The following is a 265,611-nucleotide window of genomic DNA, read 5'->3' on the forward strand; positions in this document are numbered from 1 at the left end:
CAATATTTAATACGCCACTTTTATCATCCAAGTTTCAACCGTGCCACGAACGGTTCGATATTTTATAGCCAAACTTCGCTCGTGTTAGGTGTTTGAGAAAAAATATAACGTTCTATAGATAAAATTAATTTCATCCGTTTGAAAACTTGGGTAATTAATTAGGAAGTTTAATAATTAAGACTTTCATGGGGTAAATCAAATTATGATCTCGGATCCGCACACCAAGACTGTCACGAACATTTCTTTTTTTTATCATACATAATATCAACTGATAAATTTAGATGCTTTATTAAAATCAAATACTGTAAATCATAAGCTACTCGTATAATAATTACTTACACTATAAACGAAATCAATTTTCCAATGGACCAGGAGGTAGATAGGTTAAAATTACAAAGTTTGATGAACAATTTTGTTTCTGTCCCATACTAATGCGTAGATATAGAGCAAAGGCATAGTTTATTTTTAGCTTGACGACAATGTTGCACGTGGGGCTAGATGTGGGACACCACTGTGCAGTTACGTGTAATCGCTGAACACGTTATAAGTTCATGGCCACAATATATCCACTTGATCAAATCCGCAATCCTTTTTTTTTATCTGCACGATAATCTAATTATCGAGCAGATATTCGAGAGCACTATAACTGTGAAAAAGAACTTACATAACTAAAAAAGACAAACACGTAAAATTTTTTCAACATACTTAAATGTTAAAACATTTCTTTGTTTTGTTATTCAAATTATTTTAACTTCGATTCAAACTTCATGTGGTTGAAAAATTTCCGACATTTCTCTGGAAGAGAAAACGAGACTGTTTACTTTAGCCGGTATAAAATAACAGAATAAAACATTTATTATTTAGTACCAAATAAGAACTGACCTTGTTAACAATTGTACCTCCCAAAATAAGCATGATGACCCAATTCGTGCCTTATCTTTTCCCCTCACAGTATATATACCTACTTATGCAACGAAAAAAAAAAGATCATTAGCAAGTAAACTATTAATGAATGCGCAAGAGGTCAGACTCAATTAACTTTCCCATCCGGAAAGGAAGGAGTCGCCATTAGTAACCTACGAATGAAATAGTAAAATGAATTGTCTTTTTTACGTTAACTGTAAATAAGAAAACTAATCAACTATGTAGATCAGCAAAGTCCGTTTCATTTTGTTATGTAAATACAGTCAATAGTAATTTCCTTTAGCCTTTTTTTTTTTTTTTTTTTTTTTTTTATAGTAACCCTAGCAATAGGGCAGGCGACTCACTTGGAGGTAGGTGATAGACGCCGCCCATGACGATCACAGCGTTGGGAACACTGCGATCGTATTGCCGGTTTTAAGGTGGAAGTTGGTTTTTCAGGAAGGTGTAGGCTCTTTGCTTGAAGGTTCCCATGTCGTATTGGTTGGGGAACACGGAAGGTGGTAAATTGTTCCACAAGAGTGTAGCACGGGGTAGGAAATGACGTGCGAAACGCACGGTTGTCGAGCGCCATGCATCCAGGTGGTGTGGATGATATTTTTGCTTGTGCCGGGCAGTGCGGTGGTGGAATTGTGCAGGTGGTATTAAAAGCAGCCTAATAGCCTATTTGCATTATTAGATGACAATATCTAATACACAACGAAAAATACCTATTTCTAGTACTAATACTACTTGAATGATTTTACTTTTTATAATAGATTTAATCAAATCTTTGCAGCACTTGTATACTCAAATTTACTAAAAATAGTCCTTCGATTTGGTAAAAAATTGGAACACAAATAAATTATTATCACGAGCGAGCAGTGAGGAAGCGATATACTTATATAAGTAGTTTATATATTTATTTCATATGATTTCACTTTATTGTTATATCCTGTGAATTTATTTGATGAATCAAAAATACTTAATTGAAACTCTCAAGTGAGGAAAATAAGGACATGTTATTATATTTTTTACGAACTCGAAAATCCTTTTAAATTCACACCTCACATTATCCACCCCTCTCACGGAAAAACAGATATATTGATAACACGTTTATCTAACACGAAGACGTGGCATTCTCTCGAGACAGTAAACACGAAACGGGCACCTTTAAGCTCATGTATAATGTGCATTATTGAAAGTATAACATTTCAAATACATATCTCTAAAGGAAATATCCTTCTATATGGACAACGATTGAATAGATATTACAACAATATTATCTCCTTTACTAATCTTTACGAAAAAACAGTATATTATCGTAAATAAACAATTTTATGAGCGACGGTACGAACGCATTTTTCCAGGTTAAGCCGAGATTGCTTAGTAACGAATATAAAGGTGAAATACGCCTCAAGTGTGCAAATCTATACAAATAGTGCCATTTATCGCAATTCGCACAACACTGCTGGCAGCTCGAAGTACCTATAATGAAGATAGAAGACCAGTCTACCCAACCTCTGCATAAATATCACAGCGTACAATTCGTTCCCGCCAATCCCGAAACCCTCATAGCGGCCATGTTTAATTTTTAACTGTCAGTGTAACGTGAAGCAATTTAAATTAACAAACTCTGTACAACATATTACGAGTATATACGAAAATAAAATATATGCTTCACCTGAAATCATTTATTTTATTTGTACTCCAACCCTAATCCCAAATGTAGATACAAAATAAATTGCAATCTCGATGAATGTCTGTCTGCGTCTGAATAACAACGTTCTGCATAATGTATTAATTAATTTATTTATTATTAATGAATTATTGAATACATATATTTCTAAAAGAATAATCTATGTAAAAACATGTTATCACTTTAACACTACATATTGCGTTAGTTATTCAAATTATAAAATAATAAGATACAATAAATATTTGATATCAACAGCAAAATAAAAATAAGTATCATGACAATTATCTACGAAAACAAGTTTTACTTTGCATGATATCATGCTATATTGTTACACGAATCAAATTATTATATCTACAAAATCTGTGATCGATGTCCACTGTCTCTTACACCGTGTTCATTTTATAAAAATGAATGATTCGAGTGGCGCTAGGCACCGCATTGCAGACTGCACGGCGATGCTCTGATGACCTACATCGTTCACAATGCCTCCCACGACCACAATATCTAGCCAAATACCTAATACAAACGGGAATTCCGGCTGCTCATCTAAAACCAACCAAAATCCAATTACTTCCCGTTCACATTGAAGCAAACAATATTTTATGCTTTTAAAACAAAATGCTGAAACTAATCCAAAGTTGTGTATTGCTATGAAAACTTTTGTCTTTTTTAATCATTGCTGTTTTGCTGAAATTTTTTGAGTTTCGCATAAAAGCCATTTTATTATGAATGAGCATTAAACTCATGGAATCATACAATAATAGTATAATTAATAATATTGAAAGTTTCGCATATTGATAGCTTGGTTTTATAGCATTCAAATGCTTTATAAATATAAATTTATAAAAAATAGAAAAATTCGATCACGAGGACTCAAACCCGTTATACATTATAATGAGTAAAATAGAATGGACTATTTTACACAAATAAACTATCAAAAAATAAAAGTACGTATTTAACGCTTTTAAAAACACCCTGTTTATTTAAGAGCTCTTCGTACTACATACTACAAGCAATTATTTATAGCAGTTTACACGACAGCGAACTAGTTACGGCTACGTCACCGCTACGCGCTACGAGCGGTTGAAAAGGCGCAGTGTGCGCGTAGTCGCCTGGCGTGCGCGCGAACTGTCCTTATCACTCGTCACATTTAACACATTACTTCAGTCCATGAAGGAAAATACAGAGACAATCTAGGTATCTATCTATCTTCTATTACAACAAATATATATTCATTTGTCTTTGAACACATTGTGCTAAACCAGTTATTTTAATTGGAAAGCTAAGCTAAACAATATTTGGAATTTTTAATTAGTTTCCCACATAATATTAATATTTTATATTCCTCAGCCAGTAAAGTAGTGTAATCTATTTTTCATGTTTCATTTTCTTGGATACTTCGCCGGACTCAGATGGCGGGAACAAAGTTTTACGGTTCAACATCAACATTTCTGCTGAGCGTTGCGGCTTTCATTTCGTTAAGTGGTGAGTATTCCTGCTATAAATAATATAGCAATCGAAATATAAACTTTTGTTATAAACGCTACCGTTTTAATTCGCTTTTCGTTTTGTTTTGTAACAAATAAACACCGATTCAAAAACAAAGCTTTGGAACAATCACAATTTATTTTCGTTGTTTGCTGAAATTTTATTTAAGCTTAGTTTTCGTAAATTTGAATTAAATTTTTGTTTGATGTTATTGGAAACATTTTTTATTAAAGTTAAAAAACATAGAATCATAATTGCAGATCCTTTTTTTTTTAATGCGTGGACATCAAACGTCGTTCGTCGTTTTACATATGTGCGTTTGTATAAATTATACGCTACAGTATTTTCATATACATTCATTAGATATTCTGAGACGTGATAACTGAAAGATTGTTTATTATGAAATAAATTTGATATCTTTTACACACCCACTGCTGTATACCTACTGCACATACATATATTAATGTAGTACATATGTACTGTAAAGGTATCAAATTGCTTTTATATCCAACATGTGGTTAAATATTCACGCATTTCTTTGACCATGGAAGAAGCTGACGCGATTCCCATGATAATATCTGCCTTATACATAATTTAAATTGAAAGTTTCTTTGTCTGCAAAGAAAATCAATACAATAACCTTCTTGAATCACTTTTTAATATTTATATATTACTGGTGAAAAATAAACTAAAATAAAAACATTATTAAAACCTTTATTATATTTTAGTTGATAATAAAACTGAATAACCTCACTACCTACGTAGTGAGGTTATAAATTCTTTTATTCCAATAAAACATGTTCAAATAAGGGAACATATTGCAAAACTTTCCCAAGTGTATTCTATGGTGAACTTTTATACTCATTGTTGAATTGACCCAAATGACAATGGGAGACACGTTATAAATTATACGTAATTATTGTAACGGAACAAAGCCACAATAATTATAGGCATTATACGATTCTTTCTACATAGGTCAGAAATGAAATGTTGATGTATCGATCATTACCTACTTGAGTAATTCTAACATTTACATTGTTAATTGATTGTCGAAGTTTAGTTTACGTAGGTAAAAAGCTTTAGTTACGAATATTTACTTTGTTTATTTTTAGTAGCCGACAAGCTGGAACTTGGAAATAAACTAAAAATTTACGTAATCAAATTAATAATCATGTCCTTAATAATATTAATAAATACACCTTTGTAGCTTTAAACTACCTATATATAGTGATGTTAAATAGAATAATACCGAGAAAATAATTATGCTTTACTAGCTGTGTCCATGCTGTGTCCCTACGTAACGTTATACAGCAATATAGCCTATAAGCCTTCATCGATAAATTGACCATCTAATACCAATAAACAAACAAAACTTTACAGTTTGATAATATTTTTGTACGGTCTACAGATGCTTCACGAAATACCTCAGAAATCATGAACTTCCTATTTTATAGAAGTCTCGCAACATGCTCAATAAAACATGCAAAGGACAAAGTTTTCCTAACTTTAGGTGTCAAGTTGGGCTTGGAATAGAACGTTACTCCATCGTCACTTATCTTAAATTGTTAAACGCTTGTGTTAAGACTTCGCTGTATAAGAATACAATATGAGACGAAATACTTTACTTCAATAGAGAATAATTTGTACTTTCATATTATTGTGTTAAATATTTAATAATGTAATGTGAAAATGGTTACAGCATTGAATAATTTTCATACTTCATTATAAAATATTATGTACTTATATTCGTAATAAATATATATCAATCCAAACATAACGCGATTATCCGTTTACGCAATAGTAATCAATTCATTGCCAATTGTTATTTGCAGCTTTCATGAGAAAATTGTAGTAGGTAATATAATATAATATAGAGACCGTAGTGTAGTGGTAAACCGTAGAGATCGCTCCCTAGCGATAAGGCCGCCCCTTGCTATTCCTGTAAAATCTTGTCTTTATTTTACATATTTATTTTCAAAGCATTAAAGCATTTTCATTCATTCATTCATCATATTATATTGACAACAATAGTCTTTGAATGAAATACGTAGCTGGCGTAGCCCCGTAGCCCCTGGAATTTGAATTTACTTATGTTTTGAATTTGCACATTTATTGCATTTTATATTCTCAAGCATTGTTTCTACAGAAATACAATGTAAAAACATCGACTTTATTAGAACGAATAACTACGTGTTTACCTTCAAACCACCGCAGTTGGCGTGACGCGAGGGAATATTATATGAAACAGTAGGGACTAAATTAATCGCACGTCTGTCAGTGTGGATTAAACGTGAGCTCTTTGGATTACAAATAATTAGTAGGTAATGCTCGTGAACGTTACATTCACAATTACATAATTCTGGTAAGATATTTTAACCCTAATATGGATATGACGGGAATTCAAAGTCATCGTATGTGTAATTCTAATATTCATTAAAATATCTTCAAACGAATATTAGGCAAACCTTGTACATACACCTATAATTAATTAATAATACATTTACTGCCCCACCCCAAGACGCTCATCGAATTTTGCTCCCGACTGTATATTAATTAAATATCAATTAGGTACGACTACATTAATGAACCTTATCGAGTATAACAGTTATTCAAGGATATTCTAAATCTTTGTAGATTGATACCGAATACCTTATAGACTAGGTACAGGCCCATGTTGAAAAATTTATGGATCATTTGAACCACCAGGTGACCTATCTAGAACAATATAAGAGCATAAAATAATAAGATTCAAACTGAGTGCAGATGAGAATTCGAAAGTACAGGTAGAGATTTTTTCCCCTTGTCTCCATGATTTTTGTACGGCGTTGCGGAAATGGATTAAAAGCAGTATTGAAATAGTATGACACAGATACCGTACAAAAATGGTATATGAAATAAATATGACGCATCTTAAATATCTCAATAAATGAGATATGTAAGATGCATAACTAATATAAACTCTCACCACTTAAAAAAAGCTAGCTTAATTATAATGATAATAGGATAGTACCTACAATAAAGCTTCTAACACTTTTCTACGTAAAACAGAAAAAACATTAAAACTTTATATTTTGGATTTATGGCATTTAAATGCTTTGTAAATATAAATTTTTAAAGAATATAAAAAATTTAATCACGAGGCTGGATTCGAACGCGCGTTTCTCACCAATCCCGGGCGGATGCCGCGCCCGACCAATTCAGCCACCCGTGATCCCGCCAGGGCAATCAATTTATTCTATTCTTGAAAAATTTATAACATTAGAACTATTTTGTTTAAAAATGTATGTATTTCTCTACTTCCAGTGTACATAAACGCTGAAGATGGCAGACAGTGCTACTGGTGCGGCCCGCTCGCTGAGCAAGTGCACCGCAGCCGCCGCGCGCCGCCGTGCGACGCGCCCAAAGCGCACGTCACGACCTGCGACCCGGGCCTTACGCACTGCGCAATTGTCGCGACAGCTCCACGTAATTAAAAGCACTTTTTTAAAACAACGTACAAACCTAATTCTGGGTGACAGAAGTTCGTTACAACAGAACTAATTGTATTGGACTGTTTTGTACCTAATCCTATCTTTGATATAGAACATTTACAGGGTAAATAAGTTGTTAATAATTTCTTAAACCTACCTTAATGTTACAATACCAATAATTAATTTAAGGCTTCCAACAAAATAGCAACTCAAGTCTTTATAGTATCAGACATCAATATTAAATATAACAGTAACCTTAGATTACAGTAACAGTCAAGATTTCTTTAAAATCGGGTCAGTAATTATATAAATAGAAAACAACATTAAGAATATTATATATCTTGTTTCGTTGTTTTAAACATATAGAATAAAAAAGTAATATGTAGGTAATACATAAATCAATCGTGATATTTAAAAAATGAAACGTAAATTATGCTGTATTTTTTGTTACATTTCAGCGTACGTAGAATCAAGATACTGTGTGAAAATTTATCAAGACGAATGTTATTTAGATTTTTGCAATACTACAAAAACGTGGAAAATGACATGTCCTTGCAAAGGAGACCTTTGCAATGGACAAAACACTGATCGTGAAGATAAGGCATTCGCAGAACTTATGGAAAAAACTCAAAAACAAATAAAAAAACGAACCAAAAAGAGCATCAATGAACCTATTGTGACAACAATTGAAATTGAAGAAAATATTCCCAGTACCAATCCTAGTTTAATTGCTATAGAATTCAAACAAAACGAAACGAATAAAAAATATATGAATGAGAAGAATTTTGTAACTCATATAAAAATAGTCAACGATTCAGAAGAAAGTGAATCACTGGTTGAAGGCGAATCAAAAGATCCAGTTACAGATAGAAATCCAGAAATTAATGTCGATGACGATAAACATGAAGCTGAGAAAACTACACTTCAAACAAATGAAATGACTGAGAGTATAGATGAGAATAATAATATAGAAACAACGCCTGTATCATTAGAATCTACGATAAAAATTACAGAACTAAATAAGGTTGATAACCCATTGCCGGACAATTTAATAAAGCCTAGTGAAGAATTACCTACTGCAGAAGCACTGCAAGAAAGTGACAAACCAAATGCTGTAAACGGTAAAGAAAATGTCCAGACAACTTTATCTGAAGAGTCAACCGTAACTACCACTGAAGGGATAGAAATAACAACTGAGAAAGCAAACCATAAGAATGGTTCTGAAAAGTTCAAATTAAACCTATATTTACTTATTATTGCAGTGTTTAACTTTTATTTCGAGACCGTATTTTAAATAACAAATAAAAATTACATATATCCTTTCACGAGCTAGTATTCTTTGTAGTCAATTATGATCTCACCTTTTTTTTCATTAAAGCATTGTGTTGTGATATTAGTGTAGGTAAAAATAAGTAAAAAGCGATTTATAAAAATTGGGAAATACATTTAGTATTTGTGCAATAAAATATGATTTGTAATATAATATATTGTTTTATTTCAAAATTAAAACCAACAGATACACTCTAATCAAATGTAAAGTCATAATGTTTTGATAAATGTATACTACTTGGTTTGGCTTCTAAACTTTTTGCACCCTGTGCAAAGGATTCCCTTATATCAGAATGAAAGGGGGTTTTCGATTTAACGTTTTTGGGAACAGGCCCATAATATTCGTAAGTTGGTGGTGGTGCTATTTCAGCGTGATTTGATTCATGTTTTCTTTTTTCGGGCCTCTTGTTTTTTGTTTCATCCTCTTCATCACTTAATTCGTTTTGTATAGGAACAACTTCTTGTGCTTTTATAAAGTTTTTATACTTTACAGTTTTCTCTTGTTTCTTTGTCGTGAAATAAAGGCCCTTTGGTTCTATGTTACTAACATCACCAATATCAGGCGGAGGTGGTGTTTTAGGTCTGACATCTGACCACGTCTTCTGTATATTTGAATCTCGTTTATTCCCTTGGTTGTCAAAGGTATATTTTGATTTAAGAGAAACGTTAGATGTTTCGGGAGGTGCGAATTCATCAATCCGTTTCGCTCTTTGTTGTTCCACATATTCCTCCTGTGTCATTTCTTTAAATTTCTTCACTTTATCCTCAACGCCTTCTTTACCCAAGTCCCACTCGCGTATATATGCCTCCCTTTGCTTTTGCCTTTCTTTTTCGCGTTCCTCTCGCAATCTTTTCTCTTCCTCTTTTGCTTTATTCTCGGCTTCATTTTTCTTTTCGTTTAAGAATTCAAGAAGGCATTTAGTGAATTCGTTTTTCTTTTCTGCAATAAAAAGGTTGTTCAATTAATATAATTTGCAAACTATTTTTTATTTTATTTTCCTAAATGAGAAGTTCGTAATAATTTGTCTCACCTTCAGGGTCCTCTGGTGGCAAGCCTGCTCTCATTCTCTGCCTAGCCCGAGCTGCAGCTACTCTAGCTGCTACCAATTCATCGCGCTTCTTCCTCATTTCTTCAGCTTGCTTTTGGGCTTTAAGTGTTTCATCTCGTTTTTTGATCAGTTCCTCCATTTGCTTCCTACGCTCTGCTTCATCCGTGCTGAACGAATAATAACCAACACCGTGCATTCTTGCCTCTGTAAATTGTTTTTCAAGTTAATATAAAAAAATGTGTTACACAGTCACAGTTTTTTAGACTATAATTTGTGAATAGTCATGATGTGACATTTGTATGATTGACTTGGAGGTAACTAAAATCATGGAGTATTAATAATTAATATACTCATTTCATAAGAAATAACTAGACTTTTTTAGATAGATCGCTTCTTTAACGCAGTGCAGGTTCTAGAGAAAAATAGTATGCGTACACCATACATCACATCAATATTGAAAGGCAGTATTAAGGAGAATATCATCGTTTTTAAGCATGCATAGGTGTAATGTTCAGCATCAGGTTAACACTCTGACGCACGCTAAAAACGTGTTATATGTGATTGATAATTTTGTTTCATCAAATTCATAGTAACTATTCATAATAACTTCAAATTGCTAATAAACTTACCATCAAACAAAAGATCTTGGTAATGAATGTCATTGTCTTTTGCCAATAGCTCCTTTTCTTTCTGTTCCCATTTCTCCCTTAATGATTGCAGATAGTCATTTGTTTTTTGCACTAAAAATGGTTTTTCTGGTTTTGATGAAGCCTGTGCAATATATTTTAGAATTGTACACATCATAATTAATATCATCGTAAATACTATATTTTTGACTTAAAAAGCCCTATTATAAAATAAACTTATGTAAATACTAAATTCACAGGAAAATTAACTTAAGAAGAAAATACCACAAGAATTTGTTCAAATAAATTGAAATATCGACGCCCCCCGCGAATAATCCGGTAATCGTAAAAGTGAAAATGTTCAGGAAAAATAAAAAACCATTTTTCCTTAATAACTCCATTAAACAACAAGTATGAGAGACTTTTAATATCGCATATGGAAGCTAATTTTTTCAGCTATCTGGTTATTTCAACAAAATTTAAGTAGTCCCAAGGGCTTCGTTATAATTTAGCTGGATGCATTTTACTATACTAGTGTAGGTCAAGCTCTGGTCAGTAATGTCACTTACTATATTGTTCGTGTAAATTTATATTTTCGACGGCAACAGTAATATCTTGTTGCGCTAATATTCGTGTTATTTGTTTTGTATACTGAACATTTGTAAAAATCTATTATTTGGTTATTCGATTGTTTAACAGTAACGTACATTTTATTGTTATAACTATTACTGTTTATTCGAATAGTTTACTTAAGTATTATTTGATGATTATTATAGTATATTTTATGAAATACAGGACATTTTAGTAAATGAAACAACTTTGGATTGTTTCACAAAACACGATAGTTATTATTATTATAAAAAATAGACACTGCACTGAAGACACGACTATTACACATGATTACATAATCATGAAAATTATACTATGGTCCTATTACAGTTAAAAATTTAATCAGAATCCTCATCAGAACCTCACAGAATGCGAATCCACCGTGACCAGTCAGTACTTGTATGGTGTGGTGTGTGATGTCTTTTTCCCGACTACCTTCTATGCAGTAGCAGCGCTTGGGAAAAAGAGCTTCGTGACTCCGGCCGTTCCTCCTACATCGTATCTCCTATCCCATTCGCTGATCGTAGCCTGTCTCAAAATACGCTTGACGAATGAAACAGGACACAGATCGTTATCCGGTTTCCTCCTCAACCCCAGAGCGGCCTCCTTGGCTAACTCGTCTGCCCGTTCGTTCCCCGCCCTGCGTGCGCCTTAATCCAAAACAGGGAGACCTCCCGCCTCTGCAATGCAGCTTTTCGGAGGGCCGCCCGTGTTTGCACAGCCAGGGGATGAGGGGAACTCAGGGTAACCGCCTGGAGTGCCGATCTGGAGTCAATAAGGACACCGACCTTTGCCGCTCCACTCTTGCAGGCTATGTCTACTGCTCTTTTGAGCGCTAGGAGCTCAGCCTGATAGACGGTACAATACGGTGGCAACGCAAGCTTAATGGCCTTTGTCTCGGCATCACCTTTCCATACGGAAAGGGCGGCTCCGACTCGACCCTCAATCTTGCTGCCGTCCGTATAGACCCTGTGGACGTGGCTGTTAACCATGTCAGCATAGGTTTCCTCATTTATCAAGCCGAGCCCCAGCTCTACATGCTCTGCCGGATGTGCGTCCTCAATCGCAAGAGCCATTCGTTCCACCTCCCTGTCCCTCAACACCGCCGGGTGCGACACACCCCTCTTGATCTCATAAAGCTTCGAAGCTTCGAGTATCCTGAGGTCAAGAGGGAGAATCCCAGCCAACAGCATCGCAGAGTTCAGGGAGAAAGTCCGATATGCTCTGCAGATCTTCTGGGCAAAACCCCGTTGAACGGTGTTAAGCCTCTTTTGGACCCCCATCTTTTCCGTAGTGGGTGCCCACGCTGCTGATGCATACAAGATAGTCGGTTCTATAACTGTGATATATATAGTCTTAACTACTTGCGGGTTAAGCCCCCAACTTACTCTAGCTGCTCTTGCTAAGCGATTGCCTTTTTGCAAACGCTCCCGACGTTTCGGTCAATGTCAGGCCGCCATCAATAGTAAGGCCCAGTATCTTAATACTTTCGAAATATTGGATGTCCACACTCCCCATTACAAGTCGTGGCATGTCAAATTTTAATTTTCGTGTCGAGAGCAGGGCACATTTCTTGTGTGGTGCGAATTTTTGTTTATTTCTGACACCCCATTCGTCAATTTTCCTCAATGTGCAGTTTGTCTTCGTCTCTACTTCTAAAGCAGTATCTCCATCAAACACTAGCACAATGTCTTCGGCAAAAGCCTGACAAAACACATCCATCTCCTCTAACATCCAGCAAGAGGTCCCACAGGAGCGGCCCACCTATGGAACCCTGCACGGACCTTGTTGGTATCTCTACTCACTTCACACCCGCAGGTATGCGGGGGACAAGAGGTGTGAAAGTTAGGTAACTTTCACACCTCTTCCACTCAGGTATCTGCTGATCACCCGCCTTACGTTCTCCGGACACCCAACTTCGGCCAACCGCACCTTTATGACTGGCCACCAGGCGCTGTCGAAGGCTCCCTTTATGTCCAGAAATACCACAACAGAAATCTTCTTCTCCTCCCTCTTATTTCTGATGTGGCCCACCAGTATAGAGGGCGTCCTCGGTGCTCCTCTGTAGCATGAAGCCATACTGATGGGGGCTTATAATTGTGGGCAGCAGGTAGAACCTGAGTCGGACGACCAGCATCTAATGAAGATGAAGATGAAGGTTTCGATGTGGTCTATTCTGATGCCTGCCTCGTTTATCTATCAAACTTTCATCTCTTTTGATTTTTCTAAGGCCGTGTAAATCATTTGCTCAGTAATAGAAAGTGTTTAAAAAAATACCTTGCATACTTGCACTCCATAATGAATGTAGCTGGAAATCGATTTCTTAATAAAACCCCGAATAAGCCTGTACTCGCACTTACTTAAATAATGTTGAAAACTATTTACCTGAATAATATCGTAACAATGTTTACTGTCGAAGCATATTGATATTATTTTTCGTAAAGATCTAAAACCATATTATTCGTTTAAAATACATTTTAATGTTATTTTATGGAATATACGCGTAATTTTTCATATCTTCGTAAATAAAGATAGAAAAATTCTGAAAAAAATTTACATGGTGTATTTTAACTTCTAGATGCCGAAAAACGCATAACATGAAAAACCCCGTAATAGGTCATTACCGGATTATTCGCGGGGGGCGTCGATATGTGATCTATCATATCATTCATGCAATAAATATAAAAAAGTCCTAAAAGATTAGGTTTATGGAAGAAAATGTATGCAATATTATATTCTGCCTCCTATTGTGATGTATTTCAAGTCTTTCGAGATAACAACATACATATAAAAACCCTTACCGATTGTTCAGCATCTGCTTCATCTTTATTACTAGGCATTAACTTTATTAGCTCTTGATCCCTTTTTTTATACAGATCTAAATCGGACTTGAGACATTTTCTTGTCCTGCCTAAGCAATCTACATATTCTACCCTGTAAATATTATAAAATATGCATTTACTTATTATTTAATAATAAATTCTAAAGTAGAAACGTAAATAAGTAACTATGTAACAGTGAAAATAATAGATAATTTTATGATTAATATTAAATATTATATAAAAATGCAATACCAATCGCCATCATCATCTTCTTTATAAACTTCAGTATCTGACTCTACAACTGCTTCGTTTTTTGTATCACAACTCTCCCTTTTTGGAACATCTTGTTGTTTCTTCTCTTTGAAATCAACTAAGAAGCGATCAGCCAATTGTGAGCTTCCGGCACTATCTGCTAGATGTTCATATAACTGAGCTTTCTTTTCCAATGCAGCCCTGCAAATATATAGAGAGAATATAAAGAGAGAATTTCATATATATATATATATATATTATTGTTAGACGTAACTTTTGATTTAATATTTTTGTGGATGAAAAGTTGTCATTATTTCATGTCTGAACATGCTTAGCTGTCAAATACTATACTCAATATATTATATTGCTCATATTCAAATAAGACATAATATCATATTATATTACTTATCAAATAGTCATTAAACATATAGGAAGTAGCTTCAAATATGGTAAGACTTTTGAGTCAAGTAATGAATGATGAAAATAAGCTGAGAATCAGGTTTTTGAATACTTTACTTACTTTGACTTCCGAAAGGCCTCTGAGTCATCAATGTTCTTGGCTACAAGATTATCTTTGAGTGATCTTTTTTCTTTTTGACCTTCTTGTCTGTGTTTATCAGATGTTTTTACTGAAGGCTTAAAATTCTCTAAGCGATGTTGTGGAAGATTTTTCTTTTCTTGTACCTCCTCTTGTTTTTTCAATAGTTCTGCTTTTAAACTGAATAGCTATGAATTGAAACAAAAAATATTTAGGACTACATAATACAATATTATAACTCTGTAAGTATTAATGATTCAAGCAAGAAATAAAATAATACTAACCGTTGATTTATTAAAAAATAGTTTTTTTGTATTCTCATTCATTGTAAATTTTTTAGGAATCAGAAAATGAAGGTTGACTTATTATTATTGTTATTTTTCAATTCAATGCAACTTTTTTGATGAATGAAGGCAGTACTGCGTTGCCACTTGCCAGTTTTGCCAATATCACGTTATGGAAAGTATTACACAAAGTTTCACACCTCAACGATCTAAAGGAAGCTCACACAGTGGAAGCTCAAATGTATCCATCAAAGAGTATAATGTATAATAGGGCAGTATCCATGATGCGCAGTTATGGATGTTATTATTTAATTATATTATTTATAAAAACACAGATTACTACATAGGTGTCAGTATAAAAATAAATTAAATCATGAATCAACTGTCAACATGTCAACCAAATGTCAACATCACTGATCAGTGATCACCGTAGACGGAGAATCCAATAGACACCGGCAATGCGTGTCGCAGAAAGGGATAGAAAAGATTACGTCACAATATTTAGGGTTACCGTATGAGGGAAAATTTACCCCACAATTTGTAAGATACAAATCTCTCACTATCATTATTCACATAAGTGGATAATAATGAGATATCCACATAATGATATTATGTAGGTACATACTTACATGTCTATACTTAATATTATAAAGAGGAAAGGTTTGTAATTATGTATGTATGTATGGTTTTCACGCATAAACTACTGGACCGATTTCAAAAATTCTTTCACCATTAGAAAGCTGCATCTTCACTGAGCAACATAGGCTATATTGCATTTTCAAAAAAAATAGAGATCCTTACCAAAAATGCAATAATGTATCCTTAATAAAAATTCTGTCATCGCGTGCGCTGCGGAATCTATTGAAGATAGAACAAAAAAATGTTCTACGTTATTATAGAATGGATCAATATCTACAAGAAAGTCCGCGATATTCCATTCAAAAGATATAACGAATTTTTAAAAGTGTCATATTACAGAAAATAGTAGGTATACACACTGTATAATTCAATGAGGAGGCGTAGTGCGGGACGGGGTGAAGGTGAGTAGGGAAGGGATATTCGCAGGAACTACTTTGATTCCGATTTGAAAAATTCTTTCAGTGTTAGATAGCTCATTGATCGAGGAAGGCAATATTTTACCGTAACACTAAGACCAACAGGAGTGGAGACACGCGGGTGAAACTGCGGAGCGCAGCTAGTATATAGTAAACATATTACTTTTAGATGGGTAATACATATTATGTATTTACACATACCTATATATCATATAATATGTATATATCATTATCATAATCCCATATGAAAATGTGTATGTAATGATAATGCAGATGAAAACTCAATTGTTTATTATTTTTTATAAAATAAAATAAATAAAATAATGTTTATTTTCGTAAATTAACAGATACACACTTTAATTATATTGACCAACCCGCGAAGGCGCAAAAAAAAACGAAATTTACTTAATAATAATTTATTGTAATAAAAAAATTACATTTAAATTATCTCTAACTTAATTAACTACGTCCCTCCGGTTCAATGTTGGAACCAAGAGCGTCCATTGAATTCAGCGGGGCAGCGTTGCGGTGGTGGTGATTGCCGTAATACTTTCTGGAACCGCAGGTGTGCGCATGTAGCTACAATCCAAATTTTTCGTAAATTATCCGGTCCAGGAAAACTGGAAAAAGCCATTGAATATTTCAGATATTTAATTAAATACACACTGCAGAATATATATTATTACTAGCGGTCCGCCCCGGCTTCGCCCGTGGTACCTAGTACCTACATGTTTTTAACTATCCTATCTCTCAAGTTGGATCGAACTGCACATGGTGTGGGAATTTTATTATAATCGGTTAAGTGGTTTAGGAGTCCATTGAGGACAAGCATTGTGACACGAGATTTATATATATTAAGATTTCCCATAATAGTGGGTAACAATTTGTAGAAAAGTTGGCAACACAAAATTTTTTAGGTTAAAATTTATAATTGTTATTTTTGTGGTTTTTAAACAATGTATTCAAGTCAACAGCACGTGATACACAATATATTAACACGCTAAAATATCATGAAGGCCTATTAACTGATAAAGAGTTGTATACTTACGAGTGAAAAGACAATCCAGGCATTTTCGTTCCACTATCACTTTTACACCCTTTAACACTACACCGCACCATGGTATTATTTTATAAGGTATTAACGGTAAGTTTAAATTATTCAAAACCAAACACAATGAATTACTTCTAACTTATAACATGTAAAAACTATATTTTTAGGGAAGACGATAGTTAGCTGTCAAACTTTGTTTAGCAAAGTAGGTTTCTTTTCTTGAAAAAAGTGGCACGCTGGGTGAAACAAAAAATTTTATCGTTCTCTCTCATTTCTTTACACAACACCGGCATAAGTTGCTCTTTTTCTTGTGTGAATGCGACATAAGATATCAATTTGTCTATTGGTTTCTCTGTCTACGGTGATCACACTGTCCATAGATAATACTGACACTGTCACACAGCTGACCACTGACAGTATTACTTTACTCTATGGTCAACATCAATGCTCATTGCTTGTTGCTGTCATTTAGCCGTAGTCTTTGTCTACGCATTTGCACTTCTATTTGTTTTTAATGTTCTGTGCATTTAGCATATTAAGAGCTAGCGCGCACGAGCAACTTTGTCTCCGCAACTATTTTGTCTCTCCCATCAATTTGTATGGGGAGTTGCGTCGCTACGTGCGCGCACTTTCATACTAGCCCATAGGTGGGAGAGACAAAATAGTTGCGGAGACAAAAAAGTTGCGGAGACAAAGTTGCTCGTGCGCGCTCGCTCTTAAAATCAATGATTTGTCGTTATTATTGCACGCCTCATAAGCGAAGCGTTGAGGTGGGTACTACTGTCACTTCGCGCAAAACATCTGATTTTTCAAACTTAAAATGTCTTTATGTATCATACATTGCACTTGTAAGATAATACATACACACACATATTAAGAAAAAACACTATTTTTAACGTTCATGATATTTTTGATGTCATTTTTGTTATTTAAACTAGTTAAAAAACAGTTTAAAAAAGTTCTGTCTTGGACGTCCGTGTGTCTGTATGTGCGGATCCTTTTTCTTGTTAACACGATAGCGACCGAAATACTTTACTAATCGAGTCTTTTTTTTTCTCTTACGCTTGAGTATGCTCAGGAATAGAACCCTTTCATTTTTCAGGGTCTGATTCGATGTGGTTTAATTGTTATTAAATAAACAAAAATAATAATTAATAAATATTTATTAAAAAATAAAAATGTTGTGTGGTTTTATGAAACCACGGTAAAAGTGAAACTGTTCGAACGGTTCCGAACACTGCTTTGTGTAGCGCATGTCGCGTGTCGGTCGGCTGCCGAGTAGGTATACCTACTCGGCAGACGCGATACACGCGACATGCGCTACACAGACCAAAAAGTTTGAGACGATGTAATAAAAGTTTCACTTTAAAAATTATGAGGCGTGCACTTTTGGATTTTCCAAATTATTTTTTTCTTACCTGGCAATTAACTTGTACTAATTATTAATCTGTGTTATTAATTAATATTAATTATAAATGAATATTAGTAAGTTCAAGAAAATTAAATACATATTTAAAATTAATTAGATACCCATAATAATGACACAATCTACAATTACAACACCTACATTATATTAAATTTTTTAAAACTGTATTTGCTATGTCTATAGCTATATTTGATGAGATATTAAAATAATGCCTTAGCTTTGAAGAATGAAAAAATGTGATGTGCTTTTAGATCACAATGTGATGTTTAATATATTTATCCAAAACAGAGAAAAGGCTTTCAGTTGGTCTATGATTCATATTTTTTACAACTAGCAATTTATTAGTGACGTTTTTGCATCGCAGTGATCATGGCTCGTTTTTTTTGCTGAATTCATGGTCATACTGACAACCTTTTCTCTAGTGGAGACGAGAAAAATCGGTACAATCAAACAACAAAGACGAAGCTTTAACATAAACATATAGTGAGAAATCAATCGCATGAAGTACTATAAATCTCGACTGATTAGAATAAACTGTTTTGCTTCATCGTGAAGTGATATAATTTTGTGAAATCAAAATGTCAACTCCTGCCAGACGACGTCTTATGAGGGATTTTAAACGGTTTGTTATATTTTAAAGTAGTGTTTTCCTTAAGAATTTGTAAAGTTAAAGTATATAGCTATTTTCTTTTCATCAAAATTATCTTTGCCACATACATTGATTTTCTATTTTGTTCTACATATTCATGCACCAGGAATCGATTTTGATATTAATCTTTTTATTTCTGCATGTAACGTTTGTGCTATAAACAGAATAATGCGTCACCTTCGATCGCATTTATGATTCAGATATTTTGAACGAAATCAAATGTACAGTTACGAGTGTTTTCGTAACAAAAGAATTATGACCTCATTAAAAGGTTTTAGACATTAATTGTCACAAGATCTTGAAACATACAGTTTATTATAAAACAAACATATGTCTCAGTAATGAATTCATATTTTCAGCCTTCAAGAAGATCCACCAACTGGTGTTTCAGGAGCCCCAACTGATAATAATATTATGATCTGGAATGCTGTTATATTCGGACCTCATGACACTCCATTTGAGGATGGTACATTTAAATTAACTATTGAATTTACTGAAGAATATCCAAACAAACCCCCCACAGTTCGTTTTGTATCTAAAATGTTTCATCCTAATGTCTATGCTGATGGAGGTATATGTTTAGACATATTGCAAAACAGATGGAGTCCTACTTATGATGTTTCAGCAATTTTAACTTCTATACAGGTAATACAAATAAATTATTTATTATGATTACTTCATTTATATTTTTTTACAAAACAATTTAATACATCATTCAATTTCTTTTCAGTCATTATTAAGTGACCCCAACCCAAATTCTCCAGCAAATTCAATGGCTGCCCAACTTTATAAAGAGAATAGGAGAGAATATGAAAAGCGGGTCAAAGCATGTGTAGAACAATCATTTATTGATTAACAAGGCGCGCATGGGAGCTTGGGCCCCTATATCAAATAATAAAAATGCTCTACTCAATATGGGCTGAAACTGTTATTCATTGGGACAAGTGTGTAAAATAACAATTACCATTACCAAATGTACCATTACTGCTACTTTAGCCTGGGCAGGAATAATAAATATACATAATTTTTTGGTATAAGAGTTCCCATAAAATCTAAATGTTAGTAGGAATAAAATATAGCATTATGTATTTCACTTTTAATGTTTTATTCTCATTGTAGAATCATAGTAATCAATACTGCAAAATGTAACCATATAAAATAGGCAATAACTGCAAATAAATGGTATAAAAAGTAAACACCATTTCATACTTTAGATACAGGAGATAATAAATTTTATTAGAGACCTTTGTAAATCAGATTTTTAGTTAAATTTACGTTTTCATCAATCATTCTTACTGTTAATTTAATAATCTGATAAGAATTTCATTAATTAATTTTCTCATGTGTTTTAAAAATTGTTTACTTTCTCACTACTCATCATACAATATGTATTTTTTTTTTGTTACTCTCACTGATAATATATTTATAAGTAAATTGTTGGATTGCAATAAATCTATTATAACAATTTCTGAAGTCTTGAATTTTTCTTTTCAAATTGTTTTTTTATGTTTACTGAACTGAGTACAAGTGTTTTATATTGTTTACATTTACTAAATACACTCTTACTATTTATTGTCTGTATTTTAATATTTAACCTAACAACTCAAAACAAAATAACACTTTAAGCTAACACTTCAATTAAATTATAACTCATTTGATATATTTTCAATTGTTTTAATTATTTGTAATTTTCTTCGAAAACTGCACTGCCTATTTGCAATCAGTCCTTGAATCACGATAAACCAGTACTTTTGAGTTAGGTACCTCAGGAAAATGTGTCTATTAGACTGCAATAAAATAATTAGAATCTTCATTATGAATACAAATTATGGTGTTAACCTACGTACAGGTTAAATACCGTATTGAGTCAATGTGAACAAGGTTTTTAACCAAGTTAAGAAACATATTTAAGTAGGTAATCTATTTTTATTTTATTATTTTACTTGATAATATTTTATGGTTGTGCTAATTCACTAAAATGCATGCAACCTAAAATTATTATAAAAAAAAACTAGATCTCCACCCGCGGCTTCGCCCGCGTTTTCATAGAAAAACCCGCATAGTTTCTGTAGGATTGCGGGGATACGTACCAAATTCATTGTAATCGGTTCAGAAGTATTTGCGTGAAAGAGTAACAAACGTCCATCCATCCTAACCACACCTAACAAACTTTCGCATTTTTAATATTATGCAGGTTAGGATGTGTCCTGAAATAAAGAAATTTTGATTTGATATATTTTCAAAATCCAAGATCTGCGAATCGAACAAAATCAAATTATGGCTCCAAATTTGCATAAAAACACTTGAAGAATATGAATATTTGAACACTAAAATGGTATTACATTACAAGGCTGTGTCTTGCAATAAAACTATAGGATTTAAAAAAATATTTTATAAAAGAATTATTCTTACAATATACCCTTAAATGTTAAGTTAAATATTATATTGCTTTAATAAATAGATAAAAAGGTATTTTAACATGAGAATACATAACTATATTCTTAAATATAGTGCTCTCAAATAAAAGATTCACCATTTACAAAAAATTAAATAGGTATAACAGTTCATCACAAATCTGTGAGAAATCCATTAGGTAATCTTAATCTCAATTAACCTGTTTTAACTATCTTGGGAAAAAAATATTATAAAAGTCAAGGATCCAGATTCCTGTTAAAGAAAAAATTAAATAAAATCATCTAGTTTTAAGGTCCTCTTTTAGCTTAAAGTGTAAAAGCTCCATACAAACAGTAGCATCTTCTGCACTGTCATGACCATCTACAGAGTTTTGAATTATTTTTTTTAAATATTCAGAAGATAAATTTCTTAAGGCCCTTTTGTATGGAGGTCCCATTTTATGTGGAAATAATACACTTGTATCTATAACTGTGTCATGAATTAATTTAAGTGCTTTGAAATCGGATTCTAGACTATGTCCTATTAAAATTGTTTTACTATTAAACATTGTGAGTAAAGTAGCTTGCACTTCAAGTAATGTAGTTTTAACATGAGACATTTGCTCTTCTGTTATACCCGAGTACCTTGTGTTGTAATCAATAATTGGATGAAGTGGTTTTATTAGCGTTTCATATATTACTTTACATGAGGAATTGATAACTGTCACTCGAGTCAAGTCCAAGCCTTGAGTTGTATAACACATTTCACAATCTAAAGAATAAACACCGTAATCATCCATCTCTTTTTCTGGAGGAAGAGTTTTTACATATCCTTTCAGATTTTCAAAATCTACATATTCATACACATGACTTTCAGCAATGCAGCACCCATCTGAAGTTCCATCTTGGCTACAGCATTGATATCGAACTTCACCCCTTACTCTATATTTATTATTGGGATGATATATACATTCTTCTTTAACAGAAGGAAATCCCTTTTTATTCACTGTATAATCTTTCTTACACCTACAACAAGTTCTGATAAAGCCTTTTGGTGGTTTTTGTTTATTTTGTCCATATATAATTGCCCTGCCCTTTTCACCATTTTCATGGGGACGTGGAAAGCCATTTTCCCTTAGCTGCTCTTCTGTCAGAATCCATTTTTTAATATTATTGTAAAGTTTGGCTCCAGTATATTGTGCTCTGTCGTCATATGTTTTTTTACTTCTACTTTCAATACTCCATGATCCAGCAGAGTTTGATTTCTCCATAGCATTTGGCATTTTTTGTAATGTAGCACAATCCATTCCTGATTTCTTTACACCATTGCATTCCAGTATTTCTTTCTTTAACCTACTTATAGCAAGTACAGCAGAATTTTTATAAATTGGTACTGTACTGCATTTTTTACTGCTTGTCAATTCTTCATGTTGGGCTCTTGCATAAGCATCTACAGATGATAAATATATTTTTAGAGTTTGATCTATCATTAAGTTCAAATAAGTAGATCGTATGTTTGCAGGAATCTTGGATCCTAAGGGTTCTAAAACACCTGGTCTATCTATAAACTTGTCATTAGGGACATGTGCAACCCTTTGTACCCCCTTTTTAACAGTTTGTATCGAAGTAAAACTTGTAGAAGGTTGACTGATAGGCTTTGTTACATTATTACTAGTCATTGTTTTCTTAGCTGTTAATAATGTTGATGCATATGGTACATGAGCTATGCGAATTTTTGAACTTGTTGGAGTTGAGAATTGTAATGAGCTTTCTGGTTTAGAAATTATATTACTAACCGGAATATTTTTTTGCTCCTGTTCATTTTTAGACACATGAAATTGTTTCACTTTGGATAATCTTTCAGCCATTGCTTGCGCTGCATTAAGTTTGAAATCCGGTTTAACTGGAGCCCTAGCCAAAACCTTTATATTCTTATCTACTGTTCTGGAAATTCTCTTTTTTGTTGGTATGTATTCTTCACTTTCTGCAGGTGCTTCTTGTTTACAATTTTCTTGGTCATTTTTTGGTTTTGATTCCGGTACATATTCCTCAAAAATTCTTTTACATTCTTCTGCTATTGTTTCTTCGTCTGACTCAGACATTACTTCAGATTCTAATAGCTCCAAGCCATCACAATGATCATTATCATTTTCTGATATACTTCTAGAAGCAGATTTTTCTCTTTTCTTTCTTTTACTATTATCTTTATTTTCTTTGGATCTTTTATGAGATTTGTGGTGTTTTTCTGACTTTTTTGTGTCTTCTTTGCTTTCCTTTGAGGATTTAATATCTTTTTCATTATGCCTTGAAGAACTCTTTGAATGTTTTGATCTCTTATCGGATGATGAAGATTTTGAATGATGTTCAGATGATTTGGAACTAGAATGTGATTTTTTATTTGATTTATCTTCTTTCTTTATCTTTTCCTTGCTTTTATCTGAATGAGAGCTTTTGTGACTTGATTTACGGCCTGTATCTTTGTACTTTTTATCTTGTTTATCGTTTTGCTTTGAATCTTTTTGTTTTGAATCCTTTTCACCTGACTTTATTTTGTCATTTTTATGAGTATTTAATTTACTTACATTTTCTCTATTTTTATCACTTTTATTTTCTTTACAATCATTAGGTTTTTCTTTTGGTTTAGCTTCATCTTTTGTATTTTCTTCATCTAAAATTTGATCTAATATATCAAACTCAGGTCCTAAATCATCAAAGCCATTCAGGTCATTAGAAATTTTTTGTTTTTTGAGATCTGGTTCTTCTTCATCACTTGAAAAACATGGAACTAATGACTTAGGTGTAGGTTGATATTTAATTACAGGTAATTCAACATTTTTGGTCACATTTGTAGGTTTATATTCTATTATTTTACTTTTAGTTGTATATTTATCTGATGGAACATAGTTATGTTTATTTGAAGATGTGTTTGTGTTGTTAGTTTCATTAGGTAAGTATTCTTGAATTTTGGCTTCAGTCCCTGGTTTGTATTTTTCATTTGATTCTACAGTACCTTTTGGGGTATAGGGGTCTAACTGTGCAGATTCAGATCCAGGCGTATACTGAATAACCGGGGCGACATATAATTTAGAACCATTTGTGTCAATTGGTCTTTTAATTTGTAACGCAGCTGGTTTTCGTGGAGTGTATGGTACGGGAATATGTCTCCGCTTTTTCTCAACAGCTTCTTCTGCTTCTAATTCGTTATTAATTTTATTTAATTCTGATATTGGCGTTGGACTATATGTAGCTTTTACGGGCAATTGATGTATACTATCTAATACTCCGTCCGTTGTCTTTTGGGAAGTGGAGGGTAACAGAGACGAATCATTCTGTCGTAAAACTTTTTGAACTGCTGCCGAAACTAATTTCTGAAGTATTTCTCCGCTTTCAATGCCGTCACCATTAACATTTTGAGGATCTTTTTTAACATGACGAAAATGACAGTAGGGTCTCTCACAAAGACCGGTGTCATAAAAAGGACAATTAATACCCTTAAAATAACCTGTCGATGGAAGCATATTAAGTTAGAATACCAACCTAAATAGTATTATTTCTTTATTTTTTACACTACAAAATTCTGAATTATTAACTGTCAAAAACTGAGTGAGAAATAAACATCAAACAATATCACAGGTAATAAGAAAATATAGACTATATTTCCATTATCCACAGATATTGTAAAACATATCATTAATAAAAAATATATATTCTATGGTCATAACTGACATAAAAAAATTATACTCTAACTAGATTTCCGCCCGCGGCTTCGCCCGCGTGTGCAAAGGAAAACCGGCATAGTTCCCGTTCCCGTGGGATTTCCGGGATAAAAACTATCCTATGTGTTAATCCAAGTTACCCTCAACATCCATACATCCTTACAAACTTTCGTCTTTATAATATATAGGTATTAGATTAGATTAATTAAAATATATGCGGGTAAAATTGTGGGGCATAGTTATTATTCGATAAGGATGCCAACCGTACTCTAAAAATTCTAAGAAAGAGTATATAGTCCTTATTATGTAGCCGTTCTGTATAATATAAAGGACTAATAAAGTACCAGCCAGCCAGCGCGTTGGCGAACCGCAAATCTGTGGCGGCATAAAAAATAATGTCATATTTTTAATTTTTTACACTTTAACTGCACAGACTTTAAAGAAATAGGATTTGTATCATAGAAATATCCTAAGGTTCCACAGTTGCAAATTTATACAGAGTAACTTGCAGCAGGTACAATATTAAAGAATATTTATTTATTATTATTTATTTATTGTGTGTTTTTATCTTAATAATAAAGCTCATCGATGTTTTATAGTGTACACTGTACATAGTGCTAAAAAAACAACGAAAATTAATTCTGTAAAAAGACCTTGACATTATAAAAAAATATTATTAGTCTAAACAGTAGGACTAATAAAAAAACAGGTTGTAAATGGTTGTAATATAATTCAATAAGTACCATTTTGTTTTATTCGCGTGATGAATTAGTTTTGTATCAACATTGTAGTTATTGTTATAAAATATTACCTATATGTACCTATAAGCTATACAACATTTCGTTCGAAGCGATATTATATGTATCGGTTATGAAATGGGCACTAAATCGTGTCATGGTTATGCAGTTGCAAAATTTATGTCGCAGTTGCTTAAAGTAAGGATTGTAAGTCTCTGTAACACTGAGCAAATGTTTTAGAGAGGATTAAATTTATTTTTGCTCTAGATTAGTAAAACTATGGAATTATTTCTTATATTTTTACACTATATACCAACTTCCTTTCAGAATTTGTCAAAAGTTGTGACAGACACTATTGATAAAATCGTCAGTGTACTGGAATATTTATATCCCGATTTTGGAGTTTGAGCTATAATTTCAACAATTTCAAGACAATGATAGAAGAGGTTGTGAATGATTATGCTGCATATTTTAAGCTGGACTTGACAAGCAATTTTCAAACAATACAAGATGTAATTGATAATATGATAACAAGACTGGAAGAATTGACTAGTGTTTTGCAGATGATAAAAATAAAAAATAATGATTGCTGCTCAACTGTTACAAATGATATTAGTAAATACCGAAATGAGATAACTGTGCTTACTAAAAAAGTTGTAACATTAAGTGAAGTTATAAATAAATTACAAAGCAATGTCGAGATATTGGAAAGGAAAGTTGAAAAGGCAGAAAACGATTTTGGTATTAACTATGACAATAAATTGAAGAGTTTATTCAGGCCATTTCTCAAAAGAAAAGACACATCTCCTACTGAAGCACAATCGGCTGCAGTAGAAAGTTTAACTATATCCAGTGTCTCAGATTATTTTGAAACAAGTAACAGGTAGTATATGCATTTGGATACAATGAGAAACATAATATATTTTCAGATATTTTTTATTATTAATAAGAAACTTATAAGTACTAAAATTTGGTGTTTTTAATTTGTATTTTACTGGGTTCCAGTAGATCCAAATCCTCCATCACCTCTATTTGTTTCCGATAATACTCCAACTTCTTCTAACTTAGGATAGTAAATTCTTTCACATATTAGTTGAGCTATTCTATCTCCCTTCTTCACAACAAAATCTTGATCAGAATGATTGAATAAAACCACACCAACATTACCACGATAATCCTCATCAATAACACCAGCTAAAAAATAACAAAATAAATTAGGGCCTTGCAAGAAAAAAAAAGGAATGAATACATAAATATAATCATCAACATCATTATTTATACCAGCCTTTGCAAATATTAAAACTTAATTATGTAGTGTATGTATCACATAAAATCTTAAAAATTTGAATAAATAACACTTGTACATTGGTCCATTAGAAATCACTACTCCTTTTTGAAATCTGACCTTAGTCCAAACTCCAACACAATACTGATTGCTACATTATAGATGCTATGCTATAGATAGCTGCAAAGTTATTGATTTTACATTTAAATGAAATAATAAATTCTTCTGCTTCTATCCTCCTAATGTTAATCTTGTATGTTTGTTAGTTACTCCTTCACCCAAAAACTGCTGTCAAGAAATTTGGCACACACATAGAGGGTAACTTTGATTAACACATAGAATAGTTTTTATCCCGAAAATCCCAAGGGAACATAAACTATTTGGGTTTTTCTTTGACTATGCGGGCAGAAAGCTAGTGAACAAAATGAGTAATATACTAAGCAATCCAAACAAAACAAATTCATAACATAAGCTTTTTTTGTCTCATTCCAGACACATGTATTTAGGTGATAATCTAACACATTGACAAAAGCTAATCTACTAATATCATAAAGCTGAAGAGTTTGTTTGTTTTAACGCGCTAATCTCAGGAACTACTGGTCCAATTTGAAAAATTATTTCGGTGTTAGAAACCATTTATCGAGAAAGGCTATAGGCTATAAATCATGATGCTAAGACCAACTCAGGGGCAGAGCAAGGCGGGTGAAACTGTGGAGCACAGCTATATTTTGATATAAGTCTGTGTAATACTGACCTCCTACATCAATGAAATTTTTAACAGCTAAACCAGAACGAGGTGCTACTCGTCCATAACATTCTGATGGAAGTTCAATTTGCAAGTCTGTTTTAACTAACTCTTTACCTCTTGCTGGAACTATGTAATCATAGGCACTGTAACAAGATTAAGAGTATGTAAGTTTTTAAGAATAGTATTTGCCTTAAATACTTTTAATTATAAAAAAGAATATAGAATTTGATTAAGAGTAGTATAAATTGGCAACTGTGCAATAGAATGGTGCATCATGAAACTATAGGTTTTAAAGTCATTTGAAATATTGCATCTTAACGTTATCCTTAAATAATATTTAGGAAATCACTAGTTAAGAAAAAGTAAGTAATTTATTGCAGCTTCTGATTACAAAATGGAATAACCACGTCTTTGTATTAGCAAAGTTTTTTTATTTAAGTATTAAGTTTGGATACAAAGATAAGACATACACAATTCGTCTTTCCTTTGATTGAAAGCATGAGCAAGAAAACAAAAGAATGTATTTTATAATAATAAAATTGGCTGGAGTGTAGCAGAAATAGAAAATTAACTTCATTAGCACTAGTAACATACCTTTTTAAGTCGTAACCAGCTGCTTTTTCAGAACCTTTAACAGGAGGGAAAGCATTTTCCGTTAAACGTGTGAATTTTAAAATTACTTCTGGATTAGATGACATCCTTCTAAATCCAAATAGTATATTTTGTAAAATATTGGAAAACTTTTTAACTGACGAATAATGGATAAATTGAAAATAACAACTTTGCTTGATGTTATTTGCACAAACCCACAAAACGTTGTAGTAGACTGAATACTGATAATGGAATGTATTAAGTACACAGAGTAAGTAATATGAAATATAGATGAACCTGAACGTAGCCGTTAAAGTGAATTTAGTTAACTCAACAGTCAAATCTGTAATCCTGCTATCCAAATTCGCAATCCCAAAATCACAAATGACTTGTTATATAAAAAAGTACTCTGTGGACTTGTTATTGAAATGGCGCGAAAATATTAAATGACGTTCTAACTTCTAGTGTCCACAGACTACAGAGAACAGACAGAAGAAGTAGTATTGCCACTTGCCACACCAATGATTCGAGGCGTATTAGCTGTAGTACATAGAGCTTACATAGAGTTTACACGGTAGAGCTCACAGAACAGTAAAGTAGAGCTAGAGTCCCCGCCAGGCGCCAGTAGCCTATTTATTTATTTATTTATTTATTTAATTATTTATTGCACACACAAAGGAAATAGAGACACATAAAGTACAGGTAAGAGGAAAACAAAGTGTACAAACGGTGGCCTTATTATTACCTATGTTAATACTGCAATTATTAATATTTTGTATATAATTTATTATTATTTATTTTATATATAACTAGCGGTCCGCCCCGGCTTCGCCCGTGGTACATAATTACGTTTTCTCTACATAAGAACCATCCTCGTACTTCAAGGAATAGGTATAATAAAAAAATAATTATCGAAATCGGTTCAGCCGTTCTCGAGTTTTGCGCTTACCAACACATTTTGCGATTCATTTTTATATAAAAGATATTTTTTTATTACGTTAATACTGCAATTAATTAAAAAAAAAATGTTTTTTTTTAATTAATTAAAAATATCCTGTCCAGGATTTTCCCCGTCAACCCATTTAATACACTAAATCTTCTTCTCATATAAATAATTATGAATCGCAAAATGTGTTGGTAAGCGCATAACTCGAGAACGGCTGAACCGATTTCGATAATTCTTTTTTTATTATATTCCTTGAAGTACGAGGATAGTTTTTATGTATAGAAAACGTAAATATGTACCACGGGCGAAGCCGGGGCGGACCGCTAGTCTATACTAATATTATAAAGCTGAAGAGTTTGTTTGTTTGATTGTTTGTTTGTTTGTTTGTTTGAACGCGCTAATCTCGGGAACTACTGGTCCGATTTGAAAAATTCTTTCGGTGTTAGATAGCCCATTTATCGAGAAAGGCTATAGACTATATATAATCACGTTAAGACCAACAGGAGCTGAGCAATGCGGGTGAAACCGCGGGGAACAGCTAGTTTATTATAAAATTGGTCTCATTCTATTATCACGCCGTTGCATTTCGACTTATATTCTGATCTTAGACCAATAAGTGTAACAAATATGAAATAACCTATATACTTAAAACATTACCTCTAGATTACTATAATTATTAAAAAATAATATAAGTAATAAAGTTATTACTAGTTATTACTTATCTTTTACGGGAATGATGTTGATGGATTGCTCATGTTGATGGAATTCCACGTATCTCGATAACTTTAGGCTATGCTATATAATATCATTACGCTAAGACCAACAGGAGCGGATTTATTAAAGTGAAACTTTTATTACATCGTCTCAAACCTTTTGGTCTGTGTAGCGCATGTCGCGTGTATCGCGGCTGCCGAGTAGGTATACTATCGTTCGGAACCGTTCGAACAGTTTCACTTTTACCGTGGTTTCATAAAACCACACAACATTTTTTTTCTATATAACCGTTTTCGCATCTCTGCAACGTATCTCCAACTCATGGGAAATTATAGTAAAATGATATTGGCATCATTATTTAACCTCGTAACGCCCAGGCTATTTTTACCAAACATTGGCTTGCAGCCCAAGTACCTTTTAAAAGGTTCACATGGTGCGGACCCGGAGGTGATGAAATCTAAAAAAAGTGCCTTATTATTTCCGTATGAGCGTGGGATTTTTTCTGCATGTAAATGTATGTCAGTGGAAGGTTTTGAGACACTAAATAACCCCAAATTCGTTATTCTTTATTTAGGCATATGGGCTTTAATGTATTACAAAACCCGATTTCGCAAAATTAGTATTTTTTAAATTATTGATTAGCGGTAGACAATAAAGGGTTTATTTTATATTACAAAAAACAATGAACATAAATATTTGGATTAATACATGTCTTCCAAAATTTTAATGACCAAAAAGATATCTCACACTAACAATCTGAGAAAAAAATATCAATTTTTGAACAATATGATCATTATTTTCTGTACTTATTATTTTTAAAGGCTAGTTTATCACGTGTTTTAGGATTTCTATCAGAAGAAATCCACTTCCAACAGATGACAGAAGCAAAAATTAGCAAGTTTCTAAATTGGACCCAAAAACACTATATAATAGCAACCCATATACCTTTTAAAATCAGAATGATAGTAGGTAAATTGATATATTTCTATAGAAATTTTAAATAATTTCGCAAATAAGAGTTGGTTTTTAATAAAAAAATATTATTTTCAGATTCTTCAGAACTGGAAGAGCTTTCTTGGTTTTGGTTTATATGTTGTAATCCTCATCTCCAAATAGTTCATACTTTTCTATATCTGACTGATTTAATACTTCTGAAGCTTCTTCGATTTGCTCATCTCTCATTGGGTTACCTGAAAAGGATAGGTACTAAAATATTCTGTAACAGACTAAATAATTTACTTTATATTATGAAGGAGAAAACGGTCTAAATCATAAGTTTCAAAGGCAAATCAAATTGATTAGTGGTTTATTCCCTTATACCTTTTAAAATCCAATAATATGTTAATACTCTTATACCTTCTAAAAGGTATCCAGATTTTACGAGGTTATTTTACACGCATATTCTTTATTTTCGCGTAAATCTAAATGTAATTATAATATTTACTTATTTGTCAACAAGCAGAGTAAGATACTCTCAGTTAAAAACCTAAGATTGCATCAATAATCATGGATTGAACTTACCACGTCCTCTAGTCAGTCAAGATCACAGGTCAAGATGGCCAGACTTTTCGCCGGAAATTACATATATTTTATTTTTCTATTGGCACTATTGCTTAACCATAGACAAAAACATACTTTCCAGTAGCCGGATAAAAAACAGTAATTAGATTTGGCGCGTAATTTAAAATGTTACGGCGTTTTCAAATCAGATACTGTCAGATACCTTTAAAAAGGTACCGTGGGCGTTTATGTCATAAAGTTGGATAACAGCTTGGGCCGGTACCACTATCGAGCTGCATGCCTTTTAATAGGTATCTGGGCGTTACGAGGTTAAGCGCCAACAAAAGACGTTGCACCATGGTGCAAAAAACTGTTCGAGTGAGAGCTTTCTTGTTTCCAACTTGTCTCTTTCTAAGTAGGTGACCATGGCTTAACTAAATAAGGCACAAATTGCTCGAAAAGCGAGCTAGTAAATATCCGCTACATATTATATTGATGATACGCTCCTTAATTCAATGAATGCAAAAATAAATTAAAACGTAGTGTAAGTATTTTTATTTTATTTAACTGTATAGCAGTAATAGAAATATATCATCTTTGAAAATTTCAACTGTCTATCTATCACGGTTCATGAGATAACGACGGACATGCGATGACGACGGATAGACGTACAGACAGATAGTGAAGTTTCAGTAGTTATAGGATCTCATATTCATACTCGCTTCGGAACCATAAAAGGTTAAGCTATTGCATAGCTTCTATCGCGGGCCTTGAGCGCGGGGACCGAATCCAGAAATTTAGTAACGAAAAACCTCACGCTTCCCACTCCGACGGGCGCGGAGGTGTGGCTTGAAGGCATAAGGCATAGCATGCAATAGCTTTACCGCGGCAGTCCCCGAGTGCCACACGTCTTTTTAGATTCTTCGACAAGTCGGTTTTTCTCACGATCTTTTCCTTCACCATTCGAGCTGTGGTGGTAGTGTTATCACATGCGAAGATTGAAAAATATATTTATTTCCTGCACGCTCGCCCGGTTTCGAACCCGTTATAAGCCGGTTATCAATTTGTAGTCCGAGGTTCTCACCACTGAGCCACACTCTATATTATATTACTTATAATACAGAGCAGTGGTGGGATTATGACCATTTGCGGATATTTTTAAGACACTTTTCTTACACCAATTGCAAAAATTCGGTACCTATTGTAAATCACGGCACATTAAGTATTGTTAAAAAAAATTCAATGTACAGTTTAGACTTTCCTACGATTTTATTAGATGTTCCTATACATAGATATTAAATTCGTTAAGCTAGAAAAGCAAAGACTGAAAATTGAAATGTTTTGAAAGTATTACGCAAATTTTGTATTAAACTTACTTAGGTACATATTATATGTGGTAGCAAGTAATAAAATTTTTTTTTTTAATATAAAAATGTCCTGTGGTGTACCGTTTCACCATCGAACATCTAGACGTGCCACTGGTTTCCATGATAAGTCCATGATCCATCCCTTCGTAGTCGACGTACCATTTATGCGCAAACAAAACGCTACAGAAATCGTTCATCAAACTCAAACGAGGAGGAGGCCGGCATGTCCTTTCATCTGAGAGATCTAAGCATTTCGTAGACTGCATCACTATTTACCATCAGGTAATAGAGTACAGTCAAATGCCTAGCTATTCTATATAAAAAAAGCTTAATAATAATAATTGATATAATATGTGTAATATATTATGTATAGGAATAGGATAGAAGCATAGATTAAGTATTAGTTACTGGATAGAAGGAGGATATAGGATTACCAGCTATCTACACTTTTTAATATGTAGATTTTAACTAGTAGGTATGTTTTATTACAATTAGGTACCTTGTTAAACATATTATTATTTTATTGTAAAATAATTTAATATTTTAAAAAATTATTTATATTAAGTATAAATACCTACTCTGCATTCGATTTGATCATGATTTGATTAATAACGGTAATTTAAAAATATTTGTTAGAAATGCGCGTCGTTTCTAATTGGTTTCTAATTAATATTTAGTTAAAAATTAAAATTTTTAACCTAGGCCAGTTATAAAAAAATGTTCTGTGGAAAACCACATCAAAGCTTAGTTAAAATATTTATTATACTATATTTTCAGACATTCGCGAGACGTGAGTTACTTAGCAAAAATGTGGTAAAAAAACTTGGTTTCCGTTGCAACCGTTTTTTGCATGCTTATAAATTGTCAGCTGTTTTAAATGCAAATTTATTTTTCATGTTTAATCATCTAATCTAATGGTTGAGAAACGATATAATATACACCACTGTACATGTGAGCATAATTTTGAAATCAGGTATGTAAACGAATTAATAATCAAAACAACGTGTTCTACCTAACTCTGGTGAAGTTAGGTATGAGTCATTAAAGTTTTACCTCTCTAGCTTGCGACCCAAATAATACAAAAAACTTCTACCTGCTGCGCCACACATTTGGGTACAATACGGATAGTAAGCCACTGATCTACAGCGATTATCCTAATTTTAAGCCGGCCTCAGAGAAAAATGTCCTCAGACCGAGGGGGTCGCGTCGATCAATATATTGTCAAATGGTATACGGAAGTTAGCGTCATATTTACATACCGCTCAAATTTGAAACACGGCTTAAACGCGCTACAAACTTTTGACTGGCTCTTTCGCGGTTTCGTGTTCTATACCCTAAAAAATTATAGTGGAATACAAAAGAGGTGTATGTATTACTGTGATTCATTCGGGTGAGCCCAGAAGGGGAGTTTGTCCATTTTTATATTTACATCGTGTCCCTCGCGGCATGCGCGGCGCGTCTTCGGCAGTCTCGTTACTACAGTTTCACGCACGTACACCAGTGCAATCAGAGTGATGTAAATATTAAACTTACAAAAATATTTACTAGTGCATTACAGTTTTCCTAACAGAAACAACAAGGATAAGTGAAACGGAAGTCAAGTGTACAAGAAAGTTGTGAAGTTTAAGTGAGAAATAGTTTTGTTCACGAATTATTTGACTTCGATCGGAGTCGACTCTACTCGAGGGCATGCCATCCGTTCTCAATGTATTTCAGGAAGCGTTTCAGCAAGGAACTTTTCGTTCTCATAACTCACGCTAGAGGTCAGTATTGAATTACAGAAAACAATAAGTTTGTTTGCGTAAATAATTTTGTAAATTCATATGTACAAATACTTATCAAAGGTTAATGTACCTACTATTGCTCTTCCCTTTTGCATCCCTTCTCCGCCCTTTACGCATGATCGACCGGTAGAGTTTAGGGGTTCGTTGTAAGTAGGGTGCGAGTTCTATAGGTGTTTCTAAGTACTTGTATACATATTACAAGCGGAATAGATTAACTACGGATTTAGAATGTATGAATGTGAATATTTATTTAAAATATGTAGGTACATATTCTTACGCATGTAGCGAAATCGTACTTACGTGTACGATACATTAAAAAGTGCTTATGCATTTTAATTTAATATTATATAGCTATACCCAGCTACGTACCCACATTAAGACAATTTATTGAAATTAATATTTTTTTAAGTAGGTACATAACTAATATAGAAGTTATTCTCTTACTTTGCCGTACCTACAAAATAAACCAAACCAGTCCATAAATTGAATAATTCCAATATCAATTACTACACATACCTAATATTATAATAAGTGTAAAATTGCACCTAATTTAGGTACTCTCAATATAATAATTGCTATCTGTGTACCTATGTTATTGTACGAAAAAAACATAGAAACATTAGTATCTACACAATCTAGTTAGGTAACTAATAAACTAGATTGTTTTCATAGCGATAATTGATTATGATTATTGAGTGTTTAGCAAAATCACAATAAAAACTACCTAATTAGTACATAAAACTAATTATTAAAGTATTGAATATAATAATTAAAGTCAATAGGAAAATATTATGAAACAGTAGAGCATTCACGCAATACCTATATATAATTGAAAACATTTTAATGTAGAGCAAGTGTAGAGCTAATTAAATCAGTTGATAAAACCAAATGAAGTGTTAAAACCTAGAACGCGTCTATGCAGATAGATACCATATAGAGCAAGACATAGCGAACGACATCGGACATGTTTGTTTTCATACCGGTCCGAATTAACGTCGCGATTGGTTCAAAATCCATAACTGGCCTCCGAGAGCCAGGTGTCGTTCACACCGCGGCCTCGCGCGCCTCGTCTCGTAACTCGTTAATCACTCGTGTTCGCTATTGTTATAGCGCGTCGTACAGCCATCTTTGTCAAATTACGGGCGATTCATTTCATTAATTTGGTTTGGTTTAACAAATGGAACAAAACATTGATAGTGTTACTGACGCGACGCGTAGAGGAATCAAGCTCATTATAACATTCTCTTTTGTTTTATCGCCGACAACGCTTTGTTGAATGGAAGCGTTACAACGTTTACGGCGTTAACGATCAGTCGACCATTAAAATGATGGATGATGTCGTCTTTTGCAAAAACTGTGTGAAGTGATCTATTTACTAAATAATGTAAACGGTGTTTTTGGTGTTTATGTTTGGGCGTTCGTGTGATCAAAACTGCGTCTTAATTGTCGTACACATTGCATAAATGACTGGAATGGCGTTGCGGAGCGCGCGGGCCGGAGCATGCGCGCCAGTTTCCTTGCTATCGCTGGGAACGCACTGAAATGTCCTTCGTTTATGTGCATATCAAAATGGGAAGGTCCAGGTTCCCAGGGAAACCACTCAAGTTTCATAATAGAAAGCGCATTAGTGTATTATCGGGTACTGTTTACCACGAAAATGCTGCAAATGATAACCATGCAGCCAGCCGCAGTTCGGCAACCAATGACTTTTCTGGGGAGAAAGAGGTACAACGCATTTATCATTATTATCTTAATTTTTCCATAAAAATAGTGCCTATTGCTTTCAAATGAGTGAAAATATTGTTTACGTAATGACTCTATCGTAAATGTAGCGCCAATCACTATGTAACAATAAATTACGACCATATTTTGACATTCTCATATCTACAATAGACTAAAAACGTATATATTTGTACCAATACCATAATTGTAATAAAATAAAATTAGAGGGATTAAACTGCGACAAAACAAATGGATCCTTAAATATTAGTATTAGATATATAACCTAACTTTCAAAATATAACTTGATAGAGATCAATATCTCATTAAATTTATTTACATCCATATGAATTTTGTGTTTTTTCTTTATTAGAAATGTATTTAGGTATATACAATTAAAATAATATTCACTCAATCATAAATGTTTTATAGTATGTCATAGGTACATTTTGCTTGTTTCTCACTGTACGCTGCCTCACTAGTTGTTCGGTTCTTTGACATTAAATTACCCACCTAAAATTAGAGTTCCTAATCCTTATATGTATTTGTTATTTTACAATTTGATTACTTTGTCCTTATGGTCCTTGCTATTTCAATGTCAAATTTAAATAAACATATATGACCTCAATAAAGTCTTGTTTGACATTCTTAATTGTATTTTGTTGGTTTAGTGTAGATTTATTTCTTAAAGGTTATTTTACTTTCAACTAAAAATGTACCTAAGCAAAGTAAGACTAAAGTTGACCAAGAAAATCATACCATTAGTAACATTGTTTATTATTTATTTGAGATCAGTATATTGTTTGCTGATAGATGAAACATCTCGTACTTGTATCTAAAACTCAAAATGGATTTACTTTAAAGATTGGAAATGAATTTACTTATAGTAGAGCCATTTTAATAGGCAACATTTGACAGTTCAACAAAATTCAAGAACGTAACCTAGTAACGACGACATAGAATAAACATGATATTTCGTTTTGTTAGAACTGCACATTTGCTTGACTTTTTTCAATTACGACTACATATTTATAATAATAATGACCGATACAAGTCATTTTAAGATTTCATTTTACTGATAAACCATTCTAAACATAATAAACAATTTCTGAATTGAAGAACTGACGACATTACAATTTTGTGTCAATAAACCTTTTTTCTTTTTAAATACCAGAGACGTTACTATAAAAATCGAAATCTGACATCTAGAATCGAATGCATTGATTACTTGTGAATAAAAATCATCATAAATTAATAAATTCGATTGACAAATGTTTCAAATATGTATCGATTAATTCACTTTAATCGATGTTTTTACACAGGTTACCTCTCTTCGAAGATAAAATTGATAGACGTCAAATGTTGCCTATTAAATTGGCTCGACAATAGTCCCATTTCTCTTTTACATGAATTTAATACAAACATATAAAATATAAAATTTGGATTACTTATGTAACAACAAATTCAAGAGGTGGAAGTTGATTATTGCAAATAGCCCAATTTATCTTGTCGAGAAAAGGATGTAATATCTTTGTGATTTTATTAATTAATATATTTCCGCTCACGGCTTCACTCGCTCTGTTTGAAACCTAATATATCATACATATATACAAAAACCTTCCCCTTGAATCACTCTATCTATTAAAAAAAATGCATCAAAATCTATTGTGTAGTTTGAAAGATTTAAGCATTCATAAGAACAGAGAAAGCGACTTTGTTTTGTAGCGATTGCATATGTTCACAATATGTTAACTGACTTGAGTTGAAAGTGTGTGAAGATGTGGAAGCTTTTGTGATGCTGTTATCCTGGTAAAGAGCTATATTCTATTAAGCTCCTGCAAAGAACTTGTACTGAACCCTAAGTTGGAGTATACTTAACATTATTAAAAAGAAATATTTCATTCCGGCTTTAAGTTATGCATGGACAACATACATTTACATTTGGCATACATTTTTAATAGCTGTTTAATAGACTAGCATAATGAAAAACTGTGCAATTCAGATAAAAAAATAAATGTTAACAATTTACTAGTCTTATTAATTTTATAATTGCTTTTAAATATGAGATATATGGAAATGATCATGTTATGATGAGTAGGAAAATATTTGTTTATCATTTTTAGACTTATATTATAGAGATTTATCCCCTAAAAGCAAATCTATCTATACTAATATTATAAAGAGGAAAGGTTTGTATGTATGTATGTATGGTTTTCACGCATAAACTACTGGATCGATTTTGATGAAATTTGGCACAGATAATCTTTAGACCCTGAGAAAGAACATAGGATACCTTTTATTGCGAAATATATACCATGGGCGAAGCCGAGGCGGACCGCTAGTCTTTGATAAACAGTCAATAATAGTAACCCACTTATACATACTTACTTCACTCTTACTCCTCTTACATATTATTGAAATATTATGTGCTTAAATAAATTAACTGGCTTTATTTGCATAGACTACAAATGATACAAACGTTAACAAACTTGTCTTGGACCACCAATCAATTTAATACATATATATTTTTTCTTATTTCTTTGTGTTTTGAGTCAGCAACAGATTTTTAGAAGGATTTAGTTCTTTACACCAATATTAATAAAATTTAAGTGGTATTTAATTTATCTGATCAAAATGTTTCTTTTTTGTTACAAATTAAATTACTTAATAAACTATTTATCATTTAAAAACACAGGTAACTTATAAATTACTATAATCATTTCAGGAAGAAGAAAAGAAGGAAAATAATAATGAAAAAGAAGCAAATTCTGAGAGCAGTGAAGATAAAGAGAGTATAGTGAATGATAAACAAGAAAATCAAGAAAATAGCAGTGATCCCTCTAAATCACCAGTGCGAACTAGATCACAAAATAAAATGGAACCTCAAAAGAGTGATAAAGTCAAACCAGTGAAGAAAACAGTGACATTTGGTACAGTTGAAAGTTGTGAGGACATATTCTTACCTCTGAAAAAAGTTCCAATAAAACACCATGCTCCACTCGTTTCCATCATTAAAAAGAAATCAGCACTTAAGCAAACAGAGCATTCTTTTAATAGTATTTTAAAACCAGCTAAATTAACTGACCTAAGCTCAAAATCGTCATCAGAATATCAAGAGGGCTACTTAAAGAAAAACCTAAATCCACTATCAAAGGCAACAAATAAATTTTCTCAATTCAGTGAGAGCAGGTGTATGTCTCCTCCACCAAGGATTACTTCACCAATTGAAAAAGAAAGTATAGGTTCAGTTAAATTCTTGCCAGTTAGAAGCAGTCATTCTTCAAGAGTTATTAAACCTAATAAAAGATTTATAGATGGAGAAGAACAGACATCTGTATCAAGTAGCATCAGCTCTGGAAAAGTTCTAAAGAAACCAAAATTAAAGAGGCTAGTATTTAATAACTTGCATGATGATGAAGATTCAGCACCAGAGGAGGACTCTGAGAAAAGTGACAATCGGGATAAGCAATCATTATCAGCATGTAGCCTTTTTAAAGAAAAGACTAAAAATTCATTTTCGGGTCTGAACACAGGTTCTCGAAAAGCACAGGATTTGTTTTCATATGAAAAAGAGTCTGATTTTCCCCAAGATGAAAATTCTAATATCGATGATAAATTAAAATCACCTGAACATAATAAGGAGGAAAGACCTGGTCACACTATGAGAAAACTTATGGACATATCTGATGCAAGTACGTCAAGTAATTCAAGTAGTGGATCAGAGTCGGAGGAGAGTTGGGATAGTGACAGCCCAAGAAATAGTGGTGATGAAGATGAGAAACAACCACTAGTGAGCCCAGAGAAAGATAAATCATCTGCTTCACAATTATTGAGTGGGAAAGTAATTATAAGAGAAGCAAGATTACAACTAGCCACAACACCACCAGCATCTGGGTTAGATGGGCCATTCTCAGCACTTACTGCACCTTCGTGTAAGTAATATTTATAACATTGATATTCAAGACACTTTTAAATTAAAAGAAATAACTTAGAATTTAAATAAAATTGGATTTTTATGTAACATTTTATGTCAGAAATAACATCTGTATAAAAGTCTATTAGTGAAAACTATTTCAAAATCTATTCAGTAATTTTTGTGATTTGTGAACAGAGACTGCACAATGGTGACATTTTTGATTTATGAATTCAGTTGTAATTATTGATCAATTTTTTTATTTTTTAGCAACCAATCCACCAACTACTGTGACTTGTGGAGTGTGTGGGGCAGTACGATTTTATAAATTTGTCAAGCAAGCTAGAAAATTTGGTATATATTCATGCGAGTCATGTCGTAAATTTGTATCAAAATTACTTAAAAAGGACCGGATGGCATTACGAACTTCACCACTTGTCCTGCATTGTGTAAGAGGTGAAGGTAAGTACAAAAAATAAAAAAAATCTCATCAAATTTTTTCATATCTTTTTAAAACTTCAATTAAATTAACATTTTAATTTTCAGGCAATTGTCAAGTACCTCCCATAGTACGTTCACAGCAATGGAAATTGTTTAAATGCTCCAATAAGGCAAGATGTCCAGCATGCTGGCTGAAGCTATGTTTAAAAGCTTTCCAAGTACCAGCAGACAAGAAAGCAATTTTAATGTCTATGCTACCATCATACATGAAACCTGGATCTAAATCCAATGTTCCTCTTGCACAATTGAAAATGGGATCTGGTGCTAATACAGGTCCAGTCTTTAGTGCATTAACTACAAATGAAACAGATAATAACATCTTCTCATTGAAAACATCAAAGAAAAATGAAGGATTTGAGGTATGGTATTTATATCCTGATTTATAAACAAGGTTGATTTATTTTTAATTTGAAATTCTTATAATTTTATGCTTTATTTCAGGAGGACAATTTGAAACCACAAAAAGAACGACACGGTGAAAAGGAGAAGGATCCTGATAGTAACAGAAAACGTCGCTTGGCTAAAATTAAAGTACGAAAGAAAGAGAAGAATGACGCCAAACAAGTTGAGGATCCCAAGCGACAGAAGATGGAGCTAAAAGGACCCCGTGTTAAACATGTTTGTCGAAGTGCTTCCATTGTCTTGGGACAACCTATTGCCACATTCCCTACTCAAGAAGAAAAGGAGAAACCAGAAAAATCTGTTCAATCTGATGATGATGTTCCTATGACTATAATAGAAAAGGACAGAGTGACACCGGACTTATCAAGTTGTGAATCTGAAGACACAGAGAACAAATTGCAAATAGTTCCAGAGCCTCCATCAAAGGATAGTGACCAAGAAGTACAGATTGAACCTAAAAAGAGGAAGATTGAAGTTCCAGTTGTTGCAAAACCAGCGAAAATTGAATCTAGTGAAGATGAAACTATCCTTGATTTGGTTCCAAAGAAGTCAAGCTTAAAACCACTGACAAACATTACAAATGTATGTTACAATCAATTTAATCGACTTAATAAAAGGATAAATGTGCAAAAAACAACTAATGATTGTTTAAATAATTTCAGATACGTGGACGATCGCAAAAATGCGGCCAGAACCGACCAGAGCTGATTTGTGTCGATTTTTGGGAGAGTTATGATCCTGATGAAGTATGCAATTCTGGTTTTGGGCTGATTGGCACAGCTCCCTTTACTGTGGCAAAGTTGTGCTTTTTGTGTGGAAGTGCAGGAAAGGAAAAGGTAAGTGATAAAAGAATATAATAGTTTTTTTAATATCTTCTTTCATTTTAAATAATAAACATACATACTAAATATTGTACATTCTTGGAAATATGTATATTTTAATAACAATTATTTTTTTTCAAACAAGCAAGATAAAATAGCTATCAAATATCCAGATAAAACTAATAAAGTATGAAACTACTTTTTTAAACTCACAATCTTTATAAATAGTATTTTACAGATCAATAATATCTCAACTAAATAAATCAACGCTATAGGTTAACTATTAACAAATTCTAATAATGATTGAAAGTGGCGGGGAGCCGCTGGAGGCAGGCCATTTTTCCAAAACGACCGATCACCAGCGTGATCGGTCGTTTTGGAAATCTTTGGGGGAGGCCTATGTCCTGCAATGGACGTCTTGAAAGGCTGGAATGATGATGATGATGAATAATGATTGAATAACTTCCAGATGCTGGTGTGCTCGAGCTGCTGCGAGTGGTACCACAGCTGGTGCGCGGAGGACGCGGGCGGCGGCGGCGGGTGGACGTGCGCGCGCTGCGTGTGGTGCGCCGCGTGCGCGCGCCCTGCCGCCCGCCTGCGCTGCCGGGCCTGCGCCAAGCACTACCACGCGGCGTGCTTGCCCGCTGCGCCGCCGGACCATCGCAGTGATTGGCCGCAGGTGACGATTTTATATTGCACTAGCTTTCCACCCGCAGTCAAAGAAAAACCCGCATAGTTCCTATTCCCGTGGGATTTCCGGGATTGCGTCATTTTCCCGGGTAAAAAGTAGCCTATGTCCTTTCTCGGATATCAAAATATCTCTATACCAAATTTCATGAAAATTGGTTCAGTAGTTTAGGCGTGATTGAGTAACAGACAGACAGACAGAGTTACTTTCGCATTTATAATATTAGTATGGATAAGATAAAATTGTATTTAGTAGTAATTCATGAGGAGGTTAATAGTTGAATATTGAATATTATATATTAGCTGCCATACGAGCGTGTACGGACTAACGGTTATAAGCAGGCTTTTTGGAAAAGAAATTTTTAATAAAATGCTAATGAAAACAGAAAAAAATAGGTTAATAAGACTTAGAAGTGGTGTAATTTACCCGAACTTACTTTATACTTGATATTAATACTTTGGTATAAAAAAAAAAATCAGATGTTTTGCGCGAAGTGACAGTAGTACCCACCTCAACGCTTCGCTTATGAGGCGTGCAATTAGTCATTGTATTCAGTCATAGATCAACAAAGATTATGTTCATCTTATCAGAGTACATAACTTCAGTTAAAATTATACATCATTTCAATCGTAAAATTAATATCAGATTACTTCTTATTTACAGATATGCAGTGCATGTTTGAAATGCAAGAGCTGTGACAGCAGTCGTGTCAATAAGTTTGTTGGGAGCCTCCCATTCTGTCGGCCTTGTTTCAAACTAAGACAGAAAGGAAACTACTGTCCCTTATGCCAAGCGTGTTACAGGGATAATGACTTTGATAGCAAGGTAATGCAATTTTCTGTAAAATATAATATTTTTTTGCTAATAACTAATACTAATTGAAGTAAATTATAATCAATCTTGATAAAATTATGTGAACAATATAAATATCATTACAGATGATGGAGTGTGGCTGGTGTGCAAGATGGGTACATGCAAGTTGTGAGGGTCTATCAGGGGAAGGATATCAACTACTATCTGCATTACCTCCCTCTATTGAATACATATGCTGTAAGTGCATGCCTCACGATCCTCCATGGCGGAAAATGCTTACTGAACATCTCAAAACAAGACTATTACACCTTCTAAAACTTCTTGCGAAGAATAAGAAAGCCTGCGCTCTATTGAAACTTACGCCTCACAAGAATACACCCGTCCCAAATAAACCTTATAGACTTACATCACCACAAGCTATAAGAAAGCTCCACTTTGATACTGGAGATGAAACAATGAAAAATACTTCAGAAACTAAGGTTTATAGAAACACCGCAAAGGGTCGACGGAATAATAACAATACCCAAAATAAGTCTGATGAAGCAAATTCTACGCAAACATGGCAATGCCCATCTTTACTAAAAGATGTTGAGATGGAAAAAGAGGACATTCCACATACATCTCATAAAGTGGTCAACTTACAAGAACCCTTAATGCAAAATAAAGAAATATGTTTTTCTACCGGTCTTTATAGTACCAAAACAGATTTTAACACACCATGTGTTGAAGTCCACGAAAATAATATACCACAAAAAGAAGAAAAAATAACTGCAATGGCACCTATACTGCAAGATAATAAATATGAACCAATCTCTGATGATGACGAGCCTATTAGTCGGTTTCCACAAGCTCGAAGTGAACAGGATCTAAGTCCTGCAATGATAAGACAATCAAATCAAGATGAAGTAATGGAAGATTTAAGCCGATTTATTTCACCATCATTATTGGATATTAAAAAACGAGTCAACAGTGACGAATACATTTCATTAAAAGATTTTAATCATGATATGAAGGAAGTGATAGAGAGAACTGCAAGTGTTGATTTGACATCTATTTATAAAGACTTATTTTCGGAAACATTCCCATGGTTTGATTGTGAGAATAATTGCTTACAACCTAATTTGGAAGTTGAAGGAGAGCAAGACGATACAGAATCTCTTAAAGATCATGAGATGTCTGATACTAAAGGCTTTAAAACAACTGTTCATTCTGTTGAAAGACCACTCGATCAGATGGTTCCGAAATTGGAAGCCGAAAGACAGAAAGAAGAAGAAGATCTATTGGAATTTTATCCAGTAGCAGACTCACGGATATGTATTCTTTGTAAATCCAGTAGTGACGGGTTACCATCTATGGAAGGCCGCCTATTATACTGTGGGCAAAATGACTGGATCCACGCCAATTGCGCGTTATGGTCTGCAGAAGTGTTTGAAGAAATTGATGGGTCACTCCAAAATGTCCATTCTGCAATTTCACGAGGAAAGATGATTAAATGCGCTGCTTGTGAATTGAAAGGAGCTAGTGTTGGTTGTTGCGCAAAAAATTGCAGTGAAACTTATCATTATGCATGCGCAAGAAAAGCTAATTGCGCATTTATGGACGATAAACGAGTATTTTGTCCAACTCACGGAAAAGACGTACCAAAAAAGAGTTTACAAAAAGATGCTGATTTTGAATTAACAAGACCAGTATATGTAGAACTTGACAAGAAAAAGAAGAGATACAGTGAAATTTGTAAAGTACAATTTTTAATGGGATCATTATGTGTGAATAGCCTTGGAAAAATTGTACCATCTGTCTCAGATTTTGAGGAATTCTTAATGCCTGTGGATTTCTCTTGCACTCGACTTTTTTGGTCTTGTAAGAAACCTACTAAAATTGTACGATATACAATTAAGACTAAACTTATATTAGCAGAACCATTACCAGGATTTGACTTTGGAGTTAATATAACAGTTGATCACACTATGGATGTGCAAGTTGTTGAACGTGTGATAGCTGAAATAGGCGCATGGCATCAGAGCTTAGAAACAGGTTCAAGTAAGTCGGTTCTAATGCGAAAAAATGACCGATCGCCGATTAAATTCGGAAATGCGGTAACATTAGAAGATTTGGCGGTTAAACAAGTTGTTGAGTACCTACTTGATAATGTCTGTAAACAGGAACAACAAGATGAAGAAGAGCCCCAGAATACAGCTGATCTTTTACCTCCTGAAGTGAAAGATGCTATTTTTGAGGACCTCAATCACGACCTTTTAGATGGAATATCAATGCAAGATATATTTCCCAAACTGATGTCTTATGAAGATCTTGTAGCTATGGATTTAAAGAGTGAATTCTATGGAGCAATGAATCAATCCGATGACAAGTCGGATACGCGATCTACGGATTTCCTTGATGAATTACTCAATGCACGCCTAGAATCTGGAAGTAAAGAGTTGAAAAGAAGTAAATCTGAAATGCTGTTACAAAACCATAGTCTTAAATCATTGACAACGGGCCGTGGACAACAGAGATCGTCCAGCCTGACATGGAATAATAAGTTTGACACTAGCTTGCTATCATCTACTATTAAACGTTGTAAGATGGGAAAATCTTCTACTGTGACAGGGAAAATGAGCCCAGTACAGAGAATGCTCTTACCAGAACCCACTCTTGACACAATTAAAGAAACTGACAGAACCAATTGTGATAAAAAACCTAAACGTGATCCAGGAAGTACAAGTGATTTATGTCCTGAAGCACCACATACATCAGGTATTAACTATCGTACTACATCTCCAAAACAAAAGGAAGAAACTAGCAATGAGAAACCTGATAAAAACGAAGGATATTATACCGATGTGATAGATTTCTATACAAAGATACAGTGTAGTCCAATTTCGCAATTAGATGGAGCTGCAGATTGGTCTGGTTCAGAAAGTAATTGTAGTTCGCGACCTGGCAGCCCCCAAGACGATTTTACACCAATTCAACAACTAGATGGAGCCGAAGATCATCTCGGTGACCATACTCCTAAAACAAATCAATTTTTGTACAGAGCTTCAGGGTCTGAAAGCACATATACAGTTACAATTGCTGGAAATTCAATCAGTGGGCAACCAGAATTGGTAATGCGTCCGTTAGACGACAATTCTGCATCATCTGGTCAAATGGAGCAGTTGGTTAGGTGTGACAGATGTCAATGTACTTATAGAAATAAAGAATCGTATGACAGACACATTCCATCCTGCGATATGATGTCCACGAGTGAGAGCGAAAGTGAAAATCCAAAATCCCCAGAAAATCGAACATTAACAACTTTGCAGAATGCTTTCCAGAATGCATTTGCACAACCTATGATCATCCACGCAGGAGTTGTAAGCGGGAGCGAAAATACTGTAAAAGCAGAATCAATTTCTACAAGAAGAACATCAATAAACACGAGACAAATAACGATTAACGGTACGATTGTTGAAACTCCCTCCCCAGGGCCTAGTAACGAGATGACAATGACTATAACAGAGCAAATGAAATCTGGGACTGTTATATTTGATCAAAGCAAAACAACAAATGTACAGGTTTCTTCTAATCAACAAGTTCTTTCATCACCACAAATTGTTGTAACACCTCAAATGTTATTACCTCCAAAAACAAGTTCTGCAGGGGGACAAAAATTGATGGCACCCCAGATTATAACTCAGCCTGGCCTCTTACCCTATAACATCTGTGTCAAACCTGGAAATGGAAATACAAATATTCAACAAATTCAAAGTGGGGCTGACATGACTCATTTATTTACAGGGTCTGGTGGTATTCAAGTAATAGCTTCGAATTCAAATCAAGTGCTAACAATTCCGAATCAGACGATGATCCAAGGAAAAAGTCAGATAACTAATTTTCCAAACATGGCAAGCGCTTCATCTATAGCATTGCCTGTAAATTCTATTCAGAGTATGCCAAATACATCTATAATACAAAATATTCAACCAATGATAAGGCCACAGCTTCAGGGCAATCCTACAATTGTTGTTCCAGCAATGACTACGCAACGTTTGTCTTCGCCAAACTCTCAAAATAAACAACAGATACTACTATCTGGAAATACACAGAAATCACCCAAGAAGCAACCTGCACCTGTACAACCCAAACCAATTTATCAAGCTGCAAATAGAGGGCGTGGAAGAACAATGCCTAAACCCGCCAATACAATTAAAAGACAGACTAAATTAGAAAAAACAATTACAACTATCAACCAATCGCCTCTGGGCCCAGGAAACACTGTTATTCAATTGCAAACAAATAGTCAAACTGGGCAACCATCGATTATAGTGCAACCCGTGGCAAATCAAAATATAATGTCATATGTAGAAGCATTATCACAGCAACAAAATCAAAACATGCAATATATAGCAACCATTGCTCCCCAAGGTGATTTTAAAACGGGTGCAACGCAATTTATTTCTCAAGGTGGGCTTATGCCACAAACATTCCAAATACAACAGACAGAATCAGGTGGGCTTGTTGCTGTTCCAAGTGGCGGCATTCCTGTACTTCTACCTCAAGGAAATGTTGTACTCCCTCAAACACTACAGCAGGGAGCTACTATTCTACCGCAAGGCGCAATACAAACCCAAGGAATTCTATCACAGGGTCCTAATGGGCCAACAATTTTGCCACAAGCAATTCACACCCAGAATGGAACAACTATCATTCCTCAGGGGACAATTCAGGGATTAACACAAGGAAATTTAACTTCTCAAACTGCAACACTTCTACCCAATAATACTTTACAAACAGCCGGAGCAACTGTCGTGCCGCAGAGTGGAATTGGAAATGGTCAAACAACAATTATTCCAAATGCATTGCAATCTCAAGGGAATACTATAATTTCACCAGCTACTGGAACAACTATTTTGCCACAGGGCACCCTTTTACCACAATTTTGCAATGATCAAGTAATTTTAGGGTCCACACCCACATTGGAAATGGTAACTGATCCATCCGGTTGTATGTATTTGACCACCCAGCCTGTGTACTATGGATTGGAAACAATTGTACAAAACACAGTAATGTCATCACAACAGTTCGTATCAACTGCAATGCAAGGTGTGCTTGCTCAAAATAGTAGCTTTTCTGCAACTACAACACAAGTTTTCCAAGCAAGTAAAATAGAACCAATAGTGGAAGTTCCAACCGGATATGTTGTTGTTAATAGTGTTGGTGATAGTGTTGCTACTCAAGTTGCTTCGTCGGCACCTAACGTTGTCACAGCCCAGACAGTGCAATCATCACCTCAAGTGCTGAAGAATGTAAAGACGTCGGTTCCCAATTTGACATTACAACCGCTTCCTGATAAGCAAACACATAATCGTCAAACACCAAAAGTTGTGCAAATGGGTCCAGCACAAATGACCTTAGGATCTCAATCCGTTGCTAATCTGATAAGTGGAAAGCATACGCTTAACCCAATAACATCGCAAGTCCATAACATGACTTTAGCAAACAATGTCCACAATATTCAGAAAACTATTATTTCGAAACATAATAATGTTTCAATGTCTCCAAATGTGACACTTGTATCATCTACAGGACAACCAGTAATGGCAATATCTCAATCAATGCCTAATTCAGTATCTGTTCCGTTTTCAATGCAATCAATTCCTCTATCGCAGCCTATAGTATCGAGTTCAATTTCATCAAATAAGAATAATTCTATGAAGATTGAAAATTCACATGTAATCGAAATTAGTGGAAACTTGAATGAAAATTCTAACTGCAACAGCATGCCCACAATTAGTGTCACCCAAAGTACTAAGTCACCAACGCCATGGAGGCAAATGAATCCTCCAACCAGTATTAATATGGGAGATAATAAAATCGAGATTCATAACATAGGATTAAAATCTAGTGTGGCTTCTATGGCGACTAGCATGAATAATACGGTAACTGGACGTCAAATTTCTCACATGGAATTAGACAAAGCAAACCAGAATTGCTTGCTATCGATTAATAATACTAATTCGGGATCTAGTTCGTTACATCCACATCAATTTGATGTGAATACACATAATAATCATCATTCATCTGCAAACTCCTCTAATAATATGATCCAAATATCTGCAGGAAATATTTACTCACCTGCGTGCTCTTTATCGAATAACTTTGATGCGGATACGACTTTAAAATTGAGTAAAATAAATGCGCTTTCCAAAACAGAAGGAGGCCATATGAACTTTTCGCAAGAAATAATGGCAGCGCATTCACAACAGCATATCCAAAATGAGAAAACATTCCAAAATATGGGGAATAACGACAAGCATAATGCAGATAATATGCTTGGTTCAATGAGTATTCATAAAATGAGTAGTTGCCAAGTTGCGAATAATATGAATAATTCATCTTCACCTTCAATAAGTATCATTCCCCACAATACAATACGGCCCCAAATGCAAAACAATCAAAATTCAATAACCATCACAAACAATCAAAATCAAATGTGCGCTATTTCAAGTGGATCTACTCATGGTCAAATGCAAATTATGAACTCGGTTAATTCATCAATGCAAAACGTTAATATGTCGTGTCAAGAACTAACAAACAACAGAGTTAGCGTTTCTGCTCCAAATGACAATACTTTGCAACAAAGTAATCAACAACTCGATATGAACTCTTCCATGAATAGTTCAACTATGACGCATGGCAGTATGCAAATAATTTCGCATGACAATTCTCAGATTCCTCAAGGAAATCAGATCCATATTATGAATGGACAAATTCAGCATAATCGTCAAGCAGAAAATAATCATCTCCAACAGCAACAAATAAATTCCGTATCAAACAATCGATCGTATCACGACAACATGCTTAACAATCAGACAAATCAACACCAATCAAATTTAATTTCTAATCGCAGTACTCCAGATAATAGCAATATGATGAACCAAAACATAAATATGCATGGTTTGTCCAATACCCACAATATGAATCGCTCCGATATTAATAATATGGGTCATATGCACATGAATCAATCTTTGAATAATATTAATAATATGCAAAATAATAGAATGATGATAGATAATATGCAACAACAATCAATAAATAATATGAACAACCTGAATCATCAAATTCATTCCAACCGATCGATGGAGTCTTTACATAATCAGCAAATGCATTCAATGCAACAGCAAATGAATCATCACGTTAATAATAGTGGCAGGTCACAGATGGAAAGCAATATGCACATAAATCAACAAATGTCAATGCAGCAAAACAGGCAAATGGAGAATATAATGCATCACCATCAGCATCAAATGCCGAACGTTATGCAAATTCAAAATAACCGTTCACATATGGAGAATAGTTTAATGGATATGCATCAACATGTTTCGAATCAAATGCATAGTCGACAGCAAATTGATAACAATATGCATATGCACCATATGCAAGGCAATAATTCAAACATGAATCACAGTAATCAAATGGATAATACGAACTCTATGCCGCCAATGCACAATATTCGACATGAAAACAATTCAATGGTCATGCAAAACCACAATTCTTTGAATCAAATTCAAAGTAATAGATCTTCTTTGGAACACTCGAATTTAATGCAACATCAAATGAATAATATGAATTCAGTGAACAATATGAACATGCATAGCAATATTAACAGTTCGATGCAAATAAATAATGCAAGCCATCAACAAATGAATAATTCCATAATGCATATGCCAAATATACCGGATATAAAGAATGAAATACAAAATGCATGCGGCGGTACTTGTTCGAACAACGCTTCCCAGTTTTCAACTAACCAATCGTTTGAATTATGTACGAATATGAACCCAAATAATAATCTGAACTTGAACAATACCGGAAATATGATGCATAATTTAGGAATAAATAATACCAATATGTCTAATAACATGATGATGAACAATGTGAACAATACATCCATTTATGGTAATAATAGTCAAAGCAACTTATCCGCACATGATATGCTGATGAGTTGTAACAGTTCTTCAGATCACAACAATCTGATGTCAGGCAATACAAATCACATGATGATGAATAATTCAACTTCACTGAACAATACCAACCAGAATCAAATATTGGGAAATCAAGTTTCTAGTAACACACAGATGAATATTAATAGTTGCATGAATTCCAGTAATGCAACACAGAGTTCACTTTCAAATATAGAGAATCAAATTAATAATCGAAACAATATGACCATTAATGAATCACCTAAATTTAATACTGAAAATATGAGAGGTAAAAATATAATGACTTCATCCAATAATAATATGACAATTACAAACCTTCCGAATAATGATTGTAGCAAAGTTAATATTGTTGGAGGAAATGATAAACAAAACCATACTATATCTGTAAGCAATCAAATGAATTTCATGCAGATGAATCCTCCAAATGCCAATAGAGTTATTAATTTACCTGAAAGGAATAGAATAAATAATTCTAATTTAGACGGAGCTTTATCTCAAGTACCTCAACAGCACAACATCCGTGTGGTCACTAATAATACCAATAGTAATGTGTCTGGTATCACGCCAGATCCATTAACATTCCAGCAGAAGACTGAATCTAGCAGTACAATGATAAATGTTCCGTTCCAGGCAATACCAAATAGTGCTCCTATGAATATCAACGTGAATTCTAGTAATAACACTGTAAATATAACTGTCCAAAACAATCTGGTGGATCCAAAAATAGCATCTAAAGCTGCCGATCTCAATTTCCCGCTTCCTTCCACCACCAATTTATTACAAAATCAAAATAGTACGAGCAACATGATTTGCATTCCTGTGCAGAATAGCACAATAAATTTGCCCACTCAGAATAGTACCAGTATTACATTGCCAAAAGCACCACCAACACAGCAATCTGGCATTCCGACTAATGTTGTCAATCCAATGTCAATGAGACCTATGAATAGAGTTTTACCTTTACATAGAGATGGACAAAGTAAACTTAAATCTGTTGGAGTAAAAACACCTTCAGTTCCAAAGCAAAGACCAGTCAGTCATGATATGCCGGATTTAAACGTGAAAGATGAGACTATCGACAGTGACTTAGAAAAAGCTATTGAAGAGTCGAAGAGAATGATGGAACTTGAAAAGGCTAAAAGAGAAAAGGAAGAAAGAGATGCAGCAAGAACTCTGCGTTTATCAAGTGAGATTCCTCAAGCGAATACAAGTGCAGCATCATCAGACGCATCAGCTGGAAGGGCTTCTGAAAGAACTGAAACAATTCCAAAAATGACTTCATTACCCAGCTTAGATGCAATCGAACCCGAATTACCGAAAGTGCTGATTGAAAAAGACATAAATAAAGCGCCAGCATTACCTGCAAAAGTAACAGCAAATGCAACTAATAAGATCATGAAGCGACCATTAAGCGACAAAAGGTCAGAATCTGAGGCAGCCATTACTAAGAAGCAAAACAAAATACAGAAAAATCAAGAAAATAAACCTGCTTTGCCGAAACAAGCTCCAGAGCCACCAAAGGATGATGGGCCAAAATTGATATATGAAGTGACATCGGAGGATGGATTTAACTACAGTTCGTCGTCATTATCTGATTTGTGGTCCAAAGTTATAGAAGCAGTTCAGAATGCTAGAAAAGATTCTGGACTTCCACTTATGCAGTATAATCTTCCATCAACTTTATCTGGCGCACATTTACTTGGACTGAACAACAATGCTTTGAGATATCTAATCGAACAACTGCCTGGAGTGAGTATATTTTTTATGTTTATTGCATAAAATGGTTTATTTTTTTTAATTTTGATAAAATTTTGATTAAATCTTTTTTTGCTTCCTAATAATATTCTAAACGTATATTTACCTTTAAACAGGCGAATCGCTGCACCAAATACAAGATACGACAGGGACGCCCTCTGAATAGCTGGGATAACGACTTGGATCTCAGCGAAGGGTTCAAAGAGAGTCCTTGGGGAAGTGCTCGCACGGGACCGGTGGCGAGGAAACAGAACCACGACATGTTTAGTTGGATGGCGTCGCCGTTTAGAGAAGAGCCGCCTCCCTTTGGTGGACAAGAGGGAGAAAGCTCTATTTCCAGGTATATAGAATATCTAGATTGCTTTAGTGACCTTTGTATTAATTTTAATAAAGATGTTTTTGCAATAATGTTTACATTTATTATAATTTCGATTGTAAATTAGATCATAAAATTACTTTTTCATTGGTCCAAAATTATATAAATGTTAATATTATGGTTGGAGTTGTAAAAATAATCGTTTTATTCTCAGGCGTTTGGCGACATTACCTCCAGCGATGAGATTTAGACAACTAAAAGAGACCTCAAAAGCTTCAGTGGGCGTGTATAGATCACACATACATGGACGTGGTCTATTCTGCAAACGTGACATTGAAGAAGGTTCGTTGTTTTACTTTCCTTCGTATATATAATAGATTCTCAAAAATTATTTATAATATTCATCCCCAAACATTTTATTATAATACGTGTTTCTGTTAATCTTAATCGATCATCAAACATAAACATAGTTCATAAAACGATACTGTTCAAGCTAGATGGTGCTTTATTTCACACAATTACTACCTTCTTTATGTTTGTATGTAACAAACTCGATTTTAATCCACTTTAAACGAACAGTTCTAATTACAACTTTGTACACTTACCAAAGGTCGGTGACAATAAAATAATTTTATGAGTGTAAAGCCAGTTTTTCACGCATAAACTACTGGACCGATTTTGATAAAATTTGGCACAGATAATCATTAGACCCTGAGAAAAAACATAGGCTACCTTTTATTGCGAAATATGTACCACGGGTGAAGCCAATTTTACACACAATTATTACCTTCACTTGTATGTTTGTATAACAAGCTCGATTTTAATCCACTTTAAACGAACATATTTAATTCTGTACACTTACGTCGGTGACAATAAAATAATTTAATGTTTTTTTTTTACTTTTTTAAATTATATTTATTGAAGACTAGCGGTCCGCTCCGGCTTCGCCCGTGGTACATGTTTACGTTTTCTCTACATAAGAACCATCCTCGTACTTCAAGGAATATAATAAAAAAAGAATTATCAAAATCGGTTCAGCCGTTCTCGAGTTATGCGCTTACCAACACATTTTGCGATTCATTTTTATATATAAGATAAGAAGAAGAAGATATTTTAAATAACAAAAGACGGGTTGCACTCCGGGAGTGCCGGCAGAAGTGAAAACTTGATTATTAACGTTGAGCATGTTTGATATTTTGGAATGGTATCCGTCTTACGCTTTTTCGACCAGGTCACGTGTCCTGACGCGAGTTTAAGATTTTATACCCATTACAGAAAAAGTGCTCAACGCCGCTAAAGAAGTTTTCACTTCAAAATTTATATTTTCAGGCGACATGGTGATAGAGTACGCGGGCGAAGTGATCCGCGCGGTGCTGGCGGACCAGCGCGAGAAGCGGTACGAGGCGACGAGCGGCCGGCGCGGCGTCGGCGGCTGCTACATGTTCCGCATCGACGACAACCTCGTGGTCGACGCCACGCTCAAGGGCAACGCGGCGCGGTTCATCAACCACTCGTGTGATGTTAGTAGCGCTTTTAACGTGATAACATTTTTAAAATCGTTTTAGTCGACATTTTCAGAAACTTGTGTCACACCAAAACCTCACGAGCGCGATCGCAGGTATAACGAGAGAGAGACGGACCGATCTCCCGTCTCATCTCGAGCGCTGCCACTGCATTATGTTATCACGTAAACATCTCGATTGTAAACCTACTTTACAAACAACCAATTTTTTTTTTGTTCGGGAATTTATTGACATGACAACGTCTTATAATTCGATTGAGCCGTCTGCACGCACGAAAAATCATGACTCATGCGGCGTTACCTCGCTCTGAGGCGTTCCATGTGAGGCTTGAAGTGCAAGCGAGAGCGCGGAACGAGCGACAAAGAAGCACAATCGGACGTTGTCACGTTCAACTATCGTCAGTAAACCGACTTTACAGACAACCATTTTTTTAATTTTTATAAGGATTGTCTAGTGTTCGAAATTCAAGCTTCTCGTCTCATCTCCCTATTGCGTGATGTTAGTAGTGCAGCCGGAGGATAATCAGTTCAATTTTTTAACTTTATTAGTACGGTCAAGGATTTTAAAACTTCTTGTTCAAAAGATTCATATCGGCATCCAGTGCATGTATCGCGACATACATACGTAATTTGCATTGAAAACATAATTTTAATACGTATTATCGTGATATATAAAGAAGAGACATACAAAACAGTATTCCATGATATTAATTATAATGTCTTTATTTTAGCCAAACTGTTACTCTCGCGTCGTTGACATCCACGGCCACAAACATATTCTGATCTTCGCTCTGCGGCGCATCACCGTCGGCGAAGAACTAACCTACGACTACAAGTTCCCCTTCGAAGAAATCAAGATACCGTGCACATGTGGAGCTAAGAAATGTCGCAAGTACCTCAACTAATTACCAACATGTTGATTATCTGTGCTTTCTATTTTGTGTCAATTACGACAAAAGACTATTTCTATCAGAGAAAATCCGCACCAAGTATGGGCGGAAATTTAAAAAGCTGCTAACGGCAACTAAACTAGGATCACACGTTTGAACGTCGACTTAATTAGGAAATACTTATATATTAGTCTACTTAATTGTATTTCGTTGCATTGCGATTAAGAGACACATTTCAACTTAATTTTCCCATAGCATAATTTTATGGAAGTACATTACTGATTTAGACGATAACATTTTTGATAATTTTGATGAAAGAGTTATTTTTATGGTATGGATAAAGATCTCGTTACAAGGTTATGCTTCTCGAGTGTAGGAACGTATGTACGGGATGAAATGCTGGGTCGAGCACAAATTTGCGTGTAGATAGTATATATAAGACAATAAGTCCAAATCACATATCGCGATAGTCCCACCTCATATTGACATAATATTCTGTGCCAGTGGAGCTTGGACACGTTTACATGAATCTTGTTATGATCTCTTTATTGAATCTGCCCAGTGTTTAAAATTGTTGGATTGTATATTTTATTGGTTTTTAACTAAAATATATTTCGTATTTTGTGATAAGTTTACGATATTTTTGTAAATATTTTTATGTTGTATCATTTTGTAAGATCGGTAACGGTTCGCGAACGGCTTAAGTGCCCGCACTTAACATTGTTGTGATATGCGTCAAGCCCGAGCCGGGTGTAAAAAGCGTTAGTGCATAGTGTATATTATATTTGTTCCTCATTTGTTCTTATTTCTTCACTTGTGATCAGTTAGGTCTCGACTAATACAGGCGTATCTTGTGTACATACTATGTAGATGACGAATAGCTATAATTACCAGTACATTCGAACGAAGGGTAGTAAGTTACAAGTACAATGTTACTTTTTAGTAATTTTTAATAAGTATTGTATAGAGAAAGTGTAAATAAGAGGAATTATTTGTCATAATAACTTGGTTAAGCGACAAATCGTTTTATTGTAGTCATAGCGGTAGGATGTACTTTATATAATTTTATGTATTGTATATAATATAAGTTATTCGGTGTGTGGGTTCGACGAGGTTGTTATTGGAAGTGAAGAGTTGTTGTACGATCCCCGTAAAGCGGCACGTTTTAACGTGACAATGCACATTTGTTAGCTTTAATACTTTCAGCACAGCTTGGGTTTAAACGAAGTTTTATTTGATTCGTTTACGTTTTATTTTTTTTTTTTTTAATTCGTGTGTTTCCAACGTAAAGCGAAATCAGTCCGAAAGTAGGAATAAGCATCACATTATCATCACATTTTTAAAATACCAGTTGAATTTGCTTTGAATGTTTATAGTGGAGATACAGGCGTTACAAGGATATAATTTATAGCTGCTGCACTCAAAAAGCAGTATTAACGTAATGTATTTTAAAGTCAATAGATCAGATTTAAATAGATTTTAGTAGTTTTAAATTAAAATTTGTACATCTACTTGCACTAAAGATAATAATAGGGTATTTGATTCCTTGTGAAATTTCGTTATTTTTTTTTTCGAAATAATTTTTTTGTGCTGTGCTACGTTGACGATAAAATTAAATCTTGATATGAGTAAATAGTCATTGTTTTAAGTTTTTGTACAATTCGCTCTGAAAAATATATATTTCATTTATGGTAGCAATTAACGTTTGAATTTTTATGGATTCAAATATCCTATTAACGTATTCCACACCAAAAATAATGTTTTAATTCAACACTTACTACATTTATTAAATTTATGTTAAATTATAGTTAGCGATCTTGGCCGTTTTAAGTAAAAAAAAAATATTTTTCATTAGGCCTATGTTAGATGTAAAGCTTACAAAGTAGTTATAAGTGTTGAAATAATAACATTGTTACATCATGATCTGAATTACATGTGAACTTCTAAAGTGGTCATTAACTTGTAACCAACATCACACCTTTCATATTTTAATAAATTAAAAACCTAGATACGCTAGTAAAATTGTAGAGCAGAAGGCAAATTAAAAAAAACTGCCCCTTAAATGTTGTAAGTAGGTTATCTGTTATTATTTTTCGCTATATTATATTGAATTGAATAATAAATATTCAAGAACGTTCTTGACCACTTTAGAACTTTCAAAGGATAAGTGTTCATAAAAAAGGAATCAGGTAAAACGATACCAAAGTGTTAAAAGATAAATACAATTTTTGAATGCTTTTTTATAAATAAAGGTTTTTATGAACATTCATTCTTTGTATTCAATTGTCCATTGACTAGTCTTTGTAGAATTTGTGATTTTATTTTCACTCTAGCCATAAACATAGAATTGAATGTAATTTCTAAAACCAGAAACACTCTCTACATTTTATACATGATTTAGAATTATACATCGATTTATGGATAATAATAAAAAGTGCAGATATTATTGACTATGTATTATAATCATTATTTTAATTTCATGCAAATAACAATTAATTATATTTTTTCACCTTTTAATTTTATTTGTTGACCCTGGCAGTGTTGTGAATTTGTGATTTTCTTTTGTATAGAAGCGTTTACATTTTGTGGTCATTGAAATCTTGGGCTTTAATTGATATGCGTTTTATGATTTCTCTATTCAAAATAATAAAAGACCAAATCACTAAGTGATGTGTGAATCATTTTGTTGGATCAATTGTAAACATCTGCTTTTGATATTGTGTTTTGAAAATAATGCTTTTATTTAATGTGAACACATGCCATTTTGCCTAAATGTTATTATAAGTTATATTATTGCTTTAAAAGCACCAATTTTACAATGCATAGTTCTATGACCTGTCTATACATTTTATTACTTTATTTATTTCTATTATTATTTTGTATTGTGGTAAATTTTACCAAAAATAAAATTACTAAAATGTGCTTTATTTGCTTGTTTCATTTCATCATTCCATTTTCCATCATATTATGTCTGTTATTATACTAAAGTTACACACCCACCCAATTTTTATTCACATACTTATATTTTTTTTCGGGTTACCTTTTACGATATACGTAAATTCATTTCACGATACATTTATTTAATATTTCATAGGTCATACGGTTTTTAAGTAAGGAGCTCTATATAGAAGAAGAAAATAAAAATCAATCAATGTAAGTATAATGCTATATTTGCAAGGCTAAACCCCAAATGTTCACAATGCAGTACATGTACTTGTTTTCCCAGCGAACAGTGCAGGTGCCGTCCGTCGCCGTGTCCCAGTAGTAAGCAGCTGCTGTGTGCAATCCGGAGCCGTTCTTCTGAGTTACAGTCATCCTCACTATTAACATTTCGAAATTAATATTTTTTTTTGTTTCATTTATTTAAAACCAGCTGTTTTGTGTCCTTTTCTAATTTACGAAATACGTTAATTGAAAATTAATTATACGTATGAGTAGTTAGGTAGTTTATTATTCAAGAAATTTACAGCAGATGTCGCAGTGTTTGTTTACCTACAGTTCGCATCTGCTCATACGCTATGATCAAATTATTAAAGCAAAATACATACTGACTTCAAGCGACAATCATTAATCAACTAACTTAAAGGGAACTTGTCTTCTCATTTTGTGTTTATCCTGTTTTAGAGAATTGGCCATAATTTATTATTTGTTTATGACTTATGTTTTATTCAGAATATTTGGAATCGTGACTTACTTATGTATTTAAATGGCTTATTGAGTTTATTCAGCCTGGCTAACGTCTTTTCTGTGATAACAGTTATCCATTGAGGAGCTCTTGAATGGCTGTAAACATTTCCTCCCAAACATAGCTCTATATTATCCCTAACTAGTTTCTGGACTTCCTCTACATTAAAAACTAAGTCCTGAAAATATAAAATTATAAGTTGACTAATTCATAAAATTAATCATATACATTTATTTATTTATTTAACCTTAATTTTAACTTTAAGTTACCTCTTCATCGTCCTCTTGCGCCATAATATTATATAGAGTTTTAGATTTTGTACTTGTTTGTAATGCTCGCTAGGCTCTAGGCGTGCAAGAATTTTTATTGATTGACTTCAAATTCGATTAACTATGGAATGGTGTCACTTACTGATAATTAAATATTAGAATTTATATAAAACCTATTTATATAAACACGAGTATAATCTATAAATATGGCCTCTGTACACGGGTAGTCTGTGGGTAGAGTACGTACTAAAATTCTGTAGAATGTGAGTAGAATCAAGGTAGAATAGAGTAGTTACTAGTTAGTACCTTGGGTGAGCTACTCTACCACTTTCCTTCCCCCACCTTGGCGTCCACTCTACTCTACCAACTTGACCTATATAAACGGTTAGTAGAGTAATGAGTTCAGCCCTCTTTACAGCATGTGCATTGTGTATCTAAGTTACATCTAAGTTTTTTGCTAAGTTTTAGGATTGTTATTATTGATCTAAGCTTAAAAATAACATTTGGTGGTTTAAATCAGAAACTTTAAAACTAGTGGAGTTTTACTCTATAATATGTACCTAACTATTATCCGAGTAGGTATATCAGAGAGCGGAGCAATGCCGCGAGTCAATAAGGCCACAGGGCCACATTCACACGGGAGGCAGCTTTAAAATGATTTAAAAAGAATTTCATTAAAAATTGGACCGTATCAAAAAACAAAAAATAAAAATTCAGTTGAATTGAAACCCTCCTTTTTTTGAAGTCGGTTGAAAATATACCACTTGAGGTTTTCAGACAAGTAACACTAGTAAAAAAAAATATATTTTGATCTTTTCATCCGTCTATCTGTTGTCCGGATTGTGATGAAAACATTTTATAATTAGTCTTCAGCAAATTATAGGCTAAAATTTATTTTGAAGGATTTAATTTGATTTTTATCTACGTACGCGCGAACAATCTCGCGTATCTATTGACGCGTCCCGTTTGCGACGACAACAATTCGAAAAGACTTGTAGCTTTGACGTCATTCAAATAGAAAAATATAAATATAGTCTATCGAAAATTCACTCAAATCAAATGTCAAGTGTAGTAAATTGTGATTTGTGTTTTTGCTTCTTGGAATGTTTGTATTGTATTCTTTCGTGTATTACTTTCGCACGTCAAAAAAATTCTCAAGATTAAAATAATAGCGATGTGTTCATAATATGGTGTCCTAGTTAAGTGTATTGTTAATTTGAAAGCTGGTTAAATTAATGGAGTTGAAGGTCTGGGTCGAGGGGATACAAAGGATTGTTTGTGGAGTGACGGAGACTACCACTTGCCAGGCTTGTTACTTTATTTATTATTGGAATATAATCGAATTTATCATAATGTTGTTGATGATGCAAAATTTTCTATGCGACTTTGAAAGTACTTTTCACTTGTGATGTTTGTGCTTCATTTAGAACACTAAAATTTTACAGGATGTAGTCTTTGCACTTGCTCATGCTACAGGAAAAGTGGGCAGATTCACATTAATTGAGCGATGGAGAAATAATGAAAGGCTTCTAGCTCCACAGGAATATCCACTTAAGGTACTTCAATTCATGTGAACTCGTATATAAACACGAAACCATAATCTATGTTGAATAAAAAAAATATATTGATACAGTATAGCTTTCCAATCCATTTTGATATATATTAATTGCCAATATTTTCACTAAAGAAAAAGAGGATGAATGTTGCCTTAAACAATAATGTAAGTGTAATAATGTTTTAGATTTTAATGAAATGGGGTGAATATTCAAATGACATACAATTTATATTAAGGAGATCTGATAGTAGCGACAACCAAAAACCTTTACCACCTAATAGTAATTCTAAATCACCAATTGGAAATGGGTAAGTACCCAATGTTTTTTTTAATCTGTTAATAATTTTGCCTTACAATGTTATAGAATTCTTTATAAGAAAACATTATTGAAAAATAGTTTTTGAATGTTTTAGTCTTTGATATCTATAATTAATCTATTCTGTACTTATTTTTAGCAGTCAGAATAATCAGCCAACTCCAAACATACAAGATAAACAAAACTCACCAAATAGGACAAATTCTTCCGCCTTTAACAATGTAAATAATACGTCACCTAGTAATATTGGTGTGGTGAAAGGTGTACAACAAAATAAGACGCCAGAGTCACACAGTCCTGTTATGAAGGATGTACCACCTTATAGGTAAGTCCTTATTACATAATGATAAATACAAAATTCCTGTGATATATTATACTATTAATGTTATAAGTTATAACACACACATTATAATAGTCAGAATCTATAAAGCTGTGTGTTTATTAAATTTCCTCTTAACACTTACATAATAATTAGTTTAATTTTAATATTTGGAAATATAATAAAATATACACTAAATAAATTAAAAATTCTGGCATTTGGTATGATTACTTATCATTTTCTATGATTTATCTCTATTTTCCATCATATCAGCATAGATTATTATCAACATCTTTCAAAAGATTCATACAATTTAATGTTGTATTATAAAAAATGGTTATGATTTTCTATATGCATGTTTTATTTTAATGTGCATGGGTAATGTAAGGTCTGCAAAAGAATGTTAATGTTAGGGGGTTAGCCGTTAGGGGATATCTTCACATTTAGCATGCCACATATTTTGCATGTGTACCATCATTTAAAAATAAAATAATCTTGAAAATTCTCAAAACTTTACAACATAATATAACAAATTATGTATAGCCACTCTAACCTACTTAACACTTAAATTTACAGAATTAATATTCCAGATATCTGGTCTCAATAAAGTTTACAGCCTTCATATAGTAACCAGCTAGTTAATATAAATTAGTTTAGATACAAATTGCATGAAGGAAACAAAAACTTTTCACCCAGGGACCCCCCACCACCATACAGATCGCCGCCGCCGCCGCAGGGGCTCCGCAAGTCACCGAACCGCACACCTCGCTCCAACCACATGTCTCCGGAGACTGATGATGAAAGGAATCCGGAAGCAGTCAGCTATAATACTCAGTATAGAGAGCTTGTGTCGCTCGTCAATTATCAGAGGGAAAAGCTGTCGAGTCAACAGGTTGATTTGATTAAGGTATTTTGTCTCTATGTCTTCTTGTTTAGTAAATATCATAAAATATGTTATCAATAAAATTGGTGGTTAAAACTTGTTAATTATTTTCCACTTCTAGAATCCCTGTTTTTATTACTTTTATATTTCACAAATAACAATTATTTTAGAAAATAGTTGTTTTAAATCTAAATGATTTTTCAGTATGATGCAGAAATAGGCTACTGGGAGAATAAAGGTCGAGAGCAAGAGAGACAAGTGGAACTGCTGCAGCAACAAATAAATTCAGCTGATAATCAGCTCCGGATAAGTACAGAACAGGTAAATTATTATTTAAAATTGTCATTAAAACGTGTAAGAAGGGAAGTTATTCTTGTTTTAATATTTTTCTTGCTGTTGCTTGAATATTAAACAAGATTCACTTCACAATAAAGATAAAATTTAATCAAAAGCTTTTGCTTTTTTATTCCCTAATCTGACAAATTATATGTTATGAGATTCTTTAATATAATGTATTATTATTCATATTGTATTTCAGGTTCAAGCATTAAATTATGTGGAAGAAGAAACTGATATAGTAAAACAAAATGAAAAGACGCTCAAAGCTGAAATAGTGTTAGTTCGCTCCAAACTGGCCAATTGTGAAACTGAACTGTTGCAATGTAAGAATAAAATAAGGAAGCTAATGGAAGATATTCACAATGAACAAAGGGTTATAAGCAGTCGTCATCAAGAAAATAGGTAATAAAAGGACAATTAAATTATAATAATGTAATTTTCGGTATAGTTTTATTTGTATAATCCCTAAGTTTACAATTCGTCATTATAACTGTGCAAGTTTATTTACATGTATGTTTTGTACAAAATCAGTTTAAAATGACACAACAACACACTTGTGATTTGGTCACAATAGTATTATAAACAAGAGTGTCTATGTGGTTATTAATACTAATATTGTTTGAAATATTTTCAATATCAATTATCTTTAATCTAAATTACTACATATAAATAAAAATTTGCAGACAAGCATTGGAAAGATCAATGCTTGCGGAGATGGAAAGTCTGCAAACTCAGATACAGCAAGCGAAACACGCCACCGAGATCAATCACCTCACTGCCGAGAATTTGAAACGAGAGGTTTGTATGTTTTGGCTTTTATAACCTTGTGTTATATTTGATGTTCATGTTATAAGAAAAACTTATTAATGTAGATGTACATATAGATTGAAATCGACAAAAAATTCTATTGATTTTTTTTTGTTGTACAGTAATATGATGATGAGCGGTTAATTTTCGAAAAAATCGCAAAACTTCTAATAACTTCAAAGTAGTAGAAGTAGGAGGAAATATGCAGTGGATTTTTCATTAGGTATTAGTTAAATCTAAGTTAAAAAATTATATTTTATTAAATACAACAGGTTGGAGTACTAGAAACGGCTATAATGGAGAAGAAACGGCAAGTGGAGCGCCTCGTGCAAGAAATGAAGGAGGCCAACCTGCAGAGCCTTGCTGGCAGTGCTGATGAACTAAGGCATCCACTTGATGGTAATTTGATCATTGACTACATATATTAAATTATAAAAAAATTATGAATAGGTGTACATAATATAATATTTGTTTGTTTAATAAATTTAGCTATTTGCTGCGGCTTCTCTCGCGGTGTCAAAAAAATTCTCTATATATAATAATAATTCAAATATTTCATTTATTTTTAACCGACTTCAAAAAAAGGAGAAGGTTATCAATTCGGACGGTATATTTTTTTTCATTTATTTTTTGTAACATCATTAGTCCGCTATAGCCTCCTCACAAAAATAACCATCAAATTGTGTCGTTGTAACTGCACTAAAAAAGATAAATAAACATACATAACAGTAGTGCATTCTGTTTGATTCAACACATATTTCCGAGTAAATGATGTTCACTTACACATAATTCATGTTTATTTAAAAATTATTTACAGGAATGTGCAAAGCGGGAAGTGCTAGGAGAATAATTGGGTCACCGAGGCAGCTAGAAAACGCAGCTCCTACTAATAAAAATCCACATGGCGTCTGGGTTTAAACCCAGTTTAACTGTAACATTTAAATGTTACAGTTTTTCAAAACATTATTAAAACAAAGTTACTTGCTATAAAAGGTTTCTCATAAATTTAAAAGCGTATAAAATTATACATAGAATTATTTATAATATTCCAATAACAGAAAATAAATATTATATTTAAATTTAGCGCATATTTTGTGGTAGTTTTAAAAGTGCAAAAAATATTTGATATTTATTTATTCCCTATTAGAGATGTAACTGTGTTTTGTGAATTGTTCATTTTATAGATGTTTTACGCCAAGAAGAAAGTATTATATTTACTCCCTGTATGATGATTGATATTGATTTATACTGATATCGTTTTACTATTGTAAAATTTTTGAAAAGATCTTTACGCTGTAAAAACTAAATCTATTGCAACCTCGAACAGTATCTAATGTATATTAAATACCTAATAAAGATTTATCCAGTATACAAAGTATGAGTTGAGACTGTAGGGACACTTTTATTCGAAAAAAAAAAAATGAGTATTGTACCAGATGTAGTAAGTATTTATTTCCTATGGGTAGACTTTACTCTGCTGTGTTTAATCTCTATTTAAGCTATGTGTTCAAACTTGTGTCATATAATCACTGTCACAAACTATATTTTATATTAGTTTTAAGATGTGTTTGTACTTAAAGCATTTTATGTAATTGTAAAAGTATTATTCTTGCCTTTTTTATTGTAGTACATATTTGTGAGCAAAATTATATGGTAGTTTTTGTTTTATAAACGTACAATTTTGCGATCATTGCTTCTTTACGTAGCGGCATTTAAGGAAATGTGTTTTATTCTCATTTGAATGTAAAGCTCGCCTTTGGTACTCTTTTGTTTTTGCGGTACAATTAATATCTGTGTGATTGCAATTATGTTTTATAAAATTGTATTTGGGAATCGTAAAATATAATTTGAATCGTTTTTTCTAATTTGAATTTGATTTAGGGCTTGTGTTCGTTTTGTATACTTACTGGTTTTGTTTTTCTACATAATAACAACATAATTTTTATTATATTTACGAGTGATTTTCTTTTGGTTTTTCCCTAATCAATTATGCCGTGCGTTGTGCAATGTGCCATTATTATTTTAGATTTAGTAGAAAATAAATTAATTTATTGTACAATTGTCAATTATACTTTCAGTTCGAATTTGTTTTTCGATTTAACTATCAATTTTTCGATTTTAATGTTAATCAATAGTTTGCAATATGTAATTAAATATAATAATAATCTAGTCGGAAATATAAGCCATTGCAATATTTTATCAATAATGAACAAATTCTTATACATAATATTAAATCGGCCTAAATACATTGAATTTTAATAAGTATAATAGAAGTTTTTAAAAAGTAATTTTCAATCATATTATAAAATGTTTTACATTATTATATTCTGCATGGTTACTAATAGGTAGATGATTGTATATTCACTATAGAATAAAGTGAATTTAGAAAGATGTTGTTTTTGTTCTCCTCCTGTATTTTTATAATAATTAGTAATATGATAACTCGATTGGCGATTATGATCCTATTATTGCGGTCCCGAACAAACTCAACCCACACACAAAATCTCGCTCAAATCATAGAATCCTACTAATATTATAATTACCTAATGCGAAAGTTTTTGAGGATGTGTGTGTGTTTGTTACTCGCAATTTACGCAAATATTGCTGAACCGATTACAATGAAATTTCGCACACATATGTGTTAATTAATCTTCTATATAGAGGGTAACTTGGATTAACATATAGGATAGGTTTTATCCCACAGGAACGGGAACTATGCGGGTTTTTCTTTGAAAACGAGGGCGAAGCCGCGGGCGGAAAGCTAGTATAATATACTTGCTCAAATCAAGCACATGAATACATGATTATATTTACAAATAGGCACGCACAAGTTTTGCGTGCACGGTACAGCATCTATGAAACCTATAAATAAAAATATATTTAAAAACTATGCTAACTTAATATTTTTTTGAAATCGGTAACTACGTGATGCCTGAATCCCTTTTCTACTAATTATTTTAAATGTGTTAACTGTCCCTTCTTTCCACCACGGTCCACAACCGCATCAATTATGATGAAATCCATTAGCTGTTGTGAAAATTGGCTAAAGGAAAGAGAATTTCATTCCTGTAGTTAATATTCATTCAATGTATTTAAAATTCATTAATTCATTCATTGTAGACATTTTTTTAATTTTCTAAACTGATGACGACTGGTACATACGCTCGCTGATCGCTCCGATTACAGTGGTCAGTGGACGGTTTTTTAGGGTTCTACCTATCTAAAAATTTATTAGTGCCCCGTTAAAATATACAATATACACTAGAACTATATAGATTATCATCGAATTATCGTAATCGACTTGTCGATGCAGACAGAAGTGAGAAACATACCTACCGTCCAGTAGTAACGATTTTTCGTAATATGTGGCATCATGAAAATTGGATAAGGAATTTTTGAGATCCCAGAAAATGGATGATATTTAGATAAACGTTTTCTGGGATGTTGGTGTAGGTAGATGTACCTTTTTTAAAACAACAATCTTTATATAGTAAAGAAATGGCGCTGTTTGAAGAATTCTTGTAATTTTGAAATATGTAATCGGTATTTATTCAATTTTTGTGATGGTCTGATGAGGTATAGGGATATAAATAAAACAACACGTATAAATTAAATCTTATTTAAAATGACAAAATTAATCTGTTTACGTAAACTAATTATCTTTATAGGAATAATCTATACAATAACTATCATAAATGCGCATAATTACGCTGTACTTCACATTATCGCAGCGTACAAATATTTACAAATAAGTTTACTTCCATCGAAGAGCACTTTATAAAAATTGCGAAACTCTCTATTTCACTAGAGATTCTTATATTAAATCTTATTAATGTACTTTTATATACATCTGAACAATAAAAATTATTAATTGTAATCACATTTGAGAATTCTTTACGTCATGAATCCTGAGTGAATGAAAATATTTTTCCAAGTTAAGGAAGTAGATGAGCCCACACTTTATAATAATTCAATTTTAAAAATCTTAAACATTACCAGGGTTTAGTAATCGCCTTTAGGCTATGCTAAAATCAATAAAAAACGGCTCGGCTAACATCCTTAACTTTTTAGTAATATTTAAATAAAATTGATTCGGTACTCAGGTACAGCTTGGAATGGAGTAACTACTAATCAGTTACAGAAATATGAATCACGAAACTCTATCAATTTTTTTGTTCATTAAATCGCATAGGAAATCTTTGTTAGCTGCCACTCCATATGTTTTCTATGAAGATTAATTTGTAAGATAACATTCAGTCATTCAAATATAGATTTTAATATTTCTCAAATTGTGTAGTACCTAATATTAAAAAGTGGTTATAAATTATTATCGACTATCTCAGTATCGTAAATGAAATAGTTTTACTGTGCGCGAGTGAGATGGTGTTATTGCCGTTTCTCGTATATAAGAGTGGGATAGTAAGTTTAATTAAAGTTTATAGGAGTGACAATTTTGGGAACCAAAATTATTTAATATTTTATTACATTACATGCCAGTAATTTTCACCTACACCTGAATATAAAGACTCTTAGATATGTAATATAAGTAATGTAAGAATGCGTGAGTGTAAATGGCATATAAAGACTTATACATATTATGCTATATAAAATAAATTGCAATTTCTTCTTGAAAACAATCAATATTGCTATAAACATCGAGAATATTATAAAGATTATTGCCAAACAAACATTGCTAAGGCATCATTTGTTATGGAAGACTCGATATTTCAATCTTGAACATTTCCAATATTTTAGTGCGATAGTGTTTCTTAATATTCAGGTACAAGAATAAATATATTACTGTATAAAAGGTATGACAAATGTACAACAACCTACGATAGCATTATGACCATTTACTTGCAAAATCACATTCAATTTAAAATACTGTTGCAATCAACATTTAATTATGAAACATAAAATTCTACTCGTAATAATTTAACGCAAAAATATACATATTTATTTATTAGAAAAATCTCAGTTCCGATCCACTGTTTCAAACTACACTGTATCCATTCCGCATAACCTATATCACAACCTTACTTCTTTTTCAGTGAATGCTATGCTTTTTCTTCTTTTTCTCGATTATACCTCTCCAACTCTTTGAGGAACTGTCCTTTTGGTTTCATGACATTGGGTCTGTCTCCCCTGCATTTAGGGCAGAACCATTTGCCTTTTGGTTTAGTTGTGAGTGAGACGCAGGAGAAATGGAACCATTCTATGGGGCACAGGTCATTGTCGCATAGGATCATTTCTCCGAACGATATTTGGTCGCACAGACAATATCTGGGCTCGTCTGGGTCGATAGCGTCTGCTTCTTCTGGCGGAGTCTCTGACCGTTGCGCCGCTTGACGTGCTTTGCGTTTCTTCTTCTTGCCAATACCTGAATAAATAGTACAATAATAAATACATGTCTAGGGTGACAGCATTGCTTATAACAATACTTTCATAATTAAAGTAGATGTTCTACTTTAATTATGAAAGTATTGTTATGTTTTGTAGTTTTTATTTAAAAAAAATAAGCTTGATGTATTTGAATATAGTAATTGCCCTATGTATGCATAGAATATCATTTAATATTTTAATGCTTGTACTTTACTTGTTTGCAAATTAAAACAATTAAACTACATATATTGATTTAGATCTATTTAACTTCTATTATGCATTCAGTTACTTCTAGTTCTCTAAGTTGAAAAATTTAACTTTAAACAGACACTCTTTTCACAATTAGTTGATAGTTTTATAAAATACTAGCATACCGCCCGCGGTTTCGCCCACTTTGTCCTTATAAATTATATACTAAAACTTTCCTCTTGAATCACTCTATCTATTAAAAAAAACCGCATCAAAATCCGTTGCGTAGTTTTTAGGATTTAAGTATACATAGAGAGATATAGGGACAGAGAAAGCGACTTTGTTTTATATTACGTAGTGATAACAACAAATTTATGAGTCGAAATATAACTTTTCACTAATCTATAGCATACTATCAAACCGGGCGAACTCCGTTTCGCCACCAGAGACACCTTTTCTTTGCTATAAACCTCACGGAGTCCGAGACCTTTCCAACGAATGCAAAACCGTGGAAATCGGCTGGTGCGTTCTGGAGTTATAGCGTCAGGAAGGAAAACCCGACTTATTTTTATATAGTAGATAATATGTATGTATGTTATGTGTAACATATTACAGTGTAACCTGGTTAAGTGAGACATCAAGGGACCTGCAATATCGTTTCACTTATAGAGGTGAGAATACAGGTTATTTCAGTTATACAGGTGCGAAAATTAAATAAAATAATGTGTTATGTATATATGTATAAGAATGAGTAAACAAAAGATGTTATCACAGTTACAGAGGTTTATGCATATAAAATTTACTCGCTGTCTCATTTATAGAGGTAACTATTATGATAAATCGAAAGAAAAATCCCAGATAATATAGAGGTTTACCTCGTCCCACTAACAGAGGTAATTCAGTGCCAAAGTGTTGGGACCTCAGCATGAGTTCCAGTTATGGAGGTTTCTCACATCCTTCTCTTATCCAGGTCCCACTTAACCAAGTTTCACTGTATTATGTTTGTATGTACTAACCCTTCTTATGCGTGGTGTGCGTGTGCCGCTCGCTGTCCCGCTCGCTCGAGTCGGCGCCGTCCGTCGCCGCGCCGGCCGCCGTGCGCGAGCGACGCGCGCGCTTTGACCAACGCTCACCTGAGTTTTGAGAATATAAATAGTATCAATAATTTCTAAACAAATAAATAAATAATAAATATTTCGGGACAATTTTCACACACGGCACGATCTGATCCCATACTAAGCTTTCGCTTGTGTTATGTAAACCAGATGGCTGATAAACATACATATGTAATTTTAAATAAATACTTATATAGATAATTAACACCCAGACACAGAGCAAACATCTATGTTCATCACACAAATATTTGCCCCGGGTGGGGATCGAACCCACGACCTCTGGCTTGGAAGGCAGGGCCACTACCAACCAAGCAAACCGGCCAATCATATAGTACATACGTGTAGTGTACAGCATAAGTGTAGTGTTGCAAGAACTTGAACAGTTTGTTTGAATATATTAATAATTAAATCTTAAGGCAAGCAAGGAAAGCTACAAGAATGTCTCGATGATGATGATGATGCAATGAAAAATGTTGCAAAAATGTTCCTTTCCAAGCAGAAAATGTTGCATGTAGTTCATAAATGAAAACAAAGTTGTTTCAATTATATTATAATGTAGGAGTTTTAATAAGTAAAGCAGTCCATATTATAATATTAAAACAACAATTGTTTTAAAAATATACAGTGAAACATGTTCTATATCCTATTAATACTTATTATTTGCTTCCTGAACATTTATATTTCCAAATTGTATTTCAATTGAAAGGAAACGGAAATTATTTTTTAAGTTAATAGATAACTATTTTAACATAAGTTAAACAGTGAATACAAGATCACAGGGTATATTATTCTAAAGAAATTAGTTAACAAAACTGAAAACCACATTTTTTAATATTTTCCTTCTGAAAAATATGAATATGAAAAAAGTTACCTCAATCTATATAATATATAAAACTCAAAGGTGACTGATATAGTGATCTATCAACGCACAGCCCAAACCACTGGACGTATCGGGCTGAAATTTGGCATGCAGGTAGATGTAAGGACATAGGCATCCGCTAAGAAAGGATTTCCCGAAATTCTTGCGAGAACGGGGAAAAACGGAGATGCACAAACAAAGTCGTGGGCGGAAGCTAGTTAATGACTAAAACGAGATATTACTAAGTAAGAACCTCACCTCCACCCTTCTCTTTCTCTGGTTTCTCTTTCTCCTTTTCACTGGTCCTCTCCGGCGGTGGTGGTGGTGCACTCTGCTGCTGCGTCTGCTGTGTGCTCTCTTTCTCGTTCGATCGACTCTCCGAGTTTGCTGTCTGCTCTTCTTTTGCTGTACCGTTTGTGTTAACTTCTAGACATGATACTGGGAAAAAAGAAATTGTAAATTAAACTTGTTTTCAATATATATAAATAATTTGAGCAGTATGAAGTTAAGTTGTATAAACTATGTTGCTAGTTCTTAAATAATATTGTAAATAAAAATGTTTACAATATCTATAAATAAATGTGGGGCAATATGCAGTTGGGTTCTATGAACTTTGTTGCTTGTTTCTTACTGTTAATTTAATTATTGATCAATATATCATATAAATAAACTTACCAAGCTTCTTGTGATCAGCATCAAGTGATCTCTGTTTGTTGTCAATGAGGTCTTGTAACAGTTGAACTACTTGTAACTTTTCATCTCCAATCTCTTGAGCAGCTACCAAAGCAGCCTGTAAGCGCAATGCCGCACGCCCACGGCGCTTTTCTTCTGTATTTGGACCGATACATACTGCCAAGTGAGTCTCTGCATCTCTTAGGCATTCTAATAATAAAAAAATTACATATTATTATAAAAATTCTTAATGAGTTTAATATTGTTATGCGAAGGAGGTTTATTGTTACTTTACACCGCTTTTTAGTGGTTTTTAAAAATAGAAAGTTAAAGAATGAGCAATATATCCATAGACAAATTAGGTAATTTTACTTTACTGAATAAATGTTGTGAAAATGTTCCGATAACATAGTTTAAAGTAGTTATATCGCGAAACTAGTGTATTAATAGCGAAGAACTATGTTATTTTCGTCCATGGCTATCGAGAGTCGACTATATACCAAAGCACGCGTCTATAATTGGCAAAAAAGCCTGTGTCAACAAAACAGTGAAAGAGTAATTTAAATCGATGCAACTGCTTTTGAGACTTGATATAATGTTAGATCTATCTAAGATGTTGACATATTATTAGAATACGACATTCAGATTACCTCTGTAAGTAACATCTAACTCTCGCATACGCGATAAATGTCGTTGCAAGTCATTAGGCAGATTATCGACGATATCTAAGTAGTTCTCAACGTAAGTTGCCGAGAGCAACGCTTCGGTCGACGTTTGGTTAAACATGATTATACCATTTGAGCACTTTTCATTATTTAATACACAAAGAAGCAGAAAAGTATCTTATTTTTAAAACGAATAACAACTAGACTCTAGTCTCAGTAGCCGTCAAATGGCCGTCAGTCCATAGTCGTCAACAATGAGTTGCCATTTATGTAATCGATAATTTCCTTATTTTGGTAGATTTATTACAATCTTCAAATGGCAATACATAATAAATATAATTAGAGTAACAAAATAAGGTTCTTATTTTTTTACAGTTAACAATTATCGACATAAATTTAAAGATTAAAAATGGTTAGTGTGTTTATATTGGTTATTTGAGAATGTGTATCGACAAAATCAAACATATTTTTTAAATAATAGTGTACAAGACTAACAACACTTCTAACATCATTTGAATTATTCTTTCATATATATAATTAAACATGTGAAAATGTAGTACATTTTATATTAATTGGATTACTAAATAAAAATATACCTATTCTGGGTAAAAGATCTATACACTGGCAACATTATCAAGCGTCATACCAGAGACAAGGACGAGTAATGTCATTTCTTATTAGCCAATGACATTATTGGTTTATAAATAAATAACAAGTATTTGTTATTGTTTTGAAAAGAAATAGTTTTATTATGAAATCATTATTTTACATTAAACATTTAATAATATGATGTTTTACAAATCAAATTATCAATGATATTTATATCTAGGTTCCAGTGGCGCCATCTGTTAGGTTTCATAAAATGGTACCTCAAAATAATACCTTTGAATGCTATATACTAATCCTACTATCCTAAAAATATCATATTATTATTATCATATTACAGTCTACGAAAAATAAATATTATGAAAGCCAATGATGAAAGCAAAAATTGTTAGAACTTAGAATGTATTTATCTTGTAGCTTGTGCCTTGTAACTTGTTATGTATCGATATTTGTTACTTTTATCCACGTAGTATATTATTATAGTCTGTGCTTTTATGGGTGAAAACCACTGAAAGGATTTTAATTTTGTGATATAACCCACGTTCTAAAATTTTTACATTGTATTTATAGATGCGTATCTACTATAATATACCTAGGTATCTACTATGAAAAGTTTAGACTAATTTACTGTATAATTATGATTTTTTTTTCATGATAGAATTTAGTTATAGAGATAATAGGTAGATAATCAAGAGATTGTGGAGGAAGGAAGGTGGAATTCCTCCATCGAAAAAGGGAGGATCCTCGTCCCTCGACCAGTCTACTCGACTGGCCGGCCGTGAAGGCCCCGATGGATGATGTCGGAAAGTTGTATATATAGCTCTGTAGCGAAAACATTTCGCTTGCGCGATTCAGAGCGAGGTGTCGCTACAAGATAATAATGATATAATTAGATATAAATTAGGTGTGTGTCACGTCAAATTATATTTGATGCGGTAGGTACTTACCTGACAAACTTGCGTTATGCGTCTACATTTTGGGGTCTACCAAGGGTCTACATTAGTAGGTAGTTGTACAATGCACATTGTACATGTACATAATATGTCATGTAAGGTCTTAAAGGACAAATTAGTAAATGTAAAGAACCTTAGTTGGTACGAGGTTTGATTTAGGATATAATGACTATGACAAAACGTTGTTAACTGTGTTATATATGGGAGTGTTTCAACTTAATTTTTTAGATATTTCTCGTTATATTTTTAAAAGTTATTATTGTCATTTTACTCATTAGGTTAAATACTTTCGTTATCAGTTAAAAGTTTTTTGATATTTGCAATAGTTACGGAATAATCGCCTGTGCACACTTAATGATTACACCCTGTATATATCATCACGCTAAGACCAACAGGAGCGGAGCCACGCGGGTGAAACCGCGAAGCGCAGCTAGTAATATATAATATTAGATTTTAATTATAATTTCCACATTTTTTTGCTTGGTGTTCCAACGTTAAAAAAAATTATACAAATTAGGTCCTGAGTCTGTTTGTGTTCTGGGTTTTACGAGCAATGTCATGACCTCTGATACCTTGGGTTTCTATTAACATTTATTTCCAGTACTCCTAAATACCATATTTAGGTACCTACTGTTATCGTTTGTAAGACAGTACCTACCTATATTGATTTTGTATGGATTGTATAGTATGAACCTATATACTACGTATCTTGTGCAGTTGCCTAGTAAAATATTTTCATTTATTTTTCGGGAAAGTGTCTAAATATATCTTTAAATTTCTTCAGTGCGTGTGGTTGCCACTGAGCTACTTCTAAAAAGCTGGACTTATTTTAACGAATTTTTTGTGTGTGTTGGTTTTAAGAATGGTATAGATTAATAATTCGAAACCGAGCAAAACCGCGGGCAAAGAATAGGTATAAACCTAACTCCTTTTGTTCAATCTTGAATTCGCTTTACAATCAATAAAACTATTATATATTCATATACAAATACAAATAATTGCATACAAAATCAGGGTAACGGTGTTAATTAAAGCATACGAAATACGTGCTTGAACTAAAGCTTATATAAATCACAATTTAAATGTGTATTAAAAAGGAGCGTGTGTTGCATAAATAATTAACTCCTTGTTTGCATTCACATTAGCGCACCCACGCACAATGGGTAAAATATCTAGAAGGTAGAATTAGATCAAAAATACAGCAATAAGTTTATATTATGCCGAGGTCAACTGCAACCTACATAAGTTTCGCCCACATTTCCTTGTCATAAACATTAAATTTAAGGAGACAGTTTGCTCTGCAGTTTCATTGACGCTGGCACGTTATTTTGTTTATATGAAAATTATTGTGACGTCTTCAAAATTTGACACAAGTTTTAGTCGGTTTTGATTAGTTTTGAGCTTAGATTTGGTAGTAGTTGCTAAATTATTTGTGAATAAAATTATAAAGGTTTGAAATACAAATGTCATCTACACTTATATTCGTCGGGCTACCGGAGGACTCGAAGAGCTCAATCACAAAGTAAGTAAGTTTTTATAATATCCTCATGTCATCTGTTTGCAATAACGACCACACCTCAATAAACTCTCTCTCCTCGGCTAAACTGTACATTATAGGGCGTGGAGTTGAGAGTCGTAATTTTTTTTGTGGTTAGCTATTGTCCTATGGAACCTAAATCTGAAATTTCACAGCGCGAAAACTTTTTGTTTTTGAGTCACGAATTTTTGAAAATCGGAAAATTTTACTCCATTTTATCTTAGAAATGCGAACTTACTGTTATGACAGTGTCAAATTGACCTACAGCGATTGTCAAACGCGTTTCATTTCAGGTAAAACATTTCTATCTAACAAAAAAAATATTATAATTTAAATTTTATTTATGAAATTTGTATATTTTTTAACAACAACATTAAAAATAATTATTATTAAGTATAGTTTTTGTAAAATAGATTAAATAAAATAAAATTATTAATATTCGCAATTTATAATTTAACAAAAATATTAATCGAAGTGTCTAGTCGTCCGCTAAACGGATGAATAAAATAAATTAGTCGTCCGATTACCGGATGAATAAAATAATTTAATCGTCCGATTATTCGGATTACTAGATAACCTTTTAACACTAAGGGTGCACTCACACACATCAGTCACCGTCAAGTCACCGATGACTGATCGGTGACGGTTTGTGTACGTATCCACAAACACCAGTCACCGTCATGTTGTCCGTCAGTCACGTCGCCGGTTTGACTGAATCATTGAACACATACATCAGGTTAGTCAGTGATTAGACGTGTGTCACGCTAAAGAACAGATACTGCCCTGACGGATAAAATGCAATACACGTGTAGCAATTGACGGTAGCACGACGCTGACTGAACTGAGACGTGACGGCACCGGGTGAGTGGGGATAAAAGTATGATACATGTATGGAAAGATTATTTGACGTGCCTGACCGGTGACGTCACTGATAGATTTCGTGCCGGCGACTGTCGTGTGGGAACAGAGTCATACTAGAACTATTGATACATATTTTTTTTTAATCCTGTCCGGTGACGTGCCGTGACTGATGTGTGTGAGTGCACCCTAAAGCTAGTTGGGTTGGACTAAAGCAAAGGGGGCGCAGGACTTTTGATGGAGTTGGTGTCATTAACACCTATTTATTATTGTTTTATCGTAAAGATAACGCTAATATAAGCATGTTTTATAGGAACAACTTTTCTCTAAAATAAAAAATGGCGGAGATATTCACCCTCAATTCGTTAGGTTAGGTTTAGGTTAGGTTAGCCTTTAGGTTAGGTTAGGTTAGGTTTCTTAAAAAAAAACTACACAGAAATAGGAGCCCCGCGAAGCGGGGCTCCGTCGACGCGCAAAAAAAAATCAAGTTAGGTTAGGTTAGCCGTTAGGTTAGGTTAGGTTAGGTTTCTTAAAAAAAAAAACTACACAGAAATAGGAGCCCCGCGAAGCGGGGCTCCGTCGACGCGCAAAAAAAATCTAGTTTAGGTTAGGTTAGCCGTTAGGTTAGGTTAGGTTAGGTTTCTTTAAAAAAAAAACTACACAGAAATAGGAGCCCCGCGAAGCGGGGCTCCGCCGACGCGCAAAAAAAAATCAAATACCTACGTGTGCCCTCCTCCCCCCACAAAAAACCTATAATACGTGCGGCAGTTCAGTGCCGCGGCAGCGGCCGGCGAGTGCCAGAAGCGACTTTAGGGCGATTCCCACTCAAACAAAAAAAAAAAACTACAGGTCATACTAATGTCTATTACATTAAATCTGTCATATTTCAAATCAAAGAGCTAATGCAATATTACTAGTATTGAAAGCTATTATTGTAAAGTAATAATTAATATTAATTGCTTCAGATCAATGTGGACCTGGAAAAAAATACCTAAAGCAAAGGGGGCGCAGGACTTAGAAAATTTTTGATGGAGTTGGTATCATTATAACACCTATTTATTATTGTTTTATCGTAAAGATTACGCTAATAAAAGCATGTTTTGTTGGGGCAACTTTTCTCTAAACTTGATAATTACCAAGATACATGACGGATTGTAAAATGTAAATTTTTTCAATGATGGAATATTATGTATTCAATATTAAGCTGCGAAAGTCCGAATCTAGCTAAAAAACGTTACGCTAAAATAAGCATTGCATTATCATAAGACTTGCCACAGAACCGAAGCTGTCAACCCCGAATTCCACGTGGTCTTGTCTGCCCTACCCCTAGAGTGTATGTAAAAAGCCGGAGGCGCGGAGGGAGAGCAGCCCTTGCCCGCCGTAAGCTGAAGCTGCGAAGTGGAGTACGGGCGACCGTGCTTTGTCACGCAAGGGCGGAAGGGCTGCACTTCCCGTAGCGCCGGAGCTAAGGCAGTGTCTGAGACAATATAAAAAAGACATGAGGAGATAGGGAAAGGGTTAGGTTAGGTTTTATCATCAATCTTTGAGGGCGAATATCTCGGCCATTTTATATTTTAGAGAAAAAGTTTTTTTTATAAAACATGCTTATTTTAGCGTTTTGAATAAAAATTATGTATTTTATGATTCCTATACAATTTTCACTTTAGATCAAAAATTTTCTAAGTCCTTACTTTGCGCCCCCTTTGCTTTAGGCGGACCAAAACTTAATTTGTAAATATCTCGAAAACTATTAATTTTCGCGCCCCCCCCTTTACAGGGGAAGTTCCTAGTACCCACCCCCCCTCTCTCCACCCCCCACTACCCCCAAATTCCACGCCCTATAATGTACAGTTTTACCCTCTGGAACGGCTGAATTATTTTGATTAAAAGCTTTTCTTTTTTTTGTATTTAACTCCGCTTGGTTTGCGATAATCACTTATTTTATATTTAGGTAGAGCCGGGGCAATTTCCTTAAATAATTTCTTTGACAAATTATGAATAAATAATATCTACAGAAAAACAACCTTGGTCTAATGCCTTGTACAGATAAAAAATAAACCCACATTTACTAAGTTCGTCTAAGGCCAGACCTTTTGGAAAGAACAAGGGACATATTTTAAGAGGTATTTCTTCATAATATCTTCATGCAAGCGTTCAGAAGCTCTATGAGAGTGCACTCTACATAGAGTGAAAAATTTTCTAAGTAAGACGGTTTTTAAATTGCATTTCAACAAGGATTTTTTTTATATTTCGATATAAGGTACATAGTTTCTTTTCAATTTCAAAATTAGGAATTTCCCAGGTGATATTTCATTTTATTACTACATCATCTTAAAAAAAATGAACGCCAATCCTTTTAAATTAGCTAGACAGATACCTCTCAACTAATTTATATTTGAAAACAGTGAACTCATTATTTTATATACTAAAGAGTTAGTAAATTCTTTTAATATGCTCTAAGCTTACAAGTACAGGGCGGCCGCGGCGCCAGGATGTGCGAGTAAACAGTACTGTTTATAATATGATGTTATATCTAATTGAACATGTAGGCCGCGGTAGATTTATTCTTACAGGGGCTGTAGGCGGCAGCGCCTGCCTTTACCAATTAAGGCGAACGACGGTATTGTTAAATGCTCACTAAAACAACTATTGTATTTCTGTTTATATTGCACTGACCCAATTAAGAAATGCAAGTAAACGAAATATTTGTTTACATAATGCTTAAATTATTACATACTAGTGGTACGCCCCGGCTTCGCCCGTGATACATATTTCGCAATAAAAGGTAGCCTATGTCCATTCTCGGGTATCAAAATATCTCCATACCAAATTTCATGCAAATTGGTTCAGTAGTTTAGGCGTGATTGAGTAACAGACAGACAGACAGACAGAGTTACTTTCGCATTTATAATATTAGTATGTTAGTATGGATTTACAATTCGATTTGTGTCAATTTTATTATAACATGAGTTTAAGTGACCTGTAAATTATGGAATCATCAAACATTTAAAAAATCTACAAATTTTTGAAAGACATAATATCTAAAACGTAAAGATAGAGCAGACATAGAGCGAGTATCAGCTAAGTATAAAATACGTTGTTCCTTCAATTGTAAACAGTGGAAACTATATTACTTAGAGTTATTTTTAGACGTTCACATTCAAAGCTCAGGCACAATAATAGTGTTACGAAACTAGTGTTTGCGACGATTGTCGTATTTTCTTTGATAATTTGACTCGCACTTCGCATACAATTGTAAAAGGAAAGACAGGGTGGAACAATAGAATTGTATCCTTTGGATTGCGCTAAATTAGCGTTTGCGTTGTTCTATCCGTGTTAAGGTTTTCACCGGCTGTCTCCTGGCGCAACGACTTGCTTATTGAGATGTGAAGGAATTTGATATTGTCTGTGAAAATATAATTTTATTGTACGTCACTTACATGTAAAAGAGAGGTTATTATTCAAAAGCGATAATGCGAAACATTAACTACAATCACAACAAGTAAAGTAAGGAGTTAAGTATTCTGTGCAGTGTAAATTTGGACCAGTTGTTTTCATAATTATAAAAAATGAAAATAAATATGTAATATCAATAAAATGATACTTACATACTAACTGCGGCACGATGCATTTCTAGCTGAAAGTTTATTCCTCTAATAGGCTTAGTGGGGACTAAATAGCAGGAGTGTAATTGAATAGGGCAGGTCGGGTTACATGAAGCCAGCTAGCTAATGTGCTCCCCGTCTGATGCAGTGAAGGGTTTTAAACCTATTTCTGTAGGAACGGCTTATGCTGACCTATTTTGCGATAAGAATAGGTTGCTGTTTGTGCAATTTAAAAAGTTTATGCGTTTCTATATTTACAATTTTGCTGTTATGGTAAGTTCGTAGGTATTCATTTTAAGTTTACAATATTTACCGAATTCATAACCAACTGTTTGTGTTTGCAATTATTCTTATAAACGATTTGTAATGTACAACGAAACAATTACTGTTCTAATTTTCGCTTGCAAACAATTTATGCCAAAAGCACACGGAGGAAATTTCTAGAAGCAGAAATACCGAGTTCCTAGCTGTTGATAGTCACGCACGGATGCGGTTGTTTAGACAATGGCGGCGCTCCCTCGCGGAAGCTGCTGGCTATTACATGCTCCGCTACTCTTCACCTCGTCTGCGCTCCTGGTAGCTGGAATGCGGTGGCGGGAATCGATATCGGAAATTATATAAAATTGCCATGCCTTTCATATTTATTTTTGCCTGAATGGAGCTTAATTAGGATGATGATAGACAAGGGTTTAGAGATAATTAAGACGAAAAATGTACGTTGTACGTTGTAGATGTGGCTTTAAAATTTACTGGAACGTGAGATATGCTCACTTCACCACAGTGAGTATATTGTACAGAAATACTTTAAAGACTTATCTATAAAACAATAAAAGTAGTTGATCCAGCCAACTTGTGGGGTCCGATGAATCCTCATAAATTAGAAATCGAGACTTTTCGACACAGGTGTGAGTTGTGACGTGCCACTGACATCCTGCTCACAAATATGGGATTATGGATCGACCACAACCGCAGCCGCTTTGACATTTCTCGGCCATTAGGATTAATAGTTCTTTATTCCACAAGTTATTCTTATAAGAAACGCTACAAAGGCGAAAGTGTCGTTGGCACAATTTTGATTTGTGCCCTGTGATGTTTCCAGAAAATCAACAATAAACAGTAAAATGATAGATAAATTTTCACTTTGTTGTCATGGCTGTTAACGTTAACTGCGATTATTTTTACAGCAATAAAGATGAGTTACATGAAAATACATGTACTTTTATTTTATTTTAAATAATATGTCTGGAGCACTTTTGTTCTTTTATCTACTTATTGAACCACTCCAATTTCTAAAGTAGCATTAAAGTCACTAGAAATAGTCGTCGTCGTCTGTTAATCCTTTTAAATTCCAAAGTAAGTAAACTTATATGGCTAGTAAACGAGACAAGCGTATAATTGCACATCGTAGATATAATATTTGAGTTATAGACTAAGTTGCAGACATCGATGAATCGGAAACCTATCAACTAGAACCCACGCTGCTATAACGTTTGAAAGGACGATTTAATATGGCCACGCATATCTTTGTAACATAGCAGGAAGCCATCCCGTAAAATATATATGACATTATGATGATGACGACGAAACAGAAACGTGTATATTGGTTTTATTTGTGACAAAATTAATTAGTTCCGCTCGCTCTATTTATATTCATGCAATCTCATCTGAGTAGATATTAATTAAGAGTATATCATTTATTACCCACATAATACATAATATGTAAGTACATATTGTATTGAGATTTTGGTTATGACGAGCTGTGGAATGTGGGCGCTAGCCAGATTATTATTAAAACAGATTTTTTTTTCGAAAATACTGTTCATTCTTATTATTTATTCTATTTCTTCGCACAACTTTTATAGTGTAACGTTTAGAGTCTTTTTTACGTCTACAGACCTCACAATAATAATATAGTTCAAAGATGTTATTTAAAAAGTCAACAGCGCTGTATGCTAATGGTTTTCTAATTGAAACTATCCGTCTTATGCCCATTGTATCGGGATTTTAATTAACAAAATGTAGTGAGAAAATCCAGCCCAAACATCTAAGAGCTAGCGCGCACGAGCAACTTTGTCTTCGCAACTATTTTGTCTCTCCCACCTATGGGCTAGTATGAAAGTGCGCGCACGTAGCGACGCAACTCCCCATACAAATTGATGGGAGAGACAAAATAGTTGCGGAGACTAAGTTGCTCGTGTGCGCTAGCTCTAAGTATGGAACAATCAAAATCCTTTTAATTTTTAACAACTCTAACGTTGTGAGTACACAATACAAAAGTACCTATTCATTGAATCTGAGTTTTCGTCTTTATACCTCTGAAAATGTTTAGATAGTAACAATATTATGTTATATAAATTTATTTGGTTTTGATTATTTTTTTTAAAGAGGCATTTTTTTAATTTTCCGGAATTATTTTATTGGAAAGTTGTTTAATTCCTAGAGATTTAGGTTTCAATACAAGAAGATATGAAGCGAACATGATACTAATTTAATGAATATATATGGTGTAGCGATTATAACTAAGCATAAATATAGAATTCCTAATGCTATTAACATTTCCCTCACGGCACATAACATGATAGATATTAAAATAGCAATTGCTTTTCTAAGATAGTTCGAAGTTGTTTCAGGCATTCATCGAATTTAATGAGAAATCTTGGAGGTTGTTTCCTAATTCCAATAAATATTGAAATAATAATAATTTATATTAAATGTTAATGTTTTTTTAAAATCGATTGGCTTCCAGATCTAGGTTATAATATTATGAATCACCGATAAATTGCTTACCAATGTCTATTCATTATGCCATTTTTGTATGCGACCAAAATTACATGTTAATTCAGGTCCTTGTCCAATTTGTTAAATGCAAGGATATTATTATACAACCACGCATTTTCAACATTGACCTTTAATATTTTTAAAGCGTTTAAACCCTCCGTTTTTTTAATTCTGTTAATCTCTAGACATCGGATTATATGCATTTGCATGTTTGCATATGCAAATGCATAAAACTCTCTATTTACGGCGTTAGTGCATATTTTAGCCTTTTTCCCCAATCGTGCATATTTCGTTAAGTAGCGGGAGTTTTGATTGGTTGACTAACCTTTATTAGCCATTCAGAACGCTCAGCAAGTAAACAAACCCTATTTTGGCATGGTAAAATGGCAAAAAATTACAAAATGGGCTCCATTATAAGTTAATTTTGAGCCATTCAAATAGGGCTTAATTACCCTTTTGGGGCTTAAAACTTAAAACACGGGTTAAATTCCAAAAAAGGGCTAGATTTAGCCCGAAATGGTCTAAGCTGGGCTCGCGGGTGACAAACGTGACAAATTTGCGCTCGAAAATTTGGTAAAAATGGTTAATTGTATATTGCCACAAAAACTATATTTAATTTTAAGAAAATTTCGCTGTTTTTGTACAATCTTTGATTAAAATATATAGAAATAATAAAGGTTTTTTGATTTTGTATTGTGCATATTTTAGGCATATCAGTCATTTTTAGTGCATATTTCGGCCTTTTTTAATGCATATTTGCATGCATATTTTGGCATTTTGTTAGTGCATATAATCCGATGTCTATTAATCTCTATTATCGAAAACATGGTTGCAGCATAGTTACAGTTCCGCATAACGGCTAGGTGCGTGAAATCGCCTAAAGCGCTAATTCTTGCATGTGGGTGTAATGACGGACAGAAATTCACAAAACGGAATATGTATCAAGTGGAATAATTTCTATAATATATTAAACTTGTATTTAATATAAAACTATGGAAATTATCCATCTTTTCTTGAGTGAAATTTACTTATTAGAACGGAAACTGAAACATTATAAAATGCAAAGCGTGGATAATTGGTTCCATTATATTGGACGACCTCCTGGTATTATTATTTATTCAGCCACTGCACCGTGATCCCTGTTTCGACCGCGAATACTCTAGTAGCGGCTACGAAAGGGATTAGCAAGCAGTTTTTCGCGGCTCTCGTTCGAATGGTCTGGGAATTGTCAAGTTTCACCTGCACTAATGAGCTGTAATATTGCAGCGGTTTCATGCTACCGTGGACGCCGCGGGCTTCGCCTTAGAATACTGACATTGCAATCGTTTGCTAATGATCGCTGGTAATTGATTTGTGCCTCGAATACTATGTTCTCCGTTATACTACGCGCGCTTTACATTGATTATATTTTGATGTTAAAATGTTGTTTAATTAATGTGTTGTACAAGTTATGATTTATGGGTTTGCGTCGCTTTCCGGCATTTATGAGTTGATTGCCTGACGGTAAAATTATTCCATGATAAAAGAAATTGTTTAAGAATAAAAATAATAATTTTCTTCCATTATAGTATTGTTCCCAAAACAATACCTAGTTGTCAGATTAATCCTGGAGAATAAATGTATCAGAAATTCTTCCAAATTTGGTTTTCATATAGGTATTAAACATTAACATTAAGTGATATAGTAGCGATTTTTATATTCATATCCATCGAAAATCTGACTCTAACTCGTATTAAAACATTTCCTTTTAATAGACAATTACTAATCTGATAATTTCCTAGGACAGCGTCAGCCACTGAGTTGGGGAGTGTCGATCAATTGGTGTCCACGATAGAACTACAGAACTCGTCAGCGAATACTTGCGTCAAACGTATAGAGAGAGGGTGAGCTGCTCTCAATACTAAAGTTCTTTAGTTTAGATATTATTTTGTAGTTGAGTTTTGTAAGTATCGTAGAAAGTAGTAAAAATAAATCTTATATGAAACGTGCAATATCTACGCACAAAATTCCTATCATTAAACTTTAACAAGGAAACTTCGGGAGCGCAAGTGAAATGATATTAACATGTGACATTGTAAGAGCCCAAACACGAAACTAGCAAAAATCCGCCCCATCTCCGACTGGTACGCGTCCCAATTCATGCCGAAACGATCAGAGACGATCGATAGAATAAATAATGGTCGTGATTGATGACTCGTACCTTTTCGCTAACGTACTTATTGTTTGGAGACCAATTGTTGATGGTCCCGACCTGGTTCCAAAACATAAGTGTGTATTTGGGACGATCATGCATGCTAGGGTATTTTTGCATATGCAACGAAGCGGAATTTTCATGCGTTTCCTTGTGAACGGTACTGCTTTTTATGGTTTGTTTCATGGATTACAATTTACAATATTTGATATTTTTAATTTGTTGTTATTTTACATTGTTTACATAAAAATATATTGCGCCATAATATTAATGTAATGTAAGAAATTTTACAATTTCGTCAGATAAATAACGTTTCACCCGCCGGTTTCGGATCGATTGCATAATTTGCGACAGATATGTCTACGTCAGTGCAAGTAGATGTAAACTTTTAATTGGCAACACAAATAGACTGCAAGGGACGAGGCTGTGTCCAGGCACGTATCACGGACGGACATTGATGCACGCGGCGACCACTATCCGCTATCTACACTCTTCCTTATCAATTAATTGAATAATCTCTTCCTGTGCCGTTAAATGCCATTTAAAAGACTATGTTAATTGTGTGTAGGGTTGCCATTTTGTTACGTTGACTGTTATATGTTGCTAGATCATTTGTCGTAGGTATATAATTGTGAGAAAGAAGAGAAAGTATATGTGCAAATGGCCAATTATTATTAATCTTCGTTTGATGAAAATGTTATAACTTATTAACCTACGTTTGATGCGGGATGGATAAGAATATTCGTAAATCTTTAATCTATAAAATAAAAGTTTTGTAAGTAACTTTTATGTTTCACGAACAACCAGAATTTATGGAAGGCGAAACAGTGCCAATTTTAAAAGGCTAAGGAATAAAAGTTATTTAATTATAACCACTTAAATATTAATAATTATTGTCTTCGACTTTTGATGACATAGTTACCAGGCCTTTCTTTTCGAAATTCTTTACTTTTCTCGAAGCTTCCATATAGATTTTTGAATATTTTCGTTTTTATGAACGTTTGGTAAACATGTAGCCGAGAGTAAAAGTCAATTATCTAGTGGATAGCGTGTTTCGATGTCTACCGGTGGTTTGCGGCAGTCGTTCATTACTCGAACAGATATGTGCTAATGCGATTATTTGCTCGTGCCACACTGGGGATTTCTCTAATCTTGTTCTACGAAAATGCCTTACCGCGTAATGGAGATGGTGTGGATATACTATTCGATTGTTTCCATAGAACTTGCTTGCGGGTAAGAAAAGAAGATAAATTTAGTAATGATAGGTACCAACTAACTAAAAATCTTAAGTTCAATTGGAACTTCTGTTCCTTATTCGCCACACTAATTAGTGGACTACTGTATGATAAAAAGACTTATTATTACTCAATAAAAGTAGAGCCATTTCGAAGATTGGCTTAAACAAATATAATATTAAGAAAGTTTTTTTTTATATAATTGTAGCTCTGTTATTTCATAGTTAAATTATACAGAATTTCCTTTTCATTTAAATAAATAAAATACTCTATACTCTTGTTCTATAGGTACAACCTTGCCTAGGTCTAAACTTTTGTATTTTCATATCTATAATACACATAGTATCGCTATAATTTATTGCTTAGAGTAAGACAAGGAACATATATCAGTAGTATTTTCTATAATATTCGTGACTGTTTTACAAAACTGGCTGAGCAAAACAAACCATAACCTACAGGCGAAACCGATCAACCCATTATCGACTTAACAATATGTGTTCTCTACACCCACTTTTGCATCCATCGATAACTTCCTAAACAACTGTTCTCAATGCATTTATAGAGTGCGTATTGTACACTGAACATGGAGAAGTAATCAGTACCGTTTATTACATAAATTACAGCGAAAATGCTGCAAGGGACATCTTGAGGTACGTTTTGAGGTGTTTCGCGTTTCGTTGGGTGTGCGTGACGTCACGACTGAAACATATTGATGTATGGACGACGTCGCAGGTTGAATGGTAATTTATATGGACCGTAATTTGAAGGCTATTCATCATGATCTTATGAGGCTGTTGTGTTTGTTTGTATAATGTTTGAGACCTCTTAAATAGGACTATATATAATGTTATAATGGCTTTTATATCATGCGGAGCAATGTAAGGTTCAATATTATTATTTTCATTATGCAATAAAATGTTCATCGTCTAATTGAAAATTGATTTACTTTAACAATAAACCTAATTAAAGGCGTTGAATAGATTGGAAATCTAATCTGGTACTTGTAATTTCGAATGTAATAATAATATGTTTATGAAATGATAATGTGTATAATGATACAACTTTCATCTATGTTATTAATTATTAACATTACATCTGTAGTTTAATTTACAAGATTAATCGATATCCTCTCACGTCCTCCATAGCTATCCCCATATAATTGTATATTAATTCAATATAGACATGAAAATAGAAATTGCCGCGGCCTTAATTAATGAAATCTCGTTATGAACATCAATAGGTATTGTATTAATAAATGAACGCACCGTGGGCGTAATTAAGCACCGTAGGAGACTAGTGAAGGGTAGAGCGCGGTCGGACAGCTGATGTCGGAACACTTGAAAAGGGATTATAATAGGGCTCATATTTGTAGTATTCCCAGATAGCTCTATTAGGCGCATTGTTAGTTGTAAAGTGTTCAATGGGTACTTCGTATTGTTGTGTACTGAGGGATTGTCCTCACAGAACTATTGCGTTGATTTCAAAATGACTAAAAGCAATCGGTATATAAATATATTTTGTATATTTTCACAAGGATGAAGAAATTTAAATTTAAATGACAAAGTGAAATTCAGTCAAGGCTTGATATTTATCACAGAGAGTTTAAACTTTCAACGTTATATAATATCAAATTGATTGATTACAAACTATAAATATGTACAATGTACATTAAATAATTACAAACTTAATTAAAAAAAACATCAATCTTAAATCTAAAGATACATTAAATGTATTTACATAAAATTATAATTTACCTAGGTATTGGTGTTATATTTAGGAAGTATATGGTTATGCTCTCAGTTTCCAATCTCTATACCTAATTATGACTGACAATATATTCGAGTAGGCATCTGTATTCGCTTTCCATTTACCCACAAGAAATAACCAAGAGAAAACAAGGTATTTACACCAAATAATCATTTATCATATACCTTGTTTCTATAACACATTGTATGAAGATCTAACTGTATTGGAATGTGATCTCTTTGCAGACTTTACATATTGATAGCAGATTATCTTCATAACGGATAATATTGTCGTGAATAGCGCTGTATTGAGATGTCACAAGCCGATTTGTAAGATAGATTGTCGATATATTATAATGATAGTGACATGGCAACTTTGCGCTGTAAAACATTTATATCGAATAGGCGGCTTAGGATTTACGCCTACTATAACGTTACGATCTTAGTTTTTTTCAAATATGTATGTAGTTTCTTAATTAAGTAGAGACCTTTGCATTGTATATTATTTTCATTCAGTTGATATAGAGTGTTTCTTGAATCTTGTCCCAGTAAAAAGTGGTGTAATGTTAATTATGTAAATGCAAATCTTCGCATAATAATAAAAGTTAAGGAACATTTATGTTAAATTATATTGCGGTAATAAACATTTCACGAAGAGGACATATATTTTATTTTAATCATCACTTGGGAATAATAATAATTACTCACTTGTGTCTTGTGCTGTCGTTTATTACACAGTAAATATAAATTAAGCGTTTGTCCTTTAAGTAGATAAAAGATAAGTATTGAAAAGTCACGGCGAATCACTAAATTAACTTTACAGACTCATTACAAAGGACAGTAAACTTTCTAGAAGATGTGATTACAAGTCCTTAAATGCACTTAGAGCAATAAAGTGAGGTATTATTCAATCGTACTGCATAGCTGATTAGACGATAAATTGGTCGATTGCGGGATCAGTCTAGGAATTATTGAGTCGAGCGACAAAGTACTGATAAATTCACAAGGGAATTCCTTACGGTTTGAGGATTATTGTTGGAAGTAAAAGCCACGTGCACGAGGCGCAAGCCGCACAGGAAGCTCAGAGCTGGCGGGATGGGGACGGGAAAACCTTTTATGTACTTTCATAGGAAGTGCGGAGATGTATTGTGTTTGCGTTCCATTTGCTCCATATATGACTAGCAATTCTACGTACCTGAGTATATTAAAGATGCACCTAGTTTTCGCTGCGACCTAGTTTAATGGGTGTTCCAACGAAAATGATATTAGTTTTTAATGATTTGGTACGGCGAAGTCTCCAAAGAATGGTATTAATGCTTTATTTTTTCGGTTAACCAAATCCATTTAAATTACTTTATAATCTAGGTAGAAAGGAATTATATTATGTAGTATTTTCGTCGTTATCTCAATAATGTGTACCTATAGAGATGCCATTTTATTACATCTGTCTAATAACTGATTTTCCAATGAATTTGGATTTTAGTATTATTATACAGTCTTCCTATCAGTATTAAAACTCATTAAATCCTAGTATGTAGTAAACCCATAGGTCAAGAGTGGGAATTCTAGATAGAGCGCATATTAAATGAAATATTTACGATGAGAACATTATATATCCGCCTCACAGGAATAATAACCTTAAATTTCTCTAAACAAGATCATAAATAAAACATAATTAAAGTAAGTATATTTGTTTAAAAAAAATCATCTAAGAAAATATCTCTTCCAACTGCAGTAATCGCCCATACTTTAATGACAAAACGCATATTGCAAGCAAATTATCTCAAGTCTTCAAAATTAAATTACTTGGCCTTAATGAGAGTTAGAAGCGAAATTAGCCTTTGCACTAATCTAATTAATACATCCTTTGGTGGAAGCGAAAATTGAGGACAAACGATGGTTGCTAACTAGTGAATTGTTGGCAGTTTAATGGCGAATTGTGTACCTCCGTTGTTGTTGTTGGTTTCCTTTAAATAAAAATGATTAATTCTTCTGATAATATTATAAAGAGGTACCCATCACACCAAAGCTAAAGTGCCATAATTGATAATTTTAATAATATAATTGGTAGTTCGCACTTCGCAACAACCTGCAGCGGTTCTTTTACTTTATTAAGGTTGTTAATTAATTTGTTTAACCAATAGAAATAGTCTTCAAAACCTTAAATATCGGTAAAAAAATTAATTACCGATTAATTCTTCTCACGTTGTTGAAATAAATTTTCAGGGCTATTTCAGGTTGAATGTCAAAGCTTTTTTTTTACATTTTCGCTCAATATAGAAGGTTCTATACAATCCGGGACACATAACGTAGAAATTGCATTCCAATGTTATCAAACATTTTTGTATTTAACCCTCAACTTTTTTACTAAATTCTACATCTGTAATAATAGAAAGGGATGTTTGATAAACAAATAAATAAATATAGATTGTTTATGCATGTTCCGATCTTGAAACAGATGTTTCAATTACTAGAAAGTGTATATTTAGTCCATTGAATAAAAAGTTCTAGAGTGCGTGAGTTAGTAACGTAAGATGTTTCTTCGGAAACATGTCAAGAGTCCCTAGGTAATAAACATACTAAAACCCCGGGCCACTAGGAGGAGCCCCGGAGTGGGAGGAGGGGGGAAATGGGTCCATTTTTTCATTTTTCGCTTAAATCTCAAAAACGGTACATGTTAAAGAAAAACTTTCAAGGAAAAGTTGAAAGGCCATAAAATTATCTACAAGTTGTACCTGAATCATTTTCTCATATATCCTACCGTTTCTGAGTTATACGCAGTAAAACATGATTTTGGCTCAAACAATTTCCACATCAATCGATCAAAAAATATTTCTTTCTTCCAAAAAACTCAAATGTGCAACTTGTGACCGGTACTGATAGATTGCTCTTAATTAGGTCTATAATTGGTAAAATAAACACATTCCTCCATGGAAGCCTTTAGGAGGAATCCATTGTCAAAATATTATATTATGGTAGTTTGAGTTACTGAACTTGATCTTTTTATATTTTTCTTCCAAAAAACTCAAAAGTGCAACTTGTGACCGGTACAGATAGATTGCTCATAATTGGGTCTATCATTGATAAAAATACCAGATTCCACCACGGAGGCGTTTACGGGGAATTGAATTTTATTAGGGTAGTTACGATACTTGAACTTTTTATTTTTTTTCTCCAAAAAAACTCAAAAGTGCAACTTGTGACCGATACTGATAGATTGCTCTTAATTAGGTCTATAATTGGTAAAATAAACACATTCCTCCATGGAAGCCTTTAGGAGGAATCGATTGTCAAAATACTATATTAGGGTAGTTTGAGTTACTGAACTTGATCTTTTTATTTTTTTCTTCCAAAAAACTCAAAAGTGCAACTTGTGACCGGTACTGTTAGATTGCTCTTAATTAGGTCTATAATTGGTAAAATAATCACATTCCTCCATGGAAGCCTTTAGGAGGAATCGATTGTCAAAATACTATATTAGGGTAGTTTGAGTTACTGAACTTGATCTTTTTATTTTTTTCTTCCAAAAAACTCAAAAGTGCAACTTGTGACCGGTACAGATAGATTGCTCATAATTAGGTCTATCATTGATAAAAATACTAGATTCCGCCACGGAGGCGTTTACGGGGAATTGAATTTTATTAGGGTTGATACGATACTTGAACTTTTTATTTTTTTTCTTCCAAAAAAACTCAAAAGTGCAACTTGTGACCGGTACCGATAGATTGCTCATAATTAGGTCTATCATTGATAAAAAAACCAGATTCCACCATGGAGGCGTTTAGGAGGTATTGAATTTTATTAGGGTAGTTACGATACATGAACTTTTTAACTAACTACCCTAATAAAATTCAATTCCCCGTAAACGCCTCCATGGTGGAATCTGGTATTTTTATCAATGATAGACCTAAGGGCGCTTGTGCACTACAATGAATTTTACTGTCCGGCATTCCGATTTTTTACGGTCCGGTTTGGCATGAAAAATCCGATGAATTGGCTTGTGCACCTGTCCGTCTTTACTCGGATCAGTGCGGTACAGTTCAAGGAAGTTTGGCGGTAGAATGCTATCATATTTTTTTTGCATTTTACAAGAAACGAGTAAAAAATATAGAAGATGAAATATTATATTACTTCGTTATAATAAAAAGTAAAGTTCCGTAAGAGATTTAAAATGCGTGTTTCACTTATTTATTTTAATCGGTGACGAGGAGCTAAAGCTATTTCCACTTGAACTTTAACTTACCAACACTTACTTAGATAATAATTATAGGTCAATGCTTGGTCAATGTATATAAAATAACAATACCGACTTCTCAAATCTCATTGCCAACTAAAAGAAAGTAAAACAAGAGCTTGCTTTTAATTGGCATATGCAGTAAAAACAGTAAATTCCAAGCAAGTGGGCATTCGAAAACAATTATACCTACAGCGACTCGTAGACACAAAAAAACCATCCGGAATAGGGAAAAGTAAAATGTCGGACAGTAAAATTACGTATAGTGCACAAGCTAGTATATAGATTAATGGCGTGCCATACCGGACCGTAAAAAATCGGAATGCCGGACCGTAAAATTCCTTGTAGTGGACAAACGCCCTAATTATGAGCAATCTATCTGTACCGGTCACAAGTTGCACTTTTGAGCTTTTTGGAAGAAAAAAAATAAAAAGTTCATGTATCGTAACTACCCTGATAAAATTCAATTCCCCGTAAACGCCTCCGTGGTGGAATCTAGTATTTTTAGCAATGATAGACCTAATTATGAGCAATCTATCTGTACCGGTCACAAGTTGCACTTTTGAGTTTTTTGGAAGAAAAAAATAAAAAGATCAAGTTCAGTAACTCAAACTGCCCTAATATAATATTTTGACAATCGATTACTCCTAAAGGCTTCCATGGAGGAATGTGTTTATTTTACCAATTATAGACCTAATTAAGAGCAATCTATCAGTACTGGTCACAAGTTGCACATTTGAGTTTTTTGGAAGAAAGAAATATTTTTTGATCGATTGATGTGGAAATTGTTTGAGCCAAAATCATGTTTTACTGCGTATAACTCAGAAACGGTAGGATATAGGAAAAAATTATTCAGGTACAACTTGTAGATAATTTTATGGTCTTTCAACTTTTCCTTGAAAGTTTTTCTCTAACATGTACCGTTTTTGAGATTTAAGCGAAAAATGAAAAAAATTGACCCATTTCCCCCCTCCCCCCACTCCGGGGCTCCTCCTAGTGGCCCGGGGTTTTAGTATGTTTATTACCTAGGGACTCTTGACATGTTTCCGAAGAAACATCTTACGTTACTAACTCACGCACTCTAGACCCCCCTTGGAGGGACTCATTCAATGGACTAATTATTAGACAAATAATTTTGGTACGCGACAGCTGACGGTGCACGTCTGAATCTGTGATGTTTTGGCTACGAATAGTTGTTTTGTTTGGATATGTTAAATTAAATACATATTTTAAATAAAAAATATCCAATGCTCACGTGATCATTTGCTTTTTTGACGTAGAGGGCCACTCGGAAAATCTGAAACAAAAACGGTTAGTATAAAGAATTTTTTTTTATTCAATCATTTCCCTTTCAATTTTTCAGCTATTCATAGATAATTATTCGCTTTTTAAGTTTGTTTATCAGATGCACCTGGATAATATCGCAGCGACGTAGAAATTTCATCCATCTATCAATCCCCGTGGTATAGACTATTATATACCATAGACTAATCTTTAGAGTATAGTCTATGGTATATCTATCTATAGACATAGTCTTATAGACTTTAGAGCATAGACTGCAGACGCGTGCGCAACAATGCGCGGGAGCACAGGTCGCTGATCCCGGTGCACCGCCTATCTGGATAGATTATCTCCTAACTGTTGTAGTTTTCCCTTATTTTCCATTGTGCGATACTGCGAACAGATGATGCGCAGGGTTTAGATTCTTACCATACAGTTAGATTTAATTTTATTGATAGGAAGAGAAAGTTATTAAAATGCAAAAATAAACAAATTGCTTTTATATATTGTATTTTAAAGGAATAAATAAGATGTAACTTACTTACATCTCACAATACATTTTAGAGTATTTTTCAAGCTAAAAGTACGTTTACTGAACGAATGTAAGTTCCACAGCAGTAGTAGGATTACAGCAAATTATGTCGCCGCCGTCATAATTTATAGAATTATTTTGTAATTGGCCAGAGATAAATCTGTAAAGTTCGTTACGCAACGTGAGCTGCTTGCTTTGCAGATGTACGATTACTGTGATTTGTTGCCAGCCTCATTGGATCACATACTTCATCTATAGTTAAAATCGATTACGCAAAAGTACTATGATGAAAAATGTTTTTCCATTTGTAAGATGTACCTTTATATTGAACCAATTTTTTATTAAATCATGATATTGAATCTTGTTTTGTTCAATTTATTCAGACTGTTGTATCTCAACGGTTTTGAATGCGTAAAAAATATAACTCGTTCAAGTGCATAGAAGCAACATTATACGCTCCAGTTAATTAAACCAATGTTTGCATGTGAAAATGAGCAATTATAATGTTAGCAAAGAATGTTTAAAATCTTGAATTCTTATCTTGCTTAAAAATTGTTTTACATATACATTTTTTGAATACTTACTAGATGAAATATAAAAAAGAGTTATTTTGTTTGATTTGGATTATGTTATACAAATAAAACTTCAAAATGCTACATATAAGTTATAAATACTAACGTTAGTTTAGTTTTTGTATATTAATTTATATTTTAGAGAAACATTGAAATCTTTTGGTTTTAGAAAGCTTGTAGTAAGTTACTTCCATAGTTCGATCTTGAGATGAAATATAATAGGAAATGATATTTTGCCATATTCAATTATAAATTTCATTAAACGTTTGTCATGAAATATATGAACTGTTAAGACTGTAGAGTACTGAGTAAGTACTAAAGTATTGTACTGGAGTCTGGACCACTGTAGCTAAGTAAAATCGGTGAAATATTTACGCAATATTTCGTTTAGTTTTTTCTTATTTCTATAAAACCACCACAGTTACATAACCTTAACACAGCTAACCACAGAATTGACAATAAGTGTCTCGAATTTGGTAATACCACAAAGTAAGTATTACGACAAGCCATTGATTAACTTTTCATTGAATCATAAAGTTTTCTCATGACAGGCACTCATGTTTGATCATACAAACTTTAAAGAAAGCCATACAACATACATAAGGAAAACAGATGTCATAAAATGTCATGCTAGTTGGAAGACTGATGAAATTTAGATGGGCGAGGTTCGCGGAAACGTTTGCATATAGTAACGAATCTAAACACGGCCTGCACGGGGTTCCGTGGCTAATTTTACGTCGGTCAGTTGTTGTGCTCAGTAGGAAGCGTGCCGCCCCAATTCGTTCTCAGTCCCTTTGTTGCGTTTATTTCTGTTTACGTCTCGTTTCGTAACTTTACGAGCGGCGATGCGCCCGCGCTCTGTTGCAACCGTAAACTTATTAACAGTCGCCCGGGGCGGTTCAAATGGGAATAGCTGTTTAGCGTACGCCGATGCTGTTTACACGTCTAACGTTTTTGTGCCTGGATTCTTTCCCTTTTCATCGCTACTTTGCTCTATTTCAATTAATCGAATCTGTTGTGATTTTTAAAGAAGAAAGAAAGTCTTAAATAAAAGAAATTGCATTTACTTATCGTTTCTTCATGATGGCAGGCTTGATCAACTTTTATTGGTGTAGGTAATTAAAACTAACAGTAGTTACATGATTAAGGCACCATGGTTAATTAGGAATTTGCTGATACTTAATAGAATCAATTTGATTAATTCAATCGTAATTATCTTATAACGATCAAACGTATATAGTTCGATGTTATTCTCAGGTCTCAACACACAAATGATACATAGATTGTGATTATTAAGATTTCAATGTAATATTCTTAATGGCATTTCTCCATATTAATGAATAAAAAAAGTTCTTCACCACGTATTTATTTACTATACCATTACGCTGTTTATCATTAATGTTACATTACAGGAGCAAATTAATTCCGACCTTTGCCCTCATTCCCACGTAGAAAGCTATCATTGGTAGCTATAAGAATTATTTTAAGATAATATCTTGTTGATTAATCGATGCACCCGACTGCCATACTTGCGGACATGGAACAGATAGTATCTCGATATGTTCGTCAATATCCCATATTCTTGATTAAAACTAATGTGCGCGTCAATAGGATTTATTAAATGATGATAGGTACATATATATAATTTAGTACGGATGGTTATATTGATGGTAATACTGGCGCTTTAATTAAATGTGATAGAAGCAGCATTTGAGATTTGTTTTTCAACGATAGTGCTTTTTTATAAGCAAGTAAGTACATGAATCTCACGTAACAAAGCTGCGTCAATTGCGTATATATGAATTGTTGATTACCTTTCTATTCTCAAGCACACTGAGTGCTGACCGAACTTTAATAGACGAGTTACGTAATTTTTGACCGAGATCCGACTTATTGGAATTATTCAGCCAATTATAATCGCTACCAAATTCACATTAAAATGATTGTCTGTTCTTGCTCGCTGTGTGCTCCCTTCAAAAGAACAGTTCAATTGCTTTGCGTAATAAGTAATAGCTCAAAGAAAATAAATAATGAACGCAGATAAGAGTATCAATATAGATCAGTAATTTGATTTTATGATCGAAAGTTCCGGACATCTGATGGTCTGATTGCGAATGCAATTATTCTTGAAGTGGCTTGTTTCAGTCGAGCAGTTTTATAAGTAGTAAAGGCACTTATTTCATGATTATTTTAAAGTTATTTAGTTTAGTTGGCAATATGGAATTTGAATGTATGCAGTTGCATAATAAAACATTAATGTTGTCGTGATTGTTGTGTACACACAATAAAATGTTTTTGTGTTTATATGACTTTTTCTCAAGTTTTCTATGTAGCGTATGTAATAAACTAATTTATCATACGTTGCATAAAGATATGAATGATAAGGGTTTCTTGTGGTTTCTAGTAAGGGTAAGGGTACGTAATATAGAGTGAGTATATGACCGCCTTTTTACACAGGTTAGCAGAATAGGTGAGTAATGCCGAAAATTCTAATCAGGGCATCCAAAGCTCTTGCTGGCCCGTAAAGAAACGTTTAAATAAGTTTTATGTGAAATTAAATGTGGTATTAAACTTTTATTTATTTAACGGAAACAATAATCGTTAATCTCAATATATTGATAATAACAGCTTTTTACACAAAGATGAAATCTATACAAGTCACCCGTAATGGCTTAATAAGATTTTTTATTGAGATATAGTCACGGTTTCTAGGCAATAAAAATTTATCTTGCACAAATCAAAAACTTGGTCTTGTTCCGACGGAGGCAACAATAAATCATTGTCGAAATAATTTCACTAGAGAGTATTGTACACTTTCCAATAAATATTTACTAATTGTAGTCTTTATAGCTTCGAAACAGATTATCTTATCTGATTTGGGAAATGGGTAACTAATCACATCTTCAAGCGTAGTTTTTTGGACCAATTCTGTATAGGCAAACTTTTGTACTGTATTTGAACTTATATTTGAAGCTTGGAAAGTTGTGAATAGAATGCTTTGCGATCTTTTTCGTGGATAAGGAGGCTGTTGTCGTGTACATTTCTTTTGCAACAGCAGTAGTGATATGGATACTATCGCTGCTGGTTTATTGTTTTATTTATTCGACGTTTTTCATGCACTGTGACTTGATATGATTGCAAATATAGGCTACATGACATTATCCTAAGGTACAATTTCTTTAATAGTAGTATCGGGATATAGTCAAGTTTAGTGAGTCCTCGGTTCCTAGTATTTGCATAATGCACAGGCTTGATGTGAAAAACTACTTTGAGGAAAGATCAAAAATAGTTCCATTTAGTTACTTATTGCCTTCGCTTGATGGCCGATATTTTTAGTCTGTTTGAAATAGGTTGGCGGTTGGTGGCCCACTATTATGCGTTTCGGCTTGTCGTTTGCAACATCTCTGTAAAAAAGATTTCCTGTAAGTGTATTACCATTTTAATGCAGTTGTTGGAAGCACGAAGAGTCGTGCCCATTGCTCGTGAGTTCTCTGACGGTGGCCATTACTTGATAGTAAGATATATGACGATCAGACTCCGTGCACTGTCCGAGTCGGAAACCGCTAGAAATTAATAGCTCGTCTGTATCTATTTGTTAAATGACCACGTTGAATAATGTTATTGTTTTCGTGACAATCTGTAACGGTGATAGGAGTTTCGATTTGGAGCGGTTAGGCCCTTCGCTCATGGAGCTACTCAAAAAGAACTAGTCACAAACTCAAATTACTAACGAGTTGCCTGAGCGTCACAGCCCATACATGTTCTATGGAGATTCGCACACGACGCGACTAGTTACTAACTGGTGAGTAACGCGTTAGCAACAAATCACGCGCGACGCGTCGTGTCGGTCTCCACGCTACTGGTTTCCCGAGTTTCTTTGTTTTTTATGATAATAATAATAGTTTAAAAAAACTAAAAAACACGCTTTTTATAGAAAACCGAACTAAAAAATAGAAAATTTTATCAAATTAGTGTATTGTCATCGGTCCTCAATAAATCTACAAAGTTTGAACGAAATCTGGCCGTTTAAAGTGGGTCAAAATCGCGCCCAAAGAAGTCGGTTACAAACATACAAACATACAGGTGAAGCTAATATAAAGCGTGTAAAAATGAACGAGCAAACATTGACAAGTGACTGAAACCTTATAACTTGAGTAGCGTTGTATGCGAGATACAATTTGTAACTGGTTTGTAATCGTTATTACTGATTAGTTCAGTCATTTTTGAGTAGCTCCATGAGCGAAGGGCCTTAGACTACATCTACGGTTTGTACATGAAGAATTTCATAGCGTTGGTTTTTTGCATTGAAAGCAATTCCGTAAGAGGGTTTGGGACTAGAATTACCTTCTCCTGTCTTTCTTTGTTGATTTTATATTGCTTTTTAAGTTGAATTCTAAGCGCACATTGACACAGTTAAATTTGTGTATTACCGTACTTACTTATAAATGTAAACTTTATAAATGGTCCGGGAGCCAGCAGCAGATTTTATGACCAAGTTCCTCTCAAGCGGTAATTAGTAAAATGCATCAAAGTATAGTATTATGAAGCCTCGTGAACGTCAGCTGGAGCTCGGTTGGGGGGAAGAGCGGTTGTAGCCTCCCGTATCAGCTGACGGTTTTTCCACCAAGATACAGCCAGCTGACATATATATTTATCCACAGTTACATATAAGCTATCATCAGGTAAATTTTTGTTTGAGAGGAAATAACGGAAAATAAATTTTTCTTTAAATTTAACTTTCATGTTCGAGACACCAGCTGACGTATAATACACCATGTTGTAACCAGCTGACTATTTTTTTTCGTTGAGATATTGGGTTAGCTACAATTTGACAAATTTTTAGCTGAGAGGAAATGAATGAATGAATGTATTTTTTTTCCTATGTGCGTGGGAGGCTACAACCGCTCACCCCCCCAACCGAGCGCCAGCTGACGTTCACGAGGCTTTATAATACTATACTCTCATGCGACTGACGAATTATCTCTTGAGAGGAAATAGTTAACCAAATTTGCACCTGGCTCCCTAACCAAAAGTACCTAAATACTCGTTTTTTAGAATCGCAATTCGTATTATGAAACGGAATGGTTATAAAATAGGGTACCTTTCAATTCAATTCAATTTTTATCCAAATCACCAAATGAATCATTCGTACTTATCAAATATCTGACCCTTGTGCCACAACCTTTCCCTTTGTTTATCGTAATAATGTAACAGAATACCAGCATGAAGCATCAATTGTGTATTCAGCTATAGCGGGAAATAAAAAGGCAGAAAGTGATAGTGACTACCAAATAACGTCGGTCAGTTCTAATAAAACATAGAAAGGCTCTCACGGTTATTATATGAACTCTGATACACATAACTGTGTGAACGTTTTGTTACCGTCAATCATTACTTGGCAAATGATCCGCTGAATTATATCTTGTTTTACCTTCATTTATCAATGACTGCACAACGCTTTGCGGTAATGTTAGAATTAAGATTGATTTTGCAAAACAAAGATGTGTAGGAATCAAATTAATATTCGATTGTATACTGTTTGTTAAACGAATTCCTCTTAAATATTATTACATAATCCTTAAAATATTTATTCGCGAAATGATATTATTTATTCAATAACTCTGTAAGCGTAGAAAATGGCATACGGGAAAATACAATCATGACTCTATATCCGGAGGAAATTAAACATACCTCGTAAATTCTATTGTATGTTATATCTATTATTTAAGAGCCCCTTATACTGAAAGTTTAGGCATTTTAGGCACTGAGACGGCTCGCGCCCGCGTTGCGCAGGAGCCGGCGCGACATGAACTCCGGTGACCTAAGAAGGCGGGCGATTACGACACAGTATAAATAAATCAGTAGTTCGATTTTATTTGCTATCGTAGGAATGTTGTTGATAAATAAATTTACTACTTATCCTATACCATTAAACGAGCAATATTTGCATATTTATATATTTGTTTGTATATATACAGTGTGGAAATTTTCGATGTGCCCTGAATGGAAAGTACTTGAAATACTAGGGATAGCAAATTTTTCAGAAAGGAAACATTCCTTTTTCAAATTTTATTTTATTATTCAAATCGATAGAAACAATATAAAAGATAATTTATTGTTAATTTCTCGTAAAAATATTTGCTCTTAGAAATAAAAATATCATGGAATCGAACATTTTTATTGTAGAATCAACATCATCTAAACATAAAGAACGCTTCTGGTTTATTGCATATTAATATATTGGTCTTAACAAATATATTAATATGCAAATATTGTTCGTTTAATAGTATAGAATAAGAAGTTAATTTATATTTACAACAATAATCCTAGGATAACTAACAAAATCAAACTACTGATTTATTTATACCGTGACATGCTCGCCATTTTACTCGCCGCTCGGTTCTAATACGCGAGCGGCGACTGCAACGTGGTCGGGAGCAAAACTAGCACAGGTCCTCCCTCGATAACGTCCGGCTGGACTCTGCAGGGCCTTGACACTGTTAGTACCATTCCAAGCATTGTGGCGCTGCTATCGCCTAAATCCGCCATCTTGTGACGTCATCACGCTTAACGCTATGGCCGCCCGTCACCTTCAACTAAGAACTAACATGGCGTCTTGTCACTGAGTTGAGTGCGCGTGTATAAGTTGTATTTCCTCGCATTTTATGTTTGAAGTTGAGATCCTTATCACAAATCCTCCTCCGTCGACAATTTCTCCATCCTAGGACCTAGGCACTGTTCTAGACTGTTCGCGACCTGATTAAAATGGGAACGCTCAAGTGTTGTGTTGGTGGTTGCCATAGAGTAATATAATATATACGGGTATAGAGAGCCCGCTCGCAGAATTTTTTGAAGACCGCTAATGTCAATTGATCTGATAAACAGCGCCATCTATTATCGGCATCCACAAACTTGTGAAATGTATAGCTATAGCTATAGACATCTACTATATTACATGCAATGGTAGGTACTTTGACTTCAGCTTCTTACTATTTTATTGTATTCAAGTTGAGAGAAAATCAAATACCTAATAAGTAAAATCTTATCACCTTGAATACAGTAAAATAGTAAGAAGATGAAGTCTAAGCATGAGTTTCAGAAAGGGAGTGCATACAAATAAAAACAAATTTTATTTTACAATAATTTATTTATTTACACTTACAGTAACATAGAATTGTAAATTTTGACAATGGTACGGAATTTTTAGAAAATAATTGATTTTGAACAGTATTACATATTTAAATAACAATATTATTTTTAATTGTTACATGTTTATGTTTATTTTTATATGTTTGTGCTGTTGTTTTTATTTCGTCCTCGCCATGATATGTGATTTTGCCAGACTGTATACAACAAGTACATATAAGTAAATTACTGTATTTTCAAAATAACTTTTTAATGTAGTTTTATGTTTATCACAATTAAAGGGATAATACACAAATATGTCAGTAAACTTTTTATTTTTTGTTTCAATCCTTTTTTAGGAACATCTTTCTTCAAAAATAATGTCCGTCACTAAATTTTGTTTGATGGATTCTTTGGAAATTCGTACACTTCACTACGGAGGACTGAGGAGAGGACTCAACTCAACGCGGATCGGCGGATTAATTTCACGAATCACGAAGAATAGTACAAAATATGGAACAAAACTACAAACAAGCGCAAAGCAAGGAGCAGTCGCCATATTTGTGACGTATTTTCACAATAAATATTGGAATCAATTCATTGTGTTGCTATCGTAATTATTACTCAACTTGTAAGTTACACAAAATTTAAAAATATTTATAATACAAGTTCAATTAAATAATTAGATATTTAAATAAATGTTCTTTGTCTTTTTTGTTTTGTAATAAATTATTTCTTATCGATTGTTCTTCCATCTGTGATCGTATAAAGCAACTAATTGTTTTGGATACCGTTAAGAGATGGCGCATTTTGAAAATAAAAACCCCAAATCTGTCATTGTATGGAACTGTCCTACCCCTGGTGGTTGCACTGCAACAAGTGAATCGCACCGGTTGTTTTGTTTACCTAGAAACAATCATCTTAGAAATCTGTGGATGTCTTTCCTCGTGCCAACGAATCCTAATCTTCTTGGACTCTCTGAAGGGCAGTTATTAATGAAACGGGTTTGTCATAAACATTTTGATAAAACCCAGTTTGATGAAGAAGGCAAAAGAATTCGCTTTTCTTACCCTTGTCTCTTCACTGAAAACGAAATTACTCATGGTGAACCACTTATTAAAGGAGGTAAGTTCACACTGTACAGTTACACTACTTATCATATAGGTTGTCAAAGAATTTCTTTTGGTTATCAATTATCATTATCAGTCAGACATCAGTCGTAGAAATAAATTGTGGGTCATGTTAGGGACAGAGGGTGTAACAGAAAGGTGTAGTCATATTTTTCAGGATGGTTAATTTAACTATAGGACCAATGTTGGTGTGCATTACTTTTGTTTATAATGACAGTTCCACAAAGACATACTTTCCTTAACAAGCTATAGATTCAGGAGTTTATTGTTGAAGGAATCAATGAATGAGTGGATAATGTTAGCACTTTTTTGTCACAACATCAGTGAACACTAAATTCTATAATTTTTATTTAAGCATTTTGAAACTATTTTTGTAATTTTACTGATTAATAAGAGCCATTAATGGTGTATATCACTAGATGTAGATTAATATAATACTTGAAGTACCTAAAACAAACCCAAAATAATAACAACATAGACAACATGAAGTTATTGTAGTTATTTTGTTGGATAACAATAAATCATGTTTTTCTTTTTCCAGAATGGAGTGTGCTCTCTGAACATAATTATTTTCAAGAAGAAATTATGGATGAGGATGATACCACAGATATGTCTTTGGTGATTGGGAGGGCTGGTATGTTATTAATAACATCTTCATATTTGTCTGTGTATGTATATGTCACTGCCCTCCTCCTTAAAGGTTGAACCGATTTTAACTAATTTTTTGTGGATGTAGAGTTCAGACAGAACAAAATTGTGGTTCTCAGCTAGTTAGTAACTATATATATATATATATGTATACTAGTGGTCCGCCCCGGCTTCGCCCGTGGTACATATTTCGCAATAAAAAGTAGCCTATGTCCTTTCTCAGGTATGAAAATATCTCCATACCAAATTTCATGCAAATTGGTTCAGTATTTTAGGCGTGATTGAGTAACAGACAGACAGACAGAGTTACTTTCGCATTTATAATATTAGTATGGATATATATATATATCCATACTAATATTATATAAGTATAGTATATATATATATATATATATATATATATATATATATATATATATATATCTACACTAATATTATAAAGAGGAAAACTTTGTTTGTTTGTTTGTTTGATTGTTTGATTGTAATGAATAGGCTCATAAACTACTGGACCGATTTTAAAAATTCTTTCACCATTCGAAAGCTACATTATCCACGAGTAACATAGGCTAGGTTTTATTCCGGAAATCCCACGGGAACGGGAACTATGCGGGTTTTTCTTTGAAAACGCGGGCGAAGCCACAGGCGGAAAGCTAGTATACTATACTTATATCATGCTTCTATTTGATTTGATTAGAACAAGAAAATGGTTTATTACCGATTGTAACTACATGTAGAGCTATTTTAACAAAATTTTATTGAACCCCCATTACTTTAAGTGGCACAAAGCAGTTTGGTGGACTGCACACCTATCAGAAACAAATTTCCTTACTGAGGGTTCCACCACAATGTTTATCAAAATTTTATGTATCTTTACAAGATCAGAATCTAATGAACGTATTGTAATTCAACATATTTATTATTGCAGATGACCCTAATTTCCATGAACATCCTACATGTTCCCAAAGTTCCGAAGCACATTTTGGGCATGAAAGTAAGTCAATAAAGTATAGATATGTATTTATTATTATATCTAGGTAAAAAGAGAATCCTGATTGAATTATTATTTTAATGACATATACATATCTAATGTGAAACTGGAAATAAATTCTGAGCTTATAAGTAAAGTTATCAATCAATTAATTTTTTTTTTTTGATCTGATCTTAAGTACTTCAAAGTGATAATTATAGGCAATAATATTATTAGAGCCCTCAGAGAATCCCTAAGATTCTTCTAAAGAAAACAAACAATAACCCAACTATAAAAAAAAACGAAGTTACAGAGGTTAAAGGGAATGAAAATGATGATTAAAAAAAAATTACTTTTCAGGAAATCCACCTCAACCTTCATGTTCTTTTGATAAAGAACCAATGTTTCGTGGTGAATCAGAACCCTTAGGTATGTGGTATTAGTTATTCATTTTATTTTTGTTGAACATTAATATAATATTTTTTAATTTTATTTCAATTTCTACCCATACAAACATTAAGTCTGAGAGCATTGAAAAAACTTAATTACACTTGTACCTATTCTAAGTAATAATAATAGTTAAGCCATAACTTCGCCGGTTTCATAATTATTTTTTTATTGTTACATTTGAAGAAGTTACATTACAACAATTACAAGCTTGTAGTTATTCATTAGGGATATACTCATATTACATTATTTAATTTAGTAATTATGTATTTTACTTTTCAGGTGTTCAATCACAATCTTCGTGTTCTTTGAGTAAGGAACCTAATTTACTTGCAGTTACGAAACCCAAGGGTTAGTATTTTTACATCATAGGAATAATATAAACAATAAATATTAAAAAACTAGCTTTCCGCACGCTACATTAGATCTTGCCAACAAGTGGGATAAAAAGTTGCTGTCCTTTCCCGAGGTCTATTGCTCAGTAAATGCGTTACCTAACGCCTTAACAAGAATTTGTTTGTTTTCAGGTTCTACTCTTAAAAAGAATAGCTCAAAGCGAAGACGTTTTATAAAGGATGTTGTAAAAATGTCTTCTAACAGTTTCGGCCAACCAGGGGCCCAAAGAATCGAAGAAGCTCAGAAGGTTGCTGAAAATGAGCAACTGTTAAAAAACTTTACTTTGCTCCCAAAACAAGCAAAATCTTTTTTGCTGATGCAATTAAAGCAAGTAAGAAAAAATAAAATGGCACGTCGATTTTCTGTTGACGAAAAATTGATGGCTCTGCTACTAATGAAGCAGAGCCCCAAAGGTTATAAATTACTCGAAAAAATGTTTGCCCTACCCAGCAAGAGAACTTTAAACAGACTAGCTGGGCAAATAACTATTGAACCTGGACTGAATCCTGAAGTCTTTAATTATATAAAGCAGTCTACTAAGACATGGGACACAAAGAAAAAGCTCTGCTCAATTGTTTTTGATGAAGTGTCATTGACACCTCACCTGACATTCAATGAAAACAAGGACATAATCAATGGTTTTGTTGATGTTGGTGGCAGAAGAAAACTGAGATTTTGCGATCATGCGTTGGTCTTTATGATCAGGGGAATATGTATCCCATGGAGACAGTGTGTGGCCTTTTACTTTTGTGAGGGGACTATATCTGCTGCAGACTTAGAATATATTATAAAGCAGTTAATATCACAAATAGTAGACACTGGATTAATTCCTTTAGCACTCATTTGTGACCAGGGTTCAACTTTTCGAACGGCCATCAAAAACTTGAGGCAATCGACAATCCGATCCCGCACGATTCAAGGCTTACATGATGGTAAATAACTTTTTATTAAAATAGCAATTTTTATTGAAAGAGCATGCCAATATATATTTTCTAAAGAGCCTATTATAATAAACTTAAAATCCTATATTAATATAATATAGGCATAATAGTTATTTATTTATTCACAAAACTGCATCAAGTAAGTGTAATATGTTCTTTTTCTTAATTATTATTCATATTTTAATTACCTAATAACAGTAAAGAAACATTGCAGAAAAAAGCTGGCAAAGTCAAGACTTAGATTAATCTTTATTATTTGCACTAAATCTGATAACATTCAAGTTCAAAATATTTTATATACATATTGCCGGCCGGTTTGGTCGAGTGGCAATGACCCTTACCTCTTGATTGACAGGTCCTGGGTTCGATTCCCAGACGGGGCAAGCATTTCTGTAAAAAGCAGATGTTTGGTCTCGGGTCGTGGGTGTTTGTGTCCGTCTATATGTGTAAGTCCCAAGGGACCCACTGTGGGCCTTTTAGTGTGTGACATATACTTGCATTATGCACTAACGAGTGCAAATGAAGTAAAAGATTAAATTGTTACATAATTTATTTTTCTTGCAGATGGATCTGTGAATATTGGTGGACATAAGTTAAACATATTTTATGACCCACCTCACTTATTGAAGAGCATCCGAAATAACTTTTTAAGTAAAGATATTGTTTGGGAAGGGAGGATTGCTTCCTGGAAAGACATTCAATTTATCTATGATATAGATAGTCAATTGGGACACACCAGGGCATTGCCAAAGATGACGTCTAATCATGTAAACCCGCAAAAAAAGCAGAAGATGAAAGTAAAATTTGCTGCGCAAGTCCTTAGTGCAAGAACTGCTGCCATGCTAAATTACACGGATGCACTAAGTAACTAAATGTTTGGCATATCATACATTAAAACATTACATTAGTGTAATCTTTAGCACATGTTAATAAGTATATTTGGGGACATATTAATTAATCATTAAATACTCAATTTTGTCTTCTCCACTAAAATAGTGCACATTCCGCAGATTTGTTTCTTACTTCCTGTTTTATATTTTCAGATGTTCGTGGTGGGGTGGAAAACCCAACAATGAAAACCACAGCCGAGGTGGTAGAGTTCTTTGACAACCTGTTCGACAGTGTGAATGGATACCCCGGTGGATCAGTACGTGGCAAATTAAGACGCGCTGTTAAACCACACGGTGACCATATAAAATTTTGGACAGACGCCATTAAAAAAATAAAAAATATTGAATACAAAGATTTTACAAGTAAACTCGCAATCCAGGCAGGAAAACCACGCCTTGTAAGAGTGCCGTGCCTAGAAGGTTGGATAGTTACTTTGGAAAGCTTTTTGAGGTTATCAAAAACATTATTCGAATGTTATGGTCTGGACTATTTCTACCCGCGGAATATAAATCAAGACCCTCTTGAAAACTTTTTTGGGAGGGTCAGAGCAATTAACTACAGAAATGTGGACCCGGATCCAAATACATTTATTCATGCTTTCAAGTCTCTGCTCTTGTCAAATGTTTTAAGTTCGCAATCAAAATTTTCAAATTGCGAAGAGGACAATGGGGAGACATTGCTAGACCTGAATTTTCTATTTCAAGAAAAGTTGTCAAATAAGGAAAATATTTCAAAATTAAATGTCAGTCTCCCATCGTCCTCATCACAAGAGAAAGAGACATTAAAAGAGCAAGTGATTTCAGAAAGGATTCGGGTTCACTGTTCTGCCTATACTGCGGGGTTTATTTGTAGAAAACTATCAAATGGTGTAAAATGCAAAAATTGCTTAAATACATTTACCAGTCCAGACCACAGTAACATTCACGATTATATTAAACTGAGAGAATATAAGCTTTTAAAGAATAGTAATTTGTGCTATCCAACATCTAAATTTGTAATATTGTACAGGGATGGTGCTCAAATTATTCATAATTATTTAAATATGTATTGTCATACATCAGGCGTTGGTCTCAATTTGCGTCACCACATGGAGACAAAATTATGTTATACTTGGCTGGGATGCGAGAAACATAAACACATTGTAAAATCTTTGTTTTTAAAATTTTTAATTAGGCTCCAGGTGCACAATTGGTGCAATATTATTAATAAAATTTTGAAAGGGAGCATTGAAGAAAAATATGTTTCAAAGATGTGTAGTCCCCAAAAACTGGCGCTGTCCAAATATAAAAAAAAGTTAAAACGAAAAGATAATACGAAATAAAACATCTTGAAATTTTATTTGCATTTTTTTTACCTTATTCCTTATTTAAAAATTTAAAATTGAAGTAAGGCACACTAGTGCATCGATAAAATTTAGTACATCACTAGTCGTCGATATCGATTACAATTTTTCTGTATATTGCCCATCACTACTACAGCCACAGACTACAGCTGTTAAAAAAAAAAAAAACTCTACGGGCAATGGCGACTGCAGCGCCAGAACATAAGTTTCGGAACTAAGCCTAAATGTAGCTGTCGCATCTGTACTCGTACTAATACCTAATCTGTGGGACTCTGGCTGCACTGACGTGGTGCGCGCGAGTCGCATTTTACGTATTATATTTTATATAGAAAAAAATAAGGGCTAAATTATAAATCTATCCAAAAATTTCCCTGCAAAACCTGATTAGTAAATGAAATGTAAAATTTTCATAAACATAGCGTTCCCCTAATTCTCATAAAACTGATTATGCTTTTAAAATCGATGTTACTTCTGATTTTTTTTTGATCGAGTCAAATGTTTAATATTGTGTTTTTATCCAAAAAAGTCACTAGATCAAACGTTTATCTGTGCTATATATTTTTTTAGGATTTTAAATATGATGATTTCTATCCAAAAACCATGATTTAGAAACATACATTTTGTAGTATGGCCCCTTAATATGTGTATAAATGTTACTCTGCTTCAAAACAAATCTGTAGCATTTCCTCGTCTTCTATATAGGAAAAACTATATTTTATCGTCTATCTAAGAAAACAACATTGTACAAAAGAAAGCTCAGTCGAAAATTGGATAAGCTCATATTATAATTGGGTAAATTGGTTTCATTTCAATGTAAATTGAATTGTAGGTATATTTATTTAAATCTAGATGGGAAATCATATAATTCCGTGTAATTTTAACGCTTTCTAGTCTCAGATAAAATGATTCGCGGATGTTGGTCGAATAGTTTCGATTTGAATCTTCAATTTTATTGAGCGCTCCCTCACGGTTCATGTTCATATCAATTTAGATTTTAATCTGCACTACAAACCGTTTAATGGTTTTCGGATATCTCTAATTATTGGTTGAATTAGTTGTATTGTAGGTGAATTTATTGTTCAGTTTGATTCATGTTTTTAGATCACTTGGTTTTTTAATAAGTATTTTTATTGTTATGTAAATTATTATTTTTGTGGTTACCACTTATGCATTTCAATATAACTGTTAAATTTAATTAGAGTTGTGAATATGAAATAAACAAAAATGAACAGTAACAAGCCAGTGATTTAACTTTAACTCCGTTATATTCCGAATTCAATTTGCATATAATAATCTTATTTATGAAGTGAATTTTAAGGTTTTTTGTCTTTATATATTTCACCAAAAGGTCATTCCATGTTTCGGGTTAACATGATAAAGTAATTAATATGAAACGCTTCCGCAAATTGAACGTTCGTGTTATAGGCTCATTGACCTGTATAGATATTTATGTGTAAGCAACTTTATCAATCTTTGTACACCTTACGCAGCATCCATTATTTCCTAAGGTTGTTTATTGTGCTTTCATGATTGCGTGCATCTCTATCACACCTTTTGAATAAGAAAGAGAGGTATATACTGTAGATTAATGTGTATATTTAATACTGGTTATAGAATAAGTTCGCAATAGTTTGGCCCGCGGGTAAGGCGGTGTTTGCATTAATCAATGATCAATGACTGCGTTAGAGACAATTATCAAGTGACAACTTATTAAGTGCCCACTAAAATAACTGGTGTTGTGATTTACAGTTAAAGATTTTGCTTTTCCCTCTGTGAATCTTATACATAAGCGCAATTATACATAAGGACTAAGCCCTTACCATTTATGATTTAATAGATAGGTAGGTATGTATTAATTATTTTAATAAGATGTTATAAATGGTTCTCAAAAATATAGCCATATACATTTTATGCGACTAAATTTATATGGCTATGTTTTTGTGCTCTTGAAATAAAATAAATCTTTTTTATTTGGTAATCCATAGTTAAGTTGAATATGTTATCTGTTCATCAATATTTTTACAAGAACACACATAAAGATATATCGATCTCAATATCCCGCTAGAAACTTTAATCCGATGCATTCTGTTATCAGTTACATTGACACAAAAATAAGTAAATATATAGATCTCGTTACCAAGTTGCCGATAAGCCTGGCAGGCTGATATTAATTGAGATCGAGTCACGAATAGCTGGCTACCACTAATTACAATCTGGCAAAAGTCTACTTTATCTTAATTACGATTATGTCTCGAAATAATTGCTAGCTAATGAACAAAACATCAAAATATTTGTAAGCAATAAATAGGACTATCTTTGGATTCACTTTCAATCTTCAAATCTCTAACTGGCTGTCAATTTGTGTATTTAAAACATGAACGACGATAATAATGTTAGATATATTTTTAATGTCTTTCAGTCACTGGGATTAGGATCAAAACGCGGGCTAGATTTTAATCCGTATAATATATTAGAAAGTACGAGTGGAAAGTCAATACAACGAGTCTTTTGGACTTGTTGAATAACAATCCGATATTATTATAAATAATGAATAAAAATCTGGCGATTGAATAACATGTTGGTGCATTAAAAAAAGAAGCCAATTTTTGCTCGGAATTTGAAGAGAAACCACTGTAAAATGAAAATGAGCAGTGAAATCACATAAACGTTTAATATAACGAACGCCCTGCACTATCGGCTAGTGGCTACCAGTATGAAATTGCGCATTCCTCTCATAATTATTAGCAATCTTATGGTGAATGGAGGGACCTGAGAAGTAATTTATGTCGAACATCTTTGCACATCCCCTGGTGATTGGACGGACAGCGAAATGCTGATGGAATTGCATAATCAATACTTGATGTAAGAACGTTATTGAATGGGTAACCTCGGTGTAATCAAATATTAATCATGCCAACTATGTAAAGTAAACTAGGTGTGCGTTAGATGCGCATAGAAAGATACGATGTGTTCACAACCGGGAGCCTTTTAAATTTATTTAATGTTTCGGTAGAAAAAAAATATTCAAGATGTTTTAATAAATATCGTCACAAAAAAGCTTGCATTATAGGTATTGTATTAACAAAAACCGGATCTTACGCCGATTAATCATCTGTTGACACTTGACTTCATAATTTTTGCTTCCTATCATGTTATTTAAATAAAAACAATGGCTGCCGTTAAAGTTTAGTTATTAAAAAAGTAATCAAAATCATGACGAATCCGGAACACAATGATAATCAAGATAAATATGTAAGCAGGCTTTGTTTGAATTTCATGAAAATAAAAGATTATTACATATGAATATAGTTAAAACTTTCACTCAACGCATAAAATAATTGGTCATATCTACGTAGTGTTTTAAGATAATTAGATATGACACAGAAACATTTGAAAATAGCGGCAATTTTGACAGTGGGTCACTATACCGCTTATTATTTACCGTTCATGAAAAGTGAACGCTTTCAAAAAAATGAGTTTTATTATATGTCGTTTAAATGCACCACAATAGAGCACCTCGGCAATTACGGCTGGCGACGCCGTTTTCGTGATTTCTTTAAACATTTACAGCCATACAGTTATTTGCATTCACGAACCGTTAGATTACTTACTATTCATCTTTATTATGAATCATTTTGCGAGGAACTTTCATCGTGATTGTTATTTAAAGATGTGTCACACTCCTTTGATATACTAAGTTGTGAATGTTAATATTCTTTGAATATTCTGGAAAAAATTATTGTTTTACTCACCTCCTTATTTTACTCTCATTATTGAGAGCCAGCAATTAATATGACGGTACATATTATGTTCTTCAACGATGTCATAACTGTTTGTTAAATAACTACATTATCATTATATTATTATGCACTACGTTAACTCGAATTTACGCACTCATGATTGTCGTATAGGTAGTATATTTTTTACTGGTTTTGTATATTATGAGTAAAAGTGATTGTAAGCAATATAATTTGTTTAACATTATTGTGTTATGAATGGAACGAGAACAATTTGCTCCTTTTTACGAAATTTAAAAAGCTATACCTTACACAGATTATGTAGCATAATTTCCCGCCCAATTTTCTGTCATTGTCAAACAGCCATCGGACCATTGTTGCCCTCAATGAGATGTTTATGATGAATTGGCGTAATTAGAGTAAAACGAACCTAACTGGTAATTTGGGCATTTGCGCTAAATACAGTAATTTAACCGCATTTAACGCAATCTGTAGCTTTCTTTTTTGAACTCTGTGCAGTCAGCTAGAAGGTTAAATAGACTGTAAAGTTACTGGAAAGAAGCGACAATGGCTATAGAAAGCGCAGCCAATTGTCTAAAACGCTAACGAATCTCTTAGTTATTTAGTGTTTGTCCGTAGGTTGTATTTTACGATTGATAGTTAAAAAATATGATTGAATAAATTGAGATAATCTTATATATAAACGTGATTTACATGAGGCGTATATAACTGAGAGGTCTTCCGTCAAACTATCAATTTCGTAATAATATGTATCGCATTAAATTTTCACGTTTAGGTATTTTTCTTATTATAGTTACAAAACATTTTTTTAAAGTAAGTCAACTAGTCGTTCGGTCGTTTTGAAATTATAAAATAATTTCATGAAAAAAGGAAATCACCGCCCCGACCGCGGCATAGAACAGAAAAAAAAAAACTTATAACACGAAATCAATAGGAAAATAAACTCAAGAAATAAATTTAGTGAAGAGTTGTGAACACGCCAGAATGGCAGTTTGCACTTGCAAAAAAAGGTGAACAATAAAATAGTCGAATCATCTAAAACAACAGAAAGCGAAATCGATTCAATGCGCATTTCACCGTTCACTGTGATTTATTCGCTGTCCGCAATGACTGGCGTGAATTTTGTGTGCATTTTCGAAAGTAATTAGCGAGAAATTACAAGTCTAGTGCTATAATAATCTTTAATGTTAATACTTACAATTTATTTTGCTATTGCGAAAGTAACGCGATTAGACTCAGCTTTCGATGATTACCTTCGTGCATTATGCAGTTGGGATTTCAAAAAGAATGCTAGATATTATTTAGCTTGGTTATTGGATTGGGATTTAATTAACTTGGATAAGAAATAACTATATCAAAGGACCAGCATACAGGACCAGCATTATTTATTTTAAATTTGTTTTCGAATCGCTTTAAAAATTACTGATTATACTAACTTCGTCCTAATTAACGTATCGAAGATTATTATATTCATTATGGAGATAATGCAGCGGCTAATAAACTTTGTGTATCTTTTATGTGCTCTAAACTGTATTGTTTCGCCCACGTATGTAGCTTATATGAATAAAAGCTATGAGCTTTAAGAATTGTAATTTTCTCCATTTGATCCTGTTTAACTTTACACAAAGCCTACCTCTCTCTATGGAAACTAATATGTGCATTTATATATTTTTTACCGCATGTAAATAGAACATAAACAAATGATGTTTGTAACAGTTTAGACATTCTTTGTATAATGCTCTTTGTTTTTTGTTTCTTTGTGGGTTTTTGTAGAGGTAGTCACTTATTACGTCTCACAAAAGATTGAAGATAATGACTGTTTGAAGACGAATTCTTTGCCCTCTCTTTGTGCAGTCTAAATAGACTGATAAATATCAACCATGACATTAACGTTAAGAATGTTTTGGATCTTTACATTGAGAAAGGAAACTTTGGTTTGATTTGATCATACATCCTTTTAAAAGCCAATAACAACAGTTAGAGATAACAACATGCGCAATTCAGAGATATTTATTATCATGCAAGGAATAAACCAATCAATTGGACCATATAAATGCAAATACGTACCGTACACAAATCTGTACTAGAAACAGTGTGAAACATCTGAATGTATTACACTCCATTTCCATAACAATGAAAGCGGCAAACACGAGCAGATGGTATTTTGTTGCGATATAAATAATTACCATTAGGAACTCTCACAATGCAAGTCGATGGAGAAATTCCTGTATCTCGGCTAGTGTATTGCAGCGGACTTGCATCGTTGTCCACGATCACTTGCTGAATATTAAATCCTGGTTTAGATTATGGCTCTCTTGATACGTCTTATCAAGCCAGTCCCGGACTATAGAGTATAGACTATACCTGTCTCTGGTAGTCACTAGTCATTGAATATCGTTTCGATTTTTTTATTATTTTGTTCTTCTGTTGGTAAGATAAGAGCTAAGTTTTTCATAGAATTTGTAAAATATATAATAACGTACATGTATTGCACGCCTCATAAGCGAAGCGTTGAGGTGGGTACTACTGTCACTTCGCGCAAAACATCTGATTTTTCAAACTTAAAATGTCTTTATGTATCATACATTGCACTTGTAAGATAATACATACACACACATATTAAGAAAAAACACTATTTTTAACGTTCATGATATTTTTGATGTCATTTTTGTTATTTAAACTAGTTAAAAAACAGTTTAAAAAAGTTCTGTCTTGGACGTCCGTGTGTCTGTATGTGCGGATCCTTTTTCTTGTTAACACGATAGCGACCGAAATACTTTACTAATCGAGTCTTTTTTTTTCTCTTACGCTTGAGTATGCTCAGGAATAGAACCCTTTCATTTTTCAGGGTCTGATTCGATGTGGTTTAATTGTTATTAAATAAACAAAAATAATAATTAATAAATATTTATTAAAAAAAAATTATGAGGCGTGCACTTTTGGATTTTCCAAATTATTTTGTATTTGCGACGAAAAGTGGAATAAAATAAGTTATTCTTCGACTGAATGTGAATTATTTATCAGAAATTTTTTACATATTACACATTCCTACTAGATTTTGTCAAAGTAGAGTTAATTAAAAAAAAAAAGTTCATAAAATCAAACTATAAAAGTTTATTAAAACCATTGAATTTAGTTACAAAATGAAAGGAGTATTACAAATATGCAGTTGACGTTATCTTGATAGAACAATAGACTGGGACGAGCCGTGATGTTAGATATCACTCTCTTATAGAAAATGTATATTGGAGCCAACAGTGGACGCAATATGTATAATATTATCTCGGAATAGCGTGTATTTTGTCCATTTGCTACATAGGCCGTTATCTTTACATGTTATAAGGACAGTTACGCATACGATGGATTAATGTTTTCGCGTTAGCGGTATGTAAACTCGTTATTTTGTATAACTGTCGGTAGTATGAAACTGATTGCTGTTGAAATAATGCGAGATTGATGCGTGATTTACGCACATTGTCTTTATTTGTGAACCAATTTAGGGCAAGGTGATATAAAAAAAACACGTTTTATGTGTAATGGCATTAGTGAAAGCTACCTATGCCATAATATATGATATATTATGAGGTACTTTACACGTGTTTTGATTATTTTATAAGAATAAGCAAGACTCTCATATTATATGATGTCTTATAAACATAGTTCCCTATTATGTTATATACAAAAAAATAACAGTGAAATCTTTATCTGACCATGAAGTCTGAAGATAAGATTCAAGTGACCACAAGTAGTTAATGTAGAGAAGTTGATCGGATGATAAGGCAATATTTCTCTAGTTTTGTGTAGTGTATTGATTCAAAGTAGGTATAATATTATGATATTATATTTCGATGAATTTGTTCAAAAAATTTTGGTAAAATAATTTAAAAATAAGAAATCATCGGTTGTAAAAAGTAAAGATGGATGACTTTTAATTGTTGGATCCTGGACCATTTCGTCTTCTTTCCTAAAATACTTTAGTATTTGGGATAATACATATTTAAGTGCGATCATAATGAAGATGTTCACGTTGTAGTGAATACCTTTGGTCATATAGTAGATTCAATAAATAAGCAACATTGAATACGACTTGAAACATAACTTACTACTTGTAGGTACAACAGACAAAAGATTGCACTCAGTTTCCGTGGAATAGCCATTTTGCAGAGATATCATATTTGCCTTTTAAGATTGTATATGCAAATAAATTGGAAATTAATTTCTCGCTAATACATCTAGGGTCGCTCACCGTACCGCACAATGTCGGTGCTATCTTCCGATCTACAATGCGCTTAAGCGCAGACAATTTGCTGTAGAACGTTACGATAACAGCCAATACATTAGCGCAAAAGCTGCTTCCATTACCAAGTAATGATTTATTATTGGGCAATACTTTACGACGATCCGTCGATGATTGTCTTGTTACATCACGTACGGTGGTGCTACATGTGTGATTACATGTTATGTTATGTTGTGGTGATGACTGAACTGAATCAACGAAATACAAATTTGTAGTATTCAATACTCATCGTACATTATGAATCTATTACAAGTGATGGATTTATAAAATAATTTAAAGTAGTTAAAAGTGATACTATTATTGGATATTAGTAAATTATGAATCTTTAACTAGTAGTGGATTTATGAAATACTTGAATGTAGTAAAAAGCGATGGTATAGGCAGGTATATACATCAATGGTCGTGGTTGTTTGATGCATTTTTGTAACACTCCCGAAAAATTTGTCACATATAAATACAAAAGGTTTTTCAAAAAAGATGTGTCGATGCAGTAATTCGTGGTATAGATAAAGTTACGAAACTTTTAAATGTGACTCATTTGTTAGGAATATAAAATTGTAAATTTTGGTTATCTATACTTTTTTGTTCCTGACTGAATCATTCAAAATACTTCGTAGGGAGTTCATCACAAATGTCCCGATGTGGAATACTCAAATTTAATCTCAGATAAGTATTTGCCTTCCTCTCCTAACGTTTTCGTGTTACTTTGAAAATTTGACTATTCCTACGCGGGCTTCTGGAAATATTTTGTGCTACATAATAATGAAAACAGTAAGAAGGAAATTTATCATAACAATTATCGGTTTGTGCGTAATCTATATGTAATTACAGGTGTAATTGAGCGGGCGTTGTTTAAGAATAAAGGTAGCTTGGAAACTTATCGGTGTTATAGACCGTTTGTAATTTTGTAATCCTGCCCTCAGTCGATTGCTCTGCAATTACGCGTAGAGATTAGTGTAATATAGAGTAGTGTTGATTAATTAAAGTTTTCGTTCATTTCATAACTGAATTTTAGCTGGACTATTATTGCAACATGGAGTACTGAGAAATATGACAACGTTTATAATTAATATGTATAGTTAAAAAAAACCTAAAATACATGCTGAAATTCATGAAATAATTGTATCTACTGTGGCTGAGCCTTGATAAGTGTACAAAGTTTGAAGAAAAACTGTCCGTTTATAGTGGGTTAAAATCCAGCCTAAGGGAGTTGATTAGATGCAAATATGTGTTAGTTACATAAAGATATGTCGGTTACATCCAAATAAACAGGTGAAGCTTATAAAAGCATGTTAAAAGTTAAACGTTTCAGAATTAAGTATGAACAATGGACACTATTTATTTTAAGTTGAGCAGAAGCTTTGTATGGGCGGAATAGGTTCGGAAAAAGCTTTATATAAAACATGTTATGTATTAGACTTCCAATTAGATTTAATTACCTCCATGACACCTTTAGCTGAAGCAAAAAATCATAATATCTCTATTGAACTTATACGGATGCAGACTGAGTAAATATGTCACATTAAAAACTCGTTTTTAGTGTTACGGTTTTTTTTAGAAAAACTAGTATTTCTTATCCGCGGAAGCTTGTATTGAAGGAAATATGAAATACCTACTACGCTATAATAATTATTATTTTTATTAATATCTTTATGTTTATTTTATTATGTAAGAATATTTTAGAAATTTTAATCGCTATTTCTTATTGGAAATTACGATAGTTTATCGATTATAATTCCTTATTACAGTCATTATTAGTAGGCATTTATGTTGTAACTATTAACGCACTTCACAGATAATAGTTTAATTGGTTATCATTTTACGATCCTATGTGTATAAGATGGGGTTAATGAGAGTACTAAATCAATAAAATTGCAACATTAGCAACATTTACTTATATAATAATTATTTAGCATGCAATATTATATATGTTTTGTAGGTTAATAGACAGGACAGGCCGGAGAGATTTTATAATGATTGTTAGGAAAGTTCGGATATCCGCGTTGCTATATAGTTATATTATTTTTTAATGACGTCAAAATATATGACTCATATTATATTATACTTTCATTGTGCATTTATTTTATGACTAGCTGTTGCCCGCGACTTCGTCCGCGATTCGGTCGTTTTTCGTCATTCGTCGTTTAAAAAAAATACGTGACACTTTATTTTTGAATGTTCTTAATTGTCTCTTATAAAATTTAACTACATTAAAATTGAATACTCTGATAAGAAAATCTTAAAATCATCGAAAATCATAGACATCGAATATCTGAGAAAAACATGAATGAATGTGATTTAAATTCTACATTTCTTAGTAATTAAAATAATAATCTAAATTAAATGTAGATTAACAGTTTGAGCGCACCATTATAGAATATGTACCTAAGTAATAAATTACGTTAGTTTACATAGTAACTTTACTAAAAACACGATGACTTTCTTTCGCGCTCGGTACCACAAACTAAGCATGTTTGTGGTACGTGGCCCGCGTCACTTTACCCCCCACGAGTTCCCCTCCGTTGCTATGCGAAAATACATTCGTCGCCCTACTGTAGGAAAAATTGTAATACTGTGGCCTGGGCGTTATAACACGCTCAGGGAATTCCTGAGTGCTGATAGACTTCCGTCTATCGGCATTTATACCAATTTTATATTAATATCACCATCTTGAGGAAAAGCTTCTAATGTCGATTTAAAACGCATATATACGGATTAACCTGATGAATTAACATGTTCTAAAATTGTGAAATGAGTTCAGTTTTAAATTCGAGAAATATTGATTTCTTGTATTCGATTATTCGTCGTAGTCGAATACAAAATATATTTAAAGAAACTTAGGTTGGCCTTCAGGCAAAAGGGATCCTATCAAATGATAAACTTGACCTTGTATCTTAAAAGTAAGAATGAAAGGAGCATCTGATAATTGTTGAGCACCAAAGGATCATTTAAAACGCAATACTATAAGAGCTAATATTGTCTAAGAACTGTTTAGATTGCACATGTTCCTCTAAAACTTAAAAGTAGTGATTTCAAAGGTTCCGGCGTATCTTCAAACGAAAGCCGACTCCTTACTCCACTTTAAAGTATTACAAAAAGAACATACTACGTTAATATCGCCTATACAGAAGATGATCTGTAGGTAATCAATTGTGAGGTTATAAGCAAACCCACTTTTATATTTGTCGGACCACACCACCGAATTTGTAGATTGATCTTCTATGTTTACCTCTAAGTCATTAAGACTATGTCGAAATCTGTCTGCAGTAAGACGGGCCTCTCGCTATTCGTCCGTTTCAAGAGACCAATAGTTTCAATTCTTAACCTTTCATTAAACAAACTTATTAATCGTTCTTGTCTCAAATAATGGTAATATTCGCGTCCCTACTCTAGTCATTGCTTATGCTCATGTTCATCTTCGAGAGATCGAATAATATTATGGTGCACCCTATTATTTGTCAAACGGTCTTGATATTGAGTAAAAGTTTCAGATTCTCGAGATAAAATATGACGATCGTGATCAGCTGTGAGACGTAATTCCCTCTCAGTGAGGGTTACGGTCTCACGGGATAGTACAATATGCCATTTGCGATCAGCTGTGAGACGTTATACCCTCTCAGTGAAGGTTTCGGTCTCACAGGATAGTACATGCCGTTCGCGGTCAGCTGTGAGCCGCAATTCTCGTTGTGAAGCGGTTTCAGGTTCGGCATAACACATGTTGTTTTCGGTCAATAGTAAGCCTCTTATCTCTAACGATCCTTGAGAACTCTTATTTCTCATTTTCTTAACTTTGCTCGAATTTCGATATAAAGATTTTTTAGGTGGCACTGATGCGGGTGAATAAAAATTAAGTTAAAGCCTGATTCCCACGACATGTTTGCTTCACAAATCCGACCGCGCCACACCACACCACATGCCATGGGAATCGGCGCGCTTGTCGCTCGCCAGTGCTTGCCATACGCACACATGCCGTGGGAACGCTCAGTTCAAATCGCGACGGATGGCGACAAGCGCTTGTCGTCTGCCAATGCTTGTGAAGCAATACATATAATAAAATTGTGGAAAAGTGATGTCTGTACAATTAAAATATGTAGAAAAAAATTGTTTGTGCAGGTGTTATTATTATCGAGAAATCGAGAGAAACCATTTTTTTCTCTTAAAAGCTCCCCCCTCCCACTTCCCGAACTCCGATTGACCGTAATTTATTTTTCCTTACATTTTTATCATATCCTTTTCTAATGGGTTTCATCCTACTGCGATTTTTTTTTGTTTCAAAAATTATCTACCCTGGTGTATAGGTAAATTTTCCACATAAAATGTCCTTTAAATTATGTCGTATTATATTTTTAACCCCCGACGCAAAAAGACTGGTGTTATGTGTTTGACCGCTATGTATTTCTGTGTGTGTGTGTCTGTCTATGGCACCGTAGCTGGCTAACAGGTAAACCGAATTAGATGCGGTTTTTTTTGTTAGGCAGAATATTTTCCGACGCTGGTTCTTAGATAAAGTGTATCAAAATTGGTTCATCCACTTATTATACCTACATAGGGGTAAAAGTGGGAATGAAAAAAATGAAAGTTATAATTTATTTTTAAAGATCGTCGGGAAGTTTATGAAATTATTTATTCCTTTTTCTATACACTTTTCTTCGTCTAAACGGTTTAGTTACGTGCTCTCTCTCTCTTCAGCCTTTAGTTACGTGCGTGAGACAGGAAAGATCTAATTTGGATTTGTTGCTGGATTTGATAAAAACTGAGTATCGATTAAGCTGATCAGTGGCTACACCATAGATTATTAAAAACATCCGTTTAAGAAAGGAAGGAAATAGAATTTGCTCCTCTCCCCCCCCTGGTTCCTAAAAAATAATATGACATAATTTAAAAGAAATTTTACGTAGACGTACACGTACGTAGAATTAGTTAGGCATTTCTTTTTTGATTTTCGATATTATATACTAATCATAATTTTTAATTACATTATGTAGTAACTATTTGGTATAGGTTAGGCATTTCATTTCTTGATTTTCTTTAATAATTTGGTACGTAAGTTTTTTAGCTCAGTTTAGTAAGAAATTTTAATAACAATTCTTTTAATTATTTATGGTAAAGTCCGGTCGCGGAGCAGGAAGAATTTCGTACATTAACCTGTCACTGTCACTCCCTTGTAAAAATAATGTGTCTTGCTCGCACAGGTGCAATGACCGCCGTCCTTAGGGATTGTAAACCTTTAACCTGAGAGCGTAAGGTTTGTGTTTGCTTGATTGGTGTCAGGTGTTCAATTATGATTTTGTGAATTCAAAATTTATAAGAATAAACCTCAAACTCTTTATGTCCAATCAAAATCCGCCTAAGTCGAAATCGCGTGTTAGAATAACGTATTTCTGTAATATTGTACCTACATAGTAAATTATTTTTTGAAAAATAAGGTCATAAAGAAGTTTCACTTCTTATGTGTGTACACGCACACTTTTTTTTATATAATATATCGTTGTTATTGAAAAAGTTAAAATGTAACTAACTAATAAGTATTGTAAATGAATAGAGGACATTTATTTAATAAATTAGTAAAAAACATTTTCTCCTCCAAATATTTCATGTAAACTGCACTTCATTCAAAAATGTTTGTGACCACTGTCAGTAGGTAAAGAGGTCATTGTACGAAATTCTTTCTGCTTCGCGACCGGACTTTAGTACGTATTTACTCAATAATTGTATCTTAAGTAGTAATTCAGCATGGGCGTAGCCACGGTGGGGCTGGGTGGGGCGCTTACCCTGACTTTGATCTGGTATGTACTAATTGTGAAGGGGAGTGGGCGTGGGCGTGGGATTGGGACTGAACGTGGCATATGGCGTGGGAGTGCGAGTGGGCGCGGGAGTGGGAGCATGAAAATAAAAATGATTTTTTATTGTTGCCCCACCCTGAGCCCATGGTCATAGGTCCCATAGTCACTATTCCACGCGAAAGAAGTCGCGGGGACAGCTAGTAGACAAATATAATCAGAAAGCTTTGAACTCCTAAGCTCAACCATAAAAGATAGACATTTATGATGTCGGGAGATATTTTTTATATAATATGGAGAACATTTCTTTCATACTTGATTTCTGTGTAGCTTTAACCATTAAGATACACGCATTAAGAACGCACACGCGACGAAAGCTTAAAAATGGAGTTGCTGCTCTGCTCACGAATATGAAAAATAATAGTTATTTAGGAAATATATTTCATGTGCAGAATTGACCTCTACAGATTTAATATAAGTAGGTATACATATATTTAGATTCCAATTTCCATGTAACGTTAAATTCGACTATACAATAACTAAAAGACAACGCAGGTTACTCTCGTTTCCGTAAGTTGAGGCGGCTACATATTCGGTCCTAATAACATGACTTTTTGTGAACGAAACGACAGCGCGGTTCAATTCGATGGCAACACCATCAGAAAAAAGGAAATATTTTTAACTTTGAAAAAATATTATGATTTACACTATTATTAATACTATTTTAACATTAACACAAAATATAAGACTGTGAGTGTGTAAAAATTAATCCAGCTAGTTTCACATCACACTTATGTTTATAATTAGGTATACGACATGAAAATATATTAATTACCAAGCAATAATCATATAGATAAATACTGAACAAAAGTATTAACAGTCAAAGTAAATTATTTTTTACTAACAACATGTAAATGATGAAGGAATAATAATTATCAACGAACTAATCTTTTTGTACCTATTAGAGTCCCGCCTCGTGATCGAATTATTAAAACACGAAGATTTTTAAAAATGTAACCAATGAACACAATCAATATTAGATTAACTGTAATGGTGTCTAGTTTGACTTAAAATAATATACATCTACCCTCACTTTTAAAAATGTAGTATATTCACACGAATTATAAGCGCACCTTATAGGGAAGGGAAGATTTATTATGGGTTAAAGAGTTAAATAAATAACTAACATAATTATATTTAAATTATTAATTTTTAACATTGTGTTCAGTAGTGTTAACATGTAAATTGATTTGATTTTTACGAAATCTCATAGATGGCGCTGAATCAAATTTGTCTTTATAGTACTAAGATTCATTAAACAGTTTCTCTGCCCAAATTACGTAAATGACGTAGTTTTTATAGTGTAAAGCTAGATAATAGCATGGCTTACTCAAAAACAACATTTAAACATGAGTCTTTAGATTGTACGCTGTCGTAGTACACGGAATACGTAAGAAAAGTAAAGGTTCACAGCTCCTCCCCCGGAGGTGATAGCATGATTATATGTTTAAAAAAACCTCACTCGACCTGTTAGTAATATTCATGCAAAATTTGAAGTCAATCTATGCAGTACTTTTCGAGATTAGCTCGGACAAACATACAGACAAACAGACATACAGACAAAAATTCTAAAAACTATATTTTTGGCTTCTATATCGATTATAGATCATGGAATATGTATTCTTTTAAAAAAATATTCAATGTACAGTTTTGACTTTCCTACGATTTTATTATATGTATAGATAATGTATAGTACTGAATATTTTACGCCTAATTTGATTTACATAAATCATTGTACGAATTAAAATTATTCTGAAATCATGTTGTGTACTTGCATATTGTAAAATCTTGTAACATTTGCAACTGTGTCCAGTTTTATAAAGTTTTATCATAAAACGAAGGTTTGCATGCATAAGGTTACGATTATAAACTTCTACCATTGTAATTGTAGTGATAATTATCGACTCATACCTACGATTTATTCTTCTTCTGCTTGCAAAGAAAAGGTTAACAGTGTTTGAAATTTGATATCCCATTGTTTAGTATTTCATTATACGAGGAAATCCCCTTTGCTTAGTCTATTTGCATCGTAAGATAGGCATTAAATCGAAATGATTCAGGCTCTCTATATTGAATGAGGCTATTTCGTACTATTTACTATAATTGTAATGATGCTTTGTAGGTTATAATTACGATTTATTAGTATGTACTTGAACTATAAGGTTATTAGTGGTATTAAGTGTTGAAGTCATAACAGAAATAACTTATGCTGGTCCCAATAGTACTTAGGCATAATAATAGTTGTAATAAATATATTTTTAAATTACTATTTTATCGCACGTTGTTTGTCAATAAATTAAGTATTGATAGCAAAGGACGTGACCTACAAAACGAAAGGGGAAATGTTTCACACTATAATGATTTATCGAATTAACTGTTGTTACCACCTTTTATCGAGGCGTGCATTAATCATTTGCGGCTTGCGGTGTTCGACCGCCGTACTGGAAAATAGAGATACGGAACGACGGATGAAAATTTCACTACAACTAATTGTGAGCTTTCTGGCGTTTTACTGCGCGTGAGTGTACATAATGTGGACACGTTAGAGCTAATGTGACGAGTTTTAACTTTTAAACGATTTAAGTGGAAATATTTATCGATATTCATTGTTTTCTATTGCTATAAAAATAAGAAGACTTGGTTTCTAAATGAGAATAGCTTTAATTTTTATTTGTTTTAATCAAGAATACTTTGTGCTATCCTTATATCGTTAGATGGAAGTGTATTCGTAAGACTTGTTAATGAGTGTTTAAATTCTTTTTGGTTCGTCCACTGCAGTTAGCTAACTAAACTGCATAACAGATAACATTACAGTTTGTCTTTATTTAATTGACGTTTATTAAAAAAATATATTTAATTGGGTCTTATCAACTCTCTTGTTATTCTTAGCGTAACTCAACTTTTTGCAAACCCATAATGATGTAACTAACTGATTATATAAACGATTTACCCATAGTTTTTAAAAGAACAATATTTATTATATGGTTATTTTAAATATCACCATCATTTGGAATTGAACCGTAACATAATATATAGTTATTACCACTGTTGCGGTTCCATGTAATCTTTCAGTTTTTGCATGGAATGCAAGTTGCAACTTAGGAAAATAAGCCTCCACATTTAGTGATTTCATATTTAATGCGAGTCGAGTTGATACTTAGTGATTTGATTTTGTTTTATATTTTTGCTTTAATTTTTTCATGAGATTGCATATTTAACATCACACTCATATAAGGAGCCAGAACATGTATTGAGTAGGTATTACTAGTCAATAGATGATTGAATTTAATTTTGGCACTCCGGAATGTTAGAGAAAAACTTGAACATAATTAATATTATACAGTACTATAGGTTTCCGCCCGCGGCTTTGCCCGCGCAATTAAAGAAAAACCCGCATAGTTCCCGTTCCCGTGGGATTTCCGGGATTGCGTCATTTTCCCGGGATAAATAGTAGCCTATGTCCTTTCTCGGGTATCAAAATATCTCCATACCAAATTTTATGAAAATTAGTTCAGTTGTTTAGGCGTGATTGAGTAACAGACAGACAGACAGAGTTACTTTCGCATTTATAATATTAGTATGGATATATAATAATATAATATGAAGTAAATTGGATACCTGTAATCACATAATAAATTAATAATGATTCAACGTCAAAGAATCTTCGCTATCACTACATAGTATAAAACAAAGTCGCTTTCTCTGTCCCTATGTCCCTTTGTACGCTTAAATCTTTGAAACTACGCAACGGATTTTGATGCGGTTTTTTTTAATAGATAGAGTGATTCAAGAGGAAGGTTTATATGTATAATAACATCCATTAAATAGTGGAGAAGTACTGTTATTTTTGAGGTTTCTAATGTGATGTCGTAAATAGTTACATTTTTTCCGCTTACATTGCAAACGCAGGCTGAACCCTACGAGTTTTATCAAAATATTGTACTAAGTATTGTACACATTGAAAAGGTCTACAGAAAAGTCCGCGATAGTATATGTCTATCTCTTATGGATAACCCACAATAACTTTTTTTGTCATTTACTTTTTACGACAAATAATGGCTAATTTTCGAAGCGATTTTAACCAATACAGCATTAATCCTTAAGGGTGACAAATCAACATCGAGCTATGCTGCGCTGTACTGCGCTGTGCTGTGTTTGGTCAACTCGCTCGTCTAATATTTTAATGAGGATACAAACAACCCATGCTGTGCTGCGCTGTGTGAGGCTACGCTCTGTTTAAAAACGCAGCAGTCTCGAGCGAGGCGCGCTACCCGCCGTGCTGGGCCGCGCTGTGCCGAACTGCGCTATGTTTTTATGGAGCTCTGCCATGCTGCGCTGTGTCGAGCTATGCTAATAGGTTTGGAGCACGCTGCGTGCTTCTCCATCGCCGCATTAAATTCATTCAAATTCTCCGTATTTTTCACGTATGGTGTGAGGTAACAAGCTACCGTAACTGGACTCTTTTAACGACAAAATAACACATAAAATATCCATATCCGCTTCTTCTTCACTTTCATCTTCATCGGATTCAACTATGTCGTAATGTTTACGTTTTTTTGAAAATAGGGTCATATTTGACGAGATAAACGACTACACGAGCTGCTGATTACTTTATACTGAGCTAGATTGTTAGACCTTCCTATACTCGCGCCAATTTTTGTAACACCTATACTCGCTCACGGTGTCACAGACCAATAGTGTTTACCCCTACACTATATATATTTACTAAGAAAACCGACAACTATAACAATTTTTTTAAAGTTTAGGATGTACTGAAACGAAATAGTGATATTGATCATGCTTAGTTTTTTAATTATTTTACTGACTTAAAGTCTATCACAAATCAGTCCTCGAATTTGAGATGTTTTTCTTAAGTACTAGGGAAAACTAAATTAAAAACAGAACTTCTTTTTCAAAACAAAATAAACTTCTAAGTAATAATAATAAACATATCAAAGCACATATTTATCTATGTTTGGCTTAGTTTTGAGCCTTGTCTGTCCATCTTTTCCCAAGTAAAAATCACGGGAACTTCAGATATCTCTTCATTGTCATCATCTTGCTCGGTGTCGTATGTCTCTTCTTGTACCTCCACGTTGTCTTCCACCTCACTGTCATTTTCGTCTTCATAGCAGAACCAAAACTTGATTCTTCCAGCAACAATCTGATTTGATCATCGTTCATTTTGACATGAAGTATGGCCTAAAAAATTGGTCAAAATATAATTTAGAGCAACATTCATACATATATTTTACTATACATACTTCATAAAGTATTCAAAGTCTTAAAAAATATATAAATGTACAAAATATATAATATTAATACTTACACAAAAAGTTGCACCTATACTCGCGTCGGTCTCATGGACCGATTGGCGCCAAATGCTATGATACGTGAACTTCTGCCGACCACGCGACCTGCACTAAAATGAAGTTAGCCCCAAATCCGGAAACTAGCAAGGAACTCGACTTCACAGGATTTACCTGCATAAAAATAATTACGAAAATGTGTTTCGTCGGTCTCACAGACCAACGCGCGAGTATAGGAAGGTTAAAAAACGTAGCTTAAGAAACACAGCACAGCACAGCGCAGTACAGCGCAGCATCGTTTAATTGTTAAAAAAACGTAGCTTAAGAAACACAGCACAGCACAGCGCAGTACAGCGCAGCATAGCTCGATGTTGATTTGTCACCCTAAGGGCTTGGTCTCGTAGAGCAAACAAATGCATCCTGTCATCCTATATCTATACATATAATAAAATCGTAGGAAAGTCAAAACTGTACATTGAATATTTTTTTAAAAGAATACTTGATCCATGATCTATAATCGATATAGAAGCCAAAAATATAGTTTTTAGAATTTTTGTCTGTTTGTCGGTTTGTCTGTTTGTCTGTTTGTCTGTATGTATTTCCGGGCTAATCTCAGAAAGTACTGCATAGATTTACTTCAAATTTTGCATGAATATTCCTAAGAGGTCGGGTGAGGATAGTTTAAACATATTATCATGATATCACCTTCGCGGGAGGAGCTGTGAACCTTTATTTTTCTTACATATTCCGTGTACTACGACAGCGTACAATCTAAAGACTCATGTTTAAATGTTGGTTTCGAGTAAGCCATGCTATTATCTAGCTTTACAAAATAAAAACTATGTCATTTACGTAATTTGGGCAGAGAAACAGTTTAATGAATTTAGTAGTATAAAGACAAATTTGAAACAGCGCCATCTATGAGATTTCGTAAAAATCAAATCAATTTACATGTTATCACTACTGAACAACTGTTGAAAATTAATAATTTAAATATAATCATGTTATTTATTTAACTCTTTAAACCATATCTTCCCTTCCCTATAAGGTGCGCTTATATTTCGTGTGAATATACTACATTTTTAAAAGTGAGGGTAGATGTTTATTATTTTAAGTCAAACTAGACACCATTACAATTAATCTACTATTGATTGTGTTCATTGGTTACATTTTTAATCTTCGTGTTTTATACATTTATAAAGAATATAAAAAATTCGATCACGAGGCGGGACTCGAACCCACATAATTTCGTGATCGAATATTTCTATTCTTTATAAATTTATTATTTATAAATTTATATTTATAAAGCATTTGAATAAATAAATAAATAAAATTAAAATAAATGTCATAAAACCAAAAATATCAAATTCAATCTTCGTGTTTTGTGAATTTTCACCATGCGTTCCCACAAAAGGTAAGTTGTTACTTTTATAGGTATTTATTTTTATAATGATAGCAATTCATGTTTTTTATTGGTTTTATAATGGTTTTATATTACACTTTTAGAATCTATACATATAATAAAATCGTAGGAAAGTCAAAACTGTACATTGAATATTTTTTTAAAAGAATACTTGATCCATGATCTATAATCGATATAGAAGCCAAAAATATAGTTTTTAGAATTTTTGTCTGTTTGTCGGTTTGTCTGTTTGTCTGTTTGTCTGTATGTATTTCCGGGCTAATCTCAGAAAGTACTGCATAGATTTACTTCAAATTTTGCATGAATATTCCTAAGAGGTCGGGTGAGGATAGTTTAAACATATTATCATGATATCACCTTCGCGGGAGGAGCTGTGAACCTTTATTTTTCTTACATATTCCGTGTACTACGACAGCGTACAATCTAAAGACTCATGTTTAAATGTTGGTTTCGAGTAAGCCATGCTATTATCTAGCTTTACAAAATAAAAACTATGTCATTTACGTAATTTGGGCAGAGAAACAGTTTAATGAATTTAGTAGTATAAAGACAAATTTGAAACAGCGCCATCTATGAGATTTCGTAAAAATCAAATCAATTTACATGTTATCACTACTGAACAACTGTTGAAAATTAATAATTTAAATATAATCATGTTATTTATTTAACTCTTTAAACCATATCTTCCCTTCCCTATAAGGTGCGCTTATATTTCGTGTGAATATACTACATTTTTAAAAGTGAGGGTAGATGTTTATTATTTTAAGTCAAACTAGACACCATTACAATTAATCTACTATTGATTGTGTTCATTGGTTACATTTTTAATCTTCGTGTTTTATACATTTATAAAGAATATAAAAAATTCGATCACGAGGCGGGACTCGAACCCACATAATTTCGTGATCGAATATTTCTATTCTTTATAAATTTATTATTTATAAATTTATATTTATAAAGCATTTGAATAAATAAATAAATAAAATTAAAATAAATGTCATAAAACCAAAAATATCAAATTCAATCTTCGTGTTTTGTGAATTTTCACCATGCGTTCCCACAAAAGGTAAGTTGTTACTTTTATAGGTATTTATTTTTATAATGATAGCAATTCATGTTTTTTATTGGTTTTATAATGGTTTTATATTACACTTTTAGAATGAAATAATAAAATGATGAATTCTTTTTGACTTTTACAAGATTTTGAGGTGCGTTGGGAACAGTAGTTTGTTGATGAAATTTTATTTGTAAGTAGCTTTTTTTATTGATTTACAATTATTAACGTTTGATTTTTTATTTACAGATTCAATGTTCATAAAATTATATCGCCTTTGGAAGACTATTTCTGCTGACAATTTTACAACACCACTTGAAAATTGATGATTTGATGATGAAGATAGTGGCAGCAAGGATTAAGTGGAAATTAGTAATCATCCGCTTCGTCAATTTTTGACTGAAGTTAATGTCCAACGTATGGTTCAATCATTGGAAGTATCTCGGGTAATTTTGGAGGATATTTTTCAGGAAGGAGAGGAGGGACAGCCAACCACATATCAAACTACTACGTTTTAGTACCGAAAAAAATGTTATTGCCAAATGAAACATAAATTTTGCACTCACAACTGTACAAGTTATGATTTTTATTCTGACTTTGCTGTTATCTGATTATAATATTTATCGTTATGGCTATCGAGGTACCGACCGTACTGGGATGAGAGTACATGATATTATACCTACTCATCATCCAGGATTGCTTAGAGCATTTTCACACTGAAAAAGATGTTTTCTTTGAATCGTAGTTGCTTCATTTATTTATTTTTAATCATTTTACATAATATGTTTTATATTTGCCCATTTTCATTATATTTTATAAATAAAATGGAACCAACATAACTTTGTTGTGTAGGTATCATTTCTCTATTAATAATCCGTAGGCATATTTTCCGAGCACCCCATTTAAGGTGCGGTCCTGAAATTATAAAAAGTTAATGTATACTTTTGCCTAATATAAGCTCAAGATCATTTTTAGATAAAAATAACAAAAAGAACTTATTTATTAAAATTTAGTAGATAAAAGAAATTATGTTACGATTTTATAAGAAAACACAGTATATTTATTAGGCGGCGGTGATCTCTTCCAGGCAAAAGATATTCATCAGCTCAATAAAATTGAATAGTTGTTGTTAGTTATTCTTTAAATTCACTGATTGTAATGAGCATTTCCGCATGCAAGTTGTATCGTAGTTTAGATATATCATAGTTTTGACACATTACAGTTCCAACAAAACCCTCAAATTTTTGAGCAGAGTTGAGCAAGATTATTTAAAAAATGTGCTGTGTTAAGTATTATAGAAAAGGTTAGTTCGTTGATAATTATCATTTCTTCATCATTTACATGGGTGTTGTTAAATGTTAGTAAAAATAAACTTTGACTGTTAATACTTTTGTTCAGTATTTACCTGTATGATTATTGCTTGGTAATTAATATGTATATTTTCATGTCGTATAGCTAATTATAAACATAAGTGTGATGTGAAACTAGCTGGATTTATTTTTACACACTCACAGCCATATATTTTATATTAAAATAGTGTAAATCATAATATTTTTTCACAATTAAAAATATTTCCTTTTTTCTGATGGTATTGGCATCGAATTAAACCGCGCTGTCGTTTCGTTCACTAAAAGTGATGTTATGAGGACCGAATATGTAGCCGCCTCAACTTACGGAAACGAGAGTAACCTGCGTTGTCTGTTAGTTATTGTATAGTCGAATTTAACGTTACATGGAAATTGGAATCTAAATATATTATGTATACTTAGGTATATTAAATCTGTACATGAAATATATTTCCTAAATAACTATCACGGGGTGATTAGGGATCGACACTGATGCCAAAGAAGCAAACAGTAAAATTTTTGTCCGTATAACCGGTATAGAAACAAAAACTACTCGACGGATTTAAACGAAACTTGGTACAATTATTTTTCATATTCCTGAGCAGAGCAGTAACTCCATTTTTAGGGTTCCGTAGCCAAAATGGCAAAAACGGAACCCTTATAGTTTCGTCATGTCCGTCTGTCCGTCTGTCCGTCTGTCCGTCTGTCACAGCCGATTTACTCGGAAACTATAAGTACTACAGTGATGAAATTTGATGGGAATATGTGTTGTATGAACCGCTACAAAAATATGACACTAAATAGTAAAAAAAAGAATTGGGGGTGGGGCCCCCCATACATGTAACTGAGGGATGAAATTTTTTTTTTCGATGTACATACCCGTGTGGGGTATCAATGGAAAGGTCTTTTAAAATGATATAAAGTTTTCTAAAAAACATTTTTCTTAAAGTGAACGGTTTTTGAGATATCAGCTCTCAAAGTCGTAAAAAGTATGTCCCCCCCCCTCTATTTTTATAACTACGGGGTATAAAATTCTAAAAAAAATAGAGGTGATGCATGCTAATTAACTCTTTCAACGATTTTTGGTTTGATCAAAGTATCTCTTATAGTTTTTGAGATAGGTTGATTTAACTGTAATTTATTATATTTGCTGCTACGGAACCCTTTGTGCGCGAGCCCGACTCGCACTTGGCCGGTTTTTAAGCTTTCGTCGCGTGTGCAACCTTAATGGTTAAAGCTACACAGAAATCATGTATGAAAGAAATGTTCTCCTTATTATATAAAAAATATCTCCCGACATCATAAATGTCTATCTTTTATGGTTGACTCACAATAACACGTGTAACTTCCGATAGCTTAGGAGTTCGAAGCTTTCTGATTATATTTGTCTATAACACTCTCAGTCCGTTTTAACTCAATTTTTATTTTCATGCATCAGTGCCACCTAAAAAATCTTTATCTCGAAATTCGAGCAAAGCTAAGAAAATGAGAAATAAGAGTTCTCAAGAATCGTTAGAGGTATACTCTAGGCCGAAAACAACACGTGTTATGCCGAGAACCTGAAACCGCTTCACAACGAGAATTGCGGCTCACAGCTGACCGCGAACGGCATGTACTATCCCGTGAGACCGAAACCTTCACTGAGAGGGTATAACGTCTCACAGCTGATCACGGCCGTCACATTTTATCTCGAGAATCTGAAACTTTTACTCAATATGAAGACCGTTTGACAAATGATAGGGTGCACCATAATATTATTCGATCTCTTGAAGATGAACATGAGCATAAGCAATGACTAGAGTAGGGACGCGAATATTACAATTAATTGAGACAAAAACGATTATTAAGTTTGTTTAATGAAAGATTAAGAATTGAAACTATTCGGTCTCTGGAAACGGACGAATAGCGAGAGGCCCCTCTTACTGCAGACAGATTTCGCATAGTCTTAATGACTTAGAGGTAAACATAGAAGATCAATCTACGAATTCGGTGGTGGGGTCCGACAAATATAAAAGTGGGTTTTCTTATAACCTCACAATTGATTACAGATCATCTTCTGTATAGGCGATATTAACGTAGTATGTTATTTTTGTAATGCTTTAAAGTGGAGTAAGGAGTCGGCTTTCGTTTGAAGATACACCGGAACCTTTGAAATCACTACTTTTAGAGGAACATGACGTGCAATCTAAACAGTTCTTAGACAATATTCGCTCTTATAGTAGTGCGTTTCAAATGATCCTTTGGTGCTCAACAATTATCAGAAGGTCCTTTCATGCTTACTTTTAAGATACAAGGTCAAGTTTACCATTTGATAGGATCCCTTTTGCCTGAAGGCCAACCTAAGTTTCTTTAAATATATTTTGTATTCGACTACAACGAATAGTCGAATACAAGAATTATCAATATTTCTCGAATTTAAAACTGAACTCATTTCACAATTTTAGAACATGTTTCATCAGGTTAATTCGTATGTATGCAGTTTTAAATCGACATTAGAAGCTTTTCCTCAAGATGGTGATATTAATATAAGATTGTTATAAATGCCGATAGACGGACGTCTATCGGCACTCAGGAACTCCCTGGGCGTGTATAACGCCCAGGCCACAGTATTACAATTTTTCCTACAGCAGGGCGACGAATGTATTTTCGCATAGCAAAGGAGGGGAACTCGCGGGGGGTCAAGTGACGCGGGCCACGTACCATTAACATGCTTAGTTTGTGGTACCGAGCGCGAAAGAAAGTCATCGTGTTTTTGTTTTGTTACTATGTAAACTAACGTAATTTAATACTTAGGTACATATTCTATAACGGTGCGCTCAAACTGTTAATCTACATTTAATTTAGATTATTATTTGAAATACTAAGTAATGTAGAATTTAAATCACATTCCTTCATGTTTTCCTCAGATTTTCAATTTTCTCCGATTTTAAGATTTTCAGAGTGTTCAATTTTAATGTAGTTAAATTTTATAAGAGACAATTAAGAACATTCAAAAATAAAGTGTCACGTATTTTTTTTAAACGACGAATGACCTAAAACGACGTAATCGCGGACGAAGTCGCGGGCAACAGCTAGTGTAAATAATACAAATGTACTAAGGGAAAGTTGCTCCACTTAATTTTTAAAAATTAAATCATTCGTATGCATAATTTAATATTCGTAATAAGTACCAAAAATGACAATTTGAAACAATTTTCGTGAAAATTACACCGGGTGATTTTTTTTTATCAGTACACAAAATTTGCGAATACTTTCTATTGATATCTTCAACTTCATGTTTATATAACTGATCAACTTTTACAAAGAAATTTGGACGAAATATAAAAAAAAATAAGCTTTCCATACAAAATGCATAACTCTATACATTTTTTTCGACCTAAGTTTCTTAGTGAAAGTTGTTCAGTTTAACTAATAAAACGGATAAACAAATTTTGTATATAATAAAAAAAATGTAATGTTTGTGTTAAAAAATTATAAAATAGAAAAATACGCAAATGAAAACAAAAGATATTTATTTCTGACTAGCTTCCGCCCGCGACTCCGTCCGCGCGGATGTCGGTCTTCGCGTCTTCTACAGATTTATTATATTATGTATAATATATAGATTTATATTGATAAACCTAATAAATCTTTTGCTAGCATTCTGATGCTTTATCGGTTGCACTGGATTTATCTCTTTTTTTTTTCAATCGCTTGAATGATATAGGATGGGTCCTTGATGGGCATCGAATGCTGAAGTCTCGAATCAATCAATTCTGACAGTAGGCAATTTATGTAAAATCTTGATAATGGTCCATCATTTTATTTTGCCTAAACGTTACATAATTTTTTATATATTCTATTTTTAACGAATGATTCACTCCAGTCCAAACAGCAAATAAGCAGACTTCTGCTTCTGCAACGTTTAGTTGCAGAAGCAGAAGTCTGCTTATTTGTATTTCAACAGTGTTATTTTTTGCATTGTATTTCAAATATTAATTTTTTTATTTTTAACCGCATCTTCCGCATTCATGTCTTTTGCCGGAATTAGACATTTAACTTCTACTAGTCCCATTTTCCCTTTTTGATATGGGAGTGTATAAAGTAAATTTTTTAGATATTTCTCGTTATACTTTTAAAAAGTTATTATTGTCATTTTGCTCATTAGGTAAAGTAATTTCGATATCATTTTTAAGTTTTTTGATACCTGCAATAATAACGTCATAATCGCCTGCACATACTTAACGATTACACCCTGTATACAATCCACCATCCACATTCATAATGTTTTCCTGTCCTCCTCTCCTTTACGCTGTTCACCGATACATTTTAAATGAGTAATTAATCTGCTACCACTGAAGGATGTTTCATTGTGATCAGCAAATTTTCACCACTAAATTTGTCAGCGCGTCTGTAAGATCAGAATATAAAACCAACATCCTGTATTTAAGTTACAAAATTAATAATCAAACAACATGCCGCTACGTTCAAAATGACTAGAAGAAAAAATTAAAACACCTCGGCATATAATTTTGGAGTAAACAAATCATTTTCCCCGTATGGGGATTTCCCCGGATGAACTTGGGAAGTTCAAGTTCTCAATACAAGTTTATATTATATTTCGTATTTCTCAAACGAAAAATAAACATTTTTGGAACTTCAAAAAAAAATATATTATAAGAAAATTTATGAGCTTACTTTAGTTTTAAAGAAATATACATCCCTTTACTGACACCCCGTAAAATAAAGAAATTGTTGCCAATCACCTTTGCAATCTATTTGGTTTCATTAACTTTATGTTCGAAGATAATTTTTTTCTAGTAGTTACACGCGTATTTTTTTCGTTTATTTTCCATATCGAAATCAAATGTTTAAAAATACGAATATTTGCACAAAACTAAGATAAAAATAATCAATTAACAAAAATATTAAATTTAATGAAGTAGAGCAACTTTCACTTCGGTATGAAGGAAAATCGAGCGTAGAGCACACGTCAGAACGCTCCGGCCCAAGGAGCGCGACTAAAGAAATTCGCTAGGATTTTTCCTAATTATTTTAAATATTTTTTTAATATTTAAAGAATTATCAAAATTAAAAAAAAAAATTTTTTAAAGGATTAATACTCATTGGTCTTCAACCAACTCGAATAAATTAATGGAAAAAATAACTTTTAGCAGTATTTATCAATAGATTTTGTAAGGCAAAAAATGGGAAATTTAATGAATTTATAACGTTCTAATTAGGAAAATCATAAGTTTTTCGGCAATTGTATTCAGCAGTTTTTAATAACGACTATATAAGGATAATAATGCGCTGATCAGATTGTATAAATTGTAATCGGTTGCAACGTAGTGAGTGCACAAACTTAGCTCGAAATGTCTTTGGGGGAAAGAGACTTATCTTGAAGGCCTGATTAAGGTAACATAAAGTAACTTTATAAATGTGAAAAAATTCACGCGCATTGCGTATATAACACTAATTGATAAACAAGAAAAAAAAAAATACAGTTTATCATTTCATTAGCCGGGAAAAAATTGTCAAATAACTTGTTGAAAACGCAATTTTGCTAGACTGCAGCCTTAACCAATTAAATACCTTGAATACATTGTTCATTTAATATAGATATATATGGCCCTTTACCCCGTATGATTTAAGTGAATATTTTCGAAGATATTACAGATTTAAAAATTGCGGGACGTAGCATTTGCGGTGGTACCGGCCGGCCGCCCGGCTATATATATTATTTTATACCCGTGCGAAGCCGGAGCGGGCCGCTGTTTTTATATATGTACAAGTTACAACGTTCTCAGTTTTTCTGTAGCGTATTTAGTATCAGCAATGCACCCGTGCGAAGCCGTGAGTTGACTGTGACTCCCAAATGTTAATGTTTGCTAATTTTTGTCAATTATGTAAATCATTTTTTTTTAGAAGGGGGTGTATGTAGTGTGTGTTATTATTCGCAGTAATCGAATATCGTAAATTCAGCTGTTTGTGGCGCGGCGAATGGCGACACTCCTGCGAGAGCCAGTCGCCTGCCACTCGCCTACCTAAGTCACCTAAGTGTTATAAAGTATAAATTTATAAATGTAATAAAGTAGTTGAGCATATCCGGTATTTAATTTGAAGACCCCAGCCTCTGTACACTAAATATCGATCGATCAAGTGATCAATCGATCGATCGATCAATCAATCAATCAATCGATCAATCATTCAATCAATCAATAATCGATCAATCAATAATTGATCAATCGATATATCAATTGATCGATTGATTCATCGATTGATCGATCAATCGATGATTCAATCAATCAATAAATCAATCAATCGATCAATCGATGTATCGATCGATCAATCGATCAATCAATCAATAATGGATCTATCAATAATCGATCAATCAATAATTGATCAATCGATATATCGATCATTCAATCAATCAATCGATCAATCGATGCATCGATCGATCAATCGATGTATCGATCGATCAATCGATTTCTATAATAATTATTATGCAAAATTGCAAATATTATTATCGTATTTTTTCCAGTGTATAAGATAACGAATGCATTAATTGGATGTAAAAATAATATATTATTAAAGTAGACACGTAAAGAATCTCTGCATGGGGGATAAAATAGAATGATAGACGGTAAGTGAGTAGGTATTTTTTATTGGTTATAAATAAAACGTTCATGGCTTAAGATTAGATGAGTGTCTTATATAAGAAATCTTAGTCCACCGACAGACGACAGTATATCTATATGTGCGGATAAACATAGATTTCTTATGACCACAGATACGATAATACCTATAATATGTACGACTATAATATGTAGTAGTAGCACAGGTACAAGTACCATCACTAAACTATGTTAAAACTTTATTTACGAAAGAGTTGATTCCCTAAATAAAGTATTAACATAGTTTAGTTCCTGAATTTGTACAAGATGTAGGTATATTGTCATAGGGTGCGGCCTTAACCTTCGCTATCGGTCTGGTTTCCTGCTTACTGAAGTGAAAAAGTTAATGCTATTATGACAACTGAAAATACTGACGATAATAAACAATAGAACGATTATATATTTAGTTTTCATTTCAATAATACAACAAGGTGTGATTATAATTAATAATAACTTGGTTTTACATCTTATATTACGCTAATAGCATAGAAGTAATTGATCAACTGAGTGCATAAATACTTTAAGCCGGCTTAAACATATAATATTAATGAAATCATAATGCAGGTTCTGTTATTAAATTAACATCTCTATAGATTAGAGTACTTATATGTATTATAGAAAGTTTCGTTTATAATTGCTTATTTGGTTATTATTTAATACAAAGAGTGAAGCATATTGAAACCTCTATTCGAATAAAGTCATTGTTTCTAAATGTGTTTAACCAGCCGTTTAGCAAGATAAGGGCTGGCAATATATTTTCTAAATGTCACTTTGTATTTCGCGTTCGGGTCTAGATTATCAAAAGTGGGTCAAGTTCAAGGGATGAATCACCAGCCTGTTTATAGACCTAGAATATTCAACTAAAATAAATCTACATAAGCCTGTATATTTAGGTCTACATTAATGTCTTGGCAAGGACGCTACAAACATATTGATGAGCAGCACAATAAAATATGCTTTCTTTAAAGTTTTTTTTTTGTTAATATAGGTGAATGTTCGTATTATTTTCTCAATTTAGGCTAGTTCTTAGCATCCTTGAATAATTTTCAGACCCTAGTTGGTTTAATAATTTTCAATAACAAATAGCAATGTATGTATGTTGTTCCTTGTGCCTTGTATGCCTTGAACATTACTGTGAAATGTTTTTGTAGGCTATTATCATCATTCACTCATATTTGCTCTTACTTTAATTATGTAATAAGTCTTTCCATTAGATTTTTAAAAGTACCCTGGCCAAGTGTTAATTGGCACATGCCAATAATATCTTTGACCTTTTTGTTTCTTTGACTTTTAGTTTTAAAATTGTGTACCTACATAATGAAGTTTGTATTACCACAGTATTACGATGTAATCCACATCATTGTGTTTATGAGCTTAAAATAGAAAAAAAAAAATACTTTCTCTAAGTTAAACAATGAAATTAACTCTTTCATAAAAATTAACATTGCGTTATATTAAGAAACTTAATACATTGTAATATATTCTTGGACAACTCTGAATGAAGCATATGTCATGGGAAATAAGCATACGTCTCTCATGGTCAATTGTTCTAGTGATGGCTCTCGTCAACTTTTTAAAGGTTAGGTTAGGTTAAGTCAACATAATATGTCTATTCATTTTTGATTTTCTTTTTATCCTAATTGTTTTTCAATGTGATCTGCAAAGAAAGTTTTCTTAAAGATGTTTTACAAGTGCGTATTTTATTAATTACTCTAAACAATTTTATATGTAACTTGGTTGTTTTGAGACCAAAATCCATACTAATATAAAATATTATAAATGCGAAAGTAGCTCTGTCTGTCTGTCTGTTACTCAATCACGCCTAAACTACTGAACCAATTCGCATGAAATTTGGTATGAAGATATTTTGATACCCGAGAAAGGACATAGGCTACCTTTTATTGCGAAATATGTACCACGGGCGAAACCGGGGCGGACCTCTAGTGTTTAAATAATTATAATAATTATTGTATGAAATAAGGCTATTTCTCACGGCTTATTACGTGTATGGTACGATGCCGCGCCCGTTGTATAAAAATAACGTCACACATATTTTCCTGACAGGTCGACTTTCGCAGTAATAGAAAATTTTAGTTAACCTCAACATTCCAAATGTTTATCCCTTTAAACTTAAATCGTTGTGTCCACTTAAGTAGTGAACCGTAAACAACGACTAATGTTCTTGTGATAACATACGGGCAGTTAGATTGCACCGAGACGTACCGTTAAAAAATTAAACCGAGACATCTTATGAAGTGCTGTATTTTTATAACAGATATTTTCAAGATTTTTTTATATATAGAGATAATGGTATCTCATTTCAGTTAAAATTAACTATTCACAATTTCATAATAATATAGTTTTACTCAGAATAACAATTCAAATACTTAAATAAAAAAAAAAAATTGCACGGAACTAAAGAGAAAAATTTGACTTAACACATAATATGACGTCAGAATATACCGCTGAATTGATCTTTTTCTTAGTTGGATAGTAGATAAATTACGGCTAGAGAATATTCTAATCACCATCAACTGCAATACTACGATATTTGATATTTTTATTCAGACAAGCTTTATACTCTCTCAACCATGAATATTCAGTTCAATAAATAAGCCCTACCTTCTTTTTTATAAAGAACAGAAATTAATTCAAAATCAGTACATAAACCAACAGGTGTAAAAACGCGGCGTTTATTTACGCTCCTAGTCTACGCGATGGTACACAGAGACCTGCCATCCATCTTCCGAGCGGCACACGTCAAACAACGCGAGCTTCCCTGTTTCAACACGTGCCCATTACAACACATATAATTTGAACTACAATTTCACGGTATATGTATCCAAATCAATAGAATCTCAACTTTAATCTCAGCATGCTACGTTTCAAATTCGAATAGTCTCAGCTAATTTTGCTCTAAGTTAAATCGCATGGCCGCCACGCTGCACTTGAATGCGTTTACAAATATCTGAAAACCGTTCAAACAGACGACGCTTTCACAGAAATCATTGTTTACCTCGTATTTCCTGTGTTATTTCAAAATATTTTTCGTAAATTGTTCTTATCTGATTTGTTAACTATTTAGCAAAATTATGTACTCAATACACAGTATTCTTTAAAAAAATGTTAGAAGTACTAAGTATTGACACATTAAGAAAAAAGTTCCACAAATAATAAAATACCTATCTAATTAATTGAATGAATCTCCAATACTTTAATTAATCTAACTCTAACTAAATAATATGAAAATCATGAGTTATTTTTTTGTTGTTATGAATTTCAGTAATTATCCGTTTTGAATATTAACTAGATATAGAGAAGAATAAGCACCATATATGCCTTACTTTTTGTTAAAGCTTAACTCATTTAACCTTTAAAGAGTTCAGAGGAAGGTACCTTAATAGAGCATCATTGTAACCTTTTGAAATTCAACGAGTTGTATTTGACCCAATAATTTTCAATTCAAACCCTCAACTCCTAAATCGGTTCGTGCTAACAGTAATTTGTTCTAGGCTGTCTGTAATCTTCAGTCTGAATTAAGTAGACATTTGAATTATAAATAGGAACCAACAACGTTTATATCTGCTCACGATTTACAAACTTTTGTTAAGATTGGCGTATGATATATTTTATAATTGACATAGGTACTCATAATATTATGTTTATTAGGTACATCATCAGATTCTTGTAAACTTTATAAATACCTACGTACAATGATAAAATTACTAGTAATGAAATATATAACACAGTTGACAGATATATATGTACGTACATAATTACTTTTTCGTAACAACTCTTGATAACATAATTTGAACGACAAAGAACAAAACACACGTTATCTAACGTTAATTAATTTGATGAATAAAACTCTATAAATTAAAATTAAATGTATAATGAATCGGCTTCTTCACGCCACGTTCATTTAATATCAATTTACAGTTTCAATATATTTACTCGCGTGGAACCCGTCGGACAGCGGATAATTAGATATGAAAGATACGCCACACTATTTTCTTTGCCACTACAATTTATAACTGAGCAATGCATGTTTACTTCTAACACGTATAATATTACGCAGAACGAGAACAAGTAGGCCATGAACATTTCCAGAGAAAGTACAACGAAATATTACCACGTATCATGCCCTTAAAGTGGCTATTAAATACATAATTACATACTTTTACAGCAAAAACGTTAGTTGTGTTTATGGTTTAGAAATGTCGGGACCAACTGCTTATGTCTTGCGCTTTTTACGGTAACTGTATATAGTGCGTCTATGTAAAGAGGGAAGGGGAACCGTCATTTATGATGGCATTATATCATAAATCATAATATCTCACCGGGCTTTGTCATAATTGTTTTGTTGAGACGCTATTTATGACAAGCATCGCATTCCCACGCACGATATAGCATGGTGCATTATGATAGTGAGCGCGTTATCGCCGGCGCGTGCGCACGATACTCGATCGCGATCTATGGTTCTTACAAGTGCCTTAAGTGCCCAAAATATAATGCATACTGCAACTTACATAGTCCCGAAATGAAAAAAAAAGTAAAATTAAAAAATATGTCAAAGTACAAATAGGTAGGTATTATTAGACATCTTCTTCTTATAACTCTCTTCTATTAGTAAAATGAAAATATAAAGTATACTCAGACTTTATTTTACAGCCGTTTATGAAAGTTGAAAACATGTACATATTGAAAACACAGAATAAATTGACTTAATTCTTATTACTTGAATTAATTCACCATACATAGTTACAAAAGTCACAAAATAAAATAAATTTATTTTTATTGTTTGTACTTCTTAAAACTTAATACAAATTTATCGTATGTTCCCAGGCCATTACGCATCTTAAGACATTAGAGAAACATTTAACCTGTCCTCACTCCAAATTATTATTTTTAAATTGCGTTGAACGTTGAACGTTAATCACGCTCTACATCAAATGTATTCAAGAATAAGTGAGAGAACTGTGTTTATTTACAAACAAGAACATGCATATTATAATAGGAAATAATAATGCATAAAACAAAGAGAAAATTAATAAAGTTATTTAAATTAAAGGACACACAATTAAACTGTAATCTTTGCAAGCTTAAACAATAGCACTTACTAAAGAGTAAAATATAGCATTAGAGAGGTTATATTTTTACCGCAATTAGTCAATAAATAACAACTTGATTGGTCAAGAGTCGTTCGTGTCTATAAATTTTATACAATAACAGTCTATCTCGTGATGCAAATGCTCAGTTACTTTCACTGATTACCGCAAAATCGTGGACATCTCAGTATTTCACGTAGCTATGTCACGAAATTCATGCGGGAGACTGTGAAAACACATTCGTAATACGTAACATATTAGATACATTACTGTTAATAAATTGCATGTGACATTATTTAAATTATTCGTTACGTAACTATACTTGGTTAGCACTAGTTTTTGATTACTGCATACAGGGTGTACCAAAAAGTAGTGATGAACGGAAGCTGAGAGGTAGAGGACCTAGAGGGCTATCCGAATCACCCCCATGTATGTTATGCGATTTTTCGTATTTTCGGAGTTATGACGTTTTTTTCAATTTTTCACCTATCGCCGAGTACGATGATATTTTCACTCATGCTGACGTCAATGATTGCGGAAGATGCTTGATTTTTTTTTGTGTGCTAAGCTGAAAGATAGGCCAATTCAGTATGGTAACATTTACTATCGTTAGATCTTTGAATGGAATAAAAAAAAGAATTAAATGGCAAGAAAGATAAAATTACCCAGTATGTTCACCACTTCAAGGGCCCGTAAAAAAATAAAATCACATAAAAAAAGTTTTCCGTTTGACTTTTAAAAACTTGCTCTATCTATCAGATAGCTACCCTGAAAATTTCATTTTATTATTCAGAAGGCTTCAATCGAAAAATTTAAATCTAAATGTGGTAAGTGCAAAAATTGAATTAACATTATGATCATTAAAACCAATAAATAGGTGTTTAATTACCAGAAATTTTTAAAATAACCCCGCTGTTGCTCAATGCAAGTGCGACATCACCGTAAAAAGTTGTCTTTTAAATGTCTGAATGCCCTTTTATCATTTTTAATGGTTTCTTCTGCTACTATGAATTTCCGGGTTATTTCGTCCAAATTGTGGCAGTCTCTCGCCTTGTAGTATACCCACGGAAAAAAATCAATAGGGTTTATGTCCGGAGACCGTGCAGGCCAGGCTAAAGGGCAAAGATACCCTGAAAGATGGATTGATCGTTGCAGCCTGCGCATGCGCCGGTGACGCCTGCCTTAAAGCCTGGCCTCTACGGTCCCTCGACCTAAACCCCATTGATTTGTTTCAATGGGAATACTAAAAAGACCTCGGCTACTTGAGAGAATGCCACAATTTGGACGAAATAACCCGGAAATTCATAGTAGCAGAAGAAACCATTAAAAATGATAAAAGGGCATTCAGACATTTAAAAGACAACTTTTTACGGTGATGTCGCACTTGCATTGAGCAACAGCGGGGTTATTTTAAAAATTTCTGGTAATTAAACACCTATTTATTGGTTTTAATGATCATAATGTTAATTCAATTTTTGCACTTACCACATTTAGATTTAAATTTTTCGATTGAAGCCTTCTGAATAATAAAATGAAATTTTCAGGGTAGCTATCTGATAGATAGAGCAAGTTTTTAAAAGTCAAACGGAAAACTTTTTTTATGTGATTTTATTTTTTTACGGGCCCTTGAAGTGGTGAACATACTGGGTAATTTTATCTTTCTTGCCATTTAATTCTTTTTTTTATTCCATTCAAAGATCTAACGATAGTAAATGTTACCATACTGAATTGGCCTATCTTTCAGCTTAGCACACAAAAAAAATCAAGCATCTTGCGCAATCATTGACGTCAGCATGAGTGAAAATATCATCGTACTCGGCGATAGGTGAAAAATTGAAAAAAACGTCATAACTCCGAAAATACGAAAAATCGCATAACATACATGGGGGTGATTCGGATAGCCCTCTAGGTCCTCTACCTCTCAGCTTCCGTTCATCACTACTTTTTGGTACACCCTGTATATTGACGGTAGAGCCGTATAATAATATAATTGTGATTTGCGAAGATTTGTGTTTTCTTTCTTCGTCTCCACCGGGAATAGAACCCAGAACTCCTCGGAATAAGTTTACAAGGTACTTAAACTTTTCTATTTACAGATATACGTGTAAATCTATACGTAATAAGTCTGATATCAGATTATATGAATTAATCAATCAAGTAGGAAGAAATTACGATTCTTGAAATGCCAACATCGAATCCGATTACGGCACCCATTCATTAAACTGTAATCAAGTATTAATTCAGTTTTTACCATGGCGTCTATATTACGGATACAAAATAACTCGCACGTGTTTATATAAACACAAGTTTATATTTAACTAGCGGTCCGCCCCGGCTTCGCCCGTGGTACATGTTTACGTTTTCTCTACATAAGAACCATCCTCGTACTTCAAGGAATATAATAAAAAAAGAATTATCGAAATCGGTTCAGCCGTTCTCGAGTTATGCGCTTACCAACACATTTTGCGATTCATTTTTATATATAAAGATAAATAAATAATTTATTAAACACAATTATATAACATTACATACACTTATTGATTATGTGGTAGAAATTTTCATATGTATTGTTTGCTTCATCGGTTTTATGTTTAAAACAATCGGTCACTTATGCAAATGTTGTTGGGAAAGCTCCATAAAAAAACTATTATCTAATAGGTACATGCATTAACATTGCCATTATATGATTCCATTTCTCGATTCTCAATTTCGTGGATGCAAACAAAAATTCTTTTAATACCTTGTAGGTAGTGGTTAAAACGTATTGATAAAAAAGTATATCAGTGATAAAGTAAGAAAATATATAAAAGTAACGGCTTTGAATGAGTAACTGTAGAGATTTTACTGGTAATAGTTTTCTTGGCAGACTTTCCGGTGCATGATAGAGGCGCTTTCTTTGAAATGTCGTTTCTAAAGTGCTTACTACTCACTTAAAGTTTTTAGCTAGGTTTCGTTTTACGTATTATATCTATATTAGAGCCAACATTAGGTATACTAGCCCCATAACCTAAAGTTTTTGTATCGAAAGGTTGAAATATTTTATAGGTTTTCCTTTTTGGTTAAATCTGAGTTAGTTGCATAATTCGTAATAGTTTTGCAACGGAGCGGAATTAAAAATATAAAATAAGATGATTGTTAAGTAATCGATTTTAATTATTAAATAATCATACACAGGGCCGGATTTAGGGGAGGGCAAACGGGGCGAAGGCCCAGGGCCTCCACAAGCAGGGGGCCCCCACAATAGAGACTTCGGAAAAAAAATCTTTCAAATTCCAACTAGTAAAACTAGTAAACATCTTTTCCTTTGTTATTTTTTTCACTTTTACCTTTACCTACAGCCACATGATTATTTGATTATATTAATCTTAAATATTAACAGAAATCATTGATCTATATTTGTCCACTCTAATCAGGCAATCAGTGAAATATCAAAATCCCAAATGGCCCTGACAAGCACTGGTGTGATGATATGATGCATACAATTTAATTATTAAAATACTAGATTTCCGCCCGCGGCTTCGTCCGCGTTTTCAAAGGAAAACCCGCATAGTTCCCGTTCCCGTGGGATTTCCGGGATAAAACCTATCCTATGTGTTAATCCAAGCTACCCTCTATATGTGTGCTAAATTTCATTGTAATCGGTTCAGTAGTTTTTACGTGAAAGAGTAACAAACATCCATACATCCATACATCCATACAAACTTTCGCCTTTATAATAGTATTAAGATATTCTAACTTATTTAATAGTAAACTTATTATGTAACTAATAAATTGTAAATGTTATCTTAGCGTTCTAATTTTAATATCCGTGCAAAAATTAACATAAGACAGGTACAGTGTCGCGTGCGGAAATACCTGTTCCTGTCAATCATTGAGGCATTTTTGTTAAACGTCAAACCAGTTTCAATCTGTTGACAGTAGTCATCTGTTCACTGGCATGTGTTCGGAACAGGACTGGCCACCAGGTGACGGATGAAAAAATAAATAAAAAACAAAACAACAGGAAGCGGCGCATGCGCGGTTCACTTTTCACGCGCGGGCGGAGGGTGGCAACATCGACTTAAGCAAGGGTACTGGCCGCGCGCGCTCAGTCAGCTGACGAACGGCGTAGCTATTACACGTCTGTGAATCGACGTCGCGCAGTGACCGCAATCAGTGTTACATCCCTCGTGTTTAATAAAACTACAATGGCAACTTACGCTCAGTTCAAGCACGTCGAACTCTACAAGATCGGTCATGGAAAAAATAGGTGAGTGTTCAACGCTCGATTTTCAGACTTCAGTGGCTGCGCGGATGCTGAATCTGGAGCTTTTCTGTCACGACATCTCTTTGCGGTTTCCATGAATTAAATTTTCTATAGACTGCGGAAAATTTTTGTAAAATATTTGCACTGCGTTTTACCCGTACATTAAAATATTTTGAAACACATAAAATAAATAAAGATGGAAAATGATTTCTTCCTCAAAAATAGAAAAATATATAAATGCATTGTATTTTTTCAATGGTAAAAATTACGATATAATATTATAATAAATAAATATAAATTAAAGAGTACAATATATTTAAATTCAACTCAACATAAACGAAAGAAATTGATCAGTTTGTAGAGTCATGAGTACAATGAACTCGTGTAGGTTTATACGTAGCGCTGAAGCGCTACGCTTGTACGCATTTTCATTTCAGTCCTAGGCTCCTTAGGAAAGCTCTAGAAAGGTTAATGGACAAAGGCGTGAAAATTATAGTCATTACGACTATACAAGGGAAAAAGTCTAGTTAATTTTCAGTTGCTAAGGCTGTGTTATTGTAGTTGCTACGAGATTTGAGTACACAATTAAAATTGAGTTTTTCGGTTCTATTTTGGAATGTATGCGAAAATGAAATGAAATTTAAAATAAATATAATATTTAACAATAGTCACATATGACCCTGTAATTTTTTGTTTGTGTTTATATCATTATACGGAAGTAAAAAGTAAAAATCTATATCCAAATGAACATGGTGTGTCTTACTCACAATTTAATTATATATATTTAATTATTATTTGTTTTTGGATTATAAATTTATTCATTTTCTTATTTGTTAACTAACATAAAATAAGAAGAAATCGTTTTTTTTTAAAGTAAACATTATATGGGATCTACGAAAACGATTATTGATTAAACGAATGAAGCCTATTCTTTTAATTATACCTATTTAGGTATTATGTTTAAGCTAGGTAATAGCAAGTCTAAGGCCAGATAGAAGGGTAGATTAAAGTAGATTAAAGGGTTTTCTTTAGGCAGAAAACCTTGGCTGTGTTAATGTATTCAGAAAGATTGCGTACTATATATAGCAATTCTTAAGTGACTATTCAAAGTACAATTTGTTAACGTATATTTATGTAAACCTTTTACCATTTTTAATTAGGTAAGTACTTTAATCTGAGTTGAATCTGAATTTTTTAATAATTTGTTCATTTAAAAACATGCGCTCGCTTTTTAAACTAATTTAATTGAAAAGGTCAACTTTAATAAAATAAGCTATAAAACCTACTATAATTTTACCTTAGCTGTGTATTTAGGTTAAATCTTTTTTGTTGTTCATACAATGCATTTAAACTCCACAATTTTGAGAAAGAATAACCTAAAAATATAAGAAAATTATCTTAATTATAAACGTTATAATCTACAAAATGAATTAATTATTACAATAGCAGTGATTTACGAGTAAATCATGTTTAACAAAAATTTTGGCACAAACTGAAAATGTTTGAAATCGCGTGCCAGATTTCACATTAGCATAAGCAAAGCAATGTTAAATAAGTTAACCGTAGACAGACGCAGGGGTTTGGCTTATTATATTACATGTTCTACGGCCTTGTCGCCCTTTGATGCTTAATTAGTCTTATTTATTTTTAGTTTGAAGCTATAATTACTGGTTGTATTTTAGAAATCCTTAAATCCAATTCAAGAGCACTTTTTGCATAAAGAACTCTTGTTTGGAGATTTATAATCGACAATAGTTTATATCCTTTTTAAATGTTGTATAAATTACAAAAGACGTTTAAGTTTTACCCCCATAATAAGGGACATTAAAAATCCCATAAAATAGAGAGGAACAAATTACGGGACAGAGGTGTAGTTACAATGTTCACTTTGATGGTGATCGGTGTTGTGACATAATGAGCCTTCGTTAACGTCAAATTGATGATAATCTGTGGCTGTATATTGATACCGATAAGTTTATTAGTCTGTGATGCAGTTATTCACGAAAGGATTTGATCACAGTAATTTGCAAAAAAAGCGGGGAAATTTTATTTACTGTCCATTTTTTTCATACAACAAAAGATGTTGTTTTGCCCTCTTAATATTATCCTTTTTCCTTTAGATTTCTCAGCAAAATAGTTTGTCCTTAAATGATACTATGCAAAAATATTTATTTATATTTTTAATACAATTGAATTAAATCAATGCATTGATATAAATAACCGAATCTTAATGATTTCACAGACAATTCTTTATTGGTATTTTCTGTTAACATCTTACTTTAGATATAAAAAGATCCTACGACATTACGTAGTAATAACATACATTTCTTTTCATCGGTATCCACTTAATAGCCGTAAAAAGGTGTTCTCGGAATAGTTCTGTAAGTTAGAAGCGTTCCAGAGCATGTACGATGCGTGTTTCAATCGTTAGAGAACATTTTTGAAGACTAATGTACAATATTTAGTTTAGGGTCAACCGGGGCAAATGCAACTATGGGGCTATGGCAACTAGTTATCATAACTAATTTATTAGAGTTGTTGTAATATATCGCCACCTATGATTCAATAACTCAACGACTAATAAATCTTACAAGTAATAGATGGTGCCACTACGATGAAAACTATTTGATTGATAGGCCATTGTGTCAAACCGCTATTTTGAAGTTGGTGTCCGTAAAAACAGGTGTCGAGTTTTACAGACAAAAAAATTGTTTAGGAGTGATTTTTTGCAGGTGTTTTTGATTGGACACGATTATCACAAGCCGTTAAGCATATTTCATTTATATTTTTAATGCGTTAGTTGACTCTATTTTGTGTTATTGATGCAGTTACAATTGCCTCATGAAAATTTCACTGTGGGGTTATTGCAACTGTGAGGTTAGTTACAATAGCCCCTTATATTTTTGTATGAAACTAAAAACACTAGTGATGTGACAGTGTCGATATTTTTATTATGTATCCTTCTTGGTAGTCAAAATATACTTTCTTTATGATTAATTAAAGAAGAACCATCGATTATTTCTTCGATATTATACCCAGAGACGGGTTCATAAGTAAAATTAAAATTAGATAAAGCGTGGTTAAAGACTATAAGTAACTAAAAACGATAGGTAGGATAGTTCTGTGATTGTTCAAGTAATTTTTAGTTAACGGTTGATTAACTAATAAACGTATTTTGTTTGGTTTACGTTTTTAACAATATTTAACACAAAGAATATTATTTGTTCTGACCAAAAACTAAAATTGACTTAGTAGGTAGTACACTGTAATTTTTTTTTTGTTGCGATTTAAAGTGGTAAATCAAAGTAGGTACATGAGATTTTCCTCTAAATAATGCGGCGCCATCTACGATCGCAACGTTATTGTATAGATAACGTTATTGTATATATATATAGAATAATAAAAATATATCGATGAATAAGTTTTTTGCATTCCCCACACTAATTCTCTAACAAATAGTTGCATTTGCCCCACATTTAGAAAAATAAGATTTTTCCTGAAAACTCGTCCTTGCTACACGGTAATCCAGTTCAAAATCCTATGAATAACATGAAATCTCATAAATATATTCTATATTCGTTGTTTTATATGAAATAGAAGAAGAGCTATGGCAGTTAGTTGCATTTACCCCCGACTAGGGGTTAATGTAACTTTTTCTACCAATTTTAGGAAATATTCTCACTACCAGTTATTTATAAGACTACTGTATTGCTTGATTGGTTTAAAATAATCTTGAATAAATACAAAAAACAATAAATGGGTCAAATAAATGACCAAATATAAAAGGAGATAACTGCAACCGATCAAACTTGAGACTTGTTATTTTTTAGTTGCATTTGCCCCGGTTGACCCTACATGCTTTCACGTAATTCTCGGGAACGCTGCATTTCTTATTCTGTTGCCTAAGTAGTCCGTTTTCTTATGGGCATGCTTGTATGGAAAGGTATACATTTTTGAGTAAAGCAATGAAATTTGGTTCGAATGTTGTACTCGTCCACCTAAGCCCAAATCGCCTGGTAGCCAGTGTCTACTCCCCGGCAGAAGGGAGGGAGGGGGGGTTATAGAACAGAGCGCCCGGCGCTCGGAAAAAAAATTCTGGCGGATTCATTTGGCCCTTTGAGTCGAGTTTGGTGTCGTTATCAGGTAACTAGATAATGCCCGATTCATTCCCCATACCAGTTTTTTAGGGTTTCGTAGCAAAATATGTCACAATCTTTAAAATAATAAACTTTTGGCTGTGGCAAAATCCAAACAAACCAGTATATTTTTATATTTTTGTATCAAACTTGGTGTATAAAAAAATACTGTCTGAAAGGCCATTTTATGCAGATTATAAAAACATTAACATGTAACATATATCTTACCATTTTCAATGTGAAATAAATTATAGAAAGTACAGGAACGTTCGTCAGCGCAGCGTAGGGGACGGCTAATAGACCCGAAAAATAAGCAATAACATAAAACAAAAACCAGTCAAGTGCGAGTCTGACTCGCCCATCGAGTGTTTCGTACTTATTTGTCCTATACCATGTTATCTTGTCTGGTAGGACCTGGTTAACTGATACACACACACTTTCGTCTTTATAATATTAATGTGATTTTTAATCATCTTTAAATTAAAAATGAAGTCAGGTAACATTGTTAAAAATAAAGATATATAATAATAGAACGTTTTTGTATTAATAACTAGAGGTCCGCCCCGGCTTCGCCCGTGGTACATATTATTTCGCAATAAAAGGTAGCCTATGTCCTTTCTCGGGTATCAAAATATCTCTATACCAAATTTCATACAAATTTGTGGTTCAGTAGTTTAGGCGTGATTGAGTAACAGACAGACAGACAGAGTTACTTTCGCATTTATAATATTAGTATGGATAATGACAACCACTTCCACAATAACATAATTCGGTACATTTGAGCTGGCGTATAAAACACTTCAATCTGGAATTGCAAGATTTCACGCACCGACATCTTATCAATTCAAAGCTTCTCTTTTCTTTTTATTTCAGATGGGCAAGGAATATTTTGATTTTTTTAGGTCCCTAAATATATACAGCCTGTAAAACTGCCCTTAAGGTGTGTTGTTTAAGGGCAGCTTCTGTGGGAGGCAAATTTTCGATTTGCCTGTCCGTTTTTGTTAAAAATTTGTTTGCGACCCTCATTTACTGTCACAGCGGGGTACAATGTGAAAAATAAACATGTACTTATAATAATTATAAAAAAATATAAGTTCTGGATAAGGGTATCCTTAAAATATCGTGACCGTCCTTACCTATCATGCATTTTAATCACAAACTTTTCAATTTCACTGTCTGCATATTTGCCACTGTAAAGTGCTTCAAATACTCGTGTGCCATTCGTATATGCCTTCCATACCTCAAATGCATGTGTACCTATAGTTCTTTTAGACCTTCTAGCTTTGGAACACACGATATAGTAGTAGTAGCCAAAATAATGTTAAGAACAGTCGACAGATATGGCTAGTACAGAATATCATGTATTCCAAGCTAGAAGGTCTAAAAGAACTATAGGTACACATGCATTTGAGGTATGGAAGGCATATCCGAATGGCACACGAGGATTTGAAGCACTTTACAGTGGCAAATATGCAGACAGTGAAATTGAAAAGTTTGTGATTACAATGCATGATAGGTAAGGACGGTCACGATATTTTAAGGATACCCTTATCCAGAACTTATATTTTTTTATAATTATTATAAGTACCTACATGTTTATTTTTCACATTGTACCCCGCTGTGACAGTAAATGAGGGTCGCAAACAAATTTTTAACAAAAACGGACAGGCAAATCGAAAATTTGCCTCCCACAGAAGCTGCCCTTAAACAACACACCTTAAGGGCAGTTTTACAGGCTGTATATATTTAGGGACCTAAAAAAATCAAAATATTCCTTGCCCATCTGAAATAAAAAGAAAAGAGAAGCTTTGAATTGATAAGATGTCGGTGCGTGAAATCTTGCAATTCCAGATTGAAGTGTTTTATACGCCAGCTCAAATGTACCGAATTATGTTATTGTGGAAGTGGTTGTCATTATTATTAATACAAAAACGTTCTATTATTATATATGTATCTTTATTTTTAACAATGTTACCTGACTTCATTTTTAATTTAAAGATGATTAAAAATCACACTAATATTATAAAGACGAAAGTGTGTGTGTATCAGTTAACCAGGTCCTACCAGACAAGATAACATGGTAAAGGACAAATAAGTACGAAACACTCGATGGGCGAGTCAGACTCGCACTTGACTGGTTTTTGTTTTATGTTATTGCTTATTTTTCGGGTCTATTAGCCGTCCCCTACGCTGCGCTGACGAACGTTCCTGTACTTTCTATAATTTATTTCACATTGAAAATGGTAAGATATATGTTACATGTTAATGTTTTAATAGTCTGCATAAAATGGCCTTTCAGACAGTATTTTTTTATACACCAAGTTTCATACAAAAATATAAAAATATACTGGTTTGTTTGGATTTTGCCACAGCCAAAAGTTTATTATTTTAAAGATTGTGACATATTTTGCTACAGAACCCTAAAAAACTGGTATGGGGAATGAATCGGGCATTATCTAGTTACCTGATAACGACACCAAACTCGACTCAAAGGGCCAAATGAATCCGCCAGAATTTTTTTTCCGAGCGCCGGGCGCTCTATTCTATTACCCCCCCTCCCTCCCTTCTGCCGGGGAGTAGACACTGGCTACCAGGCGATTTGGGCTTAGGTGGACGAGTACAACATTCGAACCAAATTTCATTGCTTTACTCAAAAATGTATACCTTTTCCCATAAGAAAACGGACTAAAGTGTTTAATTATACACTTTTATATCGGTTAATTATTACCATAAATCATTTTTAGGAAAGGGACATTCTTTGTGATGATTTAATCATTTTTATGATATGTAATTTCTTACAGAAAATCTTATTTTTTATTTATAGTGGATAGAATATAATATGAAACATTTTACGACAACTTAAATTGACTCTAAATATTCCTTGTATCCATATATAAATGAGTTATAAAAGGAAACAGGATAATTTAATGCGTATTGCAATTTGAAAAGATAAATTTTGGTTTATGTCGTGACTCGTGACGTAATTATTTTAACTTTGAGGAAGGAATAACTCGGATTTATGTGAATGTTTTAGTCAAATCTAATTTATCGAATAGGGATTTTTTATTTATTTGTATATATAATATTTTCAGTTCATTGTGTATCTACTATCTATAAATATAGAGCGACATACATTTCTATCCGAAATCTCAATAATTATTTTATAATTAAAAAACATTTCTTGTTAGTTACTATTTATATGTATTTATTTCAATGTTTTACTACACAAATGTGTTTCTTTCAAAAAAATATATGTCCAGTAGGTAACTTTACTTTTAATTGATGGGTAAAAGTCACCTTCCGTATGATTAATGATTAGGATAAATCCATACACAGTGGAATAATAAGTTACCCAGACTTATGAATAATTTCACTGCGGATTAATATCTAATGAATATATAGCATAATGTAAAAAATATTCTGAATCGCAAGGTCATTGTTTGCGTGCCATCGCAAAATAGTTATGTGATTTCCATTTAAATGCCGCATTACATTACGACTGTACTAAAACAAGGGAATTACGAATGGCATGCTTGTAACAAGATTCAGAAGGGTGACTTTGATTTAGTATGCCTATGTAAAATTACTAGACATATTTTTATGCTCTGTGGCATGTAATGTTACAGTATTGATTCACGAAACGAGTGAACCCAGGTTTTTGTGATTGAAAATATCAAAATATAACTACTTTTAGGTTTCATGTCCTTAATTCGCTCATTTTATGTAAACAGAATTGTTCCATGCACTTAAACTGATCAGTCCCTACAGGCTTTTCTAGAGCTGGTGTCACATTACGCAATACTAAGATAATGCTCATTGCGTGAATATTGTGCGACTTCTAAACTCTACTTATACAAGATTATTATTCATGTTAACCATAAGTAAATCTTTAAAATGGATTTGTGTGCTATACCGTGATACTGTGAATATGATAGTTACCTATTCTTTAAATATAAATCTATAATATAAGGCCTGGACACCAAATCCAAAGTCTAATTTTCCGTAAGTGCAATATTTATTAACAGGAAATTTTGTTCCTATATTTAATAAACAAAGTAATAATTTGCGTCTAAATACATATAGATATAATAAAATCTAGCCTATGTCACTTGGTATCTGGCAATATATATGTAGTTTATTTGTAACAGATTTAAAAAAATACTGGATTTATTGTGAATAGACTATAGACTAATAATAATCCTTATTATTTCAAACAAAATGTACAAAAATAAAAATAATATGTTTTCAACTTTTCATAGACAGGAAAATGACTGTGCAAATTTATTGTGAGCTAAAATTTCAATATCAATATTGAGATCTCAAAGCCATCATCGATTTGAAAGTTTATCGCGCTATTTGTGTGGTATGAACATTGACATCGTTCAGTAGTCGATTTGTAAAACTTTATCGATTTCCATTTCGCCACGCTCCATTAGACTCTGTAGATATTTTATCGATACCATCGATTTTATTATTACCGTCGATAAGTTATTGATGCATCTTGTGGATAAATTGCAGTCAATTTTGTTGAAGCTGAGCGACTTAATTTTTACCATCGTTTATTGGACTGGTTCTTGTTCACTGCCTTATGAAGCTTATGTTTTTTGCATGCAATGTTTGCTCTACTTTAATGCTCATTTTACCATAAAAATTTATGACACGATTTCTGGTGTTATTTAAAATTATAGCGAATTTCCATCAAGAAGAAAGAGATCGTGGCGTAGCTGTAGCATATTAAATAATAAATACGTCGCTTAGTTTTTACGTCGGAGTTTTAGTCTATACTCTATAGCTTATACAACCTAACCGAATATCTAATCTTAATCCCGAATGTGGAATGCAGTAAAAAGATTAATGAAAAACTATTTCAATATTTACTTTTAATTGAGACTTTTAAAATTAAGCTTGCTTTCTTCAGTAACTATTATTTTAGTTACAGTTATAAAATAAAACTAACAGCGGTTTGCAAATATTATTTTCCTATAAAAATGATATACTGCACTATTATTTTTGCAAGTCGTATCGATATAGATGCGACGTTTGCGACGCGATCGCGATGACGGACAGAGCGCAACGCGCGGTCCGTTATGCGCCTGTTTTTATCTGCCCGCGATTATCGCTTCACCGTTAGACGTGGATAGACCGCACGCGCTCATCTGCCTTCTTAGGCTGTTTACACACCAGGCGATAGATGTGAGATTTTATTTGTGCGCGTCTGTAAAAATTGAACGACTAACTATACTGTAAAGAAGTTAGACCATTGTTAAAAATCGTTAATATTGTTCAGTATGAAAGTATTAAATCAGCAGTAAACTCAACAGAAAACAAAATAAATGCGAATTTTAATTATTTTAGTACATCTTTATCATATTTAATCTATATTTAGGACTGTTTTAGGTTTATTTTAATTTAAAGTGCGATGAACAGAAATCCGTAACATAAAGACCAATTAAAAGTTTTGCTTATTTAAAGTTTAGCTTGTTCATGTCGTTGTAAATTAATCGGACATAAAAATAAATGCTATAATTTTGCGGCGTAAAAGTTATTTCACTAAATGTTGCAACGTTTCTATATTAATATAATTGCTACGTTCGCGTTGTGTAAATAGCTCTTGTATGCAATTTTGTTTCAATTACACTTTTATAGCGATCATATCTATAAATGGAAAGTGTACTGTGTATGATTACAGTTTACCTCTATATGGAACTTATTAGTTATTAGCAAATACTTGCTGTATTTTTTAAACTTTTACTGAAATTGCTACTCTACTAAACAACTTATCAATACGACTTATCATTAAATTATTTTGACTGGTGTCTTTCTATCATTATTGTATTACTCTGCGACTTCATTTCGTAACACGCGTAGGACGGATTGTATGTAACTTGACTTATTGAAGTAAAAAATGTATGATCGAATATGAAGATTATCAATTAGAGTACAAAATAGATTATTTTAATTTGTAAATTGTACAATAAATTCCAAACTTGTTCCTCATTCTATTAAATAATTAGGATTTTCTACTCTATATTATTATTGAAAGTAAGGTTGTCATGAGTCTGGAATTACAAGAGATGCGATCCAAGAGAGGATAGCACAATATGTAATTGCGGTAGTAATTAAACAGCCTCACTCTAATTACTAAATATACCGTTGCTATCCTGAAAGCTTGTAAGAGCTACTCTCGATAAATACTCCAGCTATTGGTTATATCGAGCGATCAGTACTCTTCTTTATTTATAGCCCACGATAAATATATCGTTGTATGAAATATCATCGGACGGTAACAAGAAGCGATACAGCAAGAATGATTTACAGGCCACGATTGTAATTTTCGATCAAATGTAACCTATAGTTACGTGTAGTTCGTGTACTTGAGTAATTTATAATACGACAGCGAAATGCTTACAGTAATAGATTTATTTAGAACATTTCAATTTGCGAATGGGGAAAGCTATGGTATTCATTCGGTTTTATTTTACGATTTTTTTTCTTCATGAATGTAAGCAAAGTCAATTTAGCCATGTTTTTCTGCCGAGGAAATTAAATTCTTAAGTTTTCAATTGATATAAGATCTATGGATATAAGCGTAATTAAACATAGTGGCTACTAAATAAACAGCAGAATATTCCAGAAGAAGAAAAATATTAGACAAGAAATTATATACTTGAGCAAACAATTCGAGCGATTACGCTTGGCACGTGTTACACGTGGTGTTAATTTGTCAACATATTATGGTGAGAGAGAGATTCCAACAAATATTTATCATGTCGAGTGAACCTCATCAGCCGTGATTGAGTTAGAGGTGTTCAACTCGATCATTTCAAAGTTATTCGTCTTCATTGGGTGCTCGTTGATGCAACGACGGTCGGAATTTGGACAAAAACTCTGAGAGGGAAAGTGGCTTGGTCTAACGGGTGAAGACAGTCGTGACCAATGTCCGGAGCGCGTGCAACCTGCGAGTACACTCTGTATGTGAAAACAGGTGTAATTAGGGACGGTAATGGGATTTTAGATAGACGATAAGGTGGGGCATGTTGGATACTTAATACAGAGATGTGAACATAATGGAAGGTAACAAAATATGTTTTTACATATTTTTATTATAAGAGGGACGAGTCGGAAAGAAATAGAATCCGGATTGATTTTCATTGCATATGATGTTTCTTATTTTAATCCTTGTTGAATAGCATATTGTGGAATGAACTAAATGACCATAAAAATAAATTACAACAGAAATTAATACTTTAAAAGTTTTTATTGTTTATGGGAATTATGGGAGCTTTACTCCTGCGGCTTTAAAACTGTATCTTGAACATCGGGACAGCTGGACAATTTCGAATGTCTGTATAAATAAATACAACGTATTGAAGCTTGAAAAAACAATATTGTAAATGGAATAAACTCACGTAGAATCGTAAATTAATATTTTTTGCAGCAAAGATTTTATTTTCATTTTGCAAATTTTTTAAACTTTCCTTATGTGCCATAAAAATAATGATTCATATTTGTACTGCTTTTATCTAATCGTTTCCCATATTGCATATTCGCATAGTATCCTGACCGTTATCAGTCATATGCCTGTTAATTCAATTCACGGGTGTTTTATCTGTTGTAGTACCTAAAATATACAAACGAAATGAATATCTATGTATTCATTTTACTATATTACTGTCACTAGTATTTTAGCCATATTTTAGCAGAGGAAACTTGCGCATTTCCACGTTAAAGTTGTAAATTATATCAATAGAGATTTGGACATGTGGCGCATTATATTCCTAGGTGAGATTTAACACCTCGTTTCTTAGCAGTCTTTGTCTTGATGATGAGTATTCGCAAATGCGTATTGTATGGAAATGTCACTATGACATTTTATCTTAGAACATGTGGTAATCATCAAGGGCTGGTTGTATCACTGTATTGTTGTATATCTTTCCTTGATTGAGTTTAAACTGCATCAAAGATTACACGTTATATTTAATTCTTACTGAGTAAAAGAAAATCTATAGATTTTTGGACGAGAGTTATGAAGATTTGCATTATAATTTTTATTTTCAGTTTTAGTTTCTTGTTTGCTTACTGCAAGTGTGTACTAGAAAAAGTAACGAGGTAAACATTAATTTGCAGAGGCGCGTTTCAAATTACTTAGCTGGGTCAATTGCATCTAGGTGTGAATTTTATGCTCTACTTCAATATTTAGAAACGTTTTATATACAATTTATATTTACATTAACTAGATGTTAATAAGGATATTAAAATGTTAATGTTAATAATATTACTGATTACGACTCTTTCATTTTTTGTTTCATTATTCTGAAATAATATACTCTTAAATCGTAGCTGTAGGTCAGAACAACTAAAAATTGTTAACGAATTGATTTATTTTAACTGCATGTGTGGTGTTTTAAGAAAATTTTTAATCGCTTCTAATAATTGTTAAATTGCGCAACTTCCTATTTCGAATTGTCCGTGGGTAATAAAATTTCTACGCTTCAGAACAATTACGAAAAAGTGTTGGAGATATGGTAGAATAGTACATGATAGAACTTAGAACGGATACCTATATGAACATTTAATTGAATTCAAAATAAATTTAGTATATTTAGTGTTCGTTCTTGCATACCTACATCTCATAAATTTTATACAATTAAATAGGCCAAGACGTTCAATGCAACATAACTTTTCAATTTCTCACAAATAAATACTGAAAGCTACAATTTACTGGCATAATAACATATTTGCAATCATAAATCTTTAGACCATTGCTCGAATATATTATTTGATTTATCATATCGCCTCTTTATAAGGCATCCTTCGTGCAAATATATATGTAAGAGTACAGTTATTGTTATGCGCTACTTTCTCATGCGTTCTCCGTCTAATATAAAATGCAGCTGTGAGCAAATTTTTATGAAAATTTACGCAGCTCGGTGGAGCGTCGCCTCGAGAGAGTATTCACGCACAATTAAAATAGGCGTACGTTGTTACTTGTTACCATAGTATTAGTTATGCATGATGCGCTTGGATGTAGGTTTAAATTCTTATTTGATTTATATCGCTCTAGAAAGTTCTGTGTTCGGGAAAATTTGTTGCTGTTACCACGTGAAATGGAAAACTTTCTAGAAAAATATATGGCTTTGAAGTCACTATAAACGTGTTGTGTGACATGTCAAAAATATTTAATGATAGATCGTACCTATTCTACGAGATTAGCGAAAGGTAAAATATTATATCGGAAAACATAATATACGATGCTGATCGCATCAGAAGTAACCTAATCTCATGAACATTAAGCCATTTATAATCTTATGTACGTGTCAGGAATAGATAAAAAACACTTTCACTGTAACTGCATTTTGAAAAGAATCACAGGCTTTATTTATTCTCGAGTATAATCATTTTGGAGTAAAATTATGTGGGTAAGTAGCGAAGTAATGGATTCATTTTTGCTTTGTCATTGATTGCCAATTGTGGTCAAGCTGATTTTTTTTGATTTCACTTTCTCGTTGCGTAGTTCTTTGTCCATTCTGTGTAATTGCAATTTAAATGTCAGAAATTATGTATTAGATTATCATTTTATGTTTACGTTCGAAAGTCTCGGCTATCGATATTACTATCTGATTCTTTTGAATGTCACTGTGTGGAAATCGATCATTTACTTGTGTATTGAGCATGATTTATGTGAAGTGGTAATAAAAGCTCCATTTGAAACCATACGTTCTACATACTCTCTACAAAGCTTGCGATAAGCGTAGAATTTAAATTTATTACGTGGTATAGTGTTGTTTATGTTGATGATTATAATTATCACACAATCTTTTCGTTAAAATGAAAAGGACGTAGATATATCCAAACTTTGCACTTATTAAACTGGAACTCTAAATAAACTAAGTGTTATTATAGCTATTACTGTGAACGAGTAAAGTATCGATGATAGCTCAACTATCTGTGGGCGTCTTGTAGAAAATTGAGCATTACAGTTGAGTAAAATTAAAGGAAGATCGTTAGGTTATACCATAAAAGTACGGAATAGTGTAGCGTGTGGGATGGTTTAACTAGTTCTTTAGCCCACACTACGCGTTTATTCCTATAATAATTCTTTGGAAATGGCTTTGTTTACCTTTTTTGGATCTAATTTTATTAAAACTGCTTGATATATAGGTACTGTCTCATTGAAATTATTTTTTTATATCTTCTAGACATTTTTTTGTTTGGCTATGTATAACAATAGAAACTGCACATGTAAAACTTAGTACGTATCGGGATTCGTACATTACCCCAAGTGAAATTAGCAAGCCATTCATTTCGGGAAGGGGAACTAATGACTAGAGTCTAGGCTCTTGAGATGGCTTTGATCATCCGCTAGAAGTATTAGAAATGACGCAATGCGTCATGTCAGGCTTTCATTGGGATTCTAACGTGCTAAACCTATAATAGAGATCTAGGTTTATTGGCTCATTGAGTGCGAACGTAATGAGGTATTGCAATGCGACGTGACACAAGTGTAAGTACACTCATCATCACTAATGCTCTAATTATAGGGTCATTTGCTTTGGCCGCAGATTAAATCAAGACAAGAACTGCCATAGACGATAAAAAATAAATTAAAAACATATTCGCATGTTTTAGTAATAGAGGTTGTCATTTTAATCTATAGTTCATATCAAATTCATCCCTAATGAGTCCTTTGTAGACTGTAGTGTTGTTGGGGATTCGGGGAGGGATGCAAAATTTGGGGTTGGAAGAGTTGATTATACTTGGTATATTGTAGTAACTACATCTATCTTGGAATATTTAATGATCAGAAATCTATCAAGTACGAAGTATAGTTAGAGCGAGCGCGCACGAGCAACTTTGTCTCCGCAACTATTTTGTCTCCGCAACTATTTTGTCTCTCCCACCTATGGGCTAGTATGAAAGTGCGCGCACGTAGCGACGCAACTCCCCATACAAATTGATGGGAGAGACAAAATAGTTGCGGAGACAAAGTTACTCGTGCGCGCTCGCAGTTATATGTAAGAGCAGGAAACCTAAATTCTTTGAATTAGTGAGTTAGGTCCGAGGTAATCCCAGATTTCCCCATTGTCTTGAAAAAGATGAAAATACGACCATTTCTGATCATTTAAAGGGGAGCCAGATTTTCGAATGTTATTCATGAGCTTTCATTATTTCGCGGGATGAAAGGGTCTTTCACAGGGTGTTATGTAGCCCGCGGCGTGGGCAATGTTTGTTTAAAAAGCCTGTCTGCTATTTTAAGCCCTATCTATTGTTTCGCGAGGCGCGCCTACAACAATACTACATTGTTCCGTTACGCTTCAATGAATGATTTTTGTTGATTTTTATAATTGTACGTACGTGTATGTCTTTGTTTATGACACGGTAATTGACGGGAATGAAACGTTTTTACGACGCGGCGACTTGATTGGGGACGAGGTTAATAAAACCTTTGTTTGCCGCTTGTTTATGGATTTTGATTAACGAATAGAAAGGTATAATTAATTTATGTGCCTATACTCTATAGTGTACGGTTAAAGTATTTATAGACACACAAAGTCGTAGGTTCATGTAATAATTTTGCTTTATAAGCGTATAATGCATGTTTTAGAAGTGAAAACATTTAATATTAAAGGCATTGCAGACATGCCGAGTCATTGAAATATTAGACCGTAAGTGTGTATGTTGAACTCTTCTTGAAAACGGAATTCTTACGTTAGTTTTTTTATCGACCTGAATCACGAGTTTGCTTATGGAGTTTCTTATTGAGATAGATCCGGCAATATTAATTTGGTATATTAAATTAAATTAAATAGATATCTATTATATGAATACGTATGAAAATCTGTTTCTTTTAATACATTTGGTACTAACATCTTGAAGATGATGCTTTAGATAAAGTATCCCGCAATCAAAGCATTAACGGTGATTTACAAGTAAAAATAACTACAATAAAAGGATTATGTGATACGCTTCGTGGTTCGAGGCGTTGACTTGCCGATCTCAAGATGGTTATCTCAAGCTCAGAACGGAAGGAGACCATTATTACCTTCAGCAAATATCGTCTCAAATCAATGCATCAGCATCACATTAAATCAAAAGTACATGCTCCTTCCGCTTATTGTTTGATTTGCGATCGCCATTGTTTGAAGAATTGCGCATTCCGAATTTGACGGTTGGAAATCTATCTTTGAGTTTCATCTGAAGAAGGGTCACTTATCTGTGTGTTTTTATTATTTATTTTTCTTATAATTTTTTTCTCTCGTTATTTTAATTTTGTTGAAAGACATCATTCGCAATATAGGTACCTTGTTTTCGAGTTTATAAGGGAATTAATATACAGTAACTAAATTTTCTGTAAATTGTGTAGTTACTTTTGTTCATCAACAAGTTGCAGGAGTCGTTAAGGAAGTAATATCATTTTATGTAGATATAAATATAGTTGTCAATTAAATTTATTTACGTATTAATTTAATTTTATTGTAATGTGAATTATAATTACTATTTACAGTTATAGAGACCCACAAGCACTGGGTAATGAATTAATTTAGCACTTAATTATTATTAATGAATTAACCATAATGTTGCCATACCATAACCATAAAGTAGATAGTATCATAATGTAATGTTTGTAAAAGTAAAATCTACGCTTAGATTTTTAAAATTTAAATACTTACCTACATATTATGCTAATTTAAACTTAAATAGAAGTATACTGATTTGTTCAAGATAAAGGGAAAGAGAAAACGCCCTTTAACCTGTTATGAAATACATGTGTTTCTTTTGTTTAAATTTTAATATTTTAACTCATTTTGTTTTCTTTTTGCAGGTAAGCAATATTTATGGTGACAAAGTTGCATAGAATTTGTACTCGAGTAAGTGGATATTTATTAAGCAGAATAAGAAGGTTATAATTCTTCGTTTTATATGCGTCCTTAGTGATTCAACTTCTCTGTTAATTAATGAGTAGGTATACAGTATACTGCCCATTTAATTTAAATTCAATTGCCTTCGGATTTACTTATCTGAAAAGGTTTTGCATTGGACTATATATCTCTCAGAAACAAGAGACATTTAGGAGGACCCGTAGACAAATGGAGGATATAAATAAAAGTTTATTTAAATACATTTATGGAGGAAATTGCCGTGTTGTTACAGTCGGGGCTGTAATGAAAATTAATGACTGAGACGCCATCTGTGCAGCTCCACTGTTATTAATAGATCTTTTATTTAACCAGCGTCTGCTCTTTTGTTAAGGTTTCATTGAATTTTTATAAATGCAAACAATTTCATAGCACATTTTAATAGCGGTACTTTCTTTCATGTAATTATGAAGTAAAAGTTTTTAATTAATGATCTTAGTGGTTTATTTAAAAGCGTGTATTATGCGCCTCTACCGTTTCTAAATTATTGTCTACAATAATGATAACTGCACTTTTAGAAAAATGCATCCGATTATCAGATTTCATCCAAGCAAGGATTCAGAGAATATAATATCTAAAATTGAGGTCAAAATCAGCTTGCAAATGGCAAATCCATTATACATTCCCTCTTGAACTTCGAAATTTATTTCGAAGATAGTGGAATATGCAGACTTTATTTATCACTTTACTTTTAAGAAATAATGAGCTTGTAATGAAATTATAATAATGATTCGATCCCTTGATAAAGGCAATATTATATCTCAACTTAAAGGGATACTCAAATATTATAACAAGTTTTTTTTGCAAAAATAAAACAAATTAATTGTTTATGATTGGAAATCGTTGTTTTACGTTTCTTCTCTATTTTTCTCTCCCAGATTTACGGGCATTACTGAACAATTTAAGAACTTTGCCCAAACAAAAACAGATTCGTGTTTCTAAACTGGTATTATCTGATGCGATTATATGATACGATACATTGTTTGAATAAATCTCTCGAACAATTTCATTATCGGCCCGGTCGACTGTCGAGAGTAGGTAGGTAATGTATGTAAATATGTGAATATGGTAATTGTTATCGACTGGTGCTCTACTTTTGGGGATTATGATCGATATAATTTCTAATTCTATTGTGTGTGTAATGTGTATATTTAGGTTTGTTACACATTTAAGGTTTATTTTCGTTGCATTTGAATGTATTAGATATGCATGAACATTGTTAAACGAGGCATTTACTTACCTAATTCTTTTTATCGAAAAATTGGAAACTATTATTTAAGAATATTAAAACTTAACGTAGAAAAGTTACATTTGCGTAGTCTGTTTAATAATTGGACCAAAAAATTTAATATGTATAACATCATAATAAGTATAGGTTACCCATGCAAATTTTTGAATTTTAAGCGTGTAAATGATATCAATATAAAACGTGTTGGACAATAATCAGCATTCAAAGAGCAAGGCAGAACAACTAACAATAAAAATGTTGTCTAGAATTATAAAATTACTGTTTACTACAAGAATAAAGGTTGTTTTACGATTTAGTTAGTGTACTATAAAACCCACATTATAGGGCCTGTACAGAGAGCGTACATAAATGAAGTTAGTAGTAGTAATTCTGCTATCTATTCATGTCATACTTGAAGCTAATGCACTTTTGCTATAAAGTTTGATACGTGAGGAAAGTGTGATAACTTATAAGAATAAGCTTTGAAATAGTAAAATTAAACGCCTAGACTTTGATATTAGTAGGTAGTATAGTAGTAATAGTGGTATGTCTTCAATTGATGTATAAAGAGTACCTAAGTGGAATTTTGTTTGCATTTACAACACTTGCGCTGTTTTTTAATGTCAATCAACTTGACCTAGACAAATATGGCCTGTAGAAACCCATTCTAATATTAAATTACTACAACATTATAGGTACAGCCTTACTTTTTCTAGGAAGTATTAGATGTAAAACTTCTCCGAACTCTATACATCAGACCGGAACAAATTAGAACAAAAACGGTCCAGACGGAGTTGTTTAATGTTTTATTCAATTTTATCCTTTAAAATGAAAGCATATCAATCAAATTGTAGACTACATAATGTGCTTGGTCACTTCACGATTCAATGTATTTTATTAAGTAAGCAAACCATTATTGTGGGTGAACTACTTACTTTATTTAGGTTAAAAGACCAATATATTTTATAACATGTATTTTGTATGTTAAATAAATTCTTTTATTATGAACTATAAGCAGTTATTAATTAGAATCTCTTGCTTTGTAAATTAATCGAAATCGACATTTATTTTAATTCTAGACAGGTACAAAGAGATTTAAATTACATTTATATAAGTGCATATAGCTGCTGCAGCTGGTTAACTAACAGGCAATAGCATATATTGGCTTGGGTATTCCTTTTATTATAATCTAGGCAACACATGAACGTGTAACATAAATAATAAATAGCCATATCCACGATCGTACTAAGAACTAGCATCGCAATCACACGGTGCATAACATGAGCGTACTCAATATTCATCTCATATAATATTCAATTAGACCACATCATGTTAATGCACCGTTTCGTATCGCTGCACTTTCAAATAAGAGCCTTAAGGGAATATAAACTTGACAAAAGTGCTTTCAATATTAATATTGGAGATGGATAGATTGGTAATGCAGTCACGTATGAATCGTATCCTTTACACGAAATAACGGGTTGTCTATGGGTCGTCATTATATTTTAGCTCAGTAGGTAGGTCGGTATTTGGGTGCCCTTTCACTCATTGTTTGTTCATATAAATGTTGTGCTTGTACATAATTATATTCATAATAGCTTTTTATCCTATTTAAGTGGAGCTTTTTAAGAATTTTACTTCAGGTGGCTATAGTAAAATTCACAAATCTTTTAAATTATACATAATTTTTAAACAATTGAATAGTTTGATTTAAAAAATGATTCATTGTATCCTACAAAATCACTCCAATAAAAAATATCAACGTATTATTCACATTTTATACAGGTAAGCTGTGCAGCTTTAATCTCTAAGTGGTGTGCTATCTATGCCGGTTATTGCAATATTGCCTCATATTTATTTCCTATATGTTTTCAGATAAAGAGTTATAAAATATGGTTATGTAAGAGTGCTAAATGCTCTCATAAATATAACAGTGCATATAGACCACCCACATTGATAAACCTATCGCTATACTTTCCTATGATAAGGCTTTATTGTTTGAGTTATCTCCCTGCTTAATTTCATTTCGCGTGTTTTTATGTTATAGATTATTGTTTATACTGAAATAAACTTTAAATACTTATTGTCCGTAATTCACAGAGTCATGTATGTAATAGGATATTGATTTTAATAATTACCGTATTGTTATACCTAAAACATTTGCGGAAGGTCCCACAGCTCAGATAACTTAATATCCAAATACCTAGTACAAATTATATGAACTGTTTTTTATAAAAATATCACACATTCTATTTGACATTGTATAAAGAAGAACTTGCATCCGACTAGTCTATTTTGAATCACACATTGATGTCCGTAGTGAAGCGCATGCCGCGGCCGGTTCCTGAAAGCGACGTTGCTAATTTCCTGCCGCTTTAAATATTTCCAATGAAACTATGTCCATGGATGCTTAATGTGTCTTGTTTTCTTTATTATTTCGTAAGCTCTCGTAGTAGTCTGAATATGCTGCATGTATGATGCATTCAAACGTTTTGTACTGAAGATGTAGATCATGTTTTTCTAGGAATCAGTTCTTTGATGTGATGAAGGGATGAATAAAATGAAACAGACTTCAGTACATAGTTATATTACTTCACAGTAGATTCTTAGTAAGTAGTGTTTTAATTGTAATCTTGCAAGAGCACCATTGAAATTTAGATATTTGAGAATAATTTGATAATAGCGCGCGTTTACGGTGATCAAGGTGGATCATCCGCCATATTCCTTATTCGATTACACGCGCGATTAAGCTTTAATCCTGTATTCAGTTGGAGCGTGGCGTTAATTGGACATTTTCCTACTTGTCAATTCTGAACATGGAGACCATTTTACACCGTTCAACATCGATACATAAATCCTGTTTAACGATACAATTCTATTACAGTAATTACAGTAGTCTAAGCTTTAATATGCAATTTTAGTTTGATCACATATACATTTAATTTTCATTAATAAAACGATGAGGATTATGAATCTTAACCAAGAGGCGTTTATTGAGGGAAAGTCAGCCGTAATGTGTCATTAAGTTTATTCCTGCCGTGATTTATTGACTAGATGCGCAATTAATTTCGTGCACGTTCGTTGTGGACTATTCTTGAAGTACCTACAATAGACACGTAATTAGATACAAGGAGTAAGGGAAGAAGGTACAAGGCTTTTAAGCATATTTGTTTGGGTTGTTTTAATGATAGTTATTTAAGCTATAAAAGTGCTTAATTTATTCAATTATCTTTGATTAATTGAATATAAAACAAAATGGAAAAAACGAGAGAAAAAAATAGAACAGACTAGGACTAACACTGTAAATTGTAATGCAGGTATAAATCGATCCAATTATGTAGGTATTTTATTATGGATGCATTACCCAACACGCAACACCGTTCAATCGGATTGAAATCGGACACAATCAAGTGTATCGGAATGAAATGTAATACATGAACTTGAATTACATGTGCGGTTGTAAAAAGTTAATTGACCACGGGCGATTATCAGGGCCGCGCCGCCCCTGTGTGCGAAGTGTGCGGCGCACACAGGCGCCAAGACAATAGGGGCGCCGCGCCGCCACTGCCACCTAAATTATTTTTTTTACCTATATGCATGGACGTATAAAAAAAGATGGAGTATCGCCTTAACATTGAGTGAAGCCTAGTAATGGCGGCGACACATCGTGGACACATCCATGTGTGTGTGTCAGGTTGATTTCCAGATGCAATAAAAGTATCCCACACTTTAGTATTTTTATTTTTCAATTTGATATACTTTTTATGTGTACTCTTACTATTAGAACCTATGCATAAATACAATTTCTATTTAGCTTTGACAAATCAACCACTGGACGTGAAACCAAAGGAAAATGTATGAAAACTTGTTCAACCAATATTGGGGGGAGGAGACTGGAGAGGTAATGTCTCCTTAATTATTATTAAAATAAATAAAATTAAATAAATAAAATGTCAGTTTATAACCAAACAAATAGGAAACATGCTTCATACGATTTAAGTATACATACACTTGAAATTTTCAAATTAACTGTCTTTTATCAGATTTCGAATCGGCTGTGATAATATTTTTTTTTAAATATGGTTGTTATATAAGGGTTAGCATGGTATACATGTTTTTGTGGGAAGAAAATGCAAAAACAAATTTTAAATATTTTTTGTGAAACAGTGACACTGTTTATCAGTCGGTAGTTCACGACGTAATGGCGGCCGACTAGCTTACTATGGTGAGAGTGTGTGCGTGTTCATTGTCTTTACACGAACGCTAGCTTACTCGGTGGCTTCACGTTGTTTGTTCGTAAAACGGTGTCCGTCTTTTTTTATATTATATTTTTATATTTTATGAAATATGAATGAGTGACTTTCTGAACGTAACCCGATGCGATGCGTGCGACGCAAGCGGGGCCCGGGGGTGGGGTCAGCAAGGGTCTTCACACACGCGGCCTCCGTTAGGAGGCTGCGTGGGGGATGCTGTTCAGGACGATTCGTCCTCTGCAGCAGGTGTCTGGCGCCGCCCGCTAATACGGGCGGGTTACTGGGAGGACGAATCGCCCTGTTTGGGAATAAAAATATTTGTAGATTGGGGCACAGTATAGGAGACTGTGCCCGACTTAATAACTTTGAACCTTTTCGCATTTTGCGAAGACTCGACCGACCTGTGTTTGGTTTTACGAGCCCGGCTTAAACGGGGGGGGTCACGGGTATTCCCCGATTTTAACGAACGAGATAGCTAAGGCAAAACAAAACAAATGAACAATCATTTGATTGAAAGTGTGTGTGTGTAAGGTGCGCATTGAATTTTTATAAAAAAGAGGCGCTTCATAGGTTTCGCACACAGGCGTTGCCGGGGGTCGGCGCGGCCCTGGCGATTATGGGCTAAATTCCTTACCGCAATTACAAGTTTTTTTGTAACTATTGAATTACTTTTACAATTTATTTACTGGACGAGATCGATGGGAAAGTGAAAATAAAGTGTAGGACTATGTGAGAAATAAGATCGTATTTATGAAATTGTAGTTGTTATCAATTATATGTATAGTATAGTTGCTAATATAAACGTAGTATCTAATTCTTCAGTCATTATACCATATTATATCAGTTTATAAACTGCAATCTTAACGCCTTCGTTTGTCAAAAAAAATCAGCTTACAACGAATCGTTCACTTTGTCAAATTTCATTTCAATAACGACTAATTTAACAACCGATCATATTCTTATTCGCAGGTCTATATTTTATGGTTAGTCGAAGTGTGTTGTTTAATCTGTCCATTACATCGAGTTCAATGTCCAATTAGGGAGACAAGGCTGCAATGTCGGCGTCTAATGCTGCCACCAGCACGCCTGATCTTCCCTAATCAGAGCTAACTTGTATTTGTTTATCGGCAACATTACCTTAGAAATGCAGATCTTGGGTAAAGCTGAAGGTTACTTGGTCGTTTTGCAGAATTGTAAGCTAATGAAACCAAATGACCAAGTAAGAAAAGTTCAATGCTTACATTGTTGGTTATCAGATACCAATAAATATGTTCTTCTCCTTAGTCTCTTTAAATAAGTACGTAGAAATATAATCCGTGTGTAGTTTCTTTGGTAGATAAATAACATTCTCCACCGGATTATCTATTCGTATTAATAATGATATATTCATCTCGAGAGACATAAATAACGATTGATTGATAATTATTGCATACCGCGCAACCGTACTAATTGGTTGCTCATTCAAAGCTGCATTTAACCTATTAGCTGCGTATGATTATGTGATAGTAGTGAAGGATGATGGATCGTCGCCGTCCGCCACCCGGTGACATGAACGTGACGTCCACCGCTGAGATAACTCGAAGCCTGTGGTTTGCGTCGTCTCTGCGATTTATCGTGATCGCTCGATGCTAGCTTATTGGTAATCACGCTGCCCATTAGCCGGGCCGGGCTTCTAATATAGATATAAATTACGAAAAGTTAATTAAAACGCTTATCTCTACGCTTCGACACGCTCGCGAACGGGGACGCACGACGAACTCTCTGCAATATTGGACGATTTATAAGCGAAAGGCGTAAGTACTGTATCTTACATATTGTGTCGTCGATTTATGGATGCTGCGAAATTTTAAATTTTCGATATCTGTTTGCAGTATGCTAATTTTGTATACGGGTTTTTATTTTAAGTTTATAAATTTGATTGCACATTATCTTAATTCGAATGATTATAAAATCGTGTGAATAATTAATACCTTTTCATGTGCCTGTATAAATCAGAGGTAGAGATGTAAATTTACGATTAACTTTTCTTTAACATCAGCGTGTTAATGCATATTAATAAGTCGTTAAATTACTTTATCGTTTAATCTATATTATTTATTGATAGATCAAAGAATTTTACAAATTTTTCAATTGATTCTACGATTATGTACCTATAGATTAAACAACAATTTCTCAAACATCTTGATTTTTTTGCCAGGTGGTACCTACATTCTTAGAAGTATTCGTTTATTGTGTTTGTAAAACTTTTTAAGTTATTTTATGAACCAAAACCAATATACGCAAGTTTAATTTCAATGTATAATAATTGATTACTCACGCGGCGGCCGGCGGGGAATGTCCATTTTATTCAGATGCGGAAATGCATTAGCGTGATAACTGTCACATCTTCCGTTAGGCTATCTATACAATGAGACTGGCAGGCGTGATGCGGCCGCCTCGCCAAATGGACGCGATTCTCACGAGACCCGGCCGCTCCACAGAGTACAGACGTGAGATAAAAATGCAGCGACATTATGCTTAAGGGTGCACTCACACACATCAGTCACCGTCACGGCACGTCACCGGACAGGATTAAAAAAAAATATGTATCAATAGTTCTAGTATGACTCTGTTCCCACACGACAGTCGCCGGCACGAAATCTATCAGTGACGTCACCGGTCAGGCACGTCAAATAATCTTTCCATACATGTATCATACTTTTATCCCCACTCACCCGGTGCCGTCAGTCGTCACGTCTCAGTTCAGTCAGCGTCGTGCTACCGTCAATTGCTACATGTTCTCTAGCGTGACACACGTCTAATCACTGACTAACCTGATGTATGTGTTCAATGATTCAGTCAAACCGGCGACGTGACTGACGGACAACATGACGGTGACTGGTGTTTGTGGATACGTACACGAACCGTCACCGATCAGTCATCGGTGACTTGACGGTGACTGATGTGTGTGAGTGCACCCTAAGTGTAATGTCGATTGTATTGTTACTTCTGTACTATCTCTTAAGTACGTTTGGTAAGAGTATTCACTAAAAAAAGTACTAACGAAATGATAAATCGCTCGTAGATTACGATCCACTGTAATAGATGTAGCTAGTTGCCAGAAAAAGACAATTAATGAGGCAATTTAAGGTAGAAATAAAATACGAGAGTTTAAAGTTCATGACGCTGAAAGCGAGTGTAGAGTTCATGAACAGGTCACAGTGCAGACACGCGTGTATTAATCACTTCAGTAATAAACTTGTGAGTTGTGGGTTTATGATATCACACTTGAATGCCTGCATTAAAGGTTTAACACAGGCATTTGTTGAGCGGAAATTTAATTTTATATGCATGTGTTTATTTAAACACATTAGGTAATTAATGGAATGGAATCACGTTTAAGTATATTATATTATGCAAAACGTGTGTAGAAGTTAGTTATGGAAGTCAAGATTTAAAAGGTGAGCTTTGGATTTCTTTACATCTAAATTCGGCAAGTCATAATATACCAAGCTGTCAACTATATCAATTACATAGTGCTCATTATAGTGTGGGTAATGATGATAACTTATGATTGTACCGAATTTTTAATGCTCTTTCGCTTTGCGCTTAAAATAATAGAACGAATGTGAAGCCACGGTCGTGACTAAAATATGCTTAATGATCGCATGAGAAAGTACGTATTGTTAGTTTTAACTTAATTGATATTTTGGCAAGTGGTGAAAGTGTAAGTTGCTAAATTTGCTGTGAAATTTTACATGCATCGTGGACAAGGCGGTTGGTACGATATGATAAAAAGCCGGCCGGTTTTGAATATTTGTGAAAGTAATTTGTGAATAAATAATGTTAATTAATAACGGGTTGCAAATTTAATATGATATGGTGATAATATTGCTCTTCTTTAAACTTTATTTTTTATTGAGAATTATATCGTTTTCTTGTTAGTAAACTTGCCAATCAATTAATACGCGTAAACCTTGTTGTACACGTAACTTAGCGTTTCTATGAATTGACATTATTATTTTATATAATATCCCGTACATTAAAGCGGTGGAGCGTGCCAGATGCCTGTATGAAACAGCAAGAAAACCGTCAGTTATCTGTCAATACCTATCCGACTATTAACTTCAATCAAGTGGAGGCTGCAATTAAAGTTTCTAATTGAGGTCTTGGACCGTCCGACATAGTATTTATTCTATCGATATCCCTGAGATTAAACACTGTGATAGACACACTCTGTTAAACCAATTATCTTAATATACGAATGATACGCTGGTTTCTTTATGTATAGAGCTTGTCTTTGCCTGCTAATAAATATAGACAAGGAGATAGTGATAGTATAATTTTAGTTGAACTGTAAAAGTGTAGCCTACTTTAAATTGAATAAGATTATCCTCATCGAGTCATCGTACTAATAATAGCATATAATATACCCTAGAATTTTTTTGAAAGTGTAACATGAATTCACATTCCACACTAAAACACCCAATAAAATTGAGTATGCTGTAAGCTATTTGGTTAATAATTTCTTCACATAACATTTGCCAAAAATTCTTTACGGTATTTTTTGTACTTTGTGGCTGGCGTGTTTAGTGGTTAGGTAGTAAAAGTATTTTTTAAAACGGCATTATCTTAGAAAGAAACGGTTTTTTGCGCATCGTCAACGCAATAAATGTGCTTGAAAAAAAAGTCGACAGCCATTTAAATGGCGCTTGAGTGATTTTGGACGCGTGAAAATGGCTAATTTTGTGTATTATTGTATGGCTGTCAGCCGTGAAAGTCTCAAGATGGGGTCGTCGGGTTACATTTGATTTTGATGTTTCCATAGAGTTTTTATTTGCGTCGTCGGTACTTTTTGCCGATATGATGAATCGACAGTTTGCTTGTTTAAGAGAAAGTCTTTTATTTTTTTTTGTGCACTTGTGCAAAAGTTAATAGTACTAAATGATTGATTGTGATGTAGAGGGTTAATGGGGTCTGATTTAACATTATTTATTCGTTAGTCCTCGAGTCGAGTGGGTAGTAGATAAACATAATGCATTTAGATGCTATAGATGAATAATATACTCACACTAATAACATGCTCAAGTGCTTTGTATACCTTATTATAAATTAATTTTAAATTATTAATTCCTTTGTATATGTAGTGTATAAGTAAAAATTATATCGAGATTGTTATTTTTTACGATAAATTACTTTCTGATCGCCGATAACAGCCTTAGTCATAACTTTATAATAAATTACAATGTTTCGTTCGGAAATGTTGTTGTATCACAAATTTGGCCGTGCCCCGCGTATCACGCAAACATTACAAGAGCACGGTTAATTAAATTTAACCGCCGGTTTGTGTAACTTGATTGTTTGTACAGCTACAGCATTGTATATGCCTTAAACGGTAAGTGTAAACAGGGATATTACATGTTGATAGGAACACGTAGGAACGGAAGTGATTCCCGACCGCCACGGGGTCGTCACTCGTCAACACGGTAGAAAATAGCTGGACGATTGCAAGGTATTTGTTTCCAATTATAGCGCACACGCGGCACTCGTAAAGAATCGTGTTAAACTAAATTAATTGATACTCTTTGTATCTCGTATGGGATGTTAATTTTAGATGGGTGCATCGGTTTGGAAGATTTACTTCATACTTAGAGTATTATCTAGTATAGTATTATATCAGCCGTGGTATTATGTATTGACAAATGCTGCATATTATACAGTATATTACGTTAAATTGGATTTGGAAGTTGCATTTACTATTCAGTATGAAGCGTTACAAGTTTACAACACTTCGGTTTAAAGAACGTTTAATTCTTGACACGTACCAAAAGGCGTGAGAATTGTAACTTAATTACGTATTACATGCCCATTGTTCGTGAGTCAATTATGAAAATGATATGCAATTTTTTTTGCAAACAAAGCATAGCTTCAAAAGTTTTCATAATTTTTTTTAACTTGATCAGGTTGGGAGTTAGGACTGCATCCAATGTTTATTTAGTGTAGGGCAACGATTTTAAAATATACAGGTACATCGTAATACGATTATTTGAATATATTATGTATCGCAATCGCTTCATCTTTAATTAAAATAATGAGCGAGCTCTCTTAAATTATAATCACACATATGATTATATCAAAACATCAATAATTCCACATTCACTGTAAGTACATCAACGTTACGTCTAAAACGAATTTTGCCACTCTTTCAAACGGTCAAATTACGTGATATTTTCGTTGCAAATCCATAGCTAATCGAGTCATGATATTCTGACACAATCTGTCAGGAACGTGACATAATCACGGCTTTATTGTTATAAAAAAAAGAACTGGTTCAACGCAAAGTGATTTCTATAATATTTTCTTGCATAATAGTGGACAAAAAATAAGTACGATGTAAATGAAAGTGACAGTTAGATAATACATTCCATTGCATTTTTTTATCTCGCCTACTTTTACTGGAATTTACTTGAAATAGCTTTTCACTATTATTTTAATTTTTAATGAACTATTTATTAAAATATAAATAAATAAATAAATAAATAAATAAATAAAACATTTACGAAGTCGATGGCTTTAAAATCATTAATCGTTGTATTATTTACACATAATATCTATCTCATATGATATATTATTCACAAAATATTATTAGAAGGGAGCTTAAATCAATCTAAGGAAGGGAGGGATGGAATGAAAATTTAGAGGTTTAAAGGAGAGCACTACTTAGATTTTTAGATTAGATTGTAGTATGTGTAGTGCAGTTTCTGCTCCAAATACTGTTTATTATCTTCATGTATATTTACCTAAGTACAGAATTCTCTATTTTTTCGGATCTAAAAACCCAATTAACAATAGGTACGTAAAACATAATACTGAATGTAGGTATGAAACTTCATAAGAAAGCATCTCTTATAACAAGCAAGTAGCAACATATCTATACAAAACTTTACCAAACCCAAGTAGGTGGTATAAAAATACACTTTAAAATCTGCCGAAAATACTTTTTACGGCTCTTACGGCTTATCGATATAACAATCAGTCGTGAAGCGGCTCTGTACCATGCCCCGTTACCACGACTATGAAAAATACTGTGAAAACATAACATAACCGATCAATGTCGTGTGCTGAAACGATATTTCATGTCTTGTATTGACGTAATGCCTACTGTACACAAGGTCGATCTAATTTAACAAAACATGCTTAAATAAGCAACGGTAACCCTTGGTTTTATTGCCAGTCATAATTTATTAGTCAGCAAAAAATACGTCTAGATTTGTATCTAGATTGTTTGTGATTCAACATATCGTAGAGTTCAATTAGTTACATTTTGTCAAAGTTCTTTGGGTATTTTAATTTTAAATTTTCACGAATTTATGAATATTTCATTCATTAACTGCTCCTTTCATTACTCTACTTTTATATCTAATTGTGAACGTGAATTTTTAACTTAAAAACATAATAAATCTCCAAAAATATATTGTCTAATTATTTTAACAGTCCCTGTAAAAAGGTAACGTTAAGTGATAGTTTCATTAACAATTAAGTAGTTAAAAGAATCATTAAGTATTATTAAAACTTTGACAACGAAATCGGTACATAATTAATAGTTTTTTTTGGTGATATTTTTGTAACTAGTTATCAATATCCGTCTTAAAAAAGCTTAAATTGATGTTTTAAAAAGTTGTTTAAATAATATTACTTCCAGGAAACTTTATCTAAACAGGATTATCGATTGCAATTTGCACAAACTTAATACCTCATATAAAAACAAGATACAATAATGGTGATGGACTTATTATTAAAATCCAATTGTATTTCATTAGATGAATTATTAAAATAATAGTAACAGCAATTTAGTATTATTAAATTAATTATAAACAGGTTCTAAACATTCTTGTTACAGTAAATATAATAGTATAAACTAAGTACATAATTATTGGTTTGAAGATGCAAATAGCACCGGGAAAATAACAGAATTATGCGAATGATACAAAACAGGCGTGATTTGCAAATTGCAAGGTCAGTCTGCGTTTAATCTATGTCACTTGAGGTTTAAATACCATTTGCTTGCAACTAAAACCAGACGCTTTCAAGTGTCGAAGCGTGTCCTAATTATGTTTCCCGTATTCCTTGCTTTATTGCTTCACCTCCAGTCTCCACGTCATGAAGTTGTACCTATACGCTATTTTGTAGTGTTCACAGCGAAACATACTTAATGAAGTATTTTGTATATGATTCTGAGCACATATAATGTCAAACATACATTGTAATTCAAAATTATATTATTCCTACATAATATTCCAGTTTGGGCAATGTTTCATATTTTTTTAATGTAAAAATAGTAATCTTCTTATATATAAAAATGAATAGCAAAATGTGTTGGTAAGCGCATAACTCGAGAACGGCTGAACCGATTTCGATAATTCTTTTTTTATTATATTTCTTGAAGTACGAGGATGGTTTTTATGTAGAGAAAACGTAAATATGAACCACGGGCGAAGCCGGGGGGGACCGCTAGTTAAAGATAATTTCGAAATACCGTGATCGACACTGCTCTGACATAGTGGTAAGATACGATTATTGTCTTACATACGTTTAAAACGTAATACGGAAGAAATGCTCTTATAACTTTAACGAATTTCACGTACTTCTTGTATCCGATTCGCGTGTTTGTGCAGAAATTATTTATTTCAATTTTCGCATCTGTCACGCAAACAAATTTTACGCTAAGCTGATTTCTGGGGACAACCCATAATTTTATTAGAAGATTAATATAACCTGTCTTCGTTAATTACCTTTATAACTTTCACGATCTTTTACTTTCGATTAATTATTGATGGAAATTTCGTAAAATCATAATTGCTATGTTTATTTTGATAATATTGTTATAGAGGGCTTGAATTGATGTTAACAATGATAGGTACTGATTTATATAGATATTTGGCACATTGACTTCCTATAATTAAGTGTTATTTCACACTTCACAATAAAATTAGAACACCGATCGCATTTCTTCGCCTCCGTTTATTGGTTAATGTTCGTGACAATTTGTTACGCATTTTGCTTCTTATTGAATGTTGTGAAACGTAACACGATACATTAGAAACACTTTAAATTGTTTATATCTTTATACGTGTTTTTGTTTATCATAACAAAAAATAATGACAAGATGAAACGCAATTACCGTTCACGTTAAGATTAAACAAAACATAATTCTAAACTTTTCAATTGCAATATCATCATTTATCTATAATATTTCTTTTGATTACTGCAATGTTATAACGCAGAAATAAAATGTCTCTCCTACATGTCATATCGTAAAAAGCATTATCTTGTGCAGTCCACACGCTTGATTGAACACGAAACTTATTGGTAATTATCGCATAAATTCAACACTATAATCAATTTGTCATGTACTTTCTTCGAGATAACTGTGTATCTGCAACAAAATGCACAATTAAAAACTGTTTTGCACAGATTTAGAGCGTGACTGGTGCAGTACCGTTCTGCTATCCGTTGATTACATGCATTTGAACAAGCGGAACGGCTAATGAGATTATTATGCGCTGTTAGATAAGTTGATAAATATCTTATAGCGTTTACCGCCTAAGGGCTTTTGGATAATTTGCTAGCGGTGCTAAGTGCAGACTGCAGTGCTGGCTGGTCATTCGAGTTTATAGGTGTCAATGCTGTGAGCATTATGCGTGTGTATCGATAACTGTAATTAAATATTTATATTTTTACACTTTAGTTGATGTGATTTTTTTGTAGATAATAATAATGTTTGTTCTTTTTTCAGGTATGTATCCGACTCCGTTTGACTGTATCTTGGCTGGGCAGTAAGTCAATAAAGTCCTTGGATATTTGAGTTGAAATAGGAAAACAATAAGATTTATTATCTATCGTCTGTTTCAATGTACTTATAATAGATATAGTTTTACAAGGCATCTTTTAGCTAGCATCACAGCTGTACAATTTGAACGTATATTATTTAACAAACTATTTCATTGATCAGTAACTTCAATATTACATACTACTAATAGTCTAATTCTAATATATTTACCTAAACCACATGTATATAAGTTTTAATTAGCTAAAATAATAGCATCTAATGCAACGAGACGTGTGCATGTAAATAGCCATGTGCATCAAGTATGTACGCGGAGTGTTGATAGCGCGTGCACCCTTCAGCGGACTAATTTGTGTGCGCGATCGACGCGGAAACCACTCTCCTCATTACGTGGACTGATTGATTACGGCACCAGTGTTGTTTTGATCTGAACAATGGGCTTGTATGGTGTTTACACGTATAACGTTTGGTTAATGTTAGGCGGTTAAATATTTAGCGGATAAATTTGTGGTAGCAATGGTTCATTCAACAATCAACAATTGTTTGTATTATAACTTAGTACTTTTTAATTATGAGAACGTTTCAAAAATATAACAAAGAAGAGAAGTAATACATAGGGGTGTAACTGTAAGTGATAGTTTTAATAAAGTAGGTAACGTTATTGATAAATCTGCATTTATTGAAATAAGCAGGCCATTTTACAATATACATGATATAGAACAAAACTCATTCTTCCAATTTATTGAAAATTAAGAAAAACGATTAAGAAAAAGCAATCAATCCTTAAAAGCAATTGGTTTTCGAAAGCTTTTCCCAACAAACTGTTATAGTCCACCAGGAGGGTGGTCAATAACAGTTAACCCTTTAATTACCACCGCCGTTGACTCCTAGTTTGCGGCACACACACAATTTGCGTATAATTTCGCCACGTTGTCGGCTCGCTCCAGCCACATTCTAATCACCAGCCCGGGCTAAAGGTGCTGGTTGTTACGTGAATTATAGATATTCGCTATTAAATTGTTACGAGTTATTGTGAAATCTCTATCTGCACGCGGAATATAGACGCGAAATAATTACCGGCTGGCGTTCACGCTTTGCTACGTGTTATATACGTGTGGTATTATTAGATAAGTTAGGGACTGTATTAAATGCAACTTGTGCAACTGTGTTTACGAGCGAGTAGGTATACTATGTATGTTTATCTTTTGTAAATAAATGTCGATGCATTCATCTTTGAAATGACAGTTCCCTTCATAATTTCCCGCCTCCATTGAAATGTCAAAGTGACAGCGACTCCAATGGACAATCTGTCATTATTTTTAACTTGTTTTTTATAGGTATTGTTGTAGTATAGATAATATTGGTATCAATTAAGTCGCTTTAGTAACAGTTGTATCAATTAATGTCACTATGGATAAACTACCGATACAATTAGTTGGTAGGATCCGTTGAGACCAACCCACGCGGTCGTTTAGAAAAGTTATCGACCATAACGATGAACTTTATACGGTCGTCTTTATTTAAATGGTCGTCGATTTGACTTAACCTTTTTTAGATCTAGATTAGATGTAATTGAATGAAAAAACCTGAAATAGAGTTTCAATGGAAATTGATAGAATGACTCGTAAACATGAAATTAAACAATAATCGATGCTGAAATGGTGTTCCGTAAAATATAAAATATCTCTAACATTGATCTCTATCACATAAAAATATATGTTAAAATAATTAGATATCGGAATCTACTTTTTTAAACATTACTTATACGTTTCTAATCCATATCAGCAACTATTCTGACATGCGTGAAATGGTATGTTTCCATATTTTTCAAGTATTCTCCACAAGCAGCTTACGTGAACGGATATGTCACGTTAGTAATGCTTGCTGTAAGCCAGCGTTACGCCTCAATGTCTGTCCTACGTCCTAGGATAAACTTTCCCCTATGCATATGCTGTTTATTTATGTAACAGTTGTTTGACAATGTGTGGATAGAGTTGGTTCGATATTATAGTGATAGTTTTTAATGTAGTAAATAATATGTAGGTAGTTGTTATACCGTACCAGAAAAAAATAACGACAAAGACGCTTTTTTCTAAACTTAAAATTTTTGGTAGATTTTGGCAGTCAACAGCAAAGTTTTGTCTTTACATTTTCTTAGAAGCCTCATAAATTAAATTGCAGAATATTGTTCTCAAAGTGCTTAGGGCGTTTCTAATTTCTAAACATAACATTACGTTATCAAAAAGTCATCGCTACCAACAGTAAGCCAAAAGGCGTGCTTAATATTTTAGGTTATTGACTGCCTTCAAACACGCTCTACAATTTATTTAACCTTAATCGTATAACAAAGTCGATTAGATTTCATTCGTACATAGTAATATTTTTAATAGCGTTAATGAGACCACACGGTCCGAGCATATTCTCTGAGAATTCATTATTCGTGCATTACTCCGTATCACGATCTTATCTACAATTCAACAATAATTCGCGAGGAGATATCGATTTCTCTTCCGAGATTGCGATCGGACGTCACAGAACGAAACGCCTTGATCGGTAACATCGAGATCGTATCGATTCATTTCAAATGTCGGCTTGCGTTCGTACCTAATGCACTGAGTAAACATATTGATTGTTACCATTACTAATGCTCACTGAATACCGATTACGATCGTATCGAGAAAGCTCGAGTGCATTACGACGTTTTTTGCTGCGTGTTTAATGGTTAATCTTGTCTGGAAGTCAATGGAAACGGAGCGCGAACTTTCGATCGTTAGTTGCGATATAGTGATGAAGGAAGACGGTAGACGCCTAGCAGACATCGCTGGGGTTGTTGACCGGGTTTCGTGCCTAAAGCCGTCGCCGAATAGAGGGCGAAACCAAAGCTGAAATAAAATGTCATACGCGGCGTTTGACCACCACGCACTAGTGTATATTATAGTCGCAATAGAATTTAAATTGCAAACCACGAACGGAGATATTAAATGCGTACATTGAAATACATAATATCACAACATGAAATTAATCAAAATATTATGGAAACAATTTGTAAATAGAATAGGTTTATTACACGCAATTAAAAGTAGTATAGCCATTAGCCGCATGGGAACTCAGGCGATAAGTAGAGCTTATTGCTAGATCTACGAAACACTTTAACATGGATCGTTCCAGTCCCTTGGCTCCGATAATCTGAATCATGATAGTGCTCCAGATTGTTTCGTTCTTGAAACTCGTAAAGCACGTCGTTATAAACGTAAAACATTTATTTCATGTAATTAGATGATGTTTGTTAGACGAAGGAAAAGTAAAACGTCGATTGTTTAAAGGTTTATTTTCTTTAAACTTCATGTCTAGACATAAACAAGTTTAATATTAAATAATTATGTCTAGGGTTACAAAGAAGCTTGTATTATATATTTTCCTTCTACGACCATAATTTCACTCAATGCGCTCTGCGCGTAGTTTTTAAATTAGGTATATTAAAAAGTAAAACATTCTTATTAAAGGCCTCCTAACTACGTACCTATGCAATAACGGCCCAGTAACTTTGAAAATAATATTGTTATAATCGGTGTAAATTAGAATTACCTTTTTAAGCAGTAAAAGCCCGAGTTTATAAAAGTCGTATAAACATTTCTTGCTTATGTTTAGCGTACCGAATACTCGAGGCACTAATTAGCTAGGTTCGCCCTCAGTGCTCAAATTGTATACCTACGAAGGAAGTTATACAACAGCCAATTAGGGCTTTATGCCTTGCAAATAATGACTCTGTTTCTGTTCACTGAAATATGTCTGGAAAGTAGGCGTGATATTTGAAAAATGCGTCGAAACAAAGGCTCCTTCGTTCATTTCACACCTAAGGATATAGTCCATTGAATGAGTCCCTCCAAGGGGGGTCTAGAGTGCGTGAGTTAGTAACGTAAGATGTTTCTTCGGAAACATGTCAAGAGTCCCTAGGTAATAAACATACTAAAACCCCGGGCCACTAGGAGGAGCCCCGGAGTGGGGGGAGGGGGGAAATGGGTCCATTTTTTCATTTTTCGCTTAAATCTCAAAAACGGTACATGTTAGAGAAAAACTTTCAAGGAAAAATTGAAAGGCCATAAAATTATCTACAAGTTGTACCTGAATCATTTTTTCCTATATCCTACCGTTTCTGAGTTATACGCAGTAAAACATGATTTTGGCTCAAACAATTTCAACATCAATCGATCAAAAAATATTTCTTTCTTCCAAAAAACTCAAATGTGCAACTTGTGACCAGTACTGATAGATTGCTCTTAATTAGTTCTATAATTGGTAAAATAAACACATTCCTCCATGGAAGCCTTTAGGAGGAATCGATTGTCAAAATATTATATTAGGGCAGTTTGAGTTACTGAACTTGATCTTTTTATTTTTTTCTTCCAAAAAACTCAAAAGTGCAACTTGTGACCGGTACAGATAGATTGCTCATAATTAGGTCTATCATTGCTAAAAATACCAGATTCCACCACGGAGGCGTTTACGGGGAATTGAATTTTATCAGGGTAGTTACGATACATGAACTTTTTATTTTTTTTCTTCCAAAAAGCTCAAAAGTGCAACTTGTGACCGGTACAGATAGATTGCTCATAATATTAGGTCTATCATTGATAAAAATACCAGATTCCACCATGGAGGCGTTTACGGGGAATTGAATTTTATTAGGGTAGTTAGTTAAAAAGTTCATGTATCGTAACTACCCTAATAAAATTCAATACCTCCTAAAGGCCTCCATGGTGGAATCTGGTTTTTTTATCAATGATAGACCTAATTATGAGCAATCTATCGGTACCGGTCACAAGTTGCACTTTTGAGTTTTTTTGGAAGAAAAAAAATAAAAAGTTCAAGTATCGTATCTACCCTAATAAAATTCAATTCCCCGTAAACGCCTCCATGGTGGAATCTAGTATTTTTATCAATGATAGACCTAATTATGAGCAATCTATCTGTACCGGTCACAAGTTGCACTTTTGAGTTTTTTGGAAGAAAAAAATAAAAAAGATCAAGTTCAGTAACTCAAACTACCCTAATATAGTATTTTGACAATCGATTCCTCCTAAAGGCTTCCATGGAGGAATGTGTTTATTTTACCAATTATAGACCTAATTAAGAGCAATCTAACAGTACCAGTCACAAGTTGCACTTTTGAGTTTTTTGGAAGAAAAAAATAAAAAGATCAAGTTCAGTAACTCAAACTACCCTAATATAGTATTTTGAAAATCGATTCCTCCTAAAAGCTTCCATGGAGGAATGTGTTTATTTTACTAATTATAGACCTAATTAAGAGCAATCTATCAGTATCGGTCACAAGTTGCACTTTTGAGTTTTTTTGGAGAAAAAAAATAAAAAGTTCAAGTATCGTAACTACCCTAATAAAATTCAATTCCCCGTAAACGCCTCCGTGTTGGAATCTGGTATTTTTATTAATGATAGACCCAATTATGAGCAATCTATCTGTACCGGTCACAAGTTGCACTTATGAGTTTTTTGGAAGAAAAAAATAAAAAGATCAAGTTCAGTAACTCAAACTGCCCTAATATAATATTTTGACAATCGATTCCTCCTAAAGGCTTCCATGGAGGAATGTGTTTATTTTACCAATTATAGACTTAATTAAGAGCAATCTATCAGTACCGGTCACAAGTTGCACTTTTGAGTTTTTTGGAAGAAAGAAATATTTTTTGATCGATTGATGTGGAAATTGTTTGAGCCAAAATCATGTTTTACTGCGTATAACTCAGAAACGGTAGGATATAGGAAAAAATGATTCAGGTACAACTTGTAGATAATTTTATGGCCTTTCAACTTTTCCTTGAAAGTTTTTCTCTAACATGTACCGTTTTTGAGATTTAAGCGAAAAATGAAAAAATGGACCCATTTTCCCCCTCCCCCCACTCCGGGGCTCCTCCTAGTGGCCCGGGGTTTTAGTATGTTTATTACCTAGGGACTCTTGACATGTTTCCGAAGAAACATCTTACGTTACTAACTCACGCACTCTAGAACTTTTTATTCAATGGACTAATAGTTAAACAAAGCTTATCCACATTAGCTTTGCAAGACGTTAATTTTTGGGGTGACGGTGCATTTACATCAAACGAACGTAGAGCTAGAGCAAGAGCATTCTTTCGTGATCTTTAAGTGTAAACAAGAAACTCGTATTCAGTATTGTTCAGTATTAGAACATTGCATAGAATTTTTTCGAATGAACTAAGAACAACGAAAGAATGCTCTACGCCTTTGATACCTATAGTGTGGTTAGAATGAGCATTCGCTCGTTTGATGTAAATGCACCGTGAGACTTGCAAATTGCAAAAATAAATAATATAAAAATATAAAATATAGTTTTAAATTAACATGTTATACAGTTTTTTCGTAGCTATTATTTCTCAAGTACACGAAAACCTAATAATAAAGCGTTTTAAATCATCCAAAGCTACTTCAATTTTCATTCTTTTGCCATACAAGGCCGTGGCACCATTTTTATTGAAGGTATTACATTTGAAAGGTGCGAGGAGATTGGACAAATTATCAAATAGACGGTCTCATTTCCGAGGTAATTTATAAATTTCCTTTGTGTCGCGGTAATGATAAATAAGCAGCCATGAATCGACAGTTTCTTTGTATGGTGATCTATATTTGAGTATTATATAAAAGATGTATTTGGGGCAGATAATGAAGAATATCGGAGCAAATAAAACCGAATAAACGTGGAATAAGACCCTAGAATTAATATTATTAATATACCCGTGTCGGCAAATTTTACAGAAAATATGAAACTGAAGTACAAAGCTGAAAGAAAAAAAGAAATGAAAACATTAGATATAAAATAATCAGTCAAATATAATCTTCATTCGTTCCAGGCCAAGTAGTGTAGGTTGAGTCTGTTCCATAAAATCAATGATGCAAATAAGATTATTTATTATTTAGGAATCATATTTTCCGACACGATTCTGTTCATTTGCTCAGCTAGTAATATTTTACTAGAAAATTTTAAGCAATATCCTATTTGTTCGATAATCCAATTAACATGAGCTTGGAGCTTTCTTCAATGAGTTAAAGATAACGTAACGTATCTGGTACCGTAATAAAAATAACAATAACATAATATGAAAATTTCAGCATGCTGCATGTCATTATAATCGAATTGGCGCGAAAGTGTGTAATCTCTGGCCCACAACGTAATATTGACTTTCATTTGAAAACGAAGAACAGTTTCTCTTGACGTTCCGCATATGATAAAGTTACTTGGGCTCTCATTACCTTCGATATCATTAGTCTACGTCACCCGTCCTGAAGATTATAAAATGCTAAAACACTACATCATTACCGAGTCGAGCCGGGCCGTGTCGAATGTCGATTGCAGTCTGCAGATTCATAATACGGCTAGTTTAACATGTGACGTTATCTCGTGAGCTATCTACTCTATGAAGAGTCGGGGAATGAATTTATGACATCGTGCCGTAATTATAGGAATACTCGGATCTGTTTTATGATTATGATTATGCAATCGTTCATTCAAGGAATAATTACAATTATCGGCGATGATATTTGAACCTTTTCTTGATAAGTCAAATATTTAAATTATTATTAAGGAACGAAATAGAGTTTTGGCTGATAATAAAGCATTGAAAACTGTAATTAAATGAAGATTTTATAATGATATTGGATGGTAACATTATGACGTATTCTATTATGGTTTTTATTCAAACAGCTATTATTATTCAATGAAATGTGTGTATAACGTGGCGTTGTTTATACACCCACAAGAGCAATTTGCTCTCACGCACTTTTCCCTTGGTTAAATTATACAGGGTTTCGATATAATGTATCTAGTCCCCTTTCATTTCCTCTATGAAAAACATTGATTGTGTATTTTACGTAAATTGTTCTAATCCTGGAAATGGATAGACCATTGATTGTACTTAACTATTTTCAGGTAAAACCCGCGCAGTTTTCTCTGTAATAATATGAAAGTAAAAATAACCCCGTACAATAAAACGGTGTCTGAATAAAAAATATATTATGAAGGCACCATCTATCACAAAAGTACTGAGTCAGAGATTTAGTATGGCATTGCATGCGGTGTGCAATGCAATTCATGGTTGTAGGCATTTTCATGTGACAGACGAGCAGTGGTGCATAGCGGCCGGAAACCGCACTAGCGCGCTATCGATTTACTTATCTGCGATGCGGAGTATATAGTCTGTGTTCTGTACCATAGACTAGGATTCTTAATTTTAAAAGTGTTTTCTTTTTTTGAATAAGTTTGTGGTCAAAGATTGCGTCTTCATAACTTGGATAGGTACGATATCTGTTACTGATTTAGAGCAAAAGACTATTCAATACAATGGAGTCCATGGTATTTACATAAACTTGGTTCTCACGTATAAAATAGACACAATATCTCAAATCATACATCTGACAGTGTTTAAAATATCAAATCTCAAAACCTACACAGTGAACCAGATCTTTTGAGATTTATACTGAAACCGTCACATAACTATCATAATATTCATGTCGGTACTCTTAATGTCGCGCTGTCTTATCGATTGTTGGATCTAGAATCTAGATATCTAAGGCGAGGCATTTATGCTGTCGCGCTACTGTGCGTTGCGGTCGCGGTCTTGTCGTGAGTGTCGCATCAAACACTTATAAAGAATGGGAGTTTTAGATTTACGACGCTCGTGAATGTTTGTTTTCTCTTTGTCTGAACTGGCCGGTGATAAATGAATTGATTGTTCTTGCATTTATAGTTTTTCGTATAAATTGCGGTCGACAACGAAATTTACGATCGCGTGTGACGTTTCAATACTTTCAATACGTCTGTATGCAGATAAATATTTTCAATTACCGATTGATTGTCAGGATATAAATTAATAATGTCTAATTTCCTTATGAAGGTATTTCAATAAATGAAAAGAATCTGGATCAACTATTTAAACTGTAAATTCTGCAATTTCAGATATTTAAAATAAATGTAAATGGATAAAATATCTGCGCAGTGACTGAGATAGTATTTATATGCTTTCACATGTTAGTCTGCACGCTCGAATAGTTTTGCTCGGCCGCATTTGAAATTGATGCCTATTACATGAGTTGCTACATAAATTGTAATGTACTGGCCTTAGATAGGAACTAATAGGTTGCTGAAGAAATGGGTAAAAAGACGATTAAGCTCCGTTGGAATAGCTGGAGTTATACGTTTTATTGGCTCTTTTATAAAGTAGATTAAACTTGACATTTATTGTATGAGGTTTTATATTAGTATTATACCTCTTTGAAAGCAATAATAGATAATACTTTTAATTCGATTACAAATAAAGTTGAATTGATAACGAAAGATACAAGTGGAAAATGTAGAGCATCTTTACAATATTTTTCTTTTATAATAAGCTCTAATTATTTTCATCAATAATCAATCAACTTTAGTTTTATAAAAGTCATCATCAGCTCACGCCTATTTCTTACTAAACAGTTCATTCAATTTCATGTCAGTTAATCTACGTTAAATCCAAAACCATTTACTAGTGCAAATTATTGCAGCCGCACATCCGAGCTATAAATGACATCTCGTTATCGCATCTTCAGCATGTCGTATGCTTCAGGCGGTACATTAAGGGTGCTTTACCATGCATGTGAGTAGGGTTGCGTTTCATAATTCGAAAAGTCTTTTGCTTTCAAACCTCAGTGCTGATGGAAAAGAGTTGAGTGAATTGACGAATGTCGAACGGTAGATTACATTGTGATGATGATAGGTATTTGTAAACAAAATTAAGTAGTGTTAGAAATTGTATTGAAAAACTTGATGTATGGTATGTGCTGATTGCACTCATCTCAGTATTAGACATGTAAATATTTACCGCCTATATGTGCCGTTTTTTACATCTACTACCGTAGGTAAGGCATCGTTTTTTTTTAGGATAAGTTTATTCAAAATTGCATGATTATAATCGGCAATCCCGTAGAATATTTTATTCAAGAATAAATAAACATTTGTTTATGATCGTTTGCCGCTTAGCTTCCCCGTTTATCTCGACTGGATACGCATCCTTATTATACATACATATGTGTACTAGGTATGTCTATCCCAGCCGCTAATCTAATATCATGTTGAATTTACTTGACACCCCGGCACTAAATCTAGCACGTTTATAAGATCGCATACAAGCTTGTTAAACTTAACGATAATGATTTTCCTGATTGCGATCTTGTTTTAGAAATTATTTCGTTACCGTGCAATTTAGAAAATAAGCGCTGACAGCTCCCGAGATCTCTTCGGAGTGTTTATTCCTTGCTTTCTTGTGGAAATCTCTACAATTAAAATAGACTTCATGAAGAGCGCGTAATGATTGTAATAGTAATGCGTGAATGTTGGAGGCGATGTTGTTTAACTTCAATCACATGGAGCTAAACACGTTTCTACATAATGAAAAGGGCATTTCATGCGATCCAAATCGCCATTAACAGATTGGCTCGAGATTAAAATATTAAAACCAATAGTGAGGTCGATGAACTTGAGTTAGGAGACCCTTCAAATAATTGTAATGGTTTTTTAACGCGAATGTATTGATTAGTGTTTGACCACGAGGTTCCCCCTGCGGAAGTGGGCCCGTCCCGCGCGGCAGTTTTGACCATGCATGTCCACTCGGGCGAAGGGAGTGCATAATGTGCATTCAGTATTAATGAACTTTTCGGATCGGGTTGCGGTAAAATAATCCGTATGTAAATAGGATTCTAAAAGGGTGCTGCATTCATTACACAGGTATCATTAAAACGTAAATACAATTCAATGAGGAGAATATTTTGGAAAAGCAGTCTGGGATTTCCTCCAAAATACAAATTTTATTACGAAAGTTTCGGAAGCAGTCTTCAATTAATATGAAATGTAATTATGGGGAGAGCTCAATTCTGAAAACTTCTAGTGTTTACAACTGGAAGTATTAATTTGGCAACCATTTCTATAGTATAAAGTGGTAACAATGTAAAATTAAGATCAATTGTGGTTTGTTTTTGTATTTTTATTTCAAATGGTTGGCAATTCAACTGAATTTCTCGTCATGAGATTTAAGTTTTTCAATTTAATTATAGTTTAATACTTTGTATCAAATGTAATTACATCGATTTCATCCTGAAGTTATACTTATTTTGAACTTTATGTTCTATCACCTTCCAGATTATATCGTTTCTTGGACCTATGGTATTTAACTCTTACTCACACTCTTTTGGACATACCTAATAATCAATGAAATAAAAAATCTTAACATTACAAATTCAAATTCAATTAATTTCAGAGTTCCAAATGCGCCGAAGAGTTGCATCGCGGAGATCTTCAACGGCGATGTGACGGATGGTGGCAGTCCCGTCAAGAACGGTTCGTCCAAGTCGCGCAACGTCAAGGACACACCGACTCGCCCAAGGGACACGCACTCCAGACTATTTGGTCAGGTAAGGTATTTTGTAGTTGAAAAAAAAAAAGACAATCGCTATAAAAATGAGGTGGTTATTTTGACATATCAGAAAAATAGAATGAATTTGAAGCTTATATTAAACTTACATTGTCCTCATTCTCAGATCAGAGAAATGAGGCATTTAAATTAAATAGCAATGACGAAGTTATTTTATTTGTTTACTTTCTTCGAGTAAGAATTGATGCTACAATTTTATAAGGAACCCATTACCTATTACATACCTGTCAATTGTTTAACATTACTAATCGCATATTCCAGGGGGGATCGTCATCAGTGACGCCAATGATAACGGACACGATCCGCAGTCACATCCAGTTCGGTGACGCGGCGAACGGCGGCAGCCCCGCGCACTCGCCCAAGATGAACGGGAGCGCCATGTCCACGCCCAGCAGAGGTGAGACGGAGCCAGCTGACCACTGTGAGTCGATTCTGATGTAGGCACGATAGCACTTGCAATCATTGAGAGCCGATCGAACGTGGTTGGGAATTCATATCGCTACTTCTGACACATCTTTCTGTTTATGCTGTCCTGGTGGCTGGTAGTTAAAGGCATCATTCAGCGAGATGCGTTAGAGGTCTAATGCAATAATAAACACGTAACATTGATTCATTTTCATATAACGACACTAATTATTAATATCTACAAGTGATAAATTAAAACTGCCACAAGCGCGTACGCTATTTTATAACACTAATTAAAACTAAACATATTTAATTATAACTTTCGTTACTCAACCACACTAAATGTACAATGTACATGCCGTGTTGGAAGTATTTGCTCCACAATGTTAACATCATTGTTTACAACTTTTACTGCAATCATAATTATAGGTAATGTACCTATGAATGTGGGTTTTATAACAGTCGCAGTCGGACAAATATTTTACCTGACTGCTGTAGGGCTACTTTCAACATACAAATTACTTAAGACCGAGCAAACCCATAAAATGTTAGTGACGGTAATAACTAATAACAAACTATAGTGGCGTGGAGAATTTGTATAATTATACAATCTCGAAGGCGTCATAAGTATTGCAAGAGCGTGTGTGTGAATTCCTTTCCACTTTCGTTTAATATCAAGCCTACATAGATGTTGTTAATTCTGTAGAATATGCAACCTCTGTGTATGTGGTATTAGGCTCGCGTGCCCAAAGCACATTAAATTGCATATGTGCACGCTACAGAGATCGCTTCACAAAATAAACACTTATCTTCTTTAATACCCTTCATATAATACTTTAATGATTATGCTAAAATGTGTATATGCTATCGCCGAATACGTTGTAACAATGGCTCAAAATAATACAATGCTTTGTTTAAGCCGAGCATGAAAACAAAGATTTGAAACAATAATAATTTTGTTTGATAAGATCACAAACAATGTTTATGTTTAATGTAAATTTTCAAAGATATCTCATCTATCAATGAAGATCATATTTGTGTACTACGCAATATGCATGAGCTGGTCTTTAAATATCTATTGAACAATAGTATTGCATTCAATGAATGAAATTAGTATTAAATATCGAAGTTGTTATAATGTATAATGTAAGTCTATCTTCGGATGAAAACCGTTTGTTCTGAATGGTCAGTATCGTACTCGCCACCGAAGAGGAATCCAGTGACTGGAGACGGTGTGCAACTGCCTCCGCAACGCCGCAGACATCCGGGCGCCGCCCTGCGAGGTGCTGACTCCGACTATACACAAGATCCTCATGAACCACAACCGACCCATCGATATTACACTCCCGAATGGCCTCCTAAACCCGCAAACTACTACGTACCCTCCACGACCAAACCCAGCTTAAACATTCGACAGACCCCTTACACGCTGCTCGGTCTCGAAACTGATGATCCTGAGATAGAACATCCAATAATCGACCCAGACTCTCTCGAACCTCAACTGGTTCTTGATAGGCATTGGCCTCCATTTCCAGCACAACATTACCTCGAACCGAAGGAACATCACATACCGCATCACCCTTTACCGCCACATGCTTTTGTCGGTATGACTTCCGCTTTAGGAGAAAGACCTCAACTTGACTATAAATATAATCCCGTTCCCAGTTTGGACGGGCCGATAGATCCTTTTGTTGTAGCTAACCTCGATGCCCCTCCGACTCTTTTTAAATACGAAAGAGACGGTCCTATCCCTGATGTCATGCCTCTTCAGACTTTATGCGGTCCCGGTCCCAGTACTTTGACGGGTTTCCCTCCAATTTTTCATAAGTATATTCCCGGATTCCTGTTTGATAGAAACCGACACCCAGAGGACTTCAAACATAAGACGTATTATGTAGACTATGTTCGCCGAAGAGAAATGGGTGGGTGTTTAATTTAGACTGAAGGAGCACCGGCTGTAAATTATAATACACCAGGCAAAGACCTTATTCTACAGCACTTTGAATATTCGAGTTTATTTGCAAAAATCTTTGAGACGATTCCTTCATGTCCCTAAATTAAGCGCTCAATACTAGGCTTTTTGGTGTTAAAGAAGTATTTAATAGAAAAATTTAGTTGTGTTTTGTGTTAGCATAAGTATTTTGATGTTGTAAGTTGTAACTTTGTTATTTTTATATTTTTATGCTTTTTGTTGTTTTTTTTTAATGTTATAATATTATGTATTCCTGTAGTTAATATAGAATAAATTAATTAGCAATAAGTAGAGCACGCAATTTTTTTTCTACTCTATGGTATCGTCTTTTGTCCTACACTTATTTAGTTACGTATATTTAGAAAATAATAATGTTTTTTAACTCTATCTAGCTTCATTTGTACTATTATATACGGATTCATCCTTAGATAGACTTCGTTAGGCCCAAATTGTTGAATGTTGTTTTAATTTGCATGTATGTACGTACGCAGTAGAGTTTTTAAATAAAATGTTTTAGACTTATATTCCAGAAATTTCTATATCATAAGTAGCTTCTGAACAGCATAAATCGCAAAACAATGACAGTCATTTTCATGTTTAAATTATTATTTGTATCATTAGGTACACATTCTATTTTATGGATTCAAATGGGCTAAGATTGAATTGCGATTTTTGTTTGTTTTCATAAACATCGTTCATGTAATTTAAATAGTTTTTCACTCTATATTATTCTTGCTTACTGTGTAATAAATTCAAATTTTCTTGTGACACATATTTATAGTTAGTATTCAATACTTGAATATAACTTTGCATGATTCCCTGTTCACAAACACATTTGTGCTAATGCAATATTTAAATTTACAGAAGGCAACCCGATCACCGGCGACGGCTACAAATCAATGAACGGTCAAATTAACATGGTGACATCGATAAACGGCCACAGCAGCATTCTTCATAACCGCGTTCCCCCCGGCGGCTACTCGTCAGGGCTCTGGTAGACTACCAACATCACAGCAACGGTCACCGAAGCGGCCAAATAACACTCATTTACCGCCGTCTCGTCAACAAAAAACAAAAAACTACGTTCTCGAATTTTGAATTTCGAATCACATCTGATTGGCGCTATTTTTTGACAGGCGAATGAATTGTCTATGCGCGTATTGTATCTAATCATAATTAATTAATGTGGATTGTACCTAATTTCAAATTGTAAATTAAGTAATTACGATGTTTATAGTCTAGCACATTAAATTTTATATCCCATTAGTTAGTTTACTATAATAATAATTGTAATTGTAATACAGTTGTAACTTGTAGCGCCAATCTTTTGTGATTTTAATACTAAATCTAAAGCTAATACAATAAGCATTCTCGGTGCAAACATTCGCATTTATTCCATTGAAATCATTAATAATTTATATTTTTAATCTACTAAATTTTAAGTAGTATCGGATTTAATAATTTATATAACGTGCACACATTAAAATTACGTCCATTTTAACAGAAAGGGTATATTATGTTCATAAAATCCTTAGCCTGTCCCAGTAACACTTTATTTCATTACTTTAGAAATAGATGATAGATATTTTTGTAATAGTAATAATATTCGGTTAGATATAGAATCCTTGTTGAAAATATAGATTTATAAATTTAACGGATCGCACTAAATTCCGACGTTTGCATAATTTCGTTTCCGTTACTCTTATAAACTCTATATCTCAACTCTTATCATAAGGAAAGGAAATTGTAATCTTAACACACATAAGCGCATGTTTACGCATCGATTGATATTGAATTAGGAGTGAGGATGTCAGCAATATACCAAAACGATTAGTGCCTTGATTGGTGATGAATTGAAAATTCTAGCAAAAATCAGTGTTTGATAGAAGCGTGAAACGGAAACAGTGATTATATATCTATATTTCACCGTATAGAAATAGTAATCATACGGCACACAGGCTAATTGATAATATTAAAATAACGTAAATTATATTAATGTTCGACACTATTTAAGTATCCTTTAATCTCGTTTGTTGAATTTCATTATCATAATTTAAATAGAGGATTTTATAGATTGCATTTATTTTGTCTGTTTATACATTTTTTTAGTTTATTTTCTACTCGTTTAGTAATAAAATGTATTTGAATTTTGGTCGATTATCTGTTAACAAGGAGGACCATAGTCGTAGTGTTTGTGTGTACCTAGTATGAAGTTTGATGCGTTGATAACAATATCTTATAGACTTAGCGGTAGGCATATCATCTATGTAATAGTTTCTAACTTAATTGCTGACGCACTGGCCTAACGTTAACTTAATTGTTAATAGATAATAACCATTACTTCAAAATAAAGTTTTTTTTTAATAAGATTGTATTTTATTTACACGAAAATACCCAAGGTTGAAACTAAGATGAATATATACCTATATATTAATTACATATATATTTAAAGCCTTTCAATTTTTTTTTCCTTCGTATGCAGTAGTACAGACTCAGAATATTAAATTGCTATCACTCAAATAAAGTAACAATAGCACTCCTTTCTAGTTACCTTATAGGAAAGAAAAGTGTAATAAATGATACAATTTTATCCGACCATAATATCACAGACTAATAATAATATACTACGTATACAAATAATATCTCTTCACCACTCTTCACATTACTATTAGACCGGGAGATATTGACACAAAATTTCGAGTCATTTGTAACAGGATGGCGGTTCTACAGGGGTCTTAGTACGCAATGACAAAAAGAAAAATGATGGTGTGAACGCTGGTACCGGCGGCTTAGTCGCGTGGGCGTTAGTCGAACTCGTCGGAAAATAGCGAAAGTCAAACTATTTGTAACAGTATGGCACTTATTTTTCCTGTAAGTTTGAGGATCAACGAATATAAATACAAAATTTCAAAGTGTTGGAAATCTTCACTTATATAAATAATAATAAATTAATTTTTCAAGTATGACAGCACTTTTTCCCCCTACTAGAAGTATGGCAAATATAATAATGTTCACATTTTATCAAATACTCTCCAAAAATCCAAATGCAATACTGGTACAAAAAGTTTGGCGAAATAAATTTTTTTTGCAGATTTTCGGCGGTATGGCGACCATTTGGAATCGTCCGAAAAGTATGGCATGGCGATTTTCGTAAATGGCTGCACGACGATGGTTACCTGTGCAAAAGTTAGCCTGGTACAAATGGTTGAATAATTGTTTTATTTAAATTTTAAATCAACACATTCGCGTCGGTATAGCAGGCTGTAAGTCACACCGGAAAAGTATGGCATGACACTACCGCCTGTAGAACCGCCATCCTGTTACAAATGACTCGAAATTTTGTGTCAATATCTCCCGGTCTATATCTATTGGGTGGGATTTATAAAAAAGTATCCTATCTTGAGTTCTGAAAGCATAACAGATAGACCAAATTTCGCAATTATAATATTTATATGGAATCTTTCAGAAAATTAAAGCCAATATAAAAATTTGTATAATTATTTATTATATAAATAATTCTTAAAAATAATATTTACACAATTCTATTTATTTAAGATTTAAATTATTAAATCACACAATAAAATCATTTACGTTTCTAAACTTTCTTCTGCTTGTAAAGGAGCGTTTTTAGATGCATTTTTATTTTTATTTTTTCCAGTGTTTACTGGAGATTCGATTTCTAATGTAACCGGGCCGTCGTTTTGTATTGACACTTGCATGTAGGCACCAAAAACACCATCTATAAATTATTGAAGAAAATTAAAAAAAAAAATTAATGAGTAACTATTTATTTAATAAAATTATTCATAGTAAGTAGGAGTCTGAGAAAAATTCTGTATAAATAAACTATCTGTGCCTCACAGTTTTATCCGCATTGCTCCCCTTCTGTTGGTCTTAGCGCGATGATATAGCCTATATATAGCCTTCCTCGATAAATGGGCTATCTAACACTGAAGGATTTTTCAAATCAAACCAGTAGTTCCCGAGATTAGTTCGTTCAAACAAACAAACAAACTCTTCAGCTTTATAATATTAGTATAGATCTAGACATTCTACTCTTTCTTTAGTTTTAATATTTTGTTGTGAATAGTTTGTGTATTTTATTGTTACTACAATAACTAAAATACTACTATACTATTCTGATAACTTAGAACTGCTATAGAATTTTTTTGTGTTGGTTTTATTTCACTATTCTGAATGAATTAACTAATTAAAAATGTTACCTTTTACTTTTTCTGGCTTATATTGAGTTCTAAGCATTTGGATGAACTGCTCATAAAATTCTTTTGATTTGTCTCCTGGCATTGCAAGATGAAAATCTGGTTTATTTCCCTAAAAATATGAAAAAAATACATTAACATAAAATCATACACTACTTTATTTTAAAGTAACATTAAGTTTTCATTCTTTCATTCAAAACAGACGGTGGAAAATAGAAATATGAAAATTATTATTTAAATTACTTCTATCAAATTGTAATAGTTATTAGGTTTTTTGTGTAAGTATTACTTTTTTAATTCATACATTTTCTTAATGAATTTATAATGAATTAGGCCACAGGAACTTGATTTGAAATTACATTTAAAAATTAATAAAGCTATTAACATAAACCAATTCTCACCTTCCATGTATTATATAATGTAAATTGACTAACACATAGTAACTCTAAATCTTCATCAACTACGCTCTTCTTCCATTTTTTATCATTTTCATCATTGAACAGCTTTAGGGATAATAATTTTCGAACCCTGAAATTTAGAATAGAATCTCAAAAAGAATGTATTCAAATGTGTTTAAACTATATTGTGTAAACTCAATGAACGCCACTTCAATATCCAAATCTTTTTTTACTGGGACAAATTATGCAAAACAGTTTAAACTAATATTTTTGTAGCAAATAAAGTAATATAGGAGGACTAGTGAAATTCCACCTAAATAAGAATTCAGATTTTAAAAGAAAAACATATAAAAAATAAAAATATATTTAAGTATAAATTTATGAAAAAAAAAATATTTGCACTTACATATACTCCATATCTTTTGGTGTATCATTGTGAGTAATTCCAATAAACACACATAGTCCTTGTCCTATATTACTCATTAATTCTCCATTTACTGTAAGAAAATGTCCTATATAAAATAATTGAATATGCTAGATGCCAGGTATGAAAAATATTATAATTTTTAATTCAAAATAATGAACTACATCAAATGTAGTCTTCGTAGGAGCGAAACTCTTTCTATTTATTATTCCCCCAGTGATTCAAAACTTGATTCCGATCTCTTCATAAACTTTCGGTAAATATGTAATACGTAATATTATGGTTGTAACCTCAAAAATAATTACCTGTCACATTTGCATTCATTACCCGTTGTATAAGCGCTTTCATTATTTTAACAATATTTAATATTTATAGTGTGTTGTTGTACGTAGTCCTTATACTTTGATTTGATTACAAAAATAGTAAACAAAAACCACCGGTAGATGCCGGACGTATGCCGGAAGATAGACAAATGACAATAATTGACAATTATTGACAACTGCTAACATTTGGATCAAAATTCTCTCTAGTTAAACTCTTCACACATAGGAAACACTCCATGTGGACAAAAAAGACAGACATACCTAGTAATATTTTTGCTTCTAAGCAAAGCTGTCACATTTTCTGTCAGAGTAGTAACGTGACTTAGATTTTGGAAATATATCGATATAGTGATAAATGTTGTCTATGGTTTTTGTCAAGCGTTCAAAGTAGAAGCACGTAGAAGGCTGTTGTCGGCTGTTCTTCCATGGTATAAGTTAAAATCATGTTAGTCATATTATGTGTAGGCAATCCTAACATTTTTTAATTGATACTCGAGTACTTTTCAGTCACTACAAACTTTGGCAATACTGGAAGATAGTTTTATTTCTCTAGTAGATTTTTGCTTTGGAAATCATTAATGCTTCATTAATGAATCTGAATTAAAATTATTTTAAAAACTTCTACTTATAATAATTTATAATTGGTTGTGTCACAGAGGTGCCATCTATAGACTGGGGTAGAAGCCTTTGAAAATAATGAAAAGATAAAAAAAATCGCAGTCGGATGAAACCCATTAGAAAAGGAGGGGAATATGATAAAAATGTAAGGAAAAATAAATTACGGTCAATCCGAGTTCGGGAAGCGGGAGGGGGGAGCTTTTAAGAGAAAAAAATGGTTTCTCTCGATTTCCGACAAAACTACAAGTCCTATAGAAAAAAGTTCAATGGCAAAGTTGTAGGTAATTAAAAGTTCTACAACTTTTGTATTCACAATTTTTTCACATAACCTAAAAATTTAGGTGAAAAATTCAAGAAACCAAGTTTTTGGTCTTTTATTTCTATCTACTTCAAAATTTATTTTTTTTCTACGAAATTTGGTGGAAACTTACTTTATTATGTCCCAAATACACTGTAATTTATTTGATTGAAAATATTTATTTTTTCGCCTTATTTTGAATTAATACCAAAAAAACAACCTAATTTTCAATCGAAAAGTCACCCGTCAAAATATCAGCTTTTTTCAAAACCTTGGGGTGCCTTTTATTCATTGAAATCTCTACTTTCATATGGTGTAAAAAAAAATAAACACCACTATAGTAAATGTTCTCAGGAAATGCATACAAACAGTGTGATAATGAGCTTTTACTAAATCAGGCACACTTCTTGAACTCTATATCTTCTCTTGTATCGGCTTTTCGGTAATATTTCAAAAGAAAAATAATTATCAGTTCTAAGTTTAATATTTTACAGCATATTCAAAAGCAAAATGATGTCGATAAAAACATTTCAGGTAGTTCGAGAAGTGTGCCTGATTTGGTAAAAGCTAATTTTCAGACTGTTTGTATGCATTTCCTGGGAACATTTACTATGGTGGTGTTTATTTTTTTTACATCATATAAAAGTAGAGATTTCAATGAATAAAAGGCACCCCAAGTTTTGAAAAAAAGCTGATATTTTGACGGGTGACTTTTCGATTGAAAATTAGGTTGTTTTTTTGGTATTAATTCAAAATAAGGCGAAAAAGTAAATATTTTCAATCAAATAAATTACAGTGTATTTGGGACATAATAAAGTAAGTTTCCACCAAATTTAGTAGAAAAAAAATAAATTTTGAAGTAGATAGAAATAAAAGACCAAAAACTTGGTTTTTTGAATTTTTCACCTAAATTTTTAGGTTATGTGAAAAAATTGTGAATACAAAAGTTGTAGAACTTTTAATTACCTACAACTTTGCCATTGAACTTTTTTCTATAGGACTTGTAGTTTTGTCGGAAATCGAGAGAAACCATTTTTTTCTCTTAAAAGCTCCCCCCTCCCGCTTCCCGAACTCGGATTGACCGTAATTTATTTTTCCTTACATTTTTATCACATTCCCCTCCTTTTCTAATGGGTTTCATCCGACTGCGATTTTTTTTTGTTTCCAAAATTATCTACTCTAGTCTACTAGTCGTACCTATCATTAACGTTCGCGTTGGCGAAAGCTTTCCCATAGTGCCGGTTGATTAAATTTAAAAATAAAACTGAAAGATTTACCAATTATTACTCATTGTTAGTTAAGGATAAGAATTAATTATTGACGTACCTATTGCGGTATCATGTAGCAGTGAAATAAAAAGACCCTCGGCTATATTTTAATCTACGCGCTTTTGTTACAAGGAAGGATTTTGTAGATTTTTTTGAAGGAAGTTGTACCTATATCATAATAGTTCATACGTTCATACCACAGTTCATGTTCATACAGTTAAGTAGGTATTCACTGCGTGGTCAGAATAGGTGGCTACAGAATATAGAAATCACAACGATAATAATATGTCATTATCCACCCTTAAGCGCTTCACACAAGGTGAAGATATACTATAATATTTTATCTTAAGATACTGTAATATTTTATATTACAGTTTCTTAAGGTATCCGGTATCAGCGTTCTGACCATCATTTTTCTTTTTGTCATTGCGTACTAAGACCCCTGTAGAACCGCCATCCTGTTACAAATGACCCACAAAATTTCGGGTCATTTGTAACAGGATGGCGGTTCTAAGTATCTTAAGATAAAATATTATAGTATCTTCACCGTGTGTGACGCCTTATTTTAGAAAAATTGTAGTTACCTAACTATTAGATTTATGCCATTACATAACTAATGTTATCATTTACTTACACAGAGCATTTACTTACATTACCTATTACTGCCGATATAAAAAAATCTACAAGCGATTTCAAAGTCCTGAGTTCCGAGCCATAATGTCGTTTTTATCAATGTTTTTATAATGTTCCTTATTAATTTAGCATTCTATTTTTCCATTATTGAGAATGCAAAAGATCGAAATAAGTTGAAAAATCAATTTATTTCTTGCCCATTTATTTATTTAGGTTTGAAGCCTGGAGCATTTTGATTAATTTGCTCCAGTGTGATAAACAACAAAAGAAACAAAGTATTTTCATTCAAGACTAGTTTATTCAAAATTTTCTTGTAAGCTAATTAAGCAAAGACATACAGGTAATACATGTAAAACGCGTTAACATTATAAGCGTAAACAAATCTTTGAAGTTGGTATAGTACATTGATGCCTAACACACACGCACACATAAATAATGTAGGTAATTAAATAAAAAAAAAAGACGGGTTGCACTCCGGGAGTGCCGGCAGAAGTGAAAACTTGATTATTAACGTTGAGCATGTTTGATATCCATCCGTCTTACGCTTTTTCGATCAGGTTCAGGTCACGTGTCCTGACGCGAGTTTAAGATTTTATACCCAACGCCGCTGAAGAAGTTTTCACTTCAAAAGTACAAAAAAATCATCCAGGCTTTTTGGAGCCGTGCATGATATTTTGACTTATGTATGGTACCATTAAATGTGGAATTCCAATTCATAACCCCAACATACAATTTTAAAGCAATAGCATGGACTGGATTTCAAATAAAATAGGTAACTACATGAATCACACATTTTTTGTAGAGAAGTTTACATAGTGATAGGTACATACACAAATGGTAGCAATTATCATTCAAATGTCAACCAAAATGGTTTGTATGCTGTACCTAGGCATTATTCCTTAAATATCAAGGGCTGTGACTTGCTTGTGCTTCCAATTTTTCAGTCATAATTTTATAATACTTTTCTTCGGAATAACAACTTCATAAATTATGTAAGTACTTTATACGTAAAAGGAAATTAAACAGTCTTTATTACTAAAGGAAAAATGTGACTCTTAATCGAGTTTAAAAAATTTTGAAGTAGCATTTGTACTTACACGCTTCGCGTTAAACGTGCCTTTACGACTACTTTTATTCTTAAAATTAAACTTTTGTGATAATTAAAAAAAAAAAACTACCTACATAGAAGCAATAAAATGAACACAGTATTTGGTAGATCTGTGCTTTTTGAACTAAATACTTACTATTAAATGCAATTTATACAATTAATACCTGGGGGACTTTTTGTCTGTTTAAGCGGCCATCAGTTATAGTCCACCATAGATAACTTATAGAGCAAATAATTAATGTTTCCAAAACTTTAAATAGGTTTCAATATTTTTTTAATTATCAGTTATCACTTTCATTTAGATCAGTTAAAAAAATAGGGAATAATTTGCTGTACAATTTTCTTACGAGTTCTAATTTAGACAACTAATATGCATATATGAAGTAATAACTAATTTCGTATAAAAGAAATAACAATACTTATAAAGAGGGCATATTCTACATAAGTATTATCCCTCTTTATTTATAACCTAAGAGTATTTAAAGAGTTTTACTTCGTACCACTCTAAATTACATCAACCTGTTACAATTTCTGACTATATAATAAGCCTATAAGGACAATTTAATTTTTAGACGAATTAACATCTTTTCTATCAATAATATTATTTTGAATTTAAAGCACAAAACTGAACAGTTACAATTTAGATGTTGATAGAATTTTATAAATTTATCCATCTAATTATATAATAGCTAAGAATATTTAAGAAAAATGTTCAATAATTGTATAATTAAGGGTACGAAGATATATAAACACTAACAGCCTCTTACATTACAACCTCATTATAATTCATAACAAGAAAGATTCTTAAAGTAGCCACAACTTCTTTGAATAAGACACTGTATTTAAACATTATTGCTGGTTATGGAAAACTACAAAATATCTACTCGTAAGTCGTACACATGACATACTTAGTACTATGTAAGTATGTGTTAATAAGTACTATAATAAATTAACATTTCAGATTCAGAGATTGTAACACGTTACCTTCATAATTTCTAAATAAGTAACTATAAGTAATTATAAATTAAACATTCAATCAATACTTAAAACAGTGCGATCCATTAGGAAGGAAAAATAATATCACATGCAAATAAACGCTGAAAACACCCATTCGCCAATCACGTCATTTTTTCGTAGGATTTATTCCGGTTCTGTTTTCACGCGGGTTTTGGCCTCAAGCTCTTTCTTCAGGTCAGGCAAGAGTCCTGCGTTGTACAGGCGTACATATTCTAAGTAACGTTTCTTATTTTCAGGGTTGCTCATGATAGCAGATACAAATTGAGATGTCTCGCGCTGTAGAGCGACGATTTTCTCTTGAATGAGGCGGTTCTTGTGCATCAAAGCGAGAGTCTTCCATGCCAGGTCTACGATCAGACGGTTTTGTGCGACCTTCTCTGGCGTCGTCTGGGTGACAAGGGGTGCGGATGCCTCTTCGTGTATGATCGGTGTGGCCAGCCATTGGAGGCGTTGCAGACGCCGAGCCTCACGCAGACGGGTTATGTTGGATCCTGGAATTAATAAAATTGATATTATTAAATAGAGCATTAAAAATTGATATTGATTGGGACTAAATCTATGAAAAGTCACATTGATGCGTGAAATAAGGTTGTTTATTTTTCTTCACGAGTACGAAAATTTTTATACGAATTTGAGTAGAGGAGAGTGGTAACAAACAAATAGGTATTTATAAATAATAAAACAATGCTATTACAAAAACCTTAAATTGCCTTCTACGGTAAAAAGTCATTAAATCTACAGGTATTTTTTTCATACAGAAAAAGCTTATAATGTCGATTGAATGTTGTTATCTTAAGTATTTCGTAGAAATGTTGTTTGTTAGTTTAAGTGCCACTTAATATTTAATACATAATGCGTAATCTGTCATAACTATTTATGAGAAATTTTTGAAATAAATCTTGAACATTAAACACACGGGTGGTAGTCACGTTTGTTAGCATACGTTTTAGTTGGCACCACACTTATATAAAGTTCTTATATAATGCCACTTATATACCTAACTACTAGTTTATTTTTCTAGTGATCCCGCACTTGCAGGCTTTTTTTTGTTTTATAATTATTATATATTAGCACAATTATTAAAATTCTTTTAATAAAGGCACATGTAGGTAATTTAAACACATTATCACGTTCTTTTTTGGAAATACGCATTAAAAATATTAAATAAAATCTTCAATGTTTATATTAAACGCTTAAGTCCTGCTAAACAATCGTTTAACCTTCATTTGGTTTTTTGAAAAAACGACTTGCGTTAATGTAAACACCCTGTGGTGTTTCAATTTAATTCTAAGAGAGCTGAGAAAAGAGCTTCTTTTTGAGTGTGTTTTAAGTATTGGTCGTCTTTGTGTCACGAAACAATACTGACCTCGTCACAGTTTTCAGTCACGTGTTAACAATAAACACGTGTAAATCAATGTAAAATTGACACTTTTGGAAATGATTATTTTATACTTATAAGTAATACCTAATTCTTAATAAAAACAATAATTCTTACTATTGTGACGGTAATATAATGTATCATAACTTAAGCTTTGGTAGGTGCTTAAATTTTCTGGAATTGACATTTTCTTGAATAAACTATTTGGTAAGGGCTATAGTCTATACAATAGGTACACAGTTATACATTATGCGATGCCAATGTAGTAGGTACTTAGTATTAAAAAAAAGACGTGTGGCACTCGGGGACTGCCGCGGTGAAGCTATTGCATAGCATGCCTTCAAGCCACACCTCCGAGCCCGTCGGAGTGGGGAGCGTGAGGTTTTTTCGTTACGGAATTTCTCGATCGGTCCCGGCGCTCAAGGCCCGCGATAGAAGCTATGCAATAGCTTAAAATTTGGTATTAAATCGGCACTTGATTTAACAAAAGTCGCTACAATCTTATAAAAAGGTTTACGAAATGAAAACAGCACATTAAAAGAGTGACCCTCAGATATAACGGTTTAATTCATTTGCAAACATCGCATACAGTAGATAAATGGTCATCGCTTATGTATGCCTCTTTAGAACTAAAACATTTTGGAACATATAAAAGTTAAAAAAAAGATCTAGGTATGAAGGAGATATTAATTAAAAGTAGGGCAAAAACAGTTCATGAATTGAATTAGGAATGCTTCCTACGTTACTATTTTGATGATAGGTGTAGGCTTTTTTCTCCGAGGTAGAAATATAGCAGAATCGTGAATGTGAAACATATTGTATTATCGCACACGTAAAACAATGTACCTATAAGCCGGAGTATGCCGTAAACGGTGAACGAACTGATTGCAAGAAACGCGTGTGGGATTATCTTGTCCCATAAAATTACAATGTCTCACCTACCTGATAAAGATTAGCATGATTTGTTTCGAAATACAGAGACACTAAAGATAATATACTGCGAATACAAGAGGTACCGCTGCATAATTTCCATTGTTTACCAACTGTTAAACGATGTTTTTATACAATCAACCGTTAGCAACACTAACATTCCTAAAGTTACAGTATCTTTTTCAGCAAATTATGCGACTTCAAAGTTTGCATAATTTTTTGGCTTCTCTGAGAAGGAATGACCTAGTCCTAAAACACGCATTATATTCTTTTTTTCACACATTTCAGTTATTGTTGAAAATAAACGCAAACATTCGCCATTGAGCTTTTCCGCACCCTGTATATATTCCTTATAAACTTCTGAATTACTATGGTATTGCAATGCGATCTTATTATATATTATTTGCATATATGGGTTCGTAACATTTACCAAATGTACTGAAGGCATCCAAATTATGTTTTTGGAGAACTATTTTGGGCAGAATAGAAATGTTTTTTGTAATTCCTTGCGGAAATAAGCAGGCAAATAATGCTTTGATGCGTTTTGGTCATAAACAAGTTTTAATCGCGATTTCGAGCTAGAAGATTTTGGTACTTATAGGATAGAGCATAATATCTACATAAAGAAATTGTAGTCTCAGATACATTAAAACAAGTTTTAAAATTATTTTGTTTCATTAAAATTAAATAACTAGTAGTTAGTTAAAGGGATAAACAAAATATCCTATACGTAGGTACCTACCTAGTTTATCTAAAAATTGAAGCTTTTTTTTATTTGATGATATTGAAAAATAATATCCATACCTACCTTTTAAATTAGCATAGCACACTTTAAAATCAGAATAAAATTGAAATGCCTAATGAGTAAAACTATTATTATACATACTTATCTCTTATAATAAAAAAAAATTATTTACTAATTTATGTTAATGCAATGTTGTAGACGGTACGGACGTAGGACAACTTGATAAATGCATAATATTTTCATTGTTTTGTCGTAGGTCAGTGAAACATGCGCATTAACGCCGCCCAGGATTCCCATAAGCTTTCTCATTATATTATGTAAATATTGAAAGAAACAAACCTTTTTTAAACTTTCTGATGCGTTTCTCACACATGGTTGCTTATCACAGTTGATAAAACACAAACACAGATAAAAACAATGTCAATTGGAATTCGAATGTCGCTCGTGGATACGTGCGAACTGTTCGAGAGCCAAGCGCGAAGTTACTCCGGGAGCGCTTGTATGAAAATCGAAGCCCGGCGGACACGTGCCGTTGCGTCGTCGCTGTAGCGCTAAAGCGAGATAGAAACTTGTGTTGTCATCACTGATGCACAAAGATCCTAGACAGTGACCTGAAATTGCAGCGAAATTCCTTCTACGTGGTTTACCTGCCGTTGGACTAGAGGCAGTTTATCTTTTCAATATTGAATTTAATACGCAAATCCAATAAGCAATTACAGCTTTTAAGTTTTTAAGAAAATTGCTAATTTATAATTTTCAGGATTTAAGCTGTTAAAGAAAATTGAAAACTTTCAATTTGTAGGATTTATAGAAAATCTTTTAAACTACTGGATGCGGTGACGGTGACGTCATAATTAATTATAGTATATTACTTACTCGTTTTAACCTTGTTTTTCTAGGATGAAAATTAGTTTTTCTCTCTTTTCACACATTCTATTTTCTTAATATAATTTAGGTTGAGTAACATTGATTATCTATATTTGTTTTTATTTATATTGATTTATTTTATCGATGATTCTTATAGTTTGAACCATTAATAAAATAAGTAACTATGTTAAGTCATAAGAATATCATTGATTGAAAAAACTAAATTCTCACAAAATAACACTTCTTACTAATAATAATACTTCTTATATAATTTGAATTAAAAAAAAATGGAATGTTTTCCTCTAAACCAGGGAAATCGCAAGCAAAAAATTGTCCTGAAAATTTGGGAAATACTGAGAAAGTGCATCACCCTGGCAACAACGTGGTTCCAAAGCTCGCCTCGTACGGATAAACATGACGTGTGCAATAACATACCGGTGACGATTGTTATCTGTCTGTGTATACTGTATAGTCTATAATGCATACAGTTGTGCCCACAGGATGTACTTTTAATAAAAATTGTAATTAAATTATGATTTCAATTTTATTGAAATGTTTTTTTTGGATCGACCATTATATTTTCGACTTAACTTATAAGAAAAGTAATCAATATTTTTATGATATTTTTCCAACATTGTATTAAATTAAGTTCTTAGTTGAAATTAAATCAATAAATTTTTAAACCGAACATCAGCTTCTTGTAATATAGAGATTCCAGTGTGCAAAAATATTGACAACTAGCTGCGCCCCGCGGTTTTACTCACATGGCTCCGCTCCTGTTGGTTTTAGCGTAATGATATATAAGCCTATAGTCTTCCTCGATAAATGGGCTATCTAAAACTGAAAGAATTTTTCAAATTGGACCAGTAGTTCCTGAGATTAGCGCGTTCGAACAAACAAACTCTTCAGCTTTATAATATTAGTACCTATAATAGATTATGAAGGAATTGCAAAACAACAATTATTACAATTGCTTTCAAAACATGATTGGATGATTTAAGTGTTCAGTAAACAAGAAGAAAATGTAATCATAAATCAACTTGTTTTATTATTTATTCTTACCTACATTAATAAATAATTTTGTTTTATTACTCTACCTTCATTAAATTCTATTATCAAGCATAAAAAAATCTTCTTACCTTAATGACGTCATTATACTATCGATAGTGGTTTCTAAAATTACCTATATCAGCACGTTGTTTCTTACGTATAATTCATTTGTTTCCAATGAGTCACGTCGCGTGCGCATACGCCATTCTCAAAGCTCTATGTAGCGTGTAAACATGGCTATGTGTGTGTGACGTAATTATTTCGTGTGTTATGGCTATTGGAAACATACCATACATACCTATAAGTTTTTGGTTTATAAAAGGGCATTTTAAAGTATGCGTACTTGTATACTTATAGTCTACGAAAAGGGCAGGAAAATGTACATATTTTTTGCTGAATTTTGTTAAAACCGTTGTTGGCACCTTATGGTATTCATTTTGATATTGACACCCGTTTATAATAATGTACAGAAAAGTTAAAGATAAGTATTTATTAGTTCCATAATTACTGTAAAGTTAGTTGACGACCATATGGGACTAAATTTCCTTGACATGTCAAAGAATAATCGGTACATCTGTTTTTTATCGACACATAACTACATAGCTAGAACACAAAGAAATAAAATTAATGGGAAATTGGAAGTAATAAATAATAATATTTGAAACTGATGATGTCATGATTAAAGTACCTATGTACTTATTTCATATTGCTTTGTAAATAGGTGTAAACTGTAAACTTTCTATGTCAAATATACATTCATTTAACTTTCATATGAGTATTTTGTATCTTAATTATGAATTTTAGTCAAATAATTGATAGTAGCCCTGAAAGGGCAGACATTTTGTATTATATACATATTATGTATCATAGAAAGCTCTACGCTTCAATATCTCTACTGCGGTGTACAGTTTATGATTTGTCAATAGTCAGGCGTGGGTTGTAGGTATCGTGATGTACCTATATTTACGTTTATTGTAGTAAAAAGCTACATTGTATATTAGTACTGTAGAAGTTTTAACTGATAAGCTTTGCAATTTCAGGAAAGATGAGTTGCAACTCATCTCTACTAAAATTTCTAATTTTCTTTTCTCATTTCCTTTCTTTCCTGAAATTTCTCATGGACCATACAGGACCTTCCTATCATTTAATAGGAAGGGCCTGTATAATATGGTCGAAATAATATGCTTTATTACATTCTATTATAGTTATCATTTATCAATTTCGTGAAAAACAAAAGAGCCAAAGTTTAGTGATAATATAACATTTAATCGATAACTATTACTGAAAGCAAAATATACTTCATTTATTTCTTGAGCCATAAATGGAGCTTGAGCCCTCCCCTCTCATATTTTTAGTTCAATGAATACGGTAAGTTTGTGTCAATAAGAATTACTCAGAGGTACATACAACCACTCTGTCTCAATTCTCAAAAGCCCTTGATTTCTTAAAATAGATTTTCTGCTTATTTATTCCAAGTACGTATTGTCTGCGTGATGTTAAACAGAGCAAGAAAGCCAGTGTTTATGTTGTATTATTTGTGGGTACTTTAATCAATGTTATGTTTAATAAAGATTTAGATATCTATTAGATCTTAGAAAGGCCAATCTATCAAATAACTTTTTGATTTATTTTGAGGTATCTTTTCCACCAATTTTCACTTCATCATTTTATAGCAATAAACTTTGTTCTTTTACTGACTGTAGTATCATCTCTACAATTTTCTTATTAGTCGTTATAATAAACCTAAGTATCAAATTTAATCAAATTTAAACATACAGATATCAATAATAAACATAACATAATATCAATAGATACTAATTAGACCAATAAAATGATATTCAAACACGCACCACGGTATGAATCAAAACCATAATCCCGCTTTCATCAGGGAGGCTTCAATTGTCGAAGCGCAGATCAGACCCCACTTTTTGATTGGCCGGGAGGCAGACAGCTTCATAAGCAGATTATGTGGGGAGAGGGAGCCTGTTATGAAATGACTGTAATATTACGTAGGCAGGGAGATGCGCAGGGGTGACACGTGATTTTCGTTTATTAATTTCATCGATAATTGTTCGGTTTGCGGTTTTAAATATTGGATGAAATGTTATTTTAAACAGTTGTTAGTGAGTTTGAGGTGGATTTTGTGTGAGTCTAGTTGATTTGTTGATGAGAATAGGGTTTTATTAACAGGAGAGTTATTTATCAGTGATTAAATTGACCTATACGCGTGATGGTGACATAATTGAAAATGCGTCATAACTTATGATTTATGAGTATGAAAAAATGCATATAATCGCGTTATGCTTCTATTCAAAATTGTTGGTAGCAAAACCATATTTATTCTTGAGAAATACTGTTACCGATAAATATTCTGATCTATACCTATAAAGTAAATATAAATAAGCAGGTAAATAAATGTTTTATTGAGTATTTTTCCTAATCGTGTACTATTACACCATGAGAAAGCAAGCGTGCACCAACACGCGGGAGTGGCGCGTCGAAAGGCACGTTCTGGCCACGTTGGAGCACATGTGCTGCTATGACGTCATAATTCACTATACACTCAGAAAAAAGACGTCAGAACTAATCATACAATGGTAATTAAGTATAAGCGATATTATTCGTCATCGTTGCAACCATAGCTTCGATCAATACGAGTGGCGAGGTGGGCGAATCACAGGGTTCGAGTATCATTACTAGCTGTGTCCCGCGGTTTCACCCGCATTGCTACGCTCCTATTGGTCTTAGGGTGATGATATATACCTATCCTATAACCTTCCTCGAAAAATGGGCTATCTAACACCGAAAGAATTTTTCAAATCGGACCAGTAGATTCTGAGATTAGCGGGTTCAAACAAACAAACTCTTCAGCTTTATAATAATGTTAAATTAAATATTTTAAAAATATAAGTATAGATATCTTATCATACACATATATAATACATATAATAATATATTCTTATCATTGCAAAAAAATATACATATAGACTAACACATTTCATATAGGTATATTTTAAAACAATTCCAACAACACTACAGAAACTGTAACGTGTGCTTAACCTACATGAATTTCACATGAGATAGACAGATAGACAGATGATCAAGTGAGGATAGGAGTGGGGAGTATGGGAGTGGAGAGGATGGCTGGGGGGTGGATGGGAGTGGGGAGGACTGCCATGATAAGGATGATTATTTTGGTAATATTTTACACGAGTTCGATTAGATTTCAAAATTCATTCCCAAATTTATTTTAATAGCTTTATTTTGAGTGAACTATGAATTATTGTCCGAAAAATTTCCACTTAAAAAAAACGAACAATGTTTTCGCGCGCGATCTCAGCACCAAACAAAAACCACAGATACATAAAGATGTATTCAGTATTGCCATGCAAAAATAATGTATTATGCATTTATTTATACAAGTGGACCTTCATGTGACTGTGTCACACGGAACAAACATCTTCCGTGTTGTTCACGTTGAGGACAGCATATGATCTAGCACGTGGCATGCCACATACTGGATAATTCATGAAAACGTTTTTGTATGTGGGTTTTTGCGTATAATGTCAATAGATTTATGTAGCATGTTGGTAGGTACCTACTAGATTGAATGAATACAATATTTTATGAAATATTTGAAAATTTGTTTACTTATTGTATTTTAAAAACTTGCGTACAAAATTCTGTAAAATTATTTAGAAAGTTCTCAGTTTTAGAAAGTTGAAAAAAAAGGAACGTCTTAATACAAAATCTTGCTATTTACATAAACTCAAAATTTCAATGTATCATGAAAATACCCTAACAATGCTGTATTGTGTTTGTTACAAAATGTCTTATAATACTTGTACGGAGCTTTACCTGTCAATTCTATGTGGAAAATTATTCATAACACACATTTATTAATTATTCATTAAAGATCGCTTGTAGTTTAATTTATTCCAGTCTAGTAGGCTCAGACATTCCTGATTAATATTATTACGTTTGAAGTATAAGATGGTCACGTGGACACTCATGTAAGGCCACAACGTGCATTGGCATTAGTGAATGTTTGTACTTGCAATCACCTCTAGTTGTTCTTAGCTAGTTTCATTATAATATTGACTTAGAATACTGGGTGAAATAAAATTAAATATACAAAACATAGTACAAAATACAATATGGATTAAATTTAAAGGTGGAGTCTCGTCAATGTAACAAGTCAATCAATTATTACTTGTGAAGATAAAACATGAAATGTTAGTAGGCCACGTTATTTTACTGGCTAATGAAAAATATACTAACTAATAAGGTAGATAAAGTTGCCAACATTCCAACAATGACTGAAAATATATCTATTTTTCTAAACAGAAGTTTTATGTTTTATTATTGTGAAAATGTGCATACTCAGCTAAAAATGAGTAACGAAGGGTAAGATGTGCGACAAATAAGATACACGAATCAACTCTTTCTCAAAATTTATACATAGAGTAGATCAAAATAATTACGCAACTTAGAATTATAAAGTATGAACAATATCAATATAAAATACATAGGTAGTTTATTAAAAGTTGATTCGCAGTTTTATCAATATATTATAATAAGCCATTGTCCTCCAATACAGACAATTTTAATTTAATTACTATACAGCGATAACGTCTGCTTTTACGCGTGACTTAAAGAAAATGGCAAACGTTTCCACTCACGTTTTGTGGAGTGATGTTTAAAAAGAACACAAAATGAATGAACGCATCATCGTATATTTTATCGCTATCGCAAGTTATATTTCAATTTTTTTTGCTTACTTTATATTAAATCACGTTTTTCTTATATTCATATTTTTTATCCCATTTAAAGAAGCTTTGCACTATAAGTAAAGTAATCTGCTTACTGAACATATTGTAGAGTTTAAAATTGCTTTTATCGTTTTATAATAGATAAATAAATAATTATAAGATACTGTAATATAAGTGCAATAATTTTTGATTTTTGTCATCTACACTAATATTATAAAGAGGAAAACTTTGTCTGTTTGTTTGTTTGATTGTAATGAATAGGCTCATAAACTACTGGACCGATTTTGATGAAATTTGGCACAGATAATCTTTAGACCCTGAGAAAGAACATAGGCTACCTTTTATTGCGAAATATGTACCACGGGCGAAGCCGGGGCGGACCGCTAGTCTTTATATACATAGGGTATTTTGTAGACAAGACAATACATAATAAATTACAAACCATGATATCCTCATAATGTTCAAACTTAAAACGTGCATAAAAATATTTTATTACGACGATGGAATGGGAAATAAATTTTTAAAAGTTATATTTAATCCAATTGTATTGTAAGTTGTTGTTATAGTATTCTAATAAATTGTTGATATGAAGTTACAGTATCTATTTATTTATTTATAATAAAATATTTTCTTAATTATGTATTTATCATACATACATTTTTATATTAAGGTTCCATTTAACGTTAGTTTTTTAGGAAGTTAGGTTAAAAAAATCTAACTTAAAAATATATTGTAATGCAAATGTATTCCACATTAAAAGTATATGTCAGTATGTTTAAATAATTAAACTACATGTTTTTTTATCACTAAATTTACATAATTGGTATATTTAAAAACATGTTTTCATTAATTTAAAGACCATTTCAGTTGAAAAATCATAATTTGAGATCAATTTACTTATATTATATTGTAGAGTAATATTATATGGTATTATATTATCGTATGGTTTGTATCACAGATCAATGGTTTGTATATTCTGCAGTCTTCTACAATCTCCCTTATGGCTATCAGCTGTCGCCAAAATTTTCAATTGAAGAGTTCTTGTATGAACGTGCGCTTACAGTCTACAGCCATGGGTGTTTATCATTCTCTTTTAGCATAAAACTCCAATGTTTGTAAACTTCCGAATCTATTACCAACATGCGGCTTGTAATTGTATACCATTGTCTAGAGACAAAGAGTGATGTAATGTAGCTCACATGTTGATCTCTACTCACTCCTCACGTTTGCATTCACGTACGGATTGCTTTTTTCTATTCATAGCCTATTTATAGACATGTTATCTAAATGCAGTATCTTGCTCGTGTAGTATTTGTAACTGGGACATAATTTTTCGCACATAATTTTGTTCCGTATCTTGTTGAGTCCTGGAATGTAACTGTGTGCAGAATGGACGAGATAGGAAGTAACTTAAAAACATTAAAACCATAACTTTATATTATTATAAACTAGAAGTTCTTTTGTCTAGACAGTCCCATTTAATCTACAATAACCAGACCGAAACATAATTTTTTAAATAAATTATAACTTGAGGAAAAGGCTTTATTTTTTAATGCTCGTTTTCTAGAATGAGTACAAAAATAATTTGCTTTTGATCGATTAAACCTTGACATACGATAAAGGAACTTTAAGTACAGTCAACAGTCCACACGCAGTTACTCGCAGTTATGTATTACCACAAATACAATACAATAGCACTAGTAGATATACTAGGCAAATACTAGGTTTTACTATTGTTTGTTACTTAGCAGTTCTTATACAGTAAGTATTACTTACTATAAATAATTCTAATACCTTTTATTTCCAGTTACTAGAAAACTTAATCAAACACTTCGACATCATTGACTTTAAAATCATGTGATGCGTTTTGGAATGTACTGAGCAATATATTCACGCAAGGGTTGTCACAATACAAAATTGATTTCTTTAGAAATATGAAGTGTGTTCTAATATGTTACGAGATTAGTAATTCACTGTCCAAATATAGCTTATACAGATAAAATTAATTAAAAATATTTTTATGCTAGCCCGCATCATTTCTTAAATTGCTGCCAAAGTTCATAAAATGTTTATACTTAAACTCAAATAAATTTGCATGAATGACTGATAAGTGATAATACCCATTGCTTATTTAAACAATATCAATACTGCATTGAAAAACAACACATGGATAACATATATATTAAACATGGATCTGACGACGACGAATATTAAACATGGATCTGACATATGACCTTATGTTAAACGAGAGTGGGCGTATGAAAATTCCAGCATTATAAATCCCTTGACATTGCGAGTTTATAGAAAGATCTAGAACACCCACGTTTGTTTATCACTCTCCCTGTTTACAAGAAAACAATGCAAGCCACGTGCCCTTTGTTATTGGATATTTTTCACAAAATCCATTAAGTACTTATAGTACTTAAGTAATTATATACAAATGTACTCATTAAAGCTTTTTGAATATCAGTTTTCATTTAGCGCTGCGAGCTATATTGAATTTAAACAAAAGAGAGATAGGTACCTTCTCTACTTAATCCTTCCTACGTAATCATTTGGTATATATAACATATACTCACACTTTGGCATAAATCACGCAATTCAATAAGAATGATTACATTAGGTTGATAAATAATAAGAAGGTACATAGAATGCTCTTTTATAAAAGTTCGTCCTGAATCAACCTCCCCAAATATGTAAAAAGCCTTACAAATACCTAACCATTATTGATATTAAGTAAACAATACAGCTATGAAATTCAATAAAAAGCAGCACCCCTCGAACACACATCCCAAAGTGACATCAAAGGCCCTCGATCTATTACAGTCTGTAACATAATATCACACAAATGCCACCCCTAGGTCACGTTGTATCGCGATCCGGAAGTGCACATGGCGGACCACGCCTCACGTTGACACCTTATATCTTACCTTACTAATACCGATTGTATTTACATTGTTAGACGTCTTTCAATAACGTGGGCCCACCACGTGCTCGAACAGTGGAAAAAACCCAGTACCGATACATAACAAATTTGTTTGTGTCCTAGCATTTCAGACGGATATTAAAATATGCTATGCTAATACGGATGTGGAATTATATTCATGCTGTCGAAGAATACATTGAAGAGAATACATTTATTTTGCCCTTTTTTAAATTTAAGGTTTTTTGACATAAAATAGCGGATGAATAAACTGATTTGCTATGCGAGTGGAATGGGAAATTTATTTTTTGAGTGGCGTAGCGCTTAGAATTTAGATAAAAAATGTAATCTTCATTTTTTGTGCTCAATTTCGATCACCCATATTATCTGGAATAAATTTGAGGTATTATTTATTACCAACTTCTATCAAGAATCCTTATTATTATTGACGCATTTCAATTTTCAGTATTGTTTTCATATTTGTCATTAATTTGTTTACGTTAATGAAGGTTTGGTTTTGTAGTAATACCTACACCTAATTATGTATTTGTTAAATAAATTTAAACAAAAACATCATTTGAAGAAACTATATTGAATAAGAAAGCTACAAGTAGGTAAGTAGTAAGTTACAAGTAAACAAGAAACACGATAAGCCTCCCGAACAACTTTTCAAAGGAATAAATTTGCCGAGTCTGAAAGATGTTTTTACCTACTGTATATCAAACAAATGGAACTTGGAAGATCTTTATTTTTTAACCTTGCATTGTTTATTTCACGTGATAAACAGCTTTATGTTTATTTAAATTCTAATCCATTAATTAATTAATGAATAATTAACCTTAACTACTATAGTCTACAGTAACATTTCTATTTTTATCTATGCAGTTTGATGCCTGTTGCTAATGAACGTGAGATAAGTTTGTTGACTCATAGAGTTACAATCAGTTTCGTTGTACTTAGGAATTTGCTTTAGATAAGAATGGTGCTATATATGATCGAACAGTTGCAGTCATGCAGTCAGTCTATGGTCGTTTGACCAAAGTGGATTGTATACGTCTACCCTTGCGTCTACCAATATAATTTGTGTTACATCAATGCATCAATGGCCATGGAGGTAAGTGTTTATTCTATTGACAAACTTATAGTCCGGGATACATCGCCCATTTTTGCAAGTGATTACTATCAAGCTAATTTTTCGTGAGTAGCTTTATTTTGATGAGATGCCCAATAATTTCATGTACGAAACTCTCGATTGTGGTAGCTTACAGAGGTAACAAGGATAAAAATTTTTGATTTGACGGTTCTCAAATATTTATTACGCAATTTGTAGGACAATATGTCTGTTGAATTATACAAGTATTAAATAAGTGAAAATAAAAAAAATCTGCTGGTTAGTAATCATTTATGATGACTTCGTTATCGATACACATTGGAAAGGGGGACTCTTTGATCAAACCATAGATTTTGTAGGACAAATATTTTTTTCGAATAATTTAGATAATTATCTTGAGATTGAACAAAAAAAAACATTCAGTTGGTAATTAATATTTGAGAACCATCAAATCAAAATATTTTATCCTTGTTTCCTCTGGTAGCTACCACAATCGAGAGTTTCGTACATGAAATTATTGGGCATCTCATCAAAATAAAGCTACTCACGAAAAATTAGCTTGATAGTAATCACTTGCAAAAATGGACGATGTATCCCGGACTATTACTTGTATTTCTGTTGTTGTTTCCAAACGTGTGTGTGTCAGATTAAGTGTAAACAAATTGATATTAACGCGATTACTCTGTTGTTGCAGAAATCATTCAACTTCGATGAAAGTACTTATAAACAGTATTACTACTCGCCATTCTCTCCTCAAAACGAAGAAGAGAGTGATGACATCATCGTTAATAACACAGACGATAGTGGAAAAAGGAAATCGCAACCGATTGATAAATTTTTTGAAGTGACACCAAAAATAAAAAGGAAGAAGCTGCTATCGTCGACTTTGGCACGAGCCGCTAGAGATGGCGTATCATACATCTCTACAAATTCTGACGGCGGAGACCAAGCGACGCATCTCATAAAAATTGAAATGTATGATATGAAGAAACTATCCAAGATTCCAACTAGTGATCACTGGAAGCACGCTACCACGAGGATTAAATATTTCTTAAAGAATAATAAGGATAGAATGTTTGTTTGTTTGTTTGATAGCATCTACGACAACACAAACGCCCTCGTATACAATATTACAAATACAATAGCAGAAAGTGAAACAGTTAAAAAATACTTTTTTAACAATGATCATTAGTGAATGTAATCACAGTGAATGTGATTACATTCACTAATGATCATTGTTAAAAAAGTATTTTTTAACAATGATCTTAATGATCTAATGAGTACATAGAAGTAATTTAAGTAAACAGGATTCTGTTTACTTAAATTACTTCTATGTACTCATTAGATTTAACCTGACTTTCCTAATCCTTTGCTAGACTATAAATATTGGACATTATTTGAAATTGGGTATCAGTTGCTCTACCAACACTTAACTGTTACTTACTGTGCTACATACTTTCTTCTTTATTATAAAGATGGAAAACTTCAGTGAAATATGCACCAGTGCTTTCTTTTCCGCACCCATTGAAGAGAATATAGAACAATCCAACAGCGAATTCAATCAGGAGCTGTCTAAAGTTTGTGATGAAATGGAGAAGCGTGAAAGAAAGCGTGAACTGTTCGATTCATTGTATGATGATGAGTTGTATAATCAATGTTTGATGGTTGAAACAACGTTGATGTAAGTATAAGAAGTAAAAATTCAATAAGAAATATTATTTTAGTAATGTTTTATTTTAAGATTTGTCTAATAATTTTTTATTTTTTGTTACAGTGAACAACAAGTTGGAAGAGGTATCAAACGAGGTATCACTACTGATGAAAATAAGGTTACCAAGAAAACAAAATTTGGTGAAGGAGCTTCTACTGCCCGGTTCCTATATTCAACGGATCGTCATGGTATGAAAGCTATTATCCGATTTTCAAGAACTAACTACGAGTCGTTAATACCGTTCCACAATTTTATTACTTTACCTGCTATCGACGGACATCCATTGGTCTTAAAAATACCGAGCCCTCTTCACTCACAGATGTGCGTTTCGTTATAAAACAAATTGAAATTAAAATAACACAAAATTCAGGACATAATAAGTTAAATATACGAATTGATCATTATAAATTGTTAACGGACTATGACAAAATTGCTTTTTTTTAAAGCTGGTATTAGAGGGGGTGTGTCTCAGTGTAGCATTCGTTTTGAGCAAATAATAAATTAATGGAGGATTATGATAGTGAAAAAAATAATTCATATCTAACATATATTGATGCGAATTATATCTGGCAATATCTCAATCTCTTCCTGTGTGGTGGTTTCGAATGGATATTTTCTAATACAGATTTTCTATCGGGTTCAAAAATGCCTCAAAGTCTGCTTAAACCACAAAGGGCATTTCCAACTTTTTCGCGAATTTATCAAATTTTAATTTATTATTTGAGGTTGCTTTACCAAACCTTAGCCTTTTTGTAATCCTCACCGTTTGGTAATTCTGTACAAATGTGAGGGCAATCATATTGTTGATGGCTATTAACTTATTAAGTCTTTCCTCTGATGGGAAATGCAGTAAACATGAACCACATATATAAACTGCACGATGTTGACTTGATATTTGTGAACTAACTAATCGCGATAAGTTTTAATATAACAGTAATGATTTTTAGTACCATTCGATATATATACAGTAGGTTAATATGATTAGGTGTACGACATTTTGTAAAATATAAAGGACCTACAACAGAATTACACTTTTTTTCCTTTATAATACTCTAAGCAAGAACATTAATACTAATATTGTTTAATTTCTCTACTTTTGATATATCTGCAATTTTAACCGGAAAAGAAATACCAGTAAATTTTAGTTTATTTCCATGAATTGCGTAAGATGCTACCCAATCTACACTTTTACATACAGGATATAAACCAGAGAGTAATGCCCATTTGAAACACATATTATCATTATTTTTAACATTGATTACAGCTTTTTTTGATTTAATATCTTGAGGAAGGTCGCGATATATGAACTACCACGTAGGGGGTTGAATTTGTTGACATTCATATCTATGTATTTAATTTGATTAAGACTCCAACCACTATCTTTTTTTTCAAATTGACAAATATTACCGAATACAGTGTCTATTAATGATGAATAAAAAATATTTAAGTCATCTCCCTGACCAATTATGTAATTAAACGTTTGAAAATCAAACGTATTTTTAATATCTTTAGTTTGTTGTATGAAATCAGCATGCAATATGAAGTTTATTTTAAAAATTGTATGTTGTTGAATACATTCATTTATCAAAAATAAGATATCGATTTTTAATGAATTTAAAAACGATTCCGGTGTTTCAATATATTTTCCCGGTTGAAATGTTTTACTATTAATTCTATATGTTAAAATTCGATTGCCAAAAGCGGTTTCAACAACTATAACATTAGTTACTGAATTATGTGATTTTAAAAGATTATTTTTATTTGTATTGCTTTTTAAATGGTTGTTTAGATACCTTTTAAGAATTTTGTTAAAAAAGTATTTTTAACTTTTTCACTTTCTGCTATTGTCTTTGTAATATTGTATACGAGGGCGTTTGTGTTGTCGTAGATGCTTTCCTTATTATTCTTTACGTAATATTTAATCCTCGTGGTAGCGTGCTTATAGTGATCACTAGTTGAAATCTTGGATAGTTTCTTCATATCTACATTTCAATTTTTATGAGATGCATCGCTTGGTCTCTGTCGTCAGAATTTGTAGAGATGTATGATACGCCATCTCTAGCGGCTCGTGCCACAGTCGACGATAGCAGCTTCTTCCTTTTTATTTTTGGTGCCACTTCAAAAAATTGATCAATCGGTTGCGATTTCCTTTTTCCACCATCGTCTGTGTTATTAACGATGATGTCATCACTCTCTTCTTCGTTTTGAGGAGAGAGTGGTGAGTAGTAATACTGTTAGTAGTATGTAATCCCGGGGACTGCCTCACTCCTGCCTTGATCAACCTCAGTGTGACTCTGGCTATGGTACGGTGAGGACATGACTTGATTGAAAATAAAACATACCCCGACTAAAAAAAAAAGTTTGGGCTCTTTTCCTACTAAGGCGGTCACGCTGAGTCGATAGCACTCACTCCCGAAGCGATATTTCTCACGGTTCCAAAGATAGCTTTTTCTCTACGTTGGCGATAAGATAAGATGATTTGCTAATGACTTAATGAATGTTGGCGATAAGATAAGATGATTTGCTAATGACTTAATGAATGTAGGAATTGACGTCACTACACTTCAATACAATTTAGCATGTGTCATATCATTTCTTGGTGAGTCATATGAAAATTTTGTAAGGAAATCTTCCAAATCATGCCCCGGAACTTGTAGACAAATATACCACGCAATACTCTCCACAAAACGCGGAATAGATATCCTGAATTCTAGCAGTATTATAGCCCCACATGCGACAATTTCTTCTTAAAAATTCCGCTATTTCTCTAATCGGTTTACGTCCAAAGGAATCAAAATATTCTCCAAAACTTTCGTGGTTGATATGAATAGCTACCCAATGAGAACCTGGCTGTGAGTCAGGGTCGAGACTGCATATAATAAATGCAGGTATGTGTATATGCATTGGCAGGCGATTCGAGGGGTACACGCTATACTGGAGGCTGGGGTGTATTCTATGAAGACTCATTTGCAGGTCTAATGTATTCATTTTTACACGTTTGACCTCATCCAATTTCTATCAATCAACAACCTAAACTAACATCACGTTATATTGTCATCCCAATATATGCAATATTAATTCTATATATGTATTTATTTAGAAATGCAGGCCGGCCAATATATGGCAGGATGAGAAATATCATAATAGATTTGATGTAGTTTTAATATGGGTTCCATTTATCTCAATGAAGTTTGTTTCTTATTTTATTGTGATTTGTTTGAATCTGCGATGAATAATCGATGATTGCTTCTTGGATTGGTATTTTGTTTTGTTTATTAAGATTAGCAATATATTTGATTCTTTTGAGATTGCCAATGTCAGTGGAGTATTTATATCATTTAAAAATTTTGAAAATGTTTCCCACCCGATTGGATCTGTTTTCTTTGAGGGTCTTAGTGCATTATTTACTTAGTCTATTATATTACTTCCTGGAATTTCTTTTTCACTAATTACCACTGTACCATTTCTATTCCATTGTAATTTATCCTTATGGTTTTGAATTGTTTCTATCAATAATTCTCCTTTCCTAATATAAGTTTTTGGAATCAAATTTAATATATCTTTTGTTGTTAACTGAAAGGAGATGTCCTTACTCATCGACGGCTGTTCTTCATTTCCCCATTTTTCATTTTCATAAACAGATACCTATATTCGTTTTTCCATCTTCATAAGTTTTATCATTTACTGCTTTTTCGGTAATTGTTATTTCTTGAGGTTGACTTTCTTCCATCGAAAAATATAGGTATCTTTGTAAAATGTGTTGGTAAAGGGCCAATTTTTCACGATCCCCTAATTTGCTTGACATAATTTTTCCATTTCTACGTCTAATCAACTGCGTGGTGTTGCTTTATTTTCATTTTGTTGATGTGTCAATTTATCAATAAAGTCGTGTTCAACAATCATCATTTTTTTAGTATTCATTGCGGCTTATTACTAAAACAACTTATTTATTTTATTAGACTACTTAGAACAGTACCCAATATTATAGGTAGAAAGGAACCTCCTTTTTGAATTAATATATTTTTGAATGTCCAGTTTTATATCATTATAAAAGTTACTCGTAAATATTTGATAAATGAGACTGTCTGTATCGGTGTATAGCAATTTCAAATTGGAACCAAATTTATCTTAGTAGTGGAAATCGTACATAAGCGTTTTAGATATATCTAATAAACACTGTGAAAATGTGGTTGAGCAATTAAATCTCCATCTCCCAATACTTTACCCCGATTTTCCCAATGAGTAAATAGTTTAACATTTACACGTTTTTCAAAATTTTCCATAGTCTTACCAAAAACAGCGTCGTTCATTAGTTTATAAAAATCTTTCTTAAAATCTGAAATAGCTTGGGTTCTCAATTGTGTATTTAAGTCTATATGTATTCTTTTAACCATGGAGTCTGATTAAATTTTAATATTCTGCGAATTTTTAATAATTTTAACCCCATTTTTAAGCATTGAATTAAATTTCTATAATGTATAATATATTTGGATTTGTTTTTTAAGTTTGGAATCAATCTAATTTCTTTAGCGTCACCTACAGGTATGTTTTCTGGACAAAGAGGTAAATCGGAATGTTTATCATGCACATCAACCGGATACTCAAGATCTACCTCCAAGATAAATCCTATCTCCGAAGGATAACTAACATTAAAATCTGTATCGGGGGAAGCCCACTCAAAATTACCTGTAGGTAGATATTGGGACATAGCCCAACCATACAGGTTATTGGCATCGAAATACATTAAAAATGAATCTTTATATTTTGAATTATAGTCGGACATATAAACATTATTTGCTTTTGCATAGCGAGTGCTACACTGTGAAACACCTCCACGTATTCCTGATTTAATAAAAGCAATCATCTCAATATCTATAAGTAATTCTAACTCGGTTCTAGTATGTTTCAACATAGCATCCCAACTTAATCCAGGTGCTGTATAGTAATGGGCGGGATCTAAATCATAAGTTTTTATGCAAACACATCTAAAATTTTCATAAATATCTGTTAATAATAATACATCGGTTTTTAAATAAAGATTTGAATAGTCCATCATATTTTTACATTTAAAATGATTCCAAACGTCTTTCGCATGGTTGTAATCTTCATTAGAAATAAAAGAATCTGTGAGAGTAGGTACTGTAAAATTGTGAGTACGTGTATTGCATTGGAAGTTTCCAATGCAATACACGTACTATTTATACTAGTGGATAAACTAATTACTAAACTACCATATGAAGAAACCTAATTTTTAAAGCTGTAGTGTTTAGCACTATCTTCCTCCGATATCTCCTTTGTTATGTTGTATACAATATCTTTTATTTGAAGATCTATGTTAGAATCGTTTTTTGTATAATATTTAATGCGAATATCAGCATTTTTCCAATGTTGCGACACCGGGATTTCTTTCAACTTTTTTAAACTATATAAATCAATTTTCACTAGTAGATCAGCATCCATTCCGTCATCTTTGTCTGTTGAAATATATGAAATACATCCCTCCTTCACTGAACGTCCAACAATTGAAGATATTTTCGCCTTTTTCTTTTTCCGCTCAGGCTCTTGAAGAAAAAAGTCATCTAAACGACTGGTCCTCTTATTTTTATTTATTGTTAAGTTAGATACCTCATCTTCATTCGATAAATTATAATAATTATAGGGCTTGAAACATTTTTCCACACTCGCATGGATACTGTTTACTAGCATTTGATTTAACCCCCGACTTGTCAGCTAACTCTAATATTCATTGGAATCTCATTCGTCATGGTAGTGTAATAATGGAGGTAAGATTCGAGAGTGCATTGACTGAAACAATGAACTGTGTAGTTTATGCAGAGTTTTCAAACATTATATTAGAAATAGATAAGAACAGAAATGTATGCGTGGATTATAGTAGTTAAGCAATCACTTATGTACTTATAATCATATTGACAATAATAAAACAGTAAAGAATAACAAATGGTTTCTCATTTATACTTTTCCTGCTTTTGTAAATAAATACATATAGAAATATTGCATATATTGGGATGACAATATAACATGATGTTAGTTTAGGTTGATGATTGATAGTAATTGGATGAGGTCAAACGTGTTAAAATGAATACATTAGACCTGCAAATGAGTCTTCATAGAATACACCCCAGCCTCCAGTATAGCGTGTACGGTGTACCCCTCGAATCACCTGCCAATGCACATGCACTGCGCATAAATATACCTGTATTTATTATATGCAATCTCGACCCTGACTCACAGCCAGGTTCCCCATTGGGTAGCTATTCATATCAACCACGAAAGAGTTGGAGAATATTTTGATTCCTTTGGACGTAAACCGATTAGAGAAATTTTAAGAAAAAATTGTCGCATGTGGGGCTATAATACTGCTAGAATTCAGGATATCTATTCCGCGTTTTGTGGAGAGCATTGCGTGGTATATTTGTACTACAAGTTCCAGGGCCTGAGATTGAAAGATTTCCTTACAAATTTTTCATATGACTCACCAAGAAATGATATGACACTTATTAAATTGTATTGTAGTGTAATGCGGGTGTAAATAAAGAAATAATATATGGAAATAATATGTTTTATTTTCAATCAACTCTTTTACAATCCTTGTCCTCACCTACAAATGTGACGTCAATTCCTACATTCATTAAGTCATTAGCAAATCATCATATCTTATCGCCAACGTAGAGAAAAAGCTATCTTTGGAACCGTGAGAAATATCGCTTCGGGAATGAGTGCTATTGACTCAGCGTGACCGCCTTAGTGGGAAAAGAGTCCAAACTTATTTTTATTTATTTTTTTAGTAGTCATGGTATTTTTTATTTTCAATCAAGTCATGTCCTCACCGTACCATAGCCGATGTCACACTGAGGTTGACCAAGGCAGGAGTGAGGCAGTCCCCGGGATTACATACTACTACTGTTTATAGGTATTTTCACCGAAGTTGAATGATTTCTGCAACAACAGATTTATCGCGTTAATATCAATTTATTTGCACTTAATCTGACACACACACGTTATGAAACAACAACAGAAATACAAGTAAGTTTTTCAATAAAATAAACACTTACCTCCGTGGCCATTGATGCGTTGAAGTAACACAAACGTAGTATTGGTAGACGTCATACAATCCACTTTGGTCAAACGACCATAGACTGACTGCATGACTGCAACTGTTCGATCATATATGTATATAGCAAATTCCAGTCAACAAGCTTATCTCACGTTCCTTCGCAACAGGCATCAACCTGCATAGATAAAAATAGAAATGTTACTGTAGACTATAGTAGTTAAGGTTTATAATGTGTGTTATGTTTTATAATTATGTGTTATGCTTAATGCATTTTGTGTATATGTAACTAAAGGAAATGTTATAAAATTAAATTGTATGCAATTTTCTATTTTTTATTTCCTTATAAACTCCCTATTTAATCTTATACAAAACACTATAATTGAACATTCCTATGACAACCATTGAATAGATTGGTACTGTAATAATCTGCTAATAACAGTAATATCATGGATACACTAGAATTACAAAAACATATGAAAAAGATTCATCCCAGTCTAGAAAATAATGTTTATGCTGCTAATAGACTGCCTATGTATACCCATGTACCATCGTATATAATATGCAATTTGGATGCGGATGATAAACCAGGTTCACACTGGGTAGCTGTACATATCGATACGAATGGCATCGGTCAATATTTTGATTCATATGGACGAACACCTGAGCGATATCATCTCCAGTTTTTGAAAAGGAATTGTAAGAGATGGGACTGCAATGTTTATAGGATTCAGAACGATTGGACTTCAGTTTGTGGTGAATATTGCTTAATGTATTTGCTATATAAGTTTCTAAATCTTAAACAGTCACGACATCGAGAAGTTAAATACCTATGTATTTGTGATTTTATACGAATTATTATCGTAAAATACGGTTGTAATGAGCATTTATATGATATTTTAGAGGTAACTTCGGGATTTTTTTTTAAACGAGCAAAATTTTTCCAATCGTGTTTTGGAAACAGTCATCCCATCACACATTCGTTCTGTAATACTATTAGAGATTTCAGTGCCAAATATCTTCAATATTTTCAATTATAGCTCATAGATAACAGTCCATTTTGCCGTTTTCACCTACTAAAGGCCCATAGATCTTCATAACAAATTGTTCTAAAACAACAATTACGCAAGCTTATTTTATTATGAAAGGAAAACCAGCAAGAAGCATTGTTTCGTCGCCATGGCGACCTTGGGACCGTAACTATAAATAAAAGATGCCGATATGTCCCAATACCTACATTATTGAACGACCATATTACTTTGGTTTGGGTCAATTTGTGGAAATACGTTTGGAAAATTAGAATATATTTGCAGTTATTGACGTTTTTTGTGTGACTCTATATTTGAGAAAGTTTTCACGAAGCCCGATAAAAAACTTTTTATAGCTCAAGACAATGAATAACCTTAAAGAATTGAAATTGCGATTTCTTGTGCGTATTACATATTGAAAAGGAATTATGGTAAACAAGTATCGTGAAACTACAAGCATATTGTTTTCACGGGATTTTCAGTTTCTTCGTCTTTATTTATTTGTGAGGAGGTCACAATAACTTCGAATATTCAAATCGTAAAAAAAAAATCTTTTTTTTTGCATAGATAACTTACTTAATAAATATTTTCTATTTATTATCTTCTTATTCATTGAACTCTGTATAAAATCTGATTCTTTTGTTCTGTTGTACTTTTAATCGGAACAGAACTACATTATTTGATAAATCATCACTATCCTTATTTATACACAAACAATATTTTGTATTATGGCGTATTACTAGCATTACTTAACATATTATCCCAGCACGTTCAAACGCTTTATATAATAGTTCGGCGAACAATGTTATCAAACTTAATACAATATTATCGTAATTCGTATGCAAATTCTATTCCGGTCCACGTTGCAGTTGACCTGGGAACTGGGTCGCCGCGCACGTGTTGCCAAGCACGTGTTTGTAGCCCCTGACACCGATTGCCTCTCTGGTATGGGCTATCTGTAGGTGCGGTACTTACGTGCGATTATTGTATTGAAATAAAACACTTAATATTATACGACAGGTAGTCAATAAGTTTGAGCAACCATGTGTTTATAGCCCCTGAAAATGTATGTCTCTCAGTGAAGGCGTAAATATAGGCGCGGTACTAACGAGCGACTATTACTGCGATAGTTTAAACTTTAAAAGTCAATACATACAAGCAATCGAATGTTTGTAGCCCCCGACATCTAATGTACTGTACTGTAATCTCTCTTACATACGATCGATTCCTGGCATCAACAGTGGCCTGGCAGTACCTGGCTGTACCTGGCAGTACGCAAATTGGATGCAATTTGCGTAGTCAGATCAACACGAGATCACTTCGTATTATTTTAATATTAATGCTAATTATGTATGTTTAAAGACAATTTAAAATTTTCATAAATAATAAATATTAAACATCAGAATTAAAGACACCCAAAACATTTGCAAGAGTTATTTACGTTGCGTTGGATTGATAGGCGGAAATTGGCGCAATATTAGAACAATGCAATTACGTAATACAATGGAAAATTAATACGAACAAGATAGTGTTAATCCTTGAAGCCTTACTCAATACATTGAAATGTAGGGTGCAAACTTTGCACGTGACTCAGTTCATTGCACTAATTTTCGAACTAATTCATGTGAGTTTACGCACAATAAAACCATATCTTATCATTTAATTGAAAAATGATTAGTAATTTTAACGCCAGCCATGTTTGGGTGCCCCTTTATAAAATAGCTTTGCAGTTATTTCAGAATTAATGAGTAAGTACCTATTGACTCATATTATATGTATACCCATTATACGTTTTAGGACTTTGCTTTTGTTTTAATGTTAACAGAATATCTGTCTTGCTTTTAACATCAATATGGCCTTTTCAATAGTGTAGTTTGTAGCATTTAAAATAACTTTAATCAAATGGTATGTAAAAATAATGTGTTACACTATCACCAGCTGTTTACAGTCCAACTATGTACTTACATACTGCTAACAATGACTCATACTAATTCCCAGTTCACATAATGACGTAATACATATTTAGAGGATTACTTTGAACGCAGAAATTTGCTCTACGGTACATTCCTTTTTTACCTAACGAGAAATAGATTAATAATAATTATCACAGCAAAATTCGACGCTGTATAAACTTTTCTCAAAGTTTTAGAAGTTAGGACGTAGAAACTAGAAACTTTTTTCCTTTAGATTTAAAGTAAGTTTCTCTACCAAATTATACTGGAAGGAATTATTACATAACACGATACGAATTTTCTATTATATAACGTTACCCATAACCCAATAACTGTTAACTATAAAGTTTTACGCTAAAGTCACGTGTCGTTCAAGGATGTGCAATCGCATGTTGGCGGAGCACGTGGCCGGGTCAATGACCGCATGAGATCCCGCTCACTTTTTAACAAATGACTTTGTAATTCACCGTAGCGTATGTTGGTATGTGAGGTATACCTAATGTTATTATTGGATACCTGGGAAAAATTATAAGAAGTGTTCAACAAGAGTACCTCAATATATCAATGCAATTTATATTTCACGCTTGATATTAGAGCCATTGTTTTAATACCTCTAAACTCTAAGCCATAGAGGATATGGTCTTGCCATGGAAAAGAAAGAAGAATTACATAGTGCATTTTCTATTAAAGATAATCTAAATTTGCATAACATTATGACCTCTATCACACATAATTTGTAGGTACCTACATAGGTACAGGGTTTATGTGTTGTATGCATTCGAAGTTTTGATCTTGAATTATTTTTCCTCATCGAAACAGTTCGTTGCTATATCGTGCAAAAATACTTTTTCCTTATTTTCCTCCTTTTAAAATTTTAGGTCGGAATAAAAACTGGAAGTTTTTTTCTTACGTAGGTATCTATTGTTTGCACGTTAAATATCGCTTCCTAGCGCGATAGAGTTTCATTGTTATTTTGTAATAACTCAATGAATAAAATAACAAATTAATTTTGCTTTGAATTATTCGGAAGTCGGAACTAGTGGTCCGCTCCGGCTTCGCATGAGGTACATTGCTGGTAGCAGCTCACGGATTGGAATCGACCATTGAACAAACATACCCATTAGCTTTAAATTATTAGTATCTACATATAGATGCCGTAAGCTCGGTCCATTTGTTTTCGCTTATGTCCAATAATTCAATATTTATTAAGCTAGAGAGTTCTCCTCGTGAGGGAAAGCGAAGGACTGTCACGTTATTGGATCATTGAACCCATGTCCTAGTTATTTCTACCGTAATCAATTATATAATCCCATTGTTGTTTACATCAGAAGGGAACTGAGGAAGATTTTTGTAGGAAACCGTAAATTTCATTAAAATATTAATAACCAAGGCTCCTGCGCTGTATTTTATTAGAGAAGGATCAATGGATATTGTTATTATTATAATATGACTGTAACAAATTGTGAAAATTGCTTTTGAAGTGAACTAAAGTAAAATAACTTGATGGTTACTTTGGGCTTTGAATGCAAAGCCGAACAGTGTAACATTTATATTTTGGTGTGAAGTTATTCATCTAGAATTTTTTTGTAAGTTACATATGGAGTTACTTTATGAGATGAATTATTTAATATAAATACTACCCCAATAAAATGCGAATAGCATCGTAACAACCGAACACAATTCAGACGAAGTTTAAGTTCCTTTCGTGTCTTTTTCTTTAGTTCCTACCTGTTCCTACTCATGGTGAAGATCTGCAGTTTTATAGTAGGTATGCTCCTTCATCTATTATTCAGTATAATATCTAAGATTTCAGTAATAAGTTAAATAGATGCATTATTCAATAGGTGCAGTGGCATGTACATACATATAAAGGCAAGGTACATTTTAATAGTACATATTGCTTTAGCCAATATAAGCAAACATTTTAAACTATAGGTACATAATATAAGTATTAATTCTAGTACCTAAGGGTAATAGTAGCTAACTTATAGGTTAACCTTTATCGTTTTTGAAACTTCTGTTTTCGATCGTTGCATAGAAAAACATATTAAAACTTCCCACTTATTCGTTTTACGTTTCATGCGTTTGCGTGATTTTATCTAGTGCTAAATGACGTTACGTTTACGAAAGTGTTACGTTGCTAATGTTAATTTATCTGAGCATGACGGAGATATGAGGTTGCCTCGTGTGTGCTTCAAGCACGTGCTTGAGGGTAGCACGTGTAGCCGCATCTTTATGCTGTCGCTAGCTTATTCTTTTTTATGAATTGTACCGTATGTATTATATACTTACCTACCTAATCTTATATATAAAAATGAATCGCAAAATGTGTTGGTAAGCGCATAACTCGAGAACGGCTGAACCGATTTCGATAATTCCTTTTTTTATTATATTCCTTGAAGTACGAGGCTGGTTCTTATGTAGAAAAAACGTAAATATGTACCACGGGCGAAGCCGGGGCGGACCGCTAGTAACTTAATAAGTATAGCAGAGTATAGGTATAAAGCATTTGTTTTAATAATAAATGTTGAACTGTCATATTTGTTGAAATTAATGAGACTTTAAACTGAATGAGTTAACATACTTTATATTGTAAAATGTGAAAAGGAAACTAAAATAAATTTTGAATAAAGTGCGGCTCTATCGCTCTAGGAAATAAATACCTATTTAATAAAGCTCTCGACACAACAAGAAACATGAGTAAACATAGAGGATTATAATATAACTAGCGGTCCGCCCCGGCTTCGCCCGTGGTACTTACATGTTTAAACTATCCTATCTCTCAAGTTGGATCGAACTGCACATGGTGTGCGAATTTTATTATAATCGTTTAAGTGGTTTAGGAGTCCATTGAGGACAAACATTGTGACACGAGATTTATATATATTAAGATATGTCATATGCTACTCCTTTGACACAAAGAAAACCTGAGAGCGATTTATAAATAAACAGTGGTAACAGGATACAAAGCAGAAAATGGATGAAAATTTATCTACTAACCTCAATACAAGTCGATATGTATATGTTACGGTAACACAGAATTCAAATACAAAGGTTAACTGTATTTTGTTACAATTTAAATGCCGCTCCAGATCTGAACGTTCATGGAATAAAAATGATCACATATTGAAACGGGTAGTCTTTTGTATAGGTAAAAGTATCTATATACAAAAGATCAGATACCTATAAGGCATCTAGTTCACATATTTTTTTTAATCTATACTAATATTATAAAGCTGAAGAGTTTGTTTGTTTGTTTGTTTGTTTGTTTGAACGCGCTAATCTCGGGAACTACTGGTCCGATTTGAAAAATTCTTTCGGTGTTAGATAGCCCATTTATCGAGGAAGGTTATAGGCTATATATCACCATGCTACGACCAACAGGGGTGGAGCCACGGGGGAGAAACCGCGCGGAGCAGCTAGTATACAATAAACCTAAAAATCCTTCTACAAATATCAATTTCTCTTAATCTTTATAGGTATATGTAGTATCGAGTATGGTACTTCTCTTTGATGTTCAAAAAATTACGCAGTCTAAAAGCAGCACAGCGAGCGAGTGTCCTTCACGCTTTTTGTGTCAAACAATTTTAAAGACCCAAGTCGTTCCAGTTAAAAGGTTTTAAATTAAAACAAGTTCATGGGACATTTCACGAAGACTGCGAACTTTATTTATAGCCTTTTTGTATTTGTATGGCAATAATAAATTTTTATCTAGGTAACTTTACTTTTGCCGTTTATTCAAGTAGTTTTCAGAATGTGGCTAAAAGTGGTTGCTTATAATATGTCGGATACCTGTGTTATAATATTTTTTTAGGTTAATGTAAATAAAGTCAACATATCAAGTACAATAATTTGAAAACTTACAATATAAGCTGCTTGAAAATTAAAAAAGAAAACATCCTCGACTTTCCGTAGCATTCCTTGAGACTGCTATACTACACAAGCTTCGTGGGTACTTCGTGGTATAAAAGACAAATATGAAGGTCCTGGTAATCATGAGTCATGACCTCATAATATTATAGACGATTGATTCAACATTCATACAATCTATAAACCTTATGAAATGTGTTTAAAGAACATAAGAGAAGATTATTTATTAAAGCTTATGTCATCGATTCTGTTCCAATGCCAGCAAATGTGCAATGAATTTGTATTTATATTCTTTTGAATGCACGTACAAGTCTGTCGAATGAAATGGAACATTCGAGTGGCATCCGTCTCCACCACGTGAGCAAAGAACTGGGCTTCGTTTTGAAATATTATCTACGATAATAATAGCCCGATTTTGTAAAATATATTTTTTCAGTATCAAAGGCCTTTTTAGTCAAATACCTACCATCAAAGTTTACATTGAAAGCTATACTACCGATGTTTGTGACATGAATATGGGATACCGGGGATACCTATTAAATTTTTTCTTATTGATAGAAATGTTATATTTATTCGTCCCCTTTACTTGTGTATCTTAGATTCCTTCTATATATTATGCCCATATTATAAGAAGGATAGCGTCCTACGTTGCAAAGGAAATGTAAGTACCTAGTCGATGCGCTACATTGATAGAGATAAAATGTAGCGGATCGACTTTTTTGTGTTATATCTTTTTTCCGTAACAATGCTTGTATTATATATAATTATCTAGTTTTTAATTATAGTCTACTCGATAATCGCCAATAACAAATTTATCTTCATAAAAGTTTTATCATAATATAAACATTACACGTCTAAATTAACACAAGGCTGTGGTAAAAGTTTGTTTAACTGAAACCGGAATTGATTACCGTATGCGCATAAAAATTCACGTGTTTTAGTATCGTTTGCTAAACGTGACGAGCACCTGGCATCATCAGATCACGGCTCACGTTTGTTGCACTGAAATTATAATTACATTTTGTGGGAGCGTGGCAACTTGATAACCACGTTGAGGGAAAGGTTAGCGGAAATTGTTTGTGAATCCAATTGAGACTGTGGTATTTCTCGAATGTTCTCGTGTAAACGATGTAGGGAGTAGAGGATTATTGTATTCATTCTAAGAATGGCGGGATAACATTAATTAGTAACACATAAAAAAAGAAGGCTTTTATATTTCCTACTAGGTGAATTAACGTGTATGAAGATTGCGTAGCTTCGTTACGACTCTACGAAATATACCCAATAGCATATTTAATAGAAAAATATGCTAGTATACTATATTATGCCTACCATTTAAATTGATTGTATTTACTAAAAGTGAGAAAGCCTGCATTGGTCCACTTTTCACTTATTGTGAAACTTCAGCCTGTATGCTTTGAATGTTAATTACCCTCGTCAGGTTAAAAGTCACTTAACACGGGACTATTTTAACAAAAGATAGATCTCTAATCCTTTGTTATAGTAAGTTGTTGTAAGTGACACCATTTGTGTATGGAAGGTAAAGTTGTGGTCTTTAAAAGATGAAATTTTCAGTTTTTATGAAAGCTGAATTATTCTAAGAGTAAATAATTATCTTTGTAAGTAAGTCATATTTTGAAAATTAATGTAAAATCATACTATAAAATTAGAACATTGTATTGACAAGAAATTATCAATGTGGAAGAGGATACACAAACTGCTGCACGACTAAAAACAATCCGCTACAGTAGCATTAACGACAGTATCAAAGCAAGCATAAGTAAATCGAGTGTTCAATTACGTAAGTATGACACTTATGTCTGTCGCCGGTTGGTCGCCGGTCACATGGCGCTTTACGATAGCTCGTAGCACGTGTCTGACCCATTTGTGCACGCTACTATAACAAGATGGCGGACTTGGATGGCCGCCAGCGGGAGCGATAGCGATAATTTATTTATTTATTAGAAATACGTTTGTTAACATTGATTCATTAATTATTAATTGCAGACTTTTTATATTCTACTATGTAAATAACAATTATGACGAGCTACGACATAACTGCATAGGTATTATATAAATCGCTACAGGGGAAGTTATTTCCTTTGCTAACGTAATACAATCGTATTTACAACATGCAAACATAAATACACAAACTATTAATTCTATACTCTACAGCTGCAGCGTACAGAAAAAAAACAACTTAAAGAAGAGAACTAAGGTGAGATTATAATGTAATGCTTTATCTAAACACGTTTGTATAAAGAAAGTCCGTGTCATTTACACCACTTATAACTCGAGAATACTAGGGTTAAGCTACGGACTGAAAAGGATTTTAATAAAGGGGTGGGAGTTAATTTTTGGAGTGGGAGTCGAGCATGCTTCGTCACGAATTGGGCCACGCTCGCACCGGGGAAGGTACCACACCCTCACAGAATATCGGCGCCATAGTGACAGTTTACTGTCGCGTTCCGTACGGTGAGTGAGGGGTCCGGAGGCCCATATCCCTTCCCATCCCCTACCCATCCTCTCTTTCCCTATCCTCATTCCCTCCCATCCTCGCCCCTTCTACCTAACTCCTTCCAAATCCCTTTGAGGATAGCAACACATCACACATAGGCATATAATATAGTGCTTCATTTAAATGTAATATTGATGTTTTGCATTAAAACAAAACATGTATTATGTGTCGAATAAAACACACAGCGTTGGATGAAGAAAGCTGTCTATGAATCCTATATATCTCTATGAAAAAGGGTCACCTTACCGAATATCGATGGATTTTTCACCTCACTAGCAAGAGCGCGTCCCTAGTATGTCATCTGTCATACCAATTTGACATCACCTTTGAAGCGCTGTCATCTGCCTCTGCCGGCATAGCATCTTCATCAGCAAGCAGTAAACTGCAACGCTGTGTGTTTTATTCGACACATAATACATGTTTTGTTTTAATGCAAAACATCAATATTATGTGTCTTTCTAAAACACACAGCGTTGGATGAAGATGTGTTTGATATCTGCTGGTGAAGAAAGACATACAAACGCTATGTTGAAAATAAATTATCTTGTTAATATTGTAATACCTAAGAGTATTAACAACTTAAATTTCATTCCTTTCAGAATGTTAAATGAACCTCTTGTATTGTAAAATAAAGTTATATTTTAAATTCTTAAAACAATACAAGGGGGTTATGTAGCAACAACAAAAATTGTTTTTCTTTCATGTAAGAACTAACCATATATCCTCTAAATTTTAAATTATTCTCCTCAGATAATCATAAGCCAATACTAATGAACTAAGTCTTAGAACCTAAGAACTGATTAATTATTTCTCTGTATCTTTGAAACAAATCAAAGTTCAAATAATAAGATAAAAATAACATTTTAAAAATTATAACTCAAAGGAAGATCAATGTCATCAAGGATAAACAATGGAGCCTCTAAGGCTAAATACTACAGTAAATAACATCTGTATATAAAATAACTATAATACCAATGTTAACACAACTGTACCTTAAGCATTAAGCATGTTTGTTACACATTGATCATTACTTGGATCTTAAATTAATTACAATTAATTAAATAATTAATTAAACAGTTTAAGGTTACCTTAAAGTAAACCAGACTCACTGGCACTGGCTAAATTGACTGATTGACAGTAAAACTTTATAAAGGACTGTATGGTCCTTCCATTGCCTCAACAGGTTGGTGCCCTTACCACCTTCTTGAAGCCACTGCTGGACAGGGTTGCTACTGTCTTTAAGATCTTGAAGGACCTTATCTAGCCAGACATAAAGGTTTGTGTTGCAAGCATAAAGGGTCCGCCCCTCTATAGATAAGAATCAATTATCTACTTTTAAGACTGAAAATCAGTTCTTTGTTACTTGAACCAACCTTTCCACATGGGTCACTGGGCATATTTATGTGTCTGGTTGTCCTCACAACCGACCCCTAATGGATAATATGTTGTTGTATCCATTTTATATCCAAATTCAGGTCAGGTTATAATCTTATTTTGCTGTGATAAAAAACTCTATTTTGAGATCTTCAGAAGTCATGTTCATGTCATGAGCTTCTCGGCCTGACCCCAGTAATAGCATAAGCTCCTGAGAGCTCCTGAGGGTCAGCTTGCTTATGATAGACCTAGGCTAATTAAAATTAATTAATTTAATTTAATTAGCTAAATAGAATCTCTGTGTACTAGATTACATGCATTCTTTTTTCTTTTTTCTTTTTTTTTTTTGCATTATGAAAGTCACCTCCTGCTTGGAGGATCATATGTTGGCACTGTGGAGGGGCACCACTACCTAACTGCTCTTTCTCCTTTGCTCTACAATGGGCTTTTCCCCCCCCCCCCTTTTCTGACTGAGCAGTTGGGGGGTAAGGCCATTCACCAATGGTCTGAGTGCTCCTGACTTCCGGGTCAATAACCATATATAACCATAATAGTCAATAACCATAAGCCATCTTTAGGCGCTTGACATCGAGTTGCGGAGAAATGCCCGTATATTATTATTATTTATTATATTAACCATAAGCCACCCTTGGGTGCTATGTATCTGCCCGGGTCCCGGGGTGCGAGGTGCGCTAGTACACTTGGGAGGATTATCCTTGGAAGGGAATATTCAGCCTAGGCGTCAGCTCCATCAACAACTGCAGATGTCGCAAAATTCGGAGCAGGCTTTGGCAAATTTGCCCTGGCACTAAAGCACCTCTTTGGATAGCGGAATGGACCATATCAGGAGCCTCCGAAATATATTTCCTGTTGTACAAGGTAGGAGAAGCCACTCCGGTCCAGGTAGATTTCTTGAGAGGCAATCTAAATCAAAAGCCATTTAGGCGTCCTGGAAGCGTGCCAAGAGTTATTCTCAACTTCTCAGCTAGGTACAGTTACTCAGTTGTGAGGGCTAAGAGAGTTAGCAACCTTTGTATGTGGGCGACCAAAGTCTGATTGGTTGCTTGGGCTACAGGATGTGCGCCCCTTTCAATCTACTCAGAAGCATTTTTATTGCATACCTATGGTACACTACATATAAGTCAGAAATTCTAAGGCCAAGTCCCCTGCTTCCCTCTCCATTTCTCTGACAGGTAAGTACTGTTCAGATGTCCCACTCAGCCCGCATCCGCGGTATCTGTAGTTAGGAAGTGACAAACTTGTTCTTTTACAAAGACTATGACATTTCTGTGTATGTTGTATTTTCCACAGCTCGTAAGTCTTGTATAGCATGTAGAGGGAAAGCCTTTCTCTCTTGGTCTGCTGTGCGCGAAACTCTAGAGAAATACCTGGAGGCGACAACTGTACAGTCCTCTCAGTGTTAGATGTCTCGAACTGTCTGCAACTCTTATTTAGTGCAAGACATGGTCCTCTTAATGACTACCACAGTATGCTCTATCTTTGAAGCTTTTGGGACTAGCAATAACACAGACATTTCTATACTATCCCACATGAGGCACAAGTATCCAGGTTTACAATGTACATTTTGTAATTGATGTGCCAAACCTGCTTTCCCAAAATCTCTATGGTCTCCGGGACCTGTAAAGTTAATTGGAACAATCCTTGTAGACAAAAAGATAATTGTCTAACTAGAAGGCTGTGGCTCATTCTGTGGCTTTACTAAAATCTCCATGGTCTCCGAGACCTGTGAAGTTAAATTATTAGAATAATCCTGATAGTCTAACTAAATCAGAGGGCTGTGGCCCTTTTTGTGATTGGAGTGCCAATCAAGCTTTACCAATATCTCCATGGTCTTCGCGACCTGTGAAGTTGAATTGGAATAGTCCTGCCCATCAGGCTTTACCAAAACCTCCATGGTCTCCGCGACCTGTGAAGTTAAATTGGATTAGTCATGGTAGACCCAAAAGATAATTGTCCAACTAAACCAGAAGGCAATGGACTTTATGTGGCTGTAGTGCCAATCAAGCTTTTCCAAAATCCTCACAGTCTACAAGACCTGTGAAGTTAATTTTGTAACGGTCTCAATAGACCAAACTTAATAGCTTAAATAAAACAGAAAGAGGGCACCTCTAGCTTGTAGGGTCTCCGCGACCATTTGAAATGGCTGCAATATGCAGGCAGAAAATAGGCCAATGATGCCTGATTGTACAAGCCAATCCTGGCCTTGGAAGAATCTCATTACTGTTACCAATGATGTCTAATTTTACAAGCCAATCCTGGCTTTGTAAAAAATTTAATTACTGTTATAACCTGTGATATTATGTATCAAAATTACCTGGTTAATACCTAGGTGTTTAGGTGTCTCAGGTTGAATATCAACCTGGCGGAGCCATCAGCTCTTATTGCCAGAAGCATATCTGAATGTAAGTATGGCATATATTTTTCTGTGTCTTTCTGGACACTCAGTTCTTTCAGCATAACCATACTAAGCTAATCATGGCTAAGGACGCCTTGTACATATTTTCAGTACATATTTTTGTAGAAGATACAAATAAAAAATACAAAGATTTTGGTTACTTTACTGTTGATATTATAAAAATTTTATCATGCCTGAGTGTTAATTTTAAGGCAAGCTCTTTCACTTAAGTAAGAAAGGAACTAGATAAACATCATTATCATCGGTAACATTATAAGCAAGAATGATATCATTCAACTGTTCGGGGATACGGTAAATATGGGTCCTTGATTATGATAATGTATATCATATGTACTTCTCATAATATGCAATGTCTATTTCTTATGATTTTCCACTACTATTCAAATAAGTACCCATAGAACCAAAGCTTATTCTGGTATCAATTGACTATGAAAATAAGCTCTTTATGTTAAGAATTATTTACCGTAAGATAAATTAGGTAATCTCAACTTGCAATAATAAGTAGCTCCTACTGAATATTGTGTGAGACTGTTGCTCATATTATACACTCTATATCATATCCTAAGTAATGTAAAATCTATATGTGACATGTATCAATATTGAAATAATATTATAATAGTTAATTAACAATTTCTTCTCTTTAGAATATTGTAATAGATTGGTTTTGTACCTGTCTAAAATCTAAGTAGTAGGTACTCACTTTTGTTTAGGTAGTTACAATTGAATGGTAAAAGTGATTGAGATACCTCACTACCTGCTGCTGGGGCTCGTTAGCCATAGCGGATCACGGTTGATTCCTTATACCTAAGTACCTTCAACCTAGGTAGCCTAACGCTATCTCACAAGTCTGATTAAAAGCAATACTTGACACAGTAACCAATGTGTCTGTGTATGATAAAGAAACCCGATGATAATATAGCGATCTCACTATAGGCATGCATTGTGTTTTATTATTAATTACCTACATCTAAATATTGATGTATTTGTGTCAAATAGGTACTGAAATGTATGCCACGTGTTGCATGGAATTCTATGCACGAGTCCGGACATGTCATGACAAGTCTGATTGTACTTACGGAATTTCTCGTCTCCCGGTCTCTTGGGCAGTGACGAACCATTGCTTCTCTCGTCCTCCGAGGACGAAAAAGAGTTCCCGCCACTATTATACATACCAAAGCACCGGTTTTCGAATTTTCTTCCGACAACGTGGTCTTTTGTGTTTCATATTGGAACTAATTACGTTCCTAACAACTATAATAACACCAATTACTACTAATATTTAACGCTTAATGTGTTTTAACACTTTTTTATCACTTTTAGTAGAGATAAATACTAATTATATTCTGCGCGATGTTATTGCGCACGAATTCATAAACGCTATGCCGGCAGAGGCAGATGACAGCGCTTCAAAGGTGATGTCAAATTGGTATGACAGATGACATACTAGGGACGCGCTCTTGCTAGTGAGGTGAAAAATCCATCGATATTCGGTAAGGTGACCCTTTTTCATAGAGATATATAGGATTCATAGACAGCTTTCTTCATCCAACGCTGTGTGTTTTAGAAAGACACATAATAATTATTAATGAGTTTAACATTAATGAAGAGAGGCATCGTAAGTAAGGCAAGTTCAGATTATCTTTTGTATTATCATAATTCAGTGTTTATAATTTAGTGTAAAAGTGATTGAGAAGCTAACTCTACCTATGTACTTACTCTACATAGCAATTTCATAAAATAATGTATTTCAAAATGCCATAATGTATCTAAAGTTAGTAGCAAACACCGCGAATGCTTGTTCCTGAGTTATATCCTGAATGCAGTAGGTACGTTTGACACCATTGTAAATTGCATTACGGGAATTCATTCAAACTACTTACTACTAAAAACTGATTTTCCTTTTTAAATAAATTAATTTTGTAGCCTTATAATTATTGAGTTGTTAATAGCTGTTTATACTATAGTATGTACCTACTTATTTATTTAAGTAGGAAAATTTTCGGAAAATAATACATTGTATTCTGATTGGAATATCTAAATATTAAAATGCACAATTTGAATCAAAAGTAGCATGATAAACATATTAAATTATAAACTATTTATATAAACAAATACATATAACATGTGAATTTTACAAAGGTATATATAAAAATATAAATATTGATTGATTTTTCTCACAATGACTAATATTTCATAACTTGTCTTTTCCGCCGCATCGTACAGAAGGACGTCATAACATTAAACGTTATAAATATTTACTAGTTTATCATGAATCACGTGTTTTCACGGCCCCTAACCACTATCCGCCTAGAGATAACTGTCCACGTGGAGTTATCGGGAAAAATATACTGTTTTATTTGTGTATTTTTTAATATAAACTTCGCAACGGATTTTCATGCGGTTTTTTTAATAGATAGAGTGATCCAAGAGGAAGGTATATTTAATTTATTAGGTTTTAGACCAGTAGTCCCCAAACTTATTTTTCTCGTGGACCACTTTCAAAATTTTACTGGTTTCGGTGGACCCCCTGCTGCTACATTTCTACCACATTCTTAAAGTCGCTAAAAAATAAAAATTGTGTCACTTCTGAGTTCTGTCTCTATATTCCGATAGGTAAACTAAAAACGAAAAATGGTACATTTTATAACACTAACAAAAACTATGCTTACATTTTTGCTCTTTACTATCAAAAGCAGATAAATTTTCGTGGACCCCCATTTTTTGTTCACGCCTACGTAGACCCCCAGCAAGTCTCCCGTGGACCCCTGGGGGTCCACCTGGACCACTTTGGGAATCATTGTTTTAGACAAAGCAGGCGAAAGCTAGTAAAAATATGTATAACATTTATTTTCGTTAATGTTTGGACGATCGAAGATAAATTTCTCATGAGGAAAGCTACTCTTAAACTGTTTAAAATAAGGCTTTGGTTATGATAGAAGCAGACTGCGTGGACGTAGCTAGTTAAAAAAAGATTTATGTAGAGACAATGCTCCCATACGCAGTCCCTGAGAAATTGTAAATGAGCCTACAGCAATCTGCTTTTAAAAGACTGAAAGATTTGGGAATTTAAAGTATAAGAAATTGCACCGAAGTAAATAATCATTTTTATACGTTACGGATAACGGAGTACATCAAGATCAAAGATTGCTGAATAGCTGATTGAATAATCATGTGTATTGAAACAATGATAAATATTTTTCTTACCCTCTCTTTACCCTCTAGTTAACCTCTAGTTATTCCTATGTATAAAATCTAATTAAATATAACTTAAAGGTAACTGACGGACTGACATAGTGATCTATCAACGCACAGCCCAAACCACTGGACGGATCGGGCTGAAATTTGGCATGCAGGAGGACGTAGACATCCGCTAAGAAAGGATTTTGATACATTCTACCACCAAAGGGATAAAATAGGGGATGAAAGTTTGTACCAAGAAAGTTTATCTTTTCCACGCAGGCGAAGCTACGGGCAACAGCTTGTTACAACTAACAAACGAAGCTCATTTTCTTGTTTATAAAGTTAATATAAAAGTATTATATTACGAGTCTTCAACCGCTTATCGGATTATAATACGACATTGAAGGTTAAAAACAAGAAATTAGCACAATTGCAATACCTACATAATTTTCCATTCGTCTACGTAACAAACATTGAAATAATTTATTAGATTTATTAATGTTATTTGTGAATTGTGAGTAAACTAGACTGAGCTACGACATAACTGCATAGGTATTATATAAATCGCTACAGGGGAAGTTATTTCCTTTGCTAACGTAATACAATCTTATTTATTGTTAAATTAAATAAAAAAAATCTTGAGCATAAGTATTATCATCATAATTTTGTTGCGAACATTCATATTATGAACACTGCAATCATTTAAATACCTAAATAAATAAATTCAAATCTAATACGTCTATTTTATACATTTTTTGAAACTTTCCACGATGTCGTCTAGCTCATATTATACATTTAAATTTGCAAAGAATTATATTATAGAATCTCCTGCATAGTAACCGGAAAAATTGAGACGTCTATCGACATTATACTTATGTTTGCATACAAGAAGACTTTTGGTCGCGTGGCATAAACGTGATTCGTTTCTGTATTGAATAGAGATAATTGAATAAGATATTTTCAAAGGAATCTGTATCTTACTTAAATTAAATGCAGTAGAATAAAAGAAAAGTATGAAATGAAAGAAAGTCTTTTCTAAATAATTAATAAATATAATTCGTGATTTCTATTAATAGGAGCTTACATTTCAATAAAACAGTAAACCAATAAACTACATTTGTACGGAATTGACGCTGTAAAAGGCAAAGCTAACGCTTTTAGCTTTTCAGCTTTACATTGAGCTTTTTTTACTGTTTTATAAAATATTTTATAGGTATGTTGTTTTACAAAAATAACAAATGAAGTATATGTATATTTAATAACTCAGTACAAAAAACAATTAGACAAATTATTGTCTAGATACGGGATACATTTTAAAGTAAGTACTATAATTAGGTGATATCCTTGAACACCAAAATCTGCACAGAAAATGACTAAATAGTTTTTTTATAACCAAGCAAGTAGTTTTGAGGACAAAACTATTTTCCATTAGGTAAATAGTGCGTATATCAATAATATCGATGAATGATGAAATACTGATAGTACATTATTATTATTAAAATATAAGCAATTACAATATGACCAATGTTATGATTATGTGTTCTATAAATATAACCCGAACTGAAAAACGTGAACACATAAATTAATAAACACGTTGACTGCTGTATGATAATAACGAACTTCCTCAGAAAATGCAAACATTTTTACGCGCCACGGCACGTTTCTGTGTCAGATCTTCGAGATAACATGAGTACGTTATTTTTATTCGTAAGCAAACATCCGACGAATAGCGCACGTGATTGGAAACGTGAGTGGTATGAATCCAAAGAAAATTATAATTTATTTTGGCTATTGATTAGTCATTATGCCTACTTCAAACGTTTGAATAACCGCGGCTTATTTGAATGGAAAATATATAGAAGTATTCGTTGAACCCTCTTTGAAAGTCAATTATGGATCAAATTCAGTATGTTTATTCATTGGGTATGTTTTTGTGTAGCTTAGAATTCCTTTGATTCTTTAAATATGTAATCAATGTGGTTCATGTTATAAAGATTTGAATGTACACATTCAAATGAGGTATACCTACGTATGATAAATATATATGAGGTAAATTATATTGTGTGTGTAATAAAAAAAATTTCCCATGTCCTCAGAGAATAACGAACTTTCTTTGTTTTAAAATTAATATAATGACACTTGACAGTAACACAATTCTATAGAAAACTTTTTAAAGACAATGGCTGATTTTGGAGAGCTTTAAGCTCACTCTATTTTTCTTTAAAATGTTTATCTAACCTCTTTATATAAATATGGCAATTTGTCTCCTCCACTCGATCAAGAACTATGTTGTGTAATGTCGAAGAGTGGGACATAGATAAACTTAAGATTTATCGTTTTAGGGTGGGGATGAGTTCAATAATAGATATTCTAGCTTTTGAAATTCCTATAAACACACATGCTCGTGACAAAAGTTCATCGACATTGGGTACGAATTTAGGCCATCGTCGCAAATAGTTACTGTGATTTTAATACATTTAATCTAATACGCGAAAAAAATATTATCTTTTACATAGTTAGATATGGAATATATGATTTAGATTGGTTGCTGTATATTTTAATAATTTATTAAAGGTATTGTAGGATAGATTTATCCTTTAAGCTTTTTCGTTACGCATTACGAGCATTTGAGCTACGTAAGCAGCCAGAAAGTTATAAAATGAACTTTGATATATACCGTTGTAACATCGATAAGATTCTCTCCATCGTAAAATATCACAAGAAACCTGACCTAAAATACTCTAAAACATATCATATTTCTATATTCATGTAAATTATTACCAACCGGAAAATTACAAGGAAAACAGATAAAAACAAACGCCGCAAATATTATTTATTACCACCACAAACAAGTCAAAAGCTCTAAATCATTTGTAAATTTGTCACAGAATTATATGAAAACGTGATGCCTGCACGTGAATCGTTGACAAAACATTAATAACGTCATCAATCATATTGTTATTAATATACAATACACTTTGATAATTAACATCTGCTTGTGTGAAATGTGCCTAATTTATTGTTCATAGCTCATGTGAACGTGAAAGGATATTGTTTGTGAAATGAGTTAGATGGTTTCGTTAATTATTCATGTGTAACTTTGTCTTTGATATTATTAGATGTGATCTTCAAAGGATTTGTTATGTTTTGTATAAAAATACATATAAAAATGCTAGTAGCTTAAATGCGAATTATGCGATTTCGATATGGCTTTTATATTTGCTTAGATTTTTAAAACTAGGTAGATACACAATGGATTTAGATGTTTTTTTTTAATATAAATGTTATAGGTACTTATATATCAACTATCAAGGTCTCCCTTTTATCATGAAATATGTATAATTTTAGACGAAGTGGGCTAATATCGCCCACTTCATGATATTTAGATAATTAACATGAAAATAACATAAAAAATACCTACGTCCTACATAATTATTTCGTCCTACGAAGTCTACATCCTACGTAAAGAATTAGGGTGCACTCACACACATCAGTCACCGTCAAGTCACCGATGACTGATCGGTGACGGTTTGTGTACGTATCCACAAACACCAGTCACCGTCATGTTGTCCGTCAGTCACGTCGCCGGTTTGACTGAATCATTGAACACATACATCAGGTTAGTCAGTGATTAGACGTGTGTCATGCTAGAGAACATGTAGCAATTATTGACGGTAGCACGACGCTGACTGAACTGAGACGTGACGGCACCGGGTGAGTGGGGATAAAAGTATGATACATGTATGGAAAGATTATTTGACGTGCCTGACCGGTGACGTCACTGATAGATTTCGTGCCGGCGACTGTCGTGTGGGAACAGAGTCATACTAGAACTATTGATACATATTTTTTTTTAATCCTGTCCGGTGACGTGCCGTGACGGTGACTGATGTGTGTGAGTGCACCCTTACGAGCGATTATTGTATCCCTTGACAACATTCCTTTGAAATAAAAACGGCTTTATTACTAAGCAAATAATAAAAATATAACTTTCATTATTACATCTCCTGCCATTAATGAAAAATAGCCTGTGTGCCGAGCACACGGGTCAGAAGTGAAACTTCTTTGGCAAGATTCAAAGACCAAAATCGTCGCCTTACTCCATGACGTAACGCTGCCATGACGCGACTTTGAAATTTTACTCTCAACGCGCCTAAAGAATTTTTCAAAAATTCATTTCAAAAATATATGATAAATTAATAAATTATCCACAAATTCACTATTACTAAAATTAATTAAATCCGTTATTATCATCTGCTATCCCAATTACCTTATATACAATATTTAATTGCCGGAAAAGTACCAATAAATAATTAATAAAGTACTAATAAAACCGTACACGTGTTTTTAAACATCACGTGTTTTTTCGTATCACATTTTTAGCACGTTACTAACATTTTATTTACACTTCGCGTATAAATTATTCAAATTCATTTAAATGACGGATTCTTTTAATTAATAACATTTTTTTTATTATTATTGTGTAGTATTTTTTTTAAGCAATAATTTTTTTGACTACCTATTTATTCTGTGTAATGTAAATTAAAACATTTTTCAATGTTATCTCTGTTTTGTACTAGATGATTTCTCTGAAAAGGAAATGTCTTCCCCAACAGGATTTTCCGAGCTCTAGAAAGATAGAGGGGCAGTTTAAATTTTATCGCATCGACTCGATAAAGATATCTATATATTTTGTTTCATTCTGTTATTGGTAAGGGAAAAGATAACTCCTTGCTTCTTCCTTCTTGCAATGCTTCTTTTTCAAATGGTCAAAGCTCTGAAATGTATCACAGAGAATAATTAATTAATAATGGTTTGACTCTTAAGTTTATATACCAATTAAATAAATGAATTTTATTGTTACTATACTTACATCTAAATGTAATTATAATATGTATTTCTTTTTGTATGTTATGCTTTCACGGCTAAAGCTTCTGAACTTTGGTGTCATCGAGATATCTGCTATAGTTCATACGAGAATAATTAAGATATACCTGTTTTTAATCCACTAAATTATTAAAATGGTATAATAGATCTTTGACTACTCAGGAACGAAATTCAGCGTCAAACCTAGCTGACCTTCTCCGATATTTCTTCTGATTCTTTTAAGTTTTATTTATTTGTTGTGAGGATTGTGATTAATTTATTCACTTTTTCAACTGTAGCTTTCTTAAACTAAACAAAGTTAATCGAACAGCTTTCGCGTGAATTTTTCCGTGCAACATGGTACTGATTTTTAACTTTATTCTCGACTGTACGTTAGAGATACATATCGTTAATCATTCGTCAAATTCATTACCATAACACAGAACGGAAGCAAGGGCCTTGCTTATGACCTCCGCACGTTGCAGCCAGTCACATTGCTGCAAACGTGAACATCTTGCCCAAGCGCCAATTCGTCGCTAACAAAATGAACGATGCTATTTAAGCACTTATTTGAGAATAGAATCGTATATTGAACGTAATGTATAGCGAAAATACTGGTGTAAACTAGGTTGACGAATGACGATGACGACAAATGAATGCATATCATATGCGACAAAGACAGCATAAGAAAGGTAAAAACTGCATAATTTGAAGTACATAGTAATATCGTTTTTTGAACTTCTAAGAGCCGAGGATTGTAAACGCCTCCGTACTCGAACAAACAAATTAGGCTATGGTGTTAATTACTTTCCTTAATTTTTACACACATATAAATCATCTAATGCAAACATGTAAAGATGGTTTGTAATGTGTATAATGCGGATCACATAATTTTCCAGGTTTAATTAGTTAATTTTAGTACTGGTATCACAGGGCCAAGTAAACGTAATTTTCTAAAGATTTCCTTGAGATTATTTTGATATCATTCTCCCCGACAGTCTACTAGACAATATGTTCCAAATGGCCACGTGACATATAAATTTGGGCAATTCATATGTTTTTAAATGCATCCTGGTTACGAACGTTCAGGACGTGGTTTGACCTCCAAATTTCAATTGGCAAATTGTAACCCGCGTGACACTAGATAACTAACGTGAGCTGTAATTTACATACAATTCAATATGTATCGCTTATGCTTTGAATATATTATTTGGAAACACGTGGTTCAATTGTATAGGGATTTAAATAGATAGGTCAGATTTTATCCTTTCTGGTTCTTTGAAAATCTTAGAGCAAAATAGATTTAGATAGTTATCACGTGTCATACTTAAGAGTGTCCTAGGATTAACACATAGCATAATGGCTGTATGTGTATATGTATGTATGTTTGTTACTCTTTAACGCAAATACAACTGAACCGATTTTTAGCACACATATAGAGGGTAACTTGGATTAACACAAAGGAAAGGTTTTATCCCAGAAATGCCACGGGAACGGGAACTATGCCGTATGCGGGTTTTTCTTTAAAAACGCGGAAGAAGCCGCGGGTGGAAAGCTAGTAATGTAATAAAGTAAACGTAAACTTTTTAATATGAAGTTGCAACGGACAATAAAGAAGTCTGAAGCATCGGGCTCAAAGCTCATAAAGCTTAGCTCAAAAGCGTGAATAATATTTATTGCAGACACCACAGATTACTAAATATTTACTTTCTGTCTCTACATTTAATCAGTAGGCAAATAAAGTAGCGTACTATGCTATCCATACTGGACGTCAACATTACGTTCATATAAGCTTTTATTAAACACGTTTGTAAGTTTTATACAATATTGCAATTATTTATGAACATAATACATTATACATTAATGTGTATTGTGATAGCCAAGCCCTCGCCCACGGCATTCGGCACGTGCGTACACCACGTGACATGCGCACACGCACCTGAAGCGAATCAGCCAACGACCTTGTTCGCTGTTTGTTTATTTGGAATTACACGCTTTGTTTAATGATAAAAAACACATAAATACACGTTATTTTAAAATAGAATGTTTCAGTTAAATGTGTTACTAAGTGCGCTTTTCTTATAAAAATACATAAAGTCTAAGTACCATTTAAAAGTTAACTTTTTACTTCAATTCGTCTAACGCCCGATAGCAACCGCAACCATAAATTGATCTAGCTCTAGCTAATTTACTGGCAAAAGCTTATTGAAGGATTGTTTTTATAAGCTTGCAGATGGAGATCGGTTATTTATTAGAATACTTCGATCTTTAATCGATATCCACCATAAAAACCAACAGATGAAACCGACAAGTACCTATACAATCAAGGTACAATTCTATTCGCATGATGCTTTTAGGTTAGCTTCACTTCAGTAGCATTTATTTCAAAGATGCCATAGTTCGAGTACATCTTTGTTTTGTCCTTATTTCAGGAATGCCCTATATCTCCCAAGCTAGTACAAAATATGTTGGATTTGTCCGATAGTAGTAGACTGCGTGCGCCATCTAGCGAAACAGAATAAAGATATTATTAAACAAAAATTCAGTTACAAACAAGTTACAAATAATATTTAAAATACACATTTCCTGATTAAAAAATGACACATTTATATTACACATTTTATTTATTTTTATGTTTAAATGAAATAATTATTAAGAACCACTCCATCTGTTATTCTTTTCATAAACTAATAACACTAGCAGTAATAAAGTTAATAATTATGTTAGCAGTGAATTGAGGAACTTTCTTTAGATGGCGCTATAATCAATTTATAACTAATCAATCATTTTTTTTCCAATTCAGTATAAATTTTCAGTAAAAATGATAATAAATAGTTATGAAAAAATGCAATGCGATGTAGGTAAATAAAATATCTATCTTTCAAACTAGACTTCTTTTTTGAATTTAATTGCCTCTTTTGTAATTTCAGTTCTGAAACTTAATCCTTTGGCTTCGTTAAATTTAACAGAATCGTTGTACGTTATATACCTACATTGTAGGTACACTCCATACTAAGTTCATTATACCAAGTTCATTCTATTATAAGTAACTACGTATAGTTATTAGGTAGGAATATTCCGTGGTATAGGTCGGGTTATTATCCTGAGAATAAAAAATAAACTTTGAATGCTAACATCTACCGGTTCCGAATGATTCTTTACAGTTCACGCACCCAGTGGTAGGTACATGGTACATCAACAACAATTTAAAAAGATTGCATGTCAAACACTCAATAGTACTCAATACCAATACTAAATTTGAATACCTATAATAAAATTTCAGGACAGCTTTATGTTCTCAACAAGATTAGCTGGCAACCTTAATACATATTATTTAAAAAATCAACCACTGTGGGCAAACCCTTAATATACGATTAGCTATAATGTTATTAATGCAATAATGCATTTGATATTTTATCCCATATGCATGTTGCACATGGAATTTTTTAGCACAACCGATAGCACAGAATAATAACTAGTAGCTTGCCGATACGTATATTATATTGAAGCTTTAGCTTGTATTTTTTACTAGCTGTGCTCCGCGGTTTTACCCGCAGGCCGCAGTGCTCCGCGCCTGTTGGTCTCAGCGTGATGATATATGCTTTTCTCGATAAATGGGCTATCTAATACCCAAAGAATTTTTCAAATCGGACCAATAGTTTCCGAGATTAGCGCGTTCAAACAAAAAAAAACAATCTCTTCAGCTTTATAATATCAATAAGTAGTAGGATATCTGCATTCAGAAGCAGTACCTTATTTAGATGGACAAATAGGAAAGAAAAAACTAAAGTCATTCAACCATCGCTATTATTGTATTTCTCGTTAAAACTTAAAGAATGAAGCCTTGTTTTATTTATTTATAAAATAAGGAAGAGAATAAATTCCAAAACTATTGTTGGACATTGTTTGACGTATTGATCTCATGGAATGTGTTATTTATAACAATGCATGAACTGATCTCTTTGTGACCACCGTTTCACGTAGGCATAGATAGGAATAAATGCAATTAAAGTACCTACCTGTTTGAAATGTCACAATAACAGCTTTTCTATTATTACATATAATAAAATCGTAGGAAAGTCAAAACTGTACATTGAATATTTTTTTAAAAGAATACATAATCCATGATCTATAATCGATATAGAAGCCAAAAATATAGTTTTTAGAATTTTTGTCTGTTTGTCTGTTTGTCTGTATGTTTGACCGAGCTAATCTCGAAAAGTACTGCATAGATTTACTTCAAATTTTGCATGAATATTCCTAAGAGGTTGGGTGAGGATAGTTTAAACATATTATCATGATATCACCTTCGGGGGAGGAGCTGTGAGCCTTTATTTTTCTTACATATTCCGTGTACTACGACAGCGTACAATCTAAAGACTCATGTTTAAATGTTGGTTTCGAGTAAGCCATGCTATTATCTAGCTTTACAAAATAAAAACTATGTCATTTACGTAATTTGGGCAGAGAAACAGTTAAATGAATCTTAGCAGTATAAAGACAAATTTGAAACAGCGCCATCTATGAAGTGTTAGAAAAATCAAACACACGTTAACTATTGGAAATTAATAATCAAATGACGCATATATAAATGTTGTTTGACAATATCTAGATTGACACTATAAAAATTATGCCATTTAAGTAACTTGGGAAGAGAAACATAGTTTAAAGAATGTAAGTTGTATAATGTTAATTTTGTAACAGCGCCATCTATGAGATTTCGTAAAAATCAAATCAATTTAGATGTTAATACTACTGAATACACAGTTGGAAATTAATAATTTAAATATAATTATGTTATTTATTTAACTCTTTAGCCCATATCTTCCCTTCCCTATAAGGTATATTTCATGTAAATAATAAATATACTACATTTTTTTAAAGTGAGGGTAGATGTTTATTATTTTAAGTAAAACTAGACACCATTATCTACAGTTAATCTAATATTGATTGCGTTCATTAGTTACAATTTTAAAAATCTTCGTATTTTATAAATTTACTAGCTTACCGCCCGCGGGTTCGTCCGCTTTGTCTAAAAACTAATAAATTATATACTAAAACCTTCCTCTTGAATCAGTCTATCTATTAAAAAAACCGCATCAAAATCCGTTGAGAAGTTTTAAAGATTTAAGCATACAAAGGGACATAGGGACAGAGAAAGCGACTTTTTTTATACTATGTAGTGATATTTATAAAGCAATAGAATGCCATAAAACCAAAAATATCAAATGCAATCTTCGTGTTTTGTGAACTTTCACCATCATGCGTTCCCACAAAAAGTAAGTTGTTACTTATAGGTAAACCTAATAAATTATATACTAAAACCTTCCTCTTGAATCAGTCTATCTATTAAAAAAACCGCATCAAAATCCGTTGAGAAGTTTTAAAGATTTAAGCATACAAAGGGACATAGGGACAGAGAAAGCGACTTTTTTATACTATGTAGTGATATTTATAAAGCAATAGAATGCCATAAAACCAAAAATATCAAATGCAATCTTCGTGTTTTGTGAATTTTCACCATCATGCGTTCCCACAAAAAGTAAGTTGTTACTTATAGGTATTTATTTTTTATAATGATAGCAATTCATGTTTTTTGTTGGTAGGTATTATATTACACTTTTAGAATGAAATAATAAAATGATGAATTCTTTTATTATTTTGAGGTGCATTGGGAACAGTAGTTTTTGATAAAATTTTATTTGTAAGTAGCTTTTTTTATAGATTTACAGTTAACTTTTGATTTTGTTATTTACAGATTCAATGCTCATAAAATTATATCGCCTTTGGAAGACGATTTCTGCTGATATTTTTACAACACCACTTGAAAATTGATGATTTGATGGTAAAGATAGTAGCAGCGAGGATTAAGTGGAAATTAGTAATCATCCGCTTCATCAATTTTTGACTGAAGTTAATGTCCAACGTCCAATGGTTCAATCATTGGAAGTATCTCGGGAAATTTTGGAGGATATTTTTCAGGAAGGAGAGGAGGGGCAGCCAACCACATATCAAACGACTACGTTTTAGTACCGAAAAAAATGTTATTCCAAATGAAACGTAAATTTTGCACTCACAACTGTACAAGTAATGTTTTTATTTTGACTTTGCGGTTATCTGATTATAATATTTATCGTTATGGCTATCGAGGTACCGACCGTACTGGGATCAGAGTACATGATACAGTTCATCATCCAGGATTGCTAAGAGCATTTTAACACTGAAAAAGATGTTTTCTTTGAATCGTAGTTGCTTCATTTATTTATTTTTAATCATTTTACATAATATGTTTTATATTTTATAAATATAATATCATTTTCATTATTTAAGTAGATAAAATAAATTATGTAACGGTTTTATATGAAAACACAGTATATTTATTAGGCGACGGTGATTTCTTCCAGGCAAAAGATCAGCTCAATAAAATTGAATATAGTATGTTGTTAGTTATTCTTTAGATTCACAATTGTAATGAGCATTTCCGCAAGCAAGTTGTATCGTAGTTTAGATATATCATAGTTTTGACATATTAAAGTTCCAACAAAACCCTCAAATTTTTGAGCAGGGTTGAGCAAGATAATTTGAAAAATGTGCCGCGTTAGTATTATAGAAAAGGTTAGTTCGTTGGTAATTATTATTTCTTCTTCATTTACATGTTGTTAGTAAAAATAAACTTTGACTAACAGTCAAAGTATATTTTAACTAATACTACTTAATATCTATTATTTTATTTTATTTTATTTTATTTATTTATTAAGGCTCATTAGCAGCTGTACATCGATGAAATTACATAAAAAATACACAAAAAATAAAGAACATGATGGACAACCAATAAAAAATGAGCACTGCATGCACTATAAAAAATACGTTACAACACATTCAATACATTCCAAAATTATTAGTTAATAAATTATAAACAAGTACATACTTAAAAATTAATTCAATTCAAATTATCCACAATCTTAATTCATAAAAAATAATAATCAACTTAGATAATAATTATAATTTAAAATAAGTAAAAAGCGAAACGTTACTTTAAAATACATCATAAAACAGTCAAGTAAATTCATTTAAAACACAGAATTAATTCATTTTTTTAAACTTAGATAAACTTAAAATTATGCGGTAGTATTAATTAAACACTGACATGGTTGATCGTAAGTAAGGTTTTTTTAAATTTCCCAAATTTGTCAAAATGTATATCCAGTGTGTGATTTATTATTATTCGATTGTAATTATACCTACTTATGTTCAGTATTTATCTGTATTATTCATCATCATCAGCCCATATACGTTCCCACTGCTGGGACACGGGCCTCCTATGAGGGTACAGGCCATAATCCACCACGCTGGCCAAGTGCGTGTTGGCGGATGACACGTCATGTCATCGAACTTTTTAATTCTTCGACATGTCGGTTTCCTCACGATGTTTTCCTTCACCGTTCGAGCAGTGGTGATGTTACAACATGCGCAGATAAATTGAAAAATCAATTTATTTCCTGCGCGCTCGCCTGGTCTCGAACCCCGGACTTATCGATTCGAAGTCCGAGGTCTCACCACTGAGCCACCACTGCTTATCTGTATTATTATTGCTTGGTAATTAATATATTTTCATGTCGTGTACCTAATTATAAACATAAGTTTGATGTGTAATTAGCTGGATTTATTTTTACACACTCACAGACTTATATTTTATGTTAAAAGAGTGTTAATAGTGTAAATCATGATATTTTTTCACAATTAATAATAATCCTTTTTTCTAATGGTGTTGGCATTAAATTAAACCGCGCTGTCGTTTCGTTCACAAAAAGTGATGTTATGAGGAGCATATTCGGTCCTCATATCATAAAAAATCTGTGCGAAAACAATAAACACGTGTGAGGCCCTCACGGCAGATCGGGGCGGTCTGACGCGAAGTGGGGACAGCGTTGTCACTGTATCGCTCTTGCCACGCTGTTCAACAGACTTATTCGATAGTTCAGTTTTGTGTTAAGACCGCTGTGACAACCAACCCGTGAGACAACCAAACCCGGTCTCCCCTACTATCCCGTGAGACCGAAACCTTCACTGAGAGGGTATGACGTCTCACAGCTGATCGCAAACGGCATATTGTACTATCCCGTGAGACCGAAACCCTCACTGAGAGGGAATTACGTCTCACTACTGATCACGACAGTCATATTTTATCTCGAGAATCTGAAACCTTACTCAATATGAAGACCGTTTGACAAATGATAGGGTGCATCATAATATTATTCGATCTCTTGAAGATGAACATGAGTATAAGCAATGACTAGAGTAGGGACGCGAATATTACAATAATTATATGAGACAAGAACGATTAATAAGTTTGTTTAATGAAAGATTAAGAATTGAAACTATTCGGTCTCTGGAAACGGACGAATAGCGAGAGGGCCGTCTTACTGCAGACAGATTTCGTCATAGTCTTAATGACTTGAGGTAAACAATCTACGAATTCGGTGCTGTGGTCTGACAATTATAAAAGTGGGTTTGCTTATAACCTCACAATTGATTACAGATCATCTTCTGTAAAGGCGTAGTATGTTCTTTTTGTAATGCTTTAAAGTGTAGTAAGGAGTCGGCTTTCATTTGAAGATACACCGGAACCTTTGAAATCACTACTTTTAGAGGAACATACTGTGCAATGTAAACTGTTATTAGACAATATTCGCTCTTATAGTTGCGCGTTTCAAATGATCCTTTGGTGCTCAATAATTATCAGAAGGTCCGTTCATGCTTACTTTTAAGATACAAGGTCAAGTTTACCATTTGATAGGATCCCTTTTGCCTGTAGGCCAACCTAAGTTTGTTTAAATAGGGTAAAAGTGGGATAGATGCCCCACTTTTTGAAATAGCCTCATAATTTTAAAAACATGAATCTTATACGAACACTTTGTATGAATATAGCTAGGTTAATTATCTGTTTTGAATTACTATATATATTTTTTATCCTATCATTTATAGATAATGTGTAATAAACATTTTTGTAGAACACCTTTTTTGAGGATAGATGCCTGCAGAGTGGGATAGATGCCTTACATACTCTATAAACGCGAAATCTAATAAAATTTATATGATAAACCAGCAAATGTCATGTTAACATAGTTGTTCTGTTGTCCAAGAATATACTTGCGCTCGCACTCCTTCTTTTCTTTTGTATTTTCGTGGCGTGGTTCTCCTACAATCAGTATAAGGGCAGATCATTAATAAGTAAGTATACATAACAAAAAAAAGCAAATTAAACGAGTAAAATCGGTTAACATAGAGAAAACCTCTGGCGCAATCAGGTAAAAATACAAACGGTACCTGTGATTATCGATAATAGCATATACATAATATGTATTGAGGGATAGATGCCCTTAGAGGCCCCTAAGGGCATCTATCCCTCGAAAAAAAAGGGGCAACTATACTTTTTGATAAGGATAGCTGCCCCAGTATTTTTTTTATTAAATAAAAACAAAAGAGCCACTATTTTCACTTAGATTTGTAATTAATGAACCAGTGTATAGACCAGTGTATAAAGTTATGCAAAGGCAAATATCAACCTTTTTAAATTTTAACGTGTTTGTGAAGTTCGCCGCGGATATTACAACACGCACTAGCGAAACACGTCTTCACCAAACAACAGCTCATGCGTACCCGAGGTGCGGGGTGATAGGAGCTCCTATTTAAATCATTAATTCGTAGTCACGACTCTGGGAAGTGAGGTTTTTTGAAAATGAGGCATCTATCCCGGTGCGGCATCTATCCCACTTTTACCCTATATTTTGTATTCGACTACAACGAATAGTGGAATACAAGAAATCAATATTTCTCAAATTTAAAACTGAACTCATTTCACAATTTTATTACAGGTTAATTCGTATGTATGCAGTTTTAAATCGACATTAGAAGCTTTTCCTCAAGATGGTGATATCGGCACTCAGGAACTCCCTGGACGTGTTATAACGCCCAGGCCACAGTATTACAAATTTTTCCTAAAATAGAGCAACGAATGTATTTTCGCATAGCAACGGAAGGGGACTCGCGGGGGGTCAAGTGACGCGTCACGCGGGCCACTTACCACAAACATGCTTAGTTTGTGGTACCGAGCGCGAAAGAAAGTCATCGTGTTTTTAGTAAAGTTACTATGTTAACTAACGTAATTTAATACTTAAGTACATATTCTATAATGGTGTGCTCAAACTGTTAATCTACATTTAATTTAGATTATTATATTTTGATACTAAGTAATGTAGAATTTAAATCACATTCATTCATGTTTTCTTCAGATTTTAAGATTTTCTTATCAGAGTGTTCAATTTTAATGTAAGTAGTTAAATTTTATAAGAGACAATAATTAAGAACATTCAAAAATAAAGTGTCACGTATTTTTTTTAAACGACGAATGACGAAAAACGACCTAATCGCGGACGAAGTCGCGGGCAACAGCTAGTTGATAATAAATATATAACAGAGTTACAATTATTGTTTCTTTCCGTATATTGTTGCGTCTACTCTCTAAATCCTGGTTCATTAAACTAATCTAATAGAATGTCCAAAAAAATACAAATGAATATAGCTATAAATAATATATGAATCGATAAAGGTAGGTAAAAACGATAAACTGCATACAAATATCTTGTCAGAATTCAAGTCTTCCAATAAACTCGAATCGGTCATAATTTAGTAATAAAAATATGAAATACGGACTATAAAAATATGCATTATACTTTTACACATTTAATGAGAAAGATTTTCAAAATATTAATTGGGTTCCAACTCCGGCTTATCCTTTTATAATTTTACTAAAATATGTCACGAAACAAATTACCTATGTAATATGTATCTAGTACCTACCTATTTAAAGGTCTAAGAAAATTTGTTGATATCTTATATTGTGTACTAGCTGTTACCCGCAGCTTCGCCTGCGTGGAAACGATAAACTTTCATCCCCTATTTAACCCCTTTAGGGGATGAATTTTCTAAAATCCTTTCTTAGGGGACGCCTACGTTATGACATCTACCTGCATGCCAAATTTCAGCCCGATACGTCCAGTAGTTTGGGCTGTGCGTTGATAGATCACTATATCAGTCACCTTTGAGTTTTATATATATACAGGGTGTCCCAAAAAGTAGTGATGAACGGAAGCTGGGAGGTAGAGGACCTAGAGAGCTATCCGAATCACCCCCATGTATGTTATGCGATTTTTCGTATTTTCGGAGTTATGACATTTTTTTCAATTTTTCATCTATCGCTGAGTACGATGAGATTTTTATTTATGGTGACGTGACTTATTGCGCTAGATGCTTGATTTTTTTTTGTGTGGTAAGCTGAAAGATAGGCCAATTCAATATGGTAACATTTACTATCGTTAGATCTTCGAATGGAATAAAAAAAGAATTAAATGCCAAGAAAGATAAAATTACCCAGTATGTTCACAACTTCAAGGGCCCATAAAAAAATAAAATCACATAAAAAAAGTTTTCCATTTGGCTTTTAAAAACTCGCTCTATCTATCAGGTAGCTACCCTAAAAATTTCATTTTATTATTCAGTAGGCTTCAATCGAAAAATTGAAATCTAAATGTGGTAAGTGCAAAAATTTTATTAACATGATGATCATTAAAACCAAATTAAAACCCATAAATAGGTGTTTAATTACCAGAAATTTTTAAAATAACCCCGCTGTTGCTCAATGCAAGTGCGACATCACCGTAAAAAGTTGTCTTTTAAATGTCTGAATGCCCTTTTATCATTTTTAATGGTTTCTTCTGCTACTATGAATTTCCGGGTTATTTCGTCCAAATTGTAGCATTCTCTCAAGTAGCCGAGGTCTTTTTAGTATCCCCATTGAAACAAATCAATGGGGTTTAGGTCGAGGGACCGTGCAGGCCAGGCTTTAAGGCAGGCGTCACCAGCGCATGCGCAGGCTGCAACGACCAATCCATCTTTCTGGGTATTTTTGCCCTTTAGCCTGGCCTCGACGGTCCCCGGACATAAACCCTATTGATTTTTTTCCGTGGGGATACTACAAAGACGAGAGACTGCCACAATTTGAACGAAATAACCTGGAAATTCATAGTAGCAGAAGAAACCATTAAAAATGATAAAAGGGCATTCAGACATTTAAAAGACAACTTTTTACGGTGATGTCGCACTTGCACTGAGCAATAGCGGGGTCATTTTAAAAATTTCTTGTAATTAAACACCTTGTTATTGGTTTTAATTTGTTTTTATTAATCATCATGTTAATTCAATTTTTGCACTTACCTCATTTAGATTTCAATTTTTCGATTGAAGCCTTCTGAATAATAAAATGAAATTTTCAGGGTAGCTACCTGATAGATAGAGCAAGTTTTTAAAAGCCAAATGGAAAACTTTTTTTATGTGATTTTATTTTTTTACGGGCCCTTGAAGTGGAGAACATACTGGGTAATTTTATCTTTCTTGGCATTCTAATTCTTTTTTTTATTCCATTCAAAGATCTAACGATAGTAAATGTTACCATACTGAATTGGCCTATCTTTCAGCTTAGCACACAAAAAAAATCAAGCACCTTCCGCAATAATTGACGTCACCATGAGTGAAAATATCACCGTACTCGGCGATAGGTGAAAAATTGAAAAAAACGTCATAACTCCGAAAATACGAAAAATCGCATAACATACATGGGGGTGATTCGGATAGCCCTTTAGGTCCTCTACCTCCCAGCTTCCGTTCATCACTACTTTTTGGGACACCCTGTATAGATACAATATCAACAGCCATATCGTAGAATTGTTTATTTCATGAAATATTTAGAAATTTATTCAAATAGTCGTAGGTATTTCAAGAAATTTTCACTGTCTATTAGCATTATAATTTTTCTAGGCGAAATCAACGATACAAATCGTTTTTGTAAATACCACACGCTGAGACGATATGGAGCCATTAAAATAATTATGTTGTATTAAAAGTTTATTTTTTTATTTCTTAATTATTGCATTATATGCGGTCACATAGATGTCTAAAAATGCGATCACTTAATTTTACAGCATTTCATAAAACAGTTAATTTTAAGATTTTACGATATTGCCACAATAAAGTTAAAAGTAAATTTTTGAAAATGTCAGGTCAAAGACAAACATAATTTTATGCCGGATGCGATTTAGAATTTCGGATTAATAAACACTGATCGCATTACACAAAAAAAGAAGAATAGATAAGATTTTAATTTATATAATAACAGATTTTTATTACATGTAGATTGTAGGTGGTTTGGTTATTAGTTAGTCTGCTGCTGGTCTGCCTGGACAATTTTTTGAGATGTTACGGAATATTCAAAATCCTACTCAAGAACGACACAAAAATTTTACTTACCTACCCAAAATTACTTATACAAAAATTTTCCTAAAAATCGATCAAGTCGTTTCTGAGTATCATTTTATTAAAGATAAACATGCAAATAAAAAAATATCCTATTTCATAAAGAAAAAAAATGATATTTATTTATTTAAATTTATTAGATAACAATGATCTTTTATTTGACTATTAGAGTGCTTATTCAAATGTTAGATTTTGATTTAAAATTATAATTTAATAAACATTTTACAAATGGAAATTCACGTAGAATTCTATGCATGAACCTACATTGCATCCATACTAATTTGGGGATAAAATGTTCGATTAATCTTTATAGGTATATAAAAATGAATCGCAAAATGTGTTGGTAAGCGCATAACTCGAGAATGGCTGAACCGATTTCGATAATTCTTTTTTTATTATATTCCTTGAAGTACGAGGATGGTTCTTATGTAGAGAAAACGTAAACATGTACCACGGGCGAAGCAGGGGCGGACCGCTAGTTATAGATAATTCTTTCAAACGTTTTTTCGAGTTTTGTGAAGTGAAACTTCTAAGTGCGCGGTATCTTTGAATCTTGCCAAAAAGTTTCACTTCTGACACGTATGTTCGGCACACACGTTTTAATATAATATATACCACACTGATCATCGCGGTTGTGTAGACTGTGCTGAAAGCCTATTATAAAGGTCCGGTTAAGTATGAGCCTCTATAAAGCTCTTTACAAAAACACACGATTTCTCTGTGGTCCTACGACGGCTCGATAACCTGATGGTACTCGATGACCACTACAGTAACGTGACAGTCCAAACAGTATTTATTCGAGCTTTATTTTAAAGTGATGTAAACATTAAGCACTGTATCATTTTAGTCAAACTATAGCTGCTGAAATTTAAATTCTGATAAGTTTTTTTCCACGGAATGCTACAACATGCAAACTACGCGCTGTATTATCATTTTTGTCATAGTTGTCAACATATCCAAGTTACTCAAATTCAAATCAATTGCTCAAAATAATCAAAACAATAAATATTAAATTCAACTGTTTCAAATATCATTAAGGCTAAGTTACATTGATTTCAAAGATTAGTAAACCGTTTAAGTATTTAACATAATTAAAAACGAGTACAACCTGTATTAATTATCTATTAGTCGTAATTATATGATTTCCACGATTTTATTTATCGACGAAACCGTCTATGCTTGAACGAAATCAACACGCACTCTGGCTTGCTTTGATTACTTAGTTAAATGTTACCTAATTTAACTTCTTATGTTTAATGATCCGTCTATTTCAAATTGGATGTATGATTATTATAAATTAGTCCCGGAAAATTCGAAATAAATGAAATATTCTTAAGTTCTTTCGATGTTTCCACTGCAAACATATTAAGAGATCTAATCTAACTTTTCCCAATTCTGCAAGTATTTTCTAAAATACTAAAATACTCAATCATGTAAATATACCTCTCATATTCGTTTTCTTAATCCTACAGTTTTCATGCAGTTATTGCTGATACAAACTTAAAGGTCTTGGGTTCAAAACCTGGTCGTGAGTCTAAATTTAACAAAATACGGAAAGCGAAACATTCAAGCTGCCTATAAATAAAATTGATCAGCAAACAGATATAAATACGTATGTCTCATACAACAATAGCAGGTTTTAACTTTTAAACTACATTTGTGCCAAATTTATACCAGACCTATGCACCATTTATAGTTTTAATCGGATTCAAACGACATTGTTGTTAAGAAATAGGTCATGATTGCACCATGAAAGTTACCCTATAAAATATCAGTGTCATAGAAGCTCAGTACATGGTTGATGGACACTATCGTCGCGTGACGTATAATAAGCTAAGTCTTATACAGCTGGAGATCAACATTATATCACCTTTTGTTGATTTACAAGCTTTCCGCGGCACCCGTTTTACCTAAAACTTAAATTATATACTAAAACCTTCCTCGAGAACCACTCTACCTATTTAAAAACCGCATCAAAAGCCGTTGCATCGTCTAAAGATCTGCATGCATAGAGACCCTTTAGTTTCTGTGATCTGTGATAGAGACAGACAGCGGAAAGCGGCTTTGTTTTATACTATGTTATGATAATATGGGTTGATAAAGCTTCCGTGAAAAAATAAGGTGATTTTATTATAAAAATATGTCAAGTATTTCACTTTTTTATTTATCAACCACTTATGAACACTCCACTGCACCATACCACGTACAACATGTTAACAATGTGATTTATATAAATATTTATATAGAACACAGACCGACCTTATGAAATGAATACCTGGCCTTCGGATACTTACCAGGCAACCACAAAAGTAGACCTAAGGTAAATACAATTATACGTGTAAAATTATGCATAAAATCCTTTTAATATCTTTTGCAAGTGAAGGCACAACAAACTGCACTAATGTGATGGATTTCGTGATAGTCCTGATTACTGAGAAGCCATGCTGACAACATAAAACTATAACAGAATTAAGCCGAGCGTCTGAAAGAGAGCTAACCTTTCATAGACTGAAACATGCATTTTTTCAAAAGTAGGTAAATTTGAACCTGAGCTAGTTATAATATACTTATTCTGTATAAATCATCAAAAAAGACGTTTTATAATATTATATACTATGTATAAGGCATTAAGAAAGACTAATTGAACATTAATTACTCGATCTATCATACAATGTTTATTTTTAGCGTTTTATAATTTAAAATTCACATGAAAGCAATTCAAGGAATAAAGAATGTGTATCAGCTTAAATAGATATTCTAAAAACTGGTTGATATGAAAATATGATAAATGCTGCCTTGAATGCACCAGCTAAACGGAATAATTAATACAATTAGCTCTAACAACTTGGGTAAATTACAAAAACAATGATCAAGAAGTTTAATGCAAGTTAAATGGAATAATTGAGGATTTTCAATTAGAATACCTTTAATTATTATCTATATAAATATATAATAGTTATGTTGTATTGAATGAATCGAGGTGACAATATCGTGTAGTTGTTTTTAATAAAATGGTGAGCGCCATTCACCTGATAAAGTAACTGTATATCGAACTTTCTTTTTATTATAAAAAATACATCATAAAACGCCGCGTGTTCGAAAACATGTGGTGGGTATTATTTATCGAAATATATTAATTATAGATAATGCTTTACGAGTATCTAAAGTAAACAAGCTTGTAAAAAAAAATTAAAATGGCCGTTGAAGTCGTTTTTGATCTTATAATTTGGGAGTACAGAGTAAAGAGTAAATCTCAGACCCAAAATGAAAAGCTATCTTCAAGAATAGCTTAGCTATAGCATATTGTAATAAAGAAGTCTATTCTAGCAGATTAGTACGTGTTGAGTTAGCTTACATGGCACTCCATTAATATGGATGGTACTGAAAAGAATAAGCATTACACTTTGCCACTGTTTAACGGTTTTTCATTACAGAAAGAAGAATAGAATGATGAAATACAGAACAAT

General features: G+C 33.1%; 13 protein-coding genes and 1 long non-coding RNA gene across 20 annotated transcripts; 6 read left to right on the forward strand and 8 right to left on the reverse strand.

Annotated features, from left to right (window-relative positions):
• Positions 1–3,712: 3,712 nt before the first annotated feature.
• LOC149479462 (uncharacterized) lies at positions 3,713–9,009 on the forward strand. Of its 2 annotated transcripts, XM_089708196.1 has the most exons (4): positions 3,713–3,796; positions 4,012–4,084; positions 7,391–7,552; positions 8,016–9,009. In XM_089708196.1, the coding sequence occupies exons 2-4, from the start codon at positions 4,012–4,014 to the stop codon at positions 8,849–8,851; spliced, it is 1,071 nt and encodes a 356-aa protein (XP_089564322.1). In that variant the 5' UTR covers positions 3,713–3,796; the 3' UTR covers positions 8,852–9,009. The 2 variants fall into 2 exon arrangements, with proteins under 2 accessions (XP_089564322.1, XP_089564323.1); XM_089708197.1 differs by lacking the exon at positions 3,713–3,796 and having other exon boundaries at positions 3,940–4,084.
• A 19-nt stretch (positions 9,010–9,028) lies between these two features.
• On the reverse strand, positions 9,029–15,323 carry LOC149479463 (uncharacterized). The gene is made up of 7 exons (XM_089708182.1): positions 15,067–15,323; positions 14,765–14,970; positions 14,245–14,445; positions 13,972–14,104; positions 10,565–10,706; positions 9,918–10,139; positions 9,029–9,826 (listed from the first exon to the last, which is right to left on the reverse strand). The coding sequence occupies exons 1-7, from the start codon at positions 15,106–15,108 to the stop codon at positions 9,081–9,083; spliced, it is 1,692 nt and encodes a 563-aa protein (XP_089564308.1). The 5' UTR covers positions 15,109–15,323; the 3' UTR covers positions 9,029–9,080.
• Positions 15,324–16,521: 1,198 nt separating this feature from the next.
• On the reverse strand, positions 16,522–17,527 carry LOC149479464 (uncharacterized). The gene is made up of 2 exons (XR_016317263.1): positions 17,170–17,527; positions 16,522–16,741 (listed from the first exon to the last, which is right to left on the reverse strand). It is a non-coding gene; the product is annotated as an uncharacterized LOC149479464 (long non-coding RNA).
• Positions 17,528–18,941: 1,414 nt separating this feature from the next.
• Positions 18,942–20,819, forward strand: Ubc6 (ubiquitin conjugating enzyme 6). The gene is made up of 3 exons (XM_089708243.1): positions 18,942–19,220; positions 19,607–19,892; positions 19,978–20,819. The coding sequence occupies exons 1-3, from the start codon at positions 19,177–19,179 to the stop codon at positions 20,101–20,103; spliced, it is 456 nt and encodes a 151-aa protein (XP_089564369.1). The 5' UTR covers positions 18,942–19,176; the 3' UTR covers positions 20,104–20,819.
• An 806-nt stretch (positions 20,820–21,625) lies between these two features.
• On the reverse strand, positions 21,626–25,230 carry LOC149479466 (uncharacterized). The gene has a single exon (XM_089708242.1). It carries the CDS (start codon positions 25,156–25,158, stop codon positions 21,940–21,942), a length of 3,219 nt encoding a protein of 1,072 aa, XP_089564368.1. The 5' UTR covers positions 25,159–25,230; the 3' UTR covers positions 21,626–21,939.
• Positions 25,231–27,013: 1,783 nt separating this feature from the next.
• On the reverse strand, positions 27,014–29,144 carry dUTPase (Deoxyuridine triphosphatase). The gene is made up of 3 exons (XM_089708204.1): positions 28,721–29,144; positions 28,133–28,269; positions 27,014–27,287 (listed from the first exon to the last, which is right to left on the reverse strand). The coding sequence occupies exons 1-3, from the start codon at positions 28,822–28,824 to the stop codon at positions 27,085–27,087; spliced, it is 444 nt and encodes a 147-aa protein (XP_089564330.1). The 5' UTR covers positions 28,825–29,144; the 3' UTR covers positions 27,014–27,084.
• A 6,857-nt stretch (positions 29,145–36,001) lies between these two features.
• Positions 36,002–59,283, forward strand: trx (histone lysine N-methyltransferase trithorax). Of its 2 annotated transcripts, none has more exons than XM_089708177.1 (13): positions 36,002–36,753; positions 39,473–40,679; positions 40,931–41,122; positions 41,207–41,520; positions 41,603–42,145; positions 42,226–42,399; positions 42,854–43,063; positions 43,736–43,897; positions 44,011–53,622; positions 53,745–53,968; positions 54,159–54,286; positions 55,274–55,464; positions 56,198–59,283. In XM_089708177.1, the coding sequence occupies exons 1-13, from the start codon at positions 36,571–36,573 to the stop codon at positions 56,369–56,371; spliced, it is 13,314 nt and encodes a 4,437-aa protein (XP_089564303.1). In that variant the 5' UTR covers positions 36,002–36,570; the 3' UTR covers positions 56,372–59,283. The 2 variants fall into 2 exon arrangements, with proteins under 2 accessions (XP_089564303.1, XP_089564304.1); XM_089708178.1 differs by lacking the exon at positions 36,002–36,753 and adding an exon at positions 39,300–39,356 and having other exon boundaries at positions 39,477–40,679.
• Positions 59,284–59,508: 225 nt separating this feature from the next.
• On the reverse strand, positions 59,509–61,228 carry LOC149479469 (dynein light chain Tctex-type 1-like). The gene is made up of 3 exons (XM_089708224.1): positions 60,311–61,228; positions 60,051–60,219; positions 59,509–59,676 (listed from the first exon to the last, which is right to left on the reverse strand). Exons 1-3 carry the CDS (start codon positions 60,332–60,334, stop codon positions 59,522–59,524), a joined length of 348 nt encoding a protein of 115 aa, XP_089564350.1. The 5' UTR covers positions 60,335–61,228; the 3' UTR covers positions 59,509–59,521.
• A 137-nt stretch (positions 61,229–61,365) lies between these two features.
• RASSF8 (ras association domain-containing protein 8) lies at positions 61,366–65,447 on the forward strand. Of its 3 annotated transcripts, none has more exons than XM_089707779.1 (10): positions 61,366–61,617; positions 61,756–61,866; positions 62,052–62,173; positions 62,321–62,506; positions 63,197–63,407; positions 63,588–63,704; positions 63,922–64,124; positions 64,406–64,520; positions 64,802–64,928; positions 65,347–65,447. In XM_089707779.1, the coding sequence occupies exons 1-10, from the start codon at positions 61,546–61,548 to the stop codon at positions 65,445–65,447; spliced, it is 1,365 nt and encodes a 454-aa protein (XP_089563905.1). In that variant the 5' UTR covers positions 61,366–61,545. The 3 variants fall into 3 exon arrangements, with proteins under 3 accessions (XP_089563905.1, XP_089563907.1, XP_089563906.1); XM_089707781.1 differs by having other exon boundaries at positions 63,218–63,407; XM_089707780.1 differs by having other exon boundaries at positions 62,324–62,506.
• A 2,685-nt stretch (positions 65,448–68,132) lies between these two features.
• Positions 68,133–73,643, reverse strand: LOC149479471 (inhibitor of growth protein 2). Its single transcript, XM_089707789.1, has 5 exons — positions 73,397–73,643; positions 72,750–72,956; positions 72,328–72,512; positions 71,117–71,228; positions 68,133–69,909 (listed from the first exon to the last, which is right to left on the reverse strand). Exons 1-5 carry the CDS (start codon positions 73,530–73,532, stop codon positions 69,587–69,589), a joined length of 963 nt encoding a protein of 320 aa, XP_089563915.1. The 5' UTR covers positions 73,533–73,643; the 3' UTR covers positions 68,133–69,586.
• A 2,733-nt stretch (positions 73,644–76,376) lies between these two features.
• On the forward strand, positions 76,377–197,046 carry Jupiter (microtubule-associated protein Jupiter). Of its 2 annotated transcripts, none has more exons than XM_089708203.1 (4): positions 76,377–76,492; positions 192,135–192,288; positions 192,570–192,705; positions 195,550–197,046. In XM_089708203.1, exons 1-4 carry the CDS (start codon positions 76,434–76,436, stop codon positions 195,681–195,683), a joined length of 483 nt encoding a protein of 160 aa, XP_089564329.1. In that variant the 5' UTR covers positions 76,377–76,433; the 3' UTR covers positions 195,684–197,046. The 2 variants fall into 2 exon arrangements, with proteins under 2 accessions (XP_089564329.1, XP_089564328.1); XM_089708202.1 differs by lacking the exon at positions 76,377–76,492 and adding an exon at positions 148,285–148,465.
• Positions 197,047–198,167: 1,121 nt separating this feature from the next.
• Dtd (D-aminoacyl-tRNA deacylase) lies at positions 198,168–200,172 on the reverse strand. Of its 2 annotated transcripts, none has more exons than XM_089707760.1 (5): positions 200,033–200,172; positions 199,710–199,800; positions 199,307–199,433; positions 198,909–199,017; positions 198,168–198,424 (listed from the first exon to the last, which is right to left on the reverse strand). In XM_089707760.1, the coding sequence occupies exons 1-5, from the start codon at positions 200,073–200,075 to the stop codon at positions 198,273–198,275; spliced, it is 522 nt and encodes a 173-aa protein (XP_089563886.1). In that variant the 5' UTR covers positions 200,076–200,172; the 3' UTR covers positions 198,168–198,272. The 2 variants fall into 2 exon arrangements, with proteins under 2 accessions (XP_089563886.1, XP_089563887.1); XM_089707761.1 differs by lacking the exon at positions 200,033–200,172 and adding an exon at positions 199,892–200,005.
• Positions 200,173–203,952: 3,780 nt separating this feature from the next.
• Positions 203,953–208,562, reverse strand: Cipc (Clock interacting protein circadian). The gene is made up of 2 exons (XM_089707763.1): positions 208,385–208,562; positions 203,953–205,483 (listed from the first exon to the last, which is right to left on the reverse strand). The coding sequence occupies exons 1-2, from the start codon at positions 208,416–208,418 to the stop codon at positions 205,116–205,118; spliced, it is 402 nt and encodes a 133-aa protein (XP_089563889.1). The 5' UTR covers positions 208,419–208,562; the 3' UTR covers positions 203,953–205,115.
• Positions 208,563–212,419: 3,857 nt separating this feature from the next.
• On the forward strand, positions 212,420–219,960 carry LOC149479475 (uncharacterized). The gene is made up of 2 exons (XM_089708308.1): positions 212,420–212,559; positions 219,309–219,960. Exons 1-2 carry the CDS (start codon positions 212,420–212,422, stop codon positions 219,958–219,960), a joined length of 792 nt encoding a protein of 263 aa, XP_089564434.1.
• The last annotated feature ends 45,651 nt before the right edge of the window (positions 219,961–265,611 follow it).

The sequence above is a fragment of the Colias philodice genome, chromosome 20 (assembly GCF_061535455.1).
Source record: "Colias philodice isolate Cphi_HAF_F1 chromosome 20, ilColPhil1 Martin Lab GWU primary, whole genome shotgun sequence".
Classification (NCBI taxonomy): Eukaryota; Metazoa; Arthropoda; class Insecta; order Lepidoptera; family Pieridae; genus Colias; species Colias philodice.

What these genes read in the sequence shown, in the direction of transcription:
- LOC149479462 (XM_089708196.1), top strand. Translation starts at nt 4,012, where the DNA reads ATGGCGGGAACAAAGTTTTACGGTTCAACATCAACATTTCTGCTGAGC. An exon ending in GGCTTTCATTTCGTTAAGTG is followed by an intron (nt 4,085 to 7,390) that starts GTGAGTATTCCT and finishes CTCTACTTCCAG; the next exon opens with TGTACATAAACGCTGAAGAT. An exon ending in AATTGTCGCGACAGCTCCAC is followed by an intron (nt 7,553 to 8,015) that starts GTAATTAAAAGC and finishes GTTACATTTCAG; the next exon opens with CGTACGTAGAATCAAGATAC.
- LOC149479463 (XM_089708182.1), bottom strand. Translation starts at nt 15,108, where the DNA reads ATGAATGAGAATACAAAAAAACTATTTTTTAATAAATCAACG. An exon ending in AAGCAGATGCTGAACAATCG is followed by an intron (nt 10,707 to 13,971) that starts GTAAGGGTTTTT and finishes TATATTGCACAG; the next exon opens with GCTTCATCAAAACCAGAAAA. An exon ending in CCAAGATCTTTTGTTTGATG is followed by an intron (nt 10,140 to 10,564) that starts GTAAGTTTATTA and finishes AACAATTTACAG; the next exon opens with AGGCAAGAATGCACGGTGTT.
- Ubc6 (XM_089708243.1), top strand. Translation starts at nt 19,177, where the DNA reads ATGTCAACTCCTGCCAGACGACGTCTTATGAGGGATTTTAAACG. An exon ending in CTTATGAGGGATTTTAAACG is followed by an intron (nt 19,221 to 19,606) that starts GTTTGTTATATT and finishes TCATATTTTCAG; the next exon opens with CCTTCAAGAAGATCCACCAA. An exon ending in CAATTTTAACTTCTATACAG is followed by an intron (nt 19,893 to 19,977) that starts GTAATACAAATA and finishes ATTTCTTTTCAG; the next exon opens with TCATTATTAAGTGACCCCAA.
- LOC149479466 (XM_089708242.1), bottom strand. Translation starts at nt 25,158, where the DNA reads ATGCTTCCATCGACAGGTTATTTTAAGGGTATTAATTGTCCTTTTTAT.
- dUTPase (XM_089708204.1), bottom strand. Translation starts at nt 28,824, where the DNA reads ATGTCATCTAATCCAGAAGTAATTTTAAAATTCACACGTTTAACGGAA. An exon ending in GCTGGTTACGACTTAAAAAG is followed by an intron (nt 28,270 to 28,720) that starts GTATGTTACTAG and finishes ATCTTGTTACAG; the next exon opens with TGCCTATGATTACATAGTTC. An exon ending in AAATTTCATTGATGTAGGAG is followed by an intron (nt 27,288 to 28,132) that starts GTCAGTATTACA and finishes GTTATTTTTTAG; the next exon opens with CTGGTGTTATTGATGAGGAT.
- trx (XM_089708177.1), top strand. Translation starts at nt 36,571, where the DNA reads ATGTCCTTCGTTTATGTGCATATCAAAATGGGAAGGTCCAGGTTCCCA. An exon ending in GCATTGTGTAAGAGGTGAAG is followed by an intron (nt 41,123 to 41,206) that starts GTAAGTACAAAA and finishes TTTAATTTTCAG; the next exon opens with GCAATTGTCAAGTACCTCCC. An exon ending in AGAAAAATGAAGGATTTGAG is followed by an intron (nt 41,521 to 41,602) that starts GTATGGTATTTA and finishes GCTTTATTTCAG; the next exon opens with GAGGACAATTTGAAACCACA.
- LOC149479469 (XM_089708224.1), bottom strand. Translation starts at nt 60,334, where the DNA reads ATGGCGCAAGAGGACGATGAAGAG. An exon ending in CGCAAGAGGACGATGAAGAG is followed by an intron (nt 60,220 to 60,310) that starts GTAACTTAAAGT and finishes TTATATTTTCAG; the next exon opens with GACTTAGTTTTTAATGTAGA. An exon ending in TAAGCCATTTAAATACATAA is followed by an intron (nt 59,677 to 60,050) that starts GTAAGTCACGAT and finishes AAATGTTAATAG; the next exon opens with TGAGGATGACTGTAACTCAG.
- RASSF8 (XM_089707779.1), top strand. Translation starts at nt 61,546, where the DNA reads ATGGAGTTGAAGGTCTGGGTCGAGGGGATACAAAGGATTGTTTGTGGA. An exon ending in AACAGGTTGATTTGATTAAG is followed by an intron (nt 63,408 to 63,587) that starts GTATTTTGTCTC and finishes ATGATTTTTCAG; the next exon opens with TATGATGCAGAAATAGGCTA. An exon ending in TCCGGATAAGTACAGAACAG is followed by an intron (nt 63,705 to 63,921) that starts GTAAATTATTAT and finishes ATTGTATTTCAG; the next exon opens with GTTCAAGCATTAAATTATGT.
- LOC149479471 (XM_089707789.1), bottom strand. Translation starts at nt 73,532, where the DNA reads ATGTTTAACCAAACGTCGACCGAAGCGTTGCTCTCGGCAACTTACGTT. An exon ending in GTTAGATGTTACTTACAGAG is followed by an intron (nt 72,957 to 73,396) that starts GTAATCTGAATG and finishes TTTTATTATTAG; the next exon opens with AATGCCTAAGAGATGCAGAG. An exon ending in TGCTGATCACAAGAAGCTTG is followed by an intron (nt 72,513 to 72,749) that starts GTAAGTTTATTT and finishes CTTTTTTCCCAG; the next exon opens with TATCATGTCTAGAAGTTAAC.
- Jupiter (XM_089708202.1), top strand. Translation starts at nt 148,404, where the DNA reads ATGGCAACTTACGCTCAGTTCAAGCACGTCGAACTCTACAAGATCGGT. An exon ending in ACTCCAGACTATTTGGTCAG is followed by an intron (nt 192,289 to 192,569) that starts GTAAGGTATTTT and finishes CGCATATTCCAG; the next exon opens with GGGGGATCGTCATCAGTGAC. An exon ending in CATGTCCACGCCCAGCAGAG is followed by an intron (nt 192,706 to 195,549) that starts GTGAGACGGAGC and finishes TTAAATTTACAG; the next exon opens with AAGGCAACCCGATCACCGGC.
- Dtd (XM_089707760.1), bottom strand. Translation starts at nt 200,075, where the DNA reads ATGAAAGCGCTTATACAACGGGTAATGAATGCAAATGTGACAG. An exon ending in CATTATATAATACATGGAAG is followed by an intron (nt 199,018 to 199,306) that starts GTGAGAATTGGT and finishes TCATATTTTTAG; the next exon opens with GGAAATAAACCAGATTTTCA. An exon ending in TAAGCCAGAAAAAGTAAAAG is followed by an intron (nt 198,425 to 198,908) that starts GTAACATTTTTA and finishes AATAATTTATAG; the next exon opens with ATGGTGTTTTTGGTGCCTAC.
- Cipc (XM_089707763.1), bottom strand. Translation starts at nt 208,418, where the DNA reads ATGTGTGAGAAACGCATCAGAAAGTTTAAAAAAG. An exon ending in CATCAGAAAGTTTAAAAAAG is followed by an intron (nt 205,484 to 208,384) that starts GTTTGTTTCTTT and finishes TATTAATTCCAG; the next exon opens with GATCCAACATAACCCGTCTG.
- LOC149479475 (XM_089708308.1), top strand. Translation starts at nt 212,420, where the DNA reads ATGAGAAAGCAAGCGTGCACCAACACGCGGGAGTGGCGCGTCGAAAGG. An exon ending in TCAGAACTAATCATACAATG is followed by an intron (nt 212,560 to 219,308) that starts GTAATTAAGTAT and finishes ATCAAAATAAAG; the next exon opens with CTACTCACGAAAAATTAGCT.